This window comes from Ursus maritimus, unplaced genomic scaffold, assembly GCF_017311325.1.
Source record: "Ursus maritimus isolate PB19 unplaced genomic scaffold, ASM1731132v1 scaffold_12, whole genome shotgun sequence".
NCBI lineage: Eukaryota > Metazoa > Chordata > Mammalia > Carnivora > Ursidae > Ursus > Ursus maritimus.
In genome coordinates, this window is record NW_024423564.1 from 14,184,078 (window position 1) to 14,440,853 (window position 256,776).

Genomic DNA, 256,776 nt, shown 5'->3' on the forward strand with positions numbered 1-256,776 from the left:
GTGAGGGAGCCTGAAGCTTAACCACCATTAGTTTCAGGGTAAATACCCCTGTAAGGAGTCATACTAGATTGCTTTCCCGGTTCACTAATAATGGGTCTCTACCAGTAGTTTGATAATCATTGCTCTATATCTAAAAGTGAGATGGCTAGGTCATAAGATGTGAACATTTCAACTTTGAATTTTGTTGTGTCTATACCCATGTAGCCACCACCACGATCCAGATATAGAATATTTCTATCATTCCAAAGAGCTCCCTCTTGCCCTTTTGTAATCAATCCCCCAGCAAACTACTGATCTGCTCTCTGTCATTATAATTTAGTTTTGCTTTTTTCTAGAATTGCAAATAAATGGAACTATGCACTATGTACTCTTCTGTGTCTGGCTTTTTTCACTCAGCCTGGTTTTTGAGATTCGTCTATACTGTTGTACTTTTCAGGGGTTTGCTCCTTTCGGTTGCTGAGTACTATTCCACCACATTATGAAATATGACCCATCCCCGTTTATCTAGCCAACTGCCCAAGTACATTTGGGTTGTTTCTTTTCTTTTCTTTTCTTTTCTTTTCTTTTCTTTTCTTTTCTTTTCTTTCCTTTTCTTTCTTTCTTTTTTTTTTTTTTTTTTTTTTTTTTTTTTTTTTGCTATTATGACTAGACCTGACACAAACATTCTTGTATAGATTTTTGAGTGAATATAAGTATTTATTTCCAGGGTAAATACCCAGAAGTGAGATTTCTGGGGGCGCCTGGGTGGCAGAGTCCTTAAGTGTCTGCCTTCGGCTCAGGGTGTGATCCCAGCGTTCTGGGATCGAGCCCCACATCAGGCTCCTTCGCTGGGAGCCTGCTTCTTCCTCTCCCACTCCCCCTGCTTGTGTTCCCTCTCTCGCTGGCTGTCTCTGTCAAATAAATAAATAAAATCTTAAAAAAAAAAAAGAAGTGAGATTTCTGGGTTATATGTAAATGCACGTGTTTATACAAAACTACCAAACCGTTTTCGAGAGCGGCTGTACCATTTTGCTTTCCCACCAACAAGGTACTTGAGTTGCTTTACATCTTCTCCAGCGCTTGGTATTATTAGTTGTTTGAGGTGTTTTGTCTTATTTTGGGGGGGGGTTGAGGGTGGTTGTTTTTGTTTTTGTTTTAGCCATCTGAAAGGTACATAGTGGTATTTCTGTGTGGTTTTAATTTGCATTTCCCCAATGGCTCACGACGTAGAGCATCCTTTAACGTACTTATTTGCCATCTGTGTATCTTCAGTGAAGTGTCTGTCCAAGTCTTTTGCCCATTTTTAAATCAGGTTGTTTCTTTCTTTTTTTTTTTTTTAAAGATTTTATTTATTTATTTGACAGAGACAGAGACAGCCAGCGAGAGAGGGAACACAAGCAGGGGGAGTGGGAGAGGAAGAAGCAGGCTCCCAGCAGAGAAGCCTGATGCGGGGCTCGATCCCATAATGCCGGGATCACGCCCTGAGCCGGAGGCAGACGCTTAACCACTGTGCCACCCAGGCGCCCCTAGGTTGTTTCTTTTTTACAATGGAGTTTTGAGAACCCTTTATATATCTGGAATGTAAGTCCTTCGTTGGATATGTGATTTACAAAGATTTCCTCCTAGTCTGTAGTTTGTCTTTTCATTCTTTCAATTGTCTTTTGCAGAGCAAAGTTTTACATTTTGGAGAAGTCTGTTTCACTATTTTTTAAGTGGATTATGCTTTTGGCATCATGTTTAATCACTCTTTGCCTAACCTTAGATGACAAATATTTTCTCCTTTGTTTTATTCTAAATGTTTTATAGTTTTATTTTTGAATTATTTTTTGTGTAAGGTATGGGATTTAAGTTCGGTTACTATTATTATTTTTTGTCATGTAGATAGCCGACTGTTCTAACACCAGTTTTTGAATACACTATTCTTTCTTCTCCATTTAATTGCTTTTGCACTTTTGAAAAAAAAAATCAATTGGCCTTATTCGTGTGAGTCTATTTCTGGACTTTCTATTTAATCTATGTGTCTGTACCTTTGCCAATAGCACATTGGCTCAGATACTGTAGTTTTCTAGTAAATCTTAAAATAGGCTAAAATGATTCCTCCAACTTCGGTCTTCTTCAAAATTGTTTTACTTATCTCGTTCCTTTGCCTTTCAAAATACATCTTAGAATCAGTTTGTCTCTATCTACAAAGATTCTGCTGGCATATTGATTAGAATTGCATTAAATCTATAGATCAATTTAGGCAAAACTGACATCATTACTATGCTGCATATTCCAGTCCAGGAACACAGAATGCCTCTCCATTTATTTAGGTCTTCTTTGATTTCTGTATCAGCATTTGCAGTCTTAAGCATACAGCATTTCTGTACATGTTTTGGTAGATTTATACCTGAATATTTAATTTTCTTGGAGCCACTATACATGGTATTATTTTAAATTTAAGTTTCCATTTGACAATTGCTAGAAACTGGTATTTTTCTATTGACCTAGTATCCTGTGACCTTTCTAAACTCGTGTTTTAGTCCCGTGAGTTTTTTGTAGATTCCTTTGGGATTGCTATAACAGACAATTATGTCGTCTGCAAATTGGGACAGTTTTCTTTCTCTCTTTACAAACCAAATACTTTTTACTTATTTTCCTTGCCTTAGTGCACTGGCTAGGACTTGCAGTACAATGCTGAACATGCGTGGTGAGAGTGGACATCCCTGCCTCAGTCTTCTTAGGAGAAATTGTTTAGCTTTTCACCATTTAGTGTGATGTTGGCTCTAGGTACTTCATTGACTCCTCTTACCAAGTTAAAGATGTTCCTCTCTATTCCCAGTTTGCTGAAAGTTTTTATCATGAGTGGATGTTGAATTTTGTCAAATATTTCTTCTGTATCAATTAATAATGATCATGGACTTTTTCTTCTTTGGACTATTAGCATGGTAGATTAAACGGATGTATTTTTTAGAATATTTAAAGATTTATATTATAATTAAAATACTATAATTATAATATAAAGTACATAATTTTTAAAGATACGTATATCTCCCAGTCCTTGGCTTGTCTCTCTCTATATATAACTACACTTTATTTTTAGAGCAGTTTTCATAAAGTTCCCACCTCCCCTCCCCTTCTCCACATATAACCTCTCCCATCATCAACATCCTGAATCAGTACAGTACATTTATTTGTCACAATCAGTGAGTCAACATTGAGACACCATTATCAGCTAAAGACCATAGTTTATATTGGAGTTCACGCTTTGTTATATATTCTGTGGGTTTTGACAAATGTATAAGGACATATATTCATCCATACGGTATCACACAGAATAATTTCACTGCCCTAAACATCCCTTCTGTTCTACCCATTCATCTCTCACTCCCCCAACCCTCTGGCAACCACTGATCTTCTTAACTGCCTGTATAGTCTTGCCTTATCCAGAACATCATATCGTTGGAATCACTCAGGGTGTAACCTCTTCAGTAATATACCTTAGTAATGTACCTTTAAATTTCCTCTGTGTCTTTTCATGGCTTAATAGCTCATTTCTTTTTAGTAATGAATGATATCCCATTGTATGGACGTACCACAGTTTATGTATCCATTCACCTGCTGGAGGACACCTCGGTTGCGTCCGAGTTTTAGCAATTATGAATAAAGCTGCTGTAAATATCCATGTGCAGGTTTGTATAGACAAATGTTTTCAGCTCATTTGAGTAAATACCAAGGGGCATGACTGCTGCATTGTATGGTAAGAGTATGTTTAATTTTGTAAGAAACTGCCAAACTATATCCCAGCGTGGCTGCACCATTCTGCATTTCCATCGACAATGAATGAGAGCTCCTGTTGCTCCATTTCCTCACTAGCCTTTGTTGTCAGTGTTTTGGATCTTACCCGTTCTAATAGGTATGTAATGATATCTCATTGCTTTAATTTGCAATTTCCTGATGAAATACGATGTTGAGCATCTTTTCATATGCTTATTTGCCATTTGTAAATCTTCTTTGGTGAAGTGTCTGTTCAGATCTTTCCCCACTTTATTTTAAAGATTTTATTTATTTATTCGAGAGAAAGAGAGCACGAGGGGGGGGGCGCGGCAGAGGCAGAGGGAGACACAGACTCCCTGCTGAGCAGGGAGCCCAAGATTGGGCTCCATCCCAGAACCCTGGGGTCATGACCTGAGCCAAAGCCAGATGCTTAATAGACTGAGCCACCAAGGCGCCCCAAAGGTTTATGATTTTAATGAAGTCCAACTTTTCAATTTTTTCTCTCTAGGTCATGCCTTTGGTGTTGTATCTAAAAAGTCATCACGGGGGCGTGTGAGTGGCTCAGTCAGTTAAGAGTCTGACTCGGTTTTGGCTCAGAGTGTGGTCTCATGGGTCCTCAGATTGAGCTGCATCAGGCTCCAGGCTCAGGTGGGGAGTTCGCTTGAACATTCTCTTCCTCTGCCCCTTCCGCTAGTCTCTTTCTCTCTCTTTCAAATAAATAACTTTTAAAAAGTCATCACCAAATCTAAGGTCATTGAGATTTTTCTCTTATATTACCTTCTAAGAGTTTCATAGATTTGGGTCTATAATCCATTCGAGTTAATTTTTGTGAAGAGTGTAAGGTCTGTGTCTGGATTGGTTTTTTTGCATATGGATGTCCAGTTGTTCCAGCACCATCTGTTGAAAAGCCTGTCCTTTCTCCGTTGAATTGCCTTTGTTCTTTTGTCAAAGATCAGTATATTTTTGTGGGTCTTTTAACTGCTCATTGAATATTGAGCCAGCCTTGAATTTTTGGCCATGATATGATATTCTTTATATTTTTTCTTTATATATATGCTATAATATATTTTTATATACTATATATTGCTGAATTCAGTTTTTGAATATCTGTTGAGGAACTTTGCATTTATATTAATGAGGGCTATTGGTCTGTAGGTTTTTTTTTTTTTTTCATTGTCTTTGTTTGGCTTTGTTATCACGGTAATGACAGCCACCTAAAAGGAGTTGGAAAACATTCTCTTCTCTTGTATTTTCCGGAGAGCTACTGCTTTTTAAAAAGCTGGCACCATATTGTAATCAAACCAGTTTCACATTCAAGTAACATCATTCTCTCAGCATTTTTTCTTTTCTTCTTCTTCTTTTTTTAATAGGTAAAGCGATAGAAGTTTATTAAGTGAAGATACAGAAAAAGCTCTCAAGAGTCCTCCAGGGTTGCCAATTAGGGCCTTTAGGGTTGGTCTTTTATAGAAAGCTAACCAGGGAACTTAAATCCTTTTAACATCATTATTGATAACACCTTCAATGGCTTACTTCCTTTTTAGGGTCTGGTTATTTGTCGGTCACAGGTGATTACCATAAAAGACCTAAGGTTTGTTCCCTTATCTCTGGTTTCTTTCTTTCTTTCCTTCTTTCTTTCTTTCCTTCTTTCTTCCTTCCTTCCTTCCTTCCTTTTTTTTTTTTTTTTTTTTTTAGATTTTATTTATTTGACAGACAGTGAGAGAGACAACACAAGCAAGGGGAGCAGGAGAGGGAGAAGCAGGCCCCCAGCCGAACAGGGAGCCCGATCCTAGGATGCTGGGATCATGACCTGAGCCGAAGGCAGATGCCCAACGACTGAGCCATCCAGACACCCCTCTGGTTTCCTTATACTTCAGCATTTTTGGGATCTGTGAACCTGATCACATAGCCGTGGCTATCTGTCTCTCCCTACCAAGCCCTACCTGTCCCTTACTCATTCCTCCCTCTGGAATAGTAACCCTAACTGCCGTTAGGGAATGGGGCAATGACCACTCTAGCTGCTTCCTGCTGAAATGGGGCGGCAGGCTGTGTGACAGTTAGAATCCACCCAGGGGTCAGTCCAGGGGCTTGTGGTATGGCTCCAGGGAATCATGCTGGGCAGCAAACCATACAAGCATCAGCACATGCAAAAGGATGAACATAAAACAAGTATTAGGCCCAAAATTATGATCACATCCCTTAGATAAGATCCCCAATTACCAATTTTGTCAAATAGATCAGTGGACATCTTGATCTTATTTAATTGATCACAAATGTCCCCAGTTAATTGGGACACCTTGTAGGGGTTAACTGTAATGTTAAAACAACACATACGAGGAAATTTTTCACATCCCCAATGGTGTAGCAATAGTAGACGTCAATAGTGGCGTAGTTCTCGAGAAGTCCTTCTCTGACTTCATTTCATTCTTGGCTGAGCGCATCCAGTGCCTGGGAAGCATCGCTTAGAGTCCTGCTGAGCAAGCATATGTTTTGCTTATTTTATATTGCAGTCCTAACGTACGTCCTGGAAGTCCCATAGTGAGCTCTGATGCTCTTTTTACCAGGAGGGCTACTGTATGCTTGGTTAAAGCCTTTGTTTGCAATTGTATGTCAGTGAAGGTGGTTTCTAGGATAAATGACTATGAGGGATGAAACCATCAAGAAGCCCTTTTCGGGGGCACCTGGGTGCCTCAGTGGTTAAGCGTCTGCCTTCAGCTCAGGGCGTGATCCCAGGGTCCTGGGATGGAGCCCCACATCGGGCTCCTCTGCTGGGAGCCTGCTTCTTCCTCTCCCACTCCCCCTGCTTGGGTTCCCTCTCTCACTGGCTGTCTCTCTCTGTGTCGAATGAATAAATAAAATCTTAAAAAAAAAAAAAGAAGCCCTTTTTGGGGGTACCTGGGTGGCTCAGTCCTTAAGCATCTGGCTTTGGCTCAGGGCGTGATCCTGGAATCCTGGGATCGAACCCCATACCAGGCTCCTCCGCTGGGAGCTTGCTTCTTCCTCTCCCACTCCCCTTGCCTGTGTTGCCTCTCTTGCTGGCTGTCTCTGTCAAATAAATAAATAAAATCTTAAAAAAAAAAATAAAAAGAATAAAAGAATAGACCACAACTTACTATCTTTAAAAAAAAAAGAAGAAGAAGCCCTTTTCATTTGAGGTCCAGCCTTAACACTGTCTTAATTACAAGAAATCACTGGCAAATGGGAGAAGACTTGTCTCAGGAAATAAGGGCATCCCCAAGTGCATCATCCAATCTAATCATAAAGAAAGTGGGGCCATCCGTCATCTCCATGGGGTATGCTCTGGCTCTTAAAGAGCGATTTTGTCATCCCAGACACATAGAATTGGTCAAGGTGATAGCTGGGTTATACGGTTGTTGGGGCATCTATCCGATTTCCCAGTTATTCAAGTAACCGTATGCCCATGGGGTCCTGTTATCCTCACAGAATGACAAGCAAGGAGATTGTCTATACATGAGCTATTGTGGCAATTTCTCTGAAGTTTACCTCAAGTTGTCTAGCTTAGGGAAACAACATTCAAAGACAATCGGAACAAAAATTTAGCATCCACAAACATGTGTTATTGAAACATAATTTTTCTCTCTCTATAATAACCCTCACTTCCAGAGAGAGCCAAATAAGACTAATTTGAAAAACAAGTCCAGTTTTAACAAACGGCGTAATTATTTACATAAGCTCGGCAAGAATGACTGATCTCATAGATCTTTTAGAATCTGCTTTGCTGGAACTTCACAAGGAATCTCTAGGTTGAGCTTTTGGTAGCCTCTCCAGGCCAGAAGCCAAGCCAGTACTTGCTATCAGACCTGCCTGCAATACCCGTACATTCGGGCGGATTCCTCTCCACGAGGTCCCCAGTATATTCTGAGGTTCCTGCACCTGCCAGGAGGTGACATTCTTTACTCACCTGGTGAGGCTGCTGGGAACTCGGTAAGCAAAGTATCAGGCCAACATTTCCTTGCCCTGAAAATGGGATGTAGGAAGGGGAGTAGTAGAAAATAAATTTGGAAAGGCAGTTGGGGAGAAGGGCCTTGCATATGATAAACCCTTAGATGTCACTGACCACTTAACGCTGGGGTTTTGAGTAGAAGAGGTCATATAGAAGTGGTTAAGCACCAAGTGCCCCACCTCGATCGGCCATTTAGTAGCTATGCTTTTTCAAGAGATGTAGTTTCTTTAAGCTTTTGTTTCCTTATCTACAGAACAGGGTTAATGATAGGACCTACGACAAAGGATTATTGTGAAGATTAAATAAAATGATGTATGATGAGCCTGGTTCCTGGCACATAGCAACTCTTCAGTAAATATCAGTGACTACCTGGTTAGAACCGTGCTTCAGGAATATTCATCTGGCAGCTGTGTGCATAAATGGTGTAAGCATATGGCTTTCCTTTTTAAAACAGAACCAGGGGCTTCCCAGGTCTGTGCCAAGAATATTTTAGAATCTCGAGGTGGAATTCCATGTCTCTAAAGTCGAGTTCACAAGAGTTAGACTCTCCGGAAGGAGTCATGATTGCATCACTGTTTTCTACATTTCATGTTCCGCCGTCCTGTGCTATTTTTAAGCACCAAAATGGAGGTGCCCTTGTTGGTGCAATACCATTATTTTGGACAGTGGGCAGCAGCTTCAGTTACCCTTCTCAGCTCTCTTCAAACCCTCCTTCCTTCTCCTGCCCCACCCCCTCCTCATCACGGTCACCACAAGCCCCCCCATCCCCTTTACCAGCAATTCCCCAGCTCTTCCCAGCTCCCCCATCCTCCACCACACTCTCACAGCAAAAATGCTGAGCAAGGACTAGGGAGGAGGAGGCTGTGGTGTAGGAGATCTCCCCACAGGGGATGGGGAAGAGTCAGACCCAGTTAGGGTCATCTCTCTTGGGCTAACAGGGGGGAAATCATTTTCAATCAGAGACAGTAGTCCTGAAAACTCCATGAGGAGCTAAACTGGGCGGGAAAGTCTTGAGACTCTTCCAGACCAGCTACATCAGAGATGATGGATGGATGTGGCAGGGAGTAGGGGAGCAGAGAAGTTGCAGAAAGCCACATTGCTGGGAGTGACCAGAAGGACATTTCGTAATGTGTTTACAATTTTTGTTTTAAAATGTGTGAAGTAATACTTGGTTTCATTAGTTTTTTAAAAACTTTGTGAATTCTGAACATATAAAAAGTAAAATACGGTATTTTAGGTTTGCGGGAAATTAAAACAGAAACATTAATAATACAATTTTGCCCTAGTATCATAACTACTCACTGACGGTGGAATCAAAGAAGTGTGAGAGACCACTGAGGACAGTTATAAAAATAAGGAATGCTGTCAGGACTATCAAACATTGTCCTGTACTGTAGATATTGTACTATAGATAAGATATTGTACTATAAGATATGATATCATAACTAGGGTCCCAAATTGTTTCCTTCCTTCCCTTCCTCCCTTCCCTTCCATCCTTCCTTTCCTTCCTTCTCTTTTGTTCTTTCTTTCATCTTTCTTTCTCTCTTTTTCAGCTAGAGAGAGAGAGGGAGGGAGACTCTGTAGTTTTCCTTTGCCTTCCTTTGATATTAGCACCAAGCACCAAAGACTGGATTTTATTTCATTAAGTGTTCAGAATTCATAATGCACAAAAAAATTGGAGAAGCTAACTCATGCCTCCAAGCAAAAACCCTCTTCTATTGTTGCTTCTAATTTGCTTGACCAGAAAACCAGATGAATTAGTTAAGACTCTTTCAGTGCAGACACCCAACTCAACCAGGCTTAAGGAAAAAGTGATTTATTGCCTCCTGTAACTGAAAAGTCTGAGTTTTAGTCATGACTGGTCCCAGGGGCCTAATATAATTTATATAATAATAATAATATATAATAATAATAACATATATAATTATATTAATTTAATTTATATTTGATGTATTATAATACATCAGAGCTGGGTTATTCCTCTGTCTCTGTCTCTCCATCTCCTTGCTCTGATTTCCTTTATGTTGGTTTCATTTTCCAGCTGGATTCTCCCCATGATATCCTACATCAGTCTGACCTTCCATCTTTTTTTTTAGTAACATTATCTTATAGGATATAGTTCATGTAAAAATAGACAATTTAATGAAGTAAAAGATAAGGGTTTACTAATGTTCAACCTTGATAGAAATCTACAATTTGTTTTTTTGGTTTTTTGTTTAGTTTTGTTTTTTGTTTTTGGCCTATGTATGAACCAAGTTATTACTAAAGATAATTCTCAGTGTGAAAGGAGTTTGGGGGGTCTGGACACTCATTCACAGCTGGTGAGGAACACATTTAGACAACCTTTCAGGAAACCAGTAACAGGATTTTGTTGGTTGTAATAGAAACTAAGCTTAAACTAGTTTAAGCAAAAAAAAAGGGAATTTTTTTGGCTTAAGCATTGAGAAGTTCAAGGAATGGAAGTGGTTTTATGCAAAGCTGGATCCCGTAGTTCAAATGATTCGTTCTGTCTCTACCTCTGCCTCTGTCCCTTTCACTGCTTGCCTCTGTGTGCCTGTATTCTCAGGCAGACTCTCTCTACATGGTGAAGAGATAGCTGCTGCAGACCCAAGTTCACATTGTCCTTACTGCTTACTGTCTGGGTCAAGGGGATAGAGTTCTCCTGCTGGCCAGGCCAGGTCACCACGTCAGCTCTGGAGCCTCGGAGCTGGATCGGCTGCATCTGAACCACATGTTCAGGGTAGGATGACTATAGAATGGGAAAGGATTCTCCAAGGGCAGGAGAGCTGGGAAGACAAATGTGTGTCCATACCAAGGACAACTTGGCAGTATGCACCCAAAGTCTTTAGAATATACACATTTCTGAGCTTAGCAACACCAGTTCTGGGACTTAATCCTAAAGAAAGGCCCAGAAACAACTTTTACTCCTGCTGTGCCTGTGGTGATGGGTAGGAAGCATAGGAGGAGGCCAAAGTTCTGGGTAGGGCTCTCAATGGCCCAATTTGGGCCACATTCCCATTTCGGAATCAGTCACTACGTCCAAGGACTGGCCAGATCTTGGCCACATGCCCATTCTTGGACCTGGTGGATAATATCAGTCCTACCAAAACCACAAAACTGAAAGTTAGAGAGAACTAACTTTCCCCCAAAGCAAATCAGAGGTGTATTTGCCTAAAGAAGAAGGAATAGACAGTGAACGAGCAAAAACAACAGACATTCACTACATCAGATAACAAAGCCTTTATTTTTTTTTTTAAAGATTTTATTTATTTATTCGACAGAGAGAGAGACAGCCAGCGAGAGAGGGAAACAAGCATGGGGAGTGGGGGAGGAAGAAGCAGGCTCATAGCAGAGGAGCCTGATGTGGGGCTCGATCCCAGAACGCCGGGATCACGCCCTGAGCCGAAGGCAGACGCTTAACCGCTGTGCCACCCAGGCGCCCCAACAAAGCCTTTAGAACTGCATCTAGAATCATGGCAAATTTGCTCTGAGGATCTAGGAACGTTTCCCAAAAATAAAGTCCATCAACTCTGGTATATAAACTTCGTGACGTATATTTGGTAGTTCCAAGTGGTTTTGCAGAGCTGAGGGCATAGAGATGTTCTTTTGCAGAATCATCTTCCTCTGTCAGCTCTTTAAGTGCAAGCATTTTTTAGGGTTTTATTCTCCGAAGAATTAAGTTGTCACATAAACGATCTCTGGAAAAGATGAGTTGTACCATAATCTGACAAGCTGTATTTCTCTCTTTCAGAATTGCACCAGCACATCATTAGGTTTCCAAGAGAACCTTGCAGGATACTTAAGCCACCTGGAGTACAGATAGAACAATTCCTAAGTGTGGAATTTAAGAACTAAAGGAATCTGGGATTGCTTTCCAGAATGCAGCTAATTTTCAAAAGGAAGAGTTAATTCGATAAATATCAACGGAATACTTTCATTACTGATGCTTCCACAGTATTCATATCCCCATTTTTCCATTGATAGTACTCACATTTTGCTTAAGGCAAGCCATTCATAGCCAAATGGTTTGGATATGATAAATTCCACCTCTGGCTTTTGAGGTAGGGTCTAATTGACTTATGGCAGTGCTCCTGGTCATGATAATTCAATCAAGGATGGAAATGCCCAATTCAAGCTAATTATCTCAATTCTTGGACAACTATTTGAATGCATAAGAATTTCTCCCCCCCCCCCCTTTATTTGGACAGAAATCCACAAGCACATAACCTCAGGAACTATTGGCAGCCATCCTGCATCAGGAAGGGAGAGTTTGCCTGAGAATGAAGCCAGTCTCAAGAAAAACTGAAAGAGAAAAACCTGGTCACATTGTCTGAGTTGCTGGATCTGAGTTGTGCTGGTCACATTGAGTCGCTGGATCTTCCTAGCGCACCTATGCTCACGTTTAACCAGGAACTTCTCTGAGCCGCAGTGTCCAGAGATTTTACTGGGATTTCATTACGTAGGCATGATTGTTTGGATCGTTGGCTTAGCTCAATCTCCAGCTACGTTAGAGATGTTTCCTCAAGCTCTTCCTCCTTTTCGTCGCCTCTGCCTTTGTGTTAGTTCATTGTCTTACCACCCACTTAGTTCCCACTCTCAGTCCGTGCTACATTCCCACAGCTCAGGCCTCACTCGATCTGCCTCCCTGCTTTGATTAAGCCCCAGGGGACTGGCTTATTCTGGAACAGCAGGGATAGAATTTCTTTGAGCCTATTTAACCTGCAAACTCTAAAGACATTCTTGAAGATCCTCATTATCTGAAACAGTAGATAGTTAAGGAGATATTTGGGTTTTTTCTCATTACTCCTTGTAAAATCTCTTCTTGTGGTTCCTATCATTCATCCACTCACCTTTTCTCCCCTCCCAGTGCTATTATCTTCCAAACTCTTGGCCGTTTTCCTCATTTTGTAACAAGCACCTGGCTCACAGCCTTTCTCCCCACCTCAACTGCCATCCTCCTGGGCAATTCTAAGGTCCATATGGCTTCTCAGTTTCACATTCTCATTATCTCCAATCGAATGAATTTCTTCTCAACTCCACATCATCCATAATCCTCTTCTCTCTTCATGCTACAAGCGCTCCCTAGGCTCTCTTATCAATTCTTACAGCTTTATGCACAATCTGTGTGCTCATGACTCTGTTATTTTTCTAGCCCAGATCTCTCTTCTGAAATCCATACCTCTATCTCTATTCAACTGCCTTTTTGGCATATCCCTTTACATATCATTCGGGCATCTCACACTGACCCTCTCGAAACTTACCTATTGCTCCTTCGACTCTCCTCTGGCAAACCTGCTGCATTTCACCGAATGATCCCACCAGCCATTCAGTTGTGCAATCCACCTTCCCCATCCCCTCATTTACTCTATCACTAAGTCCCAGTTTACCTCTAAGATATATCTTGACCTTATTTATTTCTCACCATCCCCATTATCAACCAGCCCAACCCATCATCACTTTTGCCTGGACTACCGCAATTATGGCCATCATTAATTCCTGCATCCTTTCAATCCATTCTTTACATAGCAAGCATCATGACTGTTTTGTTTTAAAGATTTATTTATTTGGGGGGGGAGGGGCAGAGGGAGAGAGAGTCTTGAGCAGATTCTGCGCTCAGCGCAGAGCCAGATGTGGGGCTCGATCTCAGGACTCTGAGATAACGACCTGTGCCGAAACCGAGTCAGCCGCTTAGCTGACTGCACCACCCAGGCGCCCTGCATCATGACTCTTTTGAATACAAATTTTATCTTGTCCTTCTCCTACTTGAAACCCTATAGAAGCTTCCTATTTCTCTTCGGATAATATTCAAGATCTTTGGCATGTTCAACAGGGCCTTGCATGATGTGGTTTCCACAATAGTTCTAGCTTGTTCTTCTGTCACAGTCCCTCATTCATTGGGCCAGTTATACTGGCCTTCTCTCTTCTTTGAAGATGCCAAGCTCCCTTTTGTCTCAGAGTATTCGTATACATAATTTCTTTTACTTTGAACATTCTCCGTGCCCTAATCCTACCCCCATATACCTCTTACTGTGTGGCAGGAGCTATGCCCTGAATAAGGGAACACCTCTCTTCCCTTAAGAAGTTCAGTTTAATAAGAGATATGCATATATGCAAAAAAATTCACCACTTTATAATAAACACAATAGAAGTATGGCCACAAGAAGAAATATTTCTTTATCTCTGAGAGTTAGGAGAGGGCACTCAAATAGAAGAACCAACATGTCTTAAAGACAGAGGCAAGGACATGAGGAGATGCAAGAAGTTTGGTACTACTGGAGAGTTATGGCAAGAAGGTGGCAGGAGGCACCTTGGGTGCTGTATTAAGGGGCCTGACGTTTATCCAAAATGCAAAGAGGGTGTCCCTTAGAAAGAGTTTATGGAGAGGCATGAATAGTGCTATCAAATTGGTAGTTTGAGAAAAAGACCTGGATAAAAGAAGGTGCAAAATGTCAAGTAGGAGGATAGTATTAAGTCTCAGCAGCTGAATAAAGGCAAAGGTAGTGGGAATAGAGAGAAGGGAGGTTGAAGATGTATTTAAGAGGTAGAATTGATAGGACTTGGTGACTGAGCAAAACAGGTAATTTCCTTGTCCTTATGGAGCTTGCATTCTTGAATGGGAGGCAGATAATACGTCCAATAAACAAATGCATAGATGATATAATCCCTTGTAGTATTACAGGCTGTGAAAGAAAATAGAGCAGAGTAAAATCACAGCAAATGAAGGAGTTACAGATGGAGCAGTCCCTATGAGGAGGTGACATTTGAACAGAAAATAAATGAGCCATGTGAATATTTGAAAAAAGACTATTTCAAGTAGAAAGAATTACAGGTGCAAATGGCCAGAGATGGGATATGTTTGTCTTATGTTTGAAGAACAACAATAAGACTAGTATGGATAAAGCATAGAAAAAAGGAAGGGGAGAGTGGAAGGAGATAAAGTCAGAATATAGCAAGAGGTCAGATGATGAGTGCTTCATAGATAAGAGAGAACTTTGGATTTTTTTTAAAAGATTTATTTACTTATTTATGAGAGTAAGCACAAGTGAGTGGAGGAACAGAGCAAGAAGCAGACTCCCCAACTTACACTGTAAAAGGATTACTACCAATACACTATAGTGAGGGAAGTGTGGTAGCTGGGTAGCCACTTAGGAAGAGGGGATCTAGGTGAAAGATGATGGTGGTTTGGGCTAGAGTAGAAGTGATCAAGGTGGTGAGAACTGGTCAGAATTGGGATATGTTTTGAAGGTAGAGCTGATGTAATGTGTTGATGGGTTGAATGAGGGTAGAGAGGAGTCAACAATGATTTCAACAATTCTGGCTTGAGCAACAGGCTGAATCATAGAGCCATTTACTGAGATGGAGAAGATTGAAAGGAATTAGGTTTGATAAATGCGAGAATTGTTTTAGATATGTTTAGTTTGGAATATTGTTAGATGTTCAAGTAGAGTAACTAGTAAAGATAGGAGCTTGGAATTGAGGGGAGAGGTTGAGCCTGTAGATATAATTTTTGGCATCATTAGCATATAGATGACATTTAAGATGATAGAATTGGTTAAGATTTTCTAAGACGAATGTAAGCAAAAATTGAGTAGAAGTCCAAAGATGGAACTAGAATACTCCAATACTTAAAGGCTGAGAAGAGAAAGCCAATCCAACAAAGAAACTAAGGAGTAGCTAGTGGGATGAGAAGAAAATCTGTAGAGGCTGGAAGCCAGGTAAAGAGTTTTTCAATAAAGAGGAAATGATCAACCGGCCAAGCTGCTGTTGGATCAAGTAAGTGGAGAATTGGATTTGACAATATGAAGGTTATTGGTGACCTTGGTAAGAGAAGTCTCAGAAGATTAATGGGGATAAAAGACTCATAAAAGGTTTTATATATCATAAAGCTTAAGATACAGTAGAAAGAAAGAAAGAGAGAAGTACCACCATATAAAGGGAACAAAGAAGTAGTGCAGTAGCTGGGTAGACATGCTGTCAAGGGAGAAGTTTTTTGTTGTTGTTGTTGTTTAAGAAGGGAGGGAAGATTGGTGATGCAGGAGAGGGGAAAATAAGTGTGAAGGCAAAGTCCTTGAGTAGGTGAGTTCTCTAGACACTTGAATATTTAGGCCTAGAGCTCAAGAAAGAGGTGGAGACTGGAGATACAGATTTTGAAATGATTAACATATATGAAAGGGACAAATGTGGGAGTAAGTTGTTTGGAGAGAGTGAAAAACAGAAGCCAAAGACAGAACCCTGAGGTATAAAAAAAATCTAAGGGAACAAGGGGAGAAGATCCAATAAGGAATACTGAGAAGGAACATCCTCTATTTGCCAGCTATTTTATGCCCATAGCACATGGCACATTGTTTCATCTCTCATGCCTGGAAAGTCTTCCTTTCCTTGGATTCATACCCATCTCTCATAGTACTTTATGCAAATCTTTATTAGCACTTATTTCACTGCATTTACATTATATGTAGTCTTCTTCCATCAGCCTAAAGGTTGTCTCTGCCAAAAACTTTATTCATCTTTTTATCTGCAACTCTTAACATAATGCATAGTAGGTGCTAAATAAATGATGCGTGGAGCAGGGGGAAGTTAATCCACAAATAGAATGTGTAACTTATAAGCATTAGAAAGTCTCAATATGCATTTTATGAACTTTCTAAAAAATATATACATGTTGGAAAGAATTCACCAGTGAAGCCATCTGGAGTTTTCTTTGTAGAAAGATTTAAATTATGAATTCAATTTCTTTAAAATATAAAATACAGAATTTTCTATTTATCATTGTTTTAGTAAGTTTTGTTTCTCAATAAAATTTTCCATTTCATCTGGATTGTCAAATTTATTGGTAAAAAGTTGCTTACAATATCTTCGTATTTTTAATGTCTATGGGACCTGTACTAATGTCCCCCTTTTTATTGCTGATATTGGTAATGTGTTTTCTTGCACTCTTCCTTGATTGGTCTTGCTAGGAGTTATTAATCTTTTTTTCCTTTGAAGATCAGTAAATTTTGGCTTTGTTGACTCTTTGTTGATAATGAACGTTGGCTTCTGTATATCGGCTTTCTATTTCATTGATTTCTGATTTTATCTTTATTTCCTTTCTTTTATTTATTCTAAATCCTAGGGGTAGTTCTCTAGCCAAAGTAGCGTATTAGTGGAATCCCAAGTCTCAAAGGAATGAGCCTGATTTATTAATCCATGATGCTCAGTCATTAGCTAAGAATGGGTTGTGAGAATAGCTTCAGTTGTGAACATATTGGTGGATTCAGGTCAGTAGTGTTTATTAACTATATTCTGCACAGAAGGGAATCCAGTAGCCCATTTTCAGAACCACCACAATTCAATTCCTTTGCTCCACACATCTATTTCTTCATTCAGGGGGCACCTTGGTGGCTCAGTCTGTTAAGTGGCTGACTTTTGATTTCAGCTCAGGTCATGATCTCAGGGTCCTAGGATAGAGCCCTATGTGGGCCTCTGTGCTCCGCATTTAGCGGGGAGTCTGCTTGAGGATTTCTCTCCCCCTCCCCCTGCCCCTCCCTTGCACTCTCTCTCTCAAATAAATCTTTTTTAAAAATCATTTCTTGGGGCGCCTGGGTGGCTCAGTTGGTTAAGCATCTGACTTTGGCTCAGGTCATGATACCAGGTCCTGGGATCGAGCCCCATGTCGGGCTCTCTGCTCAGCGGGGAGCCTGCTTCTCCCTCTCCCTCTGCCTGCTGCTCCCCCTGCTTGTGCTCTCTCTGTCAAATGGATAAATAAAATCTTTTTTAAAAAATCATTATTTCTTCATTTGGGTTTGGGGAGAAGCTCTTCCATGGTTCCCACGTGACCTCTCTTCCTGAAGGGAAACAGAAAAGGAAGGTTAGTGGGATGGACTACAGCAATTGATCTAGAGGCCATAACTGATAATTATCCTCTCCCTTTTCCACTATCCACTCTAAATTCTCTCACTCTCAGTTATCATCTTAGCAGGTCTTGGTGGCTTTTGTGGCGGCATAATCCAAAGCTTTATTCCTGGTCTGAGATTTTGGTAACCATTCCCGTCTCAGGTCAGGGATGCTGTGTATGTTCAGAGTGACAGTGGGGCAAAGGACTATCAGATGTCCAAAAAGACCATGTGAATTCTGTAAAAAGCAGTGCTACCTTTTCTTACTGATCAGGGTCAATTATTGTCATGATTGTTGACTCCTCTCTTTGCATACAGGTCTCAGGAATAATGAGTTCAAAGTGCAGCAGTCATAGCTTGTAGTTCAAAGGGACCCTTGTGTCCCTTAACAGAAGTGCAATCTCTTCGAGGACCAGTACCTCCAGACCTATAGATCCCAGATTTGTGGGTAGGGGAAACACAAAATCCTCTAGTGGGTCATTGGTAGTGAAAGTAAATGGGGCTATTCCTGTATCCATTCTTTGGCTAGTGGGCCCATGTCCTTTTCCCACTGGGGTCATAAAGACTTTTGATTTAATGTGTATGACACATCCTGAATAATAGCACCCAGTTTTTTCAGAGTATTTCCCTTGAGTGGCATTTCACCTGTGCCTTTAGAAAGTCATTCTAGCACTCTATGAGGTCAGCTTTTTTTGGATGGTATGGTAGGACCAGTGGATCCCATGAACATGGGTCCCCTGATAATGAGCGTTGGTGAAGCAGGGGCCCTGGTTGGATGCTATGTTACATAGAATTCTATGTCTGTAGATTAGGCATTCCATAAGCCCCAATATAGTAATGTTGGCTGAGTATCTGTGGGTGGAGAGGAAAACCCATACCCAGAATAGCTATCTATCTCTGTAAGAATGAACCAGTGGCTCCTCCAAGATGGAAGGGACCCAATGTAGTCAACCTGTCACCAACTAGCCAGTTGGTCTCCTTGAGTAATGGTGCCATATTAGGGGTTCAGTATTGGTCTCTGTTGCTGACAGGTTAGACATTAAGTTATCAATAGCTGTATCAGCCTTGGAAATTTGGAGTCCATGCTTTTGGGACCTGTACATAGTCTCTGTCCCTGCCACTCTGTGTCTATATTAGTTTCTTAGGGCTGCCTTAACCAAGTACCACACATTTGGTGATTTAAACAACAGATACTTACTTACAGTTCTGGAAGCTAGAAGTCTGAGCTGAAGGTGTCAGCAGGCTTGGTTCCTTTTGAGGGCTGTGAAAGAAAACCTGTCCCATGCTCTCCCCTCGCTTCTGGTGGTTTGCTGGCAATCTCTGGCATTCTTTGGCTTCTGCCACATCACTCTGATCTCTATTTTTATCTTCAAATGGCATTCTATGTTATCTCTGTATTCACATGGCTGTCTGTTTATGAGAACAGACTTGAATTAGGGGACCACCCTATTCCAGTATGATGTCATCTTAACTAATTAGATCTGCAACAACCCTATTTCCAAATAAAGTCACATTTTAAGGTATTGGGGGTTAGAACTTCAACATGAGAATTTGAGAGGGTATCCCCATAACAGTGCCTATAACTCAATCATGCCGGTTCCAAGGTGGCCAATGATTAAGGCTGGTAATGACAACTGGATAAGTCAGTTTGTCTATCTGATTGCTTACTGCCTCTTCTCTGGTGGATGCAAGATGCGATACAAGAATCTTAACACTTCATGCCCACTCCTGTATATTCATCCACATGACTCTATCCCAGATCTCCTTTCTTTGATCTTCTCAACTAGGTCCCTGCAGGTCCTCTACTAGGCTCCCTACCAGGCCACTGACAGCTGCCCAAGAATCTATATATATTCTTACTTCAGTCTGCTTCTCCTTATACACAAAGCAGATGATCAGGGATGATCCTTGTAACTCTACCAACCGGGAAGATTTTCCCTCTTTGCTGTTTTTCAAAGACTCTCAAGAATGTGACTATAATGCAGCCACTATCTAATTTTGGTTTGCACCCACCTACAAAGCTGCTCATCCCTAAACCAAACTTAGGCTTTATCCTTCTTCCTTCAGCTGGTCATGGTATTGGTGCAGCTGTGGTGGGTTACATGGGGATTCGGGCTACCTGATCGTGCAGCTTACAAGTGCCCCAATTGTGCTTGATCTCCATCCCATATGTACCATTTCCATCTTACAGCAGATGGTGCTGGGTCCATCTGAACCAAGAGAACCCAGTCCATAACAAGTGATTCTGGACACATGGTTATGTACTGTGCTTAAGTGTTCTGTCTCCACCGAGGCTCAGTATCTGGTTCTCACTAGTAGCTGGTTCTTAAAATGTGTATAATTCTCTGTTGCAGATGGCATGGCCTTGCTAGAGTCCTAGCGAGTGCACTGTGATTTTTCCACTAGGGCTTACCTTAAGCTCTTAGTCAGCTTGGGCTACCATAACAAAATACCGTAGACTGGGCAGCTGAAACAACACAAATTTATTTTCTCACAGTTCTGGAGGCCAGAGGTCTGAGATCAGGATGCCAGCATGATCAGGATCTGGTGAAAGCTCTTTTCCTGATTTGCAGACAGATATACCTTCTCACTGTGTCCTTACAGGGCAGACAGAGAGAGCTCTCTGTTGCCTCTTTATCATCACATTAGGGGTTAGGGCTTCAACATATGAACTGGGGGGGAGGGGACATTCAGTCCATAATATCCCACCGATGGCCCCCTAAAATTCATGTCATTATTGCATGCAAAATACATTCATTCCATCCCCAAAGACCCAAAGCTCTTAATTCATTCCAGCATCAACTCAAGTCTCATCTGAGTATCATCTAAATCAGATAGCGTGAGACTGGAGGTATGATTCATCCTGAGGCAGCTATGAATCTGAAATCAGACAAGTTATGTGCTTTCAAAATACAATAGTGGGACAGGCACAGGACATTCTCATTCCAAAAGGGAGAAGAAGAAAGGGGTGATGGCCCCAAGCAAATTCAAAAATTAGCAAGGCAAAAATTCCATTAGATTTGAAGGCTTGAAAATAATCCTCCTCCCTGGTTCAATGCTCTGCCCTCCAGGTACAGCAGGTGGCAGCATCACCCCCAAGGTTCTGCTGGGTTGTCCCACTCCCAAGGCTGCTGAAACTGCGGCAGTGGCCCTGATGAGCTCTCGATCACTTTCAGGGTCATTTTCCCCTCTTCCTGCAGAATAGTGCATGTTCACAGCCGAACAGCTCTATCATTCTGTCCTGTCAAATTCAGTAAGTCCAACAACCTTCCTTCATTTGGCCCCATCTCATCCCCTTCAGTTCAAATTGGCTGTGTTTCTGCTAATACAATCCCATCAACTCTATCAAGAGATAATCTAGTTGTGCCATTGGTGTTCTCTTTAGAACATGCTTTCTCATTTTTTGCAATATGGATAGGCTGAGAATTTTCTAAATCCTCAAGTTCTGGTTCCTTTTTGCTTAACAATTCCTTCTTCAATTCATCTCTCTCCTTTTGCATTTTGCTATAAGCAATCAGGAGGAACTAAGCCCCTCCTTCAATACTTCACTTAGAAATCTCCTCAGCTAAATATTCAATTTCATCGCTCACAAATTCTACCTTCCGCAAAACACTAGAACATAGTTCAGCAAAGTTCTTTGCCACTTTATAACAAGTTTCACCTTTCCTCCAGTTTCCAGGAACATGTTCCTTATTTCTGTCTGCCATTTTCACCAGAACTGCCCTTAATGTCCATATTTTTAGCATGTACTTTAAAACTCTTCCAACTCCGCCCATTATCCAGTTTCAAAGCTGCTGCCACATTTTTAGTTAATTGTTTCAGCTGCATTCCACTGCTGGTGTCAAGATCTGTATTAGCCAGGGATCTCCAGAGAAACAGAACCACTATAATTATATAGATGTAGGTATAAGTACAGATATAGATTATGTAGCTATAGCTATTGACTTATTATAAAGAATTGACTCACAGGATTATGGAGGCCGAGAGGTCCCGAGATCTGCAGTAATCAAGCTGGAGACCCGGGAGAGCTGATGCGTAGTTCCAGGAGGGCCTGAGAACCAGGAGGGCCAATAATGTAAGTTCCAGTCTGAAAGTTGGCAGGTTCAAGATCCAAGAAGAGCTGACGTTTCAGTCCAAGCCTGAAGGCTGGAAAAGACCAACACCCTAGTTATGCCATCGAGCAGGAGTTCCCTTTCACTCAGTCTTTTTGTCCTATTCACGTCTTCAAACTGATTGTACGAGGCCCACTTACATTAGGGATGGCAATCTGCTTTACTCTATTAATCCAATGTTTATCTGATCCAGAAACATACCCAAAAACATACCCAGAATACTGTTTGACCAAATACCTGGGTACCCCATGGCCCCATCAAGTTGACATAAAATTAACCACCATGAGCTCCAAACTGCTTCTTTTCTTACACTAATACCTCCAAGATTTTACTGAAATATAGGGCCAAAGGGGCAGAGATGCTTGTACTGTAGCCTGGACTTTACCTGGGCTGGGTCCCAAAGCTGGAAATCTTCAATGTCACCTGGCAAATGGGCTGGAGCTGTATTCCTAAGTGTGGTATGTGTTGCTCCAGAACATAGAGAGAATATGCTCCAGAACATACCAAGCCCTGTGCATTCTTCTTTGTGGTAGGGGATGCAAGATGTAACAATGTCACCTGGCAAATGGGCTGGAGCTGTATTCCTAAGTGTGGTATGTGTTGCTCCAGAACATAGAGAGAATATGCTCCAGAACATACCAAGCCCTGTGCATTCTTCTTTGTGGTAGGGGATGCAAGATGTAACAATTTGTTTGACTTTGGAAGGCTATACTGATACGCTTCTGACCAGCTGACCCTTAAAAACTTCACTAAAGTGGCAAGTCCTTGAATCTTGATAGCATTTTTCTTCTGTTTTCTGGAGCATGGGTCTTACCAATGACTCCACCATACTAGCCACCCCTTGCTTGTGCCATCTGAGCAGCATACTATCATCGAGGCAGTGGGCCAAAGTGATATTCTGAGATGTTCAGGAGGTTCATTTTTCTTTGGGCTTTATTATGACAGAAGGCAGAGCTAACCAATCCTTGAGACAAAACTGTAAATGAATAGTTATCTGTCCCACATGTATGTGAATCATTTCTGATGCTCTCTTGTAATAGGAATGGAAAGTAATTCATTGAACAAATCACTGGCCACACATCATGTCCTGATGCCTTATTAATCTGCTCCAGCAGTAAGACCGTATCGAGCATAGCATGTGCAGCTGGGGCTGTTACTTGCTGAAGCCTATGGTAGTCTATAGTCATTCTCTGGAATCCACCTAGTTTCTGCAGGGGGCGGACAGGCTAATTAAAAGGACATATGATAGGGGCCATCCTTCATTCCCCCACATTCTTTAGGTTTTTAATGGTAACACTAATTTCCACCAGGCCCCCCCAATATGTGATATTTTTGTTTGTTTTTTAATTTACTAGGCTGGCCAGGGTGGAAGGTCATTTTCAGATGTTTCCGCTTGGCTTTCCCCACTGATAGGTCTCACTTCACACAGGTCAAGGATTTAACATTGGTATTACTGCAGCTGCTAAGCGTTATCGATTCCAATTACCTACTCGGGAACTGGAGAAATGACCACTGGGTGGGTCCACAGACACAATGAACCTCCTGTAAGCTAGACTTTCGTCAGAATTCCATTTATTACCTGGTCCCCATTTGCCTCCATTCTAACAAGAGGCCATGACAATGCTTTGGGTCTCAGGATATGGATGTCAACTCGGACCCTGAGTCCAATAGTTCTCAAATTTTCTGGCTACTCCTCCTCCCCACTGTGTAATCACTGAAGTAAATGGCCATAGGTATCTTTGGGAAAGGACCAGGGAATCATCACATTTATACTTGCTCCACTGAAGCAGGATCTGCCACCTCTTAGTCAATGAGTTTCAGATCTGAGAAGTGGCTCAGATCAGGACAGGGGATGACTTTTTGGGTGAAATCGCCCTCCGTATCCTGCTCCATTTTGGCCTTTTATTGGGTTATAGATGTTAACAGGCTTCCCATCTATTTCACCCCTTCAGATGGCAAGCTCTACGTCCATCTCCACAACTCCCTGTGGCTGCCACTCATCAGATGTTGTTGGTATTTATAATTGTGGCCTCCTGGCTTCTAGTGACCAAGTGCCACCATCTGGCTCTACTAGCTGGGGAAGGGGAATTTTATTCCCATAGTTATTACTGAGCCCTCACTCTGTGACTGCTGTTATTAGCTCAGGACTGTAGAGAACTTCTTGGTGTTGCTGCCCCTTACCAGAGGATTTCTGATGGCCTTCTGGCGTATCTTCTGGGCTCTGCTATGAAACGTAATCCTCTGACGGGTCTTCTGGCCTCACATATATCCATTCCAGCATGCCCATTTCCGACAGTCTTTTAATTCATTCTTCTACCATATATGCCTGGGCAACCCTAGCATTTCTACTTTGCTCAGCATTGGCCATTATTTTCTTTAGGTTTCTAAGAGCCCAACAGTGAGTTGTTTTATCCCCAAGAGTTGCTGCCAGGGTGTTAAATCCTGACTCAAGAAAGTGTTCCTAAGTCAATAAATTCTTGATTACCTAGTCTAATATTCCAGCCCCCATGATCAAGCAACCTCAAAACTCAATTGCAGGTACTCCCCTGACTTCTTTGTGAATGCTAGCTAATTCTTACAGCGCCTTTGTATATGATCTCTTTCCTCCTTTATCAGGTCAGAAATGTTTCCAGCTGGGTTATGCTAGGACTTGACTCTAGTTATTAGCATGGCAGCCAGGGGAGAAGGAATGGCTCTGCAGTGTCTTTCAGCACGGGAGAAGCACTAGTTCTTACTATGAAGCGGTAGACCATCTCTGCAAGCTTTGAAAGTTCATGAGGGTCTGAAGAGCTAACATCCTTACAGTTGTGCATCCAGATATCCCATCCCTTGTTTCAGGGTTTCAGGTTTCCTCAACCAGGGCCCTAACCTGCTTTGGCCATACATTTTAATGTCTCTGGGGCTCTGTGCCTCTAACTATCCTGTCCTGAGTCTGTGGCATAGTTGTTTCAGCTCTTCCACTGCAGGAGATAAAAGCCTCTTTGTAAGTTACTGAAGAGGTCCTCTCTCATACTTGGCCATTAACCAAGGGGGACCTTTGCTTTTTCCTTATCCCTCCTGAGTGTCAATACAACTTAGCAGTAACCAGCCAACTCCACTGTCCTTGTAGGCATTGCCCCCCCCGCATATATTTCAAACACCTGAAATTGTATTCTTCTCTTTCTCCTCCATTGGGATGCTTTCCCAGGTCACTGCTGATGGAATCTTTAGCAGCTGGGTCATCACCTTGTGTTGGGACTACCCATGCCCCTATACTACTCACGATAATATCGTCTTTGCCCACCAGGTAGTGACTGAGTTGGTCCTGAAACCTCATTTTATTACCTAGGTTTTGTTTCTGTTTTGGGTGGGTTTTTTTGGACCTCTCCTGGTACCACTTGTGTTAGTTTGGATCCTCTGAGCAGTTGCCAAGGTGGGATCTGGCATGTGTATTAGGGCCGCCATAACAAAGTATCATGGACTGAGTAGCTTAAACAACAGAAGTTTCTTATAGTTCTGGAGGCTAGATATCCAAGATCAGAGGTGAACAGGTGTGGTTTCTTCTGAGGCCTCTCCCTTGGCTTGCAGACGGCCACCTTCTTGCTGTGTCCTCACATGGCCCTTCCTCTGCACCACACCCCCAGTGTCTCTCTGTGAGTCCAATTTCCTTTTCCTACAGGGACGCCAATCAGATTGGACTAGGGTTCACCCTAAGAGCTTCATTTTAACTTAACTGCCTCTTTAAAGGACCTATGTCCAAATACAGTCACAGTTATTGGGTGTTTAGGGCTTCAACATATGAATTTTGGGGAGAACACAATTCAGCCCATAACAACATGCAGAAGATTTCTTAAGGGAAATGTCTATGAAAGATAAAAGGGAGGGAGCAGGAGAAGGTGGGAAAGTGTAAACTGTGATACAGTTCTGACACCTCTGAAGGAGAGGGCAAAGAAAGCACCGAGCAGGCAGTGTCTCAGACTGCAGCACAGTTCTAAGAGCTTCAGCTAGGATGATGGGTGCACCGCAAGCCAAAGCTGTCCATTAGAGGAGTCCCAAATATGCCAACAATGAAGCTGCATTAGTAGTCCTGCCATGCTCAGTCGTTGGCCAGGACTGGCCAATTATTATTTCTTAAGGGGCCTGCAAGAATCAAAGCTAGTTAAATCTCTCAATATCCTTGGCGAAAAATCTTTGCTTATTTTTAAATAGTCTTACAAAATGACTGAAGTAAAAAAAAAAAGAAAAAAAAATCATGAAGTGAAGCAGCCAAATCTAAAATGTCTCTTTATGTAACTAACAAATTGTAGCTCCTAGAGGTAAAAGAAGATAGGTGGATTTGGGGAACATGATATCTAGGAAGAGCAAAGGGACCTAGATTATAGATTGATCTGAAATCACTTACAAAATTTTCCACATAGGTATATTTTTGCCATTCACCCAGGAATATCTGACACAAAGTAATAACACAGAACATTTACTAACAAATCTGAGTATTTTCAATATTTGTTGGGCTGCTAACTTTACCAAACTATTTCATTTACTTGCAATGAAATGACAAGGCTTCTAATCTATAGATACTTAATCGTAATATAGTTAAGACCTCTGTGTTTCATCTCTTAAAATGATTACAGCAGCTTTCAATTAGGGGGTCATTTCTCTTTCTTTGAAAAAATGTGCAAAAAAGTATCAAAATACCTGAGAGCTCTCATTCTCTGGGTGAATGCAGAACTTTCATTAATGTCCAAGTGATCTGTATTTCTCCGGGAAGAAACAGTCCTTCTCATCTCAGTATGTCACCTAAAAAAGTTGTGACCAACAAACTTTTGTCAGGTTAAAAAAAAAAAAACCCAAACCAACCAACCAACCAACCAAACTCCACAAAGGAAATAAAAGAAAAAGAAAAGAAATATTAGTGTTAAATTTTAAGAGTGGCAATTTGAAATACTAAATTTTCTACATATTCTAATTCTCCTTAACCTTAACCTCTATACAACTAGTATGTTTGTAGCAATCAATCAATGATTATTTACTCAACAAACATTCTAGACCATCTATATGCGAGGTGCTAGGCTGCATAAGACACAGTACTGGTCCTCAAAGAACTCACATTTCAATTACTTTCCTTTTAAAAAAACGTATTTATTTTTATTGTGGTAAAATACACAAAAAATTTACCATTTTTGCCATTTTTAAGTGTACAGTTCAGGGGCATCAAGCACATTCACACTGTTGCACAACCATCACCACAACCCATCCCCAGAACTTTTTCATCATCCCACACTGAAATTCTCTACCTATTAAACAGCAATTCCTCAGTCCCTTCCTCCCCTGCCCCAGGTAACCACCTCTACGAATTTGACTATATTCTAGGTACCTTATATAAGTACAATACAATATTTGTCCTTTCATGCCTGACTTATTTCACTCAGCATAATGTCTTCAATCTCCATCCTAGTTGTAGCATGTGTCAGAATTTCATTCCTCTTTAAGGCTAAAATAATATTCTGTTTTATGTATATAGTACATTTTGTTTATTCTCAATTACTTTAAAGAAGCTAATCTCTCATTTTATTTCTTTCAAAGAGATACCATGAGGCTTTTAAAATTACTTTTTTAAGCCAGTGTCTGTAGCCTCCCAGTAGCTCCCCAGATGCCAGTTCCCTGCATTTGCTCCCACCACTCAAAATACAAGGTGCTCTCTTACAGCTTTGGTTTTCGAAACAATTCTTGACCCTTCTGTATTTCTCTTTATAAGTCATCAGGACAGTTACACACACTTTCAGGCTGTCTTTTTTTAAAGTAATAAAATTTTCCAGTTTATGTATAGTCAGAAACATTTACAAATTAGGCAATTTCAGGTATGTAAAGAATTTAGTTTGGGGATCAGTTTTTACTGGTTTCTCCATTCGGGTAGTATCTCCAGTTCACCCGGGACTACTCTGCCACAGTTCATTTTACTCCAGGACCAATGTGCCTGGCTCCCCAATATGTTTTAGATGCTTTTCTTGGTTTCTAAATGTAGCTCATTCTCTCATGTTTTATTACATTCATTTCTTTTTTGTCTTCTGTGGTTCCTTTACGATTTTTCTCAGAGGGGAACTTGGTTTCAACTTTTTAATGAAACATTTATTGAATTGATCATGGGCAAGAAACTATATACTAGGTGCTGGATTTTTAATGCCATCATGATTCATTTTCTTGGTTGAAAATAAGATTTCCCTTATTAACCACTATCAGCTACTGGCTCCCCTTCATTTATGATATATGGGGCACAAACACACTTACCCAGAGGAGATTCCACATTCAAGTGATTTTGTGAGACATTCACTGCCTTCCCTGGTATTAGTAGGGGCTGCAGAGCACCTTGCAGTCCTGAGTGTTCAGGTACTATTATCGTGCTCAAGTACCTATATAGGCTTATATGTAATGCCTACGTAGGCATATAGTTACTATATATTAATTTCGAAATAACTTTAAAAGAACAGGCACAGTGAATTTAACTGGCATTTTTTCAAAAGGCCACATTAGTTGACCGCAAACCTAAAGGATACTGTTCTTTTCTCAGAAATGTAACAGATTCCTGAGGACTGCTACTTGGAACTTCTCCTAGGTTTTATTAGTGCCAAACATCTGATTGGCTAGGGACCACAAAACGATATTCCTGCTGAATTTATGAAGGTAGGAAATAAATAATGGGAAAAACAGATCTCAATACCCAAAAGGCATATTTCTACATTCCCCCCAACGACTGAAATGCCTTGGTACCACATTTACAAACCTAATCTAGGACCAAATACGAACTTTTCATGAGAGATACGGAGCCTGGAGAAGTTAAGACTTGACCAGTGGTATCATATCGACTGGAATGGAATCTTTGCATTTCCCTTTCAGTCATACACTGCACATCAAATGGCTTCTTACCATGGCTATCCTTCTTGAGCAAATAATTCATTTACAGCCTTTCTATGAAGCTGTGAAGTTGCTCTCCTACCTTTAGGGAAGGGAAGCAGGGAGCACCAAGCACAAAAAGGCGGCACCGTCAGCTAAACTCTTCATCAATAACGGAAAAAGCAGTGAGCCATCCGAATACCGGATCCAAGGCTCTGCGTTCACAGATCTAGAACCTGTACTGGGAAGGGCGGGGCGGAGGGGAAGGCAAGGAGCGGAAGGAAATGCTGGTAAAATTACCTTGACCAAGCGGCAACTTGGGAGACTTTTTCCCGCTGATTAAAAACCACCGACTTTTCTCAAACGAACCACGCGGTACGGTGGGCAGAAGCAAATGGACTCGCCCACAGCGCCCGCCTGCACCCGCGGCAGCGCACCCCATCACCGCCCACGGCTAGCCTGGAGCCCTCCACGCAGCGCCTTTTGAAGAAGACCGCGCCAGAGCCGGAAGAACCCGGAATCCCGCGAAAGGCTGGCGGAGAAAAATGGAACGAACGTACTCTGGCGCGGATTACTGGAGCCAGCAAGGAGCCTACCAAACCAGAGTTGACACAGCCCAAATCTCCGTACAAGGTCTCCCGATTGCCAATCTTAGGGCGGTTCACGGCTCCCCTAAAAGAAGAACTCCCACCACGCGCCTTCGGCTCCGAGCGCCCCTAGCAACCACCAGCGATATAAAGCGGAAGGACCGCCCTCGTCCCGCCCTCCCTGAAACCAACCCAGGCCTGGCAGGGAGGCACGTTGGCCCAATCACCTCGGCGGGAACTAAGACCAACCAATAGGAGGCAGGCACAGGGGGGCGGGCTGAAGGGGTCGCGGGCGCACGCGCAGTTGGGAGCAGGGCCTCGAGTCTGTGGTGGTGTGGGTGAGTGGGGTGCTAGTGGACTCGTGTTGGCCCTCAAAAACCCCGCGTAGTCGCTGCCGCCCTTTCCTGCCCTCGCCATGTTCCTCACCCGGTCTGAGTACGACAGGTCTGTGCATCCGGGGAAATGGGGTCGGGGTTATGGATGGGCAGGACTGGAGCCCGGTCCCGGCCTGGGTTCTGCCGTGTCATGGGGCGCTCCAGGAACCCGAGTCTGGCCCGGCCTGGGGATCTTTTGCCTTCCCTAGGCGCCCGCAGTGATTCCCCAAGCTAGACGCGCGCCAGGTCCTACCGCTGAGTCACTGCTGGGTTCTGACTCGGTGCGGAAGCGAGAAGCTCCGCTTTGTGCTTGGGGAAGAAGGCTGATGGGCCGGCACTCCGACCTTTAACCCGGAGAAGTCCAGGGGTCACCTCCTCCCCGGTTCATCATTTCGTGAGGAGTATGACTGCCTTTTTAGAAAATGTGAACGTGTTGCCTGGAAGAAAAAGTAACTAGAGATTCTTTAATGGTTTTCATAATTTCAGCTCCCCTCTCCTTCTAGGAAAACAACCTCGTTTTCCGTTCCGTAGTCGTGGAAATAGAGCAACCCTTTCTTTGAGATGTAGGGGGGCACGCTGGGATGTATACTTTCCGCAAAAGCGCCGAGGCATTCTCAGCTATGCACAGATAGAGTGTGGAGTCTGATTTTATAGGAACTGGAATTTAGAGTGGTTCTCAAGAGTTTCCTGTTCCCGCTGATTCTACTAGACCTAGGGTTTTCTGATTTTTTAAAGAAGCTTATAGCAAGTTGATTTGTGTGTGTTAAAGCCAGATCTGTTTTCGAAATTAAGGTTGTAAGATTGTTGTATATATATATATTTTTTAAAATAACACTTTTCAGGGCTTGGAAATGCTGAGTAATATTAAATTGTACATATTTATGCTGTAGACATTTTTACTTTCAGTTTCTTCTTCGGTCAGTTAGGTTTTCACATCACTATGAAAGTTCTGTATTTGTTTTTTAAGCCAGGAAAGGCAGATTTTTCTTTCCTACTAGGTCCTTGGAAGCTGCATTTCTTGTCAAAGTACACGTTGACCCTGTCAGAAGTTTTATCACCTGGAAGTACCACTTCTTTATCTTTTTATTGACTCTTAGAATATATATGTGAAGTTTTAAAACTGACAGCTGTTCCTACTGTCCTGTAAAGTGACTATTAGTATTTATCTTCCTGAGCATTAGAAAGAATCACTTTGGGTGATAGAATTTTGAGTTAGGGTATATATGATAGAAATTATTATTCTTACCAAAAAGCCCTTATTAAGGTTTTGTGATCCTTTACTTAGCTTCTTGAACGACTGCTTTGTGTTATTCATTTTTGTATCTTCCCAAGAGTGCCTAAAATACAGCTTTTTAAAATTCACTTAGCTAAAATACTTGAATGCTTGCTGTGTACAAGGCACTGTTCTAGTCGCTGGCCATACAGCAGTGAACAATGAATATCAAGATCCTTGCTCTCATATGGGAAACTGTCTTTTGAATAACTATTTACAAAAATAATTGTAGTGTGAATCAGAAGTGTATTCATGTCATTAGAGAAATTCAGATCAAGTACTGTAGAGATTTTGTTGAGAGGTTGCATTCACTATTAGGGGATCATTGAAAACTTTAAACAGGAGCTGATATTTACACTGAGTCTTGAGAAAGAGTAAGGTTTTAGGTGGCGCCTGGGTGGTCGTTAAGTGTCCTGGGATCAAGCCCTGCATCGGGCTGCCGGCTCCGCTGGGAAGCCTGCTTCTTCCTCTCCTACTCCCCCTGCTTGTGTTGCCTCTATCGTTGGCTGTCTCTCTCTCTGTCAAATAAATAAATAAAATCTAAAAAAAAAAAAGTAAGGTTTTAAAAAATATGGACTGTGAGAGTCAGTAGTTTTGAGGCCAAGAATATAGGATGAACAAAGGAGGGACAATGGGAAAGCACAGTGCGTGTTTGGGAAAATTCATTCTGTATTGATACATATGATGCATGTGTGGGAATGGTGAACTATGGGAAAAACAGGTTGGTGCTAGATATTGAATGGTTTTTAATGTGTGGTTAAGGAGTTCGAGTCTTACTCTTTAGGCAACCATGTGATATTAATTTTCGTTTTAAGAAGTTACATAATCATAATTGTGTTTGGCAGGGATTATTTGACTGGAGTAGAGGAAAGAGTGAGCCAATACCAGCTGGAAGGCTATTATAATAGGTGAGAGGTAATGAGGGCGTTGAGAATGAAAGAAGAGTGTTGAGTTACTATGTGGGAGGAATTGATGTGACTTGGCATACTGTTAATATGGGAGACGGGGAGAAATGAGTCAGATCATTCAGAACTTTCTAGCTTGGGGAACTGGGAGATTGGAGATGTTTTAAAATAAAAATGAAGTAGGAATGGCAGGAGGTGGAGCTGATTTTGCAGGGATGGCTGGATTTAAAGAGATATTTCAAATTGGAAAATGTTGAGTGTTTGGTGCTAATGGGATATCCAAGTAAAAATGCTCAGGAGGCATTTAAATTAGTCAGGGAAGAGGTCAGACTGGTAATAGAGATTTGAAAGTAGTTGGTGCTTAGTGTAAATGAAATAACCCAGGGAAACAGTAAAGTTTGAGTAGAGAGCCAAGAGCAGAGCCTGTGTTAGGATGTAGTAATACCTTACTGGGATGAAGTGCTTGAATTAGAGTGAAAATCCTATATTCACAGAGTACTTTACACATTACAGAGTTCTTTCCTACTCTGTGTAATTTAATTATCTGTGACAGACAGCATAGGTTTTGGTTTTGGTTTTGGTTTTGCATTTGAGGGAAGTTAGTTGCAGAACTAGAACTTAATTCCAGGTCTTCTGTCCTCACTTTTCACTCAGTGATTTTTAAAAATTGTTCTTAGGGCGCCTGGGTGGCTTCTTCGGTTAGGCATCTGGCCGGGTTCAGGTCATGATGTCAGGGTTCTGGGATTGAGTCCTGAGTCAGGCTCCCCACTCAACATGGAGGAGTCTGCTTGTCCCTTTCTTGTCCCTCTCCCTGTGCTCCTCCCCCTGCTCGTGCGCTCTTTCTCTCTCAAACAATAAAATCTTTTTCAAAAAAGAGTTGTTCCTTACAGTTCATAACTTTTTAAAGATTTTATTCATTTGACAGAAAGCACAAGCAGGAGGAGTGTCAGGGAGAGGGAAAAGCAGGCTGCAGAGCCCGATGTGGGGCCTGATGTGGGGCTCAATCCCAGCACCCTGGGATCATGACCTGAGCCGAAGGCAGATGCTTAACCGACTGAGACACCCAGCTTCCCGACTTCTGAACCTTTTAAATGACCTCTGGGGAAAGGGGATACTGGGATTGTGGGATTCTCCTTTCATTTCTGATTTAACCCAGAATAGTAATTCCCAGGGGCAGTATGGTAGAATAGCTTGAACTCTGCAGTCACATTGCCTAAATTCTAAAGCCACCTCTGCTTCTTATGTGCTGAGTGACTTTGGGCAAATTACTTAACCTCATTATGTCTCAACTGTGAAATAGTATCTGTCTTAAAAATGTTACTTCATAGGATTATTTTGAGGATTAAATGAGTTAAATCATTTAGAGGTTTGTAACAATGCCAGGCATTGTTTGTAAATGTACAATGAATGTCAACTGTATTATTGCCTGTTTTATATTTGGGGATATATATAAAAATTTTTTTGAAAAAAGTTTTTGCTAAAACAAATTTGAAAATGCTGTATTATATATATTACACATTATAAAATCCAAACTCCATAAACCAAGGATCATAACTATTTTCATTCATTTGTTCAAGTATTTTTGAAGTATCCGTTGTGTGCTGAAAACTTTTATAGCTAAGACCATGACTGATGCCTCTTCTCCGTAGTGATTTCCAAAAGAATGGATCAAAGAAAAGGTGGGGAAGTGTTTTGGAGAGAAAAAGAAGTCTGGCATGTAATTGGTATAAATATGTATGGATAAATAAACTAGCTTAGGCTTTAGGAACTGTACAGATCTCAGTCTGTTGAAATACCAATCCTAATTCATACAAATAAATAGAGGAATGTACCTGTAGCTGCGTTTTACTAAAAAATAAGGTATTAACAGCAAATGTATATAATGGGAAGAGGATAAGGATAAATACTTATTTTCTTGGGAATTGCCTGGTAATTTTGGGGCATGAATTTACTGTAGGAATTGCAAATTGATTCAGGGTTGAGGCAGAAGGTCACCTGTTCTCATTTGATCAGTTTGAAGTCTCTTGTGAGTAGGACAGAAGTATTCCATACATAAGTTCCGTTTTCTTGAAAAGCTGTTAATGTACAAAAAATAGCTACATATTGTTGTGGGCGAAGGAGTAATGACAACATGCGCATCTTGTAGCCATTTGAGCCTAGATGTCAAGGAACTTGAGTTTCATATATCTACGCTTATTTTTTCTGGCAGTTCTTAATACTTTTTTTTTTAATTACAGGGGCGTGAATACTTTTTCTCCTGAAGGAAGATTATTTCAAGTGGAATATGCCATCGAAGCTATTAAGGTATAGTATCAAGGTGCAAGTTTTTGAAATTTCATGGCAACCTAGTGCTTTGCTGGCAGAATATTTGGAGTAAATGTGTTTTAGCTCTTTTTTTAGAAAATACTCTTAATCTCCCTTTAACCACCTACTAACAATTTTATTTTATTGGTTTTTAAAAATATTTTATGGGGTGCCTGGGTGGCGTAGTTGTTGGGCGTCTGCCTTCGGCTCAGGGCATGATCCCAGCGTTCTGGGATCAAGCCCCACATCAGGCTCCTCCGCTGGGAGCCTGTTTCTTTCTATCCCACTCCCCCTGCTTGTGTTCCCTCTCTCGCTGGCTGTCTCTGTCAAATAAATAAATAATCTTTAAAAAATATATATATATTTTATTTATTTATTAGAGAGAGTGCACACACAAGATGGGGTAAGGGCAGAGGGAAAGGGAGAATCAGACTCCCCGCTGAGCAGGGAGCCCTACAATGGGACTTGATCCCAGGACCCTGCGATCATGACCTGAGCCGAAGGCAGACACTTAACTGACTGAGCCACCCAGGTGCCCCTACTAACCATTTTAGTAGCAATTTCCATCTCATTCCTAAAACCTTTTGAACAGATAACTGCTTCATAATTATGTAGCTTTTTCTCAGTGAGGCTGGAGCAACATGCTTGTGTTCATAATCTTCTTGGCTACAAAGAGAGGAGTATAGAAATCCAGAGTTAGCACCTGGGAGATATTTTGAAGACATCATTTAACTGATCACCTGTATTCTTATTAGTAAAGTTGTAAATTTGTACTAGACACTTTTAGGACTGAATAAGAGATGTGTCTTGTTATCTAGTAACAAAATCAAATGGTTTCAACAGGTGTTAAGAAAATTAATAAGTAAGCTATCCATACTTAAAGTTAGTTATCACATGGGATGTGCATTTGTTGAATTACGGATAATCTAAATTCTGATATAGATTGTCCAGGGTAAGGTTGAAGGCATCAGTATTTTTAAGGACTCCCTCAGTGTTTCTGATATCTAAAAGGGTTGAGAATCCCTGAACCAGTCCAACCCTTGACCCTGTGCTTCAATCACCTCTATATCCCAAGTAGCCTTTATTTGTAAAGTCCTAGTGACAGAGTGTTTTCTCACAAGATGGCTCATTCTGTTAGAAAACAATTCACAGTGGTTAAGAAATTTATCCTTGTATCGAATGAAGAGTCTAGCTTTCTGAAGTTTCCTTCATTTGGCCCTAGTTTTGCCCTTGAACCATGCAGGACGTTGAAACCTTCTCCAACGACAGTTCCTTGCATAACTGAAGAGAGCTATTGTGTTTCTCTCTAAGTTACCTGTTTTATTTTATTTTATTTTATTTATTTATTTTTTTTTTTAAAGACTTTATTTATTGGACAGAGAGAGACACAACGAGAGAGGGAACACCAGCAGGGGGAGTGGGAGAGGGAGAAGCAGGCTTCCCGCTGAGCAGGGAGCCCAATGTGGGGCTCGATCCTAGGACCCTGGGATCATGACCTGAGCCGGTATGGTTGTATGAGAATCTGGAAAAGGACAATAGAGATTTCGATTAGTTGAGGAGATAGAAATAAGAGTGGATACACTATGATAGATGGTGGGACAGAAAATGGTGGGCCAGCTACAAGTGCCTGTCTCTGTTTCCGATCATGTTTGCACTATATTGAAACCATACAGTACTATGAGGTATGAAACTATCACAATTACAAGCTGTGGCATTTATTTTGAGCCTCTAAAGACAACAGTCCCACCAAGATGTGCAAACCAAGAATAATCCTCAGTTTCTTTGGGTTTCTCCTGTAAGCTCCTTTCTGCTAGTGATTTACAGATTGCTTAAAGATAATTAGATGGCATCTGATCTCTAGCCCTATGTTGGACTAAGATAGAAATAGCCATGTGGCCCTTAATAGATGTGACTTAACCTGTGTGAAAATTCAGGCTCTTTGATATTTAAACAACCTGCTTGTTGCCTTGACAACTTATGAGTTGCCAATGAGAAAGCAATTTGATAACTTTAAGTATTCAGTAGTATGAAAGGAGCTGGAGAAATGACTAAGAATGGCTGACAAGTAGAAATTGTCATTTGGAGGTATCGTGTGGATGGCATGGGTGAGATGCAGCAAGCAGAAGTGGAAAAAAATTGCCTTTAGGTTTTTTGGGGGAAGGAAGGATGATCTGTGGCAGTATCAAAATTACCATATTATATGGAGCATATGGTCATTGGTTACTGTGAGTTATATTAAAGAAGTACTACATAGAATCAATTCAAATGTTCTCTCACTTCCCTTCTCCATTAACCCCATCTCCATGAAGGGGTGGGGTGAAGTTTAGGGAGAACTGTAATACTGAAGCTTCTGGGGGTAAATGTAAGTGTTCAAAAGAAAATTATCTTGATTTTGATATATTTTATAAAGTAGACTGTCTTGAAAATATTAACCCTCTTTTGGAGTGGAAGCTTATGAAGTTCTTTAAGTTGGAGGCCAAATTGAACAGGCTGAGAATTTATTCTCATAATATGAGAATGGCTCCTCCACAAAATAATCATAGTACCCAGGGACTGTTGACATTTTGGACCAGATAATTCTTTATTGGGGGACCATCCTGTGCAAGGTAGAATGTTTAGCAGGATCCCTGGCCTCTACCCAGTAGATGCCAGTAGCACTCACATTTCCAACTGTGACAACCAAAAATGTCTCCAGCCTTTGCCCTCCAGACACATGTCCTCTAGATGGTAAAATGGGTCCCTGGTTGAGAACAACTCTGCTGGATAAAATTTAGAAGTAGGTATGAATTCTGTCCTGCTCTGTTCATTTGGAGATTTAAGAGCAATACACAGTACATAAAACAACTAGAGAGCAACTAAGTGCCAAATTAAATTCTCTGATAGTATTTTCTGATTAAAAATTTTCTTCTTAAGGCATACCTGTATGTAGTTTTAGAGTCAAAAGATAAAATAATTGTATAAACTTTGTAACAAAAACAGCAGTTCCCAAGGACTGCCCCCTTTACCTTCAGCTTCCCAAGGGCAACACTTTAAAGTCATTTAACTAATAATTTTCTTGGCATTTACTTCCATATTTCTAGCACAGACTTACATATTTTTGTTTTGTTTTGCTTAGGCATTATCCACAGACTTTTTATTATGGAGAATGATGATTTCTGCCCCCGATGACACCCATAGAGAGACAGACACCCCACACACATAGAATTTCCTACTGGGGTGGCGATAAGGCAACCCACTCTATATCATATATATTACAATTTTGTAAGATCACTAGTCAACATTTATATCAGTATGACTATGTAAACGCTGTTCACAGCTGAGCCACTTTCCCATTTCTGCACGGTACTTTCCTGGGAGTTGCGAACTCCCTTTTTTAAACAATTTGCTTAATTTAATATATGCATATCATAAAATCATCCCCAGAGTCTCTCCAGGTTATATATATCTTCTCAAAACATCCAGGCACATTAAATATCCTATTAAAGATTCTTAAATAGGGGGCGCCTGGGTGGCTCAGTTAGTTAAGCATCTGACTCTTGATTTCAGCTCAGGTCATGATCTCAGGGTGGTGGGATTGAGCCCCAAGTCAGGCTCTGCAGTCAGCGGAGAGTCTGCTTGAGATTTTCTCCCTCTGCACCTCCCATTTCTTGCGTGTGCATGCTCTCTCTCTCTCTCTAAAATAAATAAATCTTAAAAAAAAAAAGATTCTTAAATATATCTTTGAGCATTCTCACCTGCTCCAGTCTGGACTAGTTTTCTGGGCATAACTGCACAGCTGTATATACTCAGGATATTCTGTCGATGTCATCCTAGGGATTCCTTTTAACTTCCCTCTTGTGTTAGTTCCCGTGTGTTATCCTTTTTTCTTTTCATGTATTCCTTCAGTTTGGTAAAGGTTCTCCAGTAGTTTCATAAGAAAGTATTTTTAATTTCCAAGCTCTTTTCTTTTTTCCTCTTTCTTATTAGCGTACTATTCTTGTCTTATGGATGAAATATATTCTTTTTCTTTAAGGATTTTTAAAAAAGATTTATTTATTTATTTGAGAGAGAGAGAGAGAGAGGGCGTGCACATGCATGTGCAGGAGGAGGGGCAGAGGGAGAGGGAGAGGGAGAGAATCTCAAGCAGACTCCCTGCTGAGTGCGGAGCCTGATGCAGAGCTCAGTCCCATGACACTAAGTCGGACACTTAACTGACCAAGCCACCCAGGCACCCCAAGGATTTTTTTTTTTAAAGATTTTATTTATTTATTTGAGAGAGAGTGTGTGTGCGGGAGTGGGAGTGGGGGAGGGGCAGAGGGAGAGGGAGAAGCAGTCTCCCTCGCTGAGCAGGGATCCCAACACGGGGTACAATACCACGGTCTCAAGATCATGTCCCAAGCCAAAGGCAGACGCTTAACCGACTGAGCCACCCAGGTGCCCCAAGGATTTTTTCTTTTGATTTTTTTCCTTCTTGAACTGGTTATGTTCATTCATTCATTCATTCATTTTTCCTTCCTTCCTCTCTTTCATTCTTTCTTTCTTCCTTACTCTTCTTTCTTCCTTTCCTTTCCTTCCTTCACCCAGTGCAGAGCTTGCATGCTCTTCCAACTGAGTCAGCCAGGCGCCCAGAACTGGTTAGATTTTTTTAGAGCCAGGTTTTTCAAGCTGCAAGTGTTGACCCATTAGTGGTCATTGAAATCAATTTAGTGGGTCATGGAACCATTTCTTTTTGAATGGCATAGAACAGGAAATAGCAGAATGCCTTGCTCATAGTATTGGTAATTGTTTCATTGTGGGTTTTTTCCATGTTGTTTCTGTTATATTTATTTATTTGTATCTTTTTGTGTGTTTTGATCATGATACAAAATATATTTCTTAATGTAGATTTCGTAGATTTTCAAAAAGTTTGAAAACCATTGCTCTAGAGAAAACTGCCCCTTCTCATTTCATACTTAAATGGTGCTTCGGCTACTAGCTTCTGAGAACTGAATGGGGAAAGAAGACTGAGATTCTTAACATTAAGCTTGTCAGTTTTTACTTAGTGCCCCTGTTTCCACTCTAGTATTCCTACACTCTCCAGAATCTTCTACAGGAGTTGGGGAGGAGGCCATCATCTAGCTTTACAGCACAGGGGAGGGGATCTGGAACTCTGTTTCTTCGGTAGACATTGAACTGATCTTGCAATTTTTAGTTTCTCTGTTTCTGTTTCCAATGGTCCTTGTTGCCACCATTTCCTTTTTGGGGGATTCTATGATATGAATCAGGTTGTTTCTTGATTTTCTTTACTACTGGTTTAGGATTCCGAATTCTCAGGTCTGCTAAGTAAGTAATCACTAACCCATCTTCTTTTTTTGAAATTTTGTTGCTGTGTTTTTGCCCGTTTTCTTTGTCTTAGTATATTTGTGCATTCCCTCGCACCCTTCTTTTGCCACAAGTAGTCATGGTTCTTAAGAGACTGGAAGAAGTGAAATTGCGTATTTGAGCCGTTATAGCATTGCAGGGGCCGCACCAAGAACATGGTGGTGGTTGGGATGCCTGGGTGGCTCAATCATTGAGAGTCTCCCTTCAGCTCAGGTCATGATCTCAGGGTCCTGGGATCAAGCCCTGCATCGGGCTCCCTGCTCAGTGGGGAGCCTGCTTCTCCCTCTCCCTCCCTGTGCTCATGCTCGCTCTCTCGCTCACTCTCGCTCTCAAATAAATAATAAATAAAATCTTTAAAAAATTTTTTAAAATGAATGAAATCTTTAAAAAAATAGTGAACTTAAGAAAATGGGGGTGCCTGGGTGCCTCAGATGGTTAAGCATCTGCCATCAGCTCAGGTCATGATCCCAGGGCCCTGGGATTGAGCCCCACATCCGGCTCCCTGCTCATGCTTTCTCTCTCTGTATCTCCCTGTCTCAAATGAATAAATAAAATCTCAAAAATAAATAAATAAATAAATAAATAAATAAATAAATAAATAAAATTTTTAAAAAGAAAATATATAATAAAAACTGGTATATACATTTAAAAGCACTAATAAAGTCATGATAAAGTCATGACTTTACACATTTGAAAAATAATACATCTATGTATGAGACATGATCATTCTATGTGCCGACATGTTAAACGTGTTATGCATAATGAATGGAATTCTTGACTCCTTGGCAATAACAGGTTGCAGGAGTCTGATGATTGCACTGGCAGGCACTGGTTTGTAGAACTAACTTAATAATAATGGTAATTCAGAGGAAAGAGCACAGATAGTCATCGAAGGCTTTATGAATCGTGGGTGGAATTTGGATAGGCAGAGAGAAAATTGTATTCCAAGGGAGAGAAGGCACGAGCAGAAGTGTGAAGGTAGGAGACAGTACGGCATGAGAAAATGGGTTGGGCTATACCTGGTGGATTTTGTTGGAGAATAATGAATAATAAAGTTGGAAGAGAAAAGTGAGATTAAGTTTTGAGGGCTCTGGAAGCTTATGTGAATTTTATGTTACAGGCAATAGAGGGAGATGTTAATTCTTCAGAGAAGTATAATGAAAATAGTATTTTATTAAATCAGTCAGGCCGTATAACATGAAGTATACATTCAGAGAGAGATTAAGTTGGGGAGTCTAAGTAGGAGGGTGTTGAAGTAATCCAGGCATATGAGAAGAATGACTGAATTTGTTACTCCTTTATTATGTGCCAGGCACCATTTTAAGCATTTTATATATTAATACATTTACTCCTCTTGATGTATTTTACAGTTAAAGAAACAGATACAGAGAGTGACTAGGATGGTGTCTCGGAGATGGGGAGATGAAATTAAGCTATATTGTGAACGGCTAGTGACCTCAAAAGATTAATATTTTTATGTTGGTGGTGTTTGTGTTTCTTCTTTTCTTTTCTTTTCTTTTTTTTTTTTTTAAGTACATTACTTTTCTGGAGGTCATGTTGTAGATTTGAGAAATACTACCTTTTGGGACAGGTCAAGATAGCAGAGGTGAAAAGAAAAACATTAGAGTTTTATTACTTTTTTGCCCACTATGTTTGCTCCTCCAAAATACTGGCATTAAAGTCGATCATTTTCCAGATGTTTTCAAGAACTTAGTGAACTTTCCCTTAAGAAGTACAAAATTCTATAAATCGGTGCTCTCGCCATTGATAGAAATAGTGTATTACTTATTAGGGTGCTGCTTATTCTCTGCATACTAGATATGGCTGATTGAGGCTTTTATCTTGTGAAGTTATTCAGAGAGTTCCTGGTGAGTATGTGAGATGTTCTCTGACCTATACATGATAACCATAATGCGTTTCTTTTTAGCTTGGTTCTACAGCCATTGGGATCCAGACATCAGAGGGTGTGTGCCTAGCTGTGGAGAAGAGAATTACCTCCCCACTCATGGAGCCAAGCAGCATTGAGAAAATTGTAGAGATCGATGCTCACATAGGTAAGGAGTAGGGGAAAGCTGTTCTGTAGGATCTGACTTAGGTTATAGTCTTCTTTGGTGGTCCGTGGGAGATGTATTAGATGAACATCTTATCCCCTTGTTAGCTCTTTTTCAGGTAGTGGGCCAGCGTGCATAACATACGAGTAGGAAGCAGTGGTAGAGTTCACCTACTCCCAGAAGTTCCTTTCTCCTTCAAATTTAGACTTGGCAAATGCGACGGTTGTTGAAATACGTAAAGGTTGAATCATAGGCCAGCTCCCTGTGATGCATAATGTTAGTCCTGGTAGGAAACCACGAGGAGCAGAGGATCATGTGGAAAACTAGAGGTATCTGCTGAAAAGAGGAGTTCTTAAAGATCTTTAGGGTGACTAAGATTCAGAGAGCATAAGAATGTTAGACTGAGCAGATCAGTCCTCTTCCTCTGTTTTCAGATTTATCTTTTTACTCCCTGTAACCCCCTACATCCCCCACCCACTTCAGCCTTCTTTTCTTGGTCTCTGTTTAAATTCCCCTGCCTTAGCTTCTGGCATTACTGTAGCATTACAGGGTGAGTAGTTCTGCTTATTTATAGCGTGGCATTTTAGTTGGCTGCCCAAATTTTCTTAACCTCCTAGTCATCTCATTAATGAAACATCAGTAATTACTTGAAGGCCTCAGAACCAAATGCCATGGTGATTCTGGGAGCTTGACAGTATTTCTGTCATAGATAGAGAAACAGATTTCATCTTTTAAGATTAGAACATTGTGGCTACTTTCTCTCAAGTCACCTGTCTTTTGGAGATAGAGCAGTGTCACTTCATTCAGCAAATTGAGAACCTACTATGTGCCAGATATATGCTAGTCAGCAGGGATACAGAGAGAAATGAGACATAGTCCTTGTCTTTCAGAAGCATACAGCCTAGTAGTGGAGGTGGACATGTAAATAAGTAAATGCAATTGAGTGATGTAGGCAGGTTTTAAGAAAGGCTGTAGTATGTGTTCAGTAGGGGTACAAAGGAGGAAATAATTAGTTCTGTCTGGGGCCAGTGGTAGTGGGTATTCAGAAAAGGATTCCATAAAGGTGAAGCTTGAACTTTGTAACAGATCAGGAAGTGTTCACCAAGTGGACAAGTGTCTGGGTGTAGCAAGGGAGACACTCTGGTTCGAGGGAATAGAAATGAGCAAACCCTGGATGGTATAAAATGTGGAATACCCTGGCACAAGCAGTTCGGTATGACTGGGACGTGGACTGTAGCAAGAAGTGAGTCTGGGATCAGACAGTCGGAAGTCCTTTTTACCATGCTAAAGAGCTTGAACTTGATCCCTCTGCATCGACGAGAGCACTGAGGTAGTATGATCAGATTAGTATTTTAGAAAGACCCTTCTGATAACAAGGTAGCAGGCAGAGTGAAGGGAGCTGAGACTAGAGGTAGGGAGACCAGCTAAGAAATTTGCTTTAATCCACATGGAGATGATGAGGGCTTTAACCAAAGTGGTAGCCGGAGAATGGAGAAAGTAAGGATTAATGCCAGACATGTTAATTCAATAGAGACCGATAGAATTTGAGATCAATCGGTCGTGAGGGCCAAGGAGTCTGGAAGGGAAAGAACTTGATTTGAGTTGGTGGTATGTCCAAGTACATATATTAAGGGAGCCATTTGGCTTTATAGGGTTCGAAATGTGGGAGCGAGGCTTAGGCTGGAAATACAGATTTTGAGTCATGGTGTATAAAGTAAAAGCTATAACCTTGGCATCTTGGACCGTTAAGCACATTTTCTCTCTAAACTATTTGGTTTGTATTTGGTCAGGGAGGTGAAAAAGCTTTTGATTTTATCCTGGGGTCTTCCACTATAGCTCATAGTAAGACGGTTATTTTTTATCTTAATTTCTTCTGTTGGGATGTTATTGTTCGCTTAGTTTGAAGGTGCGCTGTGGTCTACAAAGAGTGCTGAGGGGATGTTTAAGGATGTAATATGTGGAAACTCATGTTTGGCTGTTCTTCTCTGTGTTCTGTCTTAATTAATACTGGACTTCTGTGTTATTGTGGATGGTTTTTTATTTATTTGTAATATAATTATATTTGGGTTCAGTACAGATAATCAAATAATTTCCCATCTTATCTCTTGGGTATATTGCTATGGGATTGCTATGTGGCTGTCGTGGTTCCATACCAGTATTTCAGTATTTCCTGAGTGGATGAAAGAGTCCTGCAAGGATTTGGCCTCTGGGTCACTATTGCTTTTACATTGCAGGTTGTGCCATGAGTGGGCTAATTGCTGATGCTAAGACTTTAATTGATAAAGCCAGAGTGGAGACACAGGTAAAATTAGCATCATCTCTCCTTTTTCCCATGATGCTTGAGTTCCTTGTTTCATGATGATATGGCTGCCTGAGCTGTATTGCAGGTTATCTGTGTTAATATCAGATGTAGCTCTTGGGAGTGATTTGGGGTAAAATCCCTAGTTTATAACTTTCTGAGGCTTGGAGTCTAGCCATCCAACCATTGCAGCTTTAAGGCAGCCCTGGCAAACAGTGCCGACAGTCTAGCTTCTTTTTGATTTGCCTTATATAAAGCAAGCTTTGCACTGCATTCTGTTCCCTAATTGACTTTCTGTGGGAGCGCCATAGCAGGAAGTGGCTGTAGCTAAAGGACATTCTACCCCAGCTGCCTTTGGTGCTGGGCTTGCAAATAACAGCTCTCCTGTGGCAAGTAACGCTATGTACCAGGTGACAAATACTGGTCAGGAATACTGATATTTTCTTCTTGGAGAGTAGACCAGTAAGGAAAAAAAATACCTGCTTTGTAAAATTTTTTGCACTTATTTTCAACTTTGCTATCAGTACTTATGTAAAAGTAAGTCATTAATTTAAACAGCACAGTGATGAGATAGGGTCTTTGACGGAGAAGTGGCGCTTAGCTGTTAGCATTCACTTTGTGAAAAGACTAAGCTTGGTGCTGTGAGGGGTTAACTCTGTTTTTCAATGGAGTAATCCTCTAGTCTGTCATTGCTTAGAGTCCTTTGGATCCGAGTTTATTTCCAGAGCTATTTCTCTTCCTCTCATGTAGTCCCAAGCATTTGAGTTTAGTGTTAAGGAAAACAAAATGGAGGTGAGCATCTAGTTTGCAACGGTAGTTCACAGGGGTGTGTACAGTGAGATGGTGGGCTGCTTTAATGCTTTCTTATTTCAAAGGTAGACCATTTAGGGGCACTTAGGTGGCTCAGTCAGTTAAGTATCCAGCTCTTGATTTCAGCTCAGGTCATGATCTCAGGGTTGTGGGATTGAGCCCTGCATCATGCTCTGTGCTCAGTGGGGAGTCTGCTTGAGATTCTGTTTCCCCCTCTGCCCCCCACCGCACGTGCTTGCGCGTTCTCACTCTTTCTCAAATCTTTAAGAAAAAAAAAAAAGAAGTAGACTACGTTTTGCTCTTCTTCTAGAACCATTGGTTCACCTACAATGAGACAATGACAGTGGAGAGTGTGACTCAGGCTGTGTCCAATCTAGCTCTACAGTTTGGGGAAGAAGATGCAGATCCCGGTGCCATGGTGAGTGTGCTGTTTGTCACGTTTTCTTGCTGTTCTAAGGGACTTCGGACACTTGTCCTCTGAACATACCTTTCCCAGCCCCTTTCACCACCTGGTTCAGTAGCCATTTATCTTACTACCTCTCGTTTTTTGGTTCTAGTCTCGTCCCTTTGGAGTAGCACTGTTATTTGGAGGAGTTGATGAGAAAGGACCCCAGCTGTAAGAAAATTTGCCATTTTTTCCTGCTTCTTTTTTGGTAGAATTATTTTAATTTGGGATGTGGACTGGTTGTTTACACTCAACTGAGAAGATTATTGTAGAATTACAAAAAATGAAGGGCTTCTAACTCTAAAATTCTGTAATTGTGTGCTGTTTATACAAAGACAAATTTGGGGATTCTATGAAGAACTCCCCCTATTGGCACGACTGCTAATTCTGGAAAGAATTAAAAGTAACTTTGTTGTTATAGTCAGGATGTATTTTAGAGCTTTGCTTTAGAATGTTGGTTTGATCCTTATCCTCAAATATTTAGATAGGCATACGTGAGTGCCATATTTATATCTCCTATACTTCTAAATCTCTGAGGAATTTATTAGTTTAAATACTTTTTTTTTTAAAAGATTTTATTTATTTATTTGACAGAGATAGAGACAGCCAGCAAGAGAGGGAACACAAGCAGGGGGAGTGGGAGAGGAAGAAGCAGGCTCACAGCAGAAGAGCCTGATGTGGGGCTCGATCCCATCACGCCGGGATCACGCCCTGAGTCGAAGGCAGACGCTTAACCGCTGTGCCACCCAGGCGCCCCAGTTTAAATACTTTTTAAAAGATCTGTTTTCTGCAGGCATTTTGGACCTATGCCTCAGTATTTCAGTGGTTTCCTGGCCACGGGGCCAAGCATTTATATTCTTTAGTGAGATGTTTATTTCTTAAAATGCCACCACTCTTCAGCATTTTAATTCCCCTCTCTTGGGGGGTTTTGCAGGTTTCACATGGACCCATCTGGGACCTTTGTACAGTGTGATGCCCGAGCAATTGGCTCTGCTTCAGAGGGTGCCCAGAGCTCCTTGCAAGAAGTGTACCACAAGGTAACTGAGCACTCACAACTTTTATTATTATTTAAATCAAGCTATAATTTACATACAATAAAGTGGGCAGACCTTAGGAGTTCTTTTCTGGGAGTTTGTCAGTTCTGTCCACCCTTATAACCACCCCCTAAAAACAAGATGTAGAACACTTCCCTCACTCCCTAAAATGCTTATCTCCTCTCCAGTCACCCTCTTCCTCCCTGGTAACCATGTTTAGCACTAGAGATGAGTCTTGTCTGTTTTGTCATTTTTATAAATGCAGTCGTACGGTTTGTATTTTGCGTTTGCCCTTTTTTGTCCGGTACACTGGTGCATTCATGGTTTTGCACTCACCCGTCGTTAATGCTGAGTGGTGTACCGTGGTACAGATGTTCCACAGCTCGTTTATCCTGTATCTTTACAGCTCGGCTTAACAGTTATATTTCCTAGTCTGGCTCTTCAAGCAAGTAGGCATTTGGCACTTTTTATCTTGTGGGATGGGAGGGCCTGGTTCTGGGTAACTCATTGTTGGGGTGAAGGCTGCCATACTTACCATTCACATGGTTCACACAGGGATGTGTGCTTCCATCAGCCCCTGATAGTTTTGGTTTTGTGTGTGGAAAAAATTGGGTTCATGGGTTCAAAACGGTACAAGAGCAGATTTGCTAAACCAGCGGGCTACCTTTTTAGATCATTTGGGAATTCTGATTCATAGGATATTCCCAATATTACCTCGCTTCTATATTAAAAGAAGATAACTAGAGAAGTGTAGCCCTTTCCACTTCTTCAAAGATCACTTATATGAAAGTCGGTGACTTTGATCTGGTTCAAAATAAGATTTTTTTTTCCTTGGAAAAAATGTACTTATTGCCAGTTTACTTGAATTCTAGAGATACTTGTCGCGCAGTGTACTTATTAAGCTACTTGATTTATTTTTTGCCAAGTCATTTCAGGGAACTATAGGGGAAATCGTTGAAGGAAAGCGGGATTATATTATAATGGCTACTCTTACCCTTTTTGTTTCAAGTCTATGACACTGAAAGAAGCCATCAAGTCTTCACTCATCATCCTCAAACAAGTAATGGAGGAGAAGCTGAACGCAACTAATATAGAGGTATTTTTCTTTTCTGTTGTGTTTTATTCAGATACCGTAGCTCCCATTGGTGAAGATTGAATGGATGGAGATAATCACATTTTTGTATGCTCAGCCCTTCAGAAGTTATTACTGTCCTTTGAATAAGTTGGTAACAGCAGAAGCCAGAATTAGATGAGTTAAAGAGTGGAAGGGAGGTGGATAAAACAAGAGTGTGCTGCTTTCTCAAGGAGTTACTACTGTCCGCAGAAGGCAGCATTAAAGAAAAGGATTTTTGTCTTTTTAAGGATGGGAAAAGACTTGAAAATACTTTCATAGACTGAGAAGAAATTTGTGTATAGAAAAATGTTAAAAGAAATAAAAGCAGGGATGCCTGGGTGGCTCAGTTGGTTGAGCGTCTGCCTTTGGCTCAGGTTGTAGTCCCAGGGTCCTGGGATCAAGTCCTACATTGGACTCCTTGCTCAGCCGGAAGCCTGCCTCTCCCCTCTGCCTGCCGCTCCCCCTACTAGGGGTCTGTCTTGCTCTCTCTCTTTCTCTCTGTCTGACAAATAAAATCTTTAAAAAAAAAAAAAGAAAAGAAACAAGTAGAAGTTAGTGATGGAGAAGTTCTAGAAGAGGAAAGGCATAGTACAAATGAAGGAGTTGGTTTTGAAGAGTAGAACTCATTCAGCTTTATACTGAATACACATTATATGTCCAGTACTACACTAGATGCCAGGGATATAGACACAGAAAATCCAGTGCCCATTCCCATAGACGCAGAAAATCCAGGTAGTGTCATGTGTAATATTGGGGACATATAGGTAATAACAGATTGAGGCAATACTTCTATAATAGTAATAAGAATGGATTGTGACAAGAATATGTAACTTATACTAGGACTTTAGGAAAGCTGGCTGGAAGAAGTGATGCTAAAGAAAAGAAGAGAAGGGTATTCCAGGAACAGGGAACAGCCATGCACAAAGGCTCAAAGATGTAAAATAACATTGTATGTAAAAGGGAATTTTTTTTTTAAAGATTTATCTATTTGAGAGAGCGCCTGCGTGAGGGCAAGAGAACACAGTGTGGGGAGGGGCTGAGGGAAAGGGAGAATCCCAAGCAGACTCCCCGCTGAGCAGGGAGCCCAGTGATGAGGGGCTCTGTCTCACAACTCTGATATCGAGACCTGAGCCGAAACCAAGAGTTGGACCCTTACTTAACCTACTGAGCCACCCAGGCGCCCCTGTAAAAGGGAACGTTGAGGGTTTTCTGAGTGCTGGGGTGTGAGATAAATGTGAGGTAGTGAGATGGTAAGAGAGTTGTGGACCAGATTCTGACTGCCCTTACTTAGGATGCTAAGAGTAGACGGGAGAAAAGGAGGTAGTGGTGAGTAAAGATAGAGTAGGTTTGCAGGGGAATTGGGAGGGAGCTCCTGTATTTCCCTGGTGATTGTTTACATCATTTGCTGAGGGTAGGTGAATACAACAGTGGGATTAAGGAGAATGAGAACTGTTTGGAAGAGTCATTATGGATAGGGAAAAAGGAAGCCAGGCATGAGTAAAAGGATTGCTGGGCTATATTAAAATACTAATGGGGGGCGCCTGGGTGGCTCAGTCTGCCTTCGGCTCAGGTCATAATCCCAGGGTCCTGGGATGGAGGCCCACATTGGGCTCCCTGCTCAGCGGGAAGCCTGCTTCTCCCTCGCCCACTCCCCCGCTGGTGTTCCCTCTCTCGCTGTGTCTCTCTCTGTCAAATAAATAAAATCTTTTTTTTTTTTTTAAGATTTTATTTATTTATTTGACAGAGATAGAGACAGCCAGCGAGAGAGGGAACACAAGCAGGGGAAGTGGGAGAGGAAGAAGCAGGCTCATAGCAGAGGAGCCTGATGTGGGGCTCCATCCCATAACGCCAGGACCACGCCCTGAGCCGAAGGCAGACGCTTAACCGCTGTGCCACCCAGGCGCCCCCAAATAAATAAAATCTTAAAAAAAAATTTTTTTTAAATACTAATGGAGAAAAATAATTAAAAAAAAAAACTAGCGGAGGCTGAAATTGCCAAACAGTTATAAAGTCAGGATAGTAGGCATAGTATGTATGTATTTTATGTTTTAATTAGACAGAATTTTTAAAGGCAACTGCAGCTGTAATCACAAATCCATAATTAAACCAATCAGCACTTACCAGGATACTTGTCAGCGGTACTCAGCGTAGACTGAGTAGACTGAGATAACGTATGTTTGGGTTAATCCCTGGTGGAGGATTGCTGGTTCAGGGCCTACGAATGTCTCTCCAATAGAGCCGGCTTCCACAGGCTGCAGTGAAAGGGGCAAACTTGGATGCCAAAACGGGCTGGCCTAAAGGTGGGAAGGTCTGAGTGGAGTTGGAGAGAGGGATGGGGGGTTGGGGTTGCTCCTTGAGCAGTAATGGGGAGAGGAGGGGTTTGGAATGGAAATGGAAAAACTTAGTACATAAATACTGTTTTTGCACTTGCTTGGCAAAGATTTTTAAATACTTTCCCTTGTCAATCTCTGAGATGATCAAGTGCAGCAAATTTAGTGATAACTTCATCTGACCCTAAGGAGGGATTTTGTCATTTCCTTTCTAGTACTTTGTGTTTCTTGGTACTGAATGAGATAGGGTCTTGGGCATTTTTGCTAAGACTATCCACGTCCCACCTCTGTTGATTTCACAGTGAAGATTCTGAGGCCTGCTTGGTTTAGCTGGAACTGCAGATTTTTAGCTCATTCAGTTTCAACGTTGCTTTGAAAAGAGCATCAGATGTGTCTCCTTCGTGCTCTGTCATTAACTGCATTAATCCTTGACTGTAGTTTTTTCACATTAAAACAAAAGGACACTTTCACTTGTCCAAGACAATTTACTCCACCAGTACTCTGATGTTTCCAAATCTCGCTGTCCATCTGTCTTGGAAATGAGGCCCAGAAATCTGTATTTTTGAAGTCTCCTTGGGTGGGTCTGATGGTCGGTCTGAGAAGGTCAGGCATTTGGGAGCCACTGCTCTAAGCCCATCTCCTCTATCTCTTTTAGGTCCCTGCGGCCATCAGTTGTCCCTTTGATCCCCAGCCTCCTTCTCTACAAAAAAAAATTCATAGTTGCATCTTTTTTAGAAAACAAAACAGGGGCACCTGGGTGGCTCAGTTGGTTAAGTGTTTGCAGCTCAGGTCATGGTCTTGGGGGTCCTGGGATCAAGCCCTGTGTCAGGTGCCCTGTTCAGTGGGGAGTCTGCTGCTCCCTCTGCCCCTCCCCCTGCTTGTGCACATGCACACGCTCTCTCTTTCTCTTGTTCTTGCTCTCTCAAATATGATTTTAAAAGAAAAACCAAACAAAATCCACTTTTGTTAACTCCTCCCTCTACCTAGTATCCTGTCTTTAAAAAAAATCAACTTTGTTGAGATATACTGTACATACTGTAAAATGTATCTATTTTAAGTACACAGTTCAGTGAATTTTGACAAATATGTAATCTGCCACCTCAGTTAAGGTATAGAACATTTCTGTCATCCCAAAAAGTTTTCTTATGTCCCTTTTTAGTCATTTCCTTCCCACTGGTCTGCTTTTTGTCCCTATAGATTTGTTTTGGGTGTTCTAGAATTTCATATAAATGGGTCACACAGTGTGTGCTCTTTTGTGTCTAACTTCTTTCACTCCGCATAATGATTTTGAGATTCATCCTGTGTGTATCAGTAGTCGGTTACATTTTATTGCTGAGAGCTATTCCATTCATCCTTTTTGGTAACATTTATTGCTAGGTCTCTTCCCAGCAGAACTTTATGTTGGTTGTCCTCACTGCTTCCCCCCATTTATTCCTCATACGCTACCATTTGTTTCTTTTCTTAGTATTTCCTGAGACTGCTCCTTGCTAAGGTAACTCCTGTTTGTCAGATTTCATGGTCACATTTTAGACCTATTATTTAACCTTTCTGAAGCAGACTCCTCAAATTTTTGACAATTCTAAAACTAAACAGTATCTTTCCTGAAAACCATTTCATCTTCTTGTCTTTTTAATCCTGGTTGATGACACCACCAGTGTACCTGTCATTCACAGCAGAAACCTAGAATATTCTGGCTTCCCTTTTCCCTTCACTGAATTTTTCTCTTCACTGTCTTTGCCCGCTTTTAAATAACTCTCATGTCCATGCTCCCTCTCCATCCCTTCTTCTGGTGCCGCCTTTTGTTCAGGCACTCAGTTTTCTCCTGCCTTGTATATTTCCAGAGGTTTCCTAGCTAGTCTTCCTGACTGTAGCCTTGCCATCCTTCATTTCATTCCATTTCCCCCCCCCCATTGTGCTACTGAAGTTGATTTTCTAAATTACATATCTAGTCTTGCTTGTTCTCCACTTAAAAACATCTTTTCTGACTCTTGACCACAAGATGAATTCCAAACTTCTTTCATGGTATGATGATTTACTATTCTTAAGTCATAGTGTTTAATCCGTTAGGCACCTTGCTAAGCGTTTTGCATGCAATTATCTTTTTTAATCTAAACAGCGACTTTCCAGGGTTGCTGTGCCTATTTCCGTTTTACAAAAGAGGAAACAGGCTTTGAGAGGGTAGAATCACACCCAAGATAACAGAATTGGTAAATGGTAGAATCAGAATTTGAACCCAACTGTGATTTGGGGTCCTATACCAAACCAGTATATACCAATATAATACACTGTCTTTCCTACTCCTCCCCATTTAATGTCATCCGATATGCAGCCTCCGCTCTAGCCATTCAGAATTGCTTTGTTTTGTAAATACATCGTCTTGTTTCATGCTTTTATGCATTTGCACATTCAACCTGCCCTTCTGCTCCTCCACTTTAAGACAAAACTCAAGGGGGGCACCTGGGTGACTCAGTCGCTTAAGCATCTGACTCCTGATTTCGGCTCAGGTCATGATCTCAGGGTCATGAGATTGAGCCCCACTTTGGGCTCCCCACGCAGCATGGAGTCTGCTTGGGATTCTCTCTCTCCCTCTGCCCCTCCCCCCACTCGTAGGCGCACTCTCTCCCCCTAAAATAAATAAAATCTTAAAAAAAAAAAAAAAAAAAAGACACACAACCTAAAAGTTGCTTCTCTTTGAAACCAGCTTCCTCGGCTTCCCCTGGGTCCCTCCTTCGTGGCTCTACATATGCTTAGCTCTGTTGTAACACCTAACATTGAAAGCATTTGGCATCCAGCACCCTTAGTAAACAAAAGATTTTCTTCATCTTTGGATCCTTAGTGGCTAGTACAATTATAACTAGTACATAAGTGCTTAATAGTTATTAATTAAATCAATGAAAGACAATACCTGTTTTACCTGCCTCACAGAGGTTGTTGTGGTTTTGTTTTGTTTTGTTTTGTTGGTGTTTTTTGTTTTGGATTGGTTTGGTTTGAGTTTTTTTAGACTTATTTATTTGAGAGAGAGAGCGTGGAGGGGTTGGAGGGGGAGGGGAGAGAGAGTCTTAAGCAGACTCCCAGCTGAGCACAGAGCCCCACATGGGGCTTGATCCCATACATAACCCATGAGATCATGACCTGAAAATAATAAACATCATGTAATTGGATTGTGCTAATTGTGGCAGTTTTCAAATTATATTAAATATCGGGAATGAACATTACCAAAAATGCCCTAGTATGTTTAATTTTAAGGTCTCAAAAAAAGGGCAGTATGAGGAAATGACATTTAAAATGAACAAAACAGCTTTTTGGCCAGTGCGAAGTGGCACCTATTGCTCAGTATTGCCCCAAAACATGGGAACCGTGTTATGAGCAGAGGTGATGGAAAACTTGGCAGTTTCAGTTAAATTTGAAACTAACCATCTTATGACCCTAGTCTTTTATTGCTTAAATAGATTATATCTGGACAGTTGGTTATTACCAATGGCTGCCAATCACAACTGATTTCCTGCTGTCAGTGTTAATGGAATCCTTTTATTTTCATGGCTAGTCCTTTTTATTTTTTTTTTAATTTTTTAAAAATTTTTATTTTTTCTTAAAGATTATTTTATTTATTTGAGAGAGAGTGAGCAAGAGAGAGCACGAGCTGGGGGAGGGGCAGAGGGAGAAGCAGACTCCCCTCCGATCAGGGAGCCCGATGCGGGGCTCGATCCCAGGACCCTGGGATCATGACCTGAGCTGAAGGCAGACGCTTAACCAACTGAGCCACCCCAGGCAACCCTCATGGCCAGTCCTTTTAAAAAACAAACAAACTTTGTTGTTAAGTTGCCTTATGAACAATTTAGAGAATACAATATACCTAATAATAATAGTTATTTAGTACTTACTGTAATGTTCTAGGCAGTGTTGTAAGGACTTTACGTATATTAACATATTTAATCTTCACAACTTCTGTATGAGTTACGTGCTATTATTATTCCCATTTTACTGATGGAAATTGAAACACAGAGTGGCCAAGAAACAAAGGTCACACACACACGCTTCACTTGCAAGTGTGTAAATACACTTTTAATATCTTTCTAGAGGAATCATTAATAGAAAAAAGCACTGACCCCATGTAATTTGCTGCTCCTTTTCTGACCCTTGTTGAAGTAACTTCAAGAAATGACAATGACGCCAGGCATCTGGTTAACTGTTATGTGGTAAGTTAACCTCAAAATAGAAAATTTGGTCAATACGAATTTTTATTTGGGAGTCAGAGAGCTATTTTAGGAACCTACGGCTGGAAAGGATATCCCTGGGACAGCAGATCCCAGTTCCTAATGAACAGCTGCATCAGTAACAGCTTCTCCTGACCTAGTGCTATCTGCAGAGTAATCGAGCCGCGCTCGTTAACCCTTCTCCGCTTTCTTTGCAGCTAGCCACGGTGCAGCCCGGCCAGAATTTCCACATGTTCACAAAGGAAGAACTTGAAGAGGTTATCAAGGACATTTAAAGAAGCGTGATCCTCAGAACTTCACTGGGACAATTTCAGTTCTCCTAAACACTTTTAACTTTTAATTCCAGCTCCTGTTCTTGGAAGATCTCCAGTGTATGTGCATTTTTTTAATGATGTCTGTACATAAAGGCAGTTCTGAAATAAAGAAAAATTTAAAATTTGTTAATAGACTGTTCTCTTCTAATGCAGTCTTTTGTTTGAAATCCTCATGTTAGGGGGCAAAAAGGATAGTGGTATTAATATCCCTATCCTATCAGAGTGTCTGTTCTAAAATTGTTCTAGTGTCTGTCTCTACAACAGAATCAACTATCTCATGAATCCCTTGATGGCAAATGAACTCAAACTAGTCCAGCTCCTCCCAGAGATATGAAAGCACGGTGAACCCATTTAAGTCCTGTAGTTTCTCTTGGTTAAATACGTACTTTTGCTGCTTTTCTTACATGAAGGCGATGTTAACAAATTGACCATAAAAAACATGTTTTGAGGGTTGGAGTTAATTAAGCCAACTACATTGTTGTCCCGGTTCTTGTGCCCTAAGAGATAATTTGGAAAGAGATTTTCATAAAGTTAACTAGAAAAGCTGCCATCTTATGACTCATTGAGATTATTTAAAGAATCAATCTACTGGAGCCCCCAAAATGGCCATAGGAAGTGGGTATCATTATCATATTTTAACAGATGAAGAATCTAAGGCTGTGTGTCCATGGACACAGAAAATTAAGCTGTGGGGACTTGAACTCAGACTTTCTGGTTTCATATCATCAACTCCTGATTTTACAATGCCAGGTCCTTTGGGCCTACACACCTACTGAGTAATAATAGGGAGATCTCATTGAGATTTAAAATGTACCTGCACTGTCTACACCATGGCTAATCCATATGTGGGTAATGCAGAATTGATTGCGTATTATCTTCATTGACATTTGTAGGAAGTTGTAGTTCATGATGCCAAAATAAGTTATGATGATTTGCGTAGGTTGAATTCATACTAAATCTCATACTGTGTTTCCAGCAAAACAAAACAAAATTTGTGTTTACATACATTTGGAAATTGCAATGGCAGGAAACATTTGGAAGAAAATAATTTTGCCCCAGATACACACCTAAAGAAAGTAGGGAATTAGAATATATTGTCACCAATGTTCTGGAGACTGTTCTGGTGATTTTAACCCTGCCGTTAAGTACTACATGATAGGGGCACCTGGCTGGCTCAAGTCAGTAGGGCATGCGGCTGTTGATCTCAGGGTCATGAGTTCAAGCCCCATATTGGGCGTAGAGATTACTTAATAAATACAACACCATAATCATGAGATTCATTTCTCTCGTTCACCTTTTATAAAATCCTGGTAGAAAATGCCACTGAAAAATCCTATCACAACTTCCATTTATTCAAATCTAACAAACGTATTGAGTACCCACCTACCATGTGCCAAGTAATGTATTAGGCACTGGGGATAGAGCAGTGAAAATAGTGTGTATGGTCTGTGCTCCCATGAAGCTTCTACCGGGGAGAACTAGACATTCCCCTTAACTCAGTGTAGGTTCATGAACAAAGCAATGCTCCTTTAGGGAGAGGTGAGAGTTGTGTCTCTGAATTATGGGTATTATGTGGGGAAAAACAGATCTTTGCATATCTCCCTTAGTCTCAGCTTACATTGTTTTCCCTTCTCACTACCTGGGCAGTGTTATTTGTACCTTGGACTATACAACTGGTGAGACAGTAAATTTCATACCCTCTGTATTCTTGAAAGAATAGAATTTCAGCATTCTTAAAAGAGAAGTTTGGTTTTCTGTAGAATGTTAAAACTTTGTACGTTTCTTGTGTCCAATTTAAATAGGATCAGAATGATCTCACTAGGAAAAGCAATGGTTTTGTGATGTGTAACCGCTTTCTATTCAACCTTCTGCTATAGAATGTATCTTGTAGAAAGGTACAGTTTTTAGTAATAAGTCATTTATATATTTTAGTCCTGCAAGTGAGGTAAGATCTATGTGCAGTATTCCACAAGGGAGATCTGACAGTGCAACTTTTGTATAGTGCATGTGTCAGAGGAAAGTAAAATTCTCAGTTGATTTACTCAAAACATTTTCTCAGTGCCATATGCAAAGTATCATGTCCCTAGCAGCTGATACAGCTGATGACGGAAATACATATTCCGTAAGCATATGGTTGGTAACAAAAAGCAATATATTCAAAAGTGAAGGTACAGATAACTGCCAACAATTTAATACTTGTTTAAACGTGCATTTTCTCCAGGAGATGGCACTGTTGAGTTGTTTTTGTCTTTTCAAGCCCCTAAGACAATAGACCATTCATCTTTGTGTCACCCAAACAAAGAAATATTCCTCTATAGTCCCTCTTCTTCCCCTAGCTAATCACATGCTACTGGAACTGACTGTCTTGTGATCTACTCCATAGTTGGCATAGATTAAAAAATAATCTGTATTTAAAAAAATAATCTGACACATGGTAATTAATGGAAAGGAACAAATTGTACACCAGTTTTCAAGCTTTGTCATTTCAGCAGCTGAGAACTTGGAAGACTAGTCTAGTGATTTCACCACCCTGCTCAGATGCCACTCAAAAATGTTTTTCACTTCTCAGGTCTTAATGGTCGTTCTGCGAAAAAATGTAAATTTGTAAATCTTTCTGGTTGCAAATTACCGTGAGTAGAAGAAGGACTTTAATGTAAACATTGGGTTGGGTGCATTGCACCATTTTGCTCTACAATGAATAATATATTCTTATCTGTTTACCTCCAGTTTATAGCTAAAAATACTTTTTAGTGACCTTATTTGGGTGTAACGTTTTGCACACTTTGTATCTTTCTATTTGCTACCTTTTCTACTGAACAACTTCTAGCATTCCGAAGGGATGGAGTCAGTAAAGTTGAGATTCAAAACTGGTTTTACCAGCGCTGCATGTTCTAAAAGTTAAGTGTGCAATTTCTGCGATAAAGGGACCAGCATGGGGGTTTTGTTTTATTGATTAGAGGCAGGGTGCTAATTTAGGGGGCATCACATACTCAAAACCAAACTTGTGCAATGCATTCACTGCAGGGTTAAGGCACTTTGGTAAAGACAACATGCACCTACCTATGAAATGATCGTATCTAAAGCAAGCACTGGGGGGGTTTCTTTCCCCTTTTACCTACGCCTGATTTCTAAACTACTTTGTAAATCCCGGGAAACCAATAAGCAATTCCGCCTTTGGCCTACCTCCCTGCAGAGGAGGACAGTGAGTGAGACCATACGCGGCGGAGAGGAGGACTCCAAGCTTGCATGAGTCACGGATGTTCTGATGTCTATCTGCCTCCGTAGGACTAGCCCACACAGTTCGCATTTACCTTTCTGGCAGCGAGGCGGGCTGCTTCATGAGACAATGGGTGCTCCAGTACTCGAGGGTTAAGAACCTGAAGCACCGGTTCATGACGAAGCCCCCTTTTCCAGCTGAGCGAACTGAGGGATTCCCTTAGGAGATTTTTCCTCAACGCAAGGAATTTTAGGGGTGTCTGTGGGGGAGACGGGGTGGGGGCAATAACCCAGTCCCCGACCTGACGGAGCCAGAGGGAGCAGCGAGGGGTCTGGGCGCCACAAGCGGGGGGCTTCGCGGGAGGCGGGGGAAGCGCCTACGCTAACCCGGGAAGCCCGGCCCCGGAGACGCCAGGCGATGGGGGGATGACCTCAGCGGTCTCTGCCACGTTCCAGCCAATCAGTCCCGCATCTTGGCATCCGAATCCAGGACCCCCGAAGCCGGAGGCGACGCGAGCCAATGAGGAGTGGGCCGGGGAAGAAGGACAGGCGGCCAGCCTATGGGGGCGGAGAGGCCCGGCTGCGCGTATCCAAGGAGCGCCGGGCTCCGGCTCGGGGGTGTGGCGCGGCGCCGGCGGGGGTGGGCGGGCGCGCCGGGCGGCAGGTGTCGGCGGCGTCGGCATTCGGCGGCGATGGAGCGGCCCCGGGGAGCTGCGGACGGCCTCTCGCGCTGGCCCCACGGCCTCGGCCTCCTCCTCCTCTTCCTGCTGCAGCTGCTGCCGCCGGCGACCCTCGGCCAGGACCGGCTGGACGCGCCGCCGCCGCCCGCTGCGCCGCTGTCGCGCTGGTCCGGCCCCGTCGGGGTGAGCTGGGGGCTGCGCGCGGCCGCGCCCGGGGGCCCGGTTCCCCGCGGCGGCCGTTGGCGCCGCAGCGCGCTCGAGGAGGACCAGGACTGCGGCCGGGTCCGGGACTTCGTCTCCAAGCGCGGCCACAAACGCACGGTGAGCGGGCGCTTGGGCCCGGGCGCCCGATCGAGGGGTGCCGCCCCGGGCCCCCGGCGCCGCTGCCTGCCCGCCCGCGCGGCCCGTCCCTCCTTCTCCGTCTGCGCGCCTCGCGTCTCCGCCGGGGAGACCCGGGCCGCTCGCCGGCCCCGCGCGGCCCGGGGCCGCGGCCCCCGAAACTGCGGCGGGCGGGCGGAGTCCGGCCCGGGAGCGGCCCCCGGGACGCCGCGGCCCGCGCGGCTGTGTTTCGTCACAGGGGAGGCAGCCTTAGACTTCCACGGCATTCTTTTTTTTTTTTTTTTTCCAAGTTGTCAGAATCTCTTGAGCGTCGTTGTTTTGCGTCTGTGTAAATAATCGGGACCCAGTAACGCTATAACCCACTAGGAGGCTGGAGGAATAATTAATTACCCCTTAAGTGCTTGGAGAAGTTGGGCTGCGCAGAAGCGAGGTGTGTCCTCGCTGGGTCAGTACTTCCAGGGTGGGCAGGCGGCTGTTCACAGATCCCGCAGCAGTTCTTAGGTTACTGTGTGTGTCCTAATAGGGAAGGAGCCAGCTTGGAAATGGGATGACAGTATATACGTGATCTCTCTTCCGCCTTCAATTTGACCTTCTATTCTGGGTTGGACTCGGACCAGGTTGTCTTCGTCCTGTTGTAATAAGATTTCCCACAGTTAGGACACACATTGCAGATACTCTGCTTTGCGCTAGGTCCTAGTCAAAAACTTTAAAAATCGTGGTAGTGCTCTCCCTGGGGACAAGCCCCTCACCCTTTGCACACTCCTGGCCTGACAAAGCCCATTGTTAAGAAGGTCCTGGCTCCTTGCTGCAGTGCACCCTGGGCACCTTCCTCATGTTTTTCCTCGAACTAATGGTTTAATTGTCGCTACCCATAATTGCACAGTGTATTCTCAATTTCGTATAGTTTCCGTTACATCTCTTCCTCTTTCAAAAAAGAGTTGCACGGAGGCTCGGAGATGAGTGGCTGACCGCACTTGTGCGTGTATAACCACATTCCCTGTCAGCCAAATCTCAGTCTCCCCTCGAACTACCTTTCTCCCTCTGCCTAGATTATACCGGATACCTGTGCAGAATTCTCAGATGTGCCCCCCCCCCCGGGGGGGCAATCGCAGTCAGGGATAGCGTCACTGAAGGCCACACAGGCAGCAGCCCCATAAAGGTGGCCAACTAGTGCTGGCGGGGTGGGACCAGTTGGATGCGGATAGGGTGGAATGAGTCCTGGGAAGACTTCCTGTTTGCCGAGGAAAAAATAATGGTGCAGACTTCCATCTCACAGCGGGCAGTTGGGGAAGGCTTTAGGGCACTGATGCTGGACTTAAACAGGACCACTTCCTTCCTGGAGTCAGCTGGACATAGCATTCTGACCCCATGTTTTCGATTCTTCCCTTGCTAGTTGACCTACCTTAGGACCTGCTGCTACTCCTGGATTTATTCCCTGATTGGTTTGACTTGAGACGTCTTTTGTAAACTATTGATTTCTAAAGCTAGAGGTTGAAAAAAACTGGCTCAGGGGATCCTTAGGCCAGATGTACTCAAGAGCAGATCTGAAACTTTGTTCTTTGAAAGGAAGCTTCGCTCTATTTCTCTCATTTTATTTAGCTACTGTTTCCAGTGAATTTGTTTTCTTTTTCTTTTTCTTTTCTTTCTTTCCTTCTTTTTTTTTTTTTTTTGGCTTTTTTTCCTCAGTCTTCTTGCAGTGACCTAATTTTAAATTGCGCCTTTTGCACTTGTTAATCAACCGTGGTCTCTTCTTTAGAGATCCCATCCTGTTTATAACATGTAAATGGGGTGAAAGTGAAGACTGTTAATAATCTTCACCTTAGAAATGGTTGAGTAAAGCAGTTCTTAGAGGTCCACCTCCTTAACCTGCAATTGTTATGTAGTAGTCTGTTCTGCTTTTCAGTTCTTCATTTTTGGAAGTCCTGATAAATCATGCTGAGCTGTCTTGAAGAGATCCAGTATTTAGGGACCCTTTATAAACAGTGCAATAAAAGTATCAGCATGGCAGAACAACTTTTTATCAGGGATACTGTATACTTTTGTACAGCTGGGAGAGTGCCATTTAGAGTAGTTTTTCATAAGATGATAGGATTCAATTTCCAAAGAAGATCAGAAGTTCTTGGTTCTTTTCTTATTTGTTAAAACTTGCTGTTCATGTTAAGCCACATTAATTCGTATAGTCAGTGTATGAGAATGCCGTCCAGATGTCCAAGATGTGCTGGATGCTGGGGGTGCCAAGATACAAAGAAAAGATAATTTAGACTGGACAGTGAAAAGCCTCAGAAGGTTTTAGCAAATCTCCTAGACCTGTGGCTTGTTTGGCTTGTGAGATTATATTGGCATTTCATCGTCTTTAAAAAGCAAGGTAAAACTAAAGCATTTTATATTCTTCTGGTTTTAGGAGACCTGTGCCCTAATGAGCTATACCTCAGGCTTCTTCCCTCATGAAATCCGGCAAGCGTGTATATGTATTTATAAATGCCCTCCTCTCAGACTCAAGAAATAACCTTCTTTTTGCCTTTAACCCAAAACTGTTTTCATGGCACACTTTTAACTGATTCTTTCCTTTAAGTGCTTGGAGGATTTGTGACACGTATAACCTTTGCACACGAGAGAAATTGAGCAAGCACAGAAGATTTTATTAATGTTGGTTGCTAAGTTGGATTGCTTCAAAACATTCCTCCTATAAGTACCCCTTTGAGGTTAGGCATGAAAACTGTCTTAAAGAAACAGATGAAGTGCTTTGGCCAGAGTTACGGTGGTTGCTGACATAATTTCCTTACTTCTCATTCCTGTGTTCAGACCATTTGATAATTTCCTTAAAACTTTCAAAACTTATGATTAAGAGCCAGAAACTGTTGCTCCTTCTCTGTCCTCCCTCTGCTCCTGTCATTAACTACTTCTTTACACAGAACTTCCCAACTTGTACCCCAACATCAAAGCATCTGGTTCCTTAAATAAACAGGCCCTGTGGAGAGACTGTGTTGTGTGGCATGTCGGCTCCGAGAAGAATGCGCGTGTTTGTTTGCTGGCAGGGCTGAGTGCAGGCTGACGGGACTGAATGTGCCTGTTGGAGGTTCAAGGAGCTGCCGCTCCTAGCCTGTTGTGGATCTTTGTCACACCCGGAAATCTGAAGGTCAGTGCCTGTAGCTGCCCCGGAACTTTCTCACTGCCTCATTTATTCCAGCATGTAGCCCCTCTCCATACTGCCGGCCCCAGCACTCCCACCCTCACCCCCGAGTTAATCTTCTCTTGAGCCCTGTTCCACCCGTTTGTTTTACACAGGGGTCAAAGAAGAGGAATTCTGTAGATTTCCTTCTTGGTCCTGGCTGAGCAGAATGAGCAAAAGCCCCATGAGGCTGCTACTCCCATGCGGTGTACTGATCAGACCTTTAACCCCTAACGGCTGTTAAAATGACTTCTGCATTGGGGATTTCAGTTACGAGTATCAGCAGATTCGATGCAGTGTATTTATCTGGAGAAAGGTTAGTCTTCATCTGTGGGTCGGTTGGGGTGAGGGTAGAGAGCTATCCAGGCAGGACGAATGGCTCAAGGGAATGCAGTGTAACAATTAGGTAAGTTCTCTGCTGACTCAAATATCTGGCTCTGTGCATAGTGATTTTTAATTAGAAATCTGAGTGTCCTGTTTGTGGAAATAATTGGAAGAAGGCTTATGTTCTGGTCAATTTCTAATGGTTATTTTCTTTCTGTAATGATAATAATAACAGGCTCTCCATCCTGCTGTTTTGATCTGCTCTTTCATGTCAGGTTCATAGAGGCTCTTAGCAGCTTCTGCACTCTGCCGATTTCCAATCAGCTCTTGCCAACAAGCATTGGATTCTCAGTGGGTGACTGCAGAGACTGTGCTCCCCAACTTTGTCCTAGTTGGCCTGTTATCCTTGTGTGATCCTCACAGGAAGGGCAGTGCTTAACACTGAGTGGTAACGGTTGGAGCAGGAGTGATGTCTGCTCCTCTCCCTCTCTTTCTACCCACCTCTACCCCTCAAGTTCTGTCTTTTTTTTTTTTTTTTAAGATTATTTATTTGAGAGAGAGAGAGAGACAGGGACAGGGAGAGCATGAGTGGGAGGTGCAGAGGGAGAGGGGGAGAAAGTGCCAAGCAGACTCCACGCTGAGTGCGGAGCCCTACTTGGGACTTGATCTCACAACCCTGAGATCACGACCCGACCTGAAACCAAGAGCTGGACGCTCAGCCGACTTTGCCACCCAGGCACCCTTCAAGTACTGTCCTTACAGAAAGTGCACTGTGTTTTGAGACTGAAGAAATGCTCAGATGTTTTATATGATTAGAAGCTAATATTACAGCAGACAAAACTATCAGATTCAACATGTAATTAAAAATACAGCTTTTCTTGCAAAAGGCACTGTGATAGTTGCTCTAAAAATATTATGAAATAGATATTGCATTTGTAAATTTCCAAAAAATTTTCAATTACCTTCCTATCCCTTTGTAACTAGTGTTTCTTTGGCATCTTTTATTTTTTTAAAAAACATTTGGTGAAAATTTGTTCTTCCCATTGTCTAGGTAGCCTCACTGATCTGTGTGTAGGTGGGTTTGAGGAGTAATGGGGCTTGAGGAACATGCTGGTCAATTTTCTGCTGTTCTAGACAGGTTTCTTATTGTTCTCATAGTGACCGTAGTCAAAGGTGGGTTAGTCATATGTGCCTTTGAGCTAGCTGGGTTGAATGAATCTTCGTGACAGACCCTTCATACCTATAGAGGTTATTGGGTGAATGCCGCACATGTGGAGGTTTTTTTCTGTGGTTTTTTTTTTTTTTTTTAAGATTGAGGCTGTTTTCCCCACTCTGCCCTGAACCCTAGTCTCAGGAAACCACAGCAAAAACCGAATCTTCCATTCAGAGCCTGCAGTGTTTTGCTGAGAAAGTTTTCTGTGAATGCAATTTATTTTCTGTTTTACATGTTGGTATCTGGCTCTCAATTCCTCATCTACAACACGAGAAATTTTGGATTAGATTTAAAATGTCTAAAAAAATTCTGATTCATATGGAAGAGGGGGAGGCCAGGGGTTGTGATCACAAATGTTTATTGGCTGATTCCAAATTTAGAAGCAAATTGCGGCTGTTCTGCTTCTCAGTTGAACTTGAACGTAGCCCGGATTTCACATCTGGGGGTAATTTGTTACCACCTCCAGAGCTTGCTTCACAGAAATACGAGTGTTCTTCAAGATAGCAGGAGTGGTTTTTTTCATATAACTATGAAAGACATTTGACTTGTTTATTTTTTGGGTAATACTTTATCATTCTTTGTTGCCTGAAAAATCTAATGCTAAGCAAAGGTGCTAGCTTGGATAGTCCAGAAGCAAACCCGGTAAACATAGAACAGTAAATTTTGTTTTTTTCCTTCCCTATAGTACTTTGCCAAACTGGGTTTTTTTTTTTTTTTTTTTTGTCCTGGCTGCTTGTGTTTTTGAAAATAGGTGGTCAGCTTACCATTAATATACTCAGCCCTGTGCTAGTTAGAAACATATGAGTGATTAATTGGCCTGATATTTTTTTCATCAGAAGAAAACGTATGTTTCTTTTTCCTTCTAGGGCTTGAATACTATCTCTCTCATATTTGCTTTTGTGAGGAGTTTTGTTTTTTCTTCCTGTATGTTCTAAGAAACGAAGTTCTGATATTGTACTTACGCCGGTTTGCAAGTCTGGTTCAACAGTAGGGTCACCCTGAAGGAATAAGAGAATTGAACTGGGAAGGGAATTTTTGATTAACTTTATACTTCCCAGACCAGATAGTTCAAATCAGATGTCTGTTGGGTACCTACCGTTTGTCAGAGGGATTCAGATGTTGTATACAAAATTCAAGAGAAAGATCGCAATACCCAGATTGGAGGCCTGGCTCTGCTGCTTTATAGCTGTGTGATCGTGGACAGTCACTGAACTTCTCTGGCCATTATTATAGTTTTTTAACCTAAAGAAGCAGCTTTAGGATTATTTGGAAGGTGAAATAGAAAGTTTTATCCAAATGTTTTGTTAAATGTATTGTGTCAATGTCGTTCATTTAAGCACTTACTAAACTACATATAGTGGAGTCCAGGCCTTTGGACATCCAAGGCAAACATGAAAGATATCCCCATTGGTGCTGCTTTAAGGATTAAGTGTTCAGAGATGGCTTGATGAAAGTTTGGAAGAATTTTTGAAGAAGGTGTGCCCCCTACAGTGCGGTAGTCTGGGAAGGCCTCCTGGATGAAGAGAGAATCAAGGCATGGAGGTAATTCTTAAGGAGATCTGTAAAGGCAGGATGGTAGGGAAATCCAGGATGTGCTCAGGGAATGGTCAATGGAAAGTTTCTGTGAGGTAGAAGTAGCTGATGAGGAGTATGTCTAAGGTTTCCAGAAAACACATGGAGAAGTCAAAAAAGGTAGGTCTTGGGCAGGGGCAGGCGGAGGAAAGAGAGGGGAGGGCTGGGCAGGGAGCTATGCATTGGGACTTCCTGGGGAACGTCTTTTAACAGGTAGTGTTAGACATGAGGCTAGAGCTGGAGAAACCAGAGGTGGACATGGGGAGCCAAGAAGAGTTGACCATTTAGAGGTTGACCATTGCTGCGGTTTTGAAGAATAGAGGGCAGGGCAGACCACCTTTTATACCTGAGGTGCTGAGAGTTCTAAGGAACTCTCTTGGACTTCTGGACCTTACTGGAGGAGAATGTGAGCCAAGGCGTGAGAAACCCAGGAGCTATAAGCTGGTGAAGCCAATGAACAGATTTATCTTTTCTTAATATTTGTGAACAGGATAAGGTTGAATTCTTGCTGATAATGTGCTTAACAGTTTGAATCATAGATTGTTAGGCTGATTAGCTGGTCAGATCTCTTACTTTTACTGATGAGGCTAAATGATTTTGTATGTGGGCCAAGAACTGAGAGTAGAACACAGATGTCCCAACATGGTGTGATGTTTGGAAGTGTTTCATAGTGTTGTGGTTTTTTTTTTTTTTTAAGATTTTATTTATTTATTTGAGAAAGAGAGAGAGTGAGAGCCTAAGTAGGGAGGAGCAGCAGAGGCAGAGGGAGAAGCAGACTCTCCACTGAGCGGAGGGCTTGATGCGATGCTCAGTCCCAGGACCCCAGGATCATGACCTGAGCCAAAGGCAGACGCTTAACCGACTGAGCCACCCAGGCGTCCCCCGTAGAGATGTTTTAAATCAAAGCATTTGCTTTAGGGATAAGGCAAGGTTATAGACCCCAATTTTAAGTCCTATAGTTGTGAATTCTCTGCTCTTTACGGTCATTGAACCCTCAGCAGAGCTCAGTTAGACTTTTTTAGCCTCAGTTTCCCGTCATATAGAATGGAGCGTTATCAGAGGCTTTGAAGAGAAAATGTTTTGAAAACCTTGGAGTGCCATATGTGTAATTTATGTCATTTCTTAATAAGCCTGTTGATCTGGCTCCTGACTCCACAGGGCCCAATTGTCAGCCAAACGATCCTGATAAATACCACCTCCAGAAGAACACGTGCATAAAAGGAGATACATGAGATGAAGTGGTTTTATCACTTGGCAGGGTTGGGTGACAGGCTTGGGTGGGGGTGGCAAGAGGGAGGGTGAGTCAAGATTGGCAGAAATGTGAGAAGCCTATGTGTTCTTTTTTTAACCTTCATGATTACATCAAAAATTTAACTCGTGAATATGATTGGCAGTTCCTTGAGGCAATGGTTAGGAGGGAACATGATCTCAGGTCAGACGTGGCTAGATTCAGACTTCAGTGGTGACCATGGACAAATTAATTTCAGTGAGTCTTGGTCTTTTCATCTGTAAAATGGGTGTCCTAATATCTATGTCTTAGGGTCATTGTGAAGAGTAAATGAGATGTGGGATTTAGTGTGCAATTCATCTGTTATTATATCTTATAATGATTATTTCCACAAAGCTTCTGATGCATTACCTGTTAGAGGCTCAAATATTTGTGTATGCACTTGAAATTGTTTTTCCCAGCTGTAATATTCCTAGAAAATCATCATGGGTACCCTAGAAACCAAATCCGGATTAAGAAATATGTACTACTTATGTCCTTGGACTTGAGATTTTAAGAACTACAAGGGTATAAAGTGAGAGAGATATTATCCAACCCAAGTGTCTTTCCTGAAGCTATGGGAGGTGAAGAAGTAACAATTGCACCATCGCCAGATCCCTGGTCATTTGGTTCTGGTAGTTTCAAGTATATATATAGTTGTTTACTTATGGTTTTAAAGAATTTACAATTATAAAAATAACACTACTTACTATTTAATTGGTGCTTCTGCTTCGTTGAGCTTTAGTTCATTGGAGTCAGTGACTGTGGTTTTAAGTTGACAGCTCTGGAACGGCACCTTGCCGGCTGCACCCTCGTTTGTGAACTGAGCCGCCACGGTCAGCTCTGCAGAGTACCAGCCTCTGCGAAGTTTGAAGCAATAGTGACGAGATGTGATGGGTACTTCTCAGGAACTTTGCTTGGAAGCACGGCAGACCAGAATGTTAATGGAATTATCTTTTCTCACGTGCATAGCTCTTCAGGCTAACGTTTCACCGCTTCCCAGCATGTGCTAACCCTCTGTTCCAGTTAGTGTGACCTTTCCACCAGGCCCTCGAGCTCACCATGTGCTCCGTGCTTCTCCATCTTTGTTCACATGGCTTTCTGAACGCCCTTTGTCTGAACGCCCTTCTAGCTCTGGCGGCTTTCTTCTTTACTCTCCTGCAACATTTAACGATGCCATGTAAGCTAGCATTTAACTATAGTAGTCTGTCTTGTACCCACTTGCATTGATTCCATTTTTATTCCGCACATTATAATCTTCTTAAAGGTAGGGGCCATGCTTGTGCTATTCCTTCACCGCTTCCGCCCCATACAGTCATTCAATGTGTGGTCTGGAATCAGACAGATAGAGGTCTGAATCTTTGCTCTTCACCTGCCAGCTGTGTGACTGTGGGCAAATGGCTTAACCTCTTTGAGCCGGCTTCTGCATCTCTAAGGGAGTAGTGGTACGTTATATATCGTAGGTGCTCTGTGAAAAGTTCACGACTATTATTGTTATTCTTTACTTCAACAGCTGCTCATTGCACACCTTCTAGATGTTGGGCCTTGTACTAGATCCTAAGTCCTGGGAACTGATGGTGGAACACAGGAGACAAGACCCCTATTTTTATGAACCAGCAGAAAACATGAACATTAAACAAATACGTAGTTATAAATACAGGTACCCAGAAGAATAAAAATAACGACAGGAGAATAATTGACAGAGGTCCTTTTAGTCTGGGCGCATTAGGAAGGACTCACTGAGAAATTATTTAAACTGAGACTTGAAGATGAATAGAATTTGATCAGTAGGAATATCACAGAGAGGACCACATGTTCGGAGGCCTGGGGCTGGGAAGCGCTCGGTGTGCCCAAGGATCTGGAAGCAGGCAGGTGTGGTCGCAGCAGGGGCAGGGAGGGCTTCGTCCCCACCCGCCGTGGGTCAGTGGCTGGCAGTGGGGGCCTAGCCCTTATCACTTTTTCTTTGAAGTGGGACTAAGATGTAAAAAGTGAACGCTATCTGTTTTGAAATTTGGCTCATTTATTGGGCATAATGAGAATTGAGTTATCCCATGAAAGTGAAGTTTTCAAAAACTAAGCCCACCCTTTTAAGTGCCAAAGGTTTTTTGTTTTTATTTAATGGGAATCTTTCTAAAATATTTCTCTGCCTTCTTAGTGAACACTATGACCCTGGATCATTTAGGAAGAGATTAAACTGTGCTGTGCCATCACTCACATCATTTTAATGTGGTATGGCATTCATGCCCTGTTGGGATATATGGGGCTGTTTTCTCCCCTTTCTTCCAACAGCCCATTGTCTGCTCGTTGAAGCTCACTTTTTTGTTCTGCAGAAATGATAGTCCCCTTGCAATATCCTGTTCTTTTTGATGCTGACCCTGTCTTGAGACACACTAGCCCCTAAATTTTATTTGCTTCTTCTGTAAACTAAGAAAATGGAGTACTAATTGTAGGCAATCGGACAAGCTTAGCAAATTGATGCAGAGGGGATGGTCTGCAAGTTTATCTTAGAGGTCGAACGTGTAGATTTCTACCACGTAGATCCTGGCATCAGACGTCTCCCTTGCTTTCTTTCCAGTGAGTGTTCAGGTCCTTGGGGTTTCTATCTAATGCAGGTTGCTGTTGCCCTCCCCTTCCAACACTGAAGTATTGTGGAGCCAGTCACGGAGTTGGTTTTTGTTTGTTTGTTTGTTTTTTAAAGATTTTATTTATTTATTCGACAGAGATAGAGACAGCCAGCGAGAGACGGAACACAAGCAGGGGGAGCGGGAGAGGAAGAAGCAGGCTCATAGCGGAGGAGCCTGATGTGGGGCTCGATCCCATAACGCTGGAATCACGCCCTGAGCCGAAGGCAGACGCCCAACCGCTGTGCCACCCAGGCGCCCCTGTTTGTTTGTTTTAAACAAAGAGCCGTGGAAAAGCAAACGGAGCGGTTAAATTATTGATGAGTCATAGAATCTTAGAGCTTATAAGGACTAGAAATGTTGGCATTCCAGCCCCCTCACCTTGGTGGTGAAGTTAGGTTGCACTGCTCAAGTTCCCACAGCTTTCGGCAGAGCTGGAGATAAAATTCAGACTGTTAGCCCAGTGCTCTTCCCTGCATCGTCCTGCCTTGCAGAAAACTCTGAATAATTGAGTAGGTATGAAAACTTGTGTAATGTTTTGTGTTTAGCGTTTTCATTTCTAAGAATAGTCTCCATGAGAACTGGAACATTTGTGATCTTATTTTTAGCTCATGTTTTATGATCCCAGCAGCGCCTTATTTAACAGAACTGAATTCTGTGAAGATTTCCTTCCTGCCTGCAAGAACATCACCCAGCCTGTGTCCCAGACCTCTCCTGCACAGCACCGTGTCCTGTCCCTGCGTTCCCTAGGTGGGCTTTGGAAGCCAGAATCTTAAGTCCCCAGCTTCTGTGGGATCACCAGGCCCTTGCCTTTGTATGTTATTTCATTTGAGTCTTATTATTCCACTGAGTGAAGGAGCACAATTCAGTTTTACTTCTGAGGAAGTGGATTCCCAAGAGAGAAAATAATTTGAGCCTGTTTTTCCAACCAGCGAGTTACTGGACTGTGCCTTACACCCACTTTTGTAGCTGTGTTTTCACTGTGCCGGGCTGTCGTCTCTAGATTAAAGGTCTGGCATGGTTAGCCTTCATTTTTAGACCTCTGTAGGAAGTGTGTTTTGGGGTATAAATGCTCCGTGAGCACAGAACATGGACTCTCACTGCTGTTTCCCCAGGGCTCCAAATAGCGCTTGGCGCATGGTAGATACACAGAGGTACTTGTCCGAAGAAGGAACGTGTGTGAAGGATGCCGTCATGGGATTCATTCCCTTGTTTACTAGCCAGAGAAGTGGTTCCTGATGGCAGGATGGTCGGGTCATCTGCGAGTGGCTTTTCACAGGGCCAGCCCTGTGAAACTGACCCACGTTTGATTGTGCCAGGGTCGGGTCTTTCAGTAGTTTACTTTCGATCAGGCGTGCAGCTCAGACAGGCAGAAGTTTCTCATTACCAAGTTTTCTCTCCAAGCTACGGTGACTCTCAGGACCAACTCTAAGTTCTCTGAGCTGTAGCAACAGTAGTTTAATTAGGCTTCTGGTTTAATTAGATGTGAAGACGAAGTTATCCCCGTGAAGAATGTTGTGTTTTTGTGGCCTTTCTCTTCTTCCAGATGGAGTTAGCGATTGGCCACAGGACCACAGAAATGAACGTTTGTGTTCATTCATGGGCTCTAAACTGTGTGGACCTCAGACTTTAAAATGGTAGGCAATAAATGCATGGGTAAATCTTACCATCAGCTGTCAAGGTGGGTGTATTTCAGAGAAGGTAGTACAAGCTGTCCCCTACTTCCTAACATAATGAGTCGCTGAAAACCAATTTGGTTGTAAATGCCAGCCAATGATTCCCTGCTGCCCAGAGCTTCCCTACTGGGGGCAGCAAATGGCTGTCAGTGCCATCTGGGACATTAGAAATCACCGTTCAACAGGTGATGAACGGAAGACTGGGAGTGTGTCAGTGAATAATAACGTTGGGATGTGGTATCGGGATGTCTACCTTAAATCGAGACCACCCGTGTTAGTGTGGCTGGGAGGAGTGGGGCTCTCCGACCTGTCCTGTCACCTTCTGTTGCATCCCGTTAGCCAGTATAATAGGAGAATAAATGACATGGTCTATGTATGCTTTTTGTACCACTCTTTTATATATCCTTTTTCCAAAATAAAACTTCTATAGTTTTATTTTTAAACATGATTCCTGCTTGTTGGAGGTGGGGTGGGGAATAAGTCAGTCAGTCCAGAAAAACGATAAAGAAGAAAAAGTATCCGCGTAAATTCTACCATTTAGAGACAGTTGCTGTTGATTTTCTGAAGGACATCCCTCCAGGTAGCTTTTAACCACAAGGACCCACACAGGATTTTGCATACTACTCTATAACTTGCCTTTTAGGCAGCACATTGGGGCTATCCTCCAGCGTCAATGAATACCTGAAACGTTTTCAGCAGCGCCCAGTATGCTTTATTGCACGTCGTAACCTATTTCACAAAGCTTTAATCCTTCACCTGGAGTACACAAAGAGAGCGATCTCTTATGGCGTTGTTCTGTGGATTAAATGATAGTGTGTCAAGTTGCCTTCGCACAGTAGATGGCCTGTGGGTAGCGCTCCGTGGTTGTTAGCTGCAACGAGCATCCAGGTACAAACATCCTTTGTCAAGGTGTGTAATTACCCCCCTGCGATAAGTCCCTAAGGGTGGGATTGCTGGGTCACATGGCGTGGGCATTTTCAGTTCTGATTCACATCGCTGAGCAACTCTCCAGCAGAGCGGTAGCAGTCGATATGCTCCCACCCACAGTGCACACAGGTGCCTGGTCTCCATGTCCTCACTGCATACGTGCTGTCAAGCCTTTCTGGAAGGTGGAAATGTCATTACATGATCTTTCTTTGGTGTTCTTTGGATTACCGGTGAAATTGAGTAGCCTTTCGCATGTTATTAGCCATTTCCTTGTCCTTTGTGAATTGCTTGTTTGCGTGTCTTTTGCCTATTTTCTTTGGAGGTCTTTGTCTTTTTCTTATGGACTTACCAGCTCTTTTCTATAGTGACCCTTCGTCTTGTTGCAAATAATTTTTCCTTTTTTTTTCAACTTGCTATTTTGTGTTTTGCCATTAAAATTTTTTTATGTAGTCCAAGTAATTCCTGTAGTATGTTAGGAGTTCCAGTTTTTGTGTCATTTTTTGAAATGGTCTTCTCATTTTAAGATTATAAAAACAGTCACTCATACTTCTAGGATTTTCAAGATTTGACTTTTTATATTTAAATCTTTGCTGTACGTAAAATTTATTTGGGAGTGGGAGTAAGAAGGGTTTTAGGGACCCAGCTTATTTTTTTCCAGATAGCTAGTTTTTCCAACACTTCGACCACTAATGTGAAATGCTAGCTTGGTCATACACCTTGCCCAGTCTTGGACTTTGTTTTGTTCCATTGATCTGTCTTGTCTATTCCTGTGCCAGTAACTGTGCCAGGAGATAATAAATCTCTCTCTAGAAGTGGCAAGTTCTGCGCTCATCTGTTCCTGATGGAATCAAGCTGACATGTTTACATAGCTAGTCCTAAACGGCTTGGTTTCTGGGCTTCCTACCATAGGGTATGATTAAGTAATCGGAATTACTGTATTTACTCTGTGGCCCCTCTGGATACTGGCTTTTGGATCGTTCATCACATAAATAGCATTTTTACATGGTTTCCCTTAGTTTTGACCTCTTTCTGCATTGTACATTTGGCTGGCTGCTTAGCAGTATGAAGCGGCCGGATCGTGTTCTCTCTGTGCTAAATAATCTACCTCTTAGGCATACTACACTGGAGCAACGCAGCTATGGTTTTCCAGAAATAAGACGTGCTTCAGCGCTCCCCACCTTCTCCATTTCAGTTGTCGTGTATACAGCCAGTACATGACATCATTTTTGCAGCACTGCTTGAGGGAGACATTCCCTATACCTTGTGTTGGCTGGACTCCTCGACTCCTACCTGTCTACATGTTTTTATATGTTCAGTATTTTAATATCATAGGCTGTTCATTGGTAATACTGTGCTGAAGGTTTGGGGTTTTCTCCTCTTAAAGGGATTATTCTGCCCTTCAGTTCTTTCTAGCCACACAGCTTTGTCCTCTGCTCATATTTCTTTTATCCATCTTACTTTGCCTTGATTAGCACAATGGAACCATAACTTATCGGGTAGCTATGTTGAGCTGTGTGTGCCACTGGAAGCCGTGCCTGTTTGAGGAAGTGATCCCGGGGCCTCATCTCCATTTTCTGTGGGCATTCAAGCAGAAGTACTTTTCTTCTCGTACACATTTCCTTTTCCGTATTTCTTTATTTTCCTTCTGTTCCTACCACAACTTGTCTATCCTGATCTTAAAATTCTTGCTCATTTGAACAAGCACGTATAGCGTCTGCCGTATACTCAGCGCTTGACTGGTGGGTGACATTAATACGTTCTTCGTGTTATCCTTGGACATTTTTCAGAAGGCTTGCGTGTACCTTCATGTTTGTTTTACCTGCACAACAGCCTCCTTCCGCCACCTTGCTATTGCCTGTGGCTATTCCCACCCCCGGAAACCCTGCTTAAATCTCAGTATGCAGACCATTGCTTCTTCGTGCTCAGATGTGTGCGTTTCTCTTCCGTAGAGTCTACCCCCGGCCGGTGTCTCCGAACACTCTGATGCATGCAGGGCGTCCTTACCAGTTTGGGCCATGGAGGCGATGGCAGTTATAGTGGGAAGGCGAGGAGGGAGGTCAGCATTATGTGTGTGAGCGCCCAGAACACGTCCTGCTGTTACCAGTGTTCCGGCTGGCGGGCAGGGTGTAGGAAGAACCCCTGTTCAGCCGTTACGTAGTAAAGTGTGGGTAACCACGCTAGAAGGAAGAGTACCCGCAGGGCAGTCATGTTGGCAGCGGGGGGGGTTGTGAATAGACTCGTGTGGAGGTATTCGTGGAGCACTTAGTACGTGCAAGCCCTTGTGCTGGACTTCAGGGGTGATGCCAGGTCTCGCCCCGGCGTCGCCCCTCTCTCGTGGCTCTCAGAAAGGAACACTCGCCATCTAATACTGAGGGGCAACGAACGAGTTCAGAAGAACAGAACCTTTCTTTTCTAAAGCCTGCATTTAAACACTGTTTTCACTGGGCATAGAATTTTTTTTTTAAAGATTTTATTTATTTATTTGACAGAGAGAGACAGCCAGCGAGAGAGGGAACACAAGCAGGGGGAGTGGGAGAGGAAGAAGCAGGCTCCCAGCGGAGGAGCCTGATGTGGGGCTCGATCCCATAACGCCGGGATCACGCCCTGAGCCGAAGGCAGACGCCTAACCGCTGTGCCACCCAGGCACCCCTCACTGGGCATAGAATTTTATCTCTACAGTTTTCCCCTAGTCCTTTCAAGATCCCGATCCGCTGGCTTGTGCTGTGACTGAGGAGAAGTCCGCTATGATTCTTTGTTCTTCTGTATGCAATGTCATTTTTTCTTCTGGGTGCTTTTAAGATTTTTATCACTGATTTTAAACATTTTGAATAGGGTGTGCTTTGGTGTAGTTTTCATTGTGCTCCTTAAGCTTGGGATTTGTGAGCTTCTTGGCTCTCTGGGTTTATACTTTTCATTAAATCTGGGAAACTCTGGGCTCTTATTTCTTTCATTTTTTTTTCTGGCCCCCTTCCCCCTCCTCTTCCAGAGACTCCTATTACATATATATGAGGTTACTTGCAGCTCTGTAGCTCAGTGATGCTCTGTTCATTTTTCCTCTCTTTTTTTGCTGTGTCTCACTTGGGTAGTTTCCATGGCTATGGCTTCGAGTCTATTAATGTCTTCTTCTGTAGTGCCTCCTCGCCTGTTAATGCTGTCCAGGGTAATCTTCATCCCAGACACTGTACTTCCCATCGCTGGAAGTCCAGTTTGAGTCTGTTTCATATGTTCTGTGCCTTTATTTAGCATGCTCAATCTACTCTCTAATTTCCTGAACCTGTGGAGTATAATTGCAGCTATCTTCACGTCCTTGTCTATTCGTTCTATTATCTGTGTTATTTCTGGGTCAGTTTGATTGATTTTTCTCCTCATTATGGTTCCTGTTTTCTTGCTGCTTTGCATGCCTGGTTTTTTTTGATTGAACGTTGGACATTGTGAATTTTATCTTCTCAAGTGCTAGATATTTTTATATTCCTATAAATATCTTAAACTTTGGTCTGGGGCATAGTTAGGTTCCTTGGCAGTGGATTGGTCCTTTTAGTTCTTGGGTTTTTGGTGTTTTGTTTTGTTTTAAAGCTTTTTAAGGCAAGACCAGAATAGCATTTAGACGAGGGTTAATTTTTCTTTCCATATGACCTTTTCTTTCCACCTGAGGTTTGGTCTGTTGTTAGATCTGGTTTCATTTTTTTCTTTTACTTTCACAAGTATAAGAATGTTAAAGACTGGAATATAAAACGTGAGTTGCATTTGCCATAGATAGATGGGTTTTTTCAGTGCGTTTGTATGTTTTCAAAAGTAAAATGTACTTGGCTATTGGGAAGGGAAGGGAAGAGAGGGAGGGCTGAGGGTAGCAGAATACCACAATTAGAGTTAATAAATCTGGCCTGCATTTCCAGAGGAACTCTTTGGATGACAAATGAGGCCAGCTATCCTTTGAGTTGTTCAGGTGAAGCTGGATATCGCTAGTGATGTCTAACGACCCTCCTCCTTCTGTGACTGGGCAACAGGAAACGGTGAGGGAGGCCAGTGTGCACGGACTGGGTCAGGCGTGTAGAGCTTTGTCTGAAAAGCGAGTTGCAGATCCCGATTGGCTCGAGACTAAGTATACCGTGGCCCGATCAAGATAGCCAGGACTCCGGTGATGGAATTTTTCTTTCATCCTAGTCAGCTGTGATGACCAGAGCCTTCCTTGGAAAGATGGCCTGCGTTTAGACGACTGTGAGCCCGTGTGGTCTGTCTGGCGCGTGTGGCAGCTCTGGCTATTCCTGCCCCTCAGGGAGCTCCTTGATGTCATTTCAGACACTGTATCCTCACTCGAGAGAACGGGCCGTCTTGCTCTGCGTGGAGTATCTTACAAGACACGTTGCTGTGTCGGTTTTTAAGCTGCTGGTTCCAGATGTCTCTAGCAGCCCTACTTTTCCTCAGATGCCTAGCCGGCTTCCGTGTATGAATGGCCTTTCTGTCCCGCAGAGGCTGTGGGACGCGCCGCCTGAGCGTTTGAGAGTTAACCAGCATTTAGCGAGCAAGCCCGCGTGAGGCACTGATTGTACCATTTCCAGCGATTGTTCAAGAGCTTCTGCTGATCCCAAAGGTCCTCACAGTCCAGGGGGCAGACAGCATAGGTGAATTCAGAAACCCGTTCAGGAGGACCACGAAAGAGAATGAGAGGATAAACAAAACAATTAGTGTTTTGAGTCCTATTTCTTTAGACTTCTCTGTTTGGAGTAGTGGCTCGAGTGACCAAGCGGCTGGCATCCCACCATTTATAGACATGTTCTATTTTGAGACTGAGTTTGTGGTTTGGGAAGGATGTATAATCATTTTCAACAAATGCTTATTGAGGGTGTAAAGTAGCATGCCAGGCACAAGGAATACCAAGAAGCGTAAGGTTATAGCCTCTGCTTCTAAGGAGCTGCTCATACTTGGAGAGGCAGGCCACGCTTCAGATTAAAAAACTGAAGAAGATAGAATAAGTCTTTATAAGTGAAAAGCATACTCGTCAACATTTAGCAGAAGCGCGTACTAAACTATTCACTGCTGGGGGGGGGTGGGGCTTGAGGGGGTGGGGCACGTGGTGGGGGAGGAGGAAAGCTCTTCGCTTTCTGTTATATATTTGACCTGTGAGCAACACGGGTTTGAACTGCATGGGTCCACTTACACGTAGTTGTTTTGTTGTGTTTTTTTTATATAAATACAGCGCGTTACTGTAAATGTATTTTTTCTTCTTTATGATTTTCTTTATAACATTTTATTTCTCTAGTTTACTTTATTGCAAGAATACAGTATATGGTACATATCACATACAAAATATGTGTTAATCTACTGATGATGATATCGATAAGGTTTCCAGTCAACAGTAGCCTGTTAGTAGTTAAGTTTTGAGGGAGTCGAAAGTTAAACGCACATGTTTTACTGTGCTGGGGGTCAGTACTCTTTCCCCCCCACGTTGCTCAAGGACCAACTGTATACATTTGTGTATGGTTGGAAATTTTTACCAAGTGCCAGTATTGCCTTTTTGGAATTCTTTATCAGTTAAAAAAAATGACAGGGGAATGAAGTAACTGGGTGATAGGCATTAAGGAGGGCACGTGATGTGGTGACACTGGGTGTTGTACACAACTAATGAATCACTGAACGCTACACCAAAAACTAACGACGTACTATGTGTTGGCTAATTGAATTTAAATAAAAAAGTAAAATAAAATAAAAATGATAGAGACAAGAAGACCATACCCATAATGTTAGCCTTGAATATCTCCATGTGATAGGATTATAAATAATTTTTTTCTTTATCATACCTCCCCATTCTTGCCTACATTTTCTATGATGGATATGTATTATTTTATAAATAGAGAACACATTTGAAAACCAACCCTAAATGATGATGATTATAGCTACATTCCAACATGCTTACCATATCTTGGATATAATATACCAGCTTTCCCTTTTCTTTTTCTTCACTCTTACCACAACTGTTAGGACTGTTCTTCTATCATAATTCATGATCATCACCACTATGTATTTATTTATTTTTAAAGATTTATTTTATTCGTTATTTTAGAGAGAGAGTAGGGGGAGGAGCAGAGGGAGAGGGGGGGAGAGAATCACAAGCAGACTCCGCACTGAGCAAAGAGCCTGACACGGGGCTCAGTCTCACAACTCTGAGTTCGTGACCTGAGCCAAAGTCAAGAGTCAAACACTTAATGGACTGAGCCACCCAGGTGCCCCCATCATCACTATTTAAAGGTGAAACAGGGCATTGGCTCTTGCTTCTGCCCCTTGCCATTTTGAGTGAGTTAGCCTAGGAGCAAAAGGAATCCAGCTATTAACTACTCGGCTATACTGTGAAGGCTGCCTAGAAGAATTCAAATTATGCCGATTGGGTTACAATTATATCTGTCAATGTGGGCTGTGATCTCTTGTTTTAAAGCATCCTAAGAATACTTTCTATATCTGTATATTTAGTTCTGTTGGAGAAAGCAATTAGATTATTCCATCCCCCCATCTGTGCAGTAAGAAAACTCATCTGCTTGGCTTACTTCATATAAAGGAGAATTAAAATGTCCAGGTTATTTGTAATTTGGGTTAAGTAGTTCAATCCCGGCTCTCCCAGATTTTTCTGGGAATTCATACCCCCCTTATAATTATGAACTTAATTACTTTGAAAGTAATAGTGTTCTGAATTATTTAAGGAAGACAGAGTTCGAAAGACAGATGTCATTTCTAAATGAATTTTTTTTTTTTCCCTTATAGCATGTGTTTGATGATCTCAGTGTCTCAGTATCCTTGTCCTGGGTTGGCGATGGCACTGGGGTAAGTAGTATTTTGAGTCTGTTAACTCAGTGTAGCAAGAAGAAGATGGGGATTTTAGGGGTTTAAACACTGAATGTTGTTATTTTCTGAAATGGTCTCCAACCTCCGTTGCAGAAAACGCATGTTCGCTGTACAGACTTTCGGGAAGTTCTGATTGGTTTGGTTTTGCTTTAGAACTGGGAACATCTAGTGACCGCCTTCTTCCATAATAGGAAGATAGACACCTTTTTAGTGTTTGGTGGCTGCTTGGCATCAAGATGAGCAAGAAGAAGAAAGAGGAAGGAGAGTGCCACGTGCTCCGACGGGAGCCTCACAATACTTGGGAAAACCCCTGTGTAGCCGCAGAAGACTGCACTTTGCACATCTCGGCATTTCTCCTCCAAACTGTATTGCTCCTGTGTCCTTTCCCACAGTTAGCATTGAAGGACTGTGGCGCCCATGGGCTTGCAGTTCTTCAGCCCCATCTGTTGTCTCTTCCCCTACCACGGAGGAGCCCCTGCCGGGACTGGCGGCGTGGAAGCAGAGTCCGGCAGCATCTTCTCCCTGCTGGTGTAGACGGTCTCCCAGTAGGAGGGAGCGCTGAGGGTGGCCTCAGGTCTTGAGTCAGGGCTTGGCATTGCCGGCTCTGTGTCCCTCTGTCTGAACAAGGGGCCAGGGCCACAGCTCATACCCTCTGGTATTCTGGTAACATATATATCATAGCACGGAGGCCCATGATGGTGGTATCAGGAATCGAAAGAAACAGAATTTTGGTGTTGAAAAGCAAGTTATAAATTTCTTATTTTAATTAATTTTTAAACTTCTGGTAGAATGTCTTTAACCATGTCTCAGTTTCTTCTAAAATTTGAGTAGCGCACCAATTTCCATGATTTATCCATTTCTCTAAGATAGTTGGTATCTCTAAGGTTTCTTGTTATATGGCTGTTTGAGACTCCACAGCCTCTTGTACTGACCTACTATCAGTCTTTTCCTCATGCACATTTGTGTCTAGAAAAATACTTACTTGAAAAATTAATTTCATGGAGAACTAACAGCGAGGAGAGGAAGAAAAGGACAAATGTATATGACGTAGTGACCTCTGTTAGAACATATATTCTAGCCTCTGTAAGCAGAAAGCAGAAAGAGGGATGATCTTTGCCTGAGACTATCTTACAATAATAGGAACACAAAAGAGTTAAACCCTTCCTTTATTATAATGTATAGTTGATTAGCTCTGCCTTACTACTTCAAGTGTATGTGATGGGATCATTTCAACAAAATGAGTTGAGATCTTGAGTCATTGTGAACCCTGGAAACGTGGTCCTTCTTGGTTTTCTGATATTACAGTATGGGCTACCGTAGGGCTCTTGGCAATCTTTTAGATGTTGATTTAATCCCATCACATGCAAGCATGTAATTGGACTATCTTTCTTATTGACTGCATGCTTTTGTCTCTTCCCAGATCATTCTAGTCTTGACTACCTTCCATGTACCACTGGTAATTATGACTTTCGGACAGTCCAAGCTATATCGAAGGTGAGATGTGTAACATGTGGCTGGGGCATTGGCGGAGTAACACATTGTGAATGTAAGTTCTCTACTTTTATAGACATGATGGAGTCTAAAAGCTGATTTAAAGGATCTTGTAGCCATCTTAAATTTTCACCAGACTGTCACACTCAGCACGCTGAGTGTCTGCTTAGCAACCTGAAGAAGTACGGAAAGGGATCTAGTTCCAAGGAGATTAGGCTGACCTCACTGAGTGGCAAAACAATAAAGGAAGATGAAGGAAGAGTCCGTAGGGATCTGTATCTCTTCATTTAAATGGGTGTATATTTGGGGCGCCTGCGTGGCTCAGCCGTTAAGCGTCTTCCTTCGGCTCAGGTCATGATCCCAGAGTCCTGGGATCGAGCCCCATGTTGGTCTCCCTGCTCAGCGGGAAGCCTGCTTCTCCCTCTCACACTCCCCTTGCTTTTGTTCCCTCTCTCGCTGTCTCTCTCTGTCAAATAAATAAATAAAATCGTTAAAAAAAATAAAATAAAATAAAAAATAAATGGGTATATATTTGTGGGAAGGTAGCATAGAGTTTAACCATCTTTCTATTTATTATGAGTTTTTTTATATCCCTGAAATAACACAAAATGGTTTTTATATCCCTGAAATAACAGTCCTCACTGTACCTTTCAAGCGAATGTGATTTATCTGACAACAAAGTGGACACATATATTGAGCCCTAAATAGCTTGTTTCCAGATCAGGAGGAAGTTCTCAGGTCAGACCTAACCCAAGGGCATCATGGTGTTCACACTGGTAATGATGGTGGCAGTGTATGTTCAGGAACGATAATCTATCCTGTGACATCTACAAAGCTTCAGAGTTGTCTTCTCAAAGGTACAGCGTGGTTAAATAGTAGGTTCTTTCCCTTAATTATAAGATTCAAGACCAGCTAAGTCTCAGAAATTGCTGATTATCTTCTCAGTCATTTGTGTCTATCCCATTTTCCCCCCAAGAAAGAAAGATGACATCCCAGCAGATGACATAAAACTGCCCCCCCCCCGGGGCCAAGGGACCTCCCAAGAGCCATTGTACTCTCTCAGGGTTCCTTCTTTGACTGTTGGTCTTGGTCCAGGAGGGCGTGAACCCATGCTGATTCTCTGAGGTGGGTCAGCCCAACCTCCCTTCCCTAGTAGGCGTGATCACTGGCGGCTGCTCCTGAGCCTGGAGCCAGGGCTCACTGCTGAAGCACAGTGATGTGGGCTTCAAAATTGGCCAAGAAGGAATTGCCATCTTGAAATTGCTGTATGCTCCATGAAAGCAAGGTTCTTGACTAGCCCGGGGTTCTCCACCAACCAGCCCAACAGCTGACTCACAGCAGGCAAGCAGTACATACTAATTGAATGAATGAATACCTTGGCTTCTCTATAATTTTTAGGCTGATAGTATTTTTTATTTGTTTGATAAAGATTGACAATGCCTCGTAGAATCCCAGTGCTAGAAAGGGCTATAATTTGTAGGTGATTTTGTTTATTCAGAACAGTAGTTGAAGGATTTCAGACAGATGAAAGTATCCTGTTCAGGGAGGGAAAATTTTTTTTTTTTTTTAATTTGTAACTTCAGTAACTCTTCGTTTAAAAAACCTTGCTGTCAGAAAATCTTTATGATACAGTTTTTCTTACCAGTTTACCTTTCATGATAAAAGCAAAACAACCATATTATAAAACAACCATATTATAAAATTTTAAAAGAAAAAAATTCACCCTAGAACGTAAATTATTTACACTTAATTTATTTACACTTTATTATCTTGATTTTTCCCTGTCACATTAATCATATGGCTACATAGTCTTGGGAAGCAGCGTGGTCCAGGGTTAAGTTGCCAGATTGTGTTGGCAAACAGGCCTGGGATTGGATCTCAGCACTGTCATTTGCAAGCAGAATGAACTCGAACAAGTCATTTAGCCTCCCTCAGTTTTTTGTCACCTGTAAGGGAAAGGCGGTAATAATGGTCACCGTAGAACTGTTGCAGGCTGTACTTTGCAGAGGTTGGAGTGGAGCAGGAGCGTAGTGGGGCTAGCGGCCGTCGTGCCGACAGCCGGGGACGGCACGTAGCCAGCTCATGCTGGCGCTGCTGTCACCAGTTGTAAAGATGAATTTGAAAGCCTTTGGCGCCAGTTGGCAAAGAGTGACTGCCCGCCCCCAGATGCTTCCGTGGCTTCTACGAACGCCCACATACCCTTGCCCCTGCCGACGTGCAAGTATTACTAACAGCTGGCGTGACAGCCTATCTCCATTCCGCCTGGTGAGTGCTCAGGCCCTGTGATTTTTCATATCCCTGCATCATTTTGTTAGATTGACAGAACTTACTTAATCGCTATCCTCGTGGACACTTAGGTTGTAGCTGATGTTTTCAGTATTACTCATGCCGCTGTGGTAAATATCACACGTTTGCGTCATAGAAGACGCTGATCTCCAGTTCGTTCTTTAGTAGCAGGTGAAAACCTCTCTGATGGATCCCTACCTGCTGTGAAGGCTGTTCACTAAACTCTTCCCTCTCTCTCCAGGTTGAGTTATCTTCTATACCTCTTGCCTTGGCCACTTTCTTGCTGGCCTTCTGAATTCACTTTTTCCTGTCTACACTGCTCTTGAAAGCGTGTGGCTAGACCGGTCCGTGAGTCATACCCAGGGGGGAGTGAAATGTGTTTTCAGGACTCTGTTTCCCACTTTTCTACTTTTCAATTTTGCGCTTGCTTTAAGTCAACCAAAAAACAAAACAAAAGCGGGACCAGTAAGTGTTACTGTTAAAATACGGACGAGCCTCTGACTCAGCCCTTCCTGTCCTGTATCTGTCTGGTATTGTGAGAACCCCTAGCGCGCTTGACCAGAGGGCAGCCGCTTGTTTCTCGTGTGGCCTCGGGGACTGAGCTGCTCCTGCTTCCTGTCGCACAGCAGCTTCTTGTCTGGTGGTGTTTTGTTTTTGCCAAGGTCATTTTGAATATTAATTCTTTCCTCCCTGCTGTGCAGTGAGCGCTCTTCCAGAGTTTAGGTGGAGACTGTAAAGAGGCCTCCTTGCTTCTCCCATGGGGCTGGCCTGGCGCTCTGAAGGGACCTGTGTGGTCCGGCCGCTGGCAGAGGGGCTCTTGTGGCTTCGGAGGGGAGGGGGCAGCTTGATGAAGAGGAGTCCTGAACGCGCTCAGGTTGCCCAACAGAAAAATAAAATAAAAGCCTGTCGGATCCCCTCCGAAGACTCTTCTGTTTTTCACAGCGCTCCCGATTATATTATTTACCAGATTATCTTTCTGTACTGTATCTTATGTGGTCAAAGGTTCATTTGGTAATCAAATAAAAGGCACTTGATCGCGTGCCAGCTGCTCCGAGTCTTACGGCCCAGAGGCTCAGAGGAATAGAAGGAAGTTGTGTCTGTTACCTACGCCGAGTTAGAGGGAAATACACTTTGATCTTCAGGGTATAAAAAAGAATTGTGGGAAGATTAGGGAAATAATAAGTAACGTCCCTAGGCATTGATAATTAGGTAAAATTGAATAATATATTAATGTCTTCAATTTAAAGGAGTTATATTTGAGTAGCTTAAATTTTGATCCTCCAATAAGGAATAATTTATGTAATAGATTGTAAAGTACATTTGCCTCTTTCAAATGTGAAGTTAGAAAGAAATAAACCATACCTATGGGTAAGATGATAATTTGGTTTTTGGCAACTGAAATACGTTTTGCATGCTTTTGTTCGATGGCCTCTTGAGTCTAACTTTTCACGGTAAGATCAACTTACTGAAACACGTGTACACATTATTCTACACCAAAATTCTGTACCCAGTTACCCCAGACCTGCTGCTATTTGGGGGCGCCTGGGTGGCTCAGTCGGTTCAGTGTCCTACTCTTGATTTGGCCCAGGTCGTGATCTCAGGGTCGTGAGATCGAGCCCCTCATCATTGGGCTCCGCGCTCATCGGGGAGTCTGCTTGAGATTCTCTTTCTCCCTCTCCCTCTGTCCCTCCCGCCCATAAATAAATAAATAAAAACCCTGCTATTTTTTTGTGATTTTTATTTCCTATCGAGAGTCGTTCAACTTTTAGAAATTAGTAAGGGCATCTTGACATGACTAAATTTCACATTAAATTTTATTCCATAGTCAATGTAAATGTTTAAGGATGTTACTTGAGGTAAAAAAAAAAAAAAAAGTTAATGCAAAGGTATCAACAGATATTAAAGCAAAGCGTAGTAAACTGGCTTCTCCAAGATATCCTGTACGACAGCCTTTTTAATGATACGCTTGGTTCAGTTTTCACTGCAGTAGATTATTAATAATGACTATATATTTTAGTCACAAGGTTAGCATGAATTCATTACAAAATATATTTCACTGCTTTTTTTTCTTAAAGAAAAAGTTTATTAAAATGTATGATGATGGCATTTTTACTACAGCTTCACTTTTACAAACTTAGGGCATATAAAAATCATGAAACTAGGTGGTTTTCATCATTTAGGAGATATTCCCATTAAAATACATATTAGAATTGCCTTGTCAACCAAAGCAAAATAGGGACACCGGCTGCATACTCATGTTCCTTCTGATTAAAAGTTCCAGGATTTTATTCACAATATATTACCCCCTTTATTTGCCCACTTGTATTTTCAAAGTTTCTACAGAAAACATGTATCCTTTTTTCAGTAAGAAAAAAATGATAAAATATTAAAATAAAAAGACATAAGGTAGCATTAGACGGTGGGGAGTAAAAAAAAAGAGAGAGAGAGACTGAAGTATTGGGAGTTCAGCTTAATGTGAATCCAAATTCTGCCCATTCTACTGGCTGGTCTGTGGTTTCGGGTCTGCTTTTAATGTTCCACATCTTAACAAGCTACCTTCTCTCCCTGTTGGTCTCTTAACTGGAGGTCTCAATGCAGTTGGTTGGCATTTTTCTGTGGGGTCGCCATGTACACCGAATTGTCGAGTATGGAGCCATTGCTCCCCGGGGAAAGAAAAAAAGATTCCAGCTCCTGCAAACCTCTGCTCACAACATTCGTTTTTGTTCATTGATCAGTACATGATCTCGTTTTGTTTTTTTTTAAGCTCTTATTTATTTGACAGAGAGACAGCCAGCGAGAGAGGGAACACAAGCAGGGGGAGTGAGAGAGAAAGAAGCAGGCTCCCAGTGGAGGAGCCTGATGTGGGGCTCGATCCCATAACGCCGGGATCACGCCCTGAGCCGAAGGCAGACACCTAACGGCTGCGCCACCCAGGCGCCCCCGTACATGATCTGGTTTCATGTGCGTTTCTGTTGGAAGACACCTTACTGAATGTATACTGTTGATTCATTAACGTTGAGCTCGTACCTCATGCCCAGAAGACGCTTGTCTAACTCACGTGGTTTCTCCGTAAGGCACATCAGAGCCTTCTTGTGCTCAGGAACACCAGCCCTTTACCATCGTGCTCTTCTGTGCAGCAGAATCACCAGCAAAACCACAGAAGTGCAAAATGTGTGGCACTAAGTAGACTGCGAAGAAGACACTTACTAACAGGCTAAGAGCTGGCCCAGGAAGGCACGGTGTCCCCTTACCAGCCCTCAGCGGGGAGTGTGCGTGCAGGGTTACTCAAATGTTCCTCACTCTGTGCGTGCTGCGAATGACGGCAAAAGAGCCTCGAGTAAGGGTCACAAATACATCTGAATGAGTAGTCAGATTTGCAAAATGGGATCTAGGAACAATAAGGATCTGCCGTATAAGCTTTCCTGATTAGTGAAAACTACAAAACAGCAGTTTGGATCCTTTTAAAGTTTGTCGTCATCCTTGTTGCTTTTATGTTGCAATTTATAGCAACTTCATCATGACAAAAATGAACTAAAGAGAAAAACGGTGAGGCCTGAAAGCCAACCAAACAAGGGTATCTATGCTTGTCTGTTTTAAGAGAGAGAATGTAGGTGCACGTGCCTGAGGGGGGGAGGGCAGAGGGAGAGAGAGAATCTTAAGCATGCTCTGCACGGAGCCTGACTCGGGGCTCGATCTCACGACCCCGAGATCATGACCTGAGCTGAAATCAAGAGTCAGATGCTTCCCTGAGTGAGCCACGCAGGCGCCCCGTATGCTTGTTTGATTGTTGAGAAAAATAAAATGTAAGAGTGTCTGAGATACCGTAGAACTCTCATGCTGTTACTTTTCATTAAATGTCTGTGGTTCGGATGCCTGGTGTCACAAGTTCCAATATACTATGAATGAAAAGTCCTCAAAAACAAGGCTCTAATTTTTGAGTATTGACGTTTGCGTTGAGTGTCGGTATGTGAGTCTCCCGGAAAAACCCGCTTTGAGTGCTTCATCCTGCTAGGAATTTTGGTGCTCTGTCTTACTAGAAGTCCCATGTGATGATTACTTTTTTTTTTTCATTTATTTTAATAATGTCTAGATCTTTCTTGTTCTTTGGGGGTATTGGGTTCTAGTCTGAAAATATTTGTATTTTAACACTTTCTTCAGCTGCAAGTATGTGCATAATCTTGTGTGTGTTTACAGCACAGAGACACGCATAAGTGATCATTTATTTTTGGCAACCAGAAATTGGTTATTTTTTTATTCAAAAGATTTGTTTCTAAAGCAGATGGTTTCACAGGATTTACTTAACTTATCATTTGACTGCTGTTCATGACACTATTAATTATCTTATGGATTTTGAAAAGTAGATTTATTTGTCAAGATGTCGCATTGATTTCCTCTTCCTGATGTATGTTGTGTGCTGATAGAAAATAAAGCTACTTTTTTATTTTTTTAAGATTTTATTTATTTGAGAGAGAGAGAGAGAGAGAACGCAAGCAGGGGCAGGAGCAGAGGGAGAGGGAGAAGAAGGGGGAAGGAATCTCAAGCAGGTGCCCTGAGCATGGAGCCTGATGCAGGGTTCAGTCCCACGACCCTGAGATCATGACCTGAGCTGAAACCAAGAGTTGGACTCTTAACCAGCTGAGCCACCCAGGTACCCCAAATAGAGCTACTTTAAAATGAAGTGTTAAAATATATTCCTCGGCCTTTGATGGCCTTAGCAGAACCCTACACAAATCCTAGCAGGTCGATACTAGTCCTCTGTGCTCCAGTTTTTTTTTTAAGTGGCCAAAGTAGTGTCGCAGAAGATTTTATTTTTGTTTTGTTCATGTTGCTTTCTTTTCTGAAGGGCAGGGATGTGTTTGTTGTGCCAAGTTCTTAAAAAGCAAGCAGGCTTGCCAACAGGTTTGTGGAAGTTCCCTGGGGATGTCATGCAGGAGGGGAGATTTGTGAGCTGGTGGTGAGCAAGCCACTACAAACCCCTCCAGATGGTTATCAGAGCGATTGAGGACGTGGACGTGTCGTAGCGCTAGGGAGTGTTTACGCATATCCCTGTGACCCACTGTCCGAGGATAAGAACCCTTCTTGTGCTCCAAAGCCAAGGAAAGGGTAGTCAAGAATCAGTTGGGTGGCGCCTAATCCCGACTTTGTTGAGGAAGAGTCTTTCAGACAACTTGAAGTCCTGTGTAGATCGCTTTAGCGTGCTGTCAGGGACCTGCGCAAACCCTCGAGACACCGCCTTCCTGTCTGCCTCCAGCTTCCTCTTAGCCCATCTTTGCTGCCAGGCCACGCGCCCTGGCAGGATCGTGGAAGTCTCCAGGTCGTACGAGAAAAGCTCCTCACGAATAATTAAAAGTTGCCTCTAGTACGGGACTGAGAGTTACAAGAGAATTGCACTGAAGTTTCAGTTTTGCCCTTGATTAACTGGTCGACTTTTGACCAGTTGCCTCCTTGAACCTCACCATCTGTGAGATGAGGGAGTTGGACAAGAGGTTCTCCTCTGTCCCTTGCATCTCATGTGTTCCGTGTTCTGCGGTTCTGTGATTCTTTATTTGTTGAGGCTGCTACCAAAACTGTACCATTTGTTAAGTCGTATATTATATCAGTGCAGACAACGGAACGTTGCGTTTATCCCTGGGCAACTAACGTGCAACACCCAGTGGTTAGATTTCACGGCTGCGAAGGTGTTGGCTTCTACAGCGTGCTTTAGTGGACGGGACACAGCATGAAGCCTGTCGGAGGCAGATAGCTTCCGACTTTTTTGCTTTTGGTTTTCCAACTCTAAACATGGAATTGAGTACGTCTCAAAAATATTGTTGGAATGAACTTTCGGGAAAAGCTCTGACAACCTGAGATGAGATGAAGTTTGTTTTCCCGAACGGTGTTCTGCGTGCGGCGTGCGGTAGCTACCGGTGCCTGGTATGGCCCCTCCGGGAGTGGGGGGCCCTCAGGACTCCTGCTCCCCGTTTGCAGCTTTATCAGTAGTACCGCACGTGACTAGATTCGTTGGAGGCCTTTGGGTACATTTAGCGGACATCCCAACCCAAACTAGCCTGAATAATAAGGGAATGAACGGCTCCTAACTAAATACAGAAGAAGGATGGGCCTCAGTGTTCGTTCAATCCAGTGTCATAGACTCTGCTTCTCTAGAATTCCAGAATTCCCTCAGCAGTTCTCTCCACTTCTTTGGATTGTTTTTCAAGTTGTGTTCTTATCGTGCCAGAATGCCTGTAGCAGTTTTTTTGCTTTGTATTCGCATAGGACAGTGGTGGGGTTTCTGAACCTCTGTATTACACGTGGGGTCAGATCGTGTTTGCTTGTTGTGAAACCGTGCTGTGCCCTTTACCCCCTCGATGCCAGCAGCACCTCCCCCTGGGCTGTGATCTTCGTGAATGTCTCCAGACATGGCCACGGGTGTGCAGTGGCGGGGGAGGGGGGTGGCTCGCAGAAAGACACTGATTGAGAACCACTGGGCTGAAGGAAGACAGATCATTTTGTCAGGCGGGTGTCTGAAGTATAAAGAAGTGTATTTTCCTCAAAGACTCCCAATTTCCCCCTTTTGTCTTATTGGCTCAACCTGGGTCACTCCCCATTTCTGACCCCATTACTGGTAAGGGGGTGGAATTTCCTTCAGACTGCTCAGGCCCTCCACTGGAGCTAGAGATGGAATCCACTCCCCTGGGGTAACTGTGCAGGGGAGGGTGGTGAGGGCCTCAGCGAAGCTGGTGGGGTGGGGTCGCGGGAAGCCAGGCAGCTGCCCGGCAGTGTCCTTGACCACCGCATTCTAAATGTGTCTTGCTTTTCTTCCTCTCAGCGAGGACTATGGGAAGAACTTTAAGGATATTACAAATCTCATCAACAACACCTTCATTCGGACTGAGTTTGGCATGGCTATCGGTCCTGAGAATTCTGGAAAGGTGCGACTCCTTCGTACGCAGATGAAGCTGTGCTTGGTACCACGCGCGGGCTGTCAGATGATGATGTTGCAATGGCCCGGTTGTATACAGCAGTATATTTAGTTTGCTGTTAGTGCATTTTAAAATTAAACATAATTTAGCGCTGTTCATAAAGGAATGGAATTCAACACACAGGTTCTTCTTCTTTTTTTTTTTCTTGGTCCCTATCCAAGATCCAGCCGAGCTCTTTGTAATTACGTAGTGGTTGTTTGGTGTCACAATGTATAATCCGCAAAACAACATTTTAGTCTTTGGGCCACTAGCTAATCTCAGATTAAGCGGCTAAATTCCTAGTTCTGTTGCACTGTTTCAGGGGAGGGAAATATGTGTTATAGGACTAATACTTGAGGAGTGCAGTACACCAACTAATCCGTTTTTATAACTCCTCTTAGTGTTGGGATTTTCTTAACGACTATCTGGTGAAAACGGTGTGAGAACGTCTGTGCTTTTACAGTATTACACTCTGACTCTGAACGTTTTTCTCCCTAATCAGGTGATTTTAACAGCAGAGGTGTCTGGAGGAAGTCACGGAGGAAGAATCTTCAGATCATCAGATTTTGCCAAGAACTTTGTTCAGACCAATCTCCCTTTCCATCCTCTGACTCAGATGATGTATAGCCCTCAGAATTCTGATTATCTTTTAGCCCTCAGCACTGAAGTAAGTAGAGCTGAGGAACTGGTCTTGCTTTTTCGCGTTTTTATAGACTCAAAATACACTGTTTTAAAAGAACCCTGTAGGAAATGCCTTTATATTGGACTGCTTTCTAGTGACTTCTTAAGGCACGAATTATGAATTTTTTGCATTTTTTTCCAGTTGATTTTCGTGTGCTATCTAGCTCAGACAAGGGTAGTATCTAGCCGGCGTTACATGTTTTTTTAAGCGAGTAGATGTGGTGTGCTATCAGAGTAATGAACCCGAAAATAGTTTAATGTAATCATTCTTGTGCTTCAAGGGGCAGGCATAAATTGTCAAACTCCTGATGGTACTGTTCCTTTGCTATGGCCAAACCATGTCTTCATAATTTTTTTTGTTAGTTCCCAGTATATAAAGCATATTGATTTCTGTCTTTGTTTTGTTTTATTTTTTTTTTTAAGATTTTATTTATTTATTCGACAGAGAGAGAGACAGCCAGCGAGAGAGGGAAGACAAGCAGGGGGAGTGGGAGAGGAAGAAGCAGGCTCATAGTGGAGGAGCCTGATGTGGGGCTCAATCCCAGAACGCCGGGATCACGCCCTGAGCCGAAGGCAGACGCTTAACGACTGCACCACCCAGGCACCCTGATTTCTGTCTTTGATACTCCTGTATTAAATATCCTGAATTTTAAATCTCTGCGTCCCCTACCACGATTGCTATACTGTCCCCAGAAACCAGTGTCCCCCCCCTTTCCCTTCCACCTCTCTTCGGAAAGCTCTCTGGGGGAGCACGTTTCACTTTTCCTTTCCCAGAGGACCAGTCTCCTTTACCATGGATTTTAAGGGCCCAAAGTGGCTGAGTTGCTAGACTATGATAATCAGAATTATACTTTACATTTGCATGGGCTCTTTCTCATCTTATTTCTTAGAGTGTGGTCTCCTGGCCAGCAACATCAGAGAGAAACCCCAGGGAGACTCGTTTAATATGCAGTTCATAGGCCCCGATCCAGACATAGTCCATCAGTGACTTTTGGTTTTGAGATGGCTAGTATTTTTAACAACTGAGTTGCTAGCTGAGTCTGCACACTAATATTTGAGAGCCATTGCTGTGGTGACCATTGTGGGGACAGAAACCGGATCATCAGTGTGGACAAGTCAGACTGAGCAGAGGGGTAGCACGGGGAGGGTGAAGGCACTCAAAGAGCTGTCAGGGGTCTGGGCCTTCTGTGCAGATCTTTGAGCAGAGGGAAGGCTGGAAGACTCAAGGAGGTCAAAGTTAAGTTTAGCCAAAGAGGCCAGAGGAAGGAAACTGGCCTGCTGGGTAGGCCTCAGATCTTAAAGCAACAATTCCAGGAAGTTGGCCTCCAGCAGCTTGAACTATAGGCCCTTCAAGGGAGCAAAGAGACCCCCAGAGGAATGGACAGAATCACCAACCCCCCTTTTGACTACCCAATCGCTGTTACCAAGTGTCTTAAGATTATTGAAACATGCTATCCTCAGAAAGAGGTAGCCCCAGTCTGCTTTTATACCTCAAATTTCTTCCAGTTGAGGGTAAGTTGGAAATAAAAATTATCAGGGTTAGGGCACCTGGGTGGCACAGTCAGTTAAGCATCCACCCCTTGGTTTTGGCTCAGTTGTGAGATTGAGCCCCACATCAGGCTCCGTGCTGAATGTGGAGTCTGCTTATATGTCTTTCTCTCCTCCTCCCCCCTGCACTTGCTCTCTCTCTCAAATAAATAAATAAAATCTTTTAAAAAATCAGGGTCGAGAAGATGGACCAATGTGTACTGAAGTGCAAATAGGTGGCACCAGACCCTTTCCTATTTCCAAGTAGAGTTGGGTAAATTAGAAATGCTGGGAGGTGAACATCACCCGAGGAGGAAGGAGTTACAGAAGGAGGAATGGTGGGTGAGAGTGGGGGAGCACTGTAGGTAAATTCTGCCTTGATCAGCCCCTTTTAATTTCACCTGTACCAGGACATCTCTGTCCCACCTGCCTGGGTCTGGGCCCAACAGGCTTGTGTTGCCAGTGGAACCGACATCGTCAGTCTTTATCTTACTGAGCTTCTGCTACGTTTGAAAATATTGGCCAGTCTCTCCTTTTGGGAACTCTGCTTGCTTGGCTTTTTTCTTACCTTCTAACCATTCCTTCCTGGTCTCTTTTGTAAACTCCTGTCAATCTGCCCTAAGTCCCTACTGCTCATTTCACTCTGAGCAATCTCTTCCACTCCGACCATTGTAACTGCCCCTGTAATGTGTACGATTCTCAAATCCGTATTTCTGGCTTCTTCCTAGGGCTTCAGATTTCTATCTTGCTGCTCCCCTATTACACACACACACCCTCTGCCCTACAGGAAAAAGCTTCCAGTTCTACTGAATCTCGTTTCTAGATTCTTCCTGAGTCTGTTCCTCACAGCCATGGTTTAGAGCCTCACTAACTCTTTTTTTTTTTTTTAAGATTTTATTTATTTATTTATTTATTTGAGAGAGAACGCATGAGCAGGGGGAGCAGCAGGCAGAGGGAGAAGCAGACGTCCTGCTGAGTAAGGAGCCCAACACAAGGCTCAATCCCAGGACCCCGGGATCATGACCTGAGCTGAAGTCAGACACTTAACTGAATGAGGCACCCAGCGGCCCCAGGGCTTCACTAACTCTTAATGAACCGATGTATCACTACTTTCTCACTACCTTTCCTGCTTCTGCTCTGAAACCCATCTTTCCCATTGCCATCCAAGTACTCCACCTTTAAAAAGGTAAAACTGAGGGGCGCCTGGGTGGCTCAGTCAGCTAGGTGCCTGACTCTTGATGTTTGGCTCGGGTTCTGTGATCTCGGGGTCGTGAGATCGAGCCCCGTGTCAGGCTCCACGCTAGGCATGGAGTCTACCTAAGATTCTCTCTCTCCCTCTGCCCTTCCCCTCCTTCCTCCACCCCATCCCTTACTCATGTGCACATGTGCTCTCTCTCTTTCTCTCTTTCAAAAAAAAATAAAGTAAAACCGTGGGCCCTCTGTGAGCTGGCCCTCACCTCTGTCCCTAGCATTAGCCCCTTCTTTCCTCACCTTGGAATTTGTGCTCCATCAGTGCGTGAAGGCTTTTAGCTCCTTGCCCACGCTGTGACGTTTTATCACCTCTCGCCTTGGCTAGTACTCGTGTGTATTTGCGCAATAACGTCCCATCTCCCCATTTGCCGCCTTTCGGTTTCACTGCTCATGATTTAATACTAGTTCAGCTGTCTTCACAAACCATCACTGATGCATTGTCCCTCCCTCCCTTATTCTCACCCTGGAGACCGTGTTTCCATAACTTACCACGTTGTATCAGATTCTTACCCACGCCCCTTGTTAAACCGTGAGCTCCTCGAGAACGGGGAGTGTATCTTTTTTGTCTTTGTGTCCCCAGTGCAACATCTGGGACAGTGCCTGGCACACAGTAGGCACTTCATAAGCATTTGTCATTCCGAACTTCCAAAACCCTGCAGGGGCCCCACCACCCGTGTGTGTGTGTGTGTGTGTGTGTGTGTGTGTGTGTGTGGCATAGGCAGCTTGGATGCAACTTCAGTGTGTGTGTTTCCTGCCCTGACTGGTTAGATATGAATTATTAAAGGTCATACAAGCAGCTGCACAGGACAAAGCTGGAATTCTGATAAGTCATTTATAATCTTTCAGAATGGCCTGTGGGTGTCCAAGGATTTTGGGGGAAAATGGGAAGAAATCCACAAAGCAGTATGTTTGGCCAAATGGTGAGTAACAGAAGACTCCATCTGTGCAGAGCCCTGAACCTTTCCTGACGGTGCTGCCAGAAGTCACATGAACAAACATTGAGCACTGACTATGTGCCAAGTCGTCCTCAGGGTGCCATCAGGATATAAGGGGAGGGGAGGACACAGATCTTGACCTGGAGGAACTTCGAATTCTGCTGGGCAAGAATACTTCATCTCACTAAGTGTTAGGGTAGAAAGTATGAAACAGGGCCCAGGACCGAGTAGCTGCTGCCCGCAAAGGTTGATTCTCCATAAATGGTGACATCAGTCAGACTAGCATAAAATACAGCTTTGATCTGGGGACTTACGTACGTACTTCTCTGTGCCCAGATTCATATTCCCTCACCTAGAGATCCATTTCAGTTGTGCGGAATGTAGCAAGGAATCGGGAAGAAAGCTCAGAGAGCTTCCAGACCGTCAGAGTCACACTGTCCGTGCACCGAAAATCCTTCACTTGTCTCGGTGGGGAGCCTCTCTGGGCTTTCGTGTTTCCCCTTCATGAAAGGAGATTTTTGGGGGGAGTTTGGGGGATGGGGAAGCAAGAATTGAATTAAAAACCTTTATACCACCAAAATTCTGATTAGGCTCACACGCTCGTTTAGAGCCTCTTTTTTCTTTCTCTTTGACTAATTTCAGCAAATTTGTGAATCTAGTTTCCCTGTTGATAGCAGATGGGGGCCCGAGGTGGGGTACATGCTTGCTAACAGCCAGCACACGCCAGCATGAGAAGCCGCTGCTGAGAGCTCGCGGAGGCAGGAGAACTGTAGAAGCCAGCCGAAACAGAGGGACGCTAACAGGATGCGATCCTTTCGTGCTGGATCCAGAGAGCACGCGCAGCTCAGTGACTTCTGATGGGAACACGGTGTTACAGCACCATATGCTCGATGTTCGTGAACATGGCCCATAGTCCGAGCAAGAATTTAATATTTAATGTCCTCTACTTAGGGAGTCAGGGAGATGTGTAATAGAGGCATTGCCAGATATATCTACTGAAATTAAAATATTAAAAAAATATTGCTGGAAGTGGCCTTTTCCCAGAAACTGCTCGTAACGTGAGGTCTGTGCTGCGCCCCTGTGGTACACGGGCTTCGTCTGTATTCGGTCTGTGTGTTTTTGCAAATTGTGTTTGTGAAAGATGGTCTTATCAGGAAGGAAGTAGTTTTTAAAGGAACTAAGTTAATAAGTTGCTTCACTCTCAATGGATCTAAAGTATATAGGGTGTGTTCAAGTAAGACTGTAGTAAATTTTGGTCATTAAAACTCACCTTGATATATGCATATCAGATCACCACAGTGTGCCCTCTCAATGGTATTGGTCAGTTATGCCTTAATAAAGCCAAAAGAAACAAACAGAAAACTCATCTTTAAAACCGAACATTTAGGGATGCCTGGTTGGCTCAGTCGGTAGAGTGTGCAACTCTTGATCTCAGGGTCGTGGGTTCGAGCCCCACACTGGGTGTACAGATTACTTAAATTTTTTAAAAAAATCTTTTAAGAAAACCCTAAAAGTTCATTTTTAAATGGTATTTTATTTTGTAGGCTCTATAATATCTTTTATTTTTGTAACCCGTTTCTTTGATTAGTGTCTAAATATAAGATAACTGGCCTGCTGATAACTGTTTACTCACCTTTTAGATCTTTGATTTGTAGGAATTGACAGCCTGAAGTGCTGAAAGGACGTGCTCAGACCCCGCACCTTGTGCTGGTGCTAATCCATAAGTACTATCAGGGTCTGAACCCACTTTCCTGCAAACTCCCTTTCCGAGGTCGAATTTAAATAATTCAACCTCTGACCTAGCTGTCTATCCGAGATGAAAGAGCTGAATTATTTAGCACATGCAAAGCATTGAACTAGGTTCTGAGGGGAAACAATAAAGCATAAAACCTCATACCTGGCCCGAAGAGCCCGACAATATAGCAGGAGAGCGAAGGCGTACACTGTTGGATTAAAGTCATTAAACAGGAGACAAAGGAGTACCGCTCTAGAAGTTTGCGGTAAAGAAGCTTCCCAGTTGGAGTGCCAGGGAAAGTTTCATGGAAGGGCTAGATTTTAAGCTGGAGCCTAAAGATTGTGAGGTTAGATCTGGTTATAGGAGAGGAAAAAAAGCATTTTAAGCCAGAAACAGGAAGAGCAAGTGCAAGAGGCAGATTTGGAGAGTAAACAGACCAGTCTGAGCAGCTGGAAGAGTTCACGTGGAGAGGTGGTGGACTGGGGGAAACGCTGGCGCGGGGCTGGGGGGCGCCTTGGCCGGTGCGGCTGGGGGAGTCTGGCGCCTGGCATCCCAGAGGGCCGTTTCGGCCGGCGCCTGTGGACGGAGCTTATCATTACTAGCCTTGCTTGGAGCTTTGCGACTGCGGTTGAGAGCAGTCTTGAACCAGTCTTTTCTCTGTCTTTGCCTCTCTGTAGGGGATCAGAAAACACCATCTTCTTTACCACCTATGCGAACGGCTCCTGCAGTAAGTATATTTTAGTTCCGAATAAGAGTGTCCTGTTGTCCATTCACAGTAGAACGTTCTGGGTTGTAAAAGGTAGAAACATCAAAGATCCTTCTATTCTCCTGTAATTTTAATAGCTAAGATCACTGCCAAGCATTTTAAAAATTTTGAAAGTACTGAGCCTAGACCAAATAAAAACGTAAGCTAAATTTAGCAATATATTTAAATAAAGTAAATATTAGGCTACAAACAATAACAAGTTGAAACGCGTTGTGATTTCTGCCAAAGAGCATGGAGGTTGTGTTTGTGTCGGTGGATGTTGTTGGAATAAAAACGTAAGCTAAATTTAGCAATATATTTAAATAAAGTAAATATTAGGCTACAAACAATAACAAGTTGAAACGCGTTGTGATTTCTGCCAAAGAGCATAGAGCATGGAGGTTGTGTTTGTGTCGGTGGATGTTGTTGGCACCGTTTCTAAGCAGAAAGCATGGTCCTTCGTTTATTCATTCAACAAATTCATTTCATTTTTTCATTCATTGATTTGCACACCCGCAGTAGTATGCCCATCACTGTTCGAAGGATGGGGAGAGCAAGACACCTAAGCCCTTGTCTCATGGGGCTTGAATTCCAGTAGGGGTATTAGACGATCAACAAGAAAACCAAAAACTCAAACAAGACCACTTAAAATAGAAAAAGATAAGTGTGTCGTGAAGAAAGCAAAACAGGATGCTGTGGCTATGACGTGTTCATGCAACACCGTATTTGAATTACGTAAACTCTGTCTTTCTGTCCAGTGCAAAACCTCACGTGTATAAAAATAAAACCCAAATGTGAATTTCCTGTGTCTAATGCCGTGTCATTTTACATTGTCGCCTGATTAACAAGCATAGGATTAAAAATCCTTTAGCTATAAAGTTGAGAACATTCCTCTAAAACAGTTGGTTTGAACTGGAGGCTCACCGGTATGTGCAATTTTAATTAATATTTTGTCTTGTTTAAGAAGCTGACCTTGGGGCACTGGAATTATGGAGAACTTCAGACTTGGGGAAAAGCTTCAAAACGATTGGTGTGAAGATCTACTCATTTGGTCTCGGGGGACGTTTCCTTTTTGCCTCTGTGATGGCTGATAAGGTGAGTGTTACCTCTTTTGGAGGTTCTGAAATTTCTGGAAATATGTCTCAAATGGCCCCTTTTACTGCTAGTACTGGCAGAGTTGCTTCCCTCTTTGCAGCGTTTAGTGTCACTAACATTTGGAGGTGATTCTTTCTAGAGGCTGATTGATCCTTCTGGGCTACTGTGCACATCAGCCTGTTGTCACCGCATGAACACCCGCAGCCCCAGTGTCTGGACTTTACTCAGACACAGATACCTGAAAAAAAGCAGTCCACTTGCTCATTATCCAATAATGATAATAGAAATAGGTAATATTAATTAAGTACCCGCTATATTCTAGGTGCTGTTCTAGGCCCCAGGACTATAGCATTGAACCAAACAGATAAATGTCCTGCTCTCAGAGCTTACATTTAAATAGGGAATTAGATAGATCCTAAACTAATAAATATGACATTATAATATTAGGTAATGATTCAGGCTAAGAAGAACTCTATGACAGCTAGTAGCCGGAGCAGTCCTGTTCTAGATAAGGTGGCTTGGATGGGCCGTCTGAGACCCAGCTGAAGTGAGAGCATAGTTCTGTGCACATCTGGGCGGAAGGAGCAGTAAGCACAAAGACCCTCAGATTGGATCATGCTTGAAATGTTGAAGAAAAGTGAGAAGGGCAGCATGGCTGGAGCACAGAGGAGCATGGTCCAAAGACGGGGAGCCATGGTCAGATCAGAAAGACCTTTATAGCCCAAGATCTTGGCTTTTATTCTTCATGTGTCAGGAAGCTGTGAAAGGTTGTGAGCAGGGGAATGGCGTAAGTTGGCTTCTGTTTTGACAGAGTCGGTAGGTGCTGAATAGCCTGACAGGGGGCAGGAATGGGGGCACCAAGAGCAGCTAAGAGGCCATGACAGCAGTGAGAGAGATGGTAGGTTGTTGATGTGGACGAGGGAAGAAGGGCTGAGATCATGGATATATTGTTAACATATTGCCAAAAGGATTTGCTGATGAATTAGCCGTGGTTTGTGAAGGCATGAGAGGAACCAAAGGTAACTTTAGAATCTTTGCCCTGAGCAACCGGGTGAATGGTGGTACCATTTCCTGAGATGGCAAGAGAACTAAGTTTGTAGCAGGAAAATCAAGAATTCAGTTTTGGATATGACATGCCCACTAGATATCTAAGTGGAAATGTCGGGTAAGCATTTGGGTATATGCGTCCCCAAATTACATGGTGTATGAAGCTGCGTGACGCGATGATACCTTCTGGAGGACTGAGCGCGTGCTGGAGCACCCCAGCAACACTGAAGGGTTGGAAAGAGACGAGAATCCAGCAAAGACGACAGACGGAGGGCGGTGGGGAATCAGACAGGGATGCCACGAAAGCCAAGTGGAGAAAGTGTCTCAAGGAGGAGGAGCGATCAGCTGTGTGAAGCTCAGCAGAGATGTGGAATGAGAGGAGTCCTGAGAATGGTCCAGTGGAGCTGGCGAAGTGGAGGTTGTCAGTGACCTTGACAAGTGCAATTTCTTCGGAGGACTGGGGTTAACGGGCTGATTACAGTGGGTTCAGAGAGAACGGGAGTGGAGATAGGGAAGTAGACACAGTAACTACACGGAACTCGCTCGAGCAGTTGCACAAAATCCCCCAGCGACCGTGGGAGCAGGTCCTCTTGCCTCAGTGTGTATCTGAGGAAATTGAGTAACTTGCTTAGGGTCGCCCAGAGCTAGAGCCGTGGCGGGAGTCAGACGTCCCGCCTCCGGAGGTGGCGTCCTGCAGTGTTCCGCTACTGTCTGCACCGTCAGCGTCCTCCCGGAAGCTTCTGAACTCTGGTTCCTACCTGTAGCAATGAGCAAGAGTGAAAGTCAGCGTCTAGGTATGAGCTAGAGAAGTAAGCTAAATGCACTTGGCACTGAACTTTAAAGAGTATTGAACGTAAGGAGGCGCTGGGACTGATTCTTGTGTCTAGTAGGTATCTGAAGCTGTTTATCAGAGAGGAGGTGTTAATTGCCTCCTTACCAGACTCCTTTTAGCAGATAAATGCTCCCTGGTCAGCTCCCTTGTATCGGCCACTTCCCCGGCTGTGCACGTGACCTTCGTTATGGCTGTTCACAGACACACACTTCCTGAAAGAGGAGACGTGTCACATCTTGACTTCCCTGTAACCTCCCAAGCATGGGTTTCATCTCCATTTTTAGACTCTTAATTATCTAATTCTTTGGATTATGCCAGGACTGTCTCAAAGGGACCAAACTTCTGTGCAACAATCCTCATTTTAAGAATTATCTGAGCAAGCATATGCGAATGGCTGTAAAGCCAAACTAATGATGGCTCTTAGCTCTATTGAAGGAAGTGGGAATGTCAGAGGTTGGGAAGATTATATTTTACAGGGCCATACCAGAGTGAAGAAGCCAAAGAGGAAGCCAGGATAGCCTTAACTTACAATAGAATGGATTGTTCCATGGCCTGGAACTTTGCTAGGGGTTAGAAATTGCTTTGGTAATTGGTACTGGGACTTGTCAATTAGAACAGTTGTACCTAGTGAGAAAATGGATAATGATACTCATAATTATGAAAAATAATGTTCCTATTCATGTCCCTGCACGGGGCATCTTGGCAGAAAATTAAAAAGATAAATATTGGCATTTGTTCCAGGATACAACAAGAAGGATTCATGTGTCAACAGATCAAGGGGACACATGGAGCATGGCCCAGCTACCTTCTGTGGGGCAGGAACAATTCTATTCTATTCTAGCAGCTAACGATGACATGGTGTTCATGCATGTAGACGAACCTGGAGGTAAGAGGCATTTTAGTGGCCCACCTTGAATGCATAGAGATGTAAGCTTCAAGTTTGTCTTTGAGCTTCCTCCTTACATGTTGACTTTCTCTCTTACTCCTGGGTATTTATTAGTGTCCTACTGAATACACTGTCTTGCAGATAATACGTAGTCTCTGTTAAGGAGGCCCCTTGTTTTGACTCTAGAGTATGGTTTAAGGGTGGGTCCAAGTATCCTAGCGCAGCGCTGCTCAAAGAATAGTCAGAGGACCGACACTGTTTGCTAGCTCTGTTACCAAGTAAGCACAGAAAGCAGTAGCAAGCACTGAGAAACTCCTATAGCCCTTCAACAAAGCGATTTCTTATCTGTTGAATCTAATTATTGAGAAGTTGTGGATTATATTTTGTCTATCTTTTGTACTTCACTCTTCTTATGATTAATTTTTACTGTATTTTACAAAGGATCCGTTTGTGCCATAATAGAAATTTAAAAATTGATCCTTCACCAGGGCACGGAGGAGCATGCGACTCTTGATCTTGGGGTTGTGAGTTCAAGCCCCACCCTGGGTATAGAGATTACTTAAATAAATAAAACTTAAAAAAAAAAATGGATCCTTCACCACAGATAGTTTGAGAAGCATTGTTCTGGAATATAAAGATTTAGAGATACGTATGATATGAATCCAAACGCATTGCCTCTGCCACCAGAATATATCTCGGAAGGTCTTTGCTGCAGCATCTGATTAATCCAGCCAACAAACAGCAGCTCCCATGCTCCAGGCACCAAGCTGGGGGCTGGAGTTAAAGGTGGACATGAAAATCACAGTATCCAACATGATTAATTCTCAGGTCTGCATCCACATCATGAAGAGAGACAGTTGGCTAATGTATGCAGTCAGTCAGTCAGTCAGTCATGCGTATGGTTGGACTGTTGTTTTCTCTCTGTTCCCTCCCAAGACCTAGTATTTTTGTTTGTTTGCCTCTTTCAGATACCGGATTTGGCACAATCTTTACCTCAGATGATCGAGGCATCGTCTACTCCAAGTCCTTAGACCGACATCTCTACACCACCACAGGTGGCGAGACAGACTTTACCAATGTGACCTCCCTGCGTGGGGTCTACATAACAAGTGTGCTCTCAGAAGGTGAGTCTGGCCACAGCTGCCCTTCAGCTGAAAATGTTGGGAGTTGAGGTTTTTGGGGGAGAATAATGGTCCTGTCCCCCCAGTAATGTTGCTTGCCTGGCCTACAAGCCTATCCATGTAAATTCTGGCTCTTTATTTTACGTAAGTTATGGTAAGTAGAACTTAGAAAAAAAGCAAAGCAACAGCAGGTAAAAAGAGAGACTTTTTGGGTTCTGTGTTGTTTAAAATAAGTGTTAAGTTAAAAAAAAATAAGTTTTCTATATCGGGAGGCTCAGGACTAGGGGAACGAGCCTGAGTTTGAACCGCTGCCTGCTGTTCGCCTTGTAGAGGACGCAACTGAGCCTGCATTTCTCTTGTGTTCTAGTCAGTGGTTCTGCAGAGCTTGCTTCGCTAAGGCCCAGTTTTACCAATAAACACGTCACCCTAAAGTACAAAAAGGCTCTTAAGGTTTTGTTTAAATATATATTTATTTTTTGGTAGGAGGTGGGGGTCATTTGTTTCTATCTGTAAAGATCTTGCAATGGTCTGCAAGGTCCTAAGCAGTATTGGCCCCCATTTCCTCCCTGACCTCACCTTCTACCCCTCTCCCCTCTGCTTACTATTCTGGTCACTCCAGCCCTCTGCACACACACATGGTTTAGAGATTCGCAGGCCCGGTTCTCTGTTTTCCCAGAGAACTGCAAGGCTAACGCCATGCCCCTTCCCATCCGTGCTTATGTGTTGCTTTCTGACTAGAACCCGCCCTGGGTATCCCGTTGGAAACTTGTCTGCCCCCCCATGGACACACTCAGCCTCTCTTTAGCTGGCAGGTTTTTCCCATAGCACTTACTGTCTCACATAGTATATAATTTACCTATTTACAGCGTCTGGTGTTTGTCTGACCCTGCTAGGATGTATATTTCTCCAAGTTTTTTTCTGTTTCGTTCACTGATAGAGTCCCAGAGGCTTACGACAGTTTTCATAGTAGGCGCGCAATAAATGGTTATTGACTAAAGGAGTTGTCTTTCATTTGCTTTCTTGTTTGATTTTCCTTGGACGTCTCAAAACATATTGTCTCTGAATTTAAACCTGCAATAGTTTATGTCGTTGAAAATAGAACGGGGAAGAGACATGCAGAAAAAAGAAAAAGTGTAAGAGATCAGATACGGGCGGAGTAGCAGAAAGACAAAAACTAGGAATTATTACGCCAGACTTACACACGTGCATTCAAATCACATTCAGATCTTGAGAGTCGCTAACAGAAGCCTGTGCCCTGGCCTTATCTGAGGAAAGAGTGGGGTGCCTTCCCGTTGTAGATTTTACTTCCAAGGCAAGCAAGCAAGGAAGGAGAACAGACATCAGCCTGTTCGTGTTGCCGAGGAGATAAAAGGTGTCTTTCCAAGAGTGGCAGTCTAGATTTCTGCCATCAGCTGGGTCCTGTCGAGGTGGGAAGCCTTCCTCAGATGCCGCAGAGTGCTGCTCGGTTACCCACCAACCCTGAGCCGCTCCGTTGGGTGTCACAAGCTGTGGGACTGCAGACTGCTAATGGTGTCATGTGGTCGCAGGAGAGAGAGATGCAGTGATAAACAGTGTAGCAGACTTCATATCATTCTTTTCCCATTCAGATAATTCTATCCAGACTATGATCACTTTTGACCAAGGAGGAAGGTGGAAGCACCTGAGGAAGCCTGAAAACAGCGAGTGCGATGCTACAGCAAGAAACAAGAACGAGGTTTGTTTCCCCGAGTGTCCCGTGCGCTTGGAGCAAGGCAGCCGCTCCGTTCTGCTCTGATCGGTGCCAGGCCTTTGAATAACGAACTTTCATGCGTGATCAGGGCCCATAGCTACGAGCGGGAAGTGTGGAAATGAGAGTAATGAAAGGAACTTAGAATGTAGGAAAAGGAACTGCAAAGAAAAGCCAAGAATACTACGGATTATTCGTCTTTTAAAGAAAAGCAAAGCTGAAGGCTGAAGTTTTGTGTTTGCACTGCTGAATGCAGAGTGGAGGTGGGCCTGTGATCAGTTCCGAGTCGGCGCGGCGGCTGACACCCGGCATTCTGCTCGGAGCCGCAGACCGGCCGATCGGGAGCAGGGCCGAGCCGCGCTGGCCGGAAACAGGCCGCCGAACTTGGCCTTCTCTCCCCCTCTGCCTGGGCTCACCCGGCCGGCGGGTGTGGGTGGTGACGCCGCGCCATCGCAGCTCTGAAAGCCACAGCTGACCCCTCTGAGGTGGCTAAGAATAGAGACACAAAGGCACTGCTCCGGGAGGTCCCAGATTCCAGGAGCGATGGGTCTTGACAGGCAAGAAAGAAAGAAAGAGAAGCAGGCTTTGTGTCTGGCTCCTACGGAATTTGAGAGGAGCTTCGGGAAACCCTGGGAGTTTTCTTCAAAAAGCGACAGTGTTGGTGGTTCCCGAGGTCTCCTCCGAATACCTGTGGCTGAAAGGCACTCTGCTGTTGTAGGGGGGATTTTTGTTTTGTTCTAAGACCCTCAGACAGTGTGAGGTAGTGTACTGTGCCCCCAGCGCGCTCTCCCTTCTCTTGCTCGCAAGTGCTGTGAGCCCCTCTCCCCTCTCCTTTTTGCCCACCCCTTGCCGTGGCCTCGCCCCGCGCCTGCCCTCCTCACCTTAAGCCTGGCCGGTGCAGTGGCCTCTTGCCTGGCCTGGCCACTGTCACACTCCCAGTACACTCACTGTCCCTGCTCAGTACGCCTCAGGGCTCCCCTTGGCCTGTGGAGAAGGTCCGTGCCTCTGACCTGGTGAGAGAAGGTCCTCTCCTCCCGTCAGGCTCTCTCCTGCCTGTTCATTGTCATTGTCCATCTTATCACTGGTACTTTCTTTAGTGTAGCCCTCTGCTGCACCCCTGCCGCTGTGGCCTTCTCCACCAGACTCCTGGGGAAATGGGGCCGATTTTCCCACGCCCGAGTCATTAGAATTAGTGGAACTCCTGACCGTCCTCAGTGCCCTCTTCAGTTAGAATTAATCCTTCGGGCGCCTGGGTGGCTCAGTCGGTTAAGCGTCTGCCTTCGGCTCAGGTCATGATCCCAGAGTCCTGGGATCCAGTCCCATATCAGGCTCCTTGCTCAGCGGGGAGCCTGCTTCTCCCTCTCCCCTGCTCGTGCAATCTCGCTATCTCTCTCTCTCTCTCAAATAAATGAATAAAATATTTTTTAAAAATAGAATTAATCCTTCCTCTTCATTTCACCAGATGTTTGCTTGAACCTCTTTTTTACTGCGGTAGAATATATGACATAGCGTCAACATTTTATCCAGCACAGGTCTCTTGTAAAGCATTAACTTTCATTGTGCTTTATAGCTCAACTGGTTTCTTAGGAATCTCTCTCTCGTTTTAAAGACTTATTTATTTTAGAGAGAGAAAGTGTGGGCGTGCACGTGTGGGGGGAGGGGCAGAGGGAGAGACTCTTCAAGCAGACTCCCTGGTGAGTGCGGAGCTCTATGCAGGGCTCCATCCCAGGACCTGAGATCATGACGAGAGCTGAAACCAAGAGTCAGACGTTTAACCGACTAAGCTACCCCATGGCCCTTCAGAAATCTCTCTTAAAGGCGGGACTGGGTCTTACTTTGAGTCACCACCACATCTTGTACAGTAGCTGAAATATTTCAGGCGTTCATCAAGTTTATTTGTGTAGACTCATGCCGTAAATATTGATCAGAGGCTTCGGTATAATGCAGGAATAAAATAAACTAAGACATTGCACATGAGAAAATAATTGCATAATTTGCTCCCAGATATACGAACGCATTTTGGAATCAAGAATATCCCACTGGGACTATAACTCACCAACAAAAAAAACACCCAAATTAAAAATGGTTAAAGGACTTGAATAGACATATCCTTAAAGAAAACATACAAATGGCCAAAAAGCACATGAAAAGATGCTTGACATCACTAATTATTAAGAAAATGCAAATCAAAGGCACAGAGAGATCACCCCCCCCCCACTAGAATGGCTACTATCAAAAACAAAACAAAACAAAATAACGTGTTGCTAGGGATGTGGAGCAATTAGAACCCTTGTGCACTGCCGGAGGGTTTGAAAAATAATGCAGTCACTATGGAAAACAGTATGGTGGGTCCTCAAAAAATAAAACGTAGGACTACCATAGGATCCCGCAGTCCTTCTTCTGGGTGTATATCCAAAAGACCTGAAAGCAGGGTCTTGAAGAGCTCTTTGTATGCCCATGTGCATAGCAGCTTTACTCACAAGAGCCAAAAGGTGGAAGCAACCCAAGTGTCCATTGACAGATCAATGGATAATCCAAATGTGATAGACACATGCAACGGCATAATATTCTGCCTTAAAAAGGCGGGAAATTCTGACACTCACTACAACATGGATGAACCTCAAGGACATAAGACTAAGTGAAATAAGCCAGTCGTGAAAAGACAAATATGGTTCCACTTCTATAAGTTACCTGGAATAGTCAAATTCATAGAAACAGAAAGTGGAATGGTGGTTCCCATTCTGGAAGGTCTGGAGGTCTGGGAGGACGGGGTCTAGAAGGGACTGGGAGGAGGGGAAAGGGGAGTTATTGGTGAATGGGTGTAGAGTTTTAGTTTTGCAAGATGAAAAAGCTCTGGAGATGGATGGTGGTGATGGTGGCACAACGTTGTAAATGTACTTCACCCTACTGAACCGTGTGTACACTTAAACACGCATGGTTAAGACGGTAAATTTTATGGTATGTGCCATTTATCCACAGGTTTTTTTTAAAGAGTATCCCACTGAAGCCTGGGTTAAGTTCAAAGATTCCTTAGAAGGCTCTGTGAGATGAGTAAAAAATTACACCTTTGGTTTTAATCTAAGCTTTGGTTTCTTTTCACAGTGCAGCCTTCATATTCACGCTTCCTACAGCATCTCCCAGAAGCTAAACGTTCCGATGGCCCCACTCTCAGAGCCTAAGGCCGTCGGCATAGTCATCGCCCACGGTAAGCAGCCTCCCCGCCCCCCATCTCCCCGGGAACCATCAGCTGAGCACACTGAGACTCGTCCAGCCTTGAATCCTGTAAGAAAACCACCATACAGGACTTTTACCATCCTTCGTAGAATTTCTTACAGGATAATGATACTTCGGGTTTTCCCTAGAGAGAGAGACGTGACTTCTCCCTTTCCCAAATTTTGTGGTCTTTTTTTTTTCTATCACAAGAGGCATAATGGGAAATAACCAGAGTAAATTCATCGAAAATTATTCTCTCGGCAGTAAATCTTCCGTGTTTCGTTGCTGATTTTTGCTGACAAGATGGTGGATTGTGTTGTAGGGAGTGTAGGGGATGCCATCTCAGTGATGATCCCGGATGTGTACATCTCAGATGATGGGGGTTACTCCTGGACGAAGATGCTGGAAGGACCCCACTATTACACCATCCTGGATTCCGGAGGCATCATTGTGGCCATTGAGCACAGCAGCCACCCTATCAATGTGATTAAGTATGCATGAGCTCCGTTCCACCCACACTGTCTGCGGGGAGGGCAACTGCGGGATGCTTTTCTGTTGTGGGGCGGATTGGGGGCATGGGGGCTGGTGACAGACCCTGATTCAAATGTGTGCAATCTATAGAACTGTAGGGAACATTCTGGAAGGGATTGCAACCCACATTCAATGGCTTTGCTTTTTCTTCTGACTTCCTCTAGCTAACTCTTTTCGTCACTTTTTAAAAATATTCTTCTTTCTCTCCACAAGAATCTTACAGAAGCATTTAAACACTTTGGATGAAAGATGACTCCTTAAGTATAAATTATACAAAATAATTTGTTTATTTAGAAGCCCATTCTTTCCTGTGAAAGAAATTTTATAAAGGCATTTTCTTCTGTACTCTTTGAATGAATCCCTTAACTGGAGGCATTAAAAATTAATATAATCATCAGTTAATAAGCTATCATCTAAATACGAGGGTTTTCTCTGGTTCGGGATCAAACAGCGAGAGTGGTTTCCTGGTACTCCCATCGTGTTGATCCTCTGTCACAATTGTTCTCTAATGGTGGTTTCAGGTTCTCCACAGACGAAGGTCAGTGCTGGCAAACCTACATGTTCACCAGGGAGCCCATCTACTTTACCGGCCTCGCTTCAGAACCTGGAGCTCGGTCCATGAATATCAGCATTTGGGGTTTCACAGAATCGTTCCTGACTCGCCAGTGGGTCTCCTACACCATTGACTTTAAAGATGTCCTTGAAAGGAACTGTGAGTACCTCCTTTGACATTTTCTACTGGAAACTTATAAGCCCGTTTTCCTAAATAACCAATTCAATTTCATTTCTTTTAGCTGGAATAAGAAAATGCATAGGAAAGAGGGTTGAAGAATGTTCTACGTGGGTAATCAGGCAATAGGATGGTATCAGAAATGCAGCTTCCCTCTTTGGACTAGCACTGTCCAAGAGAAATAAAATGAGGACCACATGTGTGATTTAAGTTGTTCTATCAGCTGTGTTGTAGGAGTAAAAGAGGTGAAATCTACTTTAATAATAATATAATCATCTTAACCTATCCAAAATATTATCATTTCAACATGTAAGCAATATTAAGAGTTATCAATGAAATGTTTTGTATTTTATATTTCTCTTCTAAGGCTTCAAAATCCAGTGTATATTTGACACTTCCCTTATAGTAAATCTCAATTCAGACCAGCCGTAAGTGGGTAAGGCTCTCACATAGGAGAGGGTAGCTTCACGCTGTTGGAGCTCAGTAACGTTGTATGGGATAACTTTCTGCTTGGACGGATAATGCATGCTTGCGTTTATCTAAAATTATTTCATGACATTTGGGGGTTTTCACCCTTGATTGCAGCAGAACTGTAAAGAGAAAGCTTTAGAGGAAAGTGTGTTGCAAAGAGCATCTGACTGTGTCCCTTATCAAAATGTTGAAGTGGAAAAAAAAAACCACACATTGAAGTGAGAAAGTTTTCACGTAGAGAGTTTTGGCTTGAATGTCAGTCACAGGTGAGGCCCTAGAATGTGGATGGGGTGAGCACGGAGCCCACACTGACCATTTCAGAATTCCGTGGCTTCACGCTGGAAGGCATGTTAAAGGCACAGAAAATGGCTTCAGAAAAGGAGGTAAAAAGAATCCCAAGCGAACCCAGGCCCCAGTACCAAAGATGCTGACATTGTACTGAAAAATGTGGAGGATAAAAGAGAAAACTGGAGAAAAGGCCCCCGCCCAGCAAGCTGCAGTTTCTCGCTAGTGTGTTATGATAAAAGACTTGAGGTTTCAAGTCCCTGTGGTTGAATTTTTGTCCTGTTATTCAACTGTATGGTGGGTCCATTTCCTCAGAATGTTAGTTCAGTGACTCCTGGAGGAAGCAGACACTCTGTTTGGACCTTACTTTTCTACAAGGTGTTTAAATGTGATTTAATACCCGAGAGTCATTATCCAGGTTCATTAACTAGGCTGTAAAGGAGCTGGCTGATGAGTTTTCCCCTCATAAGGCAGGTCCGTGGTTATCCCTGAAGTTTAACGCCTTTCAAAGATTTAGTGAGCACCTGCTTCTTTACAGGCTCTGTGCTGGTCTTCGTATCCCAAAGGATAAAAACCTAATCCACAGTCTTTAGGCCATGGCCTTTGAGTCGTTTGTCCAGGAGTGGGTGGTACGACTTACGAAGCCAGGTGGACTGTCATCAACAGTCCAGTTGAAAGGCAGTCGACTAGAGTAGTAAAAAGTCTAGAAAGAGATGGTCTTCCCTTCTGTTTGAGGCAAGCTGACCCATGGTGAAACTGAACCCATGCTTTTGGCTGACGGATATCTTGTCCTAAAAGGAAACAGCTGGTTGCCCACCTGTGGCAGCTCCCGCTGCCCAAGAGCACAGGCGCACAAGACGGGGACAGCAGCCTCGCCGCTGGAAAGGAAGCTTAGAGGTGCTCCATCCGGCTGCCAGCTTTGAAACAAATGAGGTTTTTCCTAATACTCAAATGGGCGGTGAGACATGGAGAATCTTCCTCTGGCATGAGGAGATGCCAGCCGTTGGTAGGCTCTGCGTCCTGCAACTTCTGTCTGCAGTTCCAGAACGAGGCAGTAGCATGAGTCAGACACCCCCAGTTCCCGTCCTTGCTCTGCTGTCCTCCTGGCAGCCACCTCGCGTGCGTGGGTGTGGGGCCAGGTGGTGCCCTGAACAGCCTGTCTTCTGTTTAGGTGAGGAGAAGGACTATACCGTATGGCTGGCCCACTCCGCGGACCCTGGAGATTATGGAGACGGCTGCATCTTGGGCTACAAGGAACAGTACCTGCGGCTTCGCAAGTCGTCCGTCTGCCAGAACGGTCGGGACTACGTTGTGACCAAGCAGCCGTCCGTCTGTCCCTGCTCCCTGGAGGACTTCCTCTGGTATCGGCATCCCTCAGATCCCTGTTAGCCCCTTGCTGTGCGGGAGGAGGTGAAAGGCAGTTGTCTTCTAGGCCTGAAAAGGATTGAAATCCTCCCTTCCCTGGGGGCGAGCTGCTCCTTCTTACTGAGGAGACGGAGGCACAGAGAAGGGATCCAGAGTGACTGGTGATCAGACAGGTTGAGCTGTCACGCCGGACGGTTGTTGCACAGGGCCGGCGACAATCCCCAGGAATCCTGGTCCGACAGCAAGGGACAGAGGTGTGTAAGGAGGAGGAGAACTCAGAAACCCAGAGAGGAGACAAGAGGGCAGAACCCAGCCGGAAAGGCAGTGCAGGAGCTGGGAGGAGGTGGGACTTCCGTGTGCTCACTGAGCACTGACAGCCCGAGGTCAGCAGGTAGGGCACCAGGTTTTGGATTGTCTGCGAGACTGAGGGCAGAGAGTGTGGCTCTGTTCCGAGACAGGAGGGGACGTCAGGGTACTGATGGTCCAGATGTCCCATCAAGGCCCAGAGGCCATCAAGGTGATCTCCCTTGAGTTCAGGACCATCCGGGCTGCAGGGTCAGTAGCATGGCCGGCATGGAGTTAGTTGGTTATCTAAGGGCAAGGCAGTCCCTGGGTCGCCCAGCAGGGTACTACTTCCTGTCACAGCCAGTAATCTTATGGAACTCGTTTCCTGCAAAATGTACTGGCAGGAAATAGAGGTGAATCCTAGAGGATCTGGGAAAGAGTGCAGACAGACAGCAGTTGTGTTCCTCTACATCCCATTCCCTAGAACTGCAGGTGACAGAGAGTACGGGACTGACCCCAGTCTGACCAGTGTGCCCCCTACCCCACCTTGTAGCTCACATCTGCAGGTCGAATGGGCCAGGGGTGCCCCTTCTGTGTTTCCACAGGGAACGGGATCCCTCCGATGGCTGTGGTGTCGCTGTAGGGCTAGAGCTTGTACACTGTGACCCTCTAGCGGGCTGTCTTCATCCGAGACAGCGCGCACACTGGGTCTTAACCACACGGCCTTCTCCTGCTTTCCAGACCTGCTGTGCTTCGTCAGAGCTCCGCGCCGTTGTACACGCGGCCTCCTCCGCCCAGGAAGGCTTCCCACATTCCCTGCTTGACCCCCAGGCTTGCGGGATTCCCGCTCGGCCTTTAGTACTTAGCTCACTTCTCACCTCCGTAAAGCCTTCCCCAGCTTCCCCTCATGGGGGCTCCTGCAGGAGGCCTGTTGCCATGTCTTGGTTACCGTGGATAGGTCTGGTTCCGCGGGTAAACTCTCGACTCCTTGAGGGCAGATTATATCTGATCACTATGTAATAGTCACGATAGCTCCTGACATTCACCGAGCACTAACTCTGTACCAGGCACCGTCCGAGCCATTTACATTTAGCCCCAGCAGCTCTGAGACGGACTGCTGCCATTTCCATCTCACCAAGGGAGAAAGGAAGGTTCAGAGAGGTCGTCACTACCTTGCCCGCCGCGGCTCAGCTCCAGAGCCTACACGCTGTACCACCCATGCTGGAGAAGTGTGTACTTTGTGGCCAGGAGGGGCACTTGCCCTGACATGTGGGACTGCGTACCTAAAATTGTCGCTGGAATTTCCCCCCGTTGGAGGGGTGGTGTCTTCGGCATCTTCTGTTCTTCTTACCCTGCTCCCTAAATATTTGTCACGACACCTGGAAGTACAAGCATCAGCGTAGTCCCCAGACATCTGTTGCATGCTTGCTGTGCGCAGGGACAGTGGAAGGTTTGCTCTTGATGCTCCTGGTCAGATACACAGAATTATGCTGTGCGACAGTGCCCTGGGGATTTAGAGAAGGGAAAGGCCGTTCCATTGAGAGCCGAAAGGAGGCGGCTCAAAGAAGGCTTTGTTGAGGAGGTAGCATTTGAGCTGAGCCCTGACAGGCACGAGGACCTGACCTTGCACATCTGGGCAGAAACAAGTCGTTAAAGCCAGTGCCCCGGTGCGAGCCCAGATACCCACCAGCGTGCTCAGGAAGGCTGTGCTGGGAGATAGGCCATGAGGGGAAGTCGCAGTGGTCACGATAAAGAAGCAAGTAGGGTGCAGACGGGGCAGGACCAGGCTGAACGTTCAGCTGAGATAATGGAAGGAAGGTAGTGGCGTGGACAAACACAGGGAAGTGACGGGCGAGGCCGGCTTGGAAGAGAACACGTGATGTGTTTTGACCGCTTTATTTATTGGCGGTTCTGCCGGCAGACTTAGGTGGTGACGTCCAACAGGTACTTGGAAATACAGGATCCCAGCTTACAAGGGTGAAACCTGGAAGTTTCGCTGCAACAAATGGTTAAAGCTCATGCAGGAGAGCAGCTACAGGGTAAGAGAGTGACTGCAGACCGCAGGCAAGGGTCTGCGTGTCCAGGCTAGGGGGACGGAGGCGCAAAGCGAGCAGAGAGAAGCAGGGAGCACAGCTTCGCAGGGGCGGGGGCAGGCGCCACAGCACAGGCCGGCCCAGAGAGCGCTCCCTGAGGCTGCGGGACTAGTGCATCCCGGGGGCCTCAGACATTTGCCTCCAACGTGGTGAGGGGATTGAAGCCAAAATGCGCGGAATAAAAAGTAAGCGAGTATAACAGAACAAGTACAAAATATACGACATATTCTTTTAAGAAGTTTGGCTGGTAAAGAAGAGGGAGAAGGAGGAGGATGTGCGCAGGCTAAGGAGAAGCCCCCAGGTGAGTGGGCCTGGCGGTCCCTCCACAGGGTCAGCCAAGCAAGGTCCCAGGGCAGCAGGAAGGATGGGCCAAGGATGCTGACGTAGGGGTCAGCCTTGGAGAGGAGGCAGGGTGTTACTTCTTGGGGGAAACAGAGAAAGGAGAGCCGATGGGAAGCACGTGGAGAGGTGGGGTAGGATGGAGGGCAGGACAGGGCATTCACGTTGGAGACAGGGATCCTCCAAGAAGCTAGGAGGGATAGAAATGGGGCAGGCAGGGAAGATTTGACATGCACCTAGGGTACGCCGCCAGAGAACATAACGACGAGTGATTTGGAGGTGAATGAAAAGGTGACTAAGCATCGTGGTGTTAGATCTGTCGCTGGTGTCACTGTTCCTCAGTGTCTTAGTTCTGGAGCGAGTCCCCGCCCTGCTGCCGTCAGTCCCTTCCTGGGGCTGCCGCTGTCTGTGCAGGGCTCCTAGCTCCTGAGTCCCGAGTTCCCCGGGCCTGCTCCGTAAGCCACTGGTGCCCCAGTTAAGTCTTCTCCAAGTCTGTCCTCCTAAGTGGGCCTTCCTTACAGACGACACTGGGCTACTTCCGTGCGACCAAAGACTGGAATATTAATCTGCCACTGCTCCACCTGAAACCTTCATTACTAGTCACCTCACTGTCTTTCCGCAACTCTGAAGGATACTTTATTTCCTGACTCTTACAGTGATTTTGGCTACTTCCGTCCAGAGAATGACTCCAAATGTGTGGAACAGCCAGAACTAAAGGGCCACGATCTGGAGTTTTGTCTGTACGGCAGAGAGGAGCACCTGACAACAAATGGGTGAGGCGGCTCTCCTCCTGAATCGTGACGGCGCGTCCTCCCCATGCAGAGTGAGCCCCACGCACAGCGCCGCACACCTCCGTGCAAGCAGTGTTCTGGCGCATGCCAGCAAAATACTGTCTAACAGAACTTTCTGTAGCGCTCTGCCGTGTCTGATATGGCCGCCGCTAACCCTGTGTAGCAACCGAGGGACTGAACTCATTTTACTTAGTTTCAGTGCACGTAGCCACTGTATTCAGCAGTGCTGCTCTGGAGGGGACACAGTACCTCCCCCCATACACTGTCCCCCCTCGCATTTTTGTGCCACGTGTCAGTGTGCTTTCCTTGGGTCACAGTTCTTTGGCCCCATCTCTTCAGGCACAAAGGTGGGTGTGTCTCCTCAGCACGGCCAGGGATGCGTGGTCTGTTCAAGGCCTGAAACGACACAAAACATCCCCAAAACATTCCTGAGGCTCTCCCCTCAGGCCTGAAAGGTGGCGGACGTTTGAGAAGCTTTTCTGCAGCTTTTCAAGGAACGAGGCAAGAACCCAGGAATGCATCCTAATGGTCTGATAACAAATTGTCTCTGCCTCTTCAGGTACCGAAAAATTCCGGGAGACAGATGCCAGGGTGGTGTGAATCCAGTCCGAGAAGTAAAAGACTTGAAAAAGAAATGCACAAGCAACTTTTTGAGTCCCGAAAAGCAGGTATGTTAAAGTAGATCTGGTTTAGGTGCCAGTGGGGTTTCGGGTTCTGCCAGAACAAGCGACAGCATTAAGAACTGTATTCCTGAGCACGGAGTGGCCAGACTACTTCCGGCAGGCTTCGCTGTGCACAGGAAGCCATTAGGTGGAGGATGGGTCACACACAGATGATAAACTCACCTAGTAAAAACTTTTTTGTTGGAGGAACAAGGTAGAATTCCATAAAATTGTCCCGAGTCTTGGAAGCATCGAGTTGAGGACATTTCTGAGGCTGAGAGTCACTTAGGGAAAAGACTTGAAGTCGGGCCATAAAGGGCGGGAAGAGAGGAGTCCTGGGCCATCGTTTAGGTGGGCTCTGTGCTGAGTCACGCCGAGTGCATTCAGACTGGACAACTGAACTGCGGTAGTAATGGGCTTTTGATGTCGGAGCAAGTTACGGGGCTGCTGACAGCTCTGTAGACTGAACGGTCTGGCGGGGATGTGGGAAATGGTAAAGAGGAAACCTCTGAGTAAAGAAGCACTGGACCAGCAGTGTGATGGGGGCAGTCAGCTGGGGGCCCCAGTTTCCTAATCCATAAAATGAGAGGTGGACAATCCACGATCCCCCCCACCCCCGGCCTTCTAAGGGATGAGGGCCCGACACGGGTGGGATCAGGAAGGTAGTGGGAGAAGACTGTGTGGGTGTGTGTCCTTGTCAGCGGCAAGTTCCTTCCTCTCTGCACCCCAACCCTGCACTCCTCAGAGTGTGTGTGTGTGTGTGTGTGTGTGTGTGTATGTGTGTGCGCACGATTGCACAAGACTCCTGCCCCCAGGGACACAATGTTCCCAGAATCTTCAGGGCAGCCGAATTCTGGTTACCCTTTGCCAGCGGAGATGCGCTCCTGGTAGCTGGGAAAGCACAAAGGGCCTAGAGACTGTAGATCGTTCCCAGAGAAACCAGGGGAAGGAGCGGCCTCTTCGAGTTTGGTCCTAGCACGTGCACACCTGAAATTGTTTGTTTTAATTTGTCTAGAACTCCAAGTCAAATTCTGTTCCAATCATCCTGGCCACCGTGGGATTGATGCTGGTCACCGTCGTAGCAGGGGTGCTCATTGTGAAGAAATACGTCTGCGGGGGCAGGTAAGGAGCATGGAAGTCAGTCAGAGGTACTGAATTCAAGCCCCAGAGTCAGCCAAGGCGTGCAGTTGAGCTGGCCCTTAGAGAAAACCGGCTGGTTGAAGTGATGTTCCCGAAGCATCGGGCCCAGATCGTCTCAGAGTTTATATTTGCCACATGCCAACTGTGGGCTGTGCTTCCCGTGTGTGTGACTCAGGCTGTGAGCGTATAAAACTCAGAAAATCCACAGTCCCGTCAGACACGCACCCCTGCTCGCCGCGTGAGGCTCACGGAGGTCTCCACCCCCAGGTTCCTGGTGCATCGGTACTCCGTGCTGCAGCAGCACGCCGAGGCCAACGGTGTGGATGGTGTGGACGCCCTGGACACGGCCCCCCACACTCATAAGAGTGGTTATCACGACGACTCAGATGAGGTGAGACCATTTCTTCTTGAAGGGGTGGTCCAGAAGTCCAAGAAAAAGAGTGTTTCCTTTCCTGTTCATAATCAAGATCCGAATGAGGCGAAGGAGGGTGTAACTAGGTCATAACTTTCAAAATAGGAATTTTTTAGTGTGTAAATAATATAGTCTCTGTTTCTCTTCTCAGGACCTCCTGGAATAGCTCCTCAGAGGAGCTGGGACCGAGCACAGATGATGGAACCGCAGTACCTCTCACACTCCCTGTGGCACCGACTTGGGGGAATAAATTTCCCGTTGCGAGGGCCCCAGCTCTGTTTCTGCTGCTTCCACCAAAGCCAAAAGGACCTGCGCTAAAGAAATGCAGGGGGTTGGGGACCCTAAACAGTCTCACGATTGGCTCTGGAAAGGGGGGGAAAACTAAATTCTTAAACTTTTTATTTCAAGTTCTGTCTTTTTGCAAAGTATGGGTTCTTTTGGTTTTGGTTTTGTTTAGTAAGGGAAACGAAATGGGATCAGAAGGGAACGTTTCACTAACCCCCCTCTTGCATGTTTTGCATGGCGCCTGCCCCAGGGCACCTGCCAACCCCAGCATCAACTCTCACAAAGGACCCGGTGCTGTCCCCGGGCTCTGCTGGCCACACAAAGCAGCTGCCGAGAGGGCCTCGGGGGCCGCAAGGACTGGCACAGCCTGATGGCCTTTCCCCGGTCTGGGACAGCCCTGCCCCAAGAACACTGCACACCAGCTCCTCACACACACACCCCGCCTTTGCTTGCTTGCTTTTTCGGGGACCATAGGCCACAGTGGTGTCTCTTCCCCCCGTTTAATTAGGCAATACCCTCGTTAATTGCCCTTTGGCAACTGACTTAACCATGTGCTTCCAAGACACTAAATCAGGAAAACTTAAAGGGCAATATTTTTAACTTGGGGCAGGAAGAAGGGAGCAGCAGGGAATTGACTAGATTTAGCACCTATTAAAGGACAAATTCTTGCTTCTTCCAAGATCTTTCCAGCCATGGTTCGTATTTGTGCCAGTGGACTTGCTCAAGGACAGGCTTAGGGCTTGCCCTGGATGTCTGCCCAGGCCGAGTGGTCTCTCTGCTGGAGTCGAGGGAGGGTGCCCGGGGTGGCCCCTGAGGACTGAACATCACAGTCTCCCATGTCCTCTGCCACCTGTGGGCGAGGTGGGGAACCCTTAGGACAGCTGCTCATTTGCTTCCTCTCGGACTGCTGATGTACCTGGAGCCAGGACTAGGCATGTTTTCAGATTATAGGCTATTTTTTAAAAATCGGGATTTTATTACCAGGCTCTCCTCCTCACCCATTTTCCCCAGCTTTGCCAAGTAATTTGTTGGCATGAAACTTTTGGCGGAACCAACTGAAAACACACGTCCAGTGTGGGTGATGTTTTACGTGATGCGTTAAGTTTGTATTTTAAATTTAAGGAAGTTTTCCACTGGACATTTTTTCAAATCAAGTTAGCAGTAGAATGCGGTGAGGTGGATTTTTGGGTGGCCACACAGTAATGGAAAGCTGCAGTAATTCGTTTTAATACAGCTTGAATATTGCTATCCAGGAATATAGTATACTACATTTTTGGTCTTAGTGTCCCTACTGTGCTGGCCACAGTTTCTCCCAGTAATTATAATTGGGACATTCTTTGGTAACTGCCATTTTGCTGCTAGTTCATTTTATGGTGATCAAGTCACGAAAAAGTAAACGTGCCAAATCAACTTTTGTCAGAATGCGTGAGCAGATGGCCGCGTTCTCTCCTCTCCAGAACGGATTAACAGCAGCAGGGAAAGTGGGAGAGGGGGTGGATGGAGAAGGTTAGAGACTTAGACGCTGCAGCAGAGCTAAATGAGTCAGGGAGCCTCAGTTGAGAAGTAAACCTAGGGCAGTTTTTGTGAAGAGAATTCGTATTTGAGACAGAGAGCACTGGTCTTTTAGGGAAAGCTCATTCATTTTGCATAGTTTTTAAATAATAATAAAAAAAATTCCAAAGGCAGACCAGCTCACAAATGATAAAGTGTCAGTCTTTGTCCCGGACACCCTCACCTCCTGCCCAGCGTGACTGCGATGGCCAGAAAAGACCCACTTCTGCGCACTTCTCCCGGCAGCATATACCACCTGGGTAGATGTGCCCGTGCGTGGTAGTTCTCTGATTTGTTGAGGACGTAAGACAGTTCATCTTCTTCTCCAATAAGGTTAGAGCTCTGTGCGTCTAAGGGTATCTGGGATTTCCGTAGAGCCTGGCAGTTTTCAGAGCACTTTCACTTGGCAATAAGTCATTGGAAACTCACAACATTCTCAAGGAGACTTTCTCTTTGAAGGCAGGGGTTGGCCATCCCTATTTTTCAGGAGACGGAGCTGAGGTACAAAAAGTGAGTAGACTGTCCAGGGTCCCTGTGTGTGTCATGAGCCAAGCTGGTCGGTTGTGTTCAGAGCTTTTGAACGTTTTCGCGCACGCGGGCGCTGTGTGCCTGGAGCGGATCGGGCTCCCAGCGAACGGATGCCTCGCTGTTCTTCAGGCGAGGGACAGTGGCATCGCTGTCGGGCCGTATGTAGTGCCTCTTCGCTACCGTGGTAAACAGAAAATTTTATTCTCCTGTTTTTCATGGCTGAAAAACAAAAATTAATGGTGATTTTGAAAATGTGTTTAGATAACTTCCCCTCACCTAGTTGCGGGAGTGCGTCCTCCCGTGATGAGCCACCCCTCTCCCTTCTCCTTGTTTTCTCGTCCTTGGCTCGCTGGCGGGCTGGCTCGGTTGTTTGGAGGACTGCTGACAAGCCTGGCTCACCCAACAAACGTATGCCCTCAGCCAGAAAGTATAACAGCCTAAATCCATGATAGCTTTCAAGAGAACATGATTTCTAATTTGTCCTACTGACGTTAGGTTAGGAGCACGATCTTTGAAAGTAAAGTGTAGCTTATCGTTGCATAAAATCCCAGGCTTGATGGTAGCAGAAGAGATGATTTCTGGAGGTTTCAGTGATAGGATTGAGCGTTGTCAGACAGGTTGGACATATCAGACTAGCGTCAGTGGTCTGAGTTTTTAAATCCAGGTAGAGAGCTTAACCATCCCTCACCTGCGACAGGCGTCTTGGACCTAAGGGGGCTTTTGGTTGTTAGTGACTCTAGAGGTCAGGGGTACATGCACCTGGGCTGGTGTTTGAATGGGGGCACCACTTAGGAGAAGAAAAATGTCTGGAGGGTTCTGGTAGTTCTAAGCGGGGCTCAGGAGATTCACTGGATTAGCTCTCAGTGAAATTTAGAATTTGCCATCTGCCTCTGAGTAGGCTTTCCAGTGTGTACCTCTCTAATTCCTCGGTTTGCCTCTGGGCCTCTCCATGTCCAAGCTGGCCTTTCAGCCGTGACACATTAGTAGCAGACTGGCCACCTCCAGGCCCTGTGCTGGCTCTCTAAGCCGCAGCTGGTTCTCCCACGGCCTTGGTCACGGGACCAGGATAGAGAGAGGAGTGCAGGGCCGTCCACACCCATGCCAGGCGGCGGGGCTGGCCAGAGTTTCGGTCAGTTCTCTATGTTCTGGGCCAGTCCTCCAAGTAGAGAGGCCCTCTTTCCCTTCAGGAGAGCCCTAAAGAACCCTGCCTCTCTATTCGGTGGTTTGGGGTGCTTCCTGCTCGTTGTTGGTACATCCTCCTCGCCCCAGAAAGCCTGGATACTTGGAACTGTTAAAATCAGAGATTCAGCTTTTCAACTTTGCTACTACTTGGCCTCAAGCAGGGAGAGAAACATGGACTTCAGTGTCCTTTGAACAAAACCAAAGTGTAAGATGCGCCGCGTGACAGAGTGCTAGGGAGGGCCAGACCTTCAGCGCCGGCCTATGGCAGGTGCCGGATGTTCTGTTTCATCTGCCACCCGTGTGCCCAGCAGCTCTGGGAGCACCGTCCTGCCCGAGCAGAGCCGGGCCTGCCCTCACCGAGGCTCACTGACACAGCGGGAGCATGTTGATTCCGTGGTTATGTTGCATTATAACAATAAGAGTCAGAACATTAATTTGAAACTGTCTTCAACAACTTGCTGTACGCATTTTTCACACCAGTACATTCTTAAGCATCCTTGTTTATACAGAATAACATAAACTAATCTGTACCTTTATATATATATGTACATATATACATGTATAAACTGTATAGTGTACATGTTAATGATTTATTGATATGTCCCAGATCTTTCATGCAGTTCTCATCCTCCGCATGCCCTCAGTTTGTGGTCGGGTGACTTGAATGTTCCCCGATAATCCTGCCCACCTCCCGTGTTTGGACATCTGGGGAAGGAGGGTTTTGGTCGTACCCTCCTTATCCTCATGCACAGAAATGCTCAGGGTCCCCATGTGCCTGTTGTTCAACCCTCTCTTGTCTCTTGTTCCCTTTCTGAGCATGTGGTCCCTCCCTGTCCTGTAACTTCTCTGCCCCCTCCCCCAGCTGTGGGACAGCTGCCTTCCTACTAAAGTGTAAAGCAGTATTAACATCATTACTGCATGTGCGCTTAAAACCCAAGTCTTCTGTTCCCTTGGGACAGAAAATTGCATGTGGGGTGGGATAATTTTCAGTGACCCATGTCAGTTACACAACAAAGCCAGACCCCATAGCAAAATTCCACAAAATGGAAATCAGACTTAAATTTCTTTATTAGCATTGTGTAAATAAATCTGGATGTGTTTAACTTTGTACTGGTAATTTTCTGTATATTTGCAATATTTGGGTTAGAAATAAAACAGACTGGACTTTGTTACCTGACCTATCGAAATGACTAAGCTACAGTTTGTTACCATGACAGATTTCCCAGTTTTCTAGCTTCAGAAATCAAACTCCAGCAATGAGAGAATAAGCCAGGTAAAGAGCCGGGACTACACTGGTAGCACGAGGGTATTAGATAAGTTGTGGGGGAAAACTTAGTTTTTCTTGTTCTTTATGCCCCTAAAGGTCTACCTCCCATGGGTATTGTAGGACCAGCTTTCCCGTTCTTACCCCACACGCCCTCTCAGCGTGCGACTGCTACCCACTTCCTTCTGGACACAACAGCATAGAATGACTGTCCCGAATTAGCTGTCTCTTCAGGCAGGTTTGACAGATGACAACACGGGAAGCTTAAGTTCAATACCTTCCCAGCCGCCTCTCTTAGATTTTCTCTTGCTGCCCTTGCTCATAGTCCTGCCTGATCCATTTAATTCAAGGACCTTTCAAAGAGTTGCAGCTTTCCTTTCTCCCCAAATATTTCTTTTAGGAGAGGTTCCCGTCCACCTCCCTTGAACCTTTAGCCGAGCCTTGAAGACTGCTGCTCAGCCTGCCATCCTGGGTGACATTTCCAATGAAAACTTACTCTGACGTCATGATCTGAAGACCACAAGGCAGAAGCCGTTGCTCTTAAGGAGCTGGCTATCTGGCAGAAGAGTTCCTCCCCCAGGAGGTCGTGTCTGGTAGTTTTATTTTCAGGAAGTCTAGCTCATCTAGTGTCGGAGGACTTACCGTACCAGGATCACTAGATGGCTTTTTTATTTTTTTTTTATTTTATTTCTTTTAAAGATTTTATTTATTTATTTGACAGAGATAGAGACAGCCAGCGAGAGAGGGAACACAAGCAGGGGGAGTGGGAGAGGAAGAAGCAGGCTCATAGCGGAGGAGCCCGATGTGGGGCTCGATCCCATAACGCCGGGATCACGCCCTGAGCCGAAGGCAGACGCTTAACCACTGTGCCACCCAGGCGCCCTTAGATTGCTTTTTTAAATGCAGATTCCTGGACCCCACCAAGACCCATTAAATTAGACTTTGTAATGGACAGACCCTAGGAGTCTGCATTTTTAACTTGCTTCTTTTACACCTTTATTGTAACAAAGGTCTCAGACTGAAAGTCTAGGCCAATTTCCTACCATCTGGTGTGGGGACTCTGTACTCATAAGGGCTCTGGCTGGTCAGGCAAGAGAAACCGGCAGAGGCCTTCACGCTAGTCCCGACGCACACGAGTGTGGCCTCAGAGGTCAAGCTTGTAGCGCCCTCCTCAGCCATCCCAGCTCCTGGTAAACAGGTTCCTGGGCCAGAAGCGCGTCTACAGGCTGTCCTGGCCCTCAGCCCCACTACAAGTTGCAAAAGGGAGCTTCCACACCCCATATCAGCACAGGCTCCTGGGATCCTATCAACTCTGCCCCAAACTGAGGGCTAAAGGGGGAAAATGAGTGTACAGAGCCCGTTCATTCAACACGCTCTTGTTTTTCCATAAAAGAAAAGGGTGGTGGGGCGGAGGAGGGGGTATGTGGGAACTCTGTACTTTCCATTCAACGTTACTGGGGACATAAAGCTCTAAAAAGTAACGTCTCCACACACACACACACACACACACACACACACACACACACGGGAGGGGATGCTGGTTTCTGGAGCTAGTAAAGTGAGGGTATGATAGGAACCATTTAGATGCAGTGTACAGGACGTGAGGAATGATGGCTTGGTAAGTCTAGACCTCATGCAGGACTTTAGTATGTAACTAACACGGTGGTCTGGCCAATTATTCCACTTTTATCATTTTCTCCTCCACACGGTGATGGCATCATCACCCCTGGTCTCAGAGCCCAGGGCCCCGAGGTTCAGAGTAAGTGATTGGCTCAGGGTCACCTAGCTCATGAGCGAGTAGCCCAGCCAGCAGTCACACACGTCCTCCGGCCTCATGCCCCTGGCTCCCCTCCACCGCGGCCGCCTCTCCCTTTGCTGGTGCTTTATCTCAGAGACAAGCGAGCTCTCCGAGGGCCACATGCCGGCCTGACTTAAAAATAGCTCGCATTTACAGAGCACTTAGTCAGCTACATTCTGCTAAGCGCTTTACACGGATTAGCTCTTGTAATCCCCACGACAACCCTATGGTCATTAGCCTCTCCGTTTTACAGGTGAGGAAACAGACCCGAGAGAGACAGTCATGTGTGGCAAGTCACACAGCTAGCTGGTGATGGAGCCAAAAGTGAGTCCAGGTAGTCTGGCTCCGGAGCGCGGACTCTACCTGCCACCACCACCAGGGGATTAGGCAGAGGGGATGGGGACGGACCCCACAAAGGGCGAGTTGGCACAACTTTACAACTCCCCGACTACGGAGCAGAGAGAGAAGGAGCCGTTAAGGGTGTGCCGGTGAATCCACTATGCCTGCTAAGCCCGGGGCCGCATTGTGGGATCTGTGCGCGCGGTCAGGGGAGCTGTTCGAAGCTCCAGCCCTCCCCTCCCTCCCCAGTGCTGTGTGAGGGCTGTCACCTCAGTCCTCCTGCGGCTATTCTGGGCTGCTGTCTGATCTCCCTCTCTTTCCCAGTCCCTGCTTCAGCCCTTCTACTGAGAGGAGCCGGGTGGGAGAAGGCCAGGCCAGTTACATAAGCCTGTGGCTGGGACCCCGGGCGGCCAGGCTGGAGAGCAGGTGCTTAGCCCCTCCCTCACCACCAACAGTGAAAATCTCCCGCTGGAGCCCAGCCTGGGGGTGGCCCAGCATGGAGGCAGCCACGGCTCTGGAGGTGGCCTCGGGATCCACACTGAAGGTGAAAGAAATGAGCCCAGCCGACGCTGAAGGACCCCCAGCTTCATCTCAACAAGAGTCCGGCAGCCCCATTCCCCAGCTCCTGTCCCCAATAGAAGGTGACCCACGGGATTGGGAAGGGTGGGGGGCTGGGTGGTAGGAGTTGGGGAGGCCTCCCTAACACCCGGCTGCATGTCCTTAGGTTTGCGCACAGGCGAATGACTTCACAGGCTTGGTACAAAGGATGGAGGAGGAGTAGTGGGGGCCCCCACCCCTTTCCTTGGTGAATTCTTATTTGCTGCTCAAGTGTCTCTGCTGGGTTTGTGCTTTTTAGCTGAGAAGTCAGTGAACGGTGTTTGTGGCACTTTACAGTGACTAAAAATGATCCGTTTCTATTTGCACCTGTAGTAAAATGTCTGTCCCAGGGACTGAGGGCCTGATATACTAATACCAGCTAGGAGGGAATGAGGGGTGAGATGGTGGCCGTCTGGATGGATTGGAAGGGGGAAATGAAAAGCTTCTAGCAACCGAGAGGCTGGGTGGTGAAGAAACAGTGCATGACACTCTGCCCCTCGCTCAGCAGTGCCGTGGGTCCAGGACCAACCCTAACCCTCCAAATGGCTCCCAGGGAAAACCCTGGCCTCTCAGGGTCTGAGCTCCACGGAAGCAGAGCCCATCAAGGAGAAGCACTGGCCTCCCTTCCGCAGTGGTCTCTGTGAGCCTCTAAGCAAAGAGGCCCTTTTGAGCTAGGAGATGGTGGGCGGCCCTTCCAGTCCCAGTGTCCCTGCCAGCGGCCCAGCCGCCCACTCCCCAGCTGCCCCTGGCGGAGGCCTCTGCAGCTAACAGCTCTGTGAGCTCGGTGATGTTCACATGGGGCGTCGCCCACTGTGCCTGGCTTGGCCTGCCAGAGATGGAAGACAGAAGCCGGGCTTTTCCCTTCTCCTGCGCGGTAACCGGCAGAAGGAACCACAGGCGCCTCACACATTTAAGACAGTTACCTGCACAAAGTCCCTGCTTTTGGCCCCCCGACATCTTGAGTGTAGGGGATGCAAAGACCGCAAACAAGAAGTTCCTGGAACCCCAGGGTAGGGAAAGGTAGGAGAAAACGACGTGATCTAGACTCTGCCCAGGGCCACCTCTGGCAGCTCTGTGCCCTTGGACGAGCCAAGCAACTGCTCAGTTTCCTCTCTGTAAAATGGTAATTAATAATATCTACCTAGTAGGGCGGTTGAAAGGATTGTTGAGAGGATCCAAAGTGCCTTGGAAGAGGCCAAACTAAGATGTGAATAGATAATAAGCTATTTCCAGGTCAGGAGCCAAGACTGAGAGTTCTACCTATAAATGGGGTTGGGTAGGGAAAGCTGGCTGCCCCTTCTCATCCTCATGGGAGACGCTGGGTTTTCGGGAGCTGTCTGAATACCACAGGCAGAGAGCCAGCTGAGTTTGCTCCCTTGAAAAGAAGGTCGGGGTAGCAGAAGTTATTGTGAGCACATTAGACTGGGATGGTCTTGAGGTAGAAAACCAGTTTCTTCCCCAAAACGTCCAGGGAGTAAGCTACAGAGTGAGAATGAGAGCCAGGACTGCTGACTCCCGACTTGGCTGGTCTCTCTAAGACCCTGGGGGAGGGCATCCCAACTCACCCACGCTCCTCCCTCTGGCTGTGAGTAGGCGCTGTGGGCCATGGGCTCTGGACAGCCACTGGCCAGCCACCTGGAGTGCAGGCAGCCTCAAGAGCCGCAGGCCTCAGGGCCACCAGCATCGGCAGCTCAACTCGTTAGCATCCCAGAGGTCAGTGATAGTCAGCGCTGCTTGTGATACTTGGCAAAGTATGTTTGATTCTGTTATCTGCTTAGAGAAGACATGAGTTCAAGTCCTAGCTCTGTCCTGTGACCCTAGGCAAGTCAGCGCCCGTCTCTGGGCTGCCATTTTCTCATCTGTAAATTGAAGGATAACCTTTTGATGGCTATGGACCCCTAGGAAAGTCTGATGACATCTGTGGAATCTTATCCCAGGAAAAACACTCAAAAAAAAGTTCAGGGAGCTCAGAGAACCCCTGAAGTCCACTCACAGGTCCTTCAGAGTGCCATGGACCTGGCCTAGATGGGCCCTAAGTTCCTGTGAGTTCCAAGGCCTTTTTCTTCCTCTACCTTATGGGGAGCGCTGCAGGACCCATGGGGGCCCTGCGGTGAGCATGTGTGTACATTTGGGAAACAGAGTAGGCACCAGAGGCAGAAATTCATCTGCAACATCAAAATAAACTGTAACTGGCCAACACTGAGCTTTCAGTCAAGAAAGCCTTCTTTCTAGCTAAATCAGCAGCAGTAGGCAGCCAGCATCGGGAAACAATTTCTGTCCACCCACCGCACTACCCAGAGGCACTGGGGCCCAGAGCAGCCTCGGGTGGGAGAGGCCTCCAGCCTGCGTGGAGAAGAGGGACCCTGAGACCCAGAGGAAGGGCCCATCTACTGATTTCAGAGTAACTACATCTCCTTGCGATGCAAACTGTTCTGTGTCTTCCAGGCTTGGGAAGCTGGGGCCCATGCCTGGGAGCAACCTTCCTTCATTTCTTCCTTCTTCCTTCCTCCTACTTTCCTATCCCCTTTCTTCCTTCTACAAATATTTCTTTTATGCCTATTATGTGCCAGGCATTGCTACAGAAATAAAAAAGGCAAAAATAACTCCCCTTGTGGAGGTTCCATTCTAGTGTAAGGAGATAGACAATATATAAATTGTAATAAAAAAATAAGATATATAATATGTCAGAAATGTGCCGGAAAATGAAGCAGAGGAGGACAGAAAGTGCTGGGGGTGGGAAACATGTTTGCTATTTTAAACAGGATATTCAGTGATGGTCTCGTTAATAAGGTGCTATTTGAGCAGCAACTTAAAGGAGATGAGAGAACAATGCATGCAGATATTTGAGGGGAATGTTTTCCATGCAGAGAGAACAGTCAGTGCAAAGGTCCTGAGGCAGGAGTGGGCCCTATGGATTGGGGCCACTGTGCCTCTAGCAGCTTGAGGGAGAGAATGGTAGGTTTGAGGGCAGAGAGGAAGACATTTTGAAGACCAGTTTGACTCTGAGACCGATGGGCAACCTGGCCAAGGTTTTAAGTGAAAACTGACATGATCAGGTATAGGTTTTAAGGCTTTTTCTGACTGCTGAGTTAAGAATAGGCTATAGGAAGGCCTGAGACACTAGCAAGGTCATCCACTGAGCATGAGGATGAGGGAGAGGGTATGGAGGTTTTAGACGTGGAAGGTGTGCAGTTGTCACCCAGGAGAATAAGAGGCTGAGGGGACCTAGGAAGTCTGGAAGAACTGCCAGAGGGCCATGGGGAGTCAGTGGTCACTGTTAGTGGCCATCACCTCACAGTCAGCCTTGCTGTATTTTCCCCAGTGAGGATGTGGGCACTGAGTGGCTGGAAAGCATTTAACTGAGGTCGGCCATGGCAGGGAGAGCGCAGTGGACGACCAGAGGATTAAGGGATCTGAGTGGGTACATAAGGGAGTGTACCTACCGGACTGTAAGTTGGGTGGGAAAAAGAGTGGTAACCTAGAGGGTGACAGGGAGTGCAGGGGTGGGAAGGCGTGGATCAGAGGTCTCCATGGTGCCGTAGGATCGCTGGTGCTGGAGAAGCAGAGCTGGAGAACAGAACTCTAGGGGCAGAGACTGTGCTCGTCAGGGAATGCCCGTCGATCTAACAAACAGGCCTCAGAATTGAAGGCTCAAAAACAATAGATGTTTATTTCTATTAAAAAGTTTCTCTATTTCTATTAAAAATAGTTCTCCATGCAATAATTCCAGGCCCCAGGCCTCTTCCCTCTTGTGGCTCTGCCACAAATCTCGGACAAGTGTTGCCTGTTTCTCTATCCTTCTGTTTCTTTCTGACCTTAGTCTCACAGAATTCGAGAAGCTGAAGTTCTTCACAAGGTGCTTTGGAAGTCACCTTTCCTAAGACGCTCCTCCAGACAAGTTTCTTTTTTTTAATTTTTTTAAGATTATTTATTTTTGAGAGAGAGAGACAGCGTGCACAAGCAGAGAGAGGGGGGAGAAGCAGACTCCCCACTGAGCAGGGAGCCTGAAGCGGAACTCGATTCCAGGACCCTGGGATCATGACCTGAGCCGCAGGCAGACGCTTAACTGACTGAGCCACTCAGGCGCCCCTCCAGACAAGTTTCTGATAAGGCCAAGGCCACATCCTGTCTCAGCCATAGCTTGCTTGTGCATTTGCTCTTTTTAGGGAGCCATTCACTCACACAGGCACATGCATGCACACACACACATATGCTCCCAGTCTCACACACTTACCCACGTCCATGCACACACTGTCGCACACGTGCACACACTCTTTATCTCACACATAGGTGCACGTGTGCACACACACACTCCCTTCATTCTTTCAATGTGTCTGTCTTGTTCCTTCACGCTCCAGGACAGAAGTAATAACATCAACATGAACTACATGGCCCTTAAGAAATTGCTGGAGGAAAGTCTTTAATGGTGTGAAGGGAAATATTGATAGAATATGAACACTTATTTCCCATGAGCACAGAATAAGGAAATGGGCATAAACTTCAATAGGATGAAATTAGGGTAGAATTAAGAGGAATTTTCTAATCCAGAGGAGTCAAGATCTTTGGCCTTTCAGTAGTAGTCTCCTTCTCTGCTAATTTTCAAGAAAGAATTAGACAGCATTCTGTCTGACAGAAAGACAGCTCAGAAGCCAATGTCTCGGGGCGCCTGGGTGGCACAGCGGTTAAGCGCCTGCCTTCGGCTCAGGGCGTGATCCCCGCGTTATGGGATCGAGCCCCACATCAGGCTCCTCCGCTGTGAGCCTGCTTCTTCCTCTCCCACTTCCCCTGCTTGTGTTCCCTCTCTTGCTGGCTGTCTCTATCTCTGTCAAATAATAAAATTAAAAAATCTTTAAAAAAAAAAAAAAAAGAAGCCAATGTCTCTCAAAGGACTCTTCAAAATGCCTTTTCCCCAAGACTCTATGAATGAAAGAAACCACGCTATAGCTGTCCCAAACCCGATCTCAGAAAACCTAGGCTGTGACGTAGGGAACAGTCTTTGGTTCACATCCGTCCTGGCATCTGAGGAGCAGAAAGACCTTGGGCATCAGGGAAGAGCCACATTTCCCCAAGGTCAGTACAATTAACACCTCTCTTGACCACAGATGTGTGAAAAGAGGTGCCCCAAATGAGGCCTCTGATGAACCTTCTTAGCGAAGGGGCGGACTGCACGCTTGCTCGGGCACGTGGGAGGGCCTGGGCGGAGCCGGGAAAGAGCATTCTGCTGCCCGGGCACCCGCAGCTGCCAAGCGCTCTCCTGCCACCTCCTGCCCCCTGTCAGCTGCTTTGGCCTCAAGCCCATCCTCTTTCCCCGCACTGGGGTCTGGGAGCCTTCGAGAGCAGAATCCTCACCTGCTAATCCTCAGACTCACAACATTCCGATACCGTAAATTTGCCCCCTGGCAGTTCATCATCTTGTCAGGGAAGCCCACGTGCAAGCAAAGAACTGGCAGGGGAGCCCCCCAAGGAGGAAGAGACTGCCATCTAGCTGTCAGCCCTCCTCCTCTGTCTCTCTGCCCCCACCGGGATCCCCTCTGGATCTCAGGGCCATTCTGCTCATCCTCCTAATGCCAACATCTTCATTTATGTTCCACATAAACCTGTTTCTTTACTCATTCTCTTCAGCTCAGGTGAAACAACGCTAACATCTTCCAAGGTAGTTGTCCAAGCAACACAAGAAACACTAAATGGGCACAAAGATACGAGTCAGCTTGCACCCATCTATAGAAAAGCCCATCCCCGCCCCCCCGAGTTCCGAGCAGGGCTCAGACAGCGCATCTTCCAGGCGTGACGACCTGGGCTCCTTTCCTCACCCCGACCTGTCCAATTCTTGAGGGTAGCCCTCTGCCCTCCCTTCTCTGCCTCCTTCTCCTAAGGGCGAGATCACCGCCAGGGCCCTGACTGTGGTGCCCAGGCCCCAGTGGACAGTGGAGGGCCCGGAAGCGGGCAGATACGCCGAGCTCAGAGAACGGGTCCTTCAGGCGTACGCTTCTAGATGGGGAGGCAGCCTAACTTCACAAGTGTGTTTCTCCCCCCGAGCCCTTTCCCTCCTGTCTTCCTGTTCCGGGTGCTCATCCAGGTCCTTCTGCGTCAAGCGGGCAGAGCAGGGGACAGCAGAGCCGGCTTCTCTCCAGCAAGTGTGAAGGGCTATTTCCCCACCCAGCAGTGGCGAACCAAGCCCAACAAGATGAGGTTTGACCCTCCTTTTCAACCGCCGCCCTCTTTTTTCAGAAAACCCTTAAGTCATATCCGCTTGTTCTCAGCTCCTTGGTTGCTCGCCAAGACGGCCACAGGAGAGGAACACACCGCACAAACACTTCTTCTGTTTTTCATGCCCCACCCCCTTCCAAACGGCCGAAGTCGAACAGAGGGCAAGCAGAGCAGTGTCGTTCAGGGCCTGGGGCTCGGCCGCTGCGCTGTTCTTACCGAGGCGTCGGGCCCTGAGCAGTCCGGGCAGGACAGCCGCTCAGCGCTGAGACCCATGCTCTTGCCAGGGGCCGGGGTGAGGTGCCGTCCAAGACTGCACCGCCCAGGGGGAGGCGTAAGCCACACCGTGAAAAAGGAAGCTAGATCAATACAGTGGACAGTGTGCGCTGAGTAGCCGTGTTTATATACATTTACAAAGGCAAAAAGTGATCTCGAGACGGTGATGGGGCAGACCGTGGGAGGGAAGTTCCTCGAAACAGTGGGCTACAAACTGAGGTGTAGGAAGAACATAGTGGAAACTCTATTTATTTTAAATTTCACCATTCAAAAGTTTGCATTGTATAATGTACATATTTAAACAGTCCAACTAATAAGTAAACACACATATGCTGCAATAGAATGCTCAGGAACATATCTGCAGGGAAATGTTAATCAGAAAGTTTGGAATCCTCTGTCAGACCGCTGTGCTGTTTGCCATAGCTGAACTGAGCGCAGTTTTGACAACTGCTCGAGTGAATCGTGGGGAGAGGCCAGGGAGTTGGTGAGACCTGAGGCGGTATCACAGTCCACTTGAGACAACAGCAGCAGGGGACCACCTCTACCCGAGGAGAGGAGAGCGGAGCCCTAGAAAGCAGGAAAATGGTGTAGCCTCAGCCGGGCTCCCAAGGGAACCCAGGTGGGATGTTGGCACTTTCTCAGCCAAGGCAGCCCGAGGCTCCCTGCGCGGAGAGAGGTCACACCTGGTCAGCCTCCACACCTTACACTCAGCACTCTCCTGAGCATCTCCTGCCCCCATCCTGGAAGCCAAGGGACAGGAGCTAATCCCTCTTCTCACTGGAACACACCTGGGAGATCAAGGACTAGTGAGCAGTGGACTTAGTCTTTCCCAGATTCTGTTCGTACAAAGTGATCCTTCATGAACTGGAAGAGCCCTGCGTGGTGCCCGAGCGGGGCAGTGTGCAGAGGAAGGGCCTCAGGTGCCAGCTCCCTGTGCAGTGACGTCAGTGCTGCCCTAGTGGGTCCAGAGTGTGACTCTGCCGCAGAGTGGAAAGCTTTCTCCTCAAGTTTGGCATCAAGCTGGGAAGCAGGGCTGACACTTGGAGGTCAAGACTAACACTGAAAGTGGCTTTGATAAAAGGTGTGTTGTTAAGGACAAATGTAGGAAAGGTGTACAGAGACCAACCACACGGGCTAGACCAGTCTGTGCACAAACAGAAAAAGAAATCTCAGTTGATGAAAAGTCAGTAGTTGAGAGTTACAAATTAAAAGAAGCAAGCATCAGGCTCACACTCCAGTGCTTTCTGCCAAGACTTGAATGCTCTCAAGGGGATCTTTCAGCCAATCACTCTTCCCTAAATCCCAGCGAGCTGATGGGAGCAATCTTTCCATTCCCTAGGAGAGGGTGGATTTGGTGAGCACCTGGGTCATCTGCCCATGGAGTAGAGCCAGATGCGGTGTCCACTTCCTCTGAGCTCTGCCCCTCCCACCACAGGAGGCTCACCACCCACTGTTCTCTTTCCTTCCATCACTCAGAGCACCCCAAGATCTGGCTACCACGGACCCTGAGGCAGACCTATATCTGCAAGGTTGGAGACACTGTGAACCTACTAATCCCATTCCAGGTGATCATGCTGGCCCCACGCTGGGTCCATGCTGGCCCCACGCTGGGACCAGGCCAGGGTTTTGATTTGGAAACAGATACTAAGAGTCTTGCTGGCACTGGGGCAGTCATCCTGGCCTGGAATGGAGGGGGCCATGTCACCAGAAGTCTGAGGCAGAATGACCCTTTCATCTTCACTCCTGAGATGGAGTTTGGGTTGTGCCCCATGTGACGAGCTGAGGCTAACCTATGTCCTTCGGTCGGCAGAGGTCTGGGAGCTCTCGTTTCGGAGGGCTCTTGGGAGTTTAGGCAGCTATTGTTGCCCCCAGCTGCCTCAGGTGACCTGAACTCTCAGAGGGTGGGAAACTCAAAGCCAAACCCCATCATTCCCCCATGATCCTTAGGCTGTTGATGAAAGATGCGAGTCCCCTGGGACAGTCCACCAAATTCTAACTCCAGGCATTTGCAATTCAAGTCAAGTCACCATGTGGACCTGGGGTGGCTCTGAAACACCCCCCCCCACTGCAGCAGGGGGGGTCACGAGGCATCTCAGGGTTACTTACAGCCTATTCCCATTTCTTAGGGCAAACCCAAACCTCGAGCCACCTGGAAACATGATGGCTGTGCCTTGGATGCCAGCCGTGTGAGTGTGCGGAATGGGGAGCAGGACTCCATCCTCTTCATCCGAGAAGCCCAACGTGCTGACTCGGGTCGCTACCAGCTCAGTGTGCAGCTGGGAGAGCTGGAAGCCACTGCCACCATTGACATCCTGGTGATTGGTACAGTGTGGGGAGTGGGAGAGAGGTGGTCCTCAGGGGCTCCCTCTCCAGGCTAAAGAGGAGCCATCGCAGAGAGCTGGGGAAGCCGGGGTGACTCCCCACAGCAAGGGTAGGGCACAGTGGTGGGTGAGGGGAGGCGTAGCTGAGCAGAGAAGGGGAAAGGCACTCCCGAAGTGATTTCCATACATATGTGAGTTGTCCCATGCCCACTGCCATGATTGGCCCTTTCAGAGAGGCCAGGTCCTCCTCAGAGTATCAAGTTGGTGGACGTTTGGGGCTCCAGTGCTACTGTGGAGTGGACACCTCCCCAAGACACGGGCAACGCGGCACTCCTGGGATACACCGTGCAGAAGGCTGACACAAAATCTGGGGTGAGGCCCAGCTGGGAGGGAGTGGGGAGACAGGATTAACGCATTCTGGAATGGGGCTCTGGTAACTCCATGCAGTGGGCTGAGGTGGAGTGAGTTCACAGAACAGGGGTCTCATTCACGGCATTCTGGGACCCCAAAGCTGTGGTTCACGGTGCTGGAGCGTTATCATCGCACCAGCTTCACGGTCTCCAACCTCATCGTGGGCAACTCCTACGCATTTCGAGTCTTTGCTGAGAACCAGTGTGGGCTCAGTGAGACAGCCCCCATCACTGCTGACCTTGCCCACATCCAGAAAGCAGGTAGGGCCCGGGGCCCGGGAGCTGGGAAGTGTTGAGGCTGAAGAGTTGAAGAGGGGTGGGGATCTCGGGCACTATGTCATTGGCCCTTTGGTCCCCTCAGCGACTGTTTGCAAGACTGAGGGGTTTGCGCAGCGAGATTTCTCTGAAGCCCCAAAGTTCACCCAGCCTTTGGCAGACTGCACCACGGTCACCGGCTATGACACCCAGCTCTTCTGCTGCGTCCGCGGCTCTCCCAAGGTGAGCGGAGTTCCGCGGGCTGGCCACACTGCGCTGCTCCCTGCTCCTGCCTTAACCCCCACTGTGTGGAAGTGCATTCTAACCACACCGTTGTTCCCATCACCACCACCTGCCCGTCCCACAGCAGGTGAGGCAGGTTATGCACAGTCAGGACACGCAGAGTCCAAGGCAGGCCGATGTGCAGGATGTTTCCAGTTTCCTTTTTCGCGTCTGTTCCTTGTGTATGAAGATGTCACATACTGATCCTCTGGCAGTTGGGCATGAGCTTCAAGTTGTCCCTCCAGCAGAGGTGATGGAGTCTCCCTGGTTTCCCCTTAGTCACCCGCTATGCCTCACCTGTTCCGAGCCATCTGCATGCCAGCTGTCTAGAGTTGAGGCCACAACCCTGAGCAAGTCTATTTCCAATCTAGCCACTGTACTTCTGTACACTATACCATATACAAGATCACTAACGACTTTACCAAGTTCCTTTCGCATAGAAGTCCTGGGCCAGACCCCATGGAGATAACATCTCAGAAAGAGAATGTCAATAAGCTCACTCTAGAAACTACTTTCTAACCAGAGGGGACAACAGTGAGTCCCAAGGCAACAGTGGGAACAGAATATGAATGATTCAAATTCAACAATGTATATACAAAAAAGAGGCAATACTTAGGATCCATGAAGGAGCTGCTTGCACAGAATGGGACAGAAGGTCCCACCTTTTTTCTAGTCTGGAATACTTGATGAACAAGGCAAGGTTTCAGGTGCTCTCTTAAACCAACAGAAGGAGCTTAGGAGGCTTCTGAGGGTACTGGAAAGGGAACCCCTCCCCACATGTAAGGAATAGGGAGCTTTCTAGAAGACCATTATCTCTTCTCGATCCCGTACCACCTGTTCTTAAGGCACCCTACTCCTCCGGCTTCTCTGGCCGGTGTGTCCCTAAGCCTTGCAGGCGAAGAGTCCGGGATTGAGCACAGAAAGAACAACTGGTTCTCACCACTCCCGTGCTGCCCCCCCCCCATCTTTATCTTGCAGCCAAAGATCATCTGGCTGAAGAACAAGATGGATATCCAAGGCAACCCCAAGTATAGAGCTCTCAGTTACCTGGGAATCTGCTCTTTAGAAATCCGCAAGCCTGGTCCCTTTGACGGGGGCATTTACACCTGCAAGGCGGTTAACCCCCTGGGCGAGGCGTCTGTGGACTGTCGGGTGGATGTGAAAGGTAAGGGCAGAACTCATCCCCTCTCTCCACAGGGGGACAATTCAGGGATGGAGCCACAAGCCTGCAGGTAACAGGGCTTGGCTGGCTCCCCCTGCAGGTGCTCTCGGCACTGTCATCATCAGGATGGATTTGAAGAGCCGTGTTTATTACCCAGTATCTTATTCCTCTCCAAAATAACTCTGTAATACAGAATGGCTAGTTCCATTCTGCAAAGGAGAAACCTGAAGCGCAGGGCGATTATCGCTGTACCCCAGAGTCCCAGCACTGCTTAAGGGATGAGTCGGCACTGTAGCGGAAAGAGCCCAAGCCCCCTGGCCTTCACTCAGATCATTTGTCTTGAAACCGCAGTCTTTGACTCAGTCCAGGAAAGTTGCAGCTGTCTGTTAGGCTTTTAAACAAACCAGAGCACTTGCCCTTCTGGTATGTTAAAAGGGAGAATTGCACATCCTCTCTACCTCTTTTAAAGTATCCATTCACCCATGCATTCCCGTCACCTTGTTTGGATCTCTGCCACTGCATGTAGCGTATTGTTGCATAGTGCCTATTTACCGATCTGCTTCTCCATTAAACCAAGAGCACTGTGAGGGCGGGGTCAGTCTGACGTGCCTTTGTCCACACCTCCCCCCACCACCGGCATCAAGCCCAGTTTCTGACACCCAGTGGGCACTCTCTAAGTGTGCACAGCATGCATCAGGAATGAACAGGCCGTCACATGCCCTATTATTTCCCCTGCGGAGACTCCTAATTAGCACCATGGACTCTGGAAAGACCCGAGAAGTATATCCCTTCCCAGTGCTCCACAAGAAAGCTTCCCAGAGATTTCTGAGATGTTAACTCTGAGAAATGTCTGAATTCTTGCAGCTCCTCACTGAGGCTCCCCAAGAGGATTAGTGCAACTCTGACAAAGGTAAGGAGAGAGGGCCTGTGGTTCTGAATGGAGTAAGTTATGTTTATGGCTAGTGTTGAGTCTGGGACAGATATGTCCTGAGCCTTTCAACCATGCAGTCACTGGTGACTACTTTCCTTTTAACCACTTTTTTTTTTGGTAAGCTACTACTCTCATCTCCGTGGAAGTAATTTATCATAGATGGTACTACTTTTGTCACATCCTCTATCTATCTGTACTCAAGTTGATGATGGGTATTAAACCTAATGGTCCTCTGAAAAGGAATGACAGCATCTACCTTACTTTAAGCAAGTTCTGTGGGAGGGAGGCGGGCAGGTGCTATAAGAAAAGGCATCAAGGGAACAATCAGGAATGGAGGATGGATGCGGGTCACCACCGGTAAGTGGCGGCAGCACGGAGAGACAGGAAGCTGCTCCTGTCCACTGTTTCTACCTCAGTATCAGGAGCATGGTGAGAAACAGATTAGTTTGCTTGTCTTTGAAGTTTATGGATTCCTTCCCTTCTGAGAGAAGAAACCACCATTATCATCATGTCAATAATAATCGAACACGTGAGTATGTGGTCCCAAGCAGCACATTACTGACAAAGGGCAACTCAGATCATCGTTTAAAATGGGATAGCTCCTTCAGGTTCTAAATCACTCACGGTAGAAATGCTATGTATGAACTGATAAGTGGAGTGAAAAAGCAGCTCGTGGGAGAATTAAGGAGAAGTGGTTCCCAATGTCTCCTTGGACTTACAGTTCCTGACTGATGAAAATTGAGGACAAATACCACCCCAGAAGCCATTCGAGTCCATCGTTGATATAGAGCAAAGAAAAACCCTCAGAGATGCATTAAAAGCACAGACTTCTCAGGAGAGCTCTCTCTGCCAGTTGGCTTGCAGACAGTTCTCTGGCCACCCCTCAGTTCCTTCTCTGGGTTAATGTTACATTGGGGTTAGCCTTGCTCTGCTCTCTCTCTCTCAGCCGGCACGCAGCAACAAAGCAGGGTAAGTGGAAAGGTGACAGCACAGGACCTAGGGCCGTGAGGAGGATAGCCTCAGCATCCTGGATGTGCACTGGTCATTTGCTGTTACAGCCACAACACACCCTTTCTTTTCTGTGCCTCCAGGAAGCCTGACTGTGGCGAGACTGTGTTCTTAAGGAGCTCCGGGGCAGCGTCTGGTTTGGACTAATCTAAATAAATGTGTGGATCTTCTGCCTAAGTGTCCATCTGTTTGAGTCTTTCTCTATGGGAAAAACATTTAGAAAGTTGGAATTCTTTAGCCAGACTGTATGGAATCTGCAGACCCTCAGACCCCTCTTTCTCCTCATATCCGCGTTCTCTTCCCAGAGGTTTCTAACACTGTCCTTTTGTCTAGAGTCTATGACAGAGCTGAATTCAACTCTTTCCAGTGCCTGGTGCTGAAAGAGATGCTGAACATGACTTGCTCTCTTCCTCTCCGCGCTTTCCAGCGTAAGTTGGAAAACAGCATATGCACATGCATCACAGAGACGCAGGCAGCAGAACACAAGCACGTGTACGTAGCTAATTAAAGACAGAGCACTAAGACTTGAGGGCTGGGAGATACGAAAGAAATTGGAGCAGTCTCATTAAGCCCTGGGGAAAGAATAAAGGTGAGGTGCCCTTGCCTGCATGCTTGTTTTCATTCTTATAACAAGATATTAAAGGCATTCTGTGATGGAATCTGCAAAAGACAGCAACAATTCCTCCCATCCTAGCTAGGGTGGGCATGGCACTCTTCCCACCAAGAGCTGGAGTCTGTTTCCCCTCCCCTTAAACCTTGGCTGACCATGTGACCTGCTTTAACCAAAAGAATATAGTGGAGGTGAAGTGTCAGTCTGGGCCTAGACCTCAAGAAGTCTTGTAGTTTCTGCTTTTGCTTCTGGAAGTCAGCTCCCATGTAAAGAAGCTCAGGACAGATTACTGAATTATGAGAGGCCACATGCAGGACCACCAAGCATCCCAGCTGACAGCCCACATCGCAGCCCTAGATATGTGTGGCCACCTGAGACCCTTCAGCCCTCGTCAAGCCCAATCTACTCCCTGTGGAGCAGAGACAGGTGGTCCTTGCACAAGCCTGCCCAAATTGTAAAATCATGAGACGAATGGTTGCTGTTGTTTCAAGCCACGAAATATGAGATGGTCTGTTACACAGTAATATGTAACTGAAACAGCCTTCTCTGCATCAGATACTCTCTTTTAATCTTCATTTTTCAAAGAGGCAATTGAAGTTTATAAATTGCTCCAAGTCATGCAGCTGGTAGTAGCAGAGCTAGGATCTGAACCAGGTCTGTCTGACTTCAAGCCTTGCCTCCTTCCTCTCCTCTCTTTCACCCAGTGACCCTCACTGTAGTGGGTCTGGGTTGGGATCATGGGTTTAAGAAAGAAAAGATTTCTAGGAGGCAGGAAATCTTAGGCAAGGCTTTGAGGGGGGGGTGTTTTGGCTGAGAAGAGTGAGAGGGCTTTTCTGTTCACACCAAAGGTCTATTTTCAGTTGAGGCAAAGTATCTATTCCAGCCTTTCTTGACTGGAGCACTGTGAGAATTAAGCCCCAGTGCCCCCCAAGGCATCCATTGTATGTCATAAATTAACTTCCATGCATTCAGAACGTTACTAGTTATGTAGCATCTTGGGAAAATTGAGAAAGTAGCCACATAAATTATGTGTAGGGTCTAATGCCCTTGCTGAGAATGCTGAGTTGGGAGGAGAGGGGGCCCAGATTCCAGAGCCAGCTAGTCATATATGCAATGGCCAAGAGGCCTCCCTCCAGCTGAAGCAGGGCCTAGGTCAGGAAGGAGTGGAATACTCCCAGCTATGATGCCCTAAGGATCAGTTAGACCTCTGGCCTCAGCCCACAGCCCCATGCCACTGCTGTCTGTTGAAGTACTCAAGGGTCATCCCTTACAGTTCCTATATTCTGAACCTTCATGGTGAAGGAATAAAATCTTCACACTGAACAAGACTTCCAGTCACAGTTAATCTTTCCACATTCAGGAAGGACTGTCCTGGAACCCTTAGTTTTATCATTTATGCGTTCAACGCTATGGAGTTCCTTCTGAACTAAGGCCTACCACGTGCCTGGGGGGGGTGTTCTCTTTGTTAACTCATTTATTCACTATTTATCCAAAATCTTAAACATCTGTTCATATATATCATTTTGGGGTTAACATTGGCAAACAATTCCCAGAGTAGTGGCCTTAGGCTGAGTAAGAACTCCTGTGCCTGAAATCTCTATTTTCTGCTTTTGTTATTTTGATGGAGGAGAAAGTAGTTCGGTTGCTTGTCTTCTGGTACTGCAACAGCTTTCAAAATCGTAATTTGGTGACAGGAATTTTTTTTTTTTTAAATTTTACGTATTTGAGAGAGAGAGAGACTGAGAGAGCGTGAGCGAGGGGAGAGGCAGAGGGAGGGGGAGAAGCAGACTCCCTGCTGAGCAGGAACCCCCAACTCGGAGCTCCGACCCAGGACCCTGAGATCATGACCTGAGCCGAACCGACGGAGCCACCCAGGCGCCCCTGCTGACAGGACACTGAAGAGGCGTCTCCTTAGGAGAAACTCACTGCCAATTTGCCACAACTGCCTCCGCCACTCACCTGAGGTTGGGTGAAGGAGCAGGTGCACGGCTCGCCGGCTCAGGCGGCTGCTCGGCAAAGCAGGAGCGCAGTCCACGCGCAGCTTCTCCCTCCGCCCCCTTCGCCGCCACCTGCCTGGACAGAGGGAAGCTACTGGCCACCGTCCCCCCGCCTCCCCAGAGCCGCGATCCTACCCACTGCGGGGCCACGCTCACCAGCAAGCCTCCGGAAACCGGGCAGCCCTCTCCGCTCGGCTCTCCCGCACGCAAGCCGGCAAGGGCTGGGCCTCCGCACCCCTCCCTGCCCCTCTGCACCCCACTAAATCCCAAGGCCCCTGTGCCGGCCGCGGCGTTTCTGACAGGGGCATTTGTTGCTCGCGCCGGCAAACCCCACCACCTCAACGTCCCAGCTAAAGACTAGGAAGGAACCCCCCGAAAGCCCATAAGGAGCCAAAGTAATGGTCATGAACTCTGGAGACTAAAGCTCTCCAGCCATTCTTCTCATTTTGGGGGAACATTCTGAAGAAGCCCTGGTAACGGGTGGCCCAGCCTAATCACAGGCAACCCCTGGGAAAGAACAAAAAGGAAATCTCTAGTAAGTAGACTTAAGCATTTTACAAACACGGCTCTTAGGGTAGCGGTAGCAAGTCACAAACACGCTCAAAAGCCCCCGAGGCCCGCGGCAGAAAACTCGAGACCGGTAGTTCCCCCGACCGCGGAACGTGACTCCTGGCCGCAGAACGGGACTGAAGGTCAGAATCCTCGCCCCGCGGGGAAGCCAGGGCTCCGATATACCCACGCCCGCCTGCCGCGTGACGGAGGAGTCTCGGTTGAATTGGACCCAAACCTCCCTGTCCGAAAAGCCTGTTGTGGTGGTGGTTTGTTTTTTTTTTTTTACACCTGGGCTACCTCGGGTTCCGAATGTTCTCGCTTAAAAAGACGAAGGAAGATGTGCTTCGTAGAAAACTCCATATACCTAAAACATAAATGCCCAGGTGCTCCCGCAACTTGGAAAAATCACTACTGAGGAGATCTGGCAAACGCGGTGCTTGCAAAAGGAGTGAGCCCCTGCAAACGAATTGCCTCAAGCGCTGGGTTAGTCTTAGGGCGGGCGCGCGCAGGCCCGGCCGGTGAGCCCAGGCTCCGCCCAGCGGGAGGAGGGGGCGGAGAAAAGCGGGGGAGGGGCGGTGCTCGCCGGGCGCGAAACCTACATTCATTGGCCAGATCCCTCGCGCCCCGCCACAAGGCCCCGCCTACTCCGGAGGGAGGTCTCCTGGGCGCGCGCGCGCTCGCGGCCTCCTCGCTTCAGCTCTCCGGATGGAGTCTTTCTTAGAGCTGCTCTCCGCAGGGCCCCCACCTGCAGACTTCCGCCCGGCTGCCTGTCGCCGCCCCGCCCCCGAGGGCAGGGGATGCTGGGATCCGCCAATCACGGGGCGCCTATGGTAGGAGTGGGTGGAACCTGAGAGATTCGAAAGGAGCCCCACCCCCTCGGGGCTGATTCCCGGGACTAAGTGGTGGGAAGCAAGCACCTTCTGCGAGCGGTGAGGCGGGGCGGAAAATAAAAACAGAGGGTGGGCTGGAGGTGCGGTGTGGGTGTGGTGCCGTGGGAGTGGAAAGGTGATTTGGGGAGAGGAAGAACCGGAGGATGGTGGCGGGGAAGAAGATAGAGCGTGCAGACCGCCGCCGGTGAGGAGAGACCAGGGTGTAGGGGGGGCGGTAGTGCAACCTGAGGAGGGGGAGTGGTGCGCTCTCCGCACCTTCCGCGGAGGAAACGGCTGAGTTACCGGGGCAGGTGCCACTCCTGGGACCTTTGCTTTACCTCCAGCGTGATCCCCACCCCCTGGCTTGCACCCTGAGTCTGTCTAGCTGGGAGCCTTGGGCAGGATGGAGACCTGAAGAAAGGGATATTTCCTCTCCAGCTCAGGTCTAAGCTGACTCGTGCTCCTGCCGGCTGGAACATGGAAGATTTGGAGGAAGGTAAGGAAAGTAAGAAGGGAAGAATGAGGTGCTGCGATTGAGAGCCGTGTTGGCGACCTGAGGCTGGCATTCATTCCCTCCTCCCCTGCAGATGTAAAGTTTATAGTGGATGAGACCTTGGACTTTGGAGGGCTGTCACCATGCGACAGGTACCATCCTCCTGAACCTACTTGCTTTCCTCCAACAATCCCTCTTTGTCTCTAACCCCTTAGTGCTGAATTATTGGCCCCTGGGGTCTGGGTTGGTAATGACGCAAGGTTGGGTGCCCTGCGGCTGTTGGGGGACTTGTTGACACAGCCTCAATGACACTACTGGGGGAAGGGAAAACGGATAAGCTGGGATGAGACGGCAGGATGTTAAGAAGAAGGGTAAGTGGATTTGCTGCGTCTTCATCCTGGCATCATTTCCAATGTCGATAAGGGCTAAAGGCCTATTAGGCCTCATAGAACCAGGCGTCTCATCACCTAGAGGCCACATCACACAGTCAGCAAGGCCATCAGGGTTTGGGGTTGAATCCCTGGCTCTGTTTGTGTGTGTGTGTGTGTGGGGGGGGGTGTCTGGTCTCCTTTGCACAGTCGCCTGCTCTCTTCTCCGTGGGCATGGTGCCTGGTTTGTTTTCTGTCTCAGTCGTGAGGAGGAAGACATAGCAGTGTTGGTGACTCCAGAGAAACCCCTCCGGAGAGGACTTTCCAATCGAAGTGACCCAAATGCAGTGGCCCCAGCCCCCCAGGGGGTGAGGCTCAGCTTAGGCCCCCTTAGTCCAGAGAAGCTGGAAGAGATTCTCCACGAGGCCAACCGGCTGGCGGCCCAGCTGGAGCAGTGTGCCCTGCAGGAGCAGGAGAGCACAGGCGAGGGCCTGGGGCCTCGCAAGGTGAAGCCCAGCCCTCGGCGGGAGACCTTTGTGCTAAAGGACAGTCCCGTCCGAGACCTGCTGCCCACTGTGAGTTCTTTGACTCGGAGCACCCCCTCCCCAAGCAGCCTGACACCCCGACTCCGGAGCACCGATAAGAAGGGGTCAGTCAGGGCTCTTCGGGCAACATCTGGAAAGAGGCCCTCCAGTGTGAAGAGGGTAAGTTTGGAGGGTCTGGGTTGGTTGTGTGCCCTCAGACACAGTGCGTGACTTGGTACAGCCATAGAGTGGTTTCCTTGTTGGTAAAACGGGGTTAGTAAAATTCTACCTCAGAATTATTGGAATTAAGCAAAATACCATAAGCAAAGCACTTACCACGGTATCTGCACATACCTCGGTAGTGTCTGTAATAAGCTCACGATAAATGGTATGGGTGACGATGACGTTGGGAGCTAACGTCTGCCCTTCCTTACTGGAATGTAGGCAACTCTCCACCTCTATTTTTCAAACAGCCAGCAGAACAGATTCTTTTTCCATTCTAGTTCTATTTTTTCTCTCTTTGTATTTCAGGAGTCACCCACTTGCAATCTGTTCCCTGCCTCCAAAAGCCCAGCATCTTCTCCTCTTGTCCGATCCACTCCTCCAATCCGGGGCAAAGCAGGGCCCAGTGGGAGAACAACAGCAAGTGAGAAGGCTTGGGCAGCAAAGCTGTGGGTGAATGGGAGGGGGAAGGATGTGGAACTGAGCCTCTAATTCTTCTACTCCTTTCCACCAGGCCCACCTACCCCTGTCAGACCAGTCTTGGCCCCACAGCCTTCTACCAGCAACTCTCAGCGCCTCTCTCGGCCACAGGGAGCAGCCGCTAAGCCTTCCAGTCGACTGCCTGTTCCCTCGGCCATCCCCAGGCCTGCCAGCCGAATGCCACTCACCAGCCGGAGTGTACCACCCAGCAAAGGTGCCCTGCCTCCAGCTTCTCTGCCAGCTCGGAAAGGACTTCCACGACCAAGCGCTGCAGGGCACAGAGGTGAGGAAGAGTGGACATAACAGTTGGAAATCAGGAGGAAGAATGCTTACTCTTGCCCAGCTTGAATGCACCCTCGCAGTGCTGGGACCAGTGACCACTTCTTCCATCTTCATTACCACTCAATTTGAAGATGGGGAGACCTAAGTAAAAGAGAGGATGTGGGCCCGGGGAAAGAGTTTGAACAATGGTTTTCAAATACCCTATGTTTTTTACCTTGGGTGGGAAGAAGCTCACTCTGAGAAGGTCACGTGAACTCTTTGCTAACTCATTTCTTTTGTCAACCCCCATCAAGTTCCCATTTCCCAGCGACCAAATCTTCCTATCCCCGGTGCCACTCGCAGCAGTCTGCAGCCCCCCAAGAGAGTTGCAGTCCCAGGACCTACCAGGTATGATTGTTTGAGAGGCTGTCTCTTTCCTGTCATCTGGGCTTCCAAACTGTTATGCACACCAGCCCTGAGTCTCATGTAGCAATATGGGGATGAGGAGGGGGGCCTGGAGAGACAGGGAGTCTTTTTTCTTCCTTCCCTGAGAAACTTGATCTCAGCTGGGTGACAGATGGGCTTGAGGAGGAGGGACAATTTAAAGCAGGTCTTCCTTCTGACTCTTTAGGTAAAGAGATCAGGACAGCAAGCAAGAATTCAGTAGCAAACCACTACAGTCACTGCCTGGACTCACCTCTCCTCAGCCTCCCAAGCCCTCTCATGGAAGATAGGCCCTGACTCTAGCAGATTCTGGCCCAGGAGCAGGAGAAAGAGATGCCACCAGGGCTGGTGCCCCAGGAGTAAAGAGCTGGGAGATGGGGTGGATTAGGGTTGAGCTGGAGGGGAATCAAACCCTGTGAGTTGAAAGAGGATTAGGGAAAAGAGGTCGCCTTCCAACAGGGAAATTAACAAGCAGAAAATGAGAAAAACCAGAGAGTAGTTTGTCCTCATCCACCCCCACTCTTGTGTTCAGTCCCAGAGAGTTTGATCTTCCTCCCAGGCATTGGTCCACTGGACATTTACATGTGAATGGCCTCTGTAGCTAACCTCCCTGCTCTCTGAGGAGCAGCCCTGAAGCACATCCTCTGCTGGATGCAGGCCTGTTTGGAGAGGCAGAGGCAGGCACCTGGTCTCCAGAACTTGTTTCCCGTGAATTCTGTGACTCTTAAGAGGCCAGTTAATGATAAGCTTACATTGGTCTGCATTTTTCTAAAATAAAATGAATGTATTTTTCTAATCTCTGTGTATGTGAAAGTAAATTCTCCAATTTCAAACAAATTTGTAGTAAACTGTGTTATTCCGATGAGGGAGCCAGGACGAGCTTCCCAGGCCAGGCCTAAATAGGCTGAAGGGGCTTGTGATTCGAGCTCGTCAGACCGGGACCACCCACCCTCCCTTTGTTGGCATTAGATGGGAACACACTGCCTTCTTCCAGGATGCATATGTTACTGAAAGGTCCAGATCAAGTGAAATATGTGGGTGAGGCTATCAAGGTAAGGTCTTGGTCAAATTATTATTTATATCCTAAGCTTGGGTGACCTTTCCTGGCAAGAGCATGGAGCCTTCTGAGAATGCCTTGGCATCTGGTCTGCTGTACCAATGAGATGAGGGGACCCTTTGGTGGGTACCCTGGTTTCAGTTTCGCTGACTGCTTCAGTGGAAGATGCTGGAACACCTCACCGCATTCTACCTTGTAGAATTGTTTCTAGACTTGAGGGCTGAACACGAGGTTTTATAAACCTCTGCCATGCCAAGTGTTATGAGTTGTATGTGGCAGAGAATTTCATTCATTTGTTGAAAAAATAGATTTGAGTGCAAGATGTTGGGGGTTGTTGAACGAATAACGGAGACTCATTTAACACATTTCACTAAGGGTCTCCCTTTTCTCACAGCCTTTGACTCTTGCAACCAGAACCAATTCAATTCCTTGTGAGGTTTTTGTTTGTTTCTTAAGATTTATTTATTTATTTTAGGGAGAGCGCTCAGGGAGCCAGGTAGGGGCAGAGGGAGAGAGGAAGAGAGTCTTAAGCAGACTCTGCACTAAGCATGGAGCCTGAGGCGGGGCTTAACACAGGGCTCGATCTCACGACCCTGAGCTCACAACCTGAGCCGAAACCAAGGGTCAGACGCTAAACCGACTGCACCACCCAGGTGCTCTCAATTCCTTGTGAGTTTTGAGAGAACTTCCCTCTTTGAAGGCGGGGCAATGACTTAAAGAAGCCAGTAGGCAACTGAGCGGAGGGGATGGAGCGTCAGCTAGTGCCCCCCGCCGCGTATATGCCCATCAGCACCCTACGTAGGCATTGAAATGTCCTTGCCCAGACAGAGACCCTCTGTCTCCTTTTTACAGCTGATCTTCAGGTTCACAATACATTTACCTGTACCACAGTGGCAGCCGCCCAGGCCTTCGTTCCTTTCCCTGAGCCTCCTGCGGCAACTCCTACAGCCTCTGGGATTCTAAGAATTGAGCTGGGGGAGGGGATGTGGAAACACACCGAGTTATTTGGCTCTGGAGAAATTTGGCAGAGGCAAGAAAACCTCAGGTGTGCTCTCCAGCTGAGTCCTGCGCTGGCATCTGGTGAGTGGGGTCCTTGGTGACTCCCTGATCCGGCAGAAGCCCTGCAAGGCCAGCGTGCCTAGGCAAGCACTGAGGTGTGGCCAGCAGATGGCACATGTGTGTGGCTTGGGAGGTGAAACGAGTGGCAGACCTGTGTGTTGTTGCCACCTGGTGGCCAGAAAGGACAAGACATGTTCCCTTCGCCCTTGATCAGTGTGGAATTTCATAACCCCCACCTGCCCCGCCTCCATCCTGTAACAAAACCGGCTTAAGCAACATCCAGTAGACCTTGCCAGCTGGCGAGGAGGCCCGCCTGCCACAGCTGCCCTTCTTGCTCAGCTACCTGCTTACTTCCTTCCCTTTGGGTCTGGCTTTCTCTTTTTCTCTGTATGCACTACCCCTCACCCCTCCCCAGTAGCAACGAGGGAGGCCAACGTTTACTGGCCTCTTACTGTGCACTGTGAACTCTTCTAAGCACTTTACACGTTTTAACTCATTTAATTCTCATAAAAGCTCAATTAGGCAGATGCTATTATCATCCTCATATTGCAGGCAGAGAAACTAAGGCTCAGAGTGCTTAAGTCACTGGGTCTGGTTCCAAGGTTTGTGCTCTTAATCACTACCCTCTATGGCTCCCATGTTAACTCCTTAGCTAGTGTGCTGAACTGAGCTTTGAAAAACACAAAACTTGGGAACAGAAGTAATGTTGCAGAACACAGAGGTGGCTTGAGTGTGGATTGTTAGTTCATTTCCGATGGGAAAACACACAAAATGACCCAGAGGAGTGGAGTCAGGGGGTACCTAGTCACCGAGCCACTCAGCCACTCTGCCATCCCTGTCTCCTGAATTCTGTCCCAGGACTCAGCCCTAAGGGGCTGGACTGGAAACCTGCCAGCTCTTCACAGCCTTTCCAGTGCCACAAGTCCCTCCTGTTCTGATGAAAAGGATACTCTCCTGCCACCTGCCACATCTTCCTTGGACATGCCAGGACATGGGCTCTGTGCTGATGAGGCTCTCTGGGGAGCACTGCTGGGGTGCTGGTAGTGGGGCCAGCTCATTGGCCACTTAGACACCCAAGGCCCCTGACCGCCCTGGTCTCCTAGGGCCCTGCCTGGTCTTGTTTTCCAGAGCCTCCCTCCGGAAGCACAGGGCACCGCACAGAAGCACATGATGACAGCACTCAACCCGCACAGAGCTATAGTTTATTCAGCAGTATGGGGAAATGAAAAAAACGAACACAAAACCCTACTATATTTACAGTATAACAATCAAACTGTACAATCTGAGGGTTAGTATCAAGTTAGCATCCAGCATCTTTGTATTTTTTAAGTCAAGTCATCAGTAGTTAAAAACCAGTTAAATTTTTAACCCTTTGTAGGAATTGCTGAGGGAAGAGTTCAGGGGGAGAATCCATGGCAGAAAAGCCAGCAACCAGCCTTACACGTGAGAAACAGAAACATTTTTTTTCCACCCATAGCCTCTTTTTCTAGCCACCTGCTCCAGAGGAAAGTCAGTGACAAGTGGGGATACATGCTCAGTGTACAAGGTAACTCAAACGAACGGCGGTTGGCAAAACTGAGGCGGCGGGAGGAGAGGAGGCAGGAGATGACAGCCTGGAGCAAGGGGAAGGGCCTCCGGCTCCCCGCGCCAGGGCTGCTGGGTACACACCCAACCCGTCACGGCCACGTCAGACCCCCTGGGACTGGACACGAACCCATCCCAACACAAAAAGCAAATAAATAAAAATATATATTAACTCTCTCTTCGCAGGGAGCTGGGGATGGGCGTGGGAGAGGGGGAGAAAGAGGAAGAAGACCTGGTCCTTTGAAGAAGAGAGCCAATTCCGAAAAGGGGTTAAAAATAGAACACGTCTCAGAGGCCACAGCAGGTCAGAGTGGGATTTGTCTGATCTTGGCAGGGGTGGCTGCGTGGACACCAGAGTGCAGACTTGAGACGTGTGCTTGAGACTTCTGGGGGCAACTAAGCCAGCCCTGGACTCACTCTTCCTCCCCGTCCCACCCACACCACAGCAAAGAAGCGCAACTGAACACATGACTGGCCTTCCCCGTGTGGGTCAGGCAGGGAAATGAAGCACTTTTGGGTCAGCGAACTGAGCAGACGCCTGGGCTGCGGCACGTGGCCAGAGTCCAGGGAAAGGAGAGGGGCAGGGATGGCCCGGCCTCCGCCCAGGGGCACGGGTTCCCCTCAAAATGTGTTCATGCAGCATTTGGGGGTCCGGGGGCGTGGAGTCCTTCTGCCCCCTCTCCGGACGGGGCTTTTTCAGTTCCTGGGAGGGGCAGCATAGGCAGGGTGAGGAGTGCCCTCGACCTTGACGCCCTCACCATACTGAGGCCCGCCGGGGTGCAGCCTGCAGGGCTCGATGCCCTGGGTGCATGTGGCTTTGTCCTGTCCTTTTGGTGATGGCAAATGAGGGGCAGGCCCCCCAAGAGTCCCTCTCCTCCCAGAGGCACAGCAGATGGGAAACTGAGGAGAGGCTGGGAAGTATCCTGGGAGGTCCTATCCTCTTTGGGAAGGGAAAGGGGAGTCCGTTTCCAGCATATAAAAAAAATTAATCCCTGAAGTCATGAAGAGTGGAGATCCTTTTTTAAATTCTTTTTTTCCTCTTTTCTGAAAAACTTTGTCTTGGAGATGTTGGCCCCAGGGGTCCAAAGTGCAGTGAAGGGGATGGTGGGGGAGGGAGTTGGCACTAGGTGGCCTTGGGTGGGGTGGGGTGCCCCTCCCGGCAAGGCCCAGGCTCCTCAGATGGACGTTTCGTCGCTGCTGCGGGCAGGCGGTGGGGAGCGGGGGCAGGATAAAGCACAAGACAGGAGTGGGGGCATGAGTGCAGCTGGGGAAGGTAAGGGAGCCTCAGGGTGTAGGAACCACCGGCCCAGGGTTAATGCAGGAAGTTAAAGAAGAGAAATCTGGAGAGGCAGGAAAGGAAAGTGACAGAAAAGGCAGACAGGGGTTAGTCGGAGCAGAGAAGACAGTGAGAAGCTTTCACCAGGAGAAGGAAACAGGAAAGCAACCAACCCCAGCTCCCCACCCCCCCCTCGCTTGGCCTGATGCAGGCTGAGCTGACCCCATGGGCCACCATGGTTTGTGGGCACGTCACAGTAAGAGAGCTGGGCTACGCCAGCCCATTCGTCCCCCGACTGCCTACCAGAGCAGCCTGGGGAGGCCTGGAAGCGGCTCTGAGCCCAGCCGGGGCCTCTGTGGGGTGCACCCTGTCCCACCCAGCCAGCCCCACTCACTCGGAGCCCGACGAGTCCTCATCCACCGTGCCCGCCTTGATACTCATGGCGATGGGCATGACCCCGTTCAGCTGCTCCTGGAGACTCTGCCGGGGTGGAGGGCGGGGAGGGGGCCCGCCCCGGCTGCCCTCGCTGGCTGAGGAGCCCCTAGAAGACCCTGTGCCTTGCTCCAGGGGGAGCCGTAAAAGGCTGCTCTTCTCACTGATGGTGGGCAGACACTTCTTCTTGAGGATGCCTGTGGGCCGGGGGAGCAGGCGCCATGAGAAGCAGGTGGGGGGATCATGGGGCTGCTCTAGGGAGCCCTACCAGCCACAGGGCAAATGTGAGGTGTGAGGCTGCCCAGTGGGGGAGCATGGCAGCTGGGCATGCCCCACTCACCTTTGTGAGGTTGGGCAGAGGGGCCTGGAAGGGGGCCAAGGGACCCCTCCCGAGGCAGGGCATCTCCATTCTCCCATGGGCGCTCCTCAGAGGCCCCATTGCCACTACTCTCCTTTGTTGTGGTCCCAAAGTCTCCTGGCCAGGGGGCCTTCCCGGGCCCTGGGCCCCCATCTGGTGGAGAAAGGAAGTAGGTAAGGCCCAGAGAAGGCAGACAGCTAGGAAAGTCACCACCCGAGGAATCCCTGCCTCTCTGCCCTCCCACTGCCCCCTCAAAGGCCACAGCCCTGGCGCTGGCCCACCCTTGGGGGTACTGTGCAAGGGCAGTCTCTCAGCGCCAGGCCCCAGCAGGCTGTCCCAGCCCGGCTCTCCAGGGAAGACGGCCTCTTCCTCCTCCTCCTCTTCCTCCTCCTCGCTGTCTGATGAGTGAGTAGAGGCATAGGAACCACTCTGGTCATCTTCCAGGGACAGGTCACTGTCAGAGTCTGTGTCGGGGTCTGGGAGATGGGGGAGAGATCAGGGCTGACACCTGCACACCTTCCACAAAAGCCATGCAGCTGTCCCCCACTGGCCACCAGGAGCTTCCTTTCTCACCATGCTGCTGGTCCTGACCTTCCAGGAATAGGCTGCCCGGGTCCCCCAGGCCAGGGGGCCCTTGGCCAGGGTTCAGTGTAGACTCTTCCCTGAAAAGACAAGACGACGCTGGAGGGGTCAGCCCAGCCCCTTGCCCAGTGTCCCGTTCTTTTCTCTCTCCTAGGTTTCCCAGGCCCTGCCCCGTGCCCCTCCTGCTTCTAATTTAAGCTGCCACCCGTGTCAGCCATCCTGTATGCTATTCAACTCCCAGTAGATGGCTGGCCTGGCTTCCAGCATGGGTGGTGCTCTTCTCCCCTTGCCGACGCCCCCAACACCAGCACTCACCTCAGCAAGAAGGGGATGTAGCTGGGCTGACTCTTGCCCGAGCGGCTGGCACTATGCAGAGAGCCGGCTGAGTCTCCATAGGGCTGGTACAGCCGCCCATCCGCATAGGGGCTGGGGCAGTTGTAGGACTAGGCAGGGAACAGAGAGATCAGTAAGTGGGGGAGCAGCATGGGGTGGCCCCAGGATGGGGGGGTGGAAGGGTCGAGGGAGCTTGCCCTAAGGCCTACCTCCCACACACCCAGGTCTGGAAGAGAGAGACCCCACATCTCAGCTGCCCCCCATATCAGGGCCCAGTAGTGGTTGTAACTCTGCTGTAGCTGTGCCAGCCCTGGGCACCCCAAGTACCCTGGACTTGGCTACATGACAGGGCGTCCTGGTAAAAAATGACCTCCCAAGAATGTGCTGGGAGATAGAAAATTTACCAAGATGCGCCAGGGATTCTGATGTTGGGTATCCGTGACTGCATCACCTGTCTGGCCCCTTCCCCAACTTATTCTTCCTAGCTCCACTCCCATCTCTCCTGAGTCAAAATCCTCCTCCCCACCCCCAAATCCCACTCTTCCCAGGCCACACATACCATTTTCCCACCCCTCCCTCCTTCCAGAAAAGGATGTAAGGATGAAGAAAAAGTGGGGCCCAAAGCACAGAGAGCGAGCTCCCTGGGGCTCCCGCCTCTTCCTCCCGGCCCCAGAAATCATCCACCTCCCCGGTCCCCGGCTCCCTCACCGAGGTCAGGGTGGACTTGGTGGTCAGCGCAGGGTCGGGGCTGGGTTTGCGGCTGCAGGCAAACTTGAGTGCTTTCCGGACCTCCTTGCTAAGCACCACGTAGGAGAGGAAGATGAAGGGGCCCTGGCAGGCAACAGGCAGCGGCTGTCTAAGTGCCCGTCTGGGCACCCCACGGCCAGGCCTCACCTCCCACCCCACGGGGTGCAGCCAGGTACCTGGACGCAATTGCAGGCGGCAAAGAGGTAGTGGAAAAGGAGGGTGTCACTGTTGACAGAGAGCAGCGCCAGCAGCCACGTGGCGCTCAGCAGCAGGAGGACAGCGAAGGAGGGCCGCAGGCCCGAGCTAGAGAGGGGGAGGCTGTGAGCCCGGCCCAGAGGTCCCCTGCGCCCTTGCCTGCCCACTGCCTGCTGCCCAGGCACCCACACCCCATACTCACACGGGGCCTTTCTTCTCAAAGCCCTGCCGCTGGGCAGCACAGGAGGCCCGGGCTGCCAGGATGTACAGGAAGACACTCATCTAGCGGGAGAGGGGATGGGGGAGGGGGGTCATCAGGGGACAGACAGCTTCTACCCCACCCCATGGGGGCCCAGCAGTTGCACCATTCTTACAGGGGGTCCTGAGGACATACGCAGCCTGCTCGCCCCCAGCCCACTTTCTAGCACCTACCGAGACCGCGAAGGCCACGGGGCCAGCAAAACTCCAGATGAGCGTATCGTAGACGGAGAGCCAGCAGAAGTCAGGGTTCCCATAGCCCTCAGGGTCCAGGCCCACGGCTAGACCTGGGGGTACGGTGACAACAGCAGGGGAAGGGGTGGTAGGACCTCGGGAATCAGTCAGGTGTCATGTGGACCCACGGGCAGGCGCCGAGGATGAAGGGCTCCACCCACCCTGTGTTCCTGTGACCATGCTGACCCTCTAGGACGGGGGACCCAACCCCTGGTGGGAAGCCTCAGGGGCTGAGAGGACGACTTGGCCTGGGGCATGGGGATGTGGGTGGGAAGAGCGTGGCATGAAGGTGGACCCCGGGCCTAGAGATGTAGAGCCTCGGGCCCGGGAAGGAGGTGGGGGTACCTGTGATGAAGGCGGGCACGCCCCAGCCCAGCATGTAGTAGAAGCGCATGGGGCCGGCGTTGACGTCGCGCACCTCGGTGAGCGCCCGGTACAGGTGCAGGGCCTCCAGCAAGGCCCAGGAGAAGGTGCAGAGGTACAGGAAGTGCAGCAGGATGGCGATGACTGTGCAAGCAAACTGGGGGCCCGGCCACGCCAGGTCAGTGACTGGGGCACCCCCAGGGCACGGATTTCATCTTCTCAGGCAGTAGGGGAGGGCTGGGGTGTTGGGGGTGCTTCAGGAAGTGTGGGCCAGAGGGAGGTACTTCTCGGGTGCCAGGGAAGTGAGGGGGAGCCCGAGAAGAGGAAACTGTGGGCTGGGAGCTGGGCTGCGTTCTCTCAGAGCCCCTGCTGCAGAAGCAGGGACCGGGGCAGGGAGCTGGGGAGGACTCCTAGGGAGCCGAGAGGACTGGCAGTTGTGGACAGTTTCTGGGTGAGGAGAGACATCTTACAGGGAGGTCAGCCTGGTTGATTCCTAGGAGGAAGACCAGCTGCGCCAGGCCCAGAGCAGCAGTCAGGTTCCGTCGGATGCCGTGCTGGTTGGAGCGCAGGGCACGCAGGATGGTGAGGAAGAGGAAGGCGAGCAGCAGGGCAGCCAAGGTGACCCCTAGGGTCACGTATGTCAGTGTCTTCAGCGGCAGGATCTCCCCATTCTGCGGGGCAGGTGGCAGGAGGCCAGGAGAATTAGGAAGGGCGGGGCCTGAGCCTCCAGCCCAGGGCCCTGGGCCCCCACCCCTAGCTCCACGGCTGCACCCCCCACCCCAATGTGGGTCCAACCTCCCGCCGGGACACGTCCATGAGCACGGCGAAGCTCGTCATGTGGTTGCACTGGCAGCTAACGTGGCTCTCGTTGCGGAAGACGACCTCGCAGCCTCGGGCTGACCAGCCACCAGTGCCACTGACCCTGCGGGAGGGAGGCAGGGTCAGGAGACAAGGAGGGTAAGGCACCCAGGGGCCTGGCTCTCCGCCCAAAGCCTTGGGAGTAGGGCAGCGCAGGCTCACAGGATGGAATGGTTCCAGAAGACGCAGATGGGCTTGGTGCGCTCCTCCGTCTCCAGCAGCCGGAACTGCACCGTGACCGGCTTGTCCAAGGCTCGGGGCAGAAGCTCCTCATCGTCATGGACGCTGATACTCACCACAGGCGTGTTGATGACTGGCCGTTTGGGGACTCTGATGAGGAACAGGCAGGCGTATGGTCACTAGGGCAGTCTCGGGGATACCCCCAGCCCCCGGCCTCTCTCTATGCCTCATGGCTTGGCCGCCCAGCCTGCACCCCCAGGTCCCCCTTGTCCCCTCGGCGGCTCACCTCAGGCTGCGCTTGTCCGGGTCGTAGTTATGGGGCAGCAGCCCGGCCAGAGTGCGGTAGATGATGACACTGGCCACGGCCTCACCTTGGCTCAGCTCTGGGTGCCGCCGCTGACGCCGGGCCAGCTCCTCTGGCTCCTGGGCCTCTCCGGGGCCCGCAGGCCGGACCACAGTGGCTGTTTCTGGGATCAGGACACTATCCACTCAGCTGGGCCCTGCACAGATGCCCCAGCCTGGCCCCTGGCCCACCCCATAGCTCCCCACTGACCTCGAAAGACAGAATCAGGCAGAATGACCGTTGTCTCCAGGTCTGGGGGCCGCTCCCCCCGCAGCGCCTCGTAGCGGGGCAGCTTGGCCCCAGCAAAGTTCCCCTTGTCCAAGCGAACTACAGAGATGACTAAGGAGAGGGTCACAGGTCAGACCCTGGGGCTGGCACGTAGGCCCCCAGCACAGCCACTCGTGCCCGGGATTCTGTGCACAAACCCCGCCCTGACCCAGCCTCACCAATGTTGGGCGTGACAATGGTGAAGGGGTTCAGGTAGGTGTGCCGCATGTTCTGAGCCAGGGCGCTGGCATAGGCCTCATAGTGCTGGAGCAGCCAGGCGGTGCCTCCCTCCGTCTGCTGGATCAGCTCCCAGTGCCGCTTGTTGGCCGCGTCCAGGAGGGCACTGCCCACCCGCAGCAGGTTCTAGGGTGGGAGTGGTCACGCGTATGGCCCCACACCTCCTCATCCCCCCACCAGGCCCACCTGTGCCCCGCTCAGCCCTGGCTACCCCCGCCGGCCACCCACCCGAACCACGCCCCTCCCTCAAACCTTCCCTCCTCCTCTGCAACTAAAAGCTTCGGGGCCCTGGGCCTGGACCCCTACGTAGGTACTAGATGCTCATTCCTCCCCACTGTGGCACAGTGGGCAGGGCCCCTGCTCCGAGGAACCTGGTCACACCAGGCCCCAATAACAAACATTAGTTTCTATCAACACCTTACTAGGAAAAGGGCTGGAAAGAGTTGCTCTAAATTCCACGGCTCAAGGGAGCTCCTGGAGGCCTCATGCCAGCTTGGAGGTCCCTCCACAAAGGCAGGGATGGCCCCCAAGTTGCCCCAGGAACAGGCTCACTCACCATGACCCCCATCTAACCAGCCAGCCCTGCCCCAGCCAAGCCCCACCTCGGTGAAGTGCACATCCTGTGTGGCGGACAGCCCAAAGCCCCGCTGGGCGCTCTCGTGGGCCAGCAGCCGTGTGGCCAGCTGGTAGGCCACCTTGACGTCGCTGCCGAAGTAGCCAGCCGTGTGCTGTGTGGCATTGCGCAGGAGCAGGGCCAGTCGCTGGGAGCGCCCCGAGTCCAGACCCGACTCGTTCCGCTGCAGCCGCTCGGCCTAGGATGGAGCCAGACAGGACAGGGAGCAAGGGAGGTCAGCACAGGAGGGCAGCAGTGAGGTCCCCAGAGGGCAGAGCTGGAACTCGGGAATAAAAGGGCCTCAGGAAATGGGAGAAATGGCCACTCTGGGTGGAGGCCCCAGGAGGCAGGGGCTGGAACTCCAGAAGCCCCTTTCTCAAAGCTGACAGCAGGGAGGGGAGAGAGGAGCTAGAGATGGGGAGGTTCACTTACAAAGCCCTTCAGCTCTGAGAAGGTGACTGATGTGCAGTTGAAAAGGTTTGGGGGGAGCCACCCCCTGTGCTCATCACAGTGGCGCACGGCGGTCCCTAGGGGAAGGAAGCCCAGAGGGCAGGCCTCAGGAGAGACACAGGAGGCTTCCGGGACCTGCCTGAGTTCCTGGGGGCCAGCACCTCATGTGCCAGAGACAGGAGACAAGCAAACAAGGGCCCTGCCCTCCTGTAGCCCAGGTGAGAAGAAGAAGACAGGTGTAGAGAACACTAGAGCCAAGACCTCTGCAAGATCAGCCCAAATGAGGACTCTAGAAGCACGGGGCACGTGTTCTCCTCGAGCCCCCAGACCTCACTGCCCCTCTGCAGCCACCACTTTGGGATCTCTGCCCCCCTCTGCTTACGAACTCTGTTGGTCATCGATCCAAGGACCAACACCAGCCCCCGTCCCTGGGCTGTGTCCCCCGGAATAGCATCTGACGGCCCCTGCTCCCCAGACTGCCTTGCTAGTAGCATAACTCCCATTCCGGGGGGCGAGCTGCGGACGGGAACTCTGTGTGAGTCATCTCCGAATCTCTAGCACCCAACCCCGCGGCAGGCACACTGCAGGTTTGTCAGCATTTTTTATAAGAGCTCCAAGATGCAGGTGCCCTTCATCTGGGCAACCCTGGGAGCAGAGGCACAGTGCGCCCAGGAAGGATGGGACACGGAGTCTCCAGGACCTGAAGACCAGAGAGAGGTGCCAGGATTTGCAGCCAGGGGCTTCCCACCCTTGTCCCAGAGATGAGAGGCTAAGTCCACAACATCACATTCTAGCTTCCAGCACCTACCAAAGGAGCCTTTCGGGCAGGGGGCAGCAGCAGGCAGCCCAAAGCGGGTACGGGGCCACCAGATCCCAGCCTCGATGGCCCGTGGGCAGCTGTCATAATTCACTGCAAGGAAGCACACAGGGTCACCCGGGGCAGCTGTCCTTCCAGCCCTCCCTCAGCAGCTTCGGGCCGGCAACCAGCCCCTGCTCCTGGACTCCCTGGGACGCCAGGACCGAGCGCACAGCAGGAGAGCCACCGACCCATCATAGGAAGCCTACCTTCACAGCCATTGGTGGTGACCTCAGCAAAGGGGTTGTCACAGCGGTCACACTGGCGCCCAATGACGCCTGGCTTGCAGGGACACTGGCCGTCCTCAGGGTCACAGACGCGGGACAAAGAGCCCGTGGGGTAGCAGTCGCAGAGGAGGCAGGTGGGGCTGCCAGGGGGCCGGTAGTGGTTCTCCTGAGAGGGAGGAGGGAGGACATGGGTCACTGGCTCAGGTTCTCTCCAGGATGCTCATGGGTCCTTTGGGCTGTGGCCCCTCTAGAGGGAGGCTCACTGAATTCAGGTCCCCCTGGGAGTGGTATTCAAAATATTTAGAGGTGCTTGGGTGGCTCAGTCGGTTGAGCGTCTCTCTTCGGCTTGGGTCATGATCCCAGGGTTCTGGGATCGAGTCCGGCATTGGGCTCCCTGCTCAGCGGGGAGTCTACTTCTCCCTCTGCCCCTACCCCCACTCCTGTGAGCACGCACTCACTCTCGCATGCGCTCTCTCTTTCAGAAAAATAAAATCTTAAAAAAAAACTTAACTGGTAATGATTTGTAGTGAGGCCCATCAGTGAGACACCAATCGATCCAAGTGGGTTGCAAACACCAGTACAGCTGGCCTAGAGCTCACTGGTAAAGTACTGGTCCTGGGTCCCCCCAAACCGCAGACATACAAGTGCACGTGGCCACTTGCGTCCCCTCCCACCCCCCACCCCCCATCAGAGTAAGGGCACAAAGTCCTGAGCTCTCTGCAGGTAGGCTTTCTCCACTGCCTCCCCTCAACGGCCCAGGTGGCTATGTGGAGGCCCAGGTTGGGGCTGTCACCTTGCAGTGGCACTCGCCGCTTGTCTTGTTGCAGTCTGGGTCGAAGCCTTTGCCGACGTCACAGTTACACGGGCCGCACGTGGGATGTCCCCACCAGCCTCGGGGGCAAGGCTGGTCAATCCTGCAGAGAGGGGCCCAGGCAGACATGAGCCCCCTCTGCCACCCCCGTCTGCTGCAGCCGTGTGTGGCCCTTCTGACTGTGGCTGTGGCTCAGCCCGGTTCCCGGGGCTCTGAGAGACACCCCAGAGACAGGCTGCGGCATGCCCCGGTCCACTTACCTGGTCTCACAATATGGCCCAAGGTAATTCTGGGGACACTCGCAGGTGTAGCCGTGGGGGGCGCTGGGCTTTCGGATACACATGGACTGATGCTCACATGGGTTCAGGTCACACACGTTAGTACAGTTGTCGCCATAGTAACCTGGGACCGTAAAGACAAGAGGCTCAATCCCCACCCTGCACTGGCACTTTCTATAAACTTGCCTTCACTCCACCTCCTTCCACCTGAGAGTCCTACCAGCTGGCTGTAGCTTTGTAGTGCGGGAGACAAGGCTCCGAGAGGTCACGCGACTGGCCTCAGGTCACACAGCAGAGCCGAAGTGAGACCCCGGGCACCCGCCCACCTCCCCATTTCCCCGGATCCCTGGCACACCTGGATCACAGCTGCAGGAATAGCTGTCCCAGTCATCACTGCAGTAGCTGTTGGCAGGACACGGATTCGAGTCACAGGGGTCTGGCAGGCTGCAGCCTGGCTCCACATTGATGCTTTCCCCGCGGCTAGGATCCAGACCGCTAACCCCCTCGGGCGTCTCGCTTACCCTCACACCCTGGGAGGGACAGAAGCCATGTTGGCCCTCCCTAGAGCAGGCCTCCAGGTGGGGAGGATGGGAAGGCAGAGGGGGACGCTCACCTGCAAACAGCCTCGGAAGCCGCGGGCCACACCGCTGGCCGGCCCAGGCACTCCCCCGACCGTAACATTGCTCAGGTGCAGCCCGTGCAGCCGGGGGCCCAGGTTGCCCTCTGCCCGCTGCTGCCCGTAGTCGAAGGACAGGATGGCATGGCCGGGGCCCCCACTGGCTCCCAGTGCCAGCTGGGCATGGTGCCAGTCGCCGTCATTGGCCCGGCCTGGCTCCAGCTGGAGAGACGAGGCCTGGAGCCCTGTGCCCTCCACACTCAGCACCACGTGGCCTTCCCTCAGCTTCACCAGAAGAAAAGAAAAGAAGGTCAGCAGCCTGCTTTCATCGGCTCTTCCAGCCCACTGTCCTCCTCCTGTCCGGACCACCAAACCCATCCTAGGGCCCAGCGGAGGCCACAGAGGAAAAGGTATTATTTCCCTCGGGGCCAATAGATGGCAGCAGTGATCCAACGAGCAGCTCTAGCTGCCTCTTTCTTGGGGAGAGAAAAGACCCCGCCCAGCCCTCTCTGACCAGCCCCCTTGGAGGCTACTGCAGCCCTGGTCAGGGCCCACCTGCCCCCTACCCGTCCCCGCATCACCTGCAGGGTGATGGTGCTGCGCCCCCTGGTGACAGCCTGCAGCAGGACACCGTTGGCCTGGCGTGTGCGGAACATGAGGCTGAGGTGCCAGGGCTGGGAGATGGGCAGTGAGAGGCCGTGCCAGGCCACCAGGCTGCTGCCCAGGAAGCGCTGCGGGTTGGCCATTTCTGGGGAGGCAGATAAAGGCAGACTCTGAGGGGTGGAGCAGCCAAGTGCCGCAGGGGGTATGATGCTCAGGGGTGGTGGTTCCATGGGAGGCAGGGCACTGCCTCTCCTAGTGCCCGCTCCCCTCGTTGGCCCCGCCCTCCAGAGCACTTACCTGTCCTGGGCCCGCCCCACACTGTGCCCAGGCCTGCCTCTGACTGGGTCCTTTGTCTCCAGTGCTACCCTCTCGGGGCTCTGCCCAGACACGCTTTTCCACCCACAGCCCAGCTTGGCTGGGCCCTGCCCAGTGCCTGCCCGGACCCTGCCAGTGTTCCCAGCATTGGTGACAGCTCTCGGGCCTTGGCCTCTGGTGGCTGCCTCTCCTACCCTGGGCACAGCTCTTGCCCCCGAAGCCCAGAGGACACTCGCAGCTGAACGCGTCCCACTGGTTCACGCAGGTGCCCCCGTTGTTGCAAGTACTGCTGTCGCACACGTTCTTCTTGGCAGGGCAGCCTAGAAGGGAGAGAAAGAGGCTCGGCTCGGGGCTCCAAACAGAAAACCTGCTGCTGGAGGGGCCTCTGAAACCCCCAACACGTCCCCATACCGGGCATAGCCCTCCTTTCTGCCCGGGGCTCCTGGCCTGGCCCCTACCCCAGGCTCGCATACCAGGCACGGTGCCATTGTTGGCGATGAAGTCGGCCATGTCCACGTGCCGGCTGTCCACCTGCAGGTTCCTCATGCAGCCCACGAAGTGCCGTGTGCGGACCGGGAAGCTCTCTGGCAGGTCGGGGACCCCACCCAGCAGCAGGGGCCCTGTCAGATCCAGAGACCTGGCGGCAAAAATGGTGGCAACATGAGGCACCATGGGGGGCCTTCTGGCTCTTCCTTCTCCCCTCTCCCTGCCACAGGCCAGAGTGTGGAAGGGCCAAGGCAGGAGCCCAAGGGGCTCTGAAGAACAGCACAGGGGAAGGGAGGCACCCCGACCTGGAGCTACTCTCATCTCATCCCCACCTCTCCTCCAGACCCTGCTCTAATCCCCTAATCTTGCGCTTCTCCCGCGACCCCCACCCCTGCAGAAGGCTGAGCAGAGGCTAAGGGAAGCAAGGTGAGGGAGGGCCCCCATCTAGAAGGCTTTCCATTTCTAGGGCCCCGAAGGCCCACCCTTTCAACCTTCCCTCCCCACCTGGCCCCACGCCGTGCCCCATGCCCCAGCCCTCTCCCCTGCTCACTTTTTGCTGCCACCCTGGGTGCCCTGGGCAGCGCAGGAGTAGTTGCCCAGGACAGCTCCAAAACGCAGGGCCACCCCTGTGTCGCAGCCATCCACGGTCACCACAGCCACCTTCTGTTCCGAGGGGCCCTGCGGGAGCCCCGTCTGACCTAACAGTGGCTGTGGACAGAGAAGGGCGGAGAAGGGGCGCCGTGAACAAGGAGCCCACAAGGTTCATGGGCCAGGCACAGAGACACCAGCAGCTGCTGACTCCCCTTTGTACACACGTGTGTGGATATATACACACGTGCACATACAGCATGCTCACGTGACATACGTGCTTAACTGCCTTCCTCGACATTCACTGGAGTTCGTGCCTAACAGGACGCGGAGTATCGAGCACTACTTGGTGGCGGAAGGGGAACAGCCCAGCCAAGTGGCAAGTTCGCACCCCCCTCCCTCCCTTTCAGCCAGAAGTGCCATGACCAGCCCCCCGGATGAAGTGCCACCTTGGTCTGAGCACCTGAGCCAAGGACAGAGCCCTGCGACCCCTGACCCCCTCTGACACCCACCTTATTGTAGTACTTCAGCTGCACTGTGTGCCACTGGCCATCACTGACCCCTCCGGGCACGAACGGGGACACGGTGGTGGTCGACTCCCCTGAGGAAAGGACCCAGGTAAGCTGGGACACCAGATGAGGGCTGGGAATGGGGAGGGTGTGCTCATGGTGGAACCAGACCCAGGTTTGGCTAGTGGGAGTGTGTGACTTGGAGTCGGGGGCCAAGACACCTAGGGCCTTTGGGGGATGGGCAAGGACATGGGGCAACCGGGGTCACCTGCAGAGAAGGTGAGCTGGACCTGCTCCTGGATCACCTCGAGGGCCACAAAGTCGTGCTTCTCGTTGAAGCGCCCGTTGTATAACAGCAGCCCATCACGCTCCTTGGTGGCAAACCTGAGCAGGAGTTGGGGATGGGGGCAAGGAATGGGGCACCCACCTAACCCCAACCACCCCAGCCACCTAACTAGCCCCTGATCTTACTCAGGACCCTCCGGAGGGCTGACACCTTGGCCCTTGGCTCTATGGGCCACGGAGCTAAAGTGTGGACGTTGAGCCCACACCAGAACGGAAACCAGAGCCCTGAACCCTGGCTCCCCACCCTCGAGAGTGTGTAGGAGGAGTGGTCAGTGGACCCTGGTGGGTGAGGAAGGTCTGCCGGCAAAGTGCACAGGCAACCCTAATTGCCGACCTGGCTCTGCCAACAACCTGCTCCCAGCACTCTCGCTGCCTGACCTTTCAGCCTGTCTGCAGACGGGGAGACACCCCAGGCTCCCACCGCCCTCCCTCACCCCTCCCAGTGCCCGGCCACTCACGAGAGGGCCAGGGTGAAGTGGAAGCGCTGGCGCAGGCCACGAAAGGTGATGAAGGAGCGGGCAGGGAAGCTGCGTGTGGTCACCTGGCAGTAGGGCTTCTCGAAGTCTCCAGACGGGCAGTCGCACTTGAAGCCGCCCACCAGCAGGTTGACGCAGGTGCCCCCATTCTTGCAGACACCTGGTGTGCAACGGCCTGAGCGGGCACTCACCTCGCAGTGCTCACCTGGGCAGGGGGAAAGGCAGGGTGAGTGAGTACCAAGCGCCTGAGACGGTGGAGGGGAACTGGGATGCCTCCCTGCCCAGCCACACCTCCTGTAACACTCCTGAATTCTCCCAAGCATCCTCACCACCCTCCCATTATACTGCTGCCCTGCAAGTTCCGTGAAGCTCCCAGGCCCTTCTGTACTCCTGGCTGGGGCTCAAGCACACGGGCCCGCCGGGGGCCCCGGTCATAAGGCCCAGGTCCTAGTTAGCCTTTGGTGTCACGGCTACCAAGCAAGCTTGGGGGTGTTCTGTTGCCACAGGGGTGAATGTGCATGGAGGAAAGAGCCTGCAGGACAACACCAGAGCTGGTGCCAAACCCCCTTCCTCCCTCCCTCCCACTGGTGCTTTTGTCCCTGTCAGGCGCCAAGATCAGTTTCCCTCTCTGGGGATGAGACCAGACTTCCACTTGGATTGTCAGAGTTATGGGTGGGAGGGAAGAAGCTGGGGACTCCCAGGAATGGGGCGGAGAACTCCCACCCGAGCCCTGGGGTCCAGACTGAGGCCCCCTGTGCACTTGGGAGATGCTGACAGAGTGGGGAACTGAGCCTTGGGAGCAGACCAGGATTTCAGTGGAGGAGCTGAAAATTCCAACAACATCAGATGGGAAAATCCACCCCTTTCTCTCCCTCCCCATTCCCAGATTCTAGAGATAGGTTCTCAGCTCCTGTGCCTAGTGACTGGCTCTTGTTTCCATGGAAACTGTTGTTCGCCTACTCTAAGCCCCCCTCCCCATCCTCTTGGACAAAGACTCCCCTCCCATCCCCCAAGCCCTCCCCTCCCTTCCACCCCCACCCACAGCAGCAGCTGAGAGGAGTCAAGTCTGGCAAGTTCTGGGCAGGAAGATGCAGCAGGGAAGGCGGTGGGGTCTGCCTGCTACTGCTGGCAGAGCCAGTGAGCATGGCTGTGGAGGAGAGAGAATAAGGCCTAACCTATCTGGGAAGGAAGGGCCCACGGAGGAGAGGAGAAGGGGGTGACCAGAGGAGAAACAGGATCCCGCAGGGCAGGGTCAGGAGCACAAAGCAGAGGCAGTGAGCCTCCCAGGGAGAGGCTGGGGAGGGAATGTGTAAAGACCCAGGTCACAGGCCAACCAGGACGCCTGACCCTTTTTCCAGCACCTGGGCAGGGGTGGAGCTATTCTGCTTAGGGTCACACAGGTACAACGACCTTCTGAAACAACCCTGCTCCACACCCAAACCCCTCGTTTCTTCTATGCCTTCCCCTGAATGCCTGGGAAGGAAAGCACTGCTTATAGCTCAGAAAGGTAACTCTCCCATACTGTATGGTGACTAACATAACATAATAAAAAATTAGTATTAAAAAGAAAGAAAGAAAGAAAGAAAGGTAACTCTCCCAGTGGTGGGAGAGACCAGGTCCCTGGCCCAGCTTCAGGGCTGGTCAAGCTGTGAGGTGAGACTCAGAACAAGCCACCTGATCCCAGGGGTCTCTTCAATCACAGCCAACGCCTTCCAAGGGCTAGCTCTTCACATGTATTAATTTAATTAGGCCTTACAACCATGCTATGATGTAAACACAGTCATTATCTTCATTCGAAAATACTGAGACACAGAGAGGTTCAGTAATTTGCCCAAGGTCACGCAACTAGTGGCAAAGCTGGACTATAAACCCAAGCGGGCTGCCTCTAGAGCGGTGCTGACCTCACTTAGCCGCCTGAGATGGGGGGCGGCGGGTTCTCGGAGAAGAAGGGCTCCCCCCTCCGCTCTCCCCAGCAGCTCGTAGACCAGCCAGTGAGTTCTGCGGCTGCCCAGCGTAACCCATACCTCCCTCTGGAAAGCGACGAGACAGCCCGGCGCTTAGCCGGGTCTGCGCCTGCGCCGCTGCGTCAGCCCGCCAGGCCACCCCGCCCCCCACCGCCGCTCACCCGTGTAGCGGTCGTGCTCACCCGTGTAGCCGTCGCGGCAGAGGCAGGTGTAGCCGCCCTCGCGGCTGCTGCAGCGCCCGTGGGGGCCGCAGGGCCGCGAGTAGCAGAGGTCCACCTCGGTCTCGCAGTAGTCGCCCGTGAAGCCGGGCGGGCAGCGGCAGCGCAGCCCCCCGACGGGGTGGATGGGCCGGAAGAGCACGGACGAGGAGGCGATGAAGGGCGCCGAGGAGTCGAAGCGCAGCACGGACACGCAGCGCATGTAGTTCTCGCACGGCTCGCGCAGGCAGATGTTGTCGTCGAAGGGCAGCACGCGCTGTGCCGAGATGGCCGTGAGCAGGCTGCGGTTGAGGTACAGGCGCTCCTGCAGGTCCTCGGAGGGCAGGAAGGGCGGCCCGCCCCCGGGGCCCGGCGGCTGGCCTACGGACAGGCTCACATTGAGGATGTGGCCGCCAGGGGCGTCGGTGTCCCGCTGCACGTTGAAGACCACCACGTGGTCTGGGGGTGTGGCCAGCGTGGCTGCGACTGCCTGGATAAAGAGACCCAGGAGGGGTGACAGGAAGCGCTCCGGCGACATGTCCTCCAGGCGCAGCGTGATGCTGTGCGTAAGCATCTCATCCGTGATGATGGTGACACGCAGCGCGCACTGGGCAGTCACGCTGTGCACGCCGTCTGCAGAGAAACGACAAGGGTCAGGACCTGACGTGCAGCTGGGGAGGGCAGGGGTGCCGAGCCATAGGCCTAGCCCTGCGCAGCCCTGGGTGGCCACTCCCGAGAAGGGAGTGGGAGCTGAGATCCAGCCCACAAACCCCTGCGTTGCCCAGATGCCACAATGGATTCCCTTTTCTAATTGGCAAAAGGCGCCCAAGAAACTACATGTATGTCTCCTGTAGGCAAGTCACACCTTGAGGGATCAGCCCCCATAGACACTAAGGGGAATCTGATTTTCAAAAGTTGTCTTTGCCCAGCTTTCCCAAAGCCCTCCGTTGGGAAGAATGGTACATTTTTCTAATGTTTGTGCACCTTTCCCTGCCCAAGCCACGAGTTTTGATCCCTTACACCAGATTCAGGGCTTCCCTTCACAAGAACCCGATTTTGCCTATGTCATACCTTTCTATAGGGCCCAGAGCACCATGAGATACCCACAAAAATAATCATCCTGCCCCCTTGGCCTCTATATCTCAACACTACCATCACCCTGACCCTGGCTATGCTCCCTCCTCCCCCACCAAGGCAGAGTGGGGGGGTGAACTGGGTCAGTGGGCCACCCAGTCCCCCTCCCACTGAGCCCCGTAGCTGCTTGGGCGCAGGCCGGCTATCCCCATAGCAACGCCCCACACAAAGCATTCTTCCCGCCCAACTCTCCAGGCTGCCGAAGATAGCCTGGGGGGGGGCTCACCCCAGGAAATCCAGCGGAGCCACCTTACCAGAGCCTGTACCACCCATTGCCTTGATGCTGTGAGGGATCTGGGGGGCAGAAAGGGAAGGGCCTGGGCAGCTCTCCAACCTGAAACCACGGAAGAGCCCCACTAGGCTGACCTCTCCTCTGGCCTTGGGCCTCCAGCTATTCATCGCCCACTTGGCTCACGCATTACCCGAATGCCTGCCACACCTGCAGGCCCCACACTCACTTATAAACAGCTAGGTGCTAACACACTCTAGTGTCTCACTCCACCCACACTCTGATCCCAGAAATACCATGCGCACCTGATGCACATATACATGGCGATGGATTTTATTTAGCTCAGAAATGAAAGCTGGAGGCCAGTGGGGAGGAGGAAATGGCTTGGCAGGGTTCTAAAAGGTATTCATACTTTTATTTATTACAATGTCCTACACATAGTAGGTGTTCAGTAAATACTAAGATGTTGATGTCTCCATAGTGAAGAAGTGGTCTTTAAAATACAGTGGGGGGGGGGGGCGCCTGGGTGGCACAGTTGGTTAAGTTTCTGCCTTCGGCTCAGGTCATGATGCTGTGGTTCTGGGATTGAGCCCCGCATCGGGCTCCCTGCTCAGAGGGAAGTCTGCTTCTGCCTCTACCTCTCCCTGCAATTTGTGCTCCCTCTCTCTCACTCTCTCGCTCGCTCTTAAATAAATAAATAAATAAAATCTTTTAAAAAATAAAAAATAAAATACAGCAGGGGCCCTGAGTTGATACTGAAAAGGACTCCCTGGCAGGAACGGGTCAGGAGATGGTGTTTCTGGGGTGGGGTGGGAGTAGGAGAGGAACCTGAAAATAGATTCTGTTTCTACGCTATACCTATTTGAGGTGGCTAACTACCCCAGGCAGCTCAGTTGAGCCTGGGAAGGCTGAAGGCAGATACCCATCTCGGCCCCGTCCTCCGTCCACCCACCTACCCTCCAGCCTCATCACCTGAGACTGCCAAAGCCCGCCAGCTCTCACCAGCAAGCTTGCATGTCATTACCCACTCTTGCTCTTCCCACTCCTGTCTATAGCCACCAGACATGCTGAGCCTTCCCACCTGGCCTACCCAGACGCCAGCCCACAGTCATCCTACTTCTCTCACCTGCCCCAAGCTCACCTACACCAGGAAGCCTGCCCAGATGATGACCTCAGGCTCTACTTTCCTCCCTCTTTCAGACCACCCTGCCCTGAGGCGTGGAACTGACACAGGGCTCCTGTGTATTTGGTGTCTCTGCCCAGTGATTCCTTGATGGGATAGTCTCTCCAGGCAGAAAGTGGCCCAAGAGTCCACACCAGTGCCCTTGACTGATTAGGGAAGGGAGGGGGCAGTCAAAGCCCATGAGCGAGAGAAGCCTCACCACCGCTCAAGCCCTGGGAACAAGCACTCCTCCCTGTGCCTCCCTCCTCAGTCCCAGGCCCCGCCCATGCCCCTCACCCAATATGTCTCTGTTGCTTCCCATCTGGTCTACCATCTGTGGCCACCTGCCCCCTCCTCTGTGGTCCCCCATCCCAGCAATCAACCTACTGTTCAATCCTTCCTCTTTGTTCCTCTCCCCTGCTTTGACCTGGGTCACCCCGCAGGTGCCAAGGCAGGGTGGGAACAGGGGTCCCAGGTCCCAGACTGTGGCAGATTCAGACTCCAAGCCTCTCTCCCCTGGGAGATGTGCCAGTGGAAGCTGCAGGCCTGGACAGGGTCTACCGCTCTGGGTGCTGACCGGACCATGCACAGGAGCTCCTGTGTGTCCCAGCAGAGTAAGAAAAGCAGGGAGAATTGGGGCTTCAGGAGAGCCACCCAGCCAAGGGAACCAGAGAGGGGGAAGGCAGACAGGCATGAACGTGGAGACTAAACGGGAAAACAAAGATCCAGGAAAAGAGCCAGCAATGGAGAAAGTGGGAAAGGAGAGAGCCACACAGGAGATGGGGAGAGGGCCACGGAGCGGGGCAGAGCAGGAGGGCCCCCATGGGCAGGGGCAGGGGCGGGAAAGAAAGAGAGACAAAGAACAAGAGAAGGAAAACAAAGGGGCAGTGGGAGTCAATTCTCCCTCACCCCAGCCTCCCTGAACTTTGGGGTTGCCGTGGTGACTGCCTCCAAGGGTCAGGGCCGAGGGGACAGGATGGGGCCAGGGCTAGAGGGCCAGCCCAGGGCCTTCCCTTCTGTCCTAGGGGAGCTGTGGTCAGGGGCTCTGCCCTGGTAGGAGCCTGCAGGCTGGGCGGGGCCTCCTCAGTGTCCTGCCACTCTCACCTAGGACAGGCTGTGGGGAGGACAAGAGGAAGAGCCCCTTCTTTTCCATCCCTCCCGGCTGCTTGCTTCTACCAGCACGGAGAAGGATCTAGGATCCAGGAACTCCAGCCCTTCACTTCCTCCTGGCGGGAAACTGAAGCTTTAAGAGGCACAGAACCTTGTCCATGACCTCTAAAAGCTCACATGCCCAGGCCCCATGGCCGCCTGAGAAGTAGGGTAGGGGGCATCTGTCCAGGTAGAGCCCGCAGCGGGCTGGGGGCTGAGGCCACACCCTGCATCTGCATGCCTCTCATCCCCTCCAGGCCAGTCTCCCCGGGGTGACAGTAGAGGAGTGCCAGACTCTTCTCTTCTTCCCCTCCCTGATGTGTCTGGAGTGGGGTACCCCGGCCCATCAATCTTCAGGGTGCCCCTAACAAGGGGCCCTCATGGGGGTGCCAGTGGTTCCCAAGCTTGGGGAAGGGACCCAGCAACCTAGGGCTGGTCCCCTCCTTGCCACTCCCCACAGTTGACAGAGAAGACAGAACGCCCCCCCCCCAACTCTCCTCCCCCAACGCTCTGTCCAGGGAGTCTGCAGGCTGAGCGCTTGGCCAAGCAGCAGGAATGCCCAGCCTGGGTCCTGGCCAGGCTCCCACGCCCCAGGACTCTGTTCTCTCCCCACTGGAACAGGGGGCTGTACCCTCAAAGGCCACCAGTCCCCTGGCTCATCCTGGTCCCACACCCCATTCTGAGCCCAGGCTGGTCACAGCTAGCAAGGAAGGCCTAGCATCCTAAGAACAGCCCATGGGGTGGCAAGGGGGCCCAGGAGGCCTCAGCCTGCCCCTGGCTTCACTGCAGCCCCTCCCCCAAGCTGGACCCCGAACCATGGCCTCTGACAGTGGGGTCTGTTTGGACAGAGACAATGAGCTCTGGCTTCACTTCCTGCGGGAGCTCTGAAGGGGTAGCCAGGCCAGGCTCTTTCTGCCTGGAGGGAAAAGAATGCACTAGACAAAGTCCCCCTCAGCCAGTCTGGGGCTCAGCCGGGAGCCAGAAGGGGCCAGAAGAGGCCCGACTGCAGGGTCCCGACCCCTCGGCGGCAACCCTGTGCCCCATCGCCCTCTGCTCTGTCAGAAGCCTGTTATGAGATCACAGGAATAGCCTGCCGGGCATGAAGGGGTGCTGAGGGGACCAGCTCGCCTCCCCCCCCCAACCCACACACCACCGTCCTCTCTACCCCTCCCCCAGCTCTCCTGGCCCCCTAGTCTTCCACGCGCCTTTTTTCACAATCTTGGCAGCCAGAGCCAGGGCAGCCTCGCAACACTTCCCCTGCCACGTCACAGGGTGGTAGGCAGGGGGCAGCCAACCAAAGCAGCCCAGCCCAGCCTGGGGCGGCAGGCGGGGCCTCCACCAGCTGCCAGGATTCCTAGGGCTCCTTCCCAAGCTGTTTCTCACCCCTCAACCTCTGTGCCAGGCCCTGGGCAAGAGAGGCGGGTCAGTGGTTCCTCCTTGGACGGCTGCCCGGGCCCTCCCCCAAGGGGCACCCCCGCCCAACACCACCTGGGCCCTTCCTTACCTGACACCAGCACGCTCATGATGGCCTCCAGAGGACGGTTGTTGTCCAATGCCCGGCTCAGCCTCAGTTCGCCCGTCGAGGCATTGAGCAGGACCAGGCTGAGTTCATTCCCCCGCTCAAAGCTGTAGGTCAGGCTGTCTGAGATGTCAGGGTCGTGGGCAGGCACGCGGCCAATGGCACCCCCAGGGAAACTGCTTGAGCGGTTGGTGACATAGTTGTTGAAAAGGATCTCAAAGTTGCCCAGCACTGGTGGGTTGTCGTTGCGGTCAAGCAGGCGGACGTGGACTGTGGCCCGGCTCACCAGGGGAGCCGACGTGGCCTGGATGACCAGAATGTATTCGGGCCGGTCCTCGTAGTCCAAGTCCACCAGAGCAGTCAACTCCCCAGAGAAGATGTCCAGTTGGAAGACCTCAGGGATGTTTCCCTCCACGATCTGGTACATGATCTGGGCGTTGGTGCCTTCGTCAGGGTCGGTGGCTGTGACGCGGGCCACGGCCAGCCCAATGGGGCTGTTCTCTTCCACAAACACGTCAAACTCGTCCTGCTCAAAGACAGGGGGATTGTCGTTCACATCCAACACGGTGACCGACACTTCCATGGGCGTGCGGGCTGGAGGCATCCCCTTGTCCACCGCATACGCCCGCAAAACGTATTGGGCCACGTTCTCACGATCGAGCCTCCGAAGCGTTCTCACGATGCCTGACGTGGACTCTACGATGAAGTCACCATCTCCATCATCGCCCCCTTGGAAGGTGTAGAAGACCCTGCCATTAAGGCCAGAGTCACGGTCAGTGGCTGAGATCTGCAGGACACTGGTGAAGGGGGGCACATCCTCATAGACGCTGCCCTGGTAGGAGTCGCGCAGGAACTGAGGGGCATTGTCATTCACGTCATTCACCAGGATCTCCAGGTAGGTTGTGTCAGACTTCTGGGGAATGCCATTGTCCCGGGCAGTGATGGCCAGGGTATAGGACACTTGGTCCTCATAGTCTAGCTCAGCCTGGGTGGTGACAGCCCCCGTGTCTGCATCAATGCGGAACTGGGGGATGCTGTCCTCCATAAAGTAGGTGATGCGGGCATTCTCGCCTGTGTCCTCGTCCGTGGCACTGATCAGCACCACCGTGGTGCCTGCTGGCCGGTCCTCGTTAACGTTCACCGTATAGTGGGAGCTCTGAAAGACGGGACGATGGGTGTTGGCATCAGTGACATTCACTACCACCTGTGCCGTGTCCTGCCGCGTGCCGTCGGAGGCAGTGACCGCTAGCACATATTGCCGCTCAAGTTTGTAGTCCAACGGCAGAGCGAGCGACACCAGCCCACCACCACTCTGGCTGGTGATGGAAAAGCGGTTGCGGGTGTTGCCGCTGGTGATCTGGTAGGTGATGACACTGTGGGCATCACGGTCCACAGCCGACACTGTCACCACGCTGGTGCCCACGGCCGCATCCTCATTGAGTCTCACCGTGTACTCTGGTTGGGTAAAGGTGGGGTTGTTGTCGTTGACATCCAGGATGGTCACACTGACGCTGGCTGAAGCAGTGAGCATTGGGGTGCCATGGTCTCGGGCTTCCACCCCAAAGCTATAGAAGTCAACCTCTTCCCGGTCCAGTTCAGCTGCCACAGAGATCCAGCCTGTGCCATTGTTGATGGCAAAGGGGAAGTCATGCCCAACCCCAGCAAGGCGGTATTCCAGGCGGGCATTGTCACCAGCATCAGCATCAATGGCCTGGACATGGAGAACCAGGTAGCCTAAGGGGACACTCTCCAGCACAGTAGCCTGGAAGGGGGTACTGACAAAGATGGGGGCATTGTCATTGATATCCAGGACCTGCACTGTCACCAGGCCAGAGACGTTAGATAGCGGGGGGCGGCCACCATCCTGTGCCCGGACCCGCAGGGTATATTCCTTGGTCGTCTCATAGTCAAGAGGGCTCACCACATCCAGAGCCCCAGTCTGAGCATCAAGGTAAAACTGTCCCCGAGCATTGCCACTCATGATGCTATAGTGCACCAGGGCGTTACTGCCCTTGTCTCTATCTGAGGCTGTGACCCGGAGCACCGGGGCCCCCGGGGTCACATCCTCGCGCACCTGGACCACGTAGCGCTTCTCACTGAACTGAGGGGCGTTGTCATTGTCATCCTCCACAGACAGGAACACAGCGGCTGTGGCACTCCGTGGACCAGGGTCCCGACCCTGGTCACTTGCCTCCACTGTCAACTGGTAGGATTCTACTTCTTCCCTATCCACAGGGCCACGGGTTCGGATCACCCCAGAGCGAGGGTCAATCTCAAAGATTTCTGAGGGGCTGCCGCCAGGCCCCTCCAATAGGCGGTACAGAATATTGGCGTTGGGAGGGGCATCGCCATCTGTGGCTCTGACAGTGAGCACCTCATAGCCAACCTCCAGGTTCTCCCTGAGGCTCTCCTTGTATTCCTGCTGCTCGAAAACAGGGTCGTGATCATTGGTGTCAGTCACCAAGATGGTGAGTGTGGCCAGGGCACTGCGTCGGGGCATGCCATGATCCTGCGCCGTGACCCTGAAGACATGGGTGCTCTTGGTCTCACGATCCAGCTCCTCGGCTGTGGTTACAGCACCCGTGATTGGGTCCAGAGAGAAGAAATGTTTGGAGCGGCTATCAAAGAGGGCATCCATGGTGTACTCAAGCCGGCCTGCCTCACCTTCATCTGGGTCAATGGCCCGCAGGGATGCCACCGGGGTACCCGCTGGCTGGTTCTCAGGCACTGTGGCCTGGTAGCTGGGGGGCTGGAACTGGGGGGCTGTATTCACATTCCTTTTCCGACGCCCGCCCATGGACTCTTCTGTTGACCTTTCCCCTGCCCTGAGCCCTGGGGTCTGCACCAGCTTGCAGGACTGGCATCTCAGTCGTGGAGCCTTTAAGCACAGCTGTTCCTGGGGCAGGGTGAGCTTGCCCTGTGGGGAGAGGTGGCCTCCAATGCCCAGGAGGCGACAGCTCCATGGGCAGCCTTCTGGGGCTGGCGGCAGAGGGATGTGGGCTCCGGATTCTGGACACCAGACCCTTAGACCGTCGTGGTGGGGCACCAGGTGGCCAGTCAGCTCTGTCCCTGCATCCCTGCAGCGGCTGGTGTAGAGCCAGAGGTTGGAGGCTGAGGCTGGACAGAGCCAGCCCACGGGGGCGCAGGCCCCTGAGGAGCCACGTCCCCCGGACCCCAGGGAACGACAGGGCCCCACTTGGTCTCCCAGCAGTGGCGGCAGCAACAGCAGCAGCAGCAGCAGCAACAGCAGCGGCGGCGGCGGCGGCGGCGGCAGCAGTGGCGTTGGAAGGGGGGCGCGGGCTGCCCGGCTCTGCATCTCTCCCTGCTCCCGGCCGGCCGGGTCAACGGCGGCGGCGGCTCCTCCTCCGGCTCCAGCCGGCCCCGCCGCGCCTCATGCCCGTGCCAGGGCGCCGGTCCCCGGGGGCCACTCGTGCGCCCCTCGGGGCCTGCGCCTTGCTGCCTCGGCGGGGCCCGGCGCGGAGCCGCCCGGCGCGGAGCCCTCCGACGCACCCGGGCTCGCACCGCTCCCCGATCCCGGCCCGTGCCCGGGTCACCCCGACCACCGCGGGCTGGCGCTGCGCCTCCACTTGCGCGCCCAGCTCTCGCCACCTGCGCCCGCGGGGCCCGCGCGCCCCTGGCCCTGCCGACTCCCTGAGCCCCGAGGTGCCCCCTTCGCCCCCGCGGGATGGCCCACCTGCGCCCGCGGAGCTACGCACCCGGACCCCGGCCGTCCTCGACGGCCCCGCGCCGCCCGCTCGCGCCCCGCGTCCCCGCCGCGGCTACTGCTGTCCCCGCGGCCAAGGGCCCAGCCCCACGATCCCTCGCCTCCCCGGCGGGCGGGCGAGATCTGCAGAGCGGCGGCGGCTGCCGCGGCGGCGGCGGCTCATTACCATAGACCTGCTCGCGCCGCCGCCGCCTTAAAGCGGCGACGCCAGCCGCACCGAAGGAGGTGGGCCCCACCCAGCGCCCTCCTCCGCACCGACGTTCTAGGATTCCCGCTGGCCAGGCCTCCACTCCCAATCCCTCCCCAGGCCTGCCACTGGGCCAGTGACAGATCCCTACCACAGGTTCGAGAGGAATTAGCAGTCAGAAGCCAGACAACGAATGATAATAATGGTGGTAGTATCCTAAGTGTGCTTAGAGGTTTTCAAAAACATTTGGAAGGGCTCTCAGAGGCCAAGGGTCCACCTCACACTGCCTACCATAGTTGGCTGCTGATAAGAGCCCTCCGGTCCTGGGTCAGACTGAGCTAAAAGGCCCCTGCTCAACAGTATACAGCCTCCCCCATATTGCAGAGACATCCCACCTCCCTGGCAGCACGCAGTGAAGTCCTAAGCCCCCCATCCCCGCCCCTAATCCAGGTTGTGGTCTAACTAGGACCCCCCCTTGGGGTCCAGCTGCTGGGCAGAAGGACCCCAGGCTCATCTGGGACACCACCTGGACTTTTCAGGGGGAGGTAATTTGGGAGTGTCAAAGCCAGAGCTCACTGATATAAACACACTAACATTACCAGGTTCTGAGGCCCAGAAAGGCTGAAACTTGTACAGGGTCACAAGGCTGGTGAGGGATGGAGCCAAACTTTAGGATCCAGGAAACCTGGCTCCTAGACCAGTGGATTTCACTGCCCCATAGGGCCTCCTGGCTGGAGAGATGACCTCTTGCCCCCACCCTCCTTCCCCATCAGTGTCCAGCTGCTGTTCCCTTCCTTCCACTCACAGCTTTGTGATTAGCAAACAGCCCAGTCCCAGGTGTAGGCCTGCAGACCGAATCTTCCACTTGAAAGGGGCGTGCAGGATTCCCGGAGTCCTGGGAGTGGCCCAGCATGGAAACTGGACCATGAAGAAGAGCCAGGCAGGGCTGGTGAAGCGTGATCCCGAAGGAGCTGCCCTCTTTCATTCCCCACCCAGGGACCTCTATCCAGGAGCAGTAGGGCCAGCTGGGTGCAGTGCCAGGGGCCTGGTCAGGCAGTATGAGGTCTGGCCTGGGGAGGAGGCTGGGGCTTTATTCTCAGCCCCCTACCCCACCCTCTGGCTGTGTGATTTGGTCAAATTTCTGTACCTCAATTTGCCTTTTGTAAAATGAGGGGATTAAATAAGGTACATGGTTTCCAAAAGTTAATTTAGCAGGACAATCTGTTTTTCAAATGAAATTTGAAGTAGAAACCCAAAATAAAACACAGATAACAGTAGCGTTCCTGGGATGAAGTGCGGTCAGAGCCTGTCCCTGTCCCCCCTGCTCCATCAACCAATACACCCCTGGGCCATGTTGTGGGGCTTGTGCTCTGGAGGAACCCCTTTTGAAAAGCCCTGAAGCAGACGTTCCCTTCCAGCACCGCGTTCTGGTCATAGCGGAGGAGCCATGAATCCGTCCCGGGGACCCTGGGCCCAGGGTCACAGTGTGACCACGCAGTGAAGCCTAGGATGAGAGATCAGCTTTTCACTTGTTCCCCAGGGGGAAGGAAAGGACATGGGCCTTGCGGACAGCAAGAGGGATTAGGGTTAGACTGCATTTCTGGCAATGGTGGTGGAAAGGATGGGGAGAAGGAAGTGGGAGGAGGACCTATGGCTCATGGGAATGCTCTCGCATTGATTGAAGATGAGCTTTCTTCCTCTGGGCAAGGCCAAGGGCAGCTCCAGAAGCGGAGGGGTGGCTTAAGCAGCCTCTGCAGGGCTCTGCCTCTCTGGACTTGCTTTGACTCTGGTTTGGAAGGATCTAGGGGCTGCGTGGGCATTTTGCTCTTCACCTAATAGCCATGTGGCGCGGAGAATGCTCGGAAATTATACCATCTGTTAATTATCCTTTGAATCGGGGTTGGGTAATGAGACTCTCATTTCTGCTGAAGACCTAAGCCAGCACACGGGGAAACTGCAGCTCTCCATTCATCTCTCTCCCTTTGTACCAAAATAAGTTTTCTGGGTGGGAGAGAGCCACAGCCTTGGCTCTGGATCATGGTTCTGGAGCCTAGCACTGAGGCAGGGGCTGCCATGGAAAGCACAGGAACAGGAAGCCATCCTCCGGGTCAGTGGCCTTTCTACCCAAGGGCAGACAAGTTGGGGGATGCAAGGAACCCCTCCTTTCATCTCCAAACACATTTGGCAAATAGTTCTCCCTCTTCTCCCTGCTCTGCCCCCAGGGCCACAGGACCTCTCCGTGCACTGTCCCCTCCTCGGCTGCTTCTACCTCCCAAAACCTGGAAGGAAACTGCCAAGTCTTCTGTGCACTACGGTGTCTCAGTCTAGGGCTTGCCCTGGTGGTGTCCTTCTTGACCCCTAGATGAAGGGCCGCCTCCTTCATGGAACTTTCCTGCTGTAAGGAACCTTCAGACCTCCCTCCTACGTGGGAGAAAATCGGGGTGCAGCAAGATCCTGGAGTCTGTTCAAAGGGAATTTACTGCTCTTCTAGGCCAAACCTCTGGCTTTACCGTGGAGGCTGGGAGGAGAAAGTGACCTGCTTGGATAGCCCCAGGCCCTCCCCCCAGCTCTAGTGGGTCTTCCCCACCCAGGCTGCTTCCTGAGGGTCCCCCAGGCAGATGGAGAATACATTTTTGCATAAGGCCTGGCCCTGGCTCTCAGCTGAACGGGGTAGCATGGGTGAAGTGCTCAGGGAGAGGGCAGTGAGAGTGGAGGAAATCCTCCAGGGCTTCTTGGAGGAGGTGGGACTTGGGTTGCATCTTGAATCAGAGAGGGCATTCCTGGCAAGAGGAATTCATAAGCAAACTCATTTAGCCTGCAAGTTAAGGGTCTTCAAGATTACATAGCCCGGAAATGGCAGACCTGGGATTTGAACCCAGGCCATCTCCAGAAGTCCATGCTCTTAATGAATGAATGAGATGTGTCACCTTGGCTGAAGCCAAGATCGGGGTGGGTGTGTTGTGGCCCAGCACAGTGGAGGGGCAGACAAGGCCACATTTGGGAAGAATCAGGTGACCCCTGTCATGGGCTTGTGGGCTGAAATTCTAGGACCAGTGGCCTGCTTCAATGAGGGGCCTGGTATGGATGGAGGCGGTGGAAGGGAAGAGTTCCCGTGAACTTTGCTGGGCAGTCAGGGCAGTTTCTCTGGCAGGAGAGAGAGGTGGGAAGATCCTGATTCCCCTGGGGCCTGACCCTGTTTCTGGGCTCAGTGTTGCTTTATAAAGGGCACAGAAATGGGAGGGGAGCGGCTGTCTCTGTGGAACTTCAGACACTGCTGTTCTGGGACTGTGGGGTGGGGTAGGGTGGAAGGGACCAGGGGCAGGCCAAGACCTGAGTGTCTCCTGTCCACGCTTGCCTCGTGTGCCCAGTCCGCCTCCCTGCACTTTTCTCCACAGCTGAGGGTGTGCTCCCCTGACAGTGGGCACGGTCCTTTCTGAGCCCCCCACTCTGTGCCGGGCACCGAGGGGCGCTCGGTCAGAGTTGTGAGGATTCTTCATGTGGTTGCTTCCCTTCCAAACCGGTCTCCACTCAGCAGCCCAAGTCATTGTTTTGAAATCGGTGAACATTTTTTAGATTTAAAAAATCTCTCCCAATTTTTTATTTTGGAAAATGGCAAGTATTCAGAAAAATTGCCAGAATGGCACAACCCATCCCCAGATACCCTCCACCTAGATTCACTAATGGTTGACACTATGTTTTTTTTCTCACAATTTTTAGAGAACGAACTGAAAGTGAGGTGCAAACATCATGGCGCCTCAAGCGTCTGCCCTTCAGCGCAGCTCCTGCGTGTCCTCTCCCGCACCCCCGCTGCGCGGCTGCAACCCCCGGGAAGCAAATGATGATCCCTGGTATCATCCAATACCCAGTCTAATCCGGATTCCTTGCTGTCCCTCAGAGGTCTCTGCTAGCTGCTGCTTTCAAACCAGAGGTTTACGCATTACTTTCCCTTCCTCCCTCCTTCCCTCCCTTCCTTCCTTCTGATAGTGATTATTCGAAGACTCAAGGCCAGTTTTCTTTTCTTCTTCTTTTTTTTTTTTTTTTTTTTAGATTTTATTTCTTAGAGAGAGATCAGGCAAGGAGCATGGTGGGGAGGAACAGAGGGAGAGGGAGAAGCAGGCTCCCCACTGAGCAGGGAGCCCAACACGGGGCTCCATCCCAGGACTCCAGGATCACGACCTGGGCCAAAGGCGGATGCTAACCCGCTGAGCCATCCGGGCGTCCTTAGGCCAGTCTTCTTATTGGATGTGCCACATGCTGGATGTATCCGATGGAAAGACCCCTCATGGTGTCTTTCACAGAGTAAGCCTGCAAAGTCTGAATCCCAACATGTTGCTCCCTTCCTGAAAACCTTGCACTGGGGCTTTTTGGATGCACTTGAATAAAAGCCAACTTCCTCATATTGGTCCACAAAGCCCTGAGGGGCCCATCCTCCGCCCCCGTCACTCTGTTCTGGGCACCCTGGCTTCCTTCCAGCTGTTGAATACAGTAGTCTTAAAGATGCCCTTTTTGATGGCACATCACAAGCTGTAATTACATAAAGTATTTATTTGTTAATTTATTTGGTCCACATCCGTCTTTGCCACTAACAATAAGCTCCGGAGGGGCAGAGAGAACACGGGTGTCTTGAATACTAGCACCCAGCATGGTACTTGACGCATAGTAGGCACTCGGTAAATAATGGTTAAATGAATGGATAGATGAATGGATGAAGGATGGACGGATGGATGGCAGAGAGGAGTAACCAGGTGTTTGTCCATTCCTCGAGCTACCATCTGGGAGGCCGGTTGGGTCTCTGGGCTCCTGAACTCATTCACTTTAACCAGAAAACTGTATTCTCAATTCCAGATGCAGCCAGGAGCTGTAGGCCTGATGTCCCAGACAAGTGAGATAGACTTTCTTTGAGGCTCATTCAAAGATGGCACTGGTTGCCTTAACCTAGCACTAGGTTCAGCCCACAGGGCCACACTATTTGCTGAGGGTGGCTCAGTAGGCCCAGCATTCCATACGACTGATGTACAGTCCATCAAAGATCCAGCTGAGATCATTTTTGGCCCTGAGCACAGAGGGGAAGGGATGGAGGCTGGGGCTGGGCTATGAGCAGTGTGTCCCAAAGCAACATCTACAGTAAGTTAATTGTGAAGTGTAGGGGAGCAGGCCCAGGAGAGAGCCCCATCTGGCCCTGGCTGTGCTGCAGGCACCGAGCTATGTGTGAGAGGTACACAAACGAACAGGACTCCAGCTCTGGCCTCAAGGAGCAGCCGGTCTCATGTGGACAGAGGCAGATGTGTGGTGGAGCTGTATTTGTTAATGTCTCTGCGTGGGGCTGGAAGGCTTTGGAAAAGAGGTGGGGAAGGAGGAATTCCAAGAGTGGCAGGAGGAAAACACATCCCTGCAGAGGGAACAGCATGGGCAAATGCAGAGGGGTGCAAGGCACGGTAGGTGCTGGGAAAGGGTGTGAGTAGTTAGGCGGGGCTGGAGCTCAGAGCTCATGGTTAGGATAAGAGGGGGAGAAGGGCCTGCTAATCTGAACTGTGGCCACATTGTGAAGAATGTGGACCCTGGATGAGAAGCCTGGGCTTTATTCGATAAGTTGAGAGAACCATGGGAAGCACGTAGGCAGGGGAGGGCGGGACCAAGGCAGCCTCCCCCAGCATGGCGAATGGTCCCCCTGAAGGAGGGGCTGGGGGTGCAGGCCAGCAGGAGGCACTTGTAACAACAGTCCGGGAGGGGAGCCAGTGCAGCCGCTGAGGAACAGGTTGCTGAGGGGGCAGATCTGAGTGACCAAGAGACTCAGCGAGGGGGGAGAGGAGGTGGTCCAGGGGGAGTCCCAGGGGCTTGTTTTGGGTGCCTGAACACCCAGAGGAGGGAGGGAGCAGAAGATCAGCTAGGGAGTTAGACTTTGAGATCCTGGTGGAGAAGTCCCTGTGTTTGTTGGGGGGGGAGGGGAGTGGAGCTGGAGATGCACGGTGGGAGATGGCAGATTTGGGATGTGAAGTGGGAGGGCATGCAGAGAAGAGCAGGGAGAGGCCAGAGCCCAGGGGAGTCAGCATTTAGGGGCAGGTACCATCTCCTGATCCTACTTCTCCTCTACCCTCAACCCAACATCCCCTGGTTCTCCGCGCTCCAGCTGTTCAGGCCTTCTTCCTGCTCCCTCAGGTTGTTCCCTCAGTCTGGAACGTTCCACCTTCTGAGGGGTGGGGACTAGGAGGGCCTGGAATGTTGATTAGGTAGCAGAGCCTCCAAGTGTCTGCCGTTTATTTATCTTTGAGGGAAAGGAGCCAGGTGGGATCTGAACTTGACAGCAGAGGCAGGGCGGCAGCAAGGCTGTTTTAAGATGGGGAAACTAGGCAGGTCGGTACTGAGGGGAAGGGGTGAGGAGGCGAGAGGCTGGAGAGGAGAGGGAGGCTCAGGAGAGGGAGGCTCAGGAGAGCAGGTTGATGAGCAGGGTCTCAGGGATACCAAATGGTGGTGGGATCCAGGGAACAAGTAGACCGGGGCTGGTTTTGTCAGAAGAGGAGAGAAAGAGCGAGAGAAAGAGGAAGGATAGATAAATATGTATCTTTTTTTTTTCTCTCTGAAACAAGATGGAAGGAGGAAAGGATAAACATTACTTAAATGGAAGCTTAATTCTTCCCTTTCTTCGGGGTTTAAAAAACAAGTCTCCCTGAAGGGTTGCACCACCTTATTAGCAATTTACACCTCGATGAAAATAATTTTCCAGACCACTTCTAACAGCAGGTTTAAGCGTGGGGAGGGAAGTCGAAGTCTCGTGGAGGGACCCCGGACTGCTCTCCAAAATGCAGGGCTTGGAAGCCAACCAATCAGAGCGGCAAAAGAGAGGACCTTCCCCTCAGAAAAGGGGCTTTCCCCAAATCGGCCGTCGCTGGGAACCCCGGGACTTAGAGGTTGGGACCCCGCAAGGTTGGCGTCCCAGGCTCCTTTCGGGCAGGTCTGCAGGGAGCAGCACCGAACCGGCAGCGGCAAGGGGAACCTGCCTGCAGCACCCCCGCCCCCCAGGGGGGGTGCTCTTAAAAGGGCAACGGCAGAGGCAGTGGTGTCAGCTCCACCCGGACCTCCCCCGGGGCCGCCGCAGGTTGCACCCCCCTTTTGTGTGTGTCTGGGAGGAGCTTTTGGGGAACCCCATGCTGGGAGGTGACTGGGGGAGTGGTGCAGGCCCCTCATTCTGGCACAGGCTCTGACATGCAGCACATTTCTCTGTGGCCCATCCCAGCTCTGCCTGTCAGACTCATCCTGGGAGTGCAGCCAGGGCTGCCCCAGGCCCCCAGTGGGAGGTATGGGGGAGGTCGAGGGGAGAGGAGGCCTTCTGAGGGCCCTGGGTAACCCAGAAAGCTTCAGCGAGGGAAAAGCAGCACTGTCGCAGGGCAAGTGTCAGTCCCCAGAAGGGGCCTCACCATGGCAGGGCTTGGCTCCTTGGTGGCTGATAAACTGAAATTCTCAGCGGGCTGTGAGTTCAGGCAGGCCCCTTGGTCTCACGCTGGGTCCCCACACAGTTGCCTGGCTCTTTAGAACTTCTTTCTGGAAGTCTGGCTTCTAGTTGTCTCTATCCCTTGGTAGAGAGGCCAGGTGCCTCCTCTCTTGCCTGAAGCACCCAGACCTGCTTCTTGGGCCCTGAATTCCTGGGTGTGGGAACTAAAGGTTGGTGAGGGACCCAGGGCTCTGACTCACTCCAGCAGGCCTGTGGGGTTGTTTGCTAACTGAGGTAGTAACCCGCGTAGTGGAGGCTGGAGATGGGGCAGGTCAGGGTGCCAGGGATGAGGGCATCGGCTGTGGGTTGCAGAGGCAACTGTCAGGGTGGAGTCAAGGTTATCTGGGACTGTTCCCAGGCGCTCGGTGTCCCATCCTGAACAAGGCTTGCGTCAGCCCCATCCCACTGCTCCAGGGAGGGAAGGAGTCTGGTTTTCAGCTGGCTCTGGAGGAAGGCAAGCCACACCTTTCCCAATGACTGTGAGTTCTTTGAGAGCAAGGACTGTGTCCCATTCTTTCTGGAAGCCCTGCTCCTAACCGTGCCTGCCTACTGGCATGTTCTTCTGTGAGCTGTAGGGAAGGACCTCAGCCACAGGGTCACCTTTCCTTCACAGCGGTTGTGTCCTCCTCTGGCTCCATCAGTAAGAAAGGGGTACAAACGTTTTGCTAACAGACCTGTTGGGTCACACATCAGCTACTTTCCAGGCCTCCACTCCTTCCTTTTTACTAGGCAGGCTCTCAGGCCTGTCCACATACTCAGCCAGCCACAGGGCAGGTAGGGGAGGGTTGGCATGGGGAGCTGGGCTGCCAACAGCACAGGGCAGGAGGCTCTCTCTACTTAAAGCGGTAGGGAGTCAAGGTTCCAGGGGCCAAAGGCTCCAGAAAACTGGTCAGGTGAGAAGGTATTTGAGCCAGTTGGGGGGGGGGGGGGGGGGGGGGGGGGCTCAGAGCCCCAGCTTCTGCCCTCCCACAGTGCTAAGGGTCACAGAGCAGAGCAGTGCCTCCTGGTGGAAGGAAGGTCACAGGCACCAAGAGCAGAAGAGGGTAGCAGTAGGGAGCAGAGGAGGCAGCCAGAAGGAACTCTAAGGCTAGCTGGGGGTGTTCAGAGACACTTGAAGGTTTCTAACCCTAAAGCCCAATGGGCTTTTCAAAGGGGGAAGGAGGGTGTGTGGTGATGACCTGAACCATCCTCCTGACACCGAATAGTAAAGGCTAGAGGAATGTCCACTTCTGGTCCTTCTGGGTACCTGGGAGCAGTTTGTTCTTTTGTCCTCTTGCCCTGGCTTTGTCATCCCAGAGCCGAGGGCAACAGGTTACAGTAGAGGCAGGCTGGCTGAGCCTACCTGTGGCAAGGGAGCCACTGTGGTCACCCTTTCAGGAGACCCAGTGTTGACAGGGTTTCCAGTAGCAAGATGAACAGGATCAGCTTCAAGTCCCCATGAAGACCACGCACACAGCCTCCTTCCTGGCTGCCAGGCTCCGGCAGGCCTGGTGAAGTTGCTGCTCAGGGACTAGGGAAGCGGAGAGGAAATAAAGTTCCTGAGTGACAGGCCAGTTCGGAGCCCTGCCCTTATCTCCCAAAGAAACGCAGGCACTGAGCACTGCTGAGGAGTGGGGACTCCTGGCTGCCACCTGGCCCTGGTGTCTCCTCTCCCTTACCTGCCTTGCGCCCTGTCGTGTGTGATGGAAGAAGTATAATCATGTCCCCACCCTCTCGTCTGGGACCGTCACAAAGATAAAAGAGATCAGCTATAGGAAGTATTTGAGGCTCCCAGAGGAGCAGCACTGTACTAACATAAGGTGTTATTAAAGTAAAGTGTTTGTAGATTGCGGATGAAAGGCAGCAAGGAAAGAAAGAGCCTAACCATCACCCTCCCCAGAGAAAGGGCGAACTGGCCATTAGGGCAACAGGGCGAGCGCCAGAGAAGGCAGGAAAGTTTTCCTCCCTCCCCTCTGCTCTGCTGGTTGGTCTCCTACTTGGGGATGACTGGGCAAGAGAAGCAGCCATTAGTAAGGGCCCAACTTGTGCTCCTGAATCTGGGGTCTCTGTGGGATTAAAAACAGTCTCATCTTCCTTGAGGTCCTGCCGCCTCCTGCCCTTCCCACTGAGCCCAAGCGCTCGGAGGCTTATTTTGTCAACTCTGGCCTCTAAGCTAGTCCTACCTAACTGCTATTTTTTTTTTTAAAGATGTTTCCATTTATTCATTTGAGAGAGGGAGAGAGCATGTGTGAAAGAACAAAAGCAGGGGGGAGTGTCAGAGGGACAGGGAGCAGCAGACTTCCCGATGAGCAGGGAGCCCGACGTGGGGCTCCTCGATCCCAGGACCCCGGCATCATGACCTGAGCCGAAGGCAGATACTCAACTGACTAAACCCCCCAGGCGCCCTTTCCTAACTGCTTTTAAGCAGGGGCGAATTTACAGAAGAGGGTCTGGCCCTTGTGCCACAAGCTTGTGTGTCTAAGACTCAGTTTTCACTTTCTCCTTAAGCCTTTCCTAAATCTACCCCTGCCTTCACCTACCTTCTCAAAGGCTGTCTGATTTGCTAAATGGAACAGCCTTCTTTAGAAGGAAAAGCAGAAGTGAGTGTGGTTCCAGGGAGAATTGTCAGAGACAGGGTTCGCGCCCTGGGCAGAAGACCGTGGGAGAGTCCTAGCCTTCCCCCAGAGATGCTTTATTACATGGTTTCATTGGTCGTCAGTGAATGGATCCTATGCCCATGCAAGGAGACGGGAACGTGGTGCTGTACATGGCAGACTGTTCCCCTTTTAGCGATGCAGTCAGATGGGGCGGGTGATGAGTGGGTGCTTGGCTTCCCTGCCCGTGGGCAGGCTCTGAGATCCCAGCTGACAGAAATGAAAGCCCGACAAACTGGGAGGAAGGAATGTTCAGTAATCGGTGACCTCCATATTCTGCAGCCGGCTTTCTAGGGGGACATCTCTGGCTGCCCCTTTCTTTTTGTTGCCCTCATGCTGCTTCTTCTGCTTCTTCGATGGCTCCTGGTCAATGGGTGCAGGCTTCACAAAGGGGATCAGTTCTTGGAGACCTGGAGGGAGAGAGCCAACCTAATAACCTATCGTGTCTCAGGAGTCAGGGCCCAAAGACTTCTTGGGGAGATTCCACAAGACGATGATCCCTATGAACAGAAGGGCACCCATGATGAGAACTGGTTTCATTCTTTTCTTCCCTGGTCTGAATTTTAGCTGCGCTTAAACAGGATGTGATCCCTGTAGCGGCTACTTTCTCAACTTTGGGGACAGGACAGGTGGAGTTCTGGGGACTGTTTCTGAACAAGAGCAGCTGGTCCATTCGGAATGGGGCCTGCTCTTCAGAAGAGCGGGAAGACTGCAGAAGAGGAAGATGGGCTGAGCAGGGAGTCTTACCCGGTGGCATGAACTCCTTCAATTTCTCAGGCACGACGATGCCCGTCTCCGTCTGGTAGTTCTCCAGGATGGCGCAGATGGTGCGAGTGGTGGCGCACATCGTAGCGTTGAGCATATGGACAAACTCCACCTGGAAAGACAGGGTCCCCAGAGGGAGCACGAGACTCAACCAAGTCTTAGTCATGACCGGGAACCACCCACTTAGCCAGACTCCCCCAACTGTTAACTATCCAAATCCAAAGCATTACTGATCTTTTGCTAGACTAGGATTCTGTTTAGTATTAATCGCCTATAATAATTCCAGGAAGATTCTTCGTATCTCCATGAGCGACAAGTAACAGGTCCCAGCAAATGGAGGAGAGGTGGGCCCTTTGAGGGAAGGAGGAAACTTCCACAGTGGCCTCTCCTTTTAACCCTTTTTAAGTCCCTGACTTGGAAAAGATTAGGGCCTAAAAACTCGGTTGGAAGAGATAAACTTAGAAACCCAGACCTTCCCGAGTGAGAGGAAAGACGCCGCCTTCAATGTGTCTTCTGTAGACAAATGGGGATTATTCTTTATCTGGAGTCACAGAGAGCAAAGCCCAAAAGAGAAGAGCTAGAAATACCTTGTAGAACAGAGCTAGATTCAGGTTTCTATCTAAAAGGACTCCGTCCTGATTTAGTAGAAGTCATTTTCAGTTTCCCTTTTTGGTCTAGATTGAGAAGCTCAGATTTTCCCATGATGCTGGGACATAACGTCATCCAAGGACTGAGAAATAAGATGGACCTGTTCTGCGCGAGGCCCTATTTCCTGCCTCCCAAGGGGCCACCTACCTTGTCCATCATCTTCTTGGTTTGCCCGTACCGGATTCGGAGCCGGCGAGCCTGATAGTCTGTGCAGTTAGAACAGGAGACTAGCTCACGGAAGGCTCCCGAGCCCGGAAACCAGGCCTCCAGGTCAAGCTTCTTACTGGCAGCATGATTCAAAGAACCTGTAAGGGAAAACCCCCAGAATTCATGAAGGAGGGATGGTATTTCAGGAGAGTGACCTTTAGCAAACCTGAGGAATTCTTTAATTCACACCCTATCCCCAGAAGTGAAATCATGCCCAGATACTCTTATCACCAAATACTCCCAAGTGAGAAGAGTGTGATATTTTAATTAATGTGGGCAATTAATTGGACTGTGAGCTATTTCTTTGTGTCGCAGCTCACCTGGTGGCGGTGGTGTTTGTGGGGTGCGGGACAGGGAGGCAGATACCTGAGACAATATTCACAATGTGGTAAGGGATCCCCAAAGACTGGTAGAAGTCTTCTGCAGTAGTAATCATCTCTTCAAACATCTCCCATGACTTGTTGTCGTGTGGTGATGAGTAGACAAACTGTTCAATCTGCAGAGAGGGACCCAAGGAGACCGCGACAATGGGACAGGGTGAATAAACAAAAGGACTGGAATGGGAGATATTCTTGCGATGGAGACCTGTTCCTACACCACTGGGAGTCAGGCGAGGCTGGGGCCCCCACGGGAGATCGGCACCGGACTGGACCGAGGCTCTCGGAACAAACACTCCACGGAGCTCCTACCACATACACTCCAGGTACTGTTTTAAGTACGTCGCCCCTACCAACTAGCTGAATCCTCACAGCAGGCCTAGCGAGGTGGGTACTCTTATTACCCTCCTTTTGTAGAGGAGGAAACTGAGCACGGAGAGGTTAAGCAACTTGTTCAAGGTTACACGGCCGCTGAGTGGCAGAGCTGGCACCGGGACTCCGGCAGCCTGGTTCCAGGCCCTGTGCGCACAGCCGCTCCAGCCTGTGCTTCTTAGGCAGAAACGCGTGCACTGGCGAGATGGAGGACCGGAGCCAGCGTGGGTCTGGGCAACACAGAGCCTGCCTCTCCTCTAACCATCCTGGAGAGAGTGACAGAAGGGTCCCACTCCTCACCCTGACCTGACCACTCACCTTCTCAAACTGGTGGACTCGAAAGATGCCACGGGTGTCTCGGCCGTGGGAGCCCACCTCCTGGCGAAAGCAGGTGGACAGGCCGGCATACTTGATTGGCAAATCCTCCGGCCGCAGCCACTCGTCCCGGTGCAGAGCAGCAATGGGCTGCTCTGAGGTGGCAATCAGGTATTTCTCGTCATAGGAGTTGTCATCAGACTTTTCACTGCCTTTGCCAATCACCTAAAGGAGGAGGGACCTCTACTAGGTTAAGAGGGAGAGATGAGGACCTCAGCTAGGGCAAGAAACCACAGGGACTGCCAAAAAGACAAAGGAGGGAATGGGTCACTCCAAAATGGGATCCCTCCTAGAGGTCAAAGAAATGCGAATTAAAAGGAGAGTAAATATTCTGATAATATATTTTTTTTACTTATCTAATAGATAAAACATTTATAAATAACGTATAGTGGCCAATGACGGCAGTGCAATAAAATCTGGCAGCAATATACGTGAATCCACTCAACAAATGTTTGTCAGGCATTTCCGAGTGCCAAGTGTGCCAGTGCTGGGCAAAAGGAGACAGTCTCTGCTTTCTGGTGCTTATGAGCTAGCGTGGGATGCACCCCTTCAAGAGTCACTTTGGTGTTCAGCTGAAGAAAATAATGAAGAAGGAAAACAAGGTATAAACGGGACAAAGTTCATTGTAACATTACTTACTGGTGGCAAAAAAGGAGGCCCTACGTATTTCCACTAGGGAAGAGTCAGCTAGCCTGCATCCAGACCGCGTAATATTACGTAACCATCTAAAAATGTTGGCAGTGAAGACCACAAAGTAACACTGAATGCTTCTGATACAACGCTGAGGCAATCTACACACATTGTGATTAGAAGTATGAGAAAATGATATATGTTTGAAGAAAGCCCCCAGAGGATATTAAAAATGCCAACTATATGAGGTAATGGGAAAGATGATTCCCCCCATCATTTCCAAATCTTCTGTCATGTGGTATCTTTTTAATTTTAAAAAGAGGAAGGTGGAAACTTTCTCTGGGTCAGCGTTCAGGCACCTGGAAAACTACGCTGCTACCTGACAGAATTTAGCCACTAGCCACATGTGGCTATTCAAATTAAAGCTTGCACTAGCCGCATTTCAAGTGCTCAACAGCCACATATGGCTGGTGCTGTCAAACTGGGAAACAGATACAGAACATTCCCGTCACTGCAGAGAGTTCTACAGGACAGCGCTGCTCCAGAGAACTCATAAACTGAGGTTATTAGGCAAGAAGCGCCAGCCCAAACTCTCACTATGGGGATTCTCCCTGCATATGGGTCCAAGAAGCATCTGGAGAAGAGACGGAGAATGCAGGACAGAGGGGGCACCTGCTACCTAGTGTCTCTCTCATAATCCTCCATATAAGCTTCTCCCTGACATTACCTACAGGGCATTCTTCTAAATCTCTGTGATTATCCAATCTTGGGGTTCAGATGAGGAAAAAAAGAAAAGAGAAAACAGGTTTTGGCTGATACATGAACACATTCCTCTCCACGCTGAAAGAAAGGGGAAAAAGAGAAGAGAAGAGAAGAGAAGAGAAGAGAAGAGAAGAGAAGAGAAGAGAAGAGGAAAGGAAAGGAAAGGAAAAGAAAAGAGGGAGGGAGGGAAGGTACGCCTGGGTGGCTCAGTTGGTTAAGCATCCGACTCTTGTTTTTGGCTCTGGTCATGATCTCAGGGTTGTGGGATCCAGCCCTGCATCAGGCTCCGGACTCAACGCAGAGTCTGCTTGAGATTCTCTCTCTCTGTCCCTCCCCCCACCTGCTCTCTCTCGCTCTAAATAAATAAATAAAATCTTTAAAAGAAAGAAAGGGAAGAAGAGACTGAGAACACTAAGGTTAGACTAATCCTTAGGGTTTAGAGAGCATTTTGCTTCCCACTGCATTCTGAATGAAAACATAACTAGAACTTATCAACAGGACCCAGTGGGAAGTTCTGTTAAACTCCCCTCTAAGATAGGTGAGCCAAAGAGCACTGTCTAACTCCTCCCCAATAAGAGCCAAGTCATCCCCTTCTGACAGAAGAGTCTCCAACAGGAAGGACAAGTGAAAGGTGGACTTTGCTGTGAGAGGCAGCTGTAAGCAGAAACACTCTAGAAATTCTGAGTGCTAGGCATAGACTGGGGGTGCCACAGCTAGGGTTGGAGCCAGCTCATCAGAATGAGCTTCGGACTCTCCACGTGAATCTTCTGGTTCTCCCTGAGATGCTCCATGGTTGAGAAAGAGCCACAAACCAGAAGCCACATCCGTCCCAAGGAAAATATGTCTTGCCCTCTAGCTTCCAGTCTGGGGTTAGGAGTAGGAGGGCGTGGGAAGATCAGTCACTTCTATAATTTTCTTTCGTCCAAGCACTCAAAAAATGTGTTTTCTGAAGCTCGTGGTGTGAAAGTGTGCTCAATTTAGGTAAGTCATGTAGATTCTCTGGGGAAAGATAAAATAGGCTCTGTGTCTACACTCCCCAGTATGGTAGCCACTAGCTCCTGTGGCCACTTAGGTTGGAATTAAAAAAATTAAAATTTTACTTCCTCAGATGCACTAGCTACATTTTCAGTGCTCAACAGCCATGACAGAGTATCTCCATCACCTCAGGAAGTTCTCCTGGACAGCACGGCTGGGTATCTTTGAAGTTAAACTTTATATCTTAAGTCATTCTGCCACGTTGCCCCAGATTACTCACCTTATAAAGTTCTTCGTCAAACTGGCTGAGCTGTGCCACTTCCTGCATGACCTCCTTCCTCATGAAAAAGGGTGTATAAATGGGGGTGTAGCCCCGACTCCCCAAGGTGCGAAGGGCATACTGGATGAGTGCCTGTTCCAGGAACACCAGGACACCCTAAAGGAGCAGAGACACAGCCCTGTGTGATCGCGAGTTCCGTCGCCATCATGTTCATCAGCTAGAATTTACACTCTGAGACAACTGGGGGCACACGGGAGGCCAACAAAGACCGTGAACCCCAACCCTGACTCAAGAGATTCTTTCTTAATAGCAATGCCCGCACACCATCTAGGCACACTGTTAGGAGAAGCGAAGGGAGGCAGAGAGGACGGTTTGCTCGGGGTGCACGGGAGAGCTTTCTTGCACTAAGTTTTCAGACAGCGAGCTCGTGTGTGTACGCAGAACGTACTATGCGTATGTATATCCGTACGGTAGCTCCAAAACTGCCCTCCCATGCCCTTCCGAAGACTTCTCTGAATTCATCTGCCCTCTGTCTCAACGACTCCGGGTTTGCTGCCTCTGCCTACCTGTTCTCACAGCTCTCTGGGCCCACTCACCCCACGGCACTCATCACAGTGGGTTCTGACTCTGTTATTTGTCTGACTGTCCCATTCCACTAAGCCCCTTAAAGGCAGACTGTTGTGATCCGGTCGGTACAACACATATTCATTATGGAGGATCACTCAAGGACTCTTGTTCTAGGGAATCCGGAGAAGCACTCTCCTGCCCCAGAAAGGGAACTGCATTCAACTGCCCGTAAGTCTGCAGGAGAAAGGCAAGAACAAGTGGTGGATCTGTGGGCCTCTTTAAGTAGGTTATGTTTCCGCACATAGTTTTTTTTTAGCTCCTTCTTTAGAATCCCATCGCCAAGGGTTCCTGACTCTTACCTTCAGGAAGTAGCCTCGACTTCCAGCCACCACGGCCCCCTTTTCGCCTTCAAAGCCATCTACCATCACCACCAGGTCCACGTGAGAGTACTTCTTCCTGACTGTACAATCGCCCCAGATCCTCTCTACTTTGTTGTCGGCATCCTAAGGAAATAAGACCAGGAGAGAAAGATGCATGATCACTGAATTTCACAACCTCCAGCTTTCCAAAGCCCATTCCAAGAACAACCTAGAGCTTTGCAAAACTACTGCTTAACTCCAGCACTAGGTTTGGGTGGCTGTGTACAGAGACTAAGGAAGAGAGTTTGCTAGAGAATTTGTGTTCAATAGAGAAATAATAATTTACAAATTCCTAGAAGTGATTCTCGCCAAGGAACTGAAATCGTGAATTTCTAAGATCTGTCGTATTCTCACTTTTTTTTTTTTTTTACCCTTTTAAATGACTCCCTGAAAATCCTGCTACAGGACAACCCCCCCCCCCCTCCATCAGCATTGCCTCGGGTGCGGAGGAGAATGTAGATTTTTTTTTTCCAGGCTCTCATTGGTCCTGGGGCCGAATGAGGGTGGGCTCAGGGCCCTGACCTCCTGAGTCTCCCACCCCAGCCCGCAGTGAGTTTAAGGCTCGTTCACCAGGGAATGAATGAAAGAGGCACAGATGGGCCCAGCGACGGCTGGGGTGTCAGGGAACAAAGGCTGGGCTCAGAGCAGCTTTGTGCTGGGGAAGCTCCCACTCAGCAGGCAACTTTTGTCATGCAGATTTCCCTTCAACCTGCAGCTTCTCAGCGGGGTGTGGGTGAGGGGTGAGGTTGATTTAGCAGATCCCTCCCACAGGACTCACTGCTACCACGGGCAACACGCAGTGGAGGACAGCAACCCGATTTAGAAGAGATTTCTGTGCCAGGAGTCTCCTCCTACCTGCTGTCTCTGCTACTTCCCAATCAGACAAGGATCTGACTCTTTCAATTCTCAATTGGTGGGCAGAGCGAATTTACAAAGAGCCTGCTTCTGACACAAGGCCTATTATACAGAGAGCCCCAGCATTTCCCAGTCCTCCCAGCCCCCTCCCCAGCAGAGAGGAGTGCAGGGCAGGCCGCCGCCCGCTGTGGCACCGACACCTACCTCATCATTGCTGATGGGCACAGAGGGATGCAGAAGGTTCCCGATCTCTCGGAGGTTCTCAAACCGCTCTGCTTCCAGCTTCATCCGCTCGGCATCACATTTTAGGATGGCCTCATCAATGAGGAGCCGGACTTTTTTGATTTGTGAGACTTTAAGGTTCTGTAGATGAACAGGCCAGGCCAGTACCCAAGCCACAGCAGGTCAAGGCCAGAGTAGGAATAAGATTCTGTTGCCCTAACCTTGCCGTGCTCTAATGACAACCCTTGTGATGCCATTTTAAAAATCAACAATGAAGGCTTTCAAAGAACTGAGATTTATTTCACACACACACACACACGCATGCGCACAGTTTTGCCTTTACAGATTCGCTGGCATTTTCTTCTTGGGTACCTAAGGAAGATATGCATCAGTTCTGGCCATTCTTCTCAGTCCTATATATCTCAGGGGCTGTAATACTGTAGCTCTTCTAAGAGCTCTTTCCCTTACCTTGTACTTTCTGACACCCCTGATGAAATCAGTTTAGCGCTCTTATGTACTACATTTAACTGTTCTCTAGAAAGATTATAAATTATGTTAGGAGCAAGAAACCCTGTCTTAAGCCTATTTTGTAGTCCTTCTGGCGAGTGTTTCAAACTACTGATTTCCTGGGGATGGGAGAGCCCTTAGAAAGTGGGGATGGATAGGAAGAGCACCCCCAGCCTAGCCCTTCAAGCACAGCAACTCTGCTTTTGTGTATTAATGCTCTTGCTATGCTTTTGCGGTGCAGGTTTTAAGAAAGGGTTTGGCGACTAAAAAACTTGAAAATCACTTCTCTAGGTTCACTGCTGTGAATATTTACTGAATTACAGTAAACTGAAAAAAAATCCTTAACTTTGTGAAAACAGAGTTCTATAAACCAAAGATAGTTCGGCTCCTTTTTCCTCTTCTTCCTACTCTTGACTTTTCCACTCCATCCGTCCCCATCTCTGTGACCTAATAAATACTCAAGTATCGAGTCCAACAAGAGTGGAGGGAGACATTTCCCAGCTGCACACATTCAAGGATCCCTCAAATGCTGAGTGAAGCCGAGTGTTAGCACCTGCTTGTCTAGGAGCAAAGTTACGATGAAAGAACAGAAATCCGGCCTAGAAAAGGGAAGGACAATAACTTACAGCTAAAGTGTCTGCAGTGAGGTCATCGAGATTTAATACATCTTCTGGAATGGACTCATCTCCCACTGGCTCTTTTTTCTGCAGGGGAAACAAAACAAAACAAAAACACCAATACTATTAAATAAAAGAAAATGTCTGACATAGTTTTGAAAGTGCACACCAAATTAATATATAAACTAACCACAGAACTTTCTACATACCTGTATCTAAAAGCAACAACACATGAGAGAAAAACTTAGTGAGAAAGTTTCGAGTCCTCATCCTGCCACTTTCTGGTTTTTTTGATCCTGGACAGATCAATTAATCCATCGGGGTCAGAGGGCTGACATTAACAGGAACATAAGAAGAATGTCTGCCCTGGACATAGAGTAGTTATGGGCATCAAGAAGGTGTGAAAATGCTCACACCACTACCCAGCTCTGGTGCAGGTGCGTGGGTGTGAATCTGTGAATCCTTGTCTATTTCCTAAGAATAACCCCAGCACTGAGACTAAGAGGAAAAAATGGATGGGATGATAGAATAGTAGGACACTACCGAAAACAAAATTTTTGAGGAAAAAGGTCACCAAATCTAGAACTAAGTTTAGAGCACTCAATGCAACTTGGCAAAACTGCAGGCGTGTGCAGGGCTAGACTTTCTCCCCTCTGGTTTCTCTTCTGCCCCTTCTTTATGATAGTCTGCCAAAGCATTTCCAATCCTTGCCCAGAGCCGTGGAGAAGATAATTTTAAGAGTCAAATTCTTCTCAAATTAAAAGGAGTTAAAGAGGGGCGCCTGGGTGGCTCAGTCGTTGGGCGTCTGCCTTCGGCTCAGGGCGAGATCCCAGCGTTATGGGATCGAGCCCCGCATCAGACTCCTCCGCTGGGAGCCTGCTTCTTCCTCTCCCACTCCCCCTGCTTGTGTTCCCTCTCTCGCTGGCTGTCTCTCTCTGTGTCAAATAAATAAAAAAAATCTTTAAAAAAAAATAAAAATTAAAAATAAAAAAAATAAAAGGAGTTAAAATTATCAAAGGTCATTAAACAAGATATGTAAGACCTCAGCAAAACTCGCATAAAAATAAGTTGAGGAGATTCAGGGTCTGCTTTGCAAATAAAAATCATGTCCAACGTCCTAAAGATTTTTTTTTTTACTCTATACATGTTACAATAGGCAATAACATTTATACAACCTCGTGTACCACTGCACAAAACTGAGTCATAAGAAAGAACTAAATCCTCTGAGGGCAAAGCATCGAAATCGTTTAGATTTCTTACACAGTCGCATATACCAAAGGGAGAAGTCAGGATGCTAACCATAACCGAACTCACACCTTTCAGTGACTCAAGCAAAATTATCTGAAAAACCTGCAGAAGTCTGAAAATCTCAGAATGAGTCTTGCTAAGAATAAGCAGAGACTACTGAGGTAGAAATGGCCTAAATCTCAGGATTTTCCATTTAGTAGCCAAGAGAGCGGACGCCCCTTTGCTAGCTGATCATCCCTCAGGGCAGCGAATTCAAGTTCTGAGTTCAAGTTCTGACTCTGCAACTAATTTACGATGTGATTTTACGCAGGCCCCTTCATTTCCTAAGCCTGTTCTCCTGCCCTTTTAATAAAGTTGACAAAGGTACTACCTATATTCCAGGTCTGCAGCAAAGATCAAAACCAAAATGAAATGACTCCTTTCAAGCGCTATACAAATTAAAGCGCTGCTGAGACCATTCTAATGGATAGGAAGGGAGAACACTCCTTGCAGGGCTGAAGTGAAGGGATCTGAGAGCGCTACTGCAAATGGAAACTCTTCCACCTTCTCGCTAGGAAAACACGAGGCTGGTACTACCTGTATATGCGCCCAGAGAACACGCAGGCAGGAGTGCACACTGGAGTTTACGTGATGATGGGGCCTCTGACATGCCAATGATTAAGCGTCATGAGTCCCAGAGAAGAAAACTATAGGATTGTCGGTATCAATTTCCACAGCTAGTCACTAGCTGAAAGTGTAACAAAATACTGTTAAAGAGAAGGATTCAGACTATCGTGAAGTGTGAGGTACTAGAATCCGGAGGGAGACTTTTTGTTATGCTCTTTCCTGCTTCAGGTTCCAAAATTTTCTAATTTTTTGGTTTAGTTTAGAGGTTTACAACTTCAAATGAGACAGATTTGACGGAGCATTTAATGTTTTTTAAAAATGACTAAGGGGCTAAGAGGGTATTTTTGAAGAAAGATTAAAAGCATGAACTATTCTGGATAGCAAAGCAAGGCCAAGCTGAAACTTAACATTCTTCGAGCACAGGAAGGATTTTTTTGGATGAAGGCCAGTAGCGACTTGCCCTCTGCTGTTACTTGCAACTGCTGAATAACTACAATGTTCTAGGCACTGAGCCAGGCTCTCTACATTAAAAAAATTTAGTTCTCACAATTCTGTTGTATAGGTGAACGTTAGTATTGTCATTTAACAGATGAGAAAATTGAAGCTCAGAAGTTAACTTGCCTAAAGTCACACAGCCAACAATCCTGGATTTGGACCCCTTATCTGTGCTCTCTCCGTTAGAGAGCACGACTACGCTAAGACAGAATCTCCAGTCCACCCTAAGAAAAGCTTTCTGGCACTGTACACTGAGCTTAAGAAATAACTGGATAAGATTACGGGTGGAATTTATATTATTATAAGAACAAAACAGACAATGAATGAGCAATGTGGCAAGAATCTTATCTTACTACAGACGGAATGTTTGTGTCCCCCTGCCCCCCCCCCCATTTATATGTTGAAACCTAACCCCCAACCCGATGGTGTTGGGAGTGTTGGGAGGTGGGGTCTCTCAGAGGAGATTAGATCATGAGGGAAGAGCTCTCATAAATGGGATTAGTGCCCTTCTAAGAGATCCCAGAGAGCTCCCTTCTTTCAGTGTGAGGACACAATCAAAAGACTGTATGAACCAGGAAGTGAGCCCTCACAAACATGGAATCTGCCAGCGCCTTGACTTTGGACTTCTCAGTCTTCCAAACCGTGAGAAATAAACTGCTCTTGTTTATAAGCCGCCCAATCCATGGTGTTCTGTTATAGCAGCTTGAAGGGACTAAGACTTACCGAAGACAGAAGATGCGCTGATCCCTGAAAGTGCCTCTTAGTTTCCTTTCCTACTTCCTTTCTTTCTTTTTAAAATATTTGCCCCTTTGACCCATGAGAAACTATGGACTCCAGGAAACAAATTAAGGGTTTTAGAGGGGAGGGTGGTGGGGGGACGGGCTAGCCCAGTGAAGGTAGTAAGGAAGGCACGTATTGCATGGAGCGCTGGGTGTTATATGCAAACAACGAATCATGGAACACTACATCAAAAACTAATGATGCACTGTATGGTGACTAGCATTATCATAATTAAAAAAAAATTTGCCCCTTTGTGTTTTTTGTTTTGTTTTTTAATTTTTTTAAAAGATTTTATTTATTCACTTGACACAGAGAGAGAGAGAGTGTGCAAAAGCAGGGGGGTGGCAAGCAGAAAGAGGGAGAAGCTGGCTCCCCACCAGGCAGGGAGCCCTACGTGGGGCTCGATCCCAAGACCCTGGGATCATGACCTGAGCCAAAGGCAGCTGCCCAACTGACTGAGCCACCCAGGCACCCCAATATTTGCTCCTTTGGTAAGAAATTCAGTATCTCACAGAATTAGACACTAGGTTAGAAACTATGTGAGTATTAACCAAGAGTAAGATTAAATACCTCTGCTCAAGCTCTCAAGGCTGTTACCTAGTTCTCTTACCTTCATTTTCTCTCCAATTGTCTTGCTGCATAGGTTCTTCAGCTTGTTCAAGTTGTCTGCCCGAAATCTGCCTGAAGCATAAAGAATCCAAGAATATACCAGAAATATGCACATAATTAAGAACCCCCCCCCAATCACGGCTCCTTAGGCAGAGCTAAGGGATCTCATCAAGTTGTGAAATCTTACAGCTTTAGAACCCCAATTTTAGTTGGCATATATTGGTGACAGTGGGGTTCCCCCAGCATTTGGTGACAAGGAAAAGTCCCTTCTGGGACTGAAATTGTAAAGTATTATAACCTGGACGATACCACAGTCAAGTAACACATCTGAGACACGTGGGAAAAGCTCAAGTAACTGTAACCTGCTCAATTATCTTAAGATCCATAAAAATAAACTATGTGGTATGCACTGGAATCTGGAAAGAGAGCAGTCCTGTTTCTAGTCCCATGAACTTGGTTGCGGCATCTCTGTGCATCTCTGTGCTAGAAATGGTTAATGTTACTCCCTCTGCTCTGACAAAATTCTCACCTGGCAGCCTGGAGAATAGTAAGTCTCTTATGCTTTAGTCTCTTTGGGGGAACACACTGCACTGATCAGCCTACATAGGCCTTCGGGCCCAAACTATTGTATCAGTATCGTGGTTCATTAATCTAAGTCTAATCAGCAAAAGTCAGACCTCTTGAATCTAAGCTCGAGGACCAACATGGTAAACAGCAAGTTTTGGACAGGTGCAATGATGACTAGAAATGAGACAGCTCCTAGACAGCTATTTTTTTAAGGTTTTGCTGAAATTGAACTAAATGTTGTTAGTGCAAAATGATCTAACTACTTTCTCATTCACTTACACTGATTGGAGAGATGGGAACAGAAGAGAGTCACCAGAATTTAAAGGGGAGAGAGAATGGATTACAAATGGACAGTGAGAAGGATCTGTGTGATGATGGAACAGTCCTGTCCTGAGTGTGACAGTGGTTATACAAATCTACACAGGGGATAAAGTCACACAGAACTACACACACGCGTGCATGTAAAACTGGTGGAGCCTGAGTGAGGTCTGTGAATTGTAGCAATGTCAACTTCTTCGCTTTGATATTGTATCAGTCCTGTTAGATGTCATCAGTGGAAGAAACTGGGCGAAGGGTACACAGGACCTCCTTGTACTATTTTTGCAACTTCCTATGAATCTATAACTATTTTGAAATAAAAAGGTTTTAAAATTTTTATTTGGTCCCTCCTAATTGTTAAGTACTGGGAATAAAAAAGAAAGTATCATGCTAGGTGCTGAAAATAAAAGAAAATGAGACAATTAAAAAATAATATATCAATGCTGAATGTTTCAATCAATGAATATAGTATATCCCTTCATTATCTTTAATTTCTCTCAGCAATGTTTTACAGTTTTCAGTGCAGGGATCTTGAATGTCATTTATTATATGTATTCTAGGCATCAGATGTTTTTGTTATTTGTATATAGAAATATCACTGATTCTGTATATTGTATACTGTTCTGTTCCTTGATGAGTGGATATATATCTTGCTAAATTTGCTTAATTTTAATAGTTCAGTTCTGCATACACCATTAAGCCACCTGCAAATAATGACAGCTTTACTTCTGTACCAATCTTTATTTTTAAATTGAGGTATAACTGACATGTAATATTGTAATAGTTTCAGGTGTACAACATAATGATTTGATATTTGTAGACACTGCAAAATGATCACCACAGTAAATCTAGTTACCTTCTGTCATCACACTCTATTCTATTCTTTTCTTTCTTTTTTAAGTAGGCTCCATGCCCGATGTGGGGCTTGAACTCACAACCCTGAGATTAAGAGTTGCAATGCTCTACTAACTGAGCCGTCAGGCACCCCCCCCCTTTTTTTTTGCCTAATATCATACTGTCTAGAACCTCTAGCATGATGTGGATTAGAAGTGGTGATAGCAGATATCCCTGTCTTGTTCCCAACCTCAGGGGGAGAGCATTTGCTATTTCATCAATAAGAATGTTAGCTATAGTTTTTTTGATAAATATCTATTACCACATTAAAGTAGTTCCCTTCCATTCCTAGCTTCCTGTATTTTATCATAAGCAATTGGAGCAAAATAGGGGAAAAAAAGAACTTGATCCCTACCTCAAATCATATACCAAAATCAATGTGGGATGAGTCATCCACCTAAATATGAAAGGCAAAGTAATAAAACTTCTAGAAAAAATACTGGAAAATCTCTTCAGGAACTTGAGATATGAAAAGATTTCCTAAATAGGACAGAGGAAGCACAAACTACAAAGAAAAGATCAGTAAGTTAGATTTCATTAAAATTAATACTTTTTAAAAAAACACTGATTTATTTATTTTAGAGAGAGTGTGCACAAATGGGAGGAGGGGCAAAGGGAGAGGGAGATAATTCTCAAGCAGATTCCTCAGCGTGGAGCCTGCCACAGGGCTCAATCCCAGGACCCGGAGATCATGACCTGAGATGAAGGCAGACACTTAACCCACTGAGCCACCGAGGCACCTCTAAAATTAATAATTTCTATTCATTAGAAGACAGAAAGAGCGAGAGGCAAGTCACAGACTGGGAGAAAGTATGTGCAATATACATATCTGACAAGGTCTTGTATCCAGAAAAGATAAAGAATTCCTACAAGTCAATTAAAAAAAAAAAAAGACAGACAATCAATAAAAATTGGTCAACATTCTTGGACACTTCTCAAAATAAGCTATCCAAATACTAACAGGGATATGAACAGGTGCTTAATATCTTTAGTCACCAGGAAAATGCAAATTAAAACCACAATGAGGGGCACCTGGGTGGCTCAGTCGGTTAAGCAGCTGCTTTCCGTGGTCCCAGGATCCAGCCCTGCATCAGGCTCCCTGCTCCAAGGGAGCCTGCTTCTCCCCCTCCCTCTGCCTGATGCTCCCCCTGCTTGTGCTCTCTCTCTCTGTCAAACAAATAAGTACAATCTTAAAAAAACCCACAAAAAACCCACAATGAGATACTACTATATAACCACCAGAATGGCTAAAATTAAAAAAGACTCCCAATATTAAGGGCAACGATGCAGAACAACTAAAACTCTTACTTTGCTGGTGGGAGTGTGGACTACAACTACTTTGGATAACTATTTGGTAATCTCTACTAAATCTAAACATATACCTACCTTATGATCCAGCAACTCCACTCATACATACCTAACAGAAAGGAGTGCTTGTGTCTACCAAAAAACACGCAAAACAATGTTCATAGCACTTTATTCATAATACCCTCAAACTGGTAACAATCCAAATGTCCACCAATAGAATTGATTGGTACATTTCTATGATAATTCGTATATTTACATAATGGAGTACTGTACAGCAATGAAAAAGAACCAACCACTGCTCTACACGAAAAAATGGAATAAACTTACAGACATAATTTTCAGAGAAAGAAGTCAAAATCAGGCAAACTTAATTTGCCTGATTTTGAACTCATGTAAATGGAAAAATATATGCCATATAAGTCCATTTACATTAAGTTCAAAATCAGGCAAAATTAATTTATGGTGACAGAGGGCAGAATACTGTTATTTTTGGAAGAGGCATGAGGGAGCCTGCTGGGGTGCTGCAAATGTCTTTGATCTTGCCCTGGGTGCTGGTTAGATAGGTATATAGCTTTGTAAACCCCATCAAGCTGCACATGAAAATCTGTACACTTCACTGAATACATCTCAGAAAAAAAATAAGTTTAAAAAGGTTGTATATAAAAACAGTATAAATGTCACAATGAGATATATGAGATTAATATACGGAGAACACTCAAGAAGTAAGGCAGAGCTACGGGAGCAGAGCTGGTTTGGCAAGGAGGTCTGACGGGAATGGGGGCAGCAGCCTGATAAGGAATATTCCAAGAAGAGGAAACAATCACGGATGTGTGAAAGAGCATACAGGTAGCATAACAAGGCTAGAACAAAGAGTGGAGGGTATATGTGGGAAAGTGACAGAAGATGAGGCTAGGAAGACATGTGGGGCTTTGTAAATTGTGTTAAGTAATTTGTATTTTCATGCTTTAGGGCTACACTGTCTGATATGGTAGCCACTAGCTACATGAGGCTATTGAGCATCTGAAACTTGGCAAGCCCAATGATATACTGTATGTGTAAAATATACACCAGATTTTGGAGACTTGTAAAAAAGAAAAAGAATGTAAAATATCTCAATTATTATATTGATCACATGTTGAACATATAATTTTTGATATATTGGGGTAGTATTATATCTTACTAAAATGAACCTCTTGTTTTTCTTTCCCTTTTTAACTGGCTACCAGAAAATTAACGTATTTATCTATTTGACAGAAAGAGGGCACACGCACGAGCAGGGGTAGGGGCAGAAGGAGGGAGAAGGGCAGGGGAAGAGGAACTAGAGGACTCCCTGCTTAGTGCAGAGACAGATGCAAGGTTCCACACAACTCAGGGCTCGATCCCAGGACCCTGAAATCATGACCTGACCCGAAGTTAGAAGTCAGACACTTGGGGCACCTGGGTGGCTCGGTTGTTAAGTGTCTGCCTTTCGCTCAGGGCGTGATCCCAGAGTCCTGGGATCGAGCCCCACATCAGGCTCCTCTGCTGGGAGCCTGCTTCTTCCTCTCCCACTCCCCCTGCCTGTGGTCCCTCTCTCGCTGGCTGTCTCTCTGTCAAATAAACAAATAAAATCTTTAAAAAAAAAAAAAAAAAAGAAGTCAGACACTTAACCAACTGAGCCAGCCAGGTGCCCTCAGATGGCGCTGCTTTATGGTAAGAACGTCACTGCAAGACTTAAACCTGGATGTAAAATGATGAGATTTCCATTCCGAAAAGATCACACGTTCTGGATGTAGCCCTGCACTAGGTGAGACTGGTAAAACTGAAGGCGTTAGAAAGTTCTCCCAAAGAGAAGGACCTGGCTTAAGGCATGTGCAGTAAGATAGTAAAGAGAAATTTCATTCAGGATAGCACAGGCCAGATAGCGTTCCTGTAATTACAGGCAGATTTCAAGATACACTGAAATCTAGCAGCTCTGGAAATAGTTGAGGCAAATGCTTATCATATGTCCAAATGTGCTCTTGCCATATTACTTTAAATTAAAAAGAAGAAATAACAGTTTGAATCCTTGGGATTAGAAGAGTTGTGGTAAACTCTGATGTGAACTACAATTCCAAGTTCTATCAGATACCTACCTGTGTTCCACACAGAGCCCGAGTGGTACCTTGCATGTCTACAGGCAGACAAATAGGTATACTTGTGGAGCCCACTGGTCCTCAGTCAGGGAACATGATCTGAGTTTTTTTTTTTTTTTAATTTTTTAAAAAGATTTTATTTATTTGACAGAGAGAGAGCACAAGCAGGAGCAGTGGCAGGCAGAGGGAGAGGAAGAAGCAGGCTCCCCGCTGAGCAGGTAGCCCAATGCGATGCAAGGCTCAATGGATCATTGAGCTGAAGGCAGATGCTTAACCGACTGAGCCACCCAGGCACCCTCGATCTGAGTTTTTAATGTGGCTCTGGGTTACACATCCTTGTTGCAGCCAATGACAGAAGAACCTAGATATAAGATCGGTCAATGTCCAACTTGGGCAACCAGTAACTTGGGAAAAATCATTAATTCCTTTTGGCTGCCAAGAGAATATTGGGAAGGGATATTAGGTAGAAAAGAATCAAATCAACAGCTGTGCTGAAAATAAACTACACATAAACTGTTTTTCATACAGAAGGACAAAGTGCCCTGAACACAGAAGATATTCACAAATTCAGTAAACCTTTGTCAAGCTCTTACCAAGAACCAGGTGCAGTGCTAGGTACTGGGATTATATGTATACATGTGTATGTATATCCTGTATGTATGTATACTCCAGCTATTGGGACATACGGGCGAATAAAACACAAACTTATCCCCGAAGAACTCATCCCTTCACCACATATCCACTCATCAAGTAAGGAACAGAACTTCCTGTGGACGTATGCATTATACACAAGAGACTAGTTAACACACTCAAAGTCACTTAACAGCTGTATAACAACCAGACTGACACAAAATCTGATACTTCTGACTTCTAATTCGGTAAAACAGTGTCCAGGCTAGTTTTTTCCTTCCATTTAATTTAATTCCACTGCAACTCAAAAATTCAGATTTAGATTCAGGTGGTGGGATCCCACAGTCAAACAAATACCACATGTGAATGAATGAGACCACAGAATCAGCAGACAACAGAAGTTAAACAAATACTCTCTTCCTACCCAATCCCCTGATGAATTTAGGAAAATCAATTTTCCTAACAGAAATCCACCACACTCTGGGACAGCGAGGGCCTTTGCAGTGTGCTGTCATAAAACCTGGCTCTCAGCTGGTTACAGACCTATTGCATCAGACAATCACATGTGCTTGACAGCTTCCGGCCAATCAGTGACTACCCCCGTTAATCCAGGCAGAAGTTGATAGAGGGTTCTCTGGTTTTATTTAGCTTCATGGAAGATGCCCGGATCAGTTCCAGGTTCTAGACCAACTCTGCTAATGTCTTTTCCGGAAAACTTGCACAAATCACAATTAAACAGGTTCAATAATTACAAGCTTGTTCTTGCCTCACAGCACTCCTCTCCCCATGTCTGGTCTACTACGGAAAAGTCTTTCCTTGATTCTTAAAGGTATGTTTGCAGGTCAGAGGGATGGCCTTTCCCCAAAGCTTCGGGATCATTGCTTTCAGTCAGGAGCGGCTTCCGAAGTCCCCAAATACTTCCAATATGGGTGGACTGAACTATTACGCTGCAGATGTGACTCAGTCTCAGGCTGGAGCCTTTGGTCCTATCAAATTAGAAGGAGACCACTCGGGCCTTGCTGAAGATGAGAAAGGGACCGAAGGCGACCAAAGATGAGTGTTAGGAAAGGGGACCTCCAACCCCCGAACCTCCTGCCCTAGCTTTCTTCTGGCTACCCTTGCGGCAGGAAGGCTTGACAGTTCTTGATGCGCACGCGCCATGCTCCTTCCCAGACAGCCCAGCGATCCGCACCGAGCACGCGTGGAAGGGAGCTCCCAGGGCCCGGGCGGAGGGAAAAGGTGGGATGGTCCCGGCTCGCACAGTGCGTTTTAGGGGACAGTGAGAGCCTCGGAGTCACCGCAGCCAGGGAGGGGACTGACGAGGGGTGGAAGCTGCGGCCTCAGGAGCGGTAACGAGATGGGAGAGATGAAGTTGGGATTAGGACCGGGCGATACCCCGCGCGTCCCGGTACTTACATCGTCGCCACTCGCCGTCTGCCTTCACCAGCTGATCTACTAGTCCCGGGTCCTTGAAGCGCTTCTCCTGCGTCTCTCGAATGAGGGCTGGGTCCCCTCCTTTATCTACACGAAACAAATCCAGATCCAGCACCATCTTTCCTTCTCCCGGGCCAAAGCTAAGGGACGTAAGGAACGTACCACACCAACCAGTGACCACCGCACTGCGCCGGCGCGCTGACCCGCACTCCCCGCGCAGGCGCGGCCGAAGCGCGCAGGCGCCCCCTCTCGGCCGGAAGCAGCTGCGCTGGAGGCAGAGCTGGGGGAGGAACGTGGAGAGGTGGGGCGTGAGCTTCTGGTTGTACGCAGGTCTGGCCTGGCTACTGGGCTTTGTCCCGGGCTTGTGCAGCCTCCCCAGCGCTGCACCCTCTGTAGGATCTCTGATTGTCCCATAAAAGCGAGTGCCTCAGTTTCCTCCTCGTGTTAAAGGGCATATCTCAGGTTAGGCAGGGGCCTGCCAATGTGATCTCCAGCTTGGAAGCCAGAGCTTCCAATAGATGCCAGTTTTCGTCTTACAAGCATGATTCCTAAGACTGGACCCTCTCCCTGAACCTCTGTTCTCTTTTCCATCTTGAGACAAGAATATGGCTACATGTTTTAGTCCCTGGGTTACCTCAACTCAAGATTCCTGCTCTCCTGCCTTGGAGCTAGGATACCTTTCTTAACGTGAATATTGAGTAAATCAGGTAATCCTATTATCAATCTTTTGGATCACAGGATTAGAAAAGTGAGATTGAAATATTTTAGAGAGGGACATGAGGAAACTTTTCCGAGGGGAAGTATTTAGCAAGTTTGAAGGCAGTACAAGGTATTGAAGTCACACCTTGGGTCTATTTAAAACTCCTAGAACAAAGATTTCACCATATTTTCATTTTATAATGTTCACGCCCTTAACAGTGAAATATTATGATTGCTGATTGGAGCCAAAGTTATCAAAAAGTATTGCTGATAACAAGAGATTATTTGGAGGATTTGGGGATAGGCAGTCTGTCCACCCCATGCTTCTTACAGACTTTAGAGCCCCATCCCCAATGCCCCACAGCTAGCTGTGCTAAGACCTTCTTAGTCTCACAGCACTTGCATGGGCTCCTGTGATGAGGATATGGCATTGCTATCCCTGTCCCCCAACAAGTGCCTGCCAGGCCAACTTAGATATAGTATAGGGCTAAAGACAGTGGTGAAGCTGACAAGTAGAGATCTGGAGGGGGCTTGGGTAAGGGGGTTGTCTGGGTTTGCCTAGGATGCTAGATTTAAAACCAGCGGAAAGGACATGTAGGCAGCCGCAGTCTCCGAAGAAAACATGTAAGAAAACTGTCTTCATAGTGTTCGCTTCCCTGAAACCTTCTAAGGGCAAGGTCTGATAAGGGCTGACTCTTCCGTGTCAGTGAAGGCACTGCCAAAGTGTGTTGTTTACTGAGTTTCAAGACAGTGATAGATGTTCCCGAGGCTGCACAGGGGCCCAGGTCCACTGCACAGTCCTGTAAGGAGGCCATCAGTATAACTGGAAGGATGACCTTAAGATTCTGGCCTCTCCGAATTTTCTTAGGAGTTTTCACCATTAGTCTTATTATATTATAGTCATCTTCCTTTAAAATGCTCATGTTACCTGATAAATATAACAGATTAACATAATGGCACACTTCATCAACTTACGAATCATAGAATTTTTAGAGCTGGTCGTGAATCCTAGCTAACTGGTAGCCTATTAATTCCTAATCTTTTCATCACCTTGTCCCCCATGTTTTAAAATATGTTTGTCTAACAAAAATGATTTTAAAAAATTCATTTCCCCTTCTTATATGAATCGGATATATACAGCTGCCAATTAGAATTTCTGATCAGCAGAAAATAAACAGTGTCACTACACTGCCAGAACCTAACGCAAGAACAAATCAACATAATACTTTAGTTACGGAGCGATGATGTGAAGCCATACCAATTTTGGTTGTGTGGTTTCCATTAGGCTTTAATACTGAGAATAGCTATTGGGTGCTGCATCTGAGGACCCAGGGGTTCAAGGGTTCAAGGAAAACAGCTGCGTCAACCCCTTTATCTTCTATACAAGAACACTGAGGCCCAGGGAAATTAAGCAATAGAGCCCAAACCTGAATCCTGGTAAGGCTCTAAGATAGTCTCATGTTTGGGCTTGTCTCTCTGTTAGCATTCCTTAGCAGAAAACAGAGGCCTAAGGAACTTGGCTAGAAAATGTGGCTTTTTCTTATAAGGCAGAGACCCTTTATTGCATCTTCATCTCCAGAGGACCTAGCATAGTGCCTTACACATGGTAGGTGCCTATTATATCCTTATTGGGTGAGTGAGTTGCAGGGAGTAGTAGGGAGAGAGGTTAGAAGCTTGTTGCAGGTTCAGGGAGTAGAGTCCTAGCTGAGATACTGCCCTGGGCAGCTAGCAGGTAGCCTAGGGAGAATGACTGCCTGCAGGGAGAGAGCAAGAAGAGAGGGAGGAGCATGTAGCCCCAGATGCCTTCCTCAGTTTTTACCAGTTCAGTGCTGGCCAATATAGGAGGGCTCTCTTGGGCCTCGTTTTAGCACCTCTTTGCATTCCTCTTTTTGTCTTGGATTTCTCAGTGTTGGACAAACAAACCCTACCCTCTCCCCTGCTAGAAACTTTCAGTGGCTACCTGTTGCCCTCAGGAGAATGTCCAAACATACCTTGCAAAGCCCTTAATGATCTGCCTTCTACCAAATTCTCTAAAATGTTCCCCTTCTCTCTTGGCATTCCTCCTCCCATTCCCCATGCTGAGCTACTTGTAGCTCCCCTTTCTTGTCTCTGAGCCTTTATACAACCCCCTTCTACCTGGAACTCCCCTTCCCTCCCCTGTTCCTCCGAACTGGCCAATTCCTCCTTCCTCCAGGAAACTCTGATACACTATTCACCCTCCCCCACCCCAGATTGGTGCAGCGCCCACCCTTCTAGTTTCCCACAGTACAGTAGCATTTATCATACTGTTTCGGGAGAAACTGACAACCCAACTTCCAGCTTGAGGCTGCCCACTCCCTTCTATCAGAGAGACACAGTAACAAAGGAAGTTAATGTTGCTGTCCTTGGACAATGGAGGAGGAACCATCTAAAAATAACCTGGGTCAGGGAAAGCTGCCAGGATCTAGGGGGACTTTGATCCTGCCTCTCCCTCTGTTAAAATTGGAATGAGGTGTCCATTCTGCTACCACACTCTACGGTTTGGGGTATTACATTTTATGTGGAATTGTTAACTTCAGCACTAATATGGAGTTAGTTTATATTCCAAATTCTCCTTGAGTAGCTCTTAAATTATCCATGAACTTTTGTATATGCAACCTTACATCAGTTTCTCTGTCTCTTCAATAGGCGTTGTTGCTTTGTGGTTTTCAACTAATTGTCTTCTTTAAGGTATAGACCAACTTGTTAATATCTTCATGCCTGGTCACCTGACAGTGTATTTCACTTTGTCAGTGATTGGGAAACCCTTAAAATCATTCACATATCCCTCCCCCTCACACACACACACCAGTTTCTTTTCTTTTTTTTTTTAAGACTTTAATTTTTTAAGATTTTATTTATTTATTTATTTGAGAGAAGGAGAGACAGAGCATGAGTGGGGGAGGAGACAGAGGGAGTGGGAGAAGCAGGCTCTCCTCCAAGCAAGGAATCCAATGCGGGACTCAATCCCAGGACCCTGAGATCATGACCTGAGCCAAAGGCAGATACTTAACCGACTGAGCCACCCAGGTGCCCTTAAGATTTTATTTTTAAGTAATCTCTACACTCAACATGGGGCTCAAACTCAAAACCCTAAGATCAAGAGCTGCATGCTGCATTTTCTGAGCCAGACAGGTGCCCCTCCCACAGTTTCAAGCTTGGTCATGTCTGTTGCTTGTTTGATGCATTGGGACACTACACAGTATATGGTTGAATTCATGTAAATTAACTGTGGTACTCCCATGTCAGTGTTTCTTCACTCTTGTGTCCCCAGTGGGTGAGCCAGGGAAAGTTTCACAGTGGGGTGATTTTTTTTTTTTTAAGATTTTTTAAATGTTATTTGTCAGAGAGAGAGAGAGAGAGAGTGAGCAAAGCAGGGGGAGCAGCAGGCAGAGGGGGAAGCAGGCTCCCTGATGAGCAAGGAGCCCAATGCAGGTCCTGGGATCATGACCTGAGCCGAAGGCACACATTTAACCAACTGAGCCACCCAGGCATCCCCACAGTGGGGTGATTTTGAAGGCTGGGTGGGTGTCAGGTGAAAAGGAAGGGGAGGGGCAAAGGCAGAGGCACAGGCCAACGCAGGGAGGTGCAAAAGAGCTTGTGAGTAAGGGACAGTCAAAAGTTGTGTGAATAGTGGGGTGTCTGGCTGGCTCAGTAGAGCATGTGACTCTTGATCTCAGGGTTGTGAGTTCGAGCCCTACATTTGGTGTGGAGGTGACTTAAAAATAAAATCTATTTTTTTTTTTTTTTTAGAAGTGTGGATAGAGTAGAAGCAATGTGGGCAGAGAGGGGCAGGTAGGCTTTAGGGACCTTACATGCCACAGTACTAACTCTGTTGGAGATGCAGTTTCTTCATCTATTACAATGGGGATAGTACCTGCCTCTAGTCTGGACTTTATACTATAAGCTGGGGTGATATTTAAATACTTAACCATCAGTACAACCAAGTACAACTCAGTCTGAGGAAAACAACCAGCTGAGGGAAATCTTCTTGGGGGGTTAAATGCCCTCAGCTAGAGTGAAGGAAAGTACCAACACAGGAAAATCCAGCTAACCCTGGAAATGGTAGGTGCTGATGTCCTCTAGGATTTTGTCCACATCTCACTCCATACCCAAAGAAGCAAATTTTACTTGTCTTTGTAGATACATTGTTAGGTGGCAGGCTCAATGCCACCCGAGAGAAAACTGAACTGGAAAGGAAGGGAGGGGAGATGCTAAGTGTTTTATGTATTCTGTCTTTGATCCTCACCCAGTTTGGGGAAGTAAAGCATCATTAGATGCATCTTATTACCGTGGAAGTAGGCTTTGGTTGTTGGCTGATTCCTTAACAGGTGGTGAGAGGCCTTCTAGCCTAGGTCTCTATTGCTGTGAAGCATGCTCTTGTCTCTGTCACTCTGGGGTTCCAGAATCCTCCTCACCTTCAGCTTAAGATTCAAGAATACTTCCATTTCTCACTCCCCCATCCAGCCACCCAACCTGCGTTCAAGAAAAACAACTTGAAACGTATGTTTTATTTCACAAAAGAAGAAAAGGGGGAAAATGTGACAAGCCATAGCCATCCCCTAACAAACTACAAACTCTTGGAATACAAAATAAAAAGGAAATCCAAGCAGTCTTCGTGGGACAAAAATTTGGTTTCACAAAGCTGAAAAAATCTGTTACAAAGTCTCTGTTGTATAAATATAGTCAGTCTTATCTTTAATGTAGAGTCAGACCAAAAAAAATTGTCTTGGCATAAGAAATCACCCGGTCCTTGAATATACCACAATATTCGTTTGTCTTCCCAGCCAAATCAGGTGATGCGATGAGATGATGAGAATTACTTGGGTCTTCCAGTGCTCGAGGTGACCAAATGGGATTTAAGTATTTTGTCTCCTGAGCCCACACTACCTCTCCCAGTAGCCTGTGCAAACCACTATAGCCTTAGTTTAAGAGCTAAAGACTTTTCCCATATAAAGCCTAATGTGTGTCTGTTCTAAAATTGAGTATGGTGATGCCTGCACAATTCTGTGAATATATTAAAATCCATTGAATTGTACATTTTCAATGAGCCAATTGTATGGTAGGTGAATTATATCTCAATAGGGCTGTTAAAAAATACCAAATATGTCTAAGCAACAGGCAAACCCCAATATCATAACTCAGGAGCTCCTGGCAAGTCACAGGGAAGATCTGTAGAAGTCAGTACATGAAGGGATAGGTAAAGGGAGATGTTTAAAGCATTATGACCAAATCAGTGGAGTTTGAGGTTGCTCTGGGGGCATTCAGTTTCAAGATGTCAGAATAAAGAAGTCAACAGGGTAGATATTTTTTCCTACTGCTTCCAGAGTAGTCTGAGGACCTCGTATGGCTCTTGTCACAAAAGAAAGTTATTCAGTGGGAAAGCAGGTGCTTTCTGGGTGATGCTGAGGCTACAGAACTTTCGGCTGGATTCAGGAGCTAGGCGTCAGCATCCATCGGGAGAAATTCCAACGTCGCTACAGGGTCTGAGAGCCTGACTCCCACAAGAGGAGCACACCCTCCAACAAAGCTTCTAGATTTATTGAACCAAAGGGACTGCTGGCCTTCCGTGATGCTACTGTTAGAGCAGGGCCCGGTTCTCCCTGACCCTTTTATAGGCCACTGCCAGGGCAGCAACGCCTCATCAGATCAGCAGACCATTTTTTGGCAGACAAACCACTCTGAAATGCCATCCCCATTCTCTACCTACCCTCTGGGCACCAGGTGGCCATTCAAAAAAGGAGATAGGCACAACCAAGGGCGACTGGGCCCTTGACCAAGGGATGGTCATGCCAGCCTGACAGCAAGGGAGGGAGAACCACCAGGAGTAAGAAGAAAACAGGAATTTAAACTCTTGCACTGGTTTTGCCATTGTAGTTACTTGAGGTCCATCAATTATACTGGGTGTCAAAGTGGAGAGAAGGGGGCGCGGAGGGCACTCACTTTACTCACCTTTCAGAAGGGATGCTGCCAGAAATTGGGACTAGAAGTCTTTTTTGTGTTTTAGCACACATAAGAAATGAGAACAGGAAGAAGAGAAGGCTAGGGACTTGAAAGTGTGAGGTGTTCCGGTTCGCTAAACATCTTATTCAATTCCCCTCGTCTTTTCTCCGTGAAGACTGACCTGGTCCTCTGGCTGGGGTATGGGCTGGAGTTAATTCCGGTTTTGGCTGGCCTAGAAAATGTTTATTCTGTAGCTGGGCAGATGAGTTGAGCTTAGAAACAGACATCTTGACCACCTCGGGTCCATCCCATTGTGGGCTGGATCCCCCCCCAGTCCCCCATGGCCCCATTAAAACCTTGGCCTCCTCGTGGTCTTTCAAAATAAGATACCCCTTTCAAAGTAAGTTAATCCTGAGCCATAAAATATGGCTCAAGCCTCTACAAATGGGGCCCTCAAGGACAGGAAATCTTCCTTGCTGGTAGAAGGAAGGTCATCTCTGTGGGTAAAAGCAAGCAGAGAAGAAAGCTAGAACACCTGTGTTTGGGGCTTACCTGGTTCTCTTTAGTGTCATAGGGAGATGGTGGGACGTTAAAAAAAAAAATGGGGAGAACAGGTTCACCAGGGCTTTGGGCATTTTCTTGGTGCACTTTTTCATCCTGTGAGACTATTTATCACTGACTAAGAAAAAGGGAATAAAGTACCTAGTTTAAACAACAAAACAAAAATTCCTTATTGCCTCTCTTTGTGCTTATTGAGCCTTTTCTTCCCCAGACTTCCTCACCTTGCCCTCAGCCTATCCGTGAAACTCAAGGCTCTCCTTATCCAGGAGAGAAGAATCCAGGCTACCATGACGATCCAGGAGGGAACACCAACACCCTCCTTACACAGCCTCCCTCCTGAAGACATCATGAGCTGAGGGCATATCATCAGGAAAACTCCCAGCTGCTTCTGCCCTTAAGTAAAAGGACAGAGGAAGTTGCTTCTGTATTTGAGAAGAGAGAAATATTTTCCTTCCGGGCTATACGAATTACGAGCAGACGAAGCTATGGCTCTGGTGGCTGGACCATTCTGGGAAACAAGATGCAAGCAAGGGAGTGATATACAAACGAAGTGACGGTATATTTGACAGGTTCGAGGCAAGCAGAAAGGAGGGTTTGGGTACTCTATAAAAAAACCAAATATCTGAAATCCAAACTTCTTCTGATAAGGCCACAATGAAGAGATTTCCAGCAGGAAGCTGGCACCCAAATCGCCACAGGCTTGCAAGGTGATGCGCCCAGGGAGGAGGCGGGGGAGGCAGGGCAGTGCCTCTCACAGGTCCATGTCTGGGCCTCCTGAGGATGTCTTCAGTGGCACGGAGTCAAATCCATCAGGAGTCCTCTGAAAGAGAGATGGTGACAGGAGCTGGCTGCTGCACGGGGGCAAGTTTGGGGAACAAAGGAGAGAAATGGAAAATAGGTGACAGAAGGAACCCTTAAGGAATTCCTGCTTCCAGTGGCTTTGTGGAAACAGACATAAGATACCCTCTATTCTTCTTGGTCCTTTCAGTCAGTGAGAGGATAAGAAAAATCTTTAAAACCCCCTGCTTTGCATCTTTGCTGACTTCTAAAAGCCCAGAAAGACTCAGAGGTCCCAGGGTAAATTGTTCTCCCGTTGGTTAAACACACACACACCCCCCGAGTCACCCTGATAGGTTAGCACAAAGGGAATGAGATTCAGCAATCTAAACACCTACCTGCCCTCCCCTCACCGTCCCTCCAGTCCTCTCCTCTCTGGTCACCACCCTCCCACCCACACCTGTGTGATGAACTGGTTCAGGGCAGCAGCGAGGTGTGGGTTCTGGCGGACTGGGGCTGCAGAGGGCTGTGGCCCTGGAGGCGTTGCTTGGATGCTCTGTGCTGGCCCCACACCCAGTGACAGCGTTGTCAGCACGGCATTTATGAGCTTCAAATTTGCTCACCCACCCACACATACAGAGCCAACTCTCCCAGCTCCACAGTGCTCAGTGGTGAGCAGCGTAGACTTAGCTATGACTCAGCCCCCACAGGAAGGGGCCCAGACATCAAGGGACAGCACCCTCCACTGGTCAAAGGAGAGCCTTGCTTCTATCAGACGTTGATCCTAGAGATCGCCTCTTCCCCACCCTCCAAAAAAAAAAAAAAAAAGGGAAATGATTCTTACAACGTGGATGGTTCAATACTCCTTCTGGAAGTTAAAAGGCCCAAACAGTCCATCAACTGGAGTGCATGTTGGGAGAGAAGGAGCCTGGTCAAGAGCAGCCTTGGGCCCCATGGGAAACAGTAATGGTGTGGATATACAGAAGGCAGAAGCCAGGATTTTGAGGGTGGGGGGCTAGAACAGTAGGGAGGGTGGGGAGTTGAGTAGTGAGTGGTCCCTGAACAGTGTGGGACCATTCAATGTCCTAGGACTGGTGTCTTCTCCAGCCCTCCAGGCTGACCTCAGCACGCTGGCCAGCCTCCCTACCTTGGAGGTAAATGATTTGATCTTCCCGAAGAGTGACTTCTTGCTGGTAAAGATGAGGTCATCTTCCACGTCCTCGCCTTCCATGATGGCACAGCTGTCGGCTGCTGGCAGGTCGCAGTCCTTGAGGGTAGCATTCATCACCAGCTTGGAGTACTTGTACTCCAATCTATGACACAGGGGGATGGGAAAGATAAGACAACGAAATGTGGAATAAGGGAAGGGGGAGGGAGAGAGGCTGGGCTCTAAACAGGTAACCACAGGTAAGGAAACCAAAGCATAGCTAGGGAGTCTTGACTTCCAGTTCAGTGATCTTTTTCCCTTAAGGCTGGCTGTTTCTGTGTTCTCAAAGCTTACTAGAAATATGGAATCATAAAGTTATTATTTTAATTATTATTAAAAATAACAACAAATTAAGGATACTCTGCTTTTCCTTTGAGCATCTAACAGTCATTTATAGACTGCCGCATGGTACTGTCCCTGTTCAGGAGTCAGGATAGCCAAGGCATACACTGGATAAGTGGCTCAACAAGTCTCTGGCCAGAGTCACAGGGTCTGTGGTCAACTCCAGAGAAAAGCCTCATGGATTTAATTCTCAGATGTTCTCCTCCCGGTTCAATGATCCAGCCCTGTCCATCCCCAAACTCCAACACCCCACCATGTACTTTTGATTCTTTTTCCAAAAGTAACAGGTCAAGACGGTGAGCAGGATGGCAGTACAGGTGCCTGCAGAGATGCCCACTTTCAGCCAGAAATCGATCGTTTTGCAGATGGTAACTCTCTGCTCAGGCAGGGAGATGCCACCCGCGCACAGCTTTGGTTCTCGCCACACATAAGTAGTCTTCTGTGGGGAGAAAAACAAGGAACTCAGAGATCACATTCCCTTCTCTCCTGGGACATCCCCACGCAGAGAGACCCACCTGGATCCCAGCCACGCAGCTGCTGACGATAGTGTGGTAGTCAGCAGGGGAGCAGAGCGGACAAGCAGCCAGGCTCTCCCACAGGAAGTGGAAATTACAGCCATCACAGGTCCCGTCGGAACATGCGCTAGCAAAGCAGGAAGGAGACTTGAGTGCTTACTCACTGTATGGTGGGAAGAGCTGGAGGGAGTCCCATCATCTCGTAGCTTGCCTGCTCCATCCCCTCTTTGCCAAACTCTTAGCCCCACCACGATCCTTCCAACTAGTCCTTAATACACATTTTGCTCTCCGATGTCCCTGATGACAAGAGGCCTTCCCAGCCTCCACTGGGTTCTCTACCCTCTGCCTGTTTGTTTCTGCTAGCATCAGATGAGAGCTAATGTCAGGTGTCTGAGCTGTAGCATGGCTGCCCCAGCCAACCCCTCAGGCTCCTGTTCTCCCCCATGGACCTGTGACATTTTGCAAAAGTCACTTTGATGCAGCTTCCAGGGTCGGGGGTGTTTCAGGAATGGACTTCAGGTTGTGGATCTCTGTTAGGTACTTTACTGCAATGTTTACTCCAGCAAGAACAGTGGTCTGACGTTTTGACACTATTGTTGAGTCAAAATACCCTGCTTTGCTCCCCATCTCCTGAGCAGCTGCTTTCTAGAAACAGCATACCCCAAACCATCTTCCTCAAGACACTGGTGCCCCTCAACATGTTGGGGTCATGTGAGGGGGGAAAAAGGAGGTGGGGGAAGGGGATTATAATCAAATTGGTTCCAGAATTCTTGACTTAGTGCCCTCAGCTATTAAACTGAGAATTGGGTCTTTTGGTGGCGGAGAGATTCCTGGGATTCCTTACACCGTTACTCTTCTAGTAATAGCAAGGACACACTGTAAGAAATCCGCAAGTCTCATGGTCTCATTGAATCCTCACGACCACCCCCTGAGAGAACTTATTACCCTCATTTTACAGAGAAGGAACAAGAGGCCCAGAGAAGATAGGACATGTATCCATGACAACATAGCTAGTAAGTGGAGGGCATGAGTCCAGTAACCATTTGGCTGTGCCGCTGTCCCCGTAATGGTATGGGAATGTGAGAGTATCTTGGACTCTTCTTTCTGCCCCATTCTTGACATCAGAAGATTGAGAATTCAGAGTCCTGACTGGGTCCCCAGGAGCCCACTAATGGCTCTCAGACTGTTTTCTCTTTGGTTCTTGGGATGAAACAAATCCAAAGAAGGGAAACCTTGTTACACCCCTTTACCTCGGCAGCGACAGACTTCCAGGGGCGGGTTTCAGTGGGCTGCATCTGACACGGATGGTGGTTGATCTCCCAGAACTGCAGGACTGGGTCACGTCATTGGACCTGCAGAGAAAGCCAGCCCCCCGGGGGGTGGGGGAGGGGGAGAGAAGTCACTCCTCTGTTTCGCTGCAGAACCACTAGGTGAGTCAACATGGAACAGTTCCCTTGCTGGGGCAGTCAGGACTTGGGAGTGCACAGGCGTTGCTTTACACGCTGAGACAGTGGGGGTCAGGGAGATCTGGTCAAGGGGAAAGGCACTGGTCCAGGAAAGGCTAGCATAGGCATAACACTGGAGTCTCCTAAGGCAGGAAGGGAAGTCGGCCACAGATAATCCCGTCTTTCTCCCTGCCTCTGGGGCACACCTGCCCCAATAATACCCCAGAAGCTGGGATCAGTGAACTCCCAGCCTGTAGCTGTCATTGCTGGGTGAATCTGCTAGACACATCGGACATGTCCTGGCTTGACAAGTAGGTGGCTGGAGAGAGGGGTGCACCAGAAATGGCGAAGGGGCTAGGTTTCCCTTGCATCGGCCTGGTCTCTCATCTTCACCTATAAAAGAAGATCACGTCCGGTATTCCCAAGGACTCCGGGTGGAAAAGTTCAGCTGGGGAGGTGATTCCATCCAGAGTCATATCTGTTGTCACCCCTGCCGAATTAGAGCTCCTAATTAGTTGTCATTAGTAGCATGAGCCAGCAACCACTTCAATTCTTTCAATACCTGTCAACACCCAACCTTCCTCCATCTCCTCACACCCCCGACTGGCTCATGAAAGGGTGAACCGAGGTTTGTCAGAGGCCCCACGGGGCACTTGGCACCCCAGGATGGAACAGAGAACAGAGGTCAAGAGGGTGGGCCCCTCATCTGGGGCCTTTTTACCTCCAAGCCTGGTAGCCTCACTCTCTCTTACACACATACACGCTCACACAGGCTGGAGCGGTGGGGTCACTCACCGATAAGTCGGTCGGCCAGGCTGACAGGCTGCGAGGACACTCCAGCCTTGTAGCCTGTCACCTCCGGGGGGATGATGACCGCCTGGCAGACGTAGGCTGTGATGGATTTGGAGAAACCCGACTCACCCTCAGGGATCCGAAGGTCAGTGACGTTGTCGGCACACATGGACATTTTCTTACCCTGCGTTGGGGGACGTCGGGAGGAAGGAGTGGGAAGGAGTGAACGGTCACAGAACTCCCAGAGCGGGGGAGGGCACAGTGTTTTCACATCTGAAATTTCAGCCTTCCGTGGTATGTTGCAGTGGAATGATTTCATCCCAGATCTAATGACAAGACACATTTTTTTTTTTTAAGCTAAAAATAAGGCCGTGGTGTCCTAGTTTCTGGAACTCTGGCCCAGGGGTCGCAAGCCTTTTTGTTCTTGGAGTCACGTGGGAGCCTTATATGAGCGGGGTTGTGATGGTGGCAAAGGATTTGGAGCTCTAATCTACCAGCCCACCAGGTCAGGGTCTTCCTTATCCTGGCCAATTTTCTAGATAGATACTGAAATATAGAATGGATTCCCTGAAATTTCTGAACATCTGGCCTGGTTCACATTCCATCTGTGTCTCCTGTAGTGCTTGTCGTGGGAGCACCCTCCAGACAGAGATTCCCAGCAGTTAAAACAGACCCCACGACTAGCCTCTTCCCTGCCTTGAGACAGGACATCCTAGAAACAATCAGAACCTATTCCATTAAAAAAAAAAAAAGTATCAAGAGAAGAAAGTTTGTGTTTATATAGAGAACATGACAAGAAATAAAATACTCTGTAAGCACCTTCACGGTAGAGAACTCTGAAAGATGGTAGGAATAAGACTCCTTCTTCCTGGAGATTTTGTAATAGAGGAACTATTGAGATATTATTCCTTCAAAAATGTTAAATTTATGGAATATCAGTATACAACTTGTTTGCCAGTATAAAAAAATTTGTTGATTACTTTAAATTTAAGTGTATTAAACCCAAAGAATAAATACAAAAAACTAATTCAAAAAGATATGTGCACCCCAAGTTTACTGCAGCATTATTTACAATAGCCAAATTGTGGAAGCAGCCCAAGTGTCCATAGATAAATTAATGGATAAAGAAGATGTGGTGTACACACACACACACACACACACACACACACACACACACACACTGGAATATTACGTGGCCATAAAAAAGAATGAAATTTTGCCATTTGCAACAACATGGATGGAATTAGAGGGTATAATGTTAAGTGAAATAAGCCAGTCAGAGAAAAACAAATGCCATTATGATTTCACTCATATGTGGAATTTAAGAAACAAAACAAACAAACAAAGGAGAAAAAAAAGAGAGAGAGAGGGGGGCAAACCAAGAAAGAGACTCTAAACTATAGAGAACAAGCCGGTGGTCACCGGAGGAGGGGGGGATGGGGGAAACAGGCGACGTATGGAAGTGTTGAGTCACTATATTGTACTCCTGAAACTAATGTAACAGTATGTTAACTGTGCTGGAAATAAAATTAAAAGCTTAATAAAATGTTTAAAACGGGAAGTGTACTAAGCCCTTATGATGTAGGATTTTCAATACTCTGAATTTTATGAAGTTATGTCAGTTGCTAACCCTGGGGATTCTTAGTTTATTTTTTAGGTTGTAAGAAATAAGGGACACGAGAACAGAAAGAGACCTTTACGTTATGGTAAAAACAAAGAGCTATTTTGTCGTCGAACTGACAGTCAGCAGTGTGACAGTACACAGGAAGCATTTCTGAAAAGAATAAAGGAGCAAAGACCGAAAAAGGCAATCTCTCCAGATTCCCCATTTTCATCTCTCTCCCAACTCACTGAATGGAACTTTTGCTACATGGGTCTTGCTTTAATCAGTTTCAGTTTCTGAGTTATCACTAACTCACTTTGGAAGCTTCGTTTGAACTTCAAAGACTTGTAAAAGCAAGATCGAGACATGTATCTCTAATCTTCCATAGATTCGTCTATTTCTTGTTTTATTAAGATATAATTGCCGTAGAACATTGATTCCTTTATTTCTTGGCATGTTCTCTATATAAACACAGATCGACTTTTTTTTGCACGCTCCAGAAGGTGTAGAGCCTATGCTGTGTTAGGGTCTCACTGCCACACAGGGTCGCAGACTGGAGGCGCAAGATGCCCTTTATTTTGTAACATTTGAAACCATCCCTCCGACTGCTAATCCTGGCTTGTTTGTAATTTGGTTAAGTGCAGTAGTGGTGTGATTACTCTTTACATTTCTGTCTTTGAATTCTGCATCCAACGTATTTACAGCCGCATGAAATGGCTAAAGGTAACATTCTTTCCACATCCTATAAACCCTTTCACACTACTTTTTAAAAAACTGTCAGCAAAGGTTCTTAGAGATGAACTACAAACAATTTTATCCAGCCTTTCGAAAACAAATGACAAGTGCCATGATTAGTGAAGACTGCTTTTAAAAGGGAAAAAAAAACCTCCTTTGGCATTGTTTTTATATATTCGTTTTGAAAGAATAAAAGTCAGGTAGGAGTAAATGAGTATCTTCTCTCCAACACCTTTATTTTCCTAAATGTTTATAAGCCAAATGATTTAATTTTAGAGGAAAAGGTCCTTAGGGAGAATAATTATCACTTAGAAACGCTGGAGCTTTCTCATTTGCCTGCTGCCTGGGTTTTTGGCTTTGCTCCTGTGTCCTGGTCTCTGGCTCTGCCCCACTGGTGGCCCCTTTCCATAGGACGCCATCGGCACTCACACAGCTTACCTGGTTTCCGCACAGACTGAGGGTAAAGTGATGGAAATACTTCAGCCCTTTGGAAGTGAAGCTGGGCCCTCCAGCCAGGGAGACGGTGTTTGCCAAAGCCAGGAAGTTGTAGTCCAAAACCCTGGTCGGGGTGCTGATGGAGAAGGTGCAGTCGTTGTAGCACAGAGAGTGGATCTGAGGGGAAAGGGTCCGTCAGGCTGGCAGTTCAGGCGGGGCCTTAAGGGGACCACAGTGGAGAGTGGCAGCTAGTGTCCCCGGCCTGATCCAGCTCAGGAGTGAGGGAAGCAGATGCAAGGATTGGGTGAGCATTAGAATAAGGGACATGGGCCAGTGGGGGTTATGTAACATCCCACAGGTCACTTGTTAGCACATATGCTGTACAAACCCGACTCCACTATTTTTCAGTAAGGAAATCGGTCAGATTTTATAGCCTTGTCCCTATGCCTAGATGACGGAACTCTCTCAACACACAAGGTAGCCCCTTCTTGCTTTTAATCAGAAGACAAGGAGGGGCTAACCGGAAGAAGGTGTTCAGGATGGCAGAAGAGAAACTATAAGCCTTGCCCGCGCCCCATTTAAAAGTCACTGAAGGGGCGCCTGGGCGGCTCAGTTGGTTAAGCGTCTGCCTTCAGCTCAGGTCATGATCCCAGGGTCCTGGGATTGAGCCCCACATCGGGCTCCTTGCTCCGCGGGGAGCCTGCTTCTCCCTCTGCCCCTCCCCCTTGCTCGTGCTCTCTCTCTTTCTCAAATAAATAAATAAAATCTTTTTAAAAAAATGAAAAAAAGAGTCACTGAAGCCTGCCTCCTCTCTCCCAGGTTCTCTGCAGGACACTGAGCTTCGAAAGGGGATTTAGGGGGGCCTGGGTGGCTCGGTCGGTTAAGCGTCAGACTCTTGGTTTTGGCTCAGGTCTTGATCCCATGGGTCCTGGTCTCATGGGTCCTGATCTCCTGGGTTGGGAGACGGAGAACTACATGGGGATCTGTGCTTAGCGGGGTGTCTGCTTCTCTCTCTCTCTCTGCCCCTCCCCCACCACCTTGCTCGCGCGCTCTCTCCCCCTCTCTCTGGCATAAATAAATAAATCCCTAGAACTGGGGGGATTTATATCCCATCGACCCCATCAACCCCCTGCTCCGTTTTAGGATCCGCATTCAGCAGCAGCCTTATGCGACCGTCATTCCCTCCCGTAGCAGCAGAGGGAGCCCCAGGAGAGGAAGTTTGCCGCAAAAGTCTAGGGTGCCCGGGAGAGGTTGGGCGGGGCGGGGTCAGAACTGTTGCATTTACCACACAGCTAAACAGCAGCATTTGCGGACTGTATAATAATGCCTCACAGACGTCTGTGTGGTGGTGTGGTTGTGATAGGTAAAATACAAGTTCATTTAAAAAGCATTAATGAATACCTAAGAGCTTTTCGTCATAGTACCTTCTTAGCTTCAGAAAGTACATGGGGCAACAGCACTGTTTTTCTACTTTAGAAAAAAACCTCTAGGGTAAAAGACAGCAATGCCAGTTAACTGGATGTCCCAGCGAAGGTGGGTTGCCTTCCCAAAGGAGAGGGGGCCAACTCCCATGACAATAGGCTGGATCGCAGTAGGCTGAATGTGAGCCCAAGCTCTTACTCCTTCCCTTTAGGTCCCTGCAGAGATGCCAAATAACCCGCTGGACCAGACGGTCACAGATCACCCTAACCCATCCCTTGAAGATGAGACGTGTCCATAACTGAGGCCTAGACCCTGAAAACCAACCTCTACAGCTAAGAACTTGCCCTCCACGGTCACAGCCTGGGCGGGTGTCCTCAAGGACTCTAACCAGGGAGTCAGCTACAGGGAATGCTTGGGTATCAGCCCCTCAAGAACCCCACCCAGGTCCTGGCACCCTCTGAGGTGGTCCATCCAGAGGGCCAAGGTTAGGATGCGTGACACATTGCTGGCACCTTGTTGCTCTTGGTCCCTGGACCACAGGGCATGCAGGCCTGGATGCCATAAGGCTGGTGGGCCTTCAGGATTGTGTTAGGGGGGCAGGAGTGGCAGGTTCCTGAGTCCCGATCGATGTAGTAGCCAGCAGGACAAGAGGTGCAGGAGGAGCCCACGTCAGAGGCTTCCAGGGCACAGGGACGGCAGTAGGAGGCCACCCCGTCCATGACGTTGGTGACATTGATGGAGTAGATTTTGGCGATGTCATTGGTGTACTTCCTGCCCTGGAAACAAGAGGAGACAGGGCAGAGGCCTGAGACGCCAGCAGCAATTGAGTTCTCTAGAAACAGCAAATGACTACTTAACCCTCTTCACCCTATAATACTTGAGAAAAATCGTAGAAGCACCCTATTCTTTTTACTCACTAAGAGTAGCTCTCTGTGAACCTTTTGTGTCACACTAACCCAAGACTGACCTATTCTAAATGTTGTATAAAAATATTAAGTGCCGTGGGAGAAATATGCAGTAGATACCATTATATGAAAAAAGCGGGTCTCTTCCTTGTAAAAGGAAAAAAAAAGGTATTTGAACTTAGAGTGTCATCTTCCTGGGAAGTCGTTTGGACAAGGCTGGATGCTTCCCAGGGGCTGGAATAGACAGTTCTGTGCTTGACTCCTTCAGATCCTTCTAACCCTGGGGTTCTGAACCTCACACTCATACTTAAGCTAACGCCGAGAATCATCCTGGCTCAGAGATCTCCCTGGGAGCCAGGGGTCTGGAGAAGGGGAGGAGCTTACCGTCTCATGAAAAGTGGTCCTCTGGAAGGCCCAGGTGAAGCTCATGGTAGCATTCTCCTCAATGATATAGGTGTAGGACTGTTTGCCTTTGGAACCTTTCCATGTCTCCACGGGAGTGTTGGTCCTAGAATTCACACCCTGAACCCAAGACAGATAAGTGAAGAAGGCACAATGGCTGGGTGGCTGGTAGGGGACAGGGTTCCCACACTGCTGCCGTCCCAAGGGCCATCGCAGTCAGTCGGACCCATGTTAAACCGTAAAGTCCTTGATGGACAGTCTGGGCCCTTCCTCTGCGAAATTACTATGAACGGGGGTGTCAGTTGTGTTGATGCGCCAAAGGGGCAGAGGGGGGCCGACCCTCCCAATAATCCCTGGAAGCCCCATAGCAGACAAAGAAAGGGACACATACCACCATGAAGTAGAGCTCACAGTTCACAGAACAGATCGTCTCAAAGACAAACGTGATCCTGGCCACCTCTTTATTCTCTGTGTCTGCCATCACCGACTGTGGAGGTCTGTGGGCGGAAATTAAAAGTCAGTCCCAGAGACCAGGCAGTGCTTCCTGAAGAGCCCACACAGCAGCAACAGGTCTGCTGGGAGACAGGATTCAGTTCTGAGGATGTTGGAAAGAGCACAGATGAAGTCCAATTCTGCCACCTAGCTATGTGACCAAGTTGTAGCTTCCTCATCTGTGAAATGAAGGTGATAATGCCTTTCTTATTTACCTTCCATCCCTGTGGTGAGCTCCAAGGGCACAACAGATGGAGGAGTGCCTTGGAAAATGCTCTACAAGCTCACTAGCAGAGTGGGGTCCTCAGACCAGCAGCATTGCCCTCCCCCACTTTTCATGAGCTTATTAGAGGCACGGAACCTCAGGCCCCTCCCCGGACCCATGGAATCAGAATCTGCGAGTGAGCATGATTCCCAGGTGATGCGTAAGGACGTCAAGGTTCGAGAAGCTCCACCATCATAAGACGTGAATTACCTACGTTCACTTAGCAGCTCACTCTCGGGGGTGGGGGGAGCTTTGCTTGGGTCGAATGAGCAGATATTTCAATTTGTCATCTCTTCAGCCAAGCTCTCAGGCTGGTCCTTCTTTTGGGAAAGAGAGAGCCATGCCCAAGAGGGCAGGTGGGGGAGGGGTGGTGAGTGGGGGAGGTGAGGAAGCACTTTACTATGGCAGTCGGCTTTGCCAATTGAAACGTCCTTTTGGGAACGTTATCCCCTCAAAAGCCTAAAAAATTTGCTCACCTTGCAAATGGGATATAATTGCTCATCTCTGATTGGTGTAAACTAAGAGAAGGGAAATTAATACCTTTCGAGCAACTACCTTGGGCTGAGCACTGTGCCAGCAGTGCAAAGGAGGGGGCTTGAAGAAGGTAATGAAGAAGCCAGACTGGCAATAGGGAAACCCATTCAGTGGTCCCCCTCATCTTGAAAGCACATTCGGGCAGAAGAATTCACTTTGGCTTTGGAAATCCATTTATGGCTTTTCTTTTGTCTTTGGCCATTTGCCTGTACCCTAAGGACCACCAGTCCCAGCTCCTATCTACACAGTTAAGCTAACCACTGGGCCAGAAAAATCATCTCAATTTGAGTTAGTCCAAAGTCACAGACTGTCAATCCTCCTTGTTTTACCAGTGAGGAGCCTGAAGCCCACAGGAACATGGTGACTTTCCCAAGTTCACAAAGCCAGTAAGTGGCAAAGTCCAAGTGCCCGTCTTCAGTCAAGTATTCTTCCCACCATACCACACTTCCTGTAGTATTTATTTTAATGGCAAACACATTGCTTAACATCCTAGGTCTTCTTGGGATATGGGAATCAATATGAAAAAAAGAACAATCCATTTCAGTCTTCTTTTCCCAAATAAAGATGAACTGTCTATGGGTATTCTGGCCCTCTTTCTTATATTTTTCGAATTTAATTAATAAATTTATTTATTTTGGATTTATTTATTTATTTTAGAGGGAAAAAAAGTGTGCAGTGGGGAGGGGCAGAGGGAGAGAGAATCTCAAGCAGACTCCCTACTGAGCACAGAGCCCAATGTGGGACTCGAACACTGCCCCTGAGATCATGACCTGAGCTGAAATCAAGAGTCGATGCTTAACCAAATGAGCCACCCAGGCGCCCCTGGCCCTCTTTTTTAAAGTTGTTGTTGTAACATTTTATCTAAGGGCATGCAGAGGAAGAATTTGAGTAGCCTGTGGCCAATCGATGACAGAAGCCAGATGGGAGAGAGCGCCACCAGGAGGTCCGCCAGCGTGGGCAGCAACTAAGAAGCCGTGTTAGCGTTCGGTTTAACTTTGTCAGACCATCACCCTACACACCAGAAGCCCTCTCCTCTACGAGATTCCAAGCTCTGTGGGACTCGGAAGTGGCCCAGGTGGTGTGGACTTCCCCTTAGCTTTGTATCACTCACCTGAATCCTGGCACAACCAGAGTGAGAATCATGAAGTCATTGTCTGAGGCTCCAACAGCCGTATAAATGTGATCACCAGCCACCTCCCAGCCTGGAAAAGGAGAGGGGAGAGTTAGTGCCCCAGTGGTCCCAGGTGCAGGGCAAACGTGCACCCAGATGCCATTCTGAAAGAGAGAGAGAACACCGTCCTTTGAGGCATCCCGGACCACCGCCAAAACCAAACCATGTTATTTATCCTGCTACTTTGGTCAAAGACTCCGAAACTCTCAGAGCAAGCACTTTGGAGTATGTGCACGTTGTCTCTAGCTCCAGTTCTATCTCTAAAACTACGGTTTGACAGAACAAAGGTCCGCGGGGAGTGGAACTTTCTGGAGGATGCATGGCTTGATTAGCTCATTTTTCTGCAGACATCTCTGTTATGGAGAAATGTGAAGTGGGAGAGCTTCCAATCAGCAGGGAGCTGACAGCTCACAGTAAGTGAGGAGGCTTACCGGTCATGCCCTTGTACTCAAAGTTGATCCCACTGAGAACGGTGGTTTCCATGTTTGAGGGCAGCGTGTTCCACCATTTGTATTCGAATCCCACAGCAGGCTCAGTCCCAGCTGGGCAGCGGCTGCAATCTGGGGGAACCACAAGATCCACGAGGGAGGCTGCAGCCACCCCGACGGGAGCTGTCCACCCACAGACAAGTGCCAACAGTGGTGGGCAGCCAAAGGGGGGTAATGCTCAGCACCGTAGCACGGTTAGATCAAGTTGACTCAAAAACATACTGACAATGTATTTCACAAAGGCAGGACATAAACACTGACCCTTAATTCCAATACCTCAGCTACCTTACTTGCCCACTAATTTTTGTCATTTCAAAACTTAAATGAATCTTCTAGTCCAATGCATATAGTTCACATTATGTGTCACATTACTAGTAGTAAATGCATTTACACGAATAGGTACACAAATCCTCCCCACACCTTTCAGCAGCATGGCTTATGGTTCCAATCGTGTCAAGCTGGCCATCCCCGCTCCCCACACCTTCTGGTTAGCATCCCTGCTGCATGCTGGAAGCTTCTGTGGTGAGGACTGGGTATGTGAGGCAGGAGTCGCAATCACAGTTGGAAGAGGGAGGGAGGCAGGCCGTTCTCCAGTGTGACTCCGACCTACAGGCAGGGCCCACCCTGACCTCGCTCCTCCTGAACTCAGTCCGCACGGTGGCCTGGCCCTCACTGCCTCCCTGGGAAGGACAGCGTGCACATTCAGCTGACCGCTCTGAGTGCCCACACGGCCCCCCCAGGTGGGTGACGAGGGAATGACAGGATGCAGACAGAGAGGTTACCGGAGCCGTTGGAGTAAGAGCCGTAAGGGCAGGGCTCGCAGCTGCTGTTGTTGGTCTTGAAGAAGCCTGGGTTGCAGGGTGGGCAGCGGGTCTTGACGCCAGAGGCGGGCAGCTTCACAGCCCCCTCGAGATCCTCACCACAGATTTTCGGCTGGGCCCATTTGTACATGAGCTGGGTCTGCAGAAATAGATTCAGAATGGCTCAGCCTGCGTGGGATTTCGCACATCTTCAGGAATTTACCTAGAGAATGGGGGTGGGGGGGACTCTGGGCTATAATGAAAGTTTCTCCAGGGGGGAGACCTCTTTCTGGTCTCCAGTGTAGCCCATGCTCCCAGCCCAGAGCCTGGCCCACGGCTGAGCTCAATCACTACCTGCCGAATGTTGACTGGATGAAGAGGGATACACTCAGTGAGGACGTGTGTGACAGAGAAGGGAAGGACCAGTTGTCTCCATGGAAAGCTCTGGTTTCAATGTGGCATCTTATTACCACCAAGGTCACAGGAAACGTAGCTGATGAAAATCCCCAAACATAAAAAGGGATGTCCCCATTTGTCTTCCAAGTATTTTCTTTGCTTTTTCATTTAGTCAGCAGACATTTATAGAAAGCCTACTACATCTGTGTGCCGGAGCTGGCGGCTCAGCAATGAATGAGACATGGCTCCTTCCCTTAAGGAGCTTGCCATCTAGCAAGGGCAGCAATCGCATAAGAATGGTCCGTGCAGGCGGATGGACACTGTGTTCTCTGGGACACCAAGGCAAAAGGGACAACATTGGCCAGAGGGTACAAATTTCCAGTTATAAGACCAATAAGTTCTGGGGATCTAAGGTGCATCAAGGGGGTTATAGTTAATAGTACTGTACTAATGCATATGCTTGAGAATTTTTAAGGGTAGATCTTAAAAGTCACTCACTAGGGCTGTCCCTACTCTTTCGATGGAAGTATTGGATACAGAAGAGGGCATGGACTGCAGGAGGCTCCTGGCGTGGCAGGTGCAAGCCTCCTGTGTGGCCCTTGGGCCAAGTCAGAGATGAAAGGTGTAATTACGTCGAAGGGATGATGATGTGGGTGGCACTGCCATGCCTGTGAAAAGGTGGGCGAATAAGGCATCCATCCATCTTATTCAGAATAAGAAATGACAAGTCTTAAGAGGAGTCTGTGCTGCCTTGGGTCCTGGGGCTCCTCCCCCCTCTGCTCAGCACCCCCGTGAAGAGATTCCTCCCTGAAGAGCAGCCAATGGCCAGAGCCCCAGGCTTGTGCTGTAACCCGGGTGCTCTCGCCCAGCTCGTCCCCTTGAGTCTCATGGAGAGAAGGGTCTGGGGAGCAGGAAGACTGACTCGGGCCATCTCTTGGAGCAGCACGTGCAGCAGCCCCAGTGACCGGCCAGCCTGGTCCCTGGGAAACCACCACGGCACAGCAAAGGCCACAAGGGCAATCGTGGGAGTCGGCTCGAGCTACATCCCTTGATTTAAAAATACAGTTTAGAAGATAAAGTGAAGTCATGAGACTGAGCGGAACCAGTGCAGGCATGAGGCACCGATCGTGAGAGTTCTGTAAGGCATCCTGAGGAATGCATATTCACAGGCACTCATGCTCCAGGGCTCCTCCCCTGAGCCTTGGCTGGGCTGCAAGGCGAGCAACGGCCCTGGGCCTACTGAGCATCCAGAGGCCCCGGGCTGTTCAGGCAAGGCCAGACATCCAGGCTGGCAGGCAGCAGAGCTCACTACAGATCTAGAGGGCCTTGGCCGGAGCCTGGGAGGGGAGAGATTGGGGCAGAAGGAAACAAAGACAGACACATGTTATGCCGAGGGGAGAGAAGAGGAACAGGATTACGTGTCCCCATTTAATTAGTGAGTCAACTGATGCCAAGAAAATGAAAATAATTTTTACAAGGTCACACAGAACCCCAGACACTGCACAGCTAAGTCTAAGGTAAAACTGATGAGATGTGTAGCCGTTGTCCCTCGGATGCTGGGGAGAGAACGACGCTGCAAACATGAGGCAAGGGTGGGGGAGCGTGGGGAGTAAGGGATGATTATGAGACAATCACTGCTCAGGACTGGACTTTATCCCATGCTTGTTTGGCAAAAGGAGAATTCATCCAGCTGTCCAACCAGAAAACACTTATGCATCCTAATAGCCAAGCCTATGCTTAATGCTGAATGCAGATTTCCCAACTTGTATCTTCCCGAGAGGCTGTGGTTTAGGGATACAGACAATTCATCCGGAATGTCTGATCTAAGACAAATCCCTCCACTTGCGCCCCTGAGCCATCCCCGCTCACTCTCTGCTGTTCCTGGAATTCACTGGGCACAGGTCTGCCCCTCCACACCTGCTGTGCTCTCTGCCTGGAAAGCGTTACAGCCACCACTCAAGCCACTCGGGTCTCTGTTCAAATGTTACGTCCTCCAATGTCACCGGACCCTCTCTAAAATAGCATCGCCACCCTCTGCCACTCTGTCTCCTAAGCCTTTTTAAATTTTTTGCTTCCACTTACTGCCATCTGATATACTCTAATTTGTGTTTGACCTGTTGTCTCTCTTTCCACTTGCTCCCCAGCAAGAATTAAGCTCCATGAAAGTAGATGTTTCCCCCGTTCGGTTAACTGCTATATGCGGGGTGCCTGGCACTGTAACTGACTGTTGAAATGAACACATGACTTCCTTTGAAAGGCCTTCCCTGGCCCCCCAGTCCTGGTCCCTCCTCTCCGGGCTTCCCCCAGTCCCCTGCACATCCTTCTCCTGTTCCCATCCCTCACCTTCCATCACGGGACTGTGAGCTCCCGGAGGGCAGGAGCCCTCAGTCACCTCTGAGCCCCCAGCCAGGGCACAGTGCCTGGCACAGCATTCATACTCTGAGCCTGCTGACTCAGAGGTGAGGCAGACTACAAAGGAAAGTCTTTCTGAGGCAGAAAGCCTGGGAAAAAGAAGGAACCAGCAGAGACCGAGCAGCGAGCCCATTCTCCAGTGAGCCAGGAGGTAGGAATGAATTCCCTTTGCCAGCTGACAAAAGCAGTGCCGAGGGGACAGGTCTGATGAGTTCCATGAGGAAATGAGTGTGCATGGACAGGCAGTCGTGGCCCAGAGGGGCTAAGTGAATGGAAGAAACCAAGCAAAAGAAAACGCAATGGCTTTTTGCAACAGAGCATATGTGAATAAGCAGCAGAACAAAGGTGGCAAAACCAGTTTCCGACCTGAAGATGAATGAGGCCACCTCGTCTTGCCCCCCCCACCCTCTGGCCCTGGGGTCACTGCGGAGGTCTGCGGGGTTTTCTCTGGTACCAGCTCCACCGACCTCTGGAACTCCAAATGTGGTAATAAAGCCCAAGGAGCGGGCAAAGGAGCTATTTGGGGGCAAAGGGGCTCCCAGACCGTGCTACCCACCTCTCCGTTGGCATCACAGGCTGTGTGCGTGTAGAAGTAATCTTTGTCGGTGCAGGCTGGGCGCATTTTGCAGGAGGAGGAACCCTTTTCTAAATTGCAAAAGTAAGGACAAATAGGTGAAGTTACATAAGAAAGCAGAGCTCTTGACCACTAGCTCATGACCCTAGGACCTCCAAGACCCCGGGGTAGAGCACATCACGGGTACTGCGGGTACTGCGGTAAGTAGAAAATCCTGCACACCCACCCGTCCCTGGGCTTCACCTCCAGTCCCTAAAGCCCCGCTCACGTATCCCCTTTGCACCTGTCCCTGGTGCTATGAGAAGCCACTGGGCCCGCACTGTGGGGCAGGGCTTAAGAAAGGGACCGGCGAGCGGATCGGTGAGGAGGGTGGGGAGCTGGAAAGAGCATGTTGCAGGCTAACCACCACTAATACAAGTTCTTGAAACCCGTCACCTTCCAGGTGCTTCACAATCCTGACTGTGTAGGTGGTTTTTCTACTCCTGAAGGATTAAAGGAAAACATAGGAAAGCTTAGGACAGTGTCTTCATACTCTTACTCTAATCCCTTCTCTGCATTTTCTCTTAATATCTGCCTTCAGTGAAGGCCTTCCACCTTTGGAATTCCCCCTTCTCCGTGCACCCATCCTCCACAAATGAGGCGGTAATTTCCTCTGACTCCACTTAAGACACAGAGTTCTTTCCACCTTCCCCACTCCCAAGCATCCTGCTACTATCTCTAACCCTTGACCTGTTCCTAATAAAAAAGGTATCAACTATCATTTTATTTATTCTACTCTCCGTATGTTAGCTCTGCTTTAACCCTATGAATGCCTGGATGACAAGAACTATTTCAGCGTATCCCTTTTTATTTATTTATTTTTTTTTATTTTTTAAAGATTTTATTTATTTATTTGACAGAGATAGAGACAGCCAGCGAGAGAGGGAACACAAGCAGGGGGAGTGGGAGAGGAAGAAGCAGGCTCCCAGCGGAGGAGCCTGATGTGGGGCTCGATCCCACAACGCCGGGATCACGCCCTGAGCCGAAGGCAGACGCTTCACGACTGCGCCACCCAGGCGCCCCAGCGTATCCCTTTTTAAAGCAATGGAGTTCACCTTTTTGGAATTACAAACATTTCAAGAATTTGAAAAAAGCCCTGTTTCCCCTATCCAGAAAAATATACAAAATTTATGAAAATAAAATTTTAAAAATTTCCAGGGAATTTATTTTCCCCAGAATGAAAATCACTGCTTTATAGAGTGCCAGTACAATACTATTACTACTAGTACTGTCGCCGTCATTTCTAAAATGGCTGCCGTGTCACCTGCAGTCAAGCATTTGATACCAGCTCAACCTCCTCTCTCTAGATTACCTGACAGGCCATGTGACAGAGTGTAATGACATTTTCAGTCAGACCATCTGGGTTTGGATCCTGCTCCATTTACTAGCTGCGTCACTTTGGGCAAGTTACTGCACCTCTCTGAACTGTAGTGCTCTCATCCGTAGCCAGCACACCCCTGGTACATTGGAATTAGGGAGTCACTAAATGCTGGTAACTATTACTACCTGCGTTTGTGGGAATTATTTTTATTTGGTAACTGTCATGAGATTAAAAAAAAAGATTTATTTATTTGAGAGAGAGAGCGCGCCCAGGGGCAGGGGGCAGAGGGAGAGGGAGAGAGAGAATCTCAAGTAGACTGCCTGCTGAGTGCGGATCCCGACCTCACGACCCTGAGATCCAGACCTGAGCCAAAGTCAAGAGTCTGACGCTCAACCGACTGAGCCACCCAGACGCCCCCTGACAGGTGATTTTAAATAAAGATTGAAAGTTTCTTTTTCTCCCCTCCAGTTAAGGCTTATTTCTCAACTGATCCTCTCTTCTTTCCGAGGCGCCAAATGAGTTCCGAGATCAGAGAATCTCCTAGTGAACAGCCTTGCTGGCCTGCCCTGGGGAGCTCCCTCAACTGCACGTTCCCACACCTCTTCTGTTCCTGTCATATTAGCCTGGGCAAGAGGGAGCTCTGCCTGGGAAACAGCTGGCGTCTTCTCAGCTCATTGACTTGGTTAACAAGCAGAAGGCCTCGTTCAGCAGAGAGGGATCTAGGGATTCTTGCTTTGGACAAGCCGGGCCAGGAGGAATTTGGGAGGAGATGCTGGAAACACACCCATCCCCAGGACCCTGCATATAGGGTCTAGCAAGTTGCAAGTTCCACGTTAGAACGTACATTTTGCACCAGGACCTTTCTCCGCTTGTCAAATATTTGCTCAACCTGATACCCTAGCTCCAGGTTTCAGCAAAAGTGGTCCAGCTGTTTACACACTTGACAAGTGCTAACGTAGTTTTAAGAAATGATTAACCCAAATGCTGAGCCGGACCTCACTTCCCCAGCTTGGGTTTCATCAAGGTGTTGAAGTGCGGGACTGGTCAAGTTTAAAAGATCTGCCTAGATGTTTGGGCAAGGGACTGAAAAGTGACTTCTCTAGCGTCAGCCTGGGGGGCAAAGCTGTGAGAAGATAGAGTTTCTCGTGGGGGCTCTGGTTTCTCTCCCTGAGCCTTCCTCCTCCTTTCAGGACCTCTCCCCACCCCCAGGACTACAATGTCCTCTCATTCGGATCCATTTCATCAAAGGAAAACATTCCCCCTGAGGACTGAAGCATCTAGTGAATGCTTGGCTCAGGTCGGATACCACCCCAGACTCTGGGCAAATCCCTCAACCTCTCTGTGCTGCCCTTTATTCTTTTATAAACAGGGAGATCACTCCTGCAGTCTGCTGTGAGGAATAAGCCAGAAAACGTTTGGTAAATTGTGGAGTACTACCCAAGTGACTTGTTATTGCTGTTACCTATGCTAAGAGTACTTTCATTTTCAGAGAGGACAGCTGGAACAAGCCTTAACGTACATGAACACAGTTGACCCTTGAACAACACAGGTTTGAACAGGGAGGGTCCACTTATATGTGGATTATATATATATATATATACACACACACACACAGAGTACAGTACTGTAAATGTATTTTCTCTTCCTTATGATTTTCCTAAAGACATTTTCTTCTCTCCAGCTTCTTTTATTGTAAGAATACAGGATATAATACATAAAACATATAAAATATGTGTTGATCAATTGTTTATGTCATCAGTAAGGTTTCTGGTCATTAGTTAAGTTTCTGGAGAGTCAAAGTTATACGCTGGGGTGGGGGTGCGGGGTACCTCTTGTCCCCGTATTGCTCAAGGTTCAGCAGTGAAAAAATGAGTGCTTACTACATACCGGGCGCTGTTCTAAATCTTTTATCTGTAGTCGTCAATTGATCTGCGCAATAACACTATGAGGTGCGTATGATTATTGCCATTCCCATTTTACAGACGAGGAAACTGACGCACAGACAAGTGACTTGCCCAAGGTGGCAGAGCTGAAAGTGGTGGAGCAGGGATCTGAACCTTAGTAATATAGTTCTGGAGTCTGTGCTCTTAAACTCCATGCTATTCTACTAGGAAATGAATTCCTAATATTGAACGTAACACAAAGGAATTCTTAAGAACCATCACATTTTAGGTATTAATACGAAAGACGCTTTTAGTCAAGCCTTTGTCCTTAACATCTGCAGTCCCATTAGCTCCATCTCAGTCTAGGTCCTGGATACCAGCAATGGCGCCTATTGTGAAATCTCCAGACTATGGCCTCTGCCTCCGATTGTGTCCTTCTTCATCCATTTTCCAAATGGCAGCTGGAGTGGTCTTTCAAAACCACGAGCCAGAGCACATCACTCCCCAGCTTAACATTCTTGAACAGCCCCCACTGCTGACAGGATCAAATCCCAAATGCTTAGCAACGGCACAGAAGGGCTGGTCTGCAGTCTGTTCCCTGCCCACCTCTTAACCTTGGATGCTAGCTCTGTGCAAGTCAGCCTCTGCTGTGCCGAGTTTCTCCAAGATCCCCAAGCCTTCTGGCTGTGGCTGCACTCCTTTCAGAACATCCATCAAACCACCACGTCATCTTTCAAGACCACTGCCACTGAAGCCTTTCCTCCCTCCCCATAGAGGACTGACCACGTCCCTTCTTTGCCTCTACTGTGCTCTACACTCAGAGCTCCCGTCCCCGCAGCCGCTGCACCATGGAGTGACTACGCTTAGGGGCTCCTATAGCCACGTTCCCACTTTTCGACCTGAGTCGGAGGGCAGGCACCAGCTCCAATTCTAGCACCAAGCCCAAGCCTTGGCACCCGGCTGGCATTTGGGACTTATTTGTAAATGGATGACTAAATGCTCACCGGGTCTTCTGTCCCTCCCTTTATGCACATTCCATCATAGGCTCTGATCAGATCTCTCTGCATTTCCCCAGCCTCCCACGGTCCCTGTATTCTGGAAGAGTCAAGTCATGGTAAATATTCACTTTCCAGTCAAGGGAGTGGATTGAGAAATGGGTGGCAGAAAGAGAACAGACTCCAAGAACTCAGACTCCCAACCCAATACTTGCATAACAGCTCTCTGGGTAACAATCAGTCTACATAGAGAGCTGATCAGAACATTACCGGGTGGTTTTTCTAGAGCCACCTTGCCATTCAAACCCTTGTACAACCACTGGGCTGGACAGGCAGCTGGAGACTAAGACAAACAAGGGCTGCCATTGATAGAGCAGGGAAGGAGAGTCAGAAATTCAAGAGGAAAAACGGGAATTTAGACTTACAGGTAAAAAACTTCCCCCAAGATCTAAACATTCCTGTTCTTGCTGAAAACTATACTCATTTGGCAAGATCTGTGTCGATAAATAGGACTTTTGTTTTAGAAGTAGTGTAAAAATAAGTGGTTCACAGGGTCAGTGGCTGGTCTTGGCTGAGCAAACACGTCGTGTAATGCCTGCGTGAAGGACGGGTGTGTCTGTGGACAGATCTGAGGGTCTGCTTGAGCTGGGTGTATGTGGTTCTGTGTAAGAAAGGAAAAGCGGAATAGTTATGGGCTGCCTGGGCAGAGGGTCCTCTGGGGGGACTGCCCACCTTATACCAGAGCCCTGCTGCCCTGGGACTCCCTCAAACGACCAGGTTCTGTTTCTTAAGTTGGAATGCTTTAGGAAGCTATTCAGAGACTGTCCCTACAGGCTGCTACACCTGTCCCCTTATTTTCCCTCAGAACACTGGTTTGTTTGTTTGTTTGTTTGTTTGTTTGTTTGTTTAGAGAACCAGAGAGCATGTGCAAGATCACGCAAGCTGGGGTGGGTTGGGGGTGGGGGCTGGGGGAAGGGCAGAGGGAGAGGGAGAGAGAATCGCACGCAGACTCTAAGCTGAGTGCTGAGCCAGCGGCATTGTGGGGCTCAATCCCACAGCCTGAGGTCATGACCTGAGTTGAAACCAAGTCAGACACTGAACCGACTGTACCATCCAGGCGCCCCAGAACACTGGTTTTTAAACTACGTTCCAAGGAGCCCTGGATTTCCTGAAAAGGCCTCTTTGAATTCAGTGGATGCTCAGGCTGATAAAAGATTGTAACTTCCATCTTTAGCCTTCGCTATCAAAATGTTTTGCTCATCAGGATGCCTGCGCGGCTCAGTCGGTTAAGGGTCTGCTTCTTGGTTTTGGCTCATAATCTCAGGGTCCTGGGATTGAGCCCGCAGAGTGTTCTTGTCTCTCTTCCTTTGCTTCCCCCACCCCCCTCCCCTGCTCTCTCTCTAAAATAATAAATAAATAAAATCTTAAAAAAAAATATTGTGCTCATCAATACAGCCTCATGGCTCTTCTAACCTAACTTTGATAATAATTGTTATGAATTAAAATATATAAATGTATACCTTTTATTTACTCTATTATTTATAATTACAATCTTATGTAAGGTTTCATTTTTACAAATTTCACTGCTTAAGAAAAAAAAAAAAGATTGCAACCCCTTACCCTAGCTTTCCTAATCCCTCTAACCCCGAGCTGCTTTTTCTTTTTGCCACAGCACCCTGCACGTTTTACTGTCTACCACACTATAATCTATTCTATATTTATCATCGTTATTGTTTATTGTCTGTCCCCCACCCCCGCCCTGGCTGCCCAGTAGAACGTAAATTCCTTGAAGATAGGGAACTTTGTCTGTTTTGTTCACTGATGTAGTCCAAGCACCTAGAATAGGGCCTGGCAGATCATAGAGGCTCACTAATCACTTGCTGAATGATTTCATGTTTGCTTCCGGAGTGATCAGTGCAGCATGGATCGGTGGGGTTCTTCCAGTGTCCAGAAAGTAGGGGTTTAAGAAGCGGCATCTTCAGCATGGCCAGAAGGATGGTGCTCCTTCCCGTTTCTCCCCGTGTTTGTTGGTACCCCCACCCCCAACAAACTCTGCCCGCCTTCAGAGATATCACCTGAGTACTTGTCAGGGTCACACTGGTGGCAGGACGTCTCCCCCTTATTTGAATAAGAGTTGGCTGGGCAAAGTTCGCAAAACGAAGAGCCCTGCTTGTCTGCATACGTGCCAGGTTTGCAGGGGAAGCATTCTGAAGTGTAGGCCACCCCTAGGGAGGAAGAACAGCATGGAAAAGGAAGGGTTGAGCCTGGAGACTGAGTCCCCTGGGGACTGACACCCCCCGCAGAGTCAGACCGCCGGCCCCGCGCCCCTCTCGGTACCTGTTATGGCGATGTTTCTCACCAGCACAGGCTTGGAGACTTTGGACCACACCGAGAAGGCTGTGGTTCTCCAATAGAGGACATTATTGCCTCGGTTTAGCTCGACCTGAACACCACAAACAGGAAGACAGATATCCCTAATCCATCGGATTAGCCTCTGGTGGGGACCCGTCCCCTTATAGTCTGCGGGGCGGCACCTTTTCTGATCCCCTCCCTGTACTGCCTCAGCTTTGTCCTTCCTCCCAGCTCAGCTTAGTTCCTCTCTGCCTTGAAGCCTCCTCTTACCACCCTCTCATGGCCTCTCCCTCACCCACATTTACCGTGAGTATCTCCAAGGGGAGGCCCAAGAGGGAGCCCGAGGGTACTGACAGGACAGGTGCGTGGAGTTCCCTCATTCTTCTCTGGTTCTGTGTATACACACCCCATCCCCAGAAGACCTGGCCCTTAGAGCTGGCAAGCTGCTGGTCCTTGGGGGTCAAGCCAGGGGTGCAAGTCATCTCACACCCATAATCTGTCAACTCAAGAAGACAGAAACTATGGCATCCTCATCAGGTCAGACACCGGCCCTCTAGGGACGGAGGGGTGGGAGCCCAGACTGGGAAGAAGCTCTCCTTGGAGGAAAAGCCCATGGCCCCTTTGCTGGCATCCCCAGCAAGGGCTCTGGGGAGGCTGGTACTATACTCACACTGTGGAATTCCCATCCTTTCTCTGTGGTTTTCATCCACCTGGAGTCGTCCACATTGGGCTGGCACTGGTCATTCTGAACCTGAGGTGGCAGGAGTTTGGGAAGAGAGTCTCAGCTTTCCAAGAAAATGGGTTCCTTACCCCCATGCTGTCATAGCCTTCCAAAGGGCCCTTCTTATGGGAGAAGAGTTGCCAATTTTCTTTAGGGACTGAGCTCCAAACGCATGAGCCTTGAAGCAGGGTGGGAGCTAGGTACCCACAAAGCATCAGGGCATCAACACCCAAGAACTGACTTGTAACTCAGAAGCCTTTACACGCTGTCTGCGCGGGCAGAAGGCCTAGGACCTCCTGCGCCCTAGTCTCTTCCCCTTCAGAGCTCCCCAGCTTCAGCCTTTCTCCTTGCCTCTAGAAGTCTCAGCTTATCTTGTCCACAGTTCTCTCCAGAGGGAAGACCGCTATGGAAAATCCCCAACCAGACATGCTGATGATGCCTGTCAATGAACCCGAGCCTTGGAGAGTCTTTACCTCCCATCTTCCCCCGGGGCCAGGGGCTTACAAAAAACTCAAAGATGATGCTGGAGTCTGGGTAGTAGTACTCGAAGTTGACCGTGCCAGACTGCTTTAGATTGACAGCGTACATCAGCGTGGCTGTGCACTCGTCCGTGTTGGAGGAGATGTAGTCACCTAGGGGAACCCACTTGGACCTGTGAGGGAACAGGAGCCACGTTCAGCGGCAGGGGCACGGCCCACCATGCTTCGTGCGAAGTGCAGGTCTCACGTCCTGCTGGGTCTCGGAGGAACTCCAGACTTGTGATTCACAAATGGGAATTTAGACATGAACGAGAATGACCTCCAGATCAAGGAGCCTGGGGAAACAGCTGACACAAGGACGACAGGTAGGTGCGCCCCCCACATTATACAGAACTCTCCAGATGATAGATGGCAGGTGCTGTGACGGGGAGCTGGGTAACATTTATCGGTTGCTGACTATCTCCTGGTTACTGAACTACATGTTTTGTATTCATGACTTCTCTTTCCCACTTAATGGATGATGAAACTGAGGCTCGGTGGATACCTTGCCGTATGTCACACAGCCAGCAAGTGTCAGGGCTGAGATTCAGACCCAGGTCTGCCTAACTTCAAAGCTGTCACAGAAAGCCAGCAAACACTGCTGGTCTTCAGAACCCAGGAGTCCATCCAGTCTGGCCCACCTGTTTTTCTGGCAATGCCCACTTTTAGATGCTGCATGTAACTGGTAACTGGGAAGAAGGAAGGCCAGAGAACCTCAGAGACAATCAATCTAGTCTTGTGACTTCATTTTCTAAATATCTCTCAACTCGGTCCAACCCTACCACGGGGCTCTCCCTTTTCCTTGCACCCCCCAGCCCCCAGCTCTGAACCAGCCCCTATCTCGCCTCCCTGTATCCAGTTCTGCCTCCTGCAATCCCTCCCCCACATTCCAGAACAGAACTCTGACATGCCACTTCCCTGCTGCCCTTAGAACAGGGCACAAATCCTCACCCACTCTCAAGACTCCAGCCCACCAGCATTTCTTCCTTTATTTGTTTGTTTATTTATTTATTTATTTATTTATTTATTCAGAGGAGGGGCAGAGACAGAAGGATAGGGAGAGAGGGAATCCTAAGCAGGCTCCATGGCCAACGCAGAGCCCAACATGGAGCTCAATCTCACAACCCTGAGATCATGACTTGAGCCGAAAGCAAGAGTCAGACACTTAACCAACTGAGCCATCCAGGCGCCCCTCCTTCTCTCTGTTTAATTCCTACTCGTGTCTTAGAATAAACGTCACCTCATCTGAGAAGTCATCCTTGACTCTACTGGCCTCTGCTATGTGCACCCTGAGCTCTCACCAATTCTCTTCTCGTAGCCACAGCTCTCTTCTCCTTCACTCACACATATTATGAAAGATTTAAGACCACCACTGTGCTTAAGAAATACAATACAGCGGATGCCTGGGTGGCTCAGCTGGTTAAGCGTCTGCCTTTGGCTCAGGTCAGGGTCTCAGGGTCCTGGGATCGAGCCCTGTGCCAGGCTCCCTGCTCAGCAGGGAGTCTGCTTCTCCCTCTCCCTCTGCTCCTCCCCCCTGCTTGTGCTGTCTCTCTGTCAAATAAATAAATAAAACCTTTGGGGAAAAAAAATGCAATACAGCAGAAGCCTTGGGGTACACCCAGCGAATCTCAAGCCCTTGTCTGACTACCACCTACTCCTTTCAGCCAAGTAACCACTTTCTGGAATATGGTGCTTATCATCCCCATGTGGTTCTTTACCCTTTACTAATTATGCAGGTATTGCTAAACAATATGTCCTGTGATCGTGCTTTTGCTTGTTTTTAAACCTCATGTAAATGGCATCATACTCATGTATCCCGAAACTTGCTTTTTTTGTTTGTTTCAATATAAAGATTGTGGGATTCATCCATATCCACACATGAAGCTCTTTCTTCATTTTTGCTACTATCTAATTTTGCCTTGCATGGTTCTACCATATTGATTTACCCATTACTCACTGGCGGACTTTTAGATTGTTTCCAATCTTTTGCTGTCGTTTGCACACTCTGTTAGAAACGTCCTTGTTCCTCTCCTTGTATGCATGTCTGAGGGGGACGCTGTGTTAGAGGGCATGTGAACCTCCAGCTTTACCAGTTCCTGCCACACTGCTCTCTAAAGTGGCTGCTGCCGATATACACCCAGTAGCATGTGAGGGTCTTCCTGTGGCCCCACGTGCTCCCAAATTTGGAATGGTCAGATTGTAAAGGTGTCGTCAATGTGATATGGTAGGAGACAGCGTCTCCTTGGGCTTTAAATCTTATTTCCTTGATTATTAGCGAGGTTCAGCATCTGTTCTTTAGTTTATTTGCAATTTGTCTTCCTCCTCCGATCATATTCTAATTCCTCTTTAATTTATTTAATTCTCCTTCAATTGTTTGTCCTCCTGGCTGGCTGACAGATGCTGTGGGGTAAGAGGCCAAACTTACCTTGCTCCCTATTATAGCCCTGGCACCAAGCCCTGGGCCTGGCACACAGGAGGGGCTCGAGATTATACAGGTGAATGTGGAAAAGGGTGACCAAAGATAAGCCCATTATTTCATTGTTTTGCCTGAGACCAACCCAGGCAATTATTAACAGTGGCAGTGGTTTCCCCTGCGTTTGTTAGAATAATAACATGTACTTCCATTTCTTCGATGGTGTCATTCTCAGATGGAAGCATGTCCAAGATTCCTAAGCTGAGCTCATCCCAGACACCCCAGCTAACCTAATGGTATTGATTTCTCCTATTAAAAGAGACCACACTTAATGCTGATGTGCTCCATGGCATTATCTATAAATAACTCCCAAAGCGAGATGAATAATTAAAAGGAGGCCGTAAGTGGGCTACATTTGCACCAGGCCTCATGATTCTGGGTTTTGTCAGAGCTGTCTCTGGTGAAGATCGTTTCACGTTCAATAATAACAACATGTGTTGATTGACTTCTAGTGCCAGGCATCGCTCCAAATTCTTTACACGGATCATTTCATTTAATCCTTACCACAACCTATAAGAAGAACACCATGTTGATCACGGTGCTTTTTTTTTAGGATAAGGAAATTGAGGCACAGATTAGGACACTTAACTAATCACACAACGAATGACATAGTCATTAGTCTGATAAGTGACAGAAAGAGAACTGTAAGATGGTGCAAGCGTGTGTACGTAATGGGAATCTATGGGGCCAGGGCTGGCATCTCCCAGGAAGTGACATTTAGGCAGAGACCTGAGGGTGAAGCAGGAGTCAGCCAGAAGAGCTGGAGAAGAGTGTGTCCAAAGACCCAAGAGGGGAGCACCTGGGTGGCTCAGTTGGTTGAGTGCCTGACTCTTGATTTTGGCTCAGGTCATGATCCCAGGGTTGTGAGATGGAGCCCTGCGTCAGGTTCCGTGCTGGGTGTGAAGTCTGTTTGAGATTCTCTCTCTCCCTCTTCCTCTGCCTCTCCCCCCTACCCCTGCACGTGTGTTCTCTCTCTCTTCTCTCTCTCAAATAAATAAATAAAATCTTAAAAGGAGCAAAAAACAAAGACCCAGAAGGGAAGAAGCATGGTAGCCATTGTGCCTGGAGCCCTAGTAAGCCGGAGGGAAGGTAACTCGAGCGAAGCCAGAGAAATGGGCGGAAGGCAGAGGCTAGACCAGGCAGGGCCATGCAGGCTGTGGCAAGGCATTGGATGTTATTCCCAGAAAAAAGGAATCCGTGGAATCCAGAGTCTTGAGCCGGGAAGGGATGGGTCTGGCTACGGGGGGCCAGGGGCCCCGCAGAGGCTGGAGTGGAAGCCGAGACTCGCTGCCGGAGGCAGAACAGGCAGGAGGTGGGCTCTGGTCAGGCTGGAGACAGTGGGCACGGATTCAGGTAAACACCCAGTTGAGCAGGAAAGCCAGGCGCTCGGTATCTTGGTACTAGCTCCATTACCACCCTTCTGAGGGCAGCGGGGAAATCACAAAGCCTTTCTAGGTGCCCAATGCCTCTCTGTTTCCACAGAGGAGAAACATCCTTTCCCCCTCCTGGGGATGTCTTGGGCCACCTTAAGATCCGGGCCCTGAAGCCATCTGTGCTATGGAAACACAAGTTGTTATTCACCGGCCCACATCCTGTCTTGCTGAGTGGTAATGACTTCTGGACTCTCAGTGAGGTCCCCAGAGAGAGAGAAACCCTTTCTTTGTGCGGGTAAGAATTGATTGAGTGAGCCAGGCGTGCACCTTGTTTGGGGTCAATCACATTCTCTATTAGGACACAAATGGGTCCCCTTTCAGCTTTAATCCTCTCTGGCCTTATCTTTGCTGCCAACCTTGTCATGCCAATAATTTTGACACATAATATTAAACTCTAAAGTGACATTAAAATTGGACTATAAAATGCCTGCTGCCTGGCTCCGATAATGGTGCTTCCTTTTTTTTCTCTCAATAATGGTACTTGTATTTAAGTGTAGGAACGGGAGACATTGGTCCCAGTCTTAGAAATCCAAGTGTAATACCAGTGTACACAATTATTAACTTCTTTTTACCCTTTTGATTGCTTGGGTATAAGAGAAACTTTCATGTACTTTTCTCCCACCTTCTTTTTTTTTTTTAAGGGGGGAGGGGCAGAGGGAGAGAGAGAATTTTAAGCAGGCTCCATGCTGGAGCCCAACCCGGGGCTGGATCTCACAACCCTGAGATCATGACCTGAGCCGAAATCAAGAGTCAGACGCTTAGCTGACCGAGCCGCCCAGGTGGCCCTTCTCTCATCTTTGTCAACATTTAACAAGGAGCAGTGGGTGACTGTTTTTTACACCACTATTCCTCCCTAAGGACTCAACGTTGTCTTGCATACACTACATGGTATTTGAGAGTGTCTGCATGGGGTAGTAGTAAGCTTGGGACTGGGTTTGAATTCCAATATCACCGGTTCCAAGCTGGGTGAAAAAGGACAAGTCACTTAATTTCTCTGAGCCTCCAGTTCCTCATTTGTGTAAAGGGAATAATAATACCAACTTCAGAGGGTTCTTGAGAGGATTCTAGAAAGTGATATAGGGAAAGCGCCCAGAACAGTGTCTGACACATAAAATGCACATCATTTAATTCCTATCCCTGGAATTAAATAGCCAAAGATATGATAAGGGTAGCTCACCAGTTCCCAGAGAACCTGGGGCTGAGCTTTTCGAGTACTGAAAAGATCGCCTTCTGAGCTGGAAAATTTTGGGGTCTCCAGGATTTCAAGGGGTTTGGACCACCACTGACCAAAACTCTGGTCCTAGTCTATCCCCTGCAACCCTATAAACTCCGGTTGGGCTGACCAGTTTTAGAAGTTAGCACCCAAACCAGGAAGATACCTAATGCTTTGCACATTGTGTTGCAATCAAGTTGAGGAAGTTTACTGCTGATCCAAAATCCCGTGGTGGAGATACAATTAGGTTTTGTTTTAAGTAGACTGGCCATTTAACCCTTGTCCGCCTTCTCCACCTATTGCCCCCAGTTCTTCACCTCTCACAAAGGCCTGTCAGTCACTGGTAAGTTTGGGCTGAGGCGGGCCTCACGTCCAACAGTGCTGTGGGAGGCTCCCTCGTTTCCATCCTCCCCTGCCCAGCACGGGGGAGGCCATGGGGGGAGGCACTCACGCAGTGCAGTTCTCCGTGGACTCAGTGGTGCTGTCCTCCATCTCCATGTTGGTTGAGAGGCTGGCAAAGCCATGGGGCAGCTCATCCCACTCGTCGAACCGGATGCCCGTGCCGAGGGAGTAGCGGCCCTCGGCGCACGGCTTGCAGGACTGGTCCTTCATGTCCAGAAACTCCCCAGCTTTGCAGGAGAAGGCTGGAACACAGAGCGGGGATAATAGCAGGGTGGTGAGGCTGCTGCCACCCCAGGAGAAGCGGGCGGCTTGTGGGCACCCTAAAAGGGGGAACAGAGGGTCGAGATCTAGGAGTTTGCCCCACGAAGATTTAGAACCACGGCACATCTTGTATGATTCCGTGTATATGCAATGGACAAAATAGGCAACTCCACAGAGACAGAAAGCAGATGTGCGGTGCCAGGGACTTGGGGGGAGGGAGCGTGGGAGAGACTGCTCGTGGATATGATGTTTCTTTTGGGGGTGATGAACATATTGTGAAGCTAATAGTGGTGGTACAACTGTATTATTCAAAAAACCACTAGACTTTACACTTTCAAGGGGTAAATTTTATGACATACAAATTATATCTCAATAAAGCTGTTGTTTAAAAAAAAATGATTTAGGGCTGTGGGAACTCTGCCTTGCTGAGGGAATTTGGGCTTGTCCCTGACACTTCCTAAGCGAAAGCCTCGGCCATCCTGAGAGCTCTCCAGTAGAGGATACCATGGCCTCTCGGGCTGACCCCTCTGAACGGTGGCCAGGCCTTCAGCCATGAATTTCCCCCTTGAGTCTCTGGCCTCCGTCTCCTTTCTGGTTCCACAGCCACCACGCTGGTCAGGATTCGCACGCCTATTAGCTCAACCACTGCAGTGCCCTCCTATCTAGTTCCCTGTTTCCTATTTTTTGCTCATTCTGTGGTCAGAGGTATCTTTCTAAAACACTGATATGTACTATTATTCCTGTTATTTAAAAAATCATCAGACACCCCCGTTAGTTGTAGAATTAAGCTCTCAGCCCAGCATTCGAAGTCTTCCATAATGTTCCCTCAACCTAACTTCCCAGCTCGATCTCCCCCTACAGGCTTTTCTCCACCGCAGCCCCATCTGTCACCTTCCCTGTGTTGCCTCCGCCCCAGACCACGTGTTCTTCCCTGAATGTGTCTGGTGTTTTTCCACCTGCAAACTTTTTGCCCAAGTGGCTCCCCCAGCTCTTCCTGATCTCTAAGCATCCGTAACTTCCGTTCTTCTTCACCTCATATTAACACATCTTATTGATGTGTGCCTCCCACAAGGCTCTGAGCTCCTCCAGGGACGGTGGCTCAGTGACTGGGACAGACGTGGCAGGGGCTCCATAAAGGTTTGCTGAAAACATGAATGGATGCATGAATGTCTGCTTCCTCCAGACTGTAGGCACCTGGGGGCAGAGACTGTGCCTTACCTCTCTTCGTGCTTCACAGCACGTGCACTTAGGAGGAGCTCAGCTGAGTTGGCCGAGTTACCTGATGCCAAAAGATGGCTCATTTGTTAGCATTAGTCACACCTCGGTCCTGCTCAGATCTTAGCAATATCCGCTCATTAATTTAACAGGCATTTATTTGCTCGCCGACTGAACTGGGCACTAGGCAAGTTTTTTTTAGAATTTAAACGTCTCCAATCTCCTTTCCAAATCTTCCAGTATTTCTTGACTCTAGTCCCTATTGTTATCCCTTTGCACTTCTAGAAAGAACAGTGGAGGGGAAATAGCCGCCAACTGTGGAAAAGTTGGGACTACGGAGTCAGAGAGGTAGGGACAGAACGGCAGACAAGCCACCGCCTTCCCGATTGCACGGGCAGCTCCACGGCTGGGGAGCTCGTTCCCTGAAGCGATGCCCCGTGCATTTCAAAGATCTGTCTCTGCAGAAATTCATATTCTCTGGTTTCCTTTTCAAGAACAAAAGCAAATCACAGTCTTTGCTAATGACTGATTGTGGCTGGTGAGTGTAGATTGGAGAGATCTGCACAGGCACAAAAGCAAATGAAAGCAAACCGAAAAAAAAAAAAGATCTGAGTGGCACACAGCTGGAGTTGCTCCTCCTTTATCCCCTGATGGGATTTCAATTAAAAGAAAAAGGAAAATAAAAGCAAAGTTAGATACCCAGTTTGCAGCCATGAAATAACATTCCTGCGCCAGCTCTCAAAGGGGTGGAGGGCTAACTGAAAGATCTGATTCCTTAAGTCAGAGGCACCACGGGGGAGGGCCTAGCTCAGATGGCAGGAGGCTTGGGGCAGAGGTCAAGGGCGAGAAGCAGGACTGCTTACAGCACTCAGTGCCCTTGACAGGGTCGGGGAGGCTGGTGCACAGGCCCGGGGTGTGCGGCACGGCGACCCTCCACCTGGATCCCGTGCTGTCACACGCGGTGTACTCGTAGTGGTACTCAGACTGCAGGGGAGACAACAGTGGGCAAGATGTGCGTTAGCTGTGATCAGACATGAACAGCTGTCCACCCACGCCCGCCCAGCATGATGGCTACCGACACTCGCCAACGCAGTAACATGCCACCCCCCCCCGCCATGCCCTCCCTCTCCCCGGCAGGGAGCAAGGATCATGGTGGCCCAAATGCTTCTTAGGAAGCCTACAGGAGCTGCAATGACTTGGATCCTTCCTCTCCACCCCGCCATGGTCTAGTCCTTAGAATTCCTTTCTGTGTGGTGACTCTCTTGGCTGTTGTGTATAAGGAAGGACCTGATAGGCCAGAGGAAGGTGAGAAGGTAACTACAGAACGGCTAGAAACAGGTGCAGTTTTTCTTGTCCCCCACGGTGGAATTATGAGCAAGGTCTGGTCTGTGAAAAACGTGCAAACGATTGTCACTGAAGCTGTTATTTCCTTGTTCTTCATACTCCCTTCTGCCCAGAAAGACTCTAAATGCCCACCTTGCGTTTTAAGAAAACGTCATTATTTTCACCCAGGCAGCTCTCATCACCTGAACCTGTTCATGCCTAATCTCTCTGCGCCCTGGGAAACTCACAGTTCGGTCGCTTTCCTGAGCTAAGAATAACCTAAATAACTAAACAGCCAAATCGAGCATTACATAGAATAATAGTAACAACGAAAATAACAGAAAGCACTATGTGGGAGGAAAAAAGACCACAGTAAAGGCATCCCATACCCTTAAACATTTCTTCCTCTTTTAAATCTTACAATAAGCGACAGACCACAGGATCAATGTAACTTTGGCTTTGACAAGCATTTTATAAGCTGCCTTTACTTAAATCTATATTCAAGTGCTGAAGTACTTGGCACTATAGTATCCATAAGAAAAATAGATTTAACGTCCCCCTTCAACCCACCTAAAAGCATGATTGCATACCACGTGTAAATGCAAGGAGCGGAGACCAAAAATGAGACCGTTTTGAAGTTTGCTAATCTAAGAATGCATCAGAACCAAGAGGAGAAAACTTTACCTTTTGGAAGAGGTAAACACACTGGATCCCATCTGTTCTAAGATGCACAGTTCTTTCACATTTTAACATCTGTGAAATCACAACTGACGCAATGAGAAAGCGCTGTGTCATATTTTAACTGATAAAGCTTTTCCTCTCTTTGCAGTACGTAAAAAAGGGTGGGTCTTAGAAGCAATGGCATCTCAGATTTGTGGAAAGAGGGTGAACGTGTCATCTCTCGAGCTGTAGTTTCAGAAACTTAAGAGGGTAAGAGAACAATTTTATTTCTCTCTATTATAAATATTTACCAGTTGTATATTTTATGCCCAGCCATTAGAGTTACCACGTGTTGTGTCCAGTAGGGCTCAAGATAGCAACACACAAACTCAGCATTTTCATCCCCAGGGAGAAGATGCAGAGAAGGGGAAAATTGGGGCGGCTGGGAGCCTAACTTTTGATGAGAATCTTTGGCTTTGGACTTAGATGTCAGTGTCACCTAGGAAAGAAAGAACAGTAGAATGGCAATCCTTTGGGCGCTGGGGCTACTGTCTCTCTGGGTCTCTTTCCCCCCATAATTCCAGTCTTTTCTTTATCTCCGAGGATGCTGAGATGAATAGGGCAACCCCACATATAGCAATTCCAGGCCTAAAAACGATACTCCCCAAAGGGTTTTCCTGCAAGAATGAGGGTTAAAATCCACAGTGTGTAAATTAAATGCAGAATTGAGTGAACCAGGCAGAAAGGATTCGATGTTCTGCCTGCGAGCATAATTACGCTGGTCATCTGCATAGTGATTTTACAGTTCCCGAACACGGTCTCGTTTGATCTTTAAATTCCCCATAAGGCAAGCAAAGCAGGAGCGTTTCCCTTGTAGTACCGATGAGAAAACATTCTCAACGAGGTGAAATGGCCTGTCCACGCTCACACAGCAGGTAAGTCACTGAGCTAGAACCCAGGCCCACCCAAAATCCGCCACCTTCATACGTCCAATCAAACACAAGCTCCCACTGGGCCAAATTTAACAGCCAAATCTAAAAATTAAATAAGACAGTGTTGGTTGTCTGCCAGCAGCCAGACTCGCTTCTGAGGCCTGAGAATTGGTGTTAAAATACCTAATCTGTTAGGGCAGATCATTTCCGTTCACTCGGACTGCATTTAGCTTTTTTGGAGACACTGGGGCCAAGTCCATTTCTTTTCGCTGCCTTTCATTTGGTGTCTCCTGAGTCCCACTTGGGTGGGAGGTTTGCTGGGAAAATGGTTGATTCCAAGCCTTAGAAAATTCCCCTTTCAAAATGTGCTAATTTGCTTCGTGTCACTTGGGGATATTTCCACCATCCAAGGTGGCTGGGTCTGCTGCAGCTGTTTCAAATCTGCACTACACTTCGAGATTTTGCCATTCAAGACGTGAGCTTAGACAGACAGTTAAATCAGAGACATTAACTGGCAGCGCTCCTCGACTATAGTCAGTGTTCTGTGAACATATCGAGTTTACCCAGTGATCTGTCTTTGAAAGCGTACGGTCTGCATAACACACAGATTGACAAAGGAGACACACAAATGTATTTGGTATGTATGTCCACACACAATTCCTGGCTCCTCCATGCACAGTGATAGGACACATATCCAAATCACAATTTTATTTTTATTTTTTTTAAGATTTATGTTTATTTATTGGGGGGGAGGGGCAGAAGGAGAGAGACAATCTCCAGCACACTCCCCGCCGAGCACGGAACCAGACCCAGGGCTTGATCCCACAACCCCGAGATCATGACTTGAACCGAAACCAAGAGGTGGGTGCTTAACCAACTGAGCCAGTCAGGTGCCACCCCTTGCCCCAAATCACAATTTTAAATGGGGCACAGTAGGCAGTGGCTTCAAGAAAAGAAGGGTGGGGTATGGAAATGAGGAGTGGGCACCTTAGTTTATCTGCCCTCTCCTACGTCATCCAGCCATATGGCATATTCCTCGGGAACATGAGAATGAAGAAGAAAAAAATCCCAAAGCTGGAATTTCCTTGGTCGAATACTGAGCTATCTGTTGGTAAATGAAAATTATGCCAAGTGAATTAAGCCGATCACAAAAGGACAAACACCGTATGATTCCACTTGGATGAGTACCCACACTGGTCAAATTCATAGAGAGAAGAAGTAGAATAGTGGTTGCTGGGGGCTGGGCCCCTGAGTAGAATTTTGGTTTCGCAAGATGAAAAAAGAGCTCTGTCAATGGATGGTAGTGATGGCTGCACATGTGAGTGGACTTAATGCCTGACCTGTACACTTAAAAATGGTCAAGATAATTTTATTTTAAAGATTTTTATTTATTTATTTGAGAGAGAGAGTGGGAGGGAGAGGGAGGGAGAATCTCAAGCAGACTCCATGTTCAGTGCAGAGCCCCACACAGGACTCCATCCCACGACCCTGAGATCATGACCTGAGCCGAAACCAAGAGTCAGATGCTTAACCAACTGAGTCGCCCAGACGTCCCCAAATATGGTAAAGATAATTTTATGCTATGTGTATTTCACTACAATTTTTAAAAATTAAAAAAAGATTATGCTGCAGGAACCTGCCCAATCTCTGACTTATCCTATTAAGTACACGAGAGAGTAGAAGTCTATGATCTGATAGTCTAAATTTAAGAAATATCCCCAAAAGAAAAGTATATATATTGGCCAAATTAGAAAGACACCAAGAGGGAGGAGTGGAGGAAGGGGCGGAAGACCACAGACAGAGGGGACGTCATGACAAGCTCACTAGAAATGCCCACCCATGGCGGTCCCTTGGTGCTTATGTGCTTGCTACCAACAGCTGTTTGAAAGCATGGTGTTGTAGTTGTGCAAATAAATATTAAGTGCCAAAAATATTGTTTTTCAAACATTCTGCTCTTTTGGAATTAAAATGTTTAAACTCTGGAAATACTGTTAACTTGGAACATGTCGGGTCTTCCATATTCTAGAAAAATGGCATTCACTTGTTCCTCGTTCAACAAGTAGATCCTGAGGGCCTCTTCTGTGCGAAGTTCTGGTGAAGCAGTGGTGTCTGAGACAGTCACCGCTCTCAAGGAGTGTCTATGCGTACGTGGTGGGGAGTGTGCTGGCAGGGAGGAGACAGATCATAAACACTAATTTCTGGTCTTCTGCCATTCTCTATTACTAATTATCATCGCACGTTCTTGCTTGCCCCCACTTACTCCAGAGAAGGTTTTGATACCTGTTATGGACTGCATATTTGTGTCCCCCCCAAATTCATATGGTGAAGCCCTGATATGACAGTATTTGGAGTGAGGCCTTTGGGAGGTAATTAGGACATGAGGCTGGAGGCCCCATGAAGGGATTAGTGTCCTTATAAGAAGAGGAACAGAGTCTCATATAAGAGAGGATACAGTGAGAAGAAGGTTATCTGCAAAGGCAGAGTGCTCTCCCCGGACACTGGATCTGCCAACACCTTGATCTTGGACTTCCTAGCCTCCAGAACCATGGGTAAGAAATGTTTGCCTTTTAAGCTACCCAGTCTATAGTATTCTGTGATAGCTGCCCAAATGGACTAAGACCATGTCTAAAGACTCTGGCAAAGTCTATAACACGTCTCTGACTCCAACTTGACACTAACCATGGAAACCCACTGTTTCTTTTACAAGTCACGGTGGTTTGAAAGCCACGACAAGGCCAGACACCAAAAACGTTAACCTCACTACTTCGAACTAACCTCTGCGAGAGCAGAGCCGAGTAGACAGAGACGGTTGGCCAGGAGTGTCAGAGGGAGAGGCACTGGGTGATTGGGTGGCTGGGAGGCCCATTGTTCCTCCGACCTTCTTCCTGCCAGGGCATTTCCCCAGTCCAGCTGGCCACAGATGCTGGCAACGGGTGGCCCAGACTGGCTGGAAAGTCCAAAGGCTGCTCCCCAAAAGGGACCTGCAGGGATTAACATGGTGAGCCCAGGGGCCAGAGCTGCAGAGGTCCCGGGAAGGAAGTGAGGGCTCAATGCGGTCTTAAAGCAAGCAGTCCAAGGGGCGCCTGGGTGGCTCAGTTGGTTAACTGTCTGCCTTTGGCTCAGGTCATGATCTCAGGACCCTGGGACGGAGTCCCACATCGGGCTCCTTGCTCAGTGGGGAGCCTGATTCTCCCTCTGCAGACCGCTCCCCCTGCTTGTGCTCTCTCTCTCTCTCTCCCTGACAAATACATTTTTTAAAAAATCTTAAAAAAAAGATAAAGCAAGCAGTCTGAGAGATTGACTCTTCTGGGCCTCAGTCTTCGCATTTGTAAACTGAGAAGGTTGAATTTAGGCCATTTTTAGGATTCCTTCCACTTCTGATACCTAATCCTTTTATGGCCGGAACCCGCACAGTAATTTGCTCTCTCTTCCACCTTTGCCCCCTGCTCCCTTCAAAATGGCACTGCTCAGTGTTTAAAATAATTACCAAAGTAATCCGTGTTCAATGCAGAAAAGGTGAAAATACAGGCTACAATTAAAGTGACAGTAAAAATCGACCGCAAGCCCAGCAAGCAGAGATCACGACTTTAAACGTACGATTGCACTTCTTTCCAGAGTTCTTTTCTATACGTGCGCGTGCATTTCTAAGAACAAAATGAAGATCGTACAGTTTGGAGTTTTGTACTCTGACTTTCTTTCTTTCTTTCTTTTTTTTTTTTTTTTTTACAATTTTGGTCACAAGCACTTTCCCTTGTCTTTAATGGCTGTACCACAGTTCCTTTAACACGGAGTTTTGTCCGACTTTTTCCTTATTTTAAATAGCACTACTATGAAGCCTTCTGTGTATCTCTCATTATTTGATTTGGATACAGTCCCAGAAGTGGAGTTTACTAGGGTAAAGAGTATGAGTTTTCTTTAAGGTTCTTGATCAGGGAGGGAGATTTCTAAGCAAAAACAGACATCTCTAAGTCCTCTTTTTGTTTTTTGTTTTTAACTTTTTATTGTCGTAAATGTCAAATATTTACTTTTTAAAAACAGAATATAATGACCCCCATCTCCCAGTTTCGACACTTAATTTCTGCCATCCATGTTCATCTACCTGTGCCCACTCCCCTTTCACTTCCACCTACTCCTCCCTCTGGAAGTTGTGGCTATTTTTTTTATTTTTCGGTAAAATTTATATACATTGGAATGCACAAATCTTCACTGTTCGATTTGGATGAATGGCTCCACTCGAGTAAAACACTGATGGGGTGGGCGAAGGATCACAGCCAGCAACGATGGTGGGGGGGGAGAAGGGGATACCTCCCCTGCCACAGGCAGGATAGACAGAGCCACACAGGGGGTCTCACATCCTAAATCTGAGTCTCACCAAGTCACTGTTGCACAACCACAACCCCCCAAGGAAGCAGGAGGTAAACACGACTTGGGTTTGTCTTGGCTGGGACAGGGCTTGCGTCAAGAAACAGGTTCTTAAGTAAACCCGGATTTTGACTACAGGCCTTGGGGTCTGGGGGAGGCCGCCTCCTGCTCTTCCCCCAACTGCAGCCTCAGCCCCTTCTCTCACCATCCCTGAAAAGCAGATCTTCTGGAGAGAATCTCGGGTGGGGAGGGGGGGTAGGCCAGGCAGGCGCCCTAAGCTTGATACAGCGGGATCAACAGGTATTTGTTGACTCAGTGGCAAATGCTTCTTTGCTTGGAAAGCACCTGACTCAGATGCAGCAGATCCCATTAAACAATCCTGACTATCAAGGAGGCACTGACCTTTGCTGGGAGGGGCAGCATACAGAATATGGAAAACCACAGAGAAATACCAGAATTTGAACATCAGTGTCCCAAATGAGACTTTCTCTTAGGCCCACCCCTAGCGGGATGAACTCGTGTTCTTTGTTCTTTTTGCTTTGGAGTGCCCTCATTCCCGTATTGGGTGAATGGTCTGGCTGAGGCTCCGGGGCACCGTGACCTCAGTTTCCCATTGTGAACACAGGATCTTTCCTATTGTTTTCTAGCCTATCAGCCTGGGGAGGGCAGCAGGACTTCTCCCTTTCTCCCTCCCTCCTCCTCACCCTCAAGAGGACTGCTAACTCAGGAGCAGTGTGTCCTGGGCCCTAGGACCTAGACATACCACCTCCAGACCTCTGGTCCCCACATCTGTCTGATCATCATGACTGCCTGGAGATCATGTTAAAAACACAGATTCCTGGGCTCCATCCCCAGGATTCTGATTCTGATTTTCGTCTAGATCTTTTTCCCCTCCCTCCTTCAAAACTCACTCTTCTATGCCTCAAGACTTAAGTATTTGTCCCATTTGGAAGCAAATCAGGTAAACAAATGGCCCACAAGACAGAGATCCTTAATCTACGGCCCAGGGACCACTTCCCCAATACAACGAGATGCAGAATTGCAGGTAGGTGCATTTTCCTGGGCAGAAAGTGTATAGATTTCATCAGATACTTAAAGGAGTCTGTGATCCGCCACCCCTCCCCCAACAGAAAACCATGAAAATCTGTCAAAAATTAGTAATTTTAAAATAGCTTACTATTTTGCCGAACAAAGGCTGTTCACTTTTTAACATGCGGCTGAAATGCTTTAAGTCAAGGATTTTCAAATTGTGGTCCAGAGTCTAGGGGTTTAGAAAGCCCCTTTGGAGGAGAGTGAGGATTCCCCCACTTCAACGAAGCAATGGTGGGTTTTTTTCTTCCTAAAATCTCTTTTACATATTTATTCTTCTCCGTGAAGATTTTGTTTTAACCAAAAGTTTCACACCCCAGAAAAGTTCAACACCCCAGACTCTGCCTGAAGGAGCAAATGGCTCAAGGTGGAATTGCAGGCACAGAGGCAGACTCAGAGTCAAGGATGTCTTTGTGGCCTTCCTTTAATCACGCTCCTAGTCAGGTGTTTCCTCTCCTTGCAATGACACAGCCTCTCCCCCAGAACAGGCACCAGACCCAGCAGCAGCCAAAGCAAACAGACCCCGGGCAGGCTGGCCCCTGCTGCCTGTCCTCAATCTGTGTGCTGTTGCCTAGCAACACGGTGCTGGAAGCCCCGGGGTTCCCAGTCTGAAGGAGGATGGGGGAGCCCTGGCCTTATGCTGCTCCTTCTTTCAGCATTTTTATTCTACTCTGGGTTATCAGCTTGCATTTTGGTCAAAAACAGCAGGGACGGTGCTCGGTCACCCCGGCAGGACCTGCCCTGCTGGTCTGGCCATGGACGCATTGGACAAAACTAGATACTGGGTCTCTACCTGAGGCTGGGGCAGTTTGTGCCACCATGCCCTGAGCCAGGCGGGACCCTGACCCTGCTGTCCAACCTGTCTGGAACCTGAGCTGCCTGTCCATTTTGGGCACAGCCTTGGCCTGGGGGCTCCTGGGAGACACTGACAGGGTAACAGGGAGACAGAATTGGTGTGGTGATGACAGCCACCATAACTGAGCACCTATGAGCACCCCCTGCGGCGGGCTCTGGGCTGCTCACTTGACGTGCGTCTTCCCTCTTAGCCGCCACCAACGCCCCTGATACTGTCCCTGCTGCTGAGGCCTCCCTATTTACAACTGCAATCCAGTCCCCTCCACCCCACTGATCCTCAAATCCCGAGCGCCTGCTTTTTTCCATAATTAACCACCTTCCAACACACTTTATAACTTAGTCATTACGTTTATTGTCCATTTCGGCCCCTGCCCTCAATCCAGATCAGATGCAAACTCCATAAGAAGGAGGCAGCTTTGTTTTTGTTCACTGATGGAGCCCAAGTGCCCCGAACAGTGTCTGACACATAGTAGCTATCAGTTTTAAGTATTCGCTGAATGACTGCATGGTGGGGAAAGGGTAGATTCTAGAGAGGTTCTGGAGCTGTGCAAGGCGCTCTTGATTAGAGCCCAAAGATCCAGACTCTCACCTTGTCCTGCCACCCCAAACTGCACAACCGGGGACCAGTTGTTAAATCTCTCTGTGCCCGTAAAACAGGGAAGACAACACCCTACTAAGATGATTTTTTAAATTAACTAATTATCATTATTATTATTATTTTAAGTAGGCTCCACTCTGGGCCCAAATCCACAACCCTGAGATCAAGACCTGAACTGAGATCAACAGTCAGTCACTCAGCTAACTGAGCCACCTGGGCGCCCCACATTATATTTTATTTATTTGTTTGTTTGTTTATAAGATGATTAAATAGATCCCACCCACCCAAACTGAGTAACATCAAATTCTCGGGACAGTTAGATTATGTTCGGAAAAGCTCTTTGTAAACTGGTTGACAAAAGAAAAAAGAAAACAAAGCCAGCTAGTGCTATGACCCTGTCTGGAGAGACCTCATGGAGGGGGCACCCAGGCTCTTTCCTCCTCTTTCTGGCAATGGGGCCACGAAGAGGGAGATATTTGTGGTCTAACAGCAATGAGGACAGCAGCAGTTAGACCCCCCGCCCCTTGGTTCCCCTTGCTGTTTACCGCCTGCCCAGACTCACCCTCTGATCCTAGTCTGTTCATACGTATGAAATAACATCTGTCCTTTTTCCACTTTTTCTCCCCCAGCAACTCCCCCCACCCCCAAGCTAATCTCTCCAAGAGTAAGGCTGGTCGCTGACATTTAGACACTTGCTACCTGCAGCCAGCCTGTCAGGCGAAGAGAGCTTTTCCATACTGCTTGTAAATATCCCTAGGATTGAAATGGCTTTGTCGCCAGGAAACAAAATGTCCCTTTATAAATTTCAATCCCTTTCTGATAGGTGAGAGTTTGGTACACACATCTGTCGACAAGGCAGGGCTTTACGAGATTATATTTCAAAGATGTGCTTTTCTTGGTTTTTTAATGAGATCAAAATGTTCCGTTAAATTTTTTCACCTGAGCTTTTAATCATGCATGAAAGAAACAGGGCAATAGGTACTGGCCTATGTAAAACTCTCCAAGGACAGCTTAGTGTTCAGATGTGTTAGCTGTTTATGATGGAGAATTTGAACCTGGAGGACAGACTTCCAGCCTGGAGGGCCAGGTCCACAGACAGGGCTTCTCTAACGTCAGCGGAGTGAACATACCTGAACGGCTGCAACACCAGAATAATACTGTCTCTCAAACTGGGGGTTAAGAGTCCTCAGCAGTCACTCTCCATCTTCCCCTCCCCCAGCCCCCGGCACCCACCTGTCTACTTTGCGTGTGTGCGGATTTACCATTCCTGACATTTCACATAAACGGAATGATACGATAGGTGGCCCTCTGCAGTTTTGGGGTTTGGGGTTTTTTGTGTTTTTTTTTTTGGTTTTATCTAAGCAATCTCTACATCCGGTGTGGGCCTTGAAGTCATGACCCCGAGATCAAGAGCCTCATGCCCTACCGACAGAGCCAACCAGGCGCCCCGATAGGTCGTTTTTTGTATCCGCGTAGTATTTTCAGGTTCAGCCATGCGGTAGCATGTACTAGTACTTAATTCCTTTATATGGCCCAATAACGTTCCATTGTATGGATATACCACATTTTATTTACCCATTCATCTCTTGGACATTTGGGATGCTTCCACTTTTTGGCTATTGTGAATAATGCTGCTATGAACATTCATGTACAAGCTTTTTGTGTGAACGTCTGTTTTTAGTTCTCTTGGCAAGAGACTTAGGAGTGGAATTGCTCGGTCCTATAGTAACTCTATGTTTGACTTCTCAAAGAACTGCCCGACCGCCTCCCACAGGGGCTGCACCATTTTCTATTCCCGGCAGCATGAAGATTTCAATTACTCCACATCCTCGTCAACACTTGCTTCTTATCTGTCTTCACAGCCCCACTAGCATTCCGCTTTATCTCTTAAACGTATCCAGCGCTACTCCCGGACAGAAGCCTTCCTCTCCATTAGGACTGCGTCTGGCTGCGGGCTACGTTCACTTGCTCACGCAGGAGCCCCCCTCGGCTGGTTGTGCTCATCGGTTCCCAACCCCGTGCTCAGTGACACTGATAGCTTGACACCGACTCTAATGGGACCATTTATACCCTGGAAATCACCAAACATGATAAACCTGGGTTTCCCTTCGCCTCTGAAGAGCAAGTTGTTAAACATTGACCAGCACACTGCTAACAGTATCCATGCAGCCCTAATGCCGTAGCGTTCTTTGCTTTGCTCTTTTCCTCTGCTTGTAAGTCCATCCTTCTATGTTTGTGTTTTCTAGTTCAACTAAATTAGCCTTTCCTAAAGCTCAGTTCAAATCTCTTCCACAAAGCCGTTTCCCAAGTTTCAACTGTCTTTATGGACCGGTGATTCCAAGTTGATACCTTGAGCTCAGCCCTTAGCCCTGAGCTCCTGGTCCTTATCTTTAACTGCCTGCGAGGGTATTCCTCAGGCACATCAGATCCAACGTTTAAAAGTTGTTCTCGGGGCGCCTGGGTGGCGTAGTCGTTAAGCGTCTGCCTTCGGCTCAGGGCGTGATCCCGGTGTTCTGGGATCGAGACCCACATCAGGCTCCTCCGCTAGGGGCCTGCTTCTTCCTCTCCCACTCCCCCTGCTTGTGTTCCCTCTCTCGCTGGCTGTCTCTCTCTGTCAAATTAATAAATAAAATCTTAAAAAAAAAAAAAAGTCGTTCTCAACTCCTCTCCACCACTGGTGTTCCATACCTAACTGAATGATGCCATCTTCCACCTGTGGTGGCAGCACTGGTCTTCAGGGTTTCTGGAATAATACTTGTTTTTCATTAATTTTATCTGCTAACAATTTATATTAGAATGATAATGATGCTTCTATTTTTATAAATGTACATTTTACTTGATGTGTTATAGAAAGTGCATTTGAAATGCTTAAGTATTTAGTTTTACTTATTTCTTTAAAATATTTAATACATTCCAAACACTTGAAAAAATAAAATACCAGTCTTGGCATTGTCTTTTTCCTCTGATATTGACACTGCTACATTCAGCCCCTGCTCAAGCCAGGAGGGGTGTTTTCTACCTTCACAAGATCTCTCGAGTCAGTCCACCTCTCTCCATCCACGCTGCTACCAAGGACATCAAAACACGATTACTTTTTGCCTCAGGGAGCCTCCTCACTGGTCTCCCAGGCTTTGCTCCGTCCTTTCCTCCAAGCCACTCTCCAGGCCACAGCCGGAGGGACCCACCTGGGCTGCAGAACGGAATGTAGCCCTGCCCCACCGTTGCCCTCAGAGTAAACACTAGACCCCCTGCAAGGTCCACTTGACCCTCCAGCCCCTGCTTACTTCTACCCTCTCTCTCTCTATTCCGGCCCTACGCCCTTGCCGTAATACTTTGAGATGTTTTCCCGCTTTACCTCAGAGTAATTCAGTTAAAAATATTGACAGCAGATAGGGTAAGGAGATACAGATATGATCAAGGAGGTCCCAGCATATATGGGCACCAGCATAATTTTCATTTTATGGGACAAGAAGGGGAGACTCTGTTCCATGCTACCCTCCTAGCTTCTGGTGAGGGCCAACAATCCTGGGATTTCCTTGCTCTGCGGCAGCATAACCCCAATCCTCACGTGGCATTTTCCCTGTGTGTGTGTCTGTGTCCGAATCTCCTCTTTCTGTAAGGACACCAGTTATGTAGGAATAGGGCCCACCCTGAGACCTCATCTTAACTTGACTGCAATCTGCAGAGATCCTATTTCCAAATAAGGTCATATTCTGAAGTGCTGGAGGAGACAGTGGGCACTCTAAGGTACGTATGAATTTTTGGAGGACACATTAAACTCGTAACGGTGCCCATACCTCAGATTTTCTTTTTTTTTTTTTTTAACTTTTTTTTGAAAGAGAGAGAGAATGCAAGCAGGGAAAGGGGCAAAAGGAGAGGGAGAGAGAGAATCTTCAGCAGGCTCCATGCTTAGCACAGAGCCTGATGCAGGGCTTACTCTCAGGACCCTGAGACTGTGACATGAGCCAAAATCGGGAATCGGATGCTTAACCGACTAAGCCACCCAGGCACCACTTTACCTCAAATTTTCTTTCTTTTTTTTAAAAGTTCGATGATTCATTAGTTGCGTATAACACCCAGTGCACCATGCAATATGTGCCCTCGCCACCACCCATCACCAGCCTATCCCATTCCCCTACCCCCCTCCCCTCTGAAGCCCACAGTTTGTTTCTGAGTCCATAGTCTCTCATGCTTCATTCCCCCTTCTGATTACCCCCCTTTCTTTATCCCTTTCTTCTCCTACCGATCTTCCTAGTTCTTATGTTCCATAGATGAGAGAAACCATATGATAATTGTCTTTCTCTGCTTGACTTATTTCACTTAGCATTATCTCCTCCAGTACCGTCCATGTTGCAGCAAATGTTGAAAAATCGTTCTTTTTGATAGCTGAATAATATTCCATTGTATATATGGACCACAACTTCTTAATCCAGTCATCTGTTGAAGGGCATCTCGGCTCCTTCCACGATTTAGCTATTGTGGACAATGCTGCTATGAACATTGGGGTGCATATGGCCCTTCTCTTCACTACGTCTGTATCTTTCAAAGCTATCCCGACTTTCAATGCTATCCCGATCAAAATACCAATGACATTTTTCAAAGAACTGGAACAAATAGCCCTTAAATTTGTATGGAACCAGAAAAGGCCCCGAATCGCCAAGGAATTGTTGAAAAGGAAAAACAAAGCTGGGGGCATCACAATGCCGGATTTCGAGCTGTACTACAAAGCTGTGATCACAAAGACAGCATGGTACTGGCTCAAAAACAGACACATAGACCAATGGAACAGAACAGAGAACCCAGAAATGGATCCTCGGCTCTTTGGGCAACTAATTTTTGACAAAGCAGGAAAAAACATCCAGTGGAAAAAAGACAGTCTCTTCAATAAATGGTGCTGGGAAAATTGGACAGCTACATGGGAAAGAATGAAACTTGACCACTCTCTCACACCATACCTCAAATTTTCTATCTAGACAAAGAAAGAATCATAGCTCTAGGTCCCATGCTGTGAAGTTTGAGAATGACTTTTTGGACACCCCCCGTACCCTTCTCCAAAAAAACCAAAAAACTGAAAGCAGAATCATGTTACCTTCTATGAAGGAAATTTATTAGGCATCTCTCAGGGTCCTTGACCTTTGCAAGTTTTGTCTTTCCATGTCATGTCCCCGCCGCCCAACTTAGAACATGGTACGGCAACACTCATACAACAAATACATGTTGGATCAGTGAACTGCGGGGTAGATATTATTTACCCCATTCTAAGAACGAAGAAATTAGCTCAGAGATGCTCAGGCACATGCCCCAAAGTCACGTGGCTGGTAAGTAAGTGGCAGGTTTGGGACTCAAGGCCAAACCCACCTGTCTTCAAAGTTTATATCCTTTCCATTACGTTTAAACCATTGGTTCTCAAAGCCCAATAAGTTTGCGTTAGAAATTTTCTAACGTTAGAAGAGGCAAATTCTTAGGGCTCTTCACTGACCTGCTAACTCAGAACCTCTAGGGTGGGGCCATCCATCTGGGTTGTAGGAAGCCCTTCCCATGCCACTGGTACCAGCCGCAGTTGGGAGACCCTGCACTAAACCAGGAAGCTGGCTGGGACAAGTCAAGTGTGGGAGCGGACTGAGAGATTGACCTTTTTTTTTTTTTTTTCTTTGAGTCGCCTGTGCAGTTGCTGGATTTCCAGAAACCTTGCCTTCCAATTCCAACCACTATTTTTTACGCTGAAAAATTACATTACCCCAGTACTTTTAAAAAGGAGGGAGGAGAGACAGCGCCCAGAGGTAATTACTTAAATCCGAACCCTTTCTTCCTGTTTCTTTCCTCTGCTGGAAATGATGGGACATCCCCGGGGAAGCTCTGATAACACACCTCCAAGGACTTTCCACCTGGAAAGGAGAACCAATGGTCCTCTCCGGGATGAGGTGGGCAAGATGCTTTGAAAGTTGTCAGAGGGCTTCCAAGTAAGGATAAAGGTGGAACCGACTAGCTCTGCAGAACTGCATCTACACACTCATGAAGACCAGACCAGAGCAGCGGACGCAGCAGCCAACTGAACAGATACCTGCTTCTTATCCAGAAACCCAGGAGGCCATCATAGATGCCACCTGTTCATGGGACAGCAGGCCAGGGCTCAGTAACCCTTTGCAAGGATGACCTGATTCTTAAAGGAAGTCACTTTTCTTTCTGAGGGTCTCGGTGTCAGTCAAGGGTGGCAGCCAGATGATGCCAGCCCTGGGGGAGAGGCCCAGAGCCCTGGGACATGGAGACGACCTGTGTGAGGCCCAAACCAGAGTTCCACCGCTGGGCTCTGCCTGGAGGAGGCTCTGAGGCTTTGTAGCAGAAAATCTGCAAACACCTGAAGCTAAAGCAAGAGGAGGGAAGGGGGCCGTGACCCGCCTACAAAGTTTTCCTTTGGGAAACTGTAATATTGTCCATTGCAAGAAAAAGAGGTAGGGCTGGGGGGGCGAAGGGGAGCAGGAAGAAAGAACAGGGTCCAAAGTAGAATGCTCAACTTCAAGCCCTTTGCCTGAGTTCAGTTTTTCGGATGGCTTCTGCTACAAGGTAGAAAATGAAAGCCTTCTTTATGCAGTACTAAAATTGGTATCAGGGTTCCTCTGCCCCCTCCCACATCCCCCCACCCACGGCCAGGCACTTGACAGCAGCCACTGCATACAGCAAGCTTGAAAGTTTCCCCCACGACCAGCCTGGGGCACCATCGCTGAGAACTCGGTTCACATCAGCACCTCTTGCTTTGCCAAAGCAGAAGTGGCTTGGGTCCAAGAGTGAAATTTGGTGGAAGAAATTAGAGCAGGATGCCATTCTCCCTAATTTTCAGGAAGTCCTCAGATGATCCTTCTGCTTTTTAGCAGTTGCAGGAGAAATCAGGACACATCTCCTACTTCTTTATTTTTATACTCACTGATCAACAAGCCATCTTCCTTTTTTCCTCCCACTCCGAGCAGTACCAACCTCCATAATGTTTAACAGACAGTAATTAAACACCATATCCCTTGCTATTTCAATTGGAGACCAAAGGAAATTACCCTGGCTTTAAGAGAAGCTATATTCCATTCCATTCCATATATATATATA

The 256,776-nt window shown here is 47.8% G+C and overlaps 7 protein-coding genes, 2 long non-coding RNA genes and 1 other non-coding gene across 20 annotated transcripts; 5 read left to right on the forward strand and 5 right to left on the reverse strand.

Moving 5' to 3' along the window:
- Window positions 1-17,272: 17,272 nt before the first annotated feature.
- Window positions 17,273-17,355, forward strand: TRNAQ-UUG. The gene has a single exon. It is a non-coding gene; the product is annotated as a tRNA-Gln (tRNA).
- Window positions 17,356-17,452: 97 nt separating this feature from the next.
- LOC103674996 lies at window positions 17,453-29,378 on the reverse strand. 4 transcript variants are annotated; one of them, XR_571763.2, is made up of 5 exons: window positions 28,848-29,378; window positions 26,355-26,456; window positions 21,536-21,714; window positions 18,771-18,978; window positions 17,453-17,520 (listed from the first exon to the last, which is right to left on the reverse strand). It is a non-coding gene; the product is annotated as an uncharacterized LOC103674996 (long non-coding RNA). The 4 variants fall into 4 exon arrangements; XR_005834071.1 differs by having other exon boundaries at window positions 17,453-17,995; XR_571762.1 differs by having other exon boundaries at window positions 18,767-18,978.
- Window positions 29,379-29,419: 41 nt separating this feature from the next.
- PSMA5 (proteasome 20S subunit alpha 5) lies at window positions 29,420-54,067 on the forward strand. The gene is made up of 9 exons (XM_008704011.2): window positions 29,420-29,578; window positions 33,924-33,990; window positions 41,258-41,384; window positions 43,616-43,683; window positions 44,801-44,908; window positions 45,048-45,106; window positions 45,870-45,972; window positions 46,979-47,065; window positions 53,825-54,067. The coding sequence occupies exons 1-9, from the start codon at window positions 29,550-29,552 to the stop codon at window positions 53,900-53,902; spliced, it is 726 nt and encodes a 241-aa protein (XP_008702233.1). The 5' UTR covers window positions 29,420-29,549; the 3' UTR covers window positions 53,903-54,067.
- A 23,628-nt stretch (window positions 54,068-77,695) lies between these two features.
- Window positions 77,696-119,115, forward strand: SORT1 (sortilin 1). 2 transcript variants are annotated; one of them, XM_008704009.2, is made up of 19 exons: window positions 77,696-77,755; window positions 79,197-79,270; window positions 88,362-88,464; window positions 88,997-89,161; window positions 92,800-92,873; window positions 95,301-95,350; window positions 96,333-96,463; window positions 99,084-99,228; window positions 100,197-100,352; window positions 101,957-102,063; window positions 105,178-105,280; window positions 105,611-105,779; window positions 106,341-106,531; window positions 108,477-108,666; window positions 112,044-112,160; window positions 112,738-112,846; window positions 113,856-113,962; window positions 114,248-114,371; window positions 114,544-119,115. In XM_008704009.2, the coding sequence occupies exons 2-19, from the start codon at window positions 79,239-79,241 to the stop codon at window positions 114,556-114,558; spliced, it is 2,088 nt and encodes a 695-aa protein (XP_008702231.2). In that variant the 5' UTR covers window positions 77,696-77,755; window positions 79,197-79,238; the 3' UTR covers window positions 114,559-119,115. The 2 variants fall into 2 exon arrangements, with proteins under 2 accessions (XP_008702231.2, XP_008702232.2); XM_008704010.2 differs by having other exon boundaries at window positions 96,336-96,463.
- Window positions 97,173-99,071, reverse strand: LOC121102043. Its single transcript, XR_005834073.1, has 2 exons — window positions 98,448-99,071; window positions 97,173-98,268 (listed from the first exon to the last, which is right to left on the reverse strand). It is a non-coding gene; the product is annotated as an uncharacterized LOC121102043 (long non-coding RNA).
- Window positions 119,116-120,586: 1,471 nt separating the features above from the next.
- MYBPHL (myosin binding protein H like) lies at window positions 120,587-134,967 on the forward strand. 4 transcript variants are annotated; one of them, XM_040626949.1, is made up of 9 exons: window positions 120,587-121,980; window positions 129,893-129,981; window positions 130,543-130,738; window positions 130,970-131,109; window positions 131,249-131,408; window positions 131,509-131,645; window positions 132,663-132,849; window positions 133,711-133,756; window positions 134,869-134,967. In XM_040626949.1, exons 1-8 carry the CDS (start codon window positions 121,836-121,838, stop codon window positions 133,719-133,721), a joined length of 1,065 nt encoding a protein of 354 aa, XP_040482883.1. In that variant the 5' UTR covers window positions 120,587-121,835; the 3' UTR covers window positions 133,722-133,756; window positions 134,869-134,967. The 4 variants fall into 4 exon arrangements, with proteins under 4 accessions (XP_040482883.1, XP_040482882.1, XP_040482880.1 ...); XM_040626948.1 differs by having other exon boundaries at window positions 133,711-134,967; XM_040626946.1 differs by lacking the exons at window positions 133,711-133,756; window positions 134,869-134,967 and having other exon boundaries at window positions 132,663-133,678.
- A 3,651-nt stretch (window positions 134,968-138,618) lies between these two features.
- On the forward strand, window positions 138,619-142,401 carry PSRC1 (proline and serine rich coiled-coil 1). 3 transcript variants are annotated; one of them, XM_008704000.2, is made up of 8 exons: window positions 138,619-138,774; window positions 139,252-139,309; window positions 139,401-139,458; window positions 139,937-140,378; window positions 140,730-140,844; window positions 140,935-141,183; window positions 141,476-141,569; window positions 141,793-142,401. In XM_008704000.2, exons 1-8 carry the CDS (start codon window positions 138,742-138,744, stop codon window positions 141,794-141,796), a joined length of 1,053 nt encoding a protein of 350 aa, XP_008702222.1. In that variant the 5' UTR covers window positions 138,619-138,741; the 3' UTR covers window positions 141,797-142,401. The 3 variants fall into 3 exon arrangements, with proteins under 3 accessions (XP_008702222.1, XP_008702225.1, XP_008702226.1); XM_008704003.2 differs by having other exon boundaries at window positions 138,731-138,873; XM_008704004.2 differs by lacking the exon at window positions 138,619-138,774 and adding an exon at window positions 138,883-139,018.
- A 2,508-nt stretch (window positions 142,402-144,909) lies between these two features.
- CELSR2 (cadherin EGF LAG seven-pass G-type receptor 2) lies at window positions 144,910-169,811 on the reverse strand. Its single transcript, XM_040626944.1, has 34 exons — window positions 166,481-169,811; window positions 161,288-161,935; window positions 159,124-159,346; window positions 158,589-158,704; window positions 158,324-158,412; window positions 157,774-157,931; window positions 157,211-157,374; window positions 156,932-157,057; window positions 156,401-156,567; window positions 155,817-156,104; window positions 155,559-155,733; window positions 155,186-155,327; window positions 154,908-155,028; window positions 154,097-154,280; window positions 153,840-153,941; window positions 153,014-153,108; window positions 152,571-152,780; window positions 151,911-152,094; window positions 151,675-151,803; window positions 151,408-151,588; window positions 151,104-151,271; window positions 150,879-151,005; window positions 150,554-150,754; window positions 150,066-150,240; window positions 149,661-149,773; window positions 149,431-149,510; window positions 149,210-149,336; window positions 148,995-149,117; window positions 148,269-148,396; window positions 147,945-148,033; window positions 147,653-147,847; window positions 147,354-147,524; window positions 146,976-147,210; window positions 144,910-146,645 (listed from the first exon to the last, which is right to left on the reverse strand). The coding sequence occupies exons 1-34, from the start codon at window positions 169,809-169,811 to the stop codon at window positions 146,618-146,620; spliced, it is 8,793 nt and encodes a 2,930-aa protein (XP_040482878.1). The 3' UTR covers window positions 144,910-146,617.
- Window positions 169,812-180,542: 10,731 nt separating this feature from the next.
- Window positions 180,543-200,311, reverse strand: SARS1 (seryl-tRNA synthetase 1). The gene is made up of 11 exons (XM_008703998.2): window positions 200,089-200,311; window positions 192,843-192,913; window positions 189,113-189,190; window positions 187,962-188,120; window positions 186,843-186,986; window positions 185,917-186,072; window positions 183,213-183,434; window positions 182,512-182,641; window positions 182,086-182,243; window positions 181,273-181,402; window positions 180,543-180,935 (listed from the first exon to the last, which is right to left on the reverse strand). Exons 1-11 carry the CDS (start codon window positions 200,222-200,224, stop codon window positions 180,778-180,780), a joined length of 1,542 nt encoding a protein of 513 aa, XP_008702220.1. The 5' UTR covers window positions 200,225-200,311; the 3' UTR covers window positions 180,543-180,777.
- A 5,008-nt stretch (window positions 200,312-205,319) lies between these two features.
- Window positions 205,320-238,631, reverse strand: ELAPOR1 (endosome-lysosome associated apoptosis and autophagy regulator 1). 2 transcript variants are annotated; one of them, XM_040626950.1, is made up of 20 exons: window positions 238,439-238,631; window positions 232,855-233,002; window positions 232,300-232,380; window positions 231,615-231,720; window positions 231,353-231,502; window positions 225,022-225,110; window positions 221,640-221,817; window positions 220,801-220,929; window positions 220,310-220,400; window positions 218,299-218,404; window positions 217,890-218,027; window positions 217,113-217,376; window positions 215,182-215,355; window positions 212,409-212,589; window positions 212,007-212,103; window positions 211,419-211,520; window positions 210,169-210,295; window positions 209,914-210,092; window positions 209,252-209,417; window positions 205,320-208,147 (listed from the first exon to the last, which is right to left on the reverse strand). In XM_040626950.1, exons 1-20 carry the CDS (start codon window positions 238,597-238,599, stop codon window positions 208,079-208,081), a joined length of 2,736 nt encoding a protein of 911 aa, XP_040482884.1. In that variant the 5' UTR covers window positions 238,600-238,631; the 3' UTR covers window positions 205,320-208,078. The 2 variants fall into 2 exon arrangements, with proteins under 2 accessions (XP_040482884.1, XP_040482885.1); XM_040626951.1 differs by lacking the exons at window positions 225,022-225,110; window positions 231,353-231,502 and having other exon boundaries at window positions 231,637-231,720.
- Window positions 238,632-256,776: the final 18,145 nt, after the last annotated feature.

Bases quoted from the DNA above. Each gene is read 5' to 3' on its own strand.
- PSMA5 (XM_008704011.2), top strand. From the start codon at position 29,550: ATGTTCCTCACCCGGTCTGAGTACGACAG. The intron at 29,579-33,923 runs GTCTGTGCATCC...TTTTAATTACAG, and splicing joins ACCCGGTCTGAGTACGACAG to GGGCGTGAATACTTTTTCTC. The intron at 44,909-45,047 runs GTGAGTGTGCTG...TTTTGGTTCTAG, and splicing joins ATGCAGATCCCGGTGCCATG to TCTCGTCCCTTTGGAGTAGC.
- SORT1 (XM_008704009.2), top strand. From the start codon at position 79,239: ATGACTTTCGGACAGTCCAAGCTATATCGAAG. The intron at 89,162-92,799 runs GTAAGTAGAGCT...ATAATCTTTCAG, and splicing joins TTTTAGCCCTCAGCACTGAA to AATGGCCTGTGGGTGTCCAA. The intron at 100,353-101,956 runs GTGAGTCTGGCC...TTTCCCATTCAG, and splicing joins AACAAGTGTGCTCTCAGAAG to ATAATTCTATCCAGACTATG.
- MYBPHL (XM_040626946.1), top strand. From the start codon at position 121,836: ATGGAGGCAGCCACGGCTCTGGAGGTGGCCTCGGGATCCACACTGAAG. The intron at 131,110-131,248 runs GTGAGGCCCAGC...GGGACCCCAAAG, and splicing joins AGGCTGACACAAAATCTGGG to CTGTGGTTCACGGTGCTGGA. The intron at 131,409-131,508 runs GTAGGGCCCGGG...TGGTCCCCTCAG, and splicing joins TGCCCACATCCAGAAAGCAG to CGACTGTTTGCAAGACTGAG.
- PSRC1 (XM_008704000.2), top strand. From the start codon at position 138,742: ATGCTGGGATCCGCCAATCACGGGGCGCCTATG. The intron at 140,379-140,729 runs GTAAGTTTGGAG...TTTGTATTTCAG, and splicing joins GGCCCTCCAGTGTGAAGAGG to GAGTCACCCACTTGCAATCT. The intron at 140,845-140,934 runs GTGAGAAGGCTT...CCTTTCCACCAG, and splicing joins CAGTGGGAGAACAACAGCAA to GCCCACCTACCCCTGTCAGA.
- CELSR2 (XM_040626944.1), bottom strand. From the start codon at position 169,811: ATGCAGAGCCGGGCAGCCCGCGCCCCCCTTCCAACGCCACTGCTGCCG. The intron at 154,281-154,907 runs GTGACAGCCCCA...CCTCCCTCTCAG, and splicing joins GCGGCGAGTGCCACTGCAAG to GAGAACCACTACCGGCCCCC. The intron at 151,589-151,674 runs GTCAGTGGGGAG...TCCTGATCCCAG, and splicing joins GCCTGATTCTGTCTTTCGAG to AAACAGCCACTGTGGTCCGG.
- SARS1 (XM_008703998.2), bottom strand. From the start codon at position 200,224: ATGGTGCTGGATCTGGATTTGTTTCGTGTAGATAAAGGAGGGGACCCA. The intron at 192,914-200,088 runs GTAAGTACCGGG...TTTATGCTTCAG, and splicing joins AGACGGCGAGTGGCGACGAT to GCAGATTTCGGGCAGACAAC. The intron at 181,403-182,085 runs GTAGGTGGCCCC...CTGTCTTTCCAG, and splicing joins CCAAGAAGATGATGGACAAG to GTGGAGTTTGTCCATATGCT.
- ELAPOR1 (XM_040626950.1), bottom strand. From the start codon at position 238,599: ATGAAGGACCAGTCCTGCAAGCCGTGCGCCGAGGGCCGCTACTCCCTC. The intron at 221,818-225,021 runs GTGGGTAGCACG...CTATTTCTGCAG, and splicing joins CCTGTGATGCCAACGGAGAG to ACCCAGCTCATGTACAAATG. The intron at 210,296-211,418 runs GTAAAGGGGTGT...CTGCTTTGCTAG, and splicing joins GGAAGTCTGTCGCTGCCGAG to CGCATGTTCCGACGGGACCT.